Consider the following 288,358-nt stretch of genomic DNA (forward strand, 5'->3'; position numbering starts at 1 on the left):
GCAGATGCAGGGGGGGAGTTCTAAGTAAATTAGCCATCCTAGGGGTATGTTTAGCCCGCTCTTATCTTCTTCCTGGAAAATCAGCCATTATGGATTTAGAAGATTTGATGCACTCAGGGACACAATAATGCCCCACTCTACAGGATGTGGACATATCTTGGAGGAGTTACCCTGCTCCCATTGGTCAGAAGTGACCCCCTGCTTGACCCAGAGAACTTGGAATAAGTATCTGAGAGGGGCACAGCCCTCCAGATCTCCTGCTTGAAACTTACTGAAGCAAGACATTGCCAAGCTGAGAAGATTGCTTTGTAAAGGTTTCTAAGGCCTGACCTCTGAAAACTGGACCATCTGAAACTACATCCCTGTGAATTATTTTGCTGAAAAAGAACTAAAGAGTATATTCCCTGAACGCTACAGGTTAAAAGAGCTCATTTGGAACATCACCACCCAAATCCGCACCTTGGAGAACCACCAGTGGATTTGTAAAAGGTTTTGTACCAGTGGATTGTGGGAACTGGAGTCCTCAACTTTCAAGGACCATCTTGGAGCTTCAAGCCCCTTGGAGTGAGTTTGAGACACTTAGGGAACATCTTGAGGAACTTCAGGAAGAAGTTCAAGAAGTTTGGAGAACTTTGGAGCATCTTTGGAAAAAATCTCCAAGAGGGACCGGCTCAACCTGGTCAGCCAGGCTGCCTGCCTTCAACCGCGAGCCGGCCAAGCAAACTAGGTTCGCCCTGCTAAAAGCTCCATCGATTCAACTTCCAGAGTTTGACTGAGACTAAAAGAAAACTGAAGCTGGCGAACCCTCACCGGATCCGCCTACATGAGGAGCATCGAGAGACCCAGAGAGAAAAAGCTCCAGAAAAGTTTCTAAGTGCGCTCGTAGAAAAGGTGACCGGGAGCAACAACGAGAGTCAAACCGCCTGACTTCCATCGCATACCGGCCTGCATTCCTGGGTTGCCCCGCTGAAGCATTAAAGGAAATTTTCAACGTCTGCTCCAGGGAAGTTGACCGGGAGCTCGCCGAAAGGGAAGCCGGCAAACCCTCACTACTGGATCTGGACTGGCTGGGAACTTTGAGGGCCCTCGGGGAAGAAAAGCTCCAGAAACGTTTCTGAGTGGGAAGGTAGGAACTGAGACCGGGACTTGCCACGAGCTGTGGCCGCTCAGGTCTCCATCACGGCCGGCCTGAAGCTTTGACTTTGGCCCGGTCTCAAGCGAGCAGGTATCACAATATAGTGCTATAATCTTCGAAGAGCTATATTTTATTAAATCTTTGAAATTTCATATCTCCAGTTCCCTACATTGGATTTCTGTTGTTTTGGTGTCATTTTAAAGATAAAAATATTTCGTACTTTAATAACTTGGTGTTGGATTTTTATTATATGTTGTATCTTAATTATTTACTGAATTGGAGCTTTTAAATGCTTTACATACCTGTCTTTGAGGGTTAAGCCTGTCTGCTCATAGCCACGTTACTAAGGGTTGAGCATAGGAATCATTTTCTAAGACCTAAGCTGAATCGTATCATGTGTTAGTGGCATTAGTGCCGATGGCAGACCTACATTTGCCCATACTAATAATCCATTTTACAACACCCAAGAACACTACTTTATTTATTCCAAAATGCCTTTGTGAATAGGCTCCTGAATATTTTTAGAATACCAGATCTCTCAGTTTTTGCCTCACTACATTAAATGATGCATAAAGGCAAGAGGAATTCCATCACCTTCCACAATGATGTGTACTAGTATAGGTAAATCTGCTATTATTACAGTATTAAGTTTGACATTCTTGTGTTTTCCTCGCTTGCTTTACATTCACAACACAATTTATTATCTAAGATAACTAGCACTCTACACCATTCTTTACAGAGAGGGCAGCACAAGGCTCTAGCACAGGCATATAACTTGTTAGGGAATTTCGTGGACAGTTGTGTAAATCGAGACTGAATATTGAGGAAATATTTGCATGCAGTTTTGCCATACCACCAGTATTGTGCAACTCGGAGAGAGTGCCTTAAACTGCACACATTGTTCAACGTAAGGAGTGTTGAGCTTCTGAGACTTGATTGACTTTAGGCAAATTGCGGGGTTTTTACAGCAAGATGCTGACTTAGCTGCAATTTGTTCAGCAAGTAGCCTAAAAAAAGAGACTATCATGGTAGTCAAACTGAGATAAAATCAGAGCAGATAGTGATTCAGGTGTGTGTCTGGTGGTCTGAAAGGGACCAGGGAGGAGGCTGTCAGAGAGAAGCTCCGGACCAGGCCAGTTGGCAGTGACAGTTGATCATGCAGGGATCTGTGTCCGAACGAGCTGCAGTGGAGGTGGCAGGAGCGCCCATGAGGTCGGCCCACCTAGGTCCGGCGGCAGTACCGCCCACCAAGGAGGAAGCAGGAGGAAAGCAGTGCCGCTGGCTCTGGTAGGAAGGAGAACGTATGGCTGCAGAGGTAGGTCTCCAGGCTGGGCCCGAGACACGCCGACGGTGCCAGGGGACTGATGCGCTGGACCGCAGCGGCCTGCAGGCAGGATGTGGCAGAGTAGTCCCCGGTCCAAATGGGTAGAGAATCAAATCAGCCAGGAGTGACCACTCAGCTCTCCTCAGGGCTTGGTCACTCCACCCTCTGCTACCGCTCCTGCCTGCCTTGCCTTGCCACCTCCTGCCTGCAGTTTCCCTTGAGCGCCGCCCGCAGCTCCTGGGATCCCCGCTGCCCGATGACCCTTGGATTTCCCGCCGCTGCCTCCCTGCGGCCCCGCCCCCCTGCAACTCCATTCGCCGCCCGCTCCCGCCACCCAGCTGCTCCTCCCTCCCGGCTCCTTACTTATGACGCCCCCTGAGCAACCGCGCAGCGGACGCGCGCAGCGGGAGCACCGATTGAGAGCCGAAGGTGCGCCAAAGGTAAGCCGGTCTGCGCCCGTCCGCGCCTGGACCGCGCCCAGTGCCAGGAACCCTGGCCCCCACCAAAGCAAGACGACCCGACGGACCTACAACCCGCAACACTCAACGCACTCAACACTGGACGGAACCCTGCCTGCTACCGAGCCACCCCGAGACGCACCCACGGACCCTTCGCCTGCCAAGCCTGCCGTTTCTCCTGCTACCGGACCGGCACGGCCCCCGGCAAGCCCTGCACCAGCAGCAACCACCTGAAGTGCATCCTGCTCAACACCCGCTCCATCCACAGGCACGCCGTGGAACTCTGGGACCTGCTCGACACGACAGCACCGGACGTCGCCTTCCTCACCGAAACCTGGATGAACGCCTCCTCAGCGCCCGACATCGCCATAGCCATCCCGGACGGATACAAGATCACCCGGAAGGACCGCGTCAACCAGACGGGAGGAGGCATCGCCATCGTACACAAGAACACCATCCGCATCTCAACCAACTCCAACGAAACCTTCACCGCCGCTGAACACCTGCACTTCCAGATATACACTGACCCCAAGACCACCCGTCTACAGACCACCGAGACCACGTACACAATTCAGCGAAGACATCGCAGACTTCATCAGCCCGCACGCCCTTCCCTCCGCCAACTACATCCTCCTAGGAGACCTCAACTTTCACCTGGAGAACAACAACGTCAGAAACACCACCGCCCTGCTGGACAACCTCGCCAACCTCGGACTCAAGCACCTAGTGAACACCGCCACCCACTACGCCGGTCACACGCTTGACCCAGTCTTCTCATCCAGCAAGCACATCTCCTTCAGCCACGCCACCGGACTCCACTGGACCGACCACAGCTGTGTCCACTTCAGCTTCAAAAAAACTACGACCCACCACCACCCGCAACAGGTCCCCCACCGATGCTGGAGCAAGATCACCGCCAAGCAGCTCACCGCCTCCCTCAGCCAGAACACTCCCACCAGCACAACGGACCCCAACGAAGCAGCCAGCAACCTCACCAAGTGGCTGACCGCCTGCGCCGATGACCTCACACCACTAAAGAACCCTCCCAGCAGACACGGCAGCAAGAAAACCCCCTGGTTCACCGACGAACTCAAGGAATCCAAGAAGAACTGCCGCACCCTTGAGAAAGCCTGGCGGCTCGACCACACCACAGACAACAGGACCGCCCTCAAGCACGCCATCCGCAAACACCATCAGCTGATCCGCGCCACCATGAAGACGGCACTCAAAGAACGACTGGACAACAACACCCACGACAGCAAGGAACTCTTCAGCATCGTCAAAGAGTTCTCCAACCCCAGCGCCGGAAACAACAACATCGCTCCCTCGCAAGACCTCTGCAACTCACTCGCCTCGTTCTTCCACCGCAAGATCGCCGACATACACAACAGCTTTGACGCACAGACCACGCACGCTACCACCGAACCAACGCCCGCCACCACCACCCTCTGCAACTGGACCCCGATCAGCACCGAAGACACCACCCACACGATGAACTCCATCCACTCTGGATCACCAACTGACCCGTTCCCACACCACGTCTTCAACAAAGCCGACGCCACCATCGCACCCCATCTCTGAGACACCATCAACTCCTCCTTCCACACAGCCACCTTCCCGGAGGGCTGGAAGCACGCCGAGCTGACCGCCCTCCTGAAGAAACCAACGGCAGACCCCACCGACCTCAATAACTACCGTCCCATCTCGCTCCTTCCTTTTCCGGCCAAAGTCATCGAGAAGACCGTCAACAAACAGCTGGCCGCCTTCCTCGAGACGAACGGATCCCTCGACCCCTCGCAGTCCGGGTTTCGGGCCAACCACAGCACCGAGACCGCCCTGATCGCAGCCACCGACGACATCAGAACCCTGATCGACAACGGGGAAACAGTGGCCCTCATCCTCCTGGACCTCTCTGTGGCATTCAACACCGTCTGCCACCGAACCCTAGTGAAGCGCCTCAGCAACATCGGAATTCGAGAAAAAGCGCTGGAATGGATCATCTCGTTCCTCACCGGAAGAACCCAGAGAGTCCGCCTCCCTCCGTTCAGATCCGAGGCCACCGAAGTCATCTGCGGCATACCACAAGGATCTTCACTCAGCCCAACCCTCTTCAACGTCTACATGAGCCCCCTCGCAGCCATCGCACGCCAGCACAACCTCAACATCATCTCCTACGCCTACGACACCCAGCTCATCCTCTCCCTCACCATCGACCCCACCACCGCCAGAGCCAACCTACACGAAGGGATGAAAACGTCACCGACTGGATGAGGAACAGCCGCCTTAAACTGAACTCGGACAAGACAGAAGTCCTCATCCTGGGATCATCACCCTCCGCCTGGGACGACTCCTGGTGGCCCCCGGCCCTGGGCACCGCTCCCAAAACGACGGACCACGCACGCAACCTGGGCTTCATCCTGGACTCCTCCCTCTCGATGACTAGACAAGTCAACGCCGTCTCCTCATCATGCTTTAACACCCTGCGTATGCTCCGCAAGATCTACAGATGGACCCCCACGGAAACCAGGAAGACCGTCACCCAGGCACTCGTCACCCGCCGACTGGACTACGGGAACACCCTCTACGCCGGAACCACAGCGAAACTTCAAAAAAGACTCCAACGCATCCAGAACGCCTCCGCCCGACTCATCCTCGACATCCCCCGACACAGCCACATCACCGGACACCTGAGAGACCTGCACTGGCTCCCCGTCAGCAAGAGAATCACGTTCAGACTCCTCACCCACGCACACAAGGCTCTCCACTACCTGGGCCCCAAGTACCTCAACGACCGCATGCCCTTCTACACGCCCACCCGCCAGCTACGGTCGACCGGCCACACACTCGCCACCGTACCACGCATCCGCAGAGCCACCGCCGGAGGAAGATCCTTCTCCTACCTGGCAGCCAAGATGTGGAACTCCCTCCCCACCCACCTTCGGCGAACCCAAGACCATCTCGCCTTCAGGAAGCAGCTCAAGACCTGGCTGTTCGAGCAGTAACTTTCCCCTCCCCCAGCGCCTTGAGACCCTCCCAGGTGAGTAGTGCGCTATACAAATGACGTGATTGATTGATTGATTGAGGAGTCCGCGCCAACAGGAACAGAAAGCAGTGGGGAATCGCGGGGCCCAGCAGGAGCGAGCAGTGGCAGCGGGCGCCAGAGATGAGAAAATGGCACCCCTGCTGAGCAAAAACCCGGGTCCAGCGGTACGGCTCGTGCGTTCCCTGGCCCACCGTGAGCTGCCCCCACAGTGTTGCCACTCACCGGATTCGAAGGATCAGGGCAGTAGGCTGGTTTCTAGGCGGCAATCCGGACCCAGGGAGGCCACCCGGGCGGAGCGGCAAGTCGGCGGCATCGCCATGCCCTGCCAGCAAGTGGGCCCAGACACTGCGTCCGGCCCTAACAGCAGATCTTGGGATCTCTGCATTGTAGGAGACCCGAGAAGGAGCAATCAGTGTCCAAAAGTGAGGTAAAGCGGAGTAGCACGACACTGAAGGGGAGCGCCGCAGATGTCCAAGGATTCCTGACGGATTATCAGCTTGGCCGACTTAGTGTGCAGCCATCTTGCAGCCGGCTAAGCCACGCCCCAGGATACATACATAACATTGCAATGCTATTAAAGCGTCTTAGATAACTACATAATTCATATTGTTTTTCTCTGTCAGCAGCATAGATGGGAGGAGGGGAGTCTTTTATCTGCATTTATGTTTACGTCTAGCTTCAAAGGGCAACTGTTACCTGACCTTTTAACCTATACCAATATTATTCTACAGTTCTTTGCTTCCACTCAAATAAATGTCCATTCCCCTGCTATTTTCTTCTAATGCTTCACATTACCATTCAACTTTATTTTAAAGCCAGACCCATTGTCATTGCCAGTGCTTGTTGATGTTTTGGGGACAATTTACAGAGGCATGCCTCAGTGTTGCAAAGTCATCCTGTGCCCTGGGCACCCCCCAACTTTTTGCTGACTGATACTGGTGGTAACTGACTCTGACTGAACCTGGGCTCTGCTTCACCAGGCCCTGGGTCAGTGCTATGCGGAACGATACACATTAGAATACAGTTAAAACACCTACATACACTATGGTACACAATGGTATGGTGGGATACCCCTGTGATTGTCATGACCTGCCCTATAGGCCCCTAGTATATAATAGGGCAGGGGGATTGCAACTACCTAGAAGACCCTAGTATCCTAGGACACGGCATTTCAGAGGCCAGCATCTCTTTTTACACTTGCATCTGTGCACTGCTGAAGTCTGGGTTCAAGTTAAAAGCAGCACTGGTTGCCGGGACTGCATTTAAAAAAGTAAATTGTGCCCAAACTAGACTTTGGTGTTTGGGGCACTTAACAATGGATAGCCTACAACATTTTGACATATTAGGGACCCCCAGGGACTCCACTAGGTATCCCAGGGGTGGGGGACAGGTATTTATAAGGTACACCCGTATAAAATTAGTTTTTATATGCCTGGGTAAAGTGAAGTTTCACATTTCACTCCCCAAATTATGGTAAAGTGCTGCTCATGAGCAGATGCAGGGGGGGAGTTCTAAGTAAATTAGCCATCCTAGGGGTGTGTTTAGCCCGCTCTTATCTTCTTCCTGGAAAATCAGCCATTATGGATTTAGAAGATTTGATGCACTCAGGGACACAATAATGCCCCACTCTACAGGATGTGGACATATCTTGGAGGAGTTACCCTGCTCCCATTGGTCAGAAGTGACCCCCTGCTTGACCCAGAGTACTTGGAATAAGTATCTGAGAGGGCACAGCCCTCCAGATCTCCTGCTTGAAACTTACTGAAGCAAGACATTGCCAAGCTGAGAAGATTGCTTTGTAAAGGTTTCTAAGGCCTGACCTCTGAAAACTGGACCATCTGAAACTACATCCCTGTGAATTATTTTGCTGAAAAAGAACTAAAGAGTGGATTCCCTGAACGCTACAGGTTAAAAGAGCTCATTTGGAACATCACCACCCAAATCCGCACCTTGGAGAACCACCAGTGGATTTGTAAAAGGTTTTGTACCAGTCGATTGTGGGAACTGGAGTCCTCAACTTTCAAAGACCATCTTGGAGCTTCAAGCCCCTTGGAGCGAGTTTGAGACACTTAGGGAACATCTTGAGGAACTTCAGGAAGAAGTTCAAGAAGTTTGGAGAACTTTGGAGCATCTTTGGAAAAAATCTCCAAGAGGGACCGGCTCAACCTGGTCAGCCAGGCTGCCTGCCTTCAACCGCGAGCCGGCCAAGCAAACTAGGTTCGCCCTGCTAAAAGCTCCATCGATTCAACTTCCAGAGTTTGACTGAGACTAAAAGAAAACTGAAGCCAGCGAACCCTCACCGGATCCGCCTACATGAGGAGCATCGAGAGACCCAGAGAGAAAAAGCTCCAGAAAAGTTTCTAAGTGCGCTCGTAGAAAAGGTGACCGGGAGCAACAACGAGAGTCAAACCGCCTGACTTCCATCGCATACCGGCCTGCATTCCTGGGTTGCCCCGCTGAAGCATTAAAGGAAATTTTCAACGTCTGCTCCAGGGAAGTTGACCGGGAGCTCGCCGAAAGGGAAGCCGGCAAACCCTCACTACTGGATCTGGACTGGCTGGGAACTTTGAGGGCCCTCGGGGAAGAAAAGCTCCAGAAACGTTTCTGAGTGGGAAGGTAGGAACTGAGACCGGGACTTGCCACGAGCTGTGGCCGCTCAGGTCTCCATCACGGTAGGCCTGAAGCTTTGACTTTGGCCCGGTCTCAAGCGAGCAGGTATCACAATATAGTGCTATAATCTTCGAAGAGCTATATTTTATTAAATCTTTGAAAATTCATATCTCCAGTTCCCTACATTGGATTTCTGTTGTTTTGGTGTCATTTTAAAGATAAAAATATTTCGTACTTTAATAACTTGGTGTTGGATTTTTATTATATGTTGTATCTTAATTATTTACTGAATTGGAGCTTTTAAATGCTTTACATACCTGTCTTTGAAGTTAAGCCTGTCTGCTCATAGCCACGGTACTAAGGGTTGAGCATAGGAATCATTTTCTAAGACCTAAGCTGAGTCGTATCATGTGTTAGTGGCATTAGTGCCGATGGCAGACCTACATTTGCCCATACTAATAATCCATTTTACAACACCCAAGAACACTACTTTATTTATTCCAAAATGCCTTTGTGAATAGGCTCCTGAATATTTTTAGAATACCAGATCTCTCAGTTTTTGCCTCACTACATTAAATGATGCATAAAGGCAAGAGGAATTCCATCACCTTCCACAATGATGTGTACTAGTATAGGTAAATTTGCTATTATTACAGTATTAAGTTTGACATTCTTGTGTTTTCCTCGCTTGCTTTACATTCACAACACAATTTATTATCTAAGATAACTAGCACTCTACACCATTCTTTACAGAGAGGGCAGCACAAGGCTCTAGCACAGGCATATAACTTGTTAGGGAATTTCGTGGACAGTTGTGTAAATCGAGACTGAATATTGAGGAAATATTTGCATGCAGTTTTGCCATACCACCAGTATTGTGCAACTCGGAGAGAGTGCCTTAAACTGCACACATTGTTCAACGTAAGGAGTGTTGAGCTTCTGAGACTTGATTGACTTTAGGCAAATTGCGGGGTTTTTACAGCAAGATGCTGACTTAGCTGCAATTTGTTCAGCAAGTAGACTAAAAAAAGAGACTATCATGGTAGTCAAACTGAGATAAAATCAGAGCAGATAGTGATTCAGGTGTGTGTCTGGTGGTCTGAAAGGGACCAGGGAGGAGGCTGTCAGAGAGAAGCTCCGGACCAGGCCAGTTGGCAGTGACAGTTGATCATGCAGGGATCTGTGTCCGAACGAGCGGCAGTGGAGGTGGCAGGAGCGCCCATGAGGTCGGCCCACCTAGGTCCGGCGGCAGTACCGCCCACCAAGGAGGAAGCAGGAGGAAAGCAGTGCCGCTGGCTCTGGTAGGAAGGAGAACGTATGGCTGCAGAGGTAGGTATCCAGGCTGGGCCCGAGACACGCTGACGGTCCCAGGGGACTGATGCGCTGGACCGCAGCGGCCTGCAGGCAGGATGTGGCAGAGTAGTCCCCGGTCCAAATGGGTAGAGAATCAAATCAGCCAGGAGTGACCACTCAGCTCTCCTCAGGGCTTGGTCACTCCACCCTCTGCTACCGCTCCTGCCTGCCTTGCCTTGCCACCTCCTGCCTGCAGTTTCCCTTGAGCGCCGCCCGCAGCTCCTGGGATCCCCGCTGCCCGATGACCCTTGGATTTCCCGCCGCTGCCTCCCTGTGGCCCCGCCCCCCTGCGACTCCATTCGCCGCCCGCTCCCGCCACCCAGCTGCTCCTCCCTCCCGGCTCCTTACTTATGACGCCCCCTGAGCAACCGCGCAGCGGACGCGCGCAGCGGGAGCACCGATTGAGAGCCGAAGGTGCGCCAAAGGTAAGGCCGTCTGCGCCCGTCCGCGCCTGGACCGCGCCCAGTGCCAGGAACTCTGGCCCCCACCGAAGCAAGACGACCCGACGGACCTACAACCCGCAACACTCAACGCACTCAACACTGGACGGAACCCTGCCTGCTACCGAGCCACCCAGAGACGCACCCACGGACCCTTCGCCTGCCAAGCCTGCCGTTTCTCCTGCTACCGGACCGGCACGGCCCCCGCCAAGCCCTGCACCAGCAGCAACCACCTGAAGTGCATCCTGCTCAACACCCGCTCCATCCACAGGCACGCCATGGAACTCTGGGACCTGATCGACACGACAGCACCGGACGTCGCCTTCCTCACCGAAACCTGGATGAACGCCTCCTCAGCGCCCGACATCGCCATAGCCATCCCGGACGGATACAAGATCACCCGGAAGGACTGCGTCAACCAGACGGGAGGAGGCATCGACATCGTACACAAGAACACCATCCGCATCTCAACCAACTCCAACGAAACCTTCACCGCCGCTGAACACCTGCACTTCCAGATATACACTGACCCCAAGATCACCCGTCTACAGACCACCGGGACCACGCACACAATTCAGCGAAGACATCGCAGACTTCATCAGCCCGCACGCCCTTCCCTCCGCCAACTACATCCTCCTAGGAGACCTCAACTTTCACCTGGAGAACAACAACGACAGAAACACTACCGCCCTGCTGGACAACCTCGCCAACCTCGGACTCAAGCACCTAGTGAACACCGCCACCCACTATGCCGGTCACACGCTTGACCCAGTCTTCTCATCCAGCAAGCACATCTCCTTCAGCCACGCCACCGGACTCCACTGGACCGACCACAGCTGCGTCCACTTCAGCTTCAAAAAAACTACGACCCACCACCACCCGCAACAGGTCCCCCGCCGATGCTGGAGCAAGATCACCGCCGAGCAGCTCACCGCCTCCCTCAGCCAGAACACTCCCACCAGCACAACGGACCCCAACGAAGCAGCCAGCAACCTCACCAAGTGGCTGACCACCTGCGCCGATGACCTCACACCACTAAAGAACCCTCCCAGCAGACACGGCAGCAAGAAAACCCCCTGGTTCACCGACGAACTCAAGGAATCCAAGAAGAACTGCCGCACCCTTGAGAAAGCCTGGCGGCTCGACCACACCACAGACAACAGGACCGCGCTCAAGCACGCCATCCGCAAACACCATCAGCTGATCCGCGCCACCATGAAGACGGCACTCAAAGAACGACTGGACAACAACACCCACGACAGCAAGGAACTCTTCAGCATCGTCAAAGAGTTCTCCAACCACAGCGCCGGAAACAACGACATCACTCCCTCGCAAGACCTCTGCAACTCACTCGCCTCGTTCTTCCACCGCAAGATCGCCGACATACACAACAGCTTTGACGCACAGACCACGCACCCTACCACCGAACCAACGCCCGCCACCACCACCCTCTGCAACTGGACCCCGATCAGCACCGAAGACACCACCCGCACGATGAACTCCATCCACTCTGGATCACCAACCGACCCGTTCCCACACCACATCTTCAACAAAGCCGACGCCACCATCGCACCCCATCTCCGAGACACCATCAACTCCTCCTTCCACACCGCCACCTTCCCGGAGAGCTGGAAGCACGCCGAGCTGACCGCCCTCCTGAAGAAACCAACGGCAGACCCCACCGACCTCAAGAACTACCGTCCCATCTCGCTCCTTCCTTTTCCGGCCAAAGTCATCGAGAAGACCGTCAACAAACAGCTGGCCGCCTTCCTCGAGACAAACGGATCCCTCGACCCCTCGCAGTCCGGGTTTCGGGCCAACCACAGCACCGAGACCGCCCTGATCGCAGCCACCGACGACATCAGAACCCTGATCGACAACGGGGAAACAGTGGCCCTCATCCTCCTGGACCTCTCTGTGGCATTCAACACCGTCTGCCACCGAACCCTAGTGAAGCGCCTCAGCAACATCGGAATTCGAGAAAAAGCGCTGGAATGGATGATCTCGTTCCTCACCGGAAGAACCCAGAGAGTCCGCCTCCCTCCGTTCAGATCCGAGGCCACCGAAGTCATCTGCGGCATACCACAAGGATCTTCACTCAGCCCAACCCTCTTCAACGTCTACATGAGCCCCCTCGCAGCCATCGCACGCCAGCACAACCTCAACATCATCTCCTACGCCGACGACACCCATCTCATCCTCTCCCTCACCAGCGACCCCACCACCGCCAGAGCCAACCTACACGAAGGGATGAAAAACGTCACCGACTGGATGAGGAACAGCCGCCTTAAACTGAACTCGGACAAGACAGAAGTCCTCATCCTGGGATCATCACCCTCCGCCTGGGACGACTCCTGGTGGCCCCCGGCCCTGGGCACCGCTCCCAAAACGACGGACCACGCACGCAACCTGGGCTTCATCCTGGACTCCTCCCTCTCGATGACTAGACAAGTCAACGCCGTCTCCTGATCATGCTTTAACACCCTGCGCATGCTCCGCAAGATCTACAGATGGACCCCCACGGAAACCAGGAAGACCGTCACCCAGGCACTCGCCACCCGCCGACTGGACTACGGGAACACCCTCTACGCCGGAACCACAGCGAAACTTCAAAAAAGACTCCAACGCATCCAGAACGCCTCCGCCCGACTCATCCTCGACATCCCCCGACACAGCCACATCACCGGACACCTGAGAGACCTGCACTGGCTCCCCGTCAGCAAGAGAATCACGTTCAGACTCCTCACCCACGCATACAAGGCTCTCCACTACCTGGGCCCCAAGTACCTCAACGACCGCATGCCCTTCTACACGCCCACCCGCCAGCTACGGTCGACTGGCCACGCACTCGCCACCGTACCACGCATCCGCAGAGCCACCGCCGGAGGAAGATCCTTCTCCTACCTGGCAGCCAAGACGTGGAACTCCCTCCCCACCCACCTTCGGCGAACCCAAGACCATCTCGCCTTCAGGAAGCAGCTCAAGACCTGGCTGTTCGAGCAGTAACTTTCCCCTCCCCGGGCGCCTTGAGACCCTCCCGGGTGAGTAGTGCGCTATACAAATGACGTGATTGATTGATTGATTGAGGAGTCCGCGCCAACAGGAACAGAAAGCAGTGGGGAATCGCGGGGCCCAGCAGGAGCGAGCAGTGGCAGCGGGCGCCAGAGATGAGAAAATGGCACCCCTGCTGAGCAAAAACACGGGTCCAGCGGTACGGCTCGTGCGCTCCCTGGCCCACCGTGAGCTGCCCCCACAGTGTTGCCACTCACCGGATTCGAAGGATCAGGGCAGTAGGCTGGTTTCTAGGTGGCAATCCGGACCCAGGGAGGCCACCCGGGCGGAGCGGCAAGTCGGTGGCATCGCCATGCCCTGCCAGCAGGTGGGCCCAGACACTGCGTCCGGCCCTAACAGCGGATCTTGGGATCGCTGCATTGTAGGAGACCCGAGAAGGAGCAATCAGTGTCCAAAAGTGAGGTAAAGCGGAGTAGCACGACACTGAAGGGGAGCGCCGCAGATGTCCAAGGATTCCTGACGGATTATCAGCTTGGCCGACTTAGTGTGCAGCCATCTTGCAGCCGGCTAAGCCACGCCCCGGGATACATACATAACATTGCAATGCTATTAAAGCGTCTTAGATAACTACATAATTCATATTGTTTTTCTCTGTCAGCAGCATAGATGGGAGTAGGGGAGTCTTTTATCTGCATTTATGTTTACGTCTAGCTTTAAAGGGCAACTGTTACCTGACCTTTTAACCTATACCAATATTATTCTACAGTTCTTTGCTTCCACTCAAATAAATGTTCATTCCCCTGCTATTTTCTTCTAATGCTTCACATTACCATTCAACTTTATTTTAAAGCCAGACCTATTGTCATTGCCAGTGCTTGTTGATGTTTTGGGGACAATTTACAGAGGCATGCCTCAGTGTTGCAAAGTCATCCTGTGCCCTGGGCACCCCCCAACTTTTTGCTGACTGATACTGGTGGTAACTGACTCTGACTGAACCTGGGCTCTGCTTCACCAGGCCCTGGGTCAGTGCTATGCGGAACGATACACATTAGAATACAGTTAAAACACCTACATACACTATGGTACACAATGGTATGGTGGGATACCCCTGTGATTGTCATGACCTGCCCTATAGGCCCCTAGTATATAATAGGGCAGGGGGATTGCAACTACCTAGAAGACCCTAGTATCCTAGGACACGGCATTTCAGAGGCCAGCATCTCTTTTTACACTTGCATCTGTGCACTGCTGAAGTCTGGGTTCAAGTTAAAAGCAGCACTGGTTGCCGGGACTGCATTTAAAAAAGTAAATTGTGCCCAAACTAGACTTTGGTGTTTGGGGCACTTAACAATGGATAGCCTACAACATTTTGACATATTAGGGACCCCCAGGGACTCCCCTAGGTATCCCAGGGGTGGGGGACAGGTATTTATAAGGTACACCCGTATCAAATTAGTTTTTATATGCCTGGGTAAAGTGAAGTTTCACATTTCACTCCCCACATTATGGTAAAGTGCTGCTCATGAGCAGATGCAGGGGGGGAGTTCTAAGTAAATTAGCCATCCTAGGGGTGTGTTTAGCCCGCTCTTATCTTCTTCCTGGAAAATCAGCCATTATGGATTTAGAAGATTTGATGCACTCAGGGACACAATAATGCCCCACTCTACAGGATGTGGACATATCTTGGAGGAGTTACCCTGCTCCCATTGGTCAGAAGTGACCCCCTGCTTGACCCAGAGAACTTGGAATAAGTATCTGAGAGGGGCACAGCCCTCCAGATCTCCTGCTTGAAACTTACTGAAGCGAGACATTGCCAAGCTGAGAAGATTGCTTTGTAAAGGTTTCTAAGGCCTGACCTCTGAAAACTGGACCATCTGAAACTACATCCCTGTGAATTATTTTGCTGAAAAAGAACTAAAGAGTGGATTCCCTGAACGCTACAGGTTAAAAGAGCTCATTTGGAACATCACCACCCAAATCCGCACCTTGGAGAACCACCAGTGGATTTGTAAAAGGTTTTGTACCAGTGGATTGTGGGAACTGGAGTCTTCAACTTTCAAGGACCATCTTGGAGCTTCAAGCCCCTTGGAGTGAGTTTGAGACACTTAGGGAACATCTTGAGGAACTTCAGGAAGAAGTTCAAGAAGTTTGGAGAACTTTGGAGCATCTTTGGAAAAAATCTCCAAGAGGGACCGGCTCAACCTGGTCAGCCAGGCTGCCTGCCTTCAACCGCGAGCCGGCCAGGCAAACTAGGTTTGCCCTGCTAAAAGCTCCATCGATTCAACTTCCAGAGTTTGACTGAGACTAGAAGAAAACTGAAGCCGGCGAACCCTCACCGGATCCGCCTACATGAGGAGCATCGAGAGACCCAGAGAGAAAAAGCTCCAGAAAAGTTTCTAAGTGCGCTCGTAGAAAAGGTGACCGGGAGCAACAACGAGAGTCAAACCGCCTGACTTCCATCGCATACCGGCCTGCATTCTTGGGTTGCCCCGCTGAAGCATTAAAGGAAATTTTCAACGTCTGCTCCAGGGAAGTTGACCGGGAGCTCGCCGAAAGGGAAGCCGGCAAACCCTCACTACTGGATCTGGACTGGCTGGGAACTTTGAGGGCCCTCGGGGAAGAAAAGCTCCAGAAACGTTTCTGAGTGGGAAGGTAGGAACTGAGACCGGGACTTGCCACGAGCTGTGGCCGCTCAGGTCTCCATCACGGTAGGCCTGAAGCTTTGACTTTGGCCCGGTCTCAAGCGAGCAGGTATCACAATATAGTGCTATAATCTGCGAAGAGCTATATTTTATTAAATCTTTGAACATTCATATCTCCAGTTCCCTACATTGGATTTCTGTTGTTTTGGTGTCATTTTAAAGATAAAAATATTTCGTACTTTAATAACTTGGTGTTGGATTTTTATTATATGTTGTATCTTAATTATTTACTGAATTGGAGCTTTTAAATGCTTTACATACCTGTCTTTGAAGTTAAGCCTGTCTGCTCATAGCCACGTTACTAAGGGTTGAGCATAGGAATCATTTTCTAAGACCTAAGCTGAATCGTATCATGTGTTAGTGGCATTAGTGCCGATGGCAGACCTACATTTGCCCATACTAATAATCCATTTTACAACACCCAAGAACACTACTTTATTTATTCCAAAATGCCTTTGTGAATAGGCTCCTGAATATTTTTAGAATACCAGATCTCTCAGTTTTTGCCTCACTACATTAAATGATGCATAAAGGCAAGAGGAATTCCATCACCTTCCACAATGATGTGTACTAGTATAGGTAAATCTGCTATTATTACAGTATTAAGTTTGACATTCTTGTGTTTTCCTCGCTTGCTTTACATTCACAACACAATTTATTATCTAAGATAACTAGCACTCTACACCATTCTTTACAGAGAGGGCAGCACAAGGCTCTAGCACAGGCATATAACTTGTTAGGGAATTTCGTGGACAGTTGTGGAAATCGAGACTGAATATTGAGGAAATATTTGCATGCAGTTTTGCCATACCACCAGTATTGTGCAACTCGGAGAGAGTGCCTTAAACTGCACACATTGTTCAACGTAAGGAGTGTTGAGCTTCTGAGACTTGATTGACTTTAGGCAAATTGCGGGGTTTTTACAGCAAGATGCTGACTTGGCTGCAATTTGTTCAGCAAGTAGCCTAAAAAAAGAGACTATCATGGTAGTCAAACTGAGATAAAATCAGAGCAGATAGTGATTCAGGTGTGTGTCTGGTGGTCTGAAAGGGAGCATGAACAGAGTCAATAATCATGAGCAGATGAGAGAGCTAAAATGTACTGAGAAGAAGTCTGAATTGATGATAACTGTTAGCATCTTGGTTTCATGAACAGCTGACAGAGGCATAGATGTCATTTAGGGGTCGCCAAGGGTCGTAGCTGCGACCCCTGGTTTGCCCTCTGCCAGTCCTAGTCCTGTCTATGCGACCCCTGGCTTCAGAGGTTGCATATTCAGTTCCAGGAGCAGCTGGGGCTCCACTCTCTGTATTTTTTGTCAATTGTTTTATTACACTAATAGTGAATATATAAAATATATTGCTCTCTAATAGTGCCATAAAAATGGAGAACAATACGCTGGAATATGCCCTTCCAGGTCAGCTGAGGTAAGGAAAAAAAGATTTTAAATATATGTTGTGTGCGTGCTCCCAGGTGAGAGTGTATTTATGTGTGAGAAACTGCATATGTGTGAATGTGTGTGTGTATGTGTAAGTAGCTGAGTGTGGGTGTGAGTGAAAGTGGAGGTTAAATGGTGTGTGATGTCCCTTTCACTAGCCCTGGCATTTAGGTGAATTGACGTACATGGATGGAGGTGCCTCACTTCAGCTGGCCTTTGTCCTCCTTAACAGTGGCAGCTGCTATTTACCGCGGGTGGCTGGACGGGGAGGGGGTGGGGAGGGTTCTAAATGAAGAAAAAAACCTACTTACCTTGAAGCTGGCCACCCGGCCATCCGCCACCTCTCTGTCCGCTCGCTGCCTCTCACTCCTGGAAGCAGGAACAGGAAACACATGGCTCCTGACTCGGCTAGCCAATCACAGCACTTCAAAGCAGAGCTGTGATTGGTCTGTGCACTGTGGATTGGGACTCAGGCAGGGAATGGGAGCCAGGAGCATGTTCTGCTCCCCTGTAATGTAACCTGGGTGCTCAACATGTAAAGTGCACATGACGGTTTGGCTGGCCCGAGAAAGTCTGCTCAAAGCATCATTTACAAAAAGGAACATTAAGAATGTGGAATAAATGGTAGATGAGGTCATGAAAAACTGTTTGGACAGGAAAAGACTACGGCCAAACACTACTTCATAACCCAGAAAGGTTTTCTCCTTTGAATCATGGTACATGCAGTGCACAATTTGTGCTCACCTCGGTGTTGACTGCATAGCATGCGTGTATGGGTGCTGCCTGAGTGAATAGATGAGTGCATGAGTGGAAGCTTTGGTGGAAGGGTAATGTCTGGGTCATTTGATGAGTGCAAGTACGCCTGCAAGAGTAATGCCTCGGTCATTGGATGAGTGCATGGATAGTGCCTGAGTGAATGGATGTGTACATGGGTACTGCCTAAGTGAATGCTAGAGTGCAAGAGTAGTGCCTGATTCCATGAGTGCATGGGAAGTACACCAGTGATTGGATGAGTTTATGGGTAATGCCTGACTGGAAGAATGGGTGCAAGGTTAATGCATGGGTCATTGGATGAGTGCATGGTTAGCGCCTCAGTGAATGGTTGAGTGGAAGAATAATGCCTGAGTGATTGCATAAGTATATGGGCAGTACCTAGGTGAGTGCATAAGTGCAAGGATACTGTCTGAGTGATTGGATGAGTGCATAGGTAGTCTCTGAGTGACTTTATTAGTGCATGGCTCATGTCTAGTTGCTCAGATGGCTACATGGGTAGTGCCTGAGTAAAAACATGACTGCCATAGAAATGCCTGGGTCATTGGATGAGTGCATGGGTAGTGTATCACTGAATGAATCAATGAGTGCAGAAGTAGTATTAGACGTGAATGAATGAGTTCAACAGTAGTGCCTGAGTGATTGCATGCGTACATGGGTCGAACATTTGTGATTGCATAAGTGCAGGGGTAGTGTCTAGGGGATTACATGAGTGTATGAGTTTTGCCTCCGTGAAATGAAAAATGCAAGGATACTGCCTGGTGATATCCTATTAGTGTCATAGTTGTGCTAAAGAGATTAGATGACAGCATGGATAGTGTTTGTGTGAAAGGATAACTACCTGGCTGATGACATCAGCAACATTATGAAAGTTTTTAAATAGTGTAACGGATCAACATTATTTTTAATAGAAATAAATAACATAACAGTGTTGACAGCACAGTCAATACTGAGGGGAGCGGAAACTGTTCACTGCATGTACCATGATGCAAAGGAGAAAACTTTTCTGGGTTATGATCTAGTGTCTAGCCATACCCTTTTCCCTGCGCAAATTGTTTTTCATGACATCCTCTACCATTTATCACACATTCCTAAGGTTCCTTTTTGTAAAAATTGCAATCCGGCCCATTGATTATACTATATCCGGCCGCAGCCGGAGATAATGGCTCGAACCGGAGAGTACAGCCCTAGCCGGAGAGTATAGTACGGGTGCGGAGAGTACGGTCTGGGTGCGGAAATTCTGGCCCGAGTGTGGACGTAAAGTTAGGAGTCGTGAGTGCATTCTGTGAATACCAAAAATCGTAAGTGCCTTCTGTGAATCCCAAACGCAGTAAACCTAGGATTTTGTCTCAGATTAATTCTGTGAATCGGCCCTTGTATCTTTAGCTAGCAGAATTTTGCATTCTGGGATTAAGTTTTTTTGAAGGGAAATTTTCCTCAATCACATTTTTTGGGTCATTGAATGACCCACAAAACCACAGATTTATCCAATGATTTTAGTGTTTGCAATGTAACTTCAGTCACTTTTATTCAAACTTTAAAACAAAAAAAGCAATTAATAGAGGCCATCTTACTCCTTACTTACCATTCACTGACACATTTCAAGTAGACAAATAGAAGCACTAGTTTCTTTATTGTGAGTTTCTTCTGGGAGTGGTCCATATAAACTAACAAATTAACATGTGACTCCGCCTTGAGATATGACAGAGAATTGCGTTGATGGAGAAAGATGGTTAATAGTGTACAATGAAAAAAAAACACGGGATGATTGCGGGACTTTACATTGTGGCTGGAGAATTAACAACATATTGAGCTGGTCAGAACTTACCATTTACGTTTGTAACTGTAGGCCCCTAAAGCACAATGTGCAGACTGATGCTGGCTAAAAAGCCAAGACTAGAAGAGATGCTCCATGTGACATGCTCACAGTCTGAGAACTCAGATAAACTAGACTCCAGGTTATTGCATGTGGTGACTTAAGCAATCTCTTATCACAGCTCATGTTTTTGGCGGGAAGTTTCAGGGCGTCCATAAACCTACTGCATTGATCATTGATCGAGACCAGGAAGTTCTGGAAATTAAATATTCCCTGCATGATGAGCAGCTTATCGAGAACAATATGTGTGGGACACAATATTATGTTCTGCTTCAATAAAGTATCAATTGTTAACTAAAGTGCAAAGGAGTTGGTTTCTCTTTCTCTTTTCTTTCTCGAATGATTTATTGCAGCAGGAACGACCTTCAAGTCCTTTAAATCCCTCTTGTTAATGTCTGACTGGGTTACGTGGCCTCAGATGTCAGTCCTCGTTTCTTCAGTAATGAATAATAAGCTGCTGAGGAGAGGCACATTCGTAAAAAGAAACAACCTGCCAGCTCCCTTGTAACTCTTTTTTTGTTGTTTAAGTGCAGTCAAGCGCGCAGCCGTAGAAGGTAGGAGGAATATAACCCTCTCTTACCTTTTGTCCCACCAACCGGCTGCCCTCACCATGCTGTCCATACCTGTAGCTATCGTGGGCGGTCCTTTTGGGGTATTTCTTTTTAAAAATGAAATGATTAACCATGAATCAATGAATCTTGCAAAAAGCGAGCATCTTTGTATGCATCAAGCAGTCCCCAAGCAGGGTGGTCAGAACTTTAAGTGGGCTGGGTCCTACCGGTGCTCAGCATAGGGAGTCAGGGCCGGACTGGCCGTAGCAGGCACCCCGGTGCGCCGCATGGGTGGGGGGTGGGGGGGCGGTGCCGGTTTGGAGCCCCTGGGGGCTGTTTTTGTTACAGGGCCGATTTTGAAGCATAGCTGCAAAATCGGCCCTGTAACAAAATCTGTCGAAAACCGGCCCAGGCAAAGAGCACGGCGACACCCCCAACAACAGGGAGGTGAGGGGGTGTGGGGGAGGGGAGTGGTGAGCACTTTGCCAGAGCCGGTTTGGGTTCCCAGTCCGGCCCTGTAGGGAGTTCTTGAAAGCAGGTGCTTAGACGGGACCCTATCGGGCTCTCCGTTTTTGCCCTCATCCTCAGGGGGAAAAGAAAAACTTAACTCTGCAGCAGTGCCACCCTTTGCTACCTGCCGGCTTTGGTGTCACATCAAAGAGTCTCGTTATAGTTCTTTCACAACGCCCCCAGCTGTATGAGCATCTTCAAGAAGTTTGTGGCGTTAGAACAGCCGCAGTTTATTTACATCTTAAGTTGTTATACACTTGTCATGATGCATTGGTCCTCAACATGTTCATTCCTTGCTTATCTTGGATTTCTATATAAGGAGTTTGCTAGCAGGTTATATTTTCTCTTTCAATTTTCTTATGGCTGCAAAGCTGGAGACTGCTTGTCCCCTCTGCCTTTATGGCCGTGTTTATGGTCACTCCCATCCTGCCTTATCTGGTCCTTTGAACCTAGACTCGCTGGTCATTCGCTGACCCTTTCTTTTGGCGCACTCTGGCATTCTGCTCTTGCCGTGCCGGCTTCTGCCCCCACGGGGGTGTTACCCACCTAACCCCTAGGGTCGGCTGCGCCTCCTGGTCAGTGGTAAATCTCATCATTTCAGAACTGATGTATTTTCAATACTATATACAGCAAAGACATAGTTGTTGCTGATTTAGCTTGTGCAGCTAACAACTATTGGCAAAGCCAATAGTCCTGGCTTGTTCTAGAATGTTACTTGTTGTGTTATATGTCTGAATGCAACGACAGATGCAGCAAATTTACCAGTCGGTGGCACACTCTGCTAAGCACAGAGGGGGAGATTTACAAGAAACTGATGCATCTCTGCATTGGAGCAGAGATGCGTGAGTTACCCTCGACTGCGTGCGAAATCGTTGTGCCACTATGGATGCGCCGTATTTACTATACGGCGCAAGGATTGATAGATGCGTCAGAAATTCTGATGCAGCTGATGGTGCATATAGTCATGCATTTCTGGAATTGTGTCGCAAGCACAACGCAACTCCAGCAATGCATGGAGAGGCATATACTTATTGTGCTGCATCACTCCTTACGCCTGCTTAAAGCAGGTGTAAGGTTTTGAAGCAGTGGCGTCCTAGAAGTGGCGCAGTGAAATCTTGTAGATTTCACTGCATCAGTTATATGAGGCTTTCCTGCGTGGGAACGCTTCCCCTGCATACATTATACCTGACGCAGGTATAATGTGGTGCAGGGCTTTACTACATGATGCATCTCCCTGGATGCGTCATGTTGTAAATGGTCCGCAACATGTCGCCTTGTTTACGCCGCCGCTGCCTCACAAAAAATGATTCAGAAAAGGGGGTGGTGATGAACAGAGTGTCTGAATTGAGCAGACCACTCTTACCCAGTCCAAAGATCAGGGCTTGATCCATCACCGTTATTTATCTCACTGCCCCATCCCAGCTCAGAACCTGGCTATATGCAAATCAGTCTGTCCCTGGCCCAGTGCATCATGGGAACAGGGCAGACTAAACTACCAAGCCAATTCTTCACCAGAAAGGAGACAAGCTACCGGGGACCTGGCCAGAAACCGGTCCCCGGGAGCTTGTTTCCTTCCTAGTGTAAGAATTGGCTTTTGTAGTTTGGTTTGCCCTGTTCCCATCATGCACTGGGACAGGAACAGACTAATTTGCATACAGCCAGGTTCTGAAACTGGGATGGTGCAGTGAGCTAAAAAACGGTGTTGGATCTAGCCCTGATCTCTTGACAGGGTGAGAGCTTTCTGCTTAATTCAGAGACTCTGTCCCTCACCACCCCTTGTTGTAAATATGCCTCACAAAAAATGACACAACAGCGGCGCAAAAGTGATGCAAGGAGCCTGTAAATTTGCACTACATTTGTTAGTTTACATGTTTTACTCCAACCCCTTCATTACATTAGCTACGCCCCTTTGAGATACCCCCCAGTTTTTTCATCCCACTTAAACCCCTGAGGGTCGTCGCTAATTGTCCACCACACATCAATTAGAAGTTACCAAGGGTACCATTTGCTACCCCTGGCTTCCCTTTTGGCACACTGTCACAGCCCTTACTACCATGCCCTTACCTTATCCCCTTAGAAAATCGGAGACATGAACCTTGTGATGTCATTCAAGATCAAAGGGCGAATGACGCCACGTCCACTAACTCAAGCATTTTGGTGTCCTGATCTGTCCAACTGCCCAACGACTGAGCCTTAATATGGTTGCTCAGTCAAAACCTGCATATTTGCAGACATATAGAATGATAGCTGAATATTTGCGGATAACACTGCAGGGGTTTTGACATCTAATTAACAAGGACAGCAACGCTCGAGTTGCCCATGGTGTCACTCAGAGCTCTGGTGAAAAAAAACACTTGATTCACAGCTTCTGTATTCTTTCATGTTATTTATGGATCCCACACCCTTAAACTGTCATTTATTGGCTTTAAGAATTTGGGAATTGTAGGCTTATGTTTCCAGTGTAATATGTCCACTCATGGAGATAAAATTGTGCAACGCTTGTGAATAAAGAATGTTATGTTATGTTATATCCATCTGTAGCGTGCTCGGATACCCGTGAGTGTCCCGGCGCGAAATGGTATGGTTCTGTAGAACTATGGGGCATATTTAAAGCCTCTATCGCCACCACAACATCACTTTTACGGACGTTGTGGTGGCAATAGGGACTGCATCTTCTGTGCAAAGCAGCGCTAAGCCACTTAATGTGGCTTAATGCTGCCTTGTACGTAAGGCACCCTTTCACGCTATGGTTAGTGTGAAAGGGGCGTACAGTGGGTGTTATGTTGAGCGTTCCACAGCAACACCCATTGTATTTGATGCTGCCCCCTATGTATAAGGGTGGCATTTATAGGAGGCAGCGTCAAAATGAAGACCAAGAAAACCCTGGTCTTAAGTTGGTGAAACGAGGAGAAATACATTATTTCTCCTCGTTTTTGCTTTTTCCATATGTGCTGCCTAGTGCAGCACACATGATAAAAGCAAAATGCCATGGTTTGTTTATGTACAGGAAGGTGTCCCTTCCTGTACATAAATAAAAACCTTTAATAAAATGGTGATGTTACAGCCAGATTTCCAGTCCTAAAGGGGGTGCACCAAGGATGCGTCCTGGCGCCCAATTGTTTTCCATGTTTATAAACAGGGTGGTTCACTACTACTCCACATGCCACACAGATGCCCCGAGTTTGGCGGGCTGAGGATACCATTGCTCATGTTCTCTTACAACACCATGATTCTATCCAAGATGCAGAAGGGATTTCAGGCTGTACTGTCTAGGTTCGAGGTATTTTTTCACGACCATGGGCTGGCGGTAAATGTGGATAAGACAAAGTTTATGGTCTTTCACAACTATAAAACTATTACATGTAGTGTGTTTATGAACAATGTCCTATTGGAACAGACAAATGTGTTTGTATACCTGGGGATTACCTTAGGTAAGAAACTTAACTGGAAGCCCCAGATTGACCTCTTAGCCATGAAACATGCACAGTTGGCAGGAGCTCTGGTAAAAGAACATAAGCTCTCGTTCACTAAGCCCATGGCCCCGGTTCTTAAGATTTATAACACCAAGGTTATCTCCTCAATCTTATATGGTGCGGAGTTATGGGACTTTGAGAGCATCTCCTCCTTGGCACAAGCTCAGAATACATTTGTTAGAGCCATCATGAGCCTTCCACAATCTACGCCCCTATTGTCACTTTTTATGGATTTGGGTTGTCCACGCATAGAGGATTTAGCCCAATTTAGACCGATAATGTTTTGGAGACGACTCTGGGTCACTCCCGAGCTCTCCCAATACGCCAAATCACTTATGGATTTCAGGTGGGTCGGCTGTATGGGGAAGATCAAATGGCTACAGAATGTAAAAAACACCTTGTACGGGATGGGGATGAGTGGTTTATGGGAGCATCCAGATGATAATCCATTTCCGTCTAAAAGGGAGTTTAAGGGCACATACTGGGAGATGGTCAAGAGCAACTACTTTTCTTCCATTACTAGGCCCACTTTAACCAGGGACTTCCTCACGCAAAAACAGGACTTCGTGCACGAAACATATTGGGATACCATCCTTAGACCGGTTGATAGGAAATTATATCACCAGTTCAGGGTTGGCTCTCTTCCAATTAACGCCTTTACATGTAAATGGCACTTGCACGGGTCAGAGCATAGTCCTGCATGCCCAGCTCTGATGGAATCTATATCCCACTTTTTTTTGGCGTGCCCGGCTTACAAGCTTCCCAGGAGCAAATGGCTGAAACCCATCTGCACGAACCTGGGTACTAGATCTGCTATGGAGGCGTTAAGGATCTTGCGGTCATCCACTGAGGCCCCTTTAGTTGTAGCTATTGTCAAATTTTTGAATTAGGCCTGGATTATCTGCTGTAAAAAAATTACGAGTAACCAGAGCATAGTCATAGCTCCATAGTTGCGGGGTCATTTTAGTGAGATACTGTTATTTAACCTATAGTAGTGATGATAATTTGGTTTTATATAGTAATATTGTATTTTTGCGATTTTTAATGTGGTCTTTGGCTATTGAGCAATTTTATAAGATCAATGTCTTGGAATAATTATTGTTATCAGTGTCACTGTTTTGACTGTTACATACAGTACTGTGTTTTATTCCAAGTACTTTCACCCGGACATTGTATATACTGTCTTTTATGATTATTTTAATCGAAATTAAAACATAATTAAATGAAAAAAAAATTGATTTTGCATGTAGCTGCACACATGAAAGCGACAGAATTGCATTTTAGGATTGTTTATGTGCAGGAAGGGACACCTTCCTATACATAAACAATCGACCCCTTCACGCAGACACCCTTGCACTCTGTTGCAAGGGTGCCTGCGTTGGTGCTAAGTTTCTAAACTTTGCGCCATCGCAGGGGGAAACGCAAGGCTGTACCACATTCTCGTAAATATGGTGCAGCCTTGCGTTTCAGATGTGGCGGAGCGTATCGTTAAGCCAAGGAGGCTAACGACACACTCCGCCACTTCCTTGTACATATCCCCCTATGTGTATAGTGTCTTACAAGTATATTATTTTTGTAGTGGTTAGTGTCTTTAAATTAAACCTTTAGCTCACTTCGCCACTCCAGTTCAGACCCAGCTACATGCAAATCAGCCTTGACCCTGTGCCTCATGGGGACATTCAAGCCGGAACTGCCAAGCCAGGTCTTCCCTGTACTGGAAACAAGCTTCCTGGGGCTGGTTTCCGGGTAACACCCTTCATCAGCCTGAGGATCAAGACTGATTTGCATATAGCTGGGTCTGAACTGGGGTGGGGAAGTGAGCTAAAGAATGATTATGGATTCAACCCAGATCTCTGGCTGGGGGTGAGTGTTTGAAAAGTTTCAGCACTCCTTGTATTTGCTTTGTTTGCCCTAAGTTTGCAGGGTATGCCCAGCCATGGGTCCCTTGCTCAATCGCAATTGCCAATAAGTATGCCACACACAGAGAGTAATTTTACAGGTCTGTATTCCGCTGCATGTAAGTTAGAACTCAATATTCTAAGCCTAACTTCAACCCATCCCTCCAACCCTTATGTCATAGTTCTACGGTGTACCGTGGGAACCAAAAGAGTTGCAGAGTTCCCCCCAGATCTAATAGTGACTGGGGATGAGTGTCTGAAAGGTTTCAGCGCTCAGTCCATCATCTTATTGTGTTTGCTTTGTTCGCCCTAAATTGGCAGGGTATGCCGAGATGTGGGTCCCTTTCTCACTTTGCCACTGGATTCAAGCTAGCCTGGCTGATGAGGGGTGTTACTCCAAAACTGGTCCCAAGATGCTTGTTTCCGGTCCAGGGAAGACCTGGCATGGCAGTTCGGGTTGGACTGTTCCCATGAGGCACAGAGTCAAGACTGATTTGCATATAGCTGGGTCTGAACTGGGGTGACGAAGTGAGCTAAAGAACGATGATGGATTCAACCCAGATCGGTGACTGGGGATGAGTGTCTGAAAAGATTTAGCGCTCCGTCCATTATTTCTTTGTGTTTGCTTTTTTCATCCTAAATTGGCAGGGTATGCCCAGACGTGGGTCCCTTGCTCACTTTGCCTCTCGATTCAAGCTAGTCTGGTTGATATGGGGTGTTACCCTGAAACCGGTCCCAGGATGCTTGTTACCGGTCCAGGGAAGACGTGGCTTGGCCGTTCGAGTTGGACTGTTCCTATGAGGCACAGGGCCAAGACTGATTTGCATATAGCTGGATCTGACCTGAGGTGGTGAAGTGAGCTAAAGAACGATGATGGATTAAACCAATGTCTGTGACTGGGGGTGAGTGTATGAAAAGTTTCAGCGCTCTGTCCATCATCTCCTTGTGTTTGATATGTGGGATGGTAGCCAGGGCTAGTTGGGCAGAGTGTGAATTCTCTGGTGGGTGTGTGGAATGCGAGGCAGTGGTTGAGGTACGCAGGCCTCACGTTGTGGAGGGCTTTGTAGGCGTTTGTTAGGAGCTTGAAGGAGATTCTTTTGTTGACTGGGAGCCAGTGTAGGTCTCATAGGTGGCCGGTGAAATGGCTGTGGGGGGAATGTTGAGGATGATTCTGGCGGAGGCGTTTTGAAAGGTCTTCAGTTTCTTGAGGAGTTTTGGGGGGATGATGATGTTTCGAGTGTGTTGCCATTGTTAATTCTACTAGTGATGAGTGTGTGGGTGACAATCATTCTAGATACTTGAAAATCTTTCGGAGCAAGCAAATCGTGTGGAAGCAGGATGATGAGCCAGCATGTTGAGAATGTGGAGGGTGCAGGCGTCATAGTGGTAGATGGTCTGAGAACCTGGGTCCGTGGCACTGGGCCCGGTCCAGACACAGATGGGAGCAGACAGGCTTGCCTTTGGCATGCCTTCTGCATGCCAGCAGTGCACCCACTGCGCAGCGGGTGTCATTAAGTAGTGTGCAGGGGAGGGCTGGACAGTTGGGAGGCGGGAAACATGGGGAGTGGGAAAGTGGCACTGGAGGGGGCAGGGCTGCAGGGGATTGCAACAGAAGCAGCAAAGAAAATGCCCAAAAAGTGGAAAAGGCTAGTGGACTTGAGAAAGAGAGAGAAAAACTGAAAGGAAGAAGGTAGAGCAGAAAGACGAATGGCAGCGTAGCAGCAGAGCTGAGACACTGGACCACCAGGGATGAGAAACAGGTGGGAGGCTGCGGAGAGAGGAGGGTCTTAAACTACTGATTAGAGGGTCAGCAGCAGGTACGGTGGTAGCAGCAGATTCCAGGCAGAGCAGTGCAGGGAAGGGAGCTGTCCACTGCCACGATCAGTGGAGTTCACCTTCACTGCGCAATGGCCATCCTTGAGTAGTGTTCAGGGGAGGGCCGAACAGCTGGGAGGCGGGAAATGCGGTGAGCGAGAAAGTGGCACTGGAGGAGGCAGGACCACAAGGGATCACAGCGGCAGGGAAAAATAAAGCAGAGAAGAAAAATGCCCAAAACGTGGCAAAAAAGTGGCAAAGGACAGTGGATAGGAGGAAGAGAGAGAAAAGCAGAAAGAAAGAAGGCAGAGCAGAGAGACAGAGGGCAGTGCAGCAGCAGAGCAGAGACTCTCTCCCACTGGACCACTAGGGATGAGGCACAGGTAGGACCCTGCAGGTGGAGGACGGCCTCAAACTACTGACCAGAGGGTTAGTAGCAGCTACAGAGCCAGCAGCTACCAGGTGGAGCTGTGCAGGGACGGTAGCAGTCCACTGCCAAGATCAATTAAACTTTCTTCAAACCTAATCATGAACATTTCTTTTTTTCTTGTCTTTGTAAATGGTCTGCTGTGAGAAATTGTTTACTTTTAACCATGGCAACTGTTTTGAGACCCCAAATTGAAAGCAATGGCCCTGAACTTCATGACATCACATTTACAACAAACCACATATATCTGGGTGTTCTTAGACTACTGTACTACTTGCACTGTATGCAATGCATGTTTCATATTCCACAATTTTGCCCAAATGGCGAAGACTCACCCGATGAACTATGAAGGTGTAAATGGTGTGCAGAGTAAATTCCTGCTAGACTAATTTCTCAGGGACTCCCTAACTTAGCCTTGGAGCTTTTACCAAGTCCATGCAGCGAACTATACAAACCTTACACAGCTTATCATGCTCATTCACCTAAACCCCATTTTTTGAAATACCCTCCCGACTGTCACCCAATTACATATCTGTAGATGCACTGATGTTTGTGGAAGGGAATATAACTGCTATGCCAGGAAGGCAACAATCATTTCTGTTTTGATGCCTTATCACTCTTGCAGACACCATTATGATTACTGTTTTAGTATTGAAAATAAGTATTTAAATATATTTTTTGTTACTATTAATGCTATCATTGAATAACATGTTTATTATTACCACTACTACGCCTCCTCCTACTAATAATAATAATGACAATAATAATAATAATAATAATAATAATAATAATAATAATTGGGTTATTGGTTGACTGGGGTTTGAGTTCTGGTCAAGCATTAACCACAGTCTTAGTCAGGGTAAGGGACAAGCAAACCCCAAATTAACCTGTAACCACCCCTTGGTAGCTTAGCATAGAGCAGTCAGCCTTAACTTAGAGGCAATGTATAAAGGATTTATGCAACCCTTCAAATAGTAAAACGATGAAAACACCTCACAAAAAGATCACACAACAGGTTAGAAAAATAGAACTTAATTTAAGAAATAAAACAAGAGCAAAACAACAAAAATCCAATTAGTAGAACTGGAACTAGCGAAAGTCGACAATTCAGGCTGACTATGATGGAGCACGGGTCAGATACATCTCTAGATTAGTCCCCCTAAAGTTTGAGCTTTTTAAGTTTTTTGGCAAGATTCGCATTTGCTTTGGAGAGGTTTGCGAAGAGCATCTAGAGCATCATGGCTGGCAGTCGGTGTGGTACGAAGAGCAGGCAGGCATCATTGATGGCCAGACTGGATCTTCGAGATGAGGGTTCCGCAAGGGCTGTCAATGGTGCTGTGCAAAGAGATGAACTGATGGTGGCTTGAGATCGTTTTCCGTGTGAGCGACTGGTTCCGTTGCGAAAAAGCCCGTTCGCGGTCATGAAGAGCTCAAAAGCTTTATTTTAAGAGCTCATGAGCCACACCAAGGGTCCAGGTCCTAAGAAGCACCACTTGCGGAGTCGAGAACTCGCTAAAGATGGGCCCAAGAGGTATTGGGGAGCCTTTTAGGGCCCAGAGGCTCAGATCAGGAATCGAACAGACTAGCCCTTTGAGTCATTCTGGGGTCCTGGGTTGAAGGTGAAGTCCAGGTCCAGTTCTTCTTCCCCAGGCAAGAGGGTGCAGGTCAACACAGCAGGGCAGCAGTTCCCTTAGAGCAGCAATCTAGCTGAGTGGCTGGCCTTGTAGCAGCATAGCAGGTCTTCTTCCTGGCAGAGAATCCACAAGTCTAGAAGTGTACTGAAGTTGTGGTGTCTGAAGTCCTTCTGTTATACACATTTATCTTTGAGGTAGGGGAAGATTCTAGAGGCATGCCTTTGAAGTGCACAGATGCCCTCTGCCCTGGCTCGAGTCTAACTACAGAGGGTAGGCAACCCTTTGTGTGGAGGCAGGACACAACCTATTCAAGTATAAGTGGGGCTGTACCCAGCTCCTCCCCGATCCTGCAAGTGATGGCCCATCCAGTCGCACCTAAAGAGCCCATTGTGTGTGGCTTTCTAGGAGGAATACACAATGCCCAACTGCCAACTACACCCAGTCATGTGACCAGAGACAGGCTGCAGGAAAGAAGCGGCTAAGGCAAGAAAATGCCAACTTTTCAAAAGTATTTAACAACAAGGGGTGGTAATGGACAGAGTTTCTGAATTAAGCAGAATACTCTCACCCAGTCAAGAGATCAGGGCTAGATCCAACACAGTTTTTTAGCTCACTGCACCATCCCAGCTCAGAACCTGGCTATATGCAAATTAGTCAGTTCCTGTCCCAGTGCATGATGGGAACAGGGCAAACCAAACTACCAAGCCAATTCTTACACTGGGAAGGAAACAAGCTACCGGGGACCGGTTTCTGGCATTTCAGCCGTCGTCGGCCCGGCTTGCTTGAATAGCCGGGCCGACGACGGCTGAAATGCCAGAAACCAGTCCCCGGAAGCTTGTCTCCTTTCTGGTGAAGAATTGGCTTGTTAGTTTAGTCTGCCCTGTTCCCATGATGCACTGGGCCAGGGACAGACTGATTTGCATATAGCCAGGTTCTGAGCTGGGATGGTGCAGTGAGCTAAATAACGGTGATGGATCAAGCCCTGATCTTTGGACTGGGTAAGAGTGGTCTGCTTAATTCAGACACTCTGTTCATCACCACCCCCTTTTCTGAAACTTTTCAAAAGTGGCATTTTTAGAATTATAACTTAAAATCCGACTTTACAGTAGTTTGGATTTTCATTAGGATTCCAGAGACACATAACATGAACTAGTTACTTTTTTCGCAGTTGGAAATCTTGCTTATAAAATGTAATAAGGTAATTTCAATGTTATTCTATAGGAGAGGTAGGCCTTGCAGGAGGGCAAAACGAATTTGAGAGTTTTTCACTATCAGGACATGTAAGACTAAACGGTACATGTCCAATTTTCAAACACACTGCAGCCTGCCCTTGAGGCTTCCAGGGAATACTTTAGGGTTGACTTATATATATTAAAAATTAAGGATTGCCCTGACAAACTGTTTATATTGTCAGGTCGAAATGTCAATTTAAACTGCATACACAGGCTCTGCAATGGTAGGCCTGATACATGTTTACAGGGCTACTTAAGTGGATGGCACTGTCAGTGCTGCAGGTCCAAAAGTATAATGTAATTTATATCTAGTACCACTGTACTAGGGACTTATAAGTAAATTAAATATGCCAACCACTCAACTATGAGCCTCCCCCCACCATAGTGGACCGAACAGTTCTTCTCCATGACCCACTATCACCTTCAGTCTCTCCTGCACTCCCCTCCTCCTCTGACCATTATTCATTTTTGGCGGCACACCTTGATGATATATCTCTACAATTGTTAAATCTCTCGGCTGAGTTTCATGACGTGAAGACCCTCTCGAAAGATCTTCTCACCATTTTCAGTAGTATTAATTGGCCCAGAGTCTCTACAGGACTTAGCGACCACAAAGGGCAGTTTTTAGCCCCCACCATCTCGAAACTTACTCCCTCTCCAAATTTGCCACCCTGCCCCAGATACCATAAGCCCGGTCTTGCGGCTCCTGATCCTCAAGACCATCTCTCTTCCTGCTCCCCTTGGTCCAACGCTATTGTGACCCCTGCAAGGCAAATACACTCGATCCTTCCCAACCCAAACAGAGACCCTTCATGCAATCTGAGATGCAGCCTTCCTGACAACCTCACTAGGGGGAACATCCCGCAGACATCTTCCCCCTCGAATTCGCCTCACATCAAGTGTGTATTACTAAATTGAAGATCAGCCAGTAAACATGCCTCTGATATCTTTGACCTCATCCAACATAACAATTTAGATATTATCCTTCTCACAGAAACTTGGCTAAATCCCGCTTCCACTCCTATTTTAAGACCTCTTAGTACCTCCCACTCACGATATAGTCAGGCTTGACAGAAATCTGAAATTGGGTGGTGGTCTTGCTTGTATTTATAGGAATACTCTCTCGATCTCTCAGGTGCAGTCCTCTTCCCCCACCTCCTGCGAATATCTTTGTCTCAGCATCTCTAATAAGAACCTACCAATCTGTAAACTTCACACATTTTATCACCCACCAGGAGATAATCTCCTTTTCATTGAACAGTTAATGGATATCATCTCTAGCAATGTTGACTTTGCAGTATCACAAATTTTCCTAGGGGACTTCAACCTGGTCCAAACACAATGACCCAGGGGTTTCCTGCCTTAAATCTTTTCTAAATGATCATGATCTGTCACAGCACTGTGATTAACCTACCCACACGAAAGGGGAAATACTTGATCTCATCATCTGCAAGGAACAGACCATCTCCTTAGAATCCATGACTCTTTGTGATTGGTCTGACCATCACAGTATCCCATTCTATATTAACAGGGAGGTGATATTGAAGAAGGGTCAACTGCTTAAATCAAAGATTTTGAAAAGAGATCTCAGATCAATAAACCATGACAAACTAGCTTCTCAATGTAAATCAGTCCTTTCCTCCTAAGCTGACTTGTTTGAGGTTCAATCTCTCACGGACCACTATAAGTCGAGGAACGCCAAGATCATGGACAACATTGTTCCACCCAAGCTTAAAAATACCTCATAAAAAATTTCCAAACCATGGTACAACGAAAGCTTAAATTCCCAACGTCGCAATCTTAGACCAGCTGAAAGATCCTGGCATTCCAATCCTTCTTTGTATCAGCTAAAACTTCTGAGAGATGTCAGAGGCCTCTACAACAAACAGACCAAGAAAGATAAGGTTGACTACTTCAGATTACAACTAGATCAAGTGGCAAATTGCCCCAAGAAACTCTTCGAAATGGTCAAACAGCAATCTGTTACCTCACCAATACTCTCTGATTTGAATGGCAATCCACCCTCCTGCGAGGAATTTGACCCGTGCTTCACTGAGAAATCTCGACTCAACTTCCTCGACCTTGCCTCTAAGAAGGCCCTTTTGCACCCTTCCTTAGCTGCCTAGCTCCCCGACCTGCCTGAAAAGCGTAGCCCAACCATCGCTGATGCTAGGAACAATGCTTCATGGGGCTCCTTGTCCTCTATAAAAAGACATTGAAAATATTCTCAAGACTATCAACCCGTCTAACCACTTCAGGGACCCGCTGCCTCCGGCCATCTTCAAAGAGATCAAGGGTGCTCTCTCCCTACCTGGACCAAGATTGTAAATGCCTCCTTATCTCAAGGCTTGATGCCCGATTGCCTAAAAGCAGCTCAGGTTTCACCTATTCTCAATGCCGACAAATCGTAACTCAATAACTTCCGTCCCATCTCCAACATCTCCACCCTAGCAAAACTTCTAAAAAAATGCGTCCAATCCCAGCTCTGTGCTCACATTGAGAATTTACAACTCTTTGACCATCATCAATCTGGTTTCAGGAGAGGTCACAGCACTGAATCGGCCCTCATACACTTTTTTGATGACATCCTGAAAATGCTTGTCAAAAATGAATCCTGCCTCTTGATCCTCCTTGACCTCTCCTCTGCATTCGATACGGTCTCTCAAGACTTTCTCCTATCCATCCTACAAAACAGAATGGGTTTCTCAGATCTGGTGCTCCGCTGGTTCTCATCCTTCCTTCTCCATCTAAAAGATTCAAGTCAAATCACTCTATCTCTCAGCCCTACCCAGTACTCATGAAGGTCCCCCAAGGATCCGCCCTTTCTCCTATCCTCTGCAATTTTTTCTTGGAACCTCTTACTAATCTACTTAAGTCTATGAATATTTTCTTCAACATGTATGCAGACGACACACAAATATATCTGAAAATTTCATCCCCGGACAACATCATCTCACTAAATTCTATCCTCACGTCGACCCAAAATTGGTTAATAGAGAATCATCTCCTGCTCAACACTTCCAAAACAAAATTCTTGCTCATCTCCCCGCCGAACACAACCGCAAGATCGATCACTGGTTACCTCACCTCACGACTCTCAATTGCACTTCGATCATCATAGATTCCGCCAAATTGCTTGGAGTCACAGTGGACAAGCACCTGAGTATAAAGGCTCATATCAGCAACGTTTGTAAGAGAGCAAATCACCTGATGAGGACACTCAGAATGATCAAACCCTTCTTGCCACAAAAGGATTTCAAGCAGGTGGTACAAGCACTTGTCTTATTAAGGTTAGTCTATGGCAGTGCAACTCTCTATGGCCTTCCTAAATACGCCTTGACCCCACTTAGGGCCTCGCTGAACTCTGCAGCAAGACTGATTACAGGCTCCAAACGAAACAAGCACATCTCCCCAGTCCTTAAATCTCTCAACTGGCTACGCTTTGAAGCACGAATCCAGCTAAAAATTGCAGTCCTGACGCACAAAGCCCTGCACTTCAATACTCCCACTTATCTAGCGCAAAAACTTGAATTATCCTGCGGGGAGAGGGCTTCCAGAAGTGCCTCCACTCTCCTCCTGAAACCTATCATCCTTAGCAAAAAGAGAACTTGTCACCGAGCCTTCTCTGGCGCTGCCCCTAAAATATGGAACTCTCTTCCGCCAGATGTACGCAGACTCGCCTCGACGACGGCTTTCAAACTGGAAGCCAAGAGATTCTTAATAAGCAAATTCCTACAATAAGGGGCTGTGATACTCATAAGGTGGCTATCTCTTGGTTCCTAGCTCCATAGCACAACTAACAGACACAGTCCATATTATCTGCTTAATATTTTTTATTTTATTTATTTATTTTAGCGATTTCTACAGCGCCTGGTGACCCAAGGGTATCCCCGCGCTATGTAGCTTGAACCTGTTGAGACGGGAAGTAGTCGAAGGGTGTTACTTGGGAAACAAATGGGTCTTAAGTTTTTTGCGGAACGCAAGGAAATTGGATTCCAATCTGAGGGCCAGGGGGAGTGCGTTCCAGCCTTTGGCCGCCTGAACGGAGAATTGACGGCCTCCCGTGCGGACTTTTTTGAATCTGGGAACGTGGACTCGATTCTCATTTTGCGATCGTAGCACTCTGGTTGCTGTATAGGGTGTAATCATGTTGCTGAGAATCGCTGGGCCGGAACCGTTGTAGAGCTTGTGTGTGATACACATTGCTTTAAAGTGCACCCTTTGGCGAACAGGGAGCCAGTGCAGGGTTTTAAGGGCTGGCTTGGCAGATGTTCTGGAGGGGGTGTTGGTGATCATACGCGCTGCCGCGTTCTGTGTCCGCTGGAGTTTCGCGATGGTAGCCTCGGGGGCTCCCAGATAGACTAGATTGCTGTAGTCTAAGCGGGACAGCACTAGGCCCTGGATAAGGAGCTTTCTGGACATAGGAGGAAGTAGGGGCAGGATTTTACGAGTCTTACGCATGAGCCCAAAGCATGTGCCCGAGGTTTTGGTGGCCTGGGTCTTCATCGTGAGTTGTGGCTCTAGCCACACCCCGAGTGTTTTGATTTCAGATTTGGGGGGGGGGATTTCACCGAACACATCGGGCCATATCGTGGGGGGGATAGTTGTCCATTGCTTACCGAGTAACATTACCTCTGTCTTTGTCCCATTCAATTTCAAAGATGATTCGTTCATCCAGTTGTGGATGTTTATGAGGCAGTTAGTCAGGTTTTCCGGATGGTCAGTCAGCTGGGACAGGGAGACGACTAATTGGGTGTCATCGGCGTAACTCACCATTTTGATGTTAAATGGTGTTACCACGTCCTCGAGGGGGGCCATATAGACATTAAAAAGCGTGGGGCTTAGGGAAGAGCCCTGGGGGACGCCGCTAGTGAGTGGGAGGGTGGATGAGTGGTGACTGTCATCCCAGACTTGAAAGGTGCGTCCTGTAAGGTAGGATTCGATCCATCCGATAGCTGTCCCGGTAAGTCCTGCTTTCGCCAGTCTGCTCAGAAGGACACGGTGATTGACCGTATCGAAGGCTGCACTTAGATCCAGGAGGATCACTGCCACTGATCCTCCTGAATCTAGTAAGCCCCTTGCCTCTTCAATCACCGCAAGCAGTGCGGTGTCCGTTCCGTGGCCTGGGCGAAATCCGGTCTGGGATTGTCTGAGCAGTTTGTTTGTTTCAAGGAACTGAGATAATTGGATATTTACCAATTTCTCGGTGACTTTACTAATGCCAGGGAGTAGGGATATTGGCCTATAGTTGGTCAGGTCTGCTGGATCCAGCTGGGGTTTTTTTATGAGTGCTTTGACCACCGCACTCTTCCAGCTGTCGGGGACAATGCCATGGGAGAACGAACAGTTGATGAGGTCCGTAATGGTAGGAACTATTACTGGGGCTACTGTCTTAAGGAACCTGATAGGGGCTGGGTCCAAGGGCGATCCACTTTTCATTTTTACTAGTGTTCGCTCAACCTCTGCCGGGGTGACAGGTCGGAAAGTCTTAAGCGAAGGACGACAGATGCTTTCAGACATTTTGGGGACAGGACCTTTTATGTGTACCATTGTTTACTGTTTATCATTGTGTTTTTTTTTGTTTGTTTTTTTTATTCACAATTGATGTTTATATTTCATTTTGTCTTCTCCACCAACTTATTGTAAATCGCTCGGATATCCTTTGGGATCTTGTTCGCGCTATATAAAACTTTATAAATAAATAAATAAATAAATACCATATTTTAAGCAGAGAGCCCAAGCACTTCAGCATTGGTTAGCAGTAGTAAAGCATGCTAAGGCCAGCAAAAACAAAGCTATCAAACACAGTAAAAAAGAACAGGGGTCTGAATGCAAAACGTTAGGGGGAAACCACACCAAAGAAGCCAGGTCTAATAATAGTAATGATAATAATAATGGTAATAATAATTCTAACAATAATTGCTACTATCAATAATAATAGCGATACCTATTATTACTACTGTTCTAACAATACTAACAGTCATAACATTTCTATTTATTATTCTTATGATTATTGTCATTATAAATATTAGTAATAACAGTAGTATGGTATTCATATTAATATTGTATCACTAGTAGTAATACAAATAATAGTTTTATGACTGTGCAATTTCATAGGGCTGGAAGTTGTAAGGGTTACAGACACATTAAAAATCAAAAAGAGGGAGCTGCAAGTTAGTTATGTTAGTTGGCTAACTCTGCTTTCACTAAAACCTTAACGATACCAAAAACACAGAGAATGCCCACTACACAGTTGGATTCTACTCTCTGTATCCCTTTAAAGACTGTAAATATTTTTTTACATTGTGGCATGCTTCGTCAATGAGTACTCACCTGAAATGTAAGTATGCCTGGGAGGGCTCAACCTCTAGTGTAGAAAAAGCTATTTAGCTCTTGTTTTCAACAATGGGCATCTTCATAGTTAAAGTCGCCTAAAGGGGTCCCCCATAATATTAGTTTGAGGGTCGAAATAAGGATCTAACAGATGTCAGCTGCCAATAAAGTATATTAACTATACCCGCATCTATCAAAGGTCTATGTTTCAGCCAGCTGCTTCTCTGCCCATCGGGTCACCCAGCTTTCTTCAGGACCAGAAAATAGATCCTTGAATGCAATGATATAAACAAAACCCTGTTTTTTGGCATTTTAGTTACTCTGCCTCATACATTCATTCATTCATAAAATCCATACAAACCGCACTGGTATTTCCAGGGCAGTATCCGTTGATAGAGAAACATCAGTTACATGTCATTGTACATTATCACTGCATGTATCAAAATCCACAAACCCAGTGTTCAAATTGTATATCACTACACAGTTTATTGAATGCAACAAGCATGCCACACTCTGAAGTTCTTGAAAAATTAAGGTTCCAAAATAATTGTATATCTGGACAGTTGGAGAGACTCTCGCAGGAGTGCCAATTAGTAAATGAAGCATTCTGATTTGCGCAGGGAGTTATATTTCCCTTAGGTCATCTTACTCCCATTGGAGTCAGCCTCCTGCCAGACCAAGTGCTTTGAATGGGTCCCAGCAGCATGAGAAAAATGTTGCTGGCAGCCAATGCAAGACTTGGGAAATGGGTCCCCTAAATAATTTTTTTAAAGTTATAAGGTGGCATGGTAGGAATACCCTGACCTTAGGCCCTATAGGGGGGACTCACAGGAAAACACACTGGGGCCAAAAACAAACAAAAATAAATCATCAAAAATTGCAGCGATCCTGCTGGACTCCCGTGAGATTGTGAAGAGAAAAAAAAGGCAGCCAGGGGCACTGTTTTATTAATGGGAGGGGGTCATCCAGCCCCCTTTCCCCATGCCTTTTACAGGCCCGGGGAGCCCACCACTGGGGCTGAAATTACTGTATGTGGGAAGGGGGGACGCATTCGCCTGTTCCCATAGCCTTTACAGGTCCAGAAGAGCCCACCCCTGGGGCTGCGATTCATGTATATGGGTAGGGGAGACGCACAGCCCTCCTCCCTAATTCATCAGATTTCCTGGGGAGCCCACTCCCGCAGCTAAAATCATTGAATATGGGGAAGAGGGCACACAACCCACCACTCTCAAGCCATGACAGGCCCAAAGAGTCCCCCACCCTTCCCTCCTGGCTGATATTTTTCAAAATGGGGAGGGGACCCACGCCTCTGCAGCCCCCGGAGACCCCAATCCCAGGGCTGCTAAACTAATAAAAATGGGGGGGGGGGGGGGGGGAATTCCTGAGTCATTAATCACCACAGAGCTTATTTACTGCGCACAAAATAACAAGCCACAAGCTAACACATCAATCCATACACACTCCACTTCATAAGTACACTTACATTGGCTGGAGATTAATGTATATTCTCTAGATGGGTACTCCAGCATGTTGATCAAAATCATGCAGAGAGGATAAAACATCCTCTTACTGACCTTCCCCCCAAAAAGATATCTTACAATCATATTGCAGCAGCCTGTGATCATATGCCATGGATGATGTGCCTGGGTAAAGCACTATTTATGCAGTAGAGTTGTCTTGTTTCCTTTAACAGGATGTATGACTTAACAACGCATGCCTTTACCATGCATACTGTTTTCATACATACAGTACAATGCAGTGACCTTTACAATGTGTTATCCACACATTTTGTCTGTCTGTCTGTCTGTCTGCCTGTCTGTCTGTCTGTCTGTCTGTCTGTCTGTCTGTCTATCTATCTATCTATCCATCTATCTATCTATTCATCTATCTATCTAAATATTATCCATTGACGGTCGCCACTGCATATTTATAGTTATATCAGTATTTCCATAAGAAATGTGTTTTTTGGGATGCTAATAACTTTGGCATAGTTTGACGAATCTCCACGAAACGTTCCAAAAAAGTGCTCTTTTTTTACTATTTTACCTACACTGGTCCCCCATACTTAGGAAGTTATTTTGAGGATCCAAATAAGGATCTAATAGATGTTAGATGCGAATGGCTTATATTAACTCTCCCCCTCCATCAAAGGTCTACAGGCCCGATTCACAGAACTTACTTAAGACAAAATCCTTAACTTACTACCATTTACTAATTTTGGTATTCACAGAAGGCACTTAATTATTTTGGTATTCACAGAAGGCACCAACTCATTGATGAGTAAGTGCCTTCTGTGAATACCAAAATGAGTAAGTGTCTTCTGTGAATACCAAAATGGTAGTAAGTTTAGGATTTTGTCTGTGAATCGGGCCCATTATGTTTCAGTCAGCTACTTCTCTGCCCATCGCAACGCCTTGCTTTCTTCAGGACCAGAAAGGCCACCCCTGATATGTTTAATGTGGTAATCAAAATTCAATTTGTTGTCTTTGTTTAATCACTCCATACCATGTGCTCCTTCATTCATTCAAATCCAGCAAACCACACTGGGATTTCCAGGTCGGTATCTGTGGATACACAAACATCAGTTAAATGTCACTGCACATTATAACTTTGTGTATCTATAAGCAATTGGAAGATTATTTTAGGTGAATGAGAACTCACCTCAAATAATAATCAAAATCCTTGTCACGGTTACCCACTAAAGTCACTAATAAAACCTGTGATTAACCCTCTGGTAGCTTTGCAACAATCAGTCAGGCTTAATTTGGAGGCAATGTGTAAAGTATTTATGCAGTACTCATAGGGCCATATTCTCAAGAACTTGTGATAAACATCGCAAAAGTAACTTAACGCAACTCTCAACATCGCAGTCTATCGCAGGAAAATGACGCCATGTTAACTAAGTATTCACAACATGGTGGTACCATGCGTATGTCTCCAGATAACGTGCCAAATGACCCCGTTAAAATCAACGCCACAAAATGCAAAACATGAACGCAAAAAATGTTGCAATGAGGCCAATCGCGATACAAAAAGCAGGGACAACCAGTGGCAAGCCTGCAAATCCCATGCATCTGGCGGAAAAATGCCCTATGAAAGCTACAAAAACAACACACCAGAAACAATCCAAGTGAGTAGCAACATGGATGTACCCTGACTGAGCGTAGAGGCCAACGCGAACCCCACAAGCCCCACAGACCGCACGCAAGGAACAACGGGGTCGGGGAAGGCCAAGGAGAAGAGGGTGAGAAAGACGGGGTGCAGTCTGCAGGAAAACCAGATCAGCGTCACGAGGTGACAGAACACTACTATCAACTGACCCACAATCAGACTACCGTGAATGCAATCAGAGTGTCGAGGAGGCCAATGGAGGCGGGCAAGAGGCACTGGCATGATGTGAAAATCAGACTGCCAACAGGAAGGCACAATGGCACACATGCGCAACGATGTGTAGCACACTGCACACCCACAATGACCCTGGAATCATAATCCTGACCCCCGTGGCACACTGCAGCACCCACACATAGCAATAACAGCACATCCACATTTACGACCATGTGGTACAATGTGCAACCCCGACACTGCAGAACAGATGGCATAACTGGTTCCGCACATGCGCTGAAACAGGTCAACTACATTTGACAGAGCTGGATACTGTGAGATGGAAATGTACGCGTACAACCTCACATCCGTCATGTAGTCCAAATGTCCACTGTCCCGCATCTAAATCCAGCACCTCCAAAACAGTCACATTGCCATACAGTCTGCATGTAAACAACAACAATGCGCCAACAGACATCTCAACACAATGTCAACATGCATCTCCCCATCACATTGCAGGGGGACGGGAAACGACCACTACAACTCGCCCGTTTCCACGAAAGCCGTAACCACACATGCATTACAACGCATGCATGGTTACTACGAAAGCCTTTACCACGCATACCTTTCTTCTACAAGATACGTAGTAAAGGCATTTGTGGAAAAGGGCAAAATTAGAAAAAGGGGGCTTGGTGGCTCTCCCCCCAAAAATAAAAAAAACATGGGGAAAAAAGGGGGCTTGGGGGGGTCTCCCTCGCCCCCAAAAAAACCTCTCCTGAAGTCACATTGAGAAGTGCAGGCAATCGGTGTTGGTTGAGAAGAAACGGAAAGAAACATCTTTACGATGTACGACGTCACCACGGAAGATGGAGAGGAGACGACGTGAAGAGGTAAGGGGAATTTTAGTATTATAAAAAAATATATATATAAAAGGATTGAGGGTTAAGGGAAGGGTTAATTATAAGAAGGTTTGGGGCTGGGGAGTCACGTAAAGGTACAGGGGAGGGGTAAAACCTTCACCAAGAGTATGCCTTTACTATGCATACATTTACAACGAAAATCGTTGTAAAGGTATGCGTGGTAAAGGAATGTCCGTGGTAAAGGTTCTGCATTGAAAAACATTCCATTGTAAGACATGGGTGGAAAAGGAATGTGTTGCAACATAATGCATTGTAACAACATACAACCAACGGGGACACACAACACCTCCAGCAGAGCAGAGAAGACCACCCTTTATTAATGCCAGAGAGGAGCACCACACCTTCGACACCAACGCCCTACAACAGCCCATGGACATCCCACACATCCCACCACCAGGACCAGGTCAGCCAAGCTACATAGAGGAGAACACAGCCCCTGCAACATACCACACAGCAGGAAGCACCTGCAAGCACGGCTGGCTCCCAATACTGCACCGACTCACACATGGCATCCCAATGCCAGGTGTCAGAACGCGAAAAGGAGGTTGCCGAACATGTGGGGGTGGGGTCCGAACCCATTGAAGGCAAACTAGATCACATACGTGGGTGTCTAATACCCTTCAGGGACCACCTACACCCCACTAAGGAGACCCACACTGTCGAAGAAACACATGCAGATGCACATTCCCAGTACAGAACCACACCCAGGGGCATGCAAATATCAGTCACACACCCACGTTGGCTCCTGGTACGATGACCCAGTCCACTCCTCTTACGTATTGAGTGGGTGATGACAAAGATACATGTCCAAGCACCAACCCGCTGCCTGCGGTGACATGTCTGCGTCCGCTGTACACAGCACAATGTAATGTCGTAGAGCCCAGGGACCACAGGGACACACACAGATAGTATATGGTACTGGCTACTGGCACGTGCGCCCATCCCCTTTATTGGCAGGGTCACATGTACAGTTACGCCTGTGCTGGATGTGTGTGGGTTGAGTGTAAGCCAGCCCTTGCGGAGTGCTTGGTGCTGGCAACAACTTGAACAGTGGACATCATTGAAATTGAAACAGAAAACACCAGCATCACAGATTCAACTGCTGAGCAACATGGAGGGAGCAGGAGCAAGTACAGAGGTCACCCAACATTCAAACAGAAGTGTCCGTGCGTTGCAGTGCATTGAGGTTGGGGCACTAGAGCTGAGCGCGCTCATGTGAAGAAAATGTCTAGGATTGTGTCCCTTTAAGATATTCCTGATGCAGATGCAGTGGGGTGTGTTAGACCTGCATCATCACCCTCCTCATTAATGACGTCCCAGGTATCCCACACTGCCTGTGGTGACATTGCTGCACAACCTCTCCACAGCACAAACTCAATCAGTAACGGTCCATGGTTTGCAGTGCACTGAGTCAGTGGCACCTGGAGTGCTGAGCAGGGTACCAGGCAGATGATGGCATCCACAACAGGTGTGAGCAACACGTCAGTCTGCCAGTACTACTGTTTAGACTCTTGCAGATGGCGGTTGGAGGTGGTCCTGGCGAAGGTGGTGTGTGCCTCCTGCGGTGATGTCACATCCAGGCCAGTCAGGACTTTATTGGATGTGTGACCCCTGGTGGACCGCAGTTGAGGCCTGAGGCAGCGGACAGGGCAGGGCACAGACACATGGCAGTGACGACTTCCAAGGCCATCGTCTCAGAGGCCATAAAATATTGAACCAAACAGAGTCCCTGAATTGAGCTGCACAGAGTTGGTGGCCCAGGATGCACAGCGGCTAGCACAGGCACGCCGGCATGGGACGGTGACTTGCGGTCCACTGATGTAGGACCACTCAGACTGAGCGGGTCCTCAATATTATCCAAGGGGACCGTGTGGAGGGTCACATGGGAGTGTGGAAGGTGTCCTCCCGGGCATGATGCAGAGGGCAGTAGCCGTCCGAAAGCAGCAAATGGAGTAGTGGAATGCTACAGCCTCATTGCCACCACCAATTCGGCATCAGCTACATGAGGATGAAAACTACCCCCTAGTCCATAGACTCAGACACCACCATAGTTCGACCAGAGAGTGTCCATGAATGTCGGGGAACAGACTTGATTGCACCGGGGCTGAGAGGGGATGCAGTCTGCGATGATGCCGCTGCACTGATATGAACTCCAACATTGCTAAATCAAGACTCTGTGACCTACTGGACTGCAGTGTAGGCCAGAGGCTGCGGTCAGCAGTGGCACACAGCCACGTGTTGTAGCCTCGCAATGCACAGATTTAGTGACCCCAGGTCAGTTGTCGGTAGTGCTTGATCACCTCAGTAACGATGATCCTTTTTTCCTTCCAACTGCAAGTTGTCATCCTCTTACACCTCTCCTTGCGTGCAATGATATGTACTATGCCTTTGAGAAATGAATGCTCAGTTCCAATTTTGTGATCTACTCGAGTGCAGCGTAGGCCAATGGCAGCAGTCCACGTGGGCCCACATGCACGTGTGGTTGTGATGCTATGCACAGACTTGGTGTCACCACATCGAAAGGGAGTATAGTGACATAAACTCAGCCATAATTAATGTTCCCGGCCATGCTGTAATCAAGACTCATTTCTAAATGTGTGACCTACTTGTCCGCTGTGTCTGCCCGTCGAGTACTTCAACGAGAAAGGAGTACTGCCGGCCTGTGTTGTGGAGGCTGTGATGGTCTGTGGAGGCTGCCAAGGTCGCGGCCCTCGGGCTTGGAGATTGCACCGGCATGTGGTGGGCCCTTTCGACACACACCGGTGTCGGCAGGTGGGCACTGAGACCTGGGTGCACAAGGGTTGGTAGGACTGGTTCGGGGACCAGCATCCCGGGGTGCAGCAGGCACACAGGATCACAGGCAACACCACACATGGCGACGGCATCAGCCTTGTGGCGGGGTGAGAGGCACCGCCGGGGGCGTGGCTTGGGCGCCGATGGCGATGGTCGCCTGAGAGCTCGGCTCCGGGACTAAGCCCGAAATTATCCTGAACATCGGTGGCTGAGGGGCACCCCAGACCCCGAATTCGGTTGAGCGAGGCGACGACACCCTGCCGAGGGCCCTGGTGGAGTTTGGACGGGGGTGGCTTTGAAGAAATGCCGAAGTTTACGGAGTGGCGGAGGACGACCCAATATGGCGCCCGGACCCCTTTGTCCCCTTGAACGGACCCACGGAGTTGAGGAGGTCTCGCGGATGTCGCCCGGCACCCGGCTTCACCAGCCTCAGTGGCTTTAGGCATTGGACATTGGTTGGTTCGGACCCTCCACAGCGGGACCATACTCGATTGGACGACCGGGCGGGTGCCCACGCGTTAGAGGGCGCCGGGCACGGGTGCCCTCAGGTCCAGGCGGTGGTCTGCACCACGACTCCGCAACTAGCTGCGAGTTCCTGGCCACCCCGACTACATGGATGGCGCGACACTCGGGCGCCTCAGGACAACCGGGGGAGTTGGTGGCCCCTGCCCCAGAGCTGTAGTGGGTGAACGGGCCTGCCCGACTCGGAGACGGGTGTCTCCGCCCCCTTATCGGTGCCCTCGGACGCCGTGGCGGTGGCGTGAGCCGAAACGGCGGAGTCTCCACAGGCTCCGGAGAAGGAGGTCGCCCATTCCGGACTGGAGGGCGAAATCCCGGGAAAGTCGTGCTGGACACTTGCACACGGAGACGCCTACTCCGGGACCTTTGCGGAGAGCCCCTGGCAGCATGGGGAAACCTAAAGGAGCCAAGGGATCCAGCCAGGCCACCTCGGACTCTGAGGCCCAGGACAAGGAAGAGCATGGAGATCCTAAACGACCTGGTGGCGCACCACTCCAGCAACAATTCGACCGTGTACTGGAAGCCATAGAGGCAACTCGGTCGGCTCTACAACAGGACATTGCCCAGGTGGCGACTGGCCTGGGCCTCCTTAGGGCAGACCATGGTAAACTCTCAGACCGGGTCAAGGAGGTGGAGAGCACGGTGAAGACTATCGAACCGGCGCAGAGGACCCTGGCTGCGACGATCAAGGATGCCATGTCCCGAATCGAGACCCTCGAACGGAGGGCGGAGGATGCGGAAGGCCGAAACAGGAGGAATAACATTCGGGTAGTGGGCCTGCCGGAAAAGATCGAGGAAGGCGATATGGTGCGCTACTTGGAGACCTGGCTCCGAGACACGGTGGTCCCGGAGGGCCTGTCCTCCTTTTACACTCTAGAACGGGCCCACAGAGTTCCAGCGCGGCCCCCACAGCTGGGACGAGCCCCGAGGCCGGTGGTGGCGCGGTTGCTCCATTTCCGGGACAGAGATCTGATCCTAAATGCCGCCAGACACAATGGCCCGTTCCAGGTTGCAAACAGTCAGGTGAATATCTTCCCTGACTATACCTACGAGACGCAGCGCAAGCGGTTCTCCTTCCTGGCGGTTAAGCGTGAACTCAGGAGTGAGGGCATCCAATATTCACTCCTATTTCCCGCGAGGCTCCGAGTCATTGTCGACGACAAAACCCAGTTCTTCGACACCCCGGAGGAGGTCTGTGACTGGCTCGAACTGTACCGAACGGGGAAGGATGGTTATAATGCCTCGACCCATCAGGCGGAGGAGCCGGAACAAAGGAGGCGCTCTAAAAGGGTCAGGAACCGCCGCGGCCGCACGGGAGGGCCCTCGACAGCGGAGACATCATCTGAGCGGAGGGGAGTGTTGGAAGTTCTGTCGGAACTGTCGGGAGCGAGGGGCGAAGACATCGAAGAGGAGGAAGACAACCCGGGTGCTCAGGGGGCACCATCGGACTCGGAAGACTCAGTGGCAGACAGTACCCACACACCGGTGATCACACCGAAATCGGTGGAGGACCTTTTGGACGGACAAGGGTAATGGGATAGGTTGCCTTGTCTTGGGTGGGGGCCCGGCAGGGGGGAGGCGGCTGCCGTTCTTTATTGCTGACAATGGGAGAGGGAGGGTTGGGAGGCTTCTGCTCTTGCCCCGAAAGATTTTGACACAGGGGGGGGCTTATTATAGTCCTGGTGGCCTGGGCGACGAGGGCCCACTGCCTCCGCTCAGCCCGCACCCGGCCCATAAGGCCTTCCTACGGTGGCGACCGTGGGACTAGTGGGGTTTTTGGGGTTGTTCTTCATAGAAGTTTGGATGGGATCTAGATGGCGCAGTTTGGGTCCTGTTCTGGGGTGGTTGGGAGGGGGTTTTGTTGGTTTTTGGGGGGTTTGGATCTGGTTGGGGAAAATGGCCGCCGTCAGCGCTGGGAGAATTGATGTCCTTTTTTTGTGGGGACCCGGACGGGGAGACTGTGCAAGAACACTCTGGGACAATGGCTGATGTTGCTAACTTGAAATGTATTACTTGGAACGTGAGGGGGCTTCACACTATGTCCAGGCGTCACAGGGTCCACGCTTATTTAGTGCGTAGGGGAGTGCAAATGGCGCTGCTGCAGGAGACGCATCTGAACAAGGCGGAAGGGGCGGCGCTTCAGCGTAGGTGGCGAGGGCAGGTCTTTTCCACGGCGTACTCTGCTTATGCCAGGGGGGCGCTCATATGGATCAGGGCAGGAGTCCCCTTCCAGGTCACGAGGACAGTGTTGGACCCAGAGGGGCGTTTCGTGGCCATATCAGGCACGCTGGGAGGGAGGGACTTGAATGTTTGTTGTGTGTATGCCCCTAATGTGGACCAGACTGCCTTCCTTTCCAGGTTATCGGGCTCGTTGGCTCACTTTTTCGCCGGTCCCCTCCTGCTGGGGGGAGACTTTAACTCCGTGGTAGATGTAGACATAGACCGCTCGCATCCCCCGCTCCCCGATTCCCCGGTCCGGCGGACGGCTAAGGGCCGTCAAGATTGGCAGACCCGCTGGGGTTTGACGGACATCTGGAGGGCGCATCACCCCGCGTCTAGAGATTATTCGTACTTTTCGAGCCTTCATGAGCTGCATGTCAGACTGGATGGCTTTCTTGGTTCGTCCGAATTAGTCTCGGCAGCGGCCCGATCGGAGTATTTATCGCGGACCATCTCGGACCATAACCCCCTCCTGCTGGACATTCGCTGGTTCCCTGGGACGCCGGCGGTACCCACCTGGAAGATGCGCCCCGAAATCCTCGAGGACAGTGTCTTCAAGGCAGACCTAGGGGAGAGAATCACGGATTATTTTGCATCCAAAGGCGGCTCCGCGAGTACTAGGGCGTTCGAATGGGACGCTTTCAAGGCGGTGGTGAGGGGGTACTGTATCTCTAATGAGGTGGGCATGCGGCGAGTTATCCTGGCTGATCTAGACGCAGCGGACCGAACGCTCCGCGAGCTCGAAATTAGCCGACCCGGACACCCGGAATTGCAAACACAAACGGTAGAGGCGAGGGAGAAGGTGGCGGTGGAGGTCGAACGGCTCCGCTGTTTCGATTATAAGGCCTACACGGTCCGATCTATAGCGGAGGGCGACAGATCGAGCGCGTTACTGGCGTGGTTGGCCGACCCTGCGCGCCAGTCCCAAACGACGACTGGGATGCGTAGGGCGGATGGGACTGAGGTGGGCACCCAACCGGAGATTCTTAATTGCTTCCGGCATTATTACGAATGCTTATACCGCAGTCGCTCCGCGCGTGACCCAGACCGGCTTGATAACTATCTTAGCCCGCTGGAACTCCGCACAGTGGAACAAGAAGTGGCAGACGCCCTGGGATCTGACATCGGCTTGGGGGAGATCCGCGGGGCCATCAAACGGATGGCGAGGAACAAGACCCCGGGCCTAGATGGCCTGCCGGTGGAGTTCTATGCAGCTTATGCTGACCTCCTGGCCCCTCGTTTACTGGTGGTCTACAGGGAGGCGAAGAGGCTGGGTCGCCTCCCCGGCTCGATGTGTGAGGCGTTGGTGGTTCCTCTCCTCAAGCCAGGCCGAGACTCGTCTGACCCGGGGTCCTACCGTCCCCTCTCAATGCTGACGGTGGACTACAAAATATTGAGCAGCATCTTGGCCTCGAGGCTGTTAGGACATATGAGCTCCCTAGTACACGAGGACCAAGCCGGTTTCATCCCACGGCGAAATACGACCATGAACATCCGAAGGTTGTTTCGCTTGCTTGGGGAACCATTCGTGGATGCCCCGTCCCCGGTAGTTTTGTCGGTGGACCTGGAGAAGGCTTTTGATAGCCTGGAGTGGGACTACTTAAGCGCGGTATTGCGGAAATTCGGCCTCGGGGAGGGATTTATCAAATGGACAGCAGTTCTCTACGCTTCCGCTTCAGCCAGGGTTAGATCGGGCCCTTTGATTTCATCGCGATATCCGGTGGAGCGTGGCACGCGGCAAGGGTGCTCCTTATCCCCGCTTCTCTTTGCACTAGCGGTGGAGCCACTAGCAGTGCATCTTCGCTCGGGAGCCCACTATACGGGCTTACGGACAGCGGCGGGCCCGCATTACGTCTCGCTCTATGCGGACGACCTGTTGCTCTTCCTGGAGGATCCGGTCGACGCATTACGGGGAGCGGAATTAGCGCTTACGGAGTTCGGAGACGTCTCAGGCCTACGTGTGAACTGGTCTAAGACCTGCCTCTTCCCGATGCGTAGGGGTGTCCCCACTCCGGCGCTAAGTAAGGAGATCAGATGGGAACCCGACTGCTTTAAATACCTTGGGGTATTTGTGTACCACGACCAGCCCGACCTCCTAGACGGAAACATTGCCCGTTGCATACGAGCACTCCGAGGCAGCATGGACTTTTGGGCCACGCTGCCGCTCTCCGTGGCAGGACGCGTCGCCCTGCTCAAAATGGTGGCGCTCCCCCGATTATTGTATTACTTTCGGACTTTGCCGATCTGGGTCCCGCCGGCTACGTTTCGCCGCTTGCGTTCCATGGTGGTCGGGTTCCTTTGGGGCACGGGCCGGCGGCGGGTGGCCCTCAATACCCTGATGAGGCCGAAGGACGATGGGGGGCTCGCTGTGCCGGACTTCGAGAAGTATTACCTAGCGGCGCAGCTCCAGACATACACCCAGGAGATAGCCAGGGAGTTCAGAGGCCCGGAAGACGGTAGAGGGACGGGTATGGCCAGGCACGTCCTCTCCTTTATCGCGCTGCGACAGCGTTTGGTCCTTCGGGACCTGTCGATGGAGGAGCGGACTATCCGACTCTGTTGGAATCGGGCTCATAACAGAGGTCACCTGCGGACCCCATATGCACCTGAAATTCCATTGGGGATGCTGACGGCCCTCCCCCACGGAGGAGACTGGTCACGACTGGCGGACTGGGAGGATTCGGGTTTACAGCTCGTCGGGGACCTGTATGAGGACGGAGTGCTCCTGTCCTTTCAGGATCTCATTGACCGCTTTGGGATCTCCCGGGGCGACTTTTTGCTGCACTCGGCCATTGTGCGAGTGATCCAGGCGCACTGGCAAAACGGACTAGAGGAACCTCAATTGTCCCAGGTGTGCCAGTATGTAATGATGTCGGCGGGCACAGTGAAGGCGGTCACTTGCCTTTACGGCAGGCTGATTACCGAGGGGTTGGTCCCTCTCGCCACACTGAAGTCCCGCTGGGAAGAGGACATCGGTAGGGAGATCCCGGAGACGACCTGGTCCCAGCTGGTGAGGCGAGCATGGAAGGGTACACGTAGCGCCCGTTTCCAACTGGTCCACTATTATGTTCTCCATAGGGCGTACCTGACCCCGGTTAAGATCAGGCGTTATTTTGCCACGGCTTCGGCGGAATGCCCTAGGTGCCCGGCTCAGGAGGCGGACCTCCTACACATGTTATGGGCCTGTCCAGGATTGACGTCCTACTGGCAGGAGGTGGCGGCGACTTTGGAAGAGGTGACGGGGAGGCACTTATCGTTCGATGCGGCGGTGGGGCTATTGCACTGGTTCCCCCATACCCCCCGGAATAAAATCACCAGTAAATTTATCGACCTGGGGCTCCTACTTGCTAAACGAGAGGTGACCAGGAACTGGAAGGCACGTGCTGGTCCTGCGGGCGGCAGATGGCACGGTGAACTTTTGAAATGGGCGGCGGGGGAGAGCGCGCTGCGATATCAGTTGGCTTGGAGGCAAAGCAATGAGAAGGCGCAGGAGGCCACGTTAGAATGGGAAACGCTGGTGCAGGCCCTCAGGGATTATTGTGCCCCCAGCGACTCCGAAAGCGAAGAAGCAACTAGACCCGAGTCCCGTTAGACACTAGCATTAACAGCACTATTACCTTCCCCGTGGGTCAAGCAGTGGATCCTAAAGTGATAAGCTCCCTGGCGCTGATGGTGGGGGGGGGGGGGAGGGGGGAGTTTCACAATGACTGGAAGTTTGAGGGGGGGGTACCTTTTGGGGGTTGGGGTTTGTTTAGAAAAGCAGAGGACGGACAGTGTATTATCCGGACCAGCTCCCGCATCCTACTGACCCCAGCTACATTCGCCGCCCAACCCCAGGGACATGGGCTGCTTGGCTGTATAGCAATGCTATGGAAGGGGGTCGGTGGGCTATATCTGGTAAAAGTTGGCTATAATATGATGCTGGTCGTTACTGTATTGTTGTACTGATTCCTGCAATAAAAATATATTTAAAAAAAAAAAAAAAAGTGAGAGGCACCGCCTTGGCAGAGACATTGAGCATTCTATAAGAGGACCACACCCAGAGTTACGTGCCTTTTATTCACACCACTACGCTGGCCTGGCGTAAGCCGGGCAAGCCCACTCCGCTCACGCTTATGGGGGGGACGTAAGAAGCTACATTTCCATGTTCTTCCCCACTGGCTGGGGTGACATGGTTGCGTCCATTGTCCACTACACTCCAGACACCAGTGGCGAGTGTCAACATGGATATGTGTGTGGTCTGCATACTGCAGTCGGGCCCTCACATCCATGCCACGCTTGGCATTATGTACATTCTTAATCTTCGGTCACTTGCCTCCTCTGCACATGCCTGGTCCCCAACTCTTCCAACATTCTACTATTGAGTGGCTGAGGTGCCATGCCGTTGATGGCTGATGTGCATAGCTGGCCCAGGTTCCCACAGTAAGTTGTGCTGTTGTGTCTGGTGGGTGTGCATGTTGTTCGGCATGTTGTATGTGAGCTTGGACGTGTGCATTTCCAGTGTTGTGAGCTGCATAATTGTAGAGTTGAGGTGTGTGGTGTGTTCATTTAGTATTTGCCAATAAGCACTGCATTTCCATGGGTGCCATCCTGGTAGCGCAAGTTGATGATGGACTGTTGGAAGATGTAGGAGTCCTGCACACTGCCTGGGTAGTTGGCGACGACGTTAGTGGAGATTCCCCTGTGGTCCAATATTGCCTACACATTGGTAAGCTACGTGCACTTTCTGTTGCGTTTATTGTGTGCAGTGTTACCAGGGGGCACAAGTAGGATACATGTGTAGTCAATTGCCCCCTGAGACATGTGGAAAGCCAGCTTTTGGCGTAGACACCTTGCTTGGTCTCCAGCTGTTCCTGCTCAGTCTGGGGGAAGTATAGATAGTGGGGTACCAAGCTGATGGTGTCATCCATGACCCTTGTGAGGGACTTGAATTGGGCTGGCTGTGTCACTCCTCCGTCTCATGCGGTTGTTGGTTGGAGGGTACTGTCGTGTCCCAACCCACAAATACACGGGACACTGACTTACTACTGCACGAGCTCTTTATTACCACTGGTGCTCGGTCCCCGTCCCTACACTAACTGCCCTTTCCTGTTCCTGACCCCACCTCTTCCCCTCAGCCCACCTAGCTCCTCCCACCCCAACTACTAGACCGTCAACAATATAACATCTCCCCCCTTCTTAACAAAACAGCAAAGTGAAATTAGTCCATTTCAACAATCAGTCTCTTTGGAGGCTGTACCTGGCGTCGTGGGCGACCCGAGGTGGTCACAGCGGTCTCGACCACGGGGTCTGGTTCCAGGCGGGGTGCCGAGTCAGGTGTGCTTGCCTCGGGGTGCTCAGCATTCTCCGGCACGGAGGCAGGGGGCGTGCAGTCACGCTTCTCAGGAGGGCATTTCTTAAAGTGGGATGCGTTCCGAGTGACCCGCCTGTTCTCTGACTCCGCAGTCACCATTGTGCCCTTCTGCTGCACTACTGTAAGAGGTTCGTTTCTGAAGCGGCAGTCAGTTTTCTGGCGCTGTTCTTGTTTGACAAGGACTCTGTCGCCCTCCTTGAGGGAAGGGGATCGGGCTCTCCGTTTGAGATCAGCATGTTCCTTCATCTTCTCCTTGTGATATCGATCTGTTGCAACCATGTCTTCGATCTGATGGTCTGAGAGGGGCTTCTTCAGTGCACCTTCCCAGGTTGGGATCCGAGTTCTTGGTGTCCTCCCGAGCATGAGAGTGGCAGGGCAAACACCCGTCGTGGAGTGGGGGGTGGTTCGGTAGGCACAGAGGACTTCATTCAGTGCTGCTTGCAGGTCCCTTTTTTCGGCAGTGGCCCGTTGGAAGGTTTTCTTGATGGTGGACATGAAACGTTCGACAGTTCCATTGGCTTGTGGCCAGAGCGGGGTGACCCTGCGGTGTTGGAAGTCCATCTGTTTCGCGAAGTCACTGAATTCGTGCCCGTTGAATGGGGGCCCATTGTCCGTTTTGATGATTCTGGGAACACCCCAGGTTGCGAAGACTTCCTCCAGCACTTTAAGGGTACAGGCGGCATTGGTGGACGGGATGAATTGAGCCACTGGAAACCGTGAATATTCATCTACAATGGCGATCACATATTTCCCTGACTGCAGGGGCCCGTAGAAATCCATTGCAACTTCTTGCCATACACCGTCAGGTAGTGGGGTCATTTGGAGCGGTGCCGGCGGCGTGCTGGGACCAGTTAGCTGACAGGGATGACAGTCCTTCAGAGTGGCTTCGACTATCTGGTCTAGCGCAGGAAACCAGACGCGCTCTCGGAGCGCTCTCTTGGTGGAGACGACCCCACGATGACCTTCGTGAGCTAGATCAACTACGCCTTGTCTGAGGGTGGCCGGGATGACTATCCGGTGGTCTCTTAGGAGAAGGCCATCTTCAGTGATTGAAAGTTCATCAGCAACGTGTCGGAACGCTTGGAGTTCATTTCTGACATCGGGGTTTTCTTCGTCATCTTGCGGATGATGTCTCCACCTGTTGGACAGTATTCGCTTCATCACGATCTGCAGAACGGCGTCTTTGTTGGTTGCTTCGCGGATGGTGTCCATCGGAATGGCTGGGGGGCGAGCATGGTTTGAGACGAAGTGGATGTATTCTTCTGCTATGGATGAAGTCGGTGCTGGAGAGTCTCGGGGGTGGCGAGACATGTAATCAGCAGGGTTGTCACCCTTCCCCGGTTTGTGAATGATTGTAAAGGTGTATTCCTGCAGCCGGAGGCCCCACCGCTCAATCCTGGGGGGCATCTTGCTCTTCGGGTTACCGTATATTGTCACGAGTGCCTGATGGTCAGTAATGAGCGTGAAGTGTTTCCCATAGATGAAGATGTGGAAGTGCTCACACGCCCATACGACCGCCAGGCTCTCCTTCTCAGGCTGAGAGTACTTCCTTTCCGGGTCCGTGAGGCTGCGGCTGGCGTAGGCGATTATCCTCCGTTGGTCAGATTCGTCGTCATATTGAGCCAGGATCGCACCCAGGCCTACGGGACTGGCGTCTACGGTGATCTCTGTTTTGCGTTTGGGGTTGAAGTAGGACAAACAGTCAGACGACTCAACCGCCCGTTTGATGTCTCTGAAGGCACGCTCGCAGTCTGAGGTCCACTCAAATGGCTGGTTGGATTTCGTGAGGAGCCTCAGAGGATGGCTTATTGTGGCGTAGTCGCGGATGTAGCGAGCACAATAGCTTGCCATCCCCAGGAAGGAGCGTAGATCGTTTACATCTTCAGGACTCTTGGTGTTGTTGAGCACCGCCACCTTGTCGGGATCTGGTTTCATGCCGCTGGATGAGAAAATGTGTCCAAAGAACTTCAGTGTCGATTGATGAAACTCGCACTTATCTTTATTGAGGGTCAGGTTTGCGTCTAGCAGAGCCCTGCAGACGCGATCAAGGGCGATGTCGTGTTCTCGGAGGTTGGCGCCATACACCAGAATGTCATCGCTGTAGTTGAGTGAATTTGGAATGTGGTGGATGAGAAGTCGAATTGTCTCTTGGAAAATTTCAGCTGCTGAGGACACACCAAAACTGAGGCGTTTGTATCGGAAGAGGCCGAGGTGTGTGGCGAACGTGGTGATGGAGCGAGAGTTGTCATCTAGCTCGAGCTGGTGATAGCCCTTGTTGAGGTCTAGCTTGGAAAAGACCGTGGCTCCATTGAGGGCTGTAATCATATCGCTCAGGTGTGGGCCGGGGTGTCTCTCCCTTTCGATTGCTGTGTTTGGGAGGCGCATGTCTACACATAGACGGACTTTCTCGGGGGTCCCTTTTTTTGGCACGACAACTACCGGGGACACCCAGGGAGTGGGTCCTTCGGTGCGTTCTATGATGTCGGCATCCAGAAGGTCTTGCAGCTCTTGAGCCACCGCGGATTGCAGGTGAAACGGCACTCGCCGTGGATGCTGAGCAATGGGCTTGACTCGCTCGTTGATATGCAGGTGTACTTGTCGGCCTTTTAGTTTGCCCAGGCCCTTGAAGAGGGCTGGGTACTTCACAACGTAGTTAGAGCTGTCGTTTATGTTGAAAAGAATGTGAACAAGGCGCAGGCGCTCCGCAGTCGGAAGACTTAGCAGGCAGTCGGCATCGGGTCCCTTGATGACGTGGATGACGGCGGGAATGGTGATGTCGCCGTGTGTGAGGGTGGTGTCGAACTTCCCCAGGCACGGGAGTGGTTTCCTCGCCATCCATGTGTACACTCGAACGGGTGCAAAGCGCAGGTGAGGCTTGGGAACCATGCGCTCGTGTTCAGCAACAGAGATGTAATTGAGAGAGGCACCGCTGTCCATGACGAACTTCGCTGCATGATTGCCCACCATGATGTCAAGCCGGGGGTAGCGTTTGAGTTGGTCGTTGTCAGCGATGTTGACATACTCGGTGGTGTAGCCCGATCGCCTGGAGGAGGAGGATCTGGATTCTCTCGAGGGGGACCGGCGATCCCATCTGGACCGTCTGGACTCACAACTGGAGTGAGACGACGCTGGGGAGTGAGCAGGTTCATCCTGGACGGCTCTGGCGTGGTGCCGCTTGGTTTCTGTCCTTGAAGATCTTGGCTGGCTGGTGCGTCGATCAGTACCGCTACGTTGTTCTCGGTGATACTCACTACACATGATCTCAAAGTGATTGGATCGTCCGCATTTTCGACAGCGTTGGCCCATGGCAGGGCACGAGTCAATGTGGGGGTAATCATACCCGCACCTGTAGCACCGTCTTGTGCGTTCGGGTCGTCGGTCTCTCCTCTCTGAGTCTCTGGGCCGGTAATCTGTCCGGCGTCTGGGTGAGAATTTGGATCGGCGTGATCGGTCACGTGGGTTGCCTCGGTAGGCCTGTCGGCCGTGTCGTCGGTCAGAGACGCGGTTGGCATGTTCTCGGCTAGTGCTGGGTTTAATTTCGATTTCCGCTGCGTTTTCTTCAGCTTGATCATATATTCGTGAGTTCTCCTCGATTTCTGCCAACTCTTGTGGTTTCCTTAGTAGTCTTCGTCTCAGCGACTCTGAATGGCATCCCGAGATAATTTGAGACTTGATGGCCGCATCTGGGGAGAAGTTTGTGAAGTCGCAGTATTGGGACTGACGCCTTAGCCGGTGTATGAAAGACGTTAGTGGCTCATCCTTGTCCTGGTGCTGCTGGTGAAACTTGTGTCTCTCATAATCAACGTTTCGTTTGTGCAGGAAGCGGTTGTTCAATATGTCCTTAACCTTAACATAGGTGCCGCCATCAGCGGTTGGGATCTCTTGCACTATCTTGCTGATCTCGCGCCCTCCTAGATTGCGAAGGGTTATTATTTTGTCCTCGTCTGACTCGATCCTGGAGCCCTTGACATAGTCCTCGAAGTCCTCCAACCATTCCTGCCACTTGAGGCCCATGCTGCTCCCTGTCGTGACTGTTAGGGGCTCTGGCGCTCGCAGATGCGTGCCCTTGATTTCCTTTCCCGCGGGAGCATCCTGTGCGTCTGTCGCGCGATTGTTGGACATCCTGAAGAGGTGGATTCAATCCTGACGCTTGACTCTGGTTGTAGGGCGAGCGTTCGCCCCCTTCACTTCTGGCGTTTTCGGTAAACTTTGTAGACGCCAGTGTTTGTTTGTTGCGCCTTGCTGCTGTTCCTTGCCAATGCTTGTTTGTTGCTGCTTGCTGCTGTGCTCCACGAGCACTGTTCACTATTTGTTGGCGCTTGTCGGTGTCTTTTGGGGCTGCCAGGGCTTGTTTGAAGAGTCTGCCTGACTCAAAGATGGCCGCCCTCAGTTTTCACAGGGCTTGTCCCCAAAGCTGCCTGACCTTGTAATGGCCGCCTCCTCTGGCCCAACACGAGGTTTCTCTCCCTCTCTTGGCACACACATTCAGTATTGGAGAGCTCACAGCGGAGCTGGGCCGACCTCCGCTCTCACAGCGCGTTCAGGTGAGGACTGCTTGTTCAGCGCTGGTCTCGCGCATTGCCTGCTGCCTGATTGGACTCGGCTGCCTCTGGCTGATGAAGCGCTGGCTTCGGGCGGGTCGCGCGTGTGTGGGGCTTTTCTTCGCCTTTTCCCGCCGTCGCGGCAGTGCAGGCTCACCTGGGCGATGTCAGGGCGTCTCCGGCTCCCGCCGGGAATAGCGCGCTGCAGGCTCCTCCGCGCTCTCAGCGGTCGGCGTTTTGGCGCTTTTCCTCTGCCGCTTTCAGGCGCGCTTTTCTTCTGCCTCTTTCAGGCGCTTCAGCTTAGCGCTTTTTCCAGGGCACGTCAGCGCTCGTCCGCTGGATTGTCGTTTCTTTCCTCGACCCTCTTCACCTTGCGAGGGGAGATCTGGCCACTCCTGGGGGCTCGTCACGGGGCTTCGTTGCAGCGGAGCTCACTCCACGCTGCGGGACGGGTCGTTCTTGGGTGGGTTCCTTTCTCATCCCACCCTCGTCGCCAGCTGTCGTGTCCCAACCCACAAATACACGGGACACTGACTTACTACTGCACGAGCTCTTTATTACCACTGGTGCTCGGTCCCCGTCCCTACACTAACTGCCCTTTCCTGTTCCTGACCCCACCTCTTCCCCTCAGCCCACCTAGCTCCTCCCACCCCAACTACTAGACCGTCAACAATATAACAGGTACCAGAGGCCGACACGTGCAGCACGGCCAGCAGCTTTGTCTGAGGTGGGATGTTGGTTGTCCGCTGTGTTAGTACCATCAGCCTGTTGGCAATGATGTTCAGGATGCGGAGGATGGTTGTCCCTTTGAGCATGTAGTGGGCAATGACATTCTCCGGTGTTGGGTCTGTGATTTGGTGCATTTTCTGAGGGTCGCTGCCTTTGTCTGCGCTGCCCCAGTGTTGGCCGAGGGGGCCTGGGTGTGGTGGCGGTGGCTGTTGTGGCCCTGTTGGGGCTCCGCGCTGCATGATCAGTTGCTCCAGGGCATCTGTTGTTCTTCAGGTGTGGCTCTGGGTTGAGCTCCCTTTTGTGGTGCAGGCTGTCATCCCACTTTACACCAGGTCAGAGCAGGTGTTAATTTCCAGTTGCTAACACGCCTTTTCGCATGTTTTGAAATCTTATCGCCTATCTGGCTGGTCGTTGAGAAAGTTCTGGAGTGGTGTTGTTGCTGCTTTTGGCACGGTAACGCCTACTCTGCATCTCATTAGCAATAGTTGCGGGGGTCCTCTGTGGCGATTTTTTCGCAGGTAAACTGGAGATATGGGCTGTTAACACCAGCTTGTGAATGGGGCGATAACTTTATTGCCACTTTGGCTGCGATAAAGTGCCGTTAACTTGGCTATAAGTCCTTGAGAATATGCCCCATAGTGTCAAACGTTAAGCACAAGCATGATGGAACGCAGGTCGGATAAAAGGGTCATCCGAGGGGACGTAGGAGAAAAAGTGGTTTTCAATGAGCCATAGTTGCGGCAACCTGCAAGCTAGATCCAAAGCGCGTTCCATAGCGGCGAGATGCTGATGAGTGGGGTTCTTGTGCGGTCGTCAACGTAGGCAGGCTGCCCCATTTGAGCAAAGCCTGAAGTCTGTACCCTGGAAGTCCTCGACGCCAATCAGTGCTGCACCTTCAAACTAGTTAAAGCTAACCTTGCACACTCAAACACAAAGTATCTTAATGTCACAAAATTCTATTGTTCTTGATGCAGGAGATATTCAATGACTTCCAACATCTCAACTTGTGGTAAGCTGGTGTACAAACTCACTATATCCAACCTTGTTAATAGGTTCCCTTTAGGAATAACCTCAAGGTCTTTCAGAATAACTAATGTGTCCTTAAGTAATAAGGAATCTTTTAGACTATCAGGCAAAGAAATGATTACAGAACCCAGCACAATAGAAAATCCTTGAAGGGGAGATGATGTCCTTATGTATTTTGGGCACGGTATAGAAATATTAGGATGCAGGTTCCTTGGCCCGATGAAGTCAGCTTCCCGCATTAATATTCATTGGCATATAAGTTAGGGCTTGTGCGGAATCATAGTTGATAAACCTCTAGTATTTCTTGTCATCTAAGAGACGTATTCGTTCCTGTAGTCATCGAATAAATGAAGAGCAATTGTGCCCCCTATTGTTGTCTGGTTTGATTAACGATTCCTTCTCCTTTTGTAGTTCTTCTGGGGCCAGTTTTTTTCACTAAACATATTATGGAAGATTCTCAAGTGTGTGGTGCAAATCCTCTCCACCTCTTTATCAACTGACTGTTCAAAATTCTGTCAGTTGAGTTTGTGGGTGGAATAAATTTGTTTTTTACAGAGGCCTGAATGATCCCTATCTTCAACCACAAACTTGTAATTTGCAAAACATGCCTTAAGTTTGGTTCTCCAGAAGAATTCAGCAAGTTCATCACCCAATTTGACTTGTAAGGGTAGGTATAAACCTTAGTCCTTTATTAACCACTTAACTGTTGAGTTTTTTCCCACCCTAGAGCTGAGCCGTGTTTTGTCTATTTGAGATAGATAGCACCTACTGCTCCATAACTTTTTTTTCCACATGAGGTATCGACGCTAAATTTGCAGTTCTCATCAAGAGTACCCAGGGTTTGTGGATTCTCCTAGAAGGGACTAAGAAAATAGGCAAAATACAGATACATTTTGGGGCATACTACCAAGCAATAGCGATAATTATCGCTATTGCTTGGTTAGAGACAAAAATTTACCGCTGAGCTGCGGCGATTTGTACTGCAAATAAACCTTGGTATTACCAAGGTTTATCGCCAATGCGATAAAAATCGCTGCAATGCATGAATATCACTGAAAAGTCAGCGATATTCATGCATTACCGAGCTAATTCTCTTAGCCATGTTATCCACCTCCCATTGAATAACATGGCTAAGAACTGCTCAGGGCAGGTGTTAGCTTTTGGAGATATTCGCGCTTAGCGCGAATATCTCCAAAAGTTGGTAATAGGAGATAGCGATGTTAGCGACTGTTTTCAGTCGCTAACATCTTGGCACGCCCACTTTGCATGTCATTAGTAATAAATATCACTGACATGCAAAGTGGGGCCCAAGATGGTCGCTATCTCCTACTAGCTGTCGCTAACTGGTGTTAGTGACAGCTAGGTAATAGGGAGATCATTTTATCTCCGCTTTCTTGGCTTTTAAAGCTAAAAAAGCAGAGATAAACCCCCTTGATAAATTGCCCCTTTGTTTTTTTTTTTGGGGGGTGGGTGGGAAAAATGTGCTTTGCAAAAAAAGTCTGTTTTTTCCTTAAAATGGCATCGACAAAAGGTTTGCTGTTCTAAATTAACTATCTTCCCAACTTTCAAGTAGATCCACAGCTGTATCAAAAAACATTTTTTTTATCACATTTATAGTGTTTTGCTTAGAGGGAGCCCATTTTTCCTAATTTTTGTGCTTTCAAACTACTTCCAGTTTGTGGTAAAATCAAGCGCAAAACCTATGGGTGATGACTGAAAGCTATACATTTTTTAAAAGTAGTAATAATTCTAAATTCAGCAAGGGGTCATTTGTGAAGATGAGGAAATATAAATTTTATGGTCAAGATGTGTTCCCTAGCGCGCACCCCACCGTCTCCATGTACGAATTAAAGTGCATGTAATTTCCCTCCTGTACCAGCTATGAAGACGCAAATACATTTGCGTCCAACGTTAACATGTCCTCTTTCAGACCCACCCTGAATGGGTTGAATGGTCCGTTCCTAAGTATGCTATGCCAACGTCTTTTTGTAGTGTACTTCTACGTTTTTCAGCTCTAGCTGAGTAGGCCCTGAATTTCTGCCACCGAGCCTCTTCCCTGGCTTCTGACTCCAAGGGCCTCTGCCCAGGCTGCCTCTGTACCCGTGAACTCTGACCTACTTTCAGCGCGGCCCCTCGCGCTCAGCTCAGCCTGCTGCCTGCCAAGATTGACTATAACCTTCGAGTTATCTGTTCCGCTCCCCGAAAATACATTCCTGCCTGCTAGTTTCAGTAAACATTCCCCTCAGCTGCGGAGCCAAAGGGCCGGCCTGTCTCTGTGCAAGTAATTCAAGTAATTCATAGCCCTTGTTGCCATGCTCCCATGGAAGGCCCATGCCCCCACTCTTCTCATACAGACACTCAGGCGCTTATACACGCACTCACAGCAAGTATAGAATAGCTTCTGCCCTAGAGACCTTTCCGCCCAGATAGCTTAGTTCCTAAACATCAGATATCCGATATGATAGAAGCACAAGTTGATCCGACATGCCAGACTTCTGTCTCTTTCCGTCAGTGTAAATGTGAAGTCCCCTGCACCCTCCAGCTTCACGTCAATCACACGTCATACAGCTGCGCGCGCATCCAAGCTTCCGATTTCTGCTGACACTGCAACATTTCTGGTAATGCCACCCCTTTGTGACACCTACCTGTGACGTTTCTAGCACACACCTCTAGTTCACGCCTTCTGATTACGCACTTGTAACACGTGTATACTGTTATCTTGTCTTCTCTCAGCTGTTACGCCCATTACAACTGTTTCTTATGACATAGATTAAGTATATAAGCTATGTAATGTAATAAAGCATTGCTCTATCCCTTCTGACACCCCTGTGGTGGTCAGAACATGATATCCTGGTCAAGACCATTCCTTTTTAAGGAATAAAAAACCCCTAAGAACTCTAACACCACGGACTCTGTTTTCTTTCTTTCCGATTGAGTTATTATTGATTAAGTACTTACCTGCATAGACATTAAGAGAGTAAATTAATTATTTACGTCATTTGGCGCCCGAATAGGGACCCCTCCCCCACCTCACGCGCCGGTTGGTGCATTTGCAAGCTGTGTCCCCTGCCATCAGTTAGACGGAATCTACGCGTACCGGCAGGATTTCCTGCATCTCCCTCTGACCCACGGAGGTGACGAAGACTGCGATCAGTACCCAGACGAGGCGGTGAGGAGTGCGGAGGATCCCGATCAGAGCCTAGCCGAAAGAAGCAAGGTCCGAGGTGTCGAGAGGCCCACCAGGTTTCCGAAGTTTTCCGAAGTGTCGAGTCGAGTCCAGTCGAGTTTTCCGAGGCCTTCTGTTTTCCGTGCTTCCCGGTGAGTACCATTGCTGGGACGTATCTAGACGGGTTTGGGTACACAAGTCCGGTCTGCACTGTTTTTAGGCAGTGTATCTGTACTGTTTAGCAGTATATCTAGTATTCTGAATTTCTGAATTTCTGCACTGTTACATCAGTGTATCTGTACTGTTTAGCAGTACATCCAGTATAGGGGGTAGTCATCTATGTCTCAAATGTCTTTTTATGTGATTAATGTCGTGGTATGAATGTGAATGTGACCGTTTTTTTTTGTGAATTATTGTGTTTTTCTTGTACAATACCCAGTATTAAAGTAAACCAAGGATTGAGCATTCAGTATTAAGTAAGCAAAATGCCGTTTTTCAACAAATTAAAGCAGATAGGAACTAGGAAAGGGATACTAGAGGAAGAAATTCCTATCCCCCCTAGGGACACTCCAGGTAACTTTATGTACCATAAACATGGCATAGACGCCATATTGTATTTAGACTTATGGACTGACTATACTAAACACCTAGATGAAAGACACCGATGGCCCGTTAACGGAACATGGGATGCCGAGTGCATCATGAAGGTCGAGGAAGCACTATGGAAAAAGAAAGCCAGACAATCTCAGAAAGACGCCATAGAATTTTGGCGTAAGGAATCACATAAACGTGCTGAAAGAGCACTCCGTAGAGAAGACAGACTTAAAGAATCAGAGAAAGCACAAGAAAATGAACTAGTTGCGGAGGGGATCCGAGTAAAAACTGAACAGATAGACCGCGCACGACATAATCTTGTGAACGGTATGTATCTTGTGGCCGAGGGTACACCTGAGGCCCTATCAGAAATACCGAAAAACTTACCGTCACCATTAGTTCCAACTAAAGTAATGCATAAGACTACTAAAGATATATTCCTAAATTCTTATCTAGAGGATGTAGCACCGGCTTACACCAATCTGCCTGTTCGTACCTTGTCTACTGACGGGGACGGGGGCACCCCGCCCCCAGATCATGTTCCGCCAGTACCGCGTCAGACCTCCCCCGTTCCGCCAGCCCCGCCACTTCCCGCACCCAAAACAGACCTACCGAAACCACGTTTACCTGATCTAACAAAACGACAAATTCAAGTTCAAAAACAGACTCCACAGGGAGATAATGCACAAGCCTCCGCTTCAGGGGGTGCGACCGCGGGTCCTCGGACCCCGCCATTGACACACAGATTAAATCTCAGGGATATACAGAGTCCTCTCACGTTCAGGTCACCCCGCTTTGACGCATTTAAGGAAAACATTTCAGTTTGCAGATACGATCCAGTACCCGGAAAAGACGACCTAATGATATTGGCATCACTACGGTTAAGATCTGCTACCGATATGTTGCTATGTTATGTAGGTATGAAGGATCGTCTAGATAGAATATATGAGTTTGTTCAGACAGGGAAAGACCCTGACAGTATTAAGGATGCCATGGAGAAACAGAAAGTTGACATTCAAGCACAGATACTACGATTTTTCATAAGCTGTCTAATAAGAGAACGAGATAGGCCTGGAACAGATCAGAGTGAATTAGATGCACTGAACAAGTGGGGTCAAAATATAGCTGAAGGAAAACATGATAAAGGGACCTGCATAGCCACAATGTATAGGAAAATTAGGAAAGCAGTGCTAGAAGTACACCAAAAAGAGAAAGAAAAAGCTTCCTCCGAGGAAGAAGAGGAACTTGAAGAACAAGAAAGAGCTGCAGATACTATAGCATATGTAGGTAAGGGAAATTACCTTAGGAAAGGCATCCGTCCAGAAAGCAAGAGAGTTTTCTTCTCTGCCTTGACAAATCCGAATTCTGCCGAGCATCAGTTCCAGGAAACTGATAAAAGGCTTCGAGATCGAGTTGGGTACCACGTACTCAATTCTATGGATGAACAAGAACTAGCCCGATCAGCTGTATCATGGGCCGAAAATCCAGACATATATAATGATGACACAGTAGCGCAGACATTTCTGAACCTCTCCCCAGACGAGCAGAAATTAGCAGGTGTATACATGATTCAGCACCTCCTCATCAAATACAGAAAACATTATTCTGATCCAGGTCCCTTACACGAAACACTAGAAGCGCTACTCATGGATAGATGGAGAGGCTTAAGTACCAAGTTAATACAAATAATTCTAGAACAACGCCGTAGATATGACACTTTCATCAGCTCCGAATATGTTCCCGCCCCGCCTCCAGAAAGGAAGATGTACCACATGCAATGCGGGGGTGGCATTGAAAGTCAGAACCCCTTACGAGAAGTACACCCTGTTATGGGTACGGATCACCTTCTGAAACGTGTATATGTACACACGCCTCTGACCAAGTTAGAACTGTTAGAAATGAAGAAACTGGTACCGTGTCATGATAAAGACCCCGCAGGTTTTCACAGAGAGCTTAAAGACATGTTACTGATGGGGGATTACACATATGATGACATCATGAAAATGTTAAAAGTACTGTTGCCCACGGGCATCTACGAGAAACTAAAGGAAAAGGAATGGGAGGTGGGAGACACAAAGATTGCATGGGCAGAAATAGAAGATGAAGAAAGTAAACGGGTCCCAGGGGTAGGCCTTGGGGACAAAACTAAAGCATTACCAGGTTTGATAGTACAGGTCCTGCCAAGATTATTGACGACTAGAAAGGAAGATTGGGACGCGATCTCGTCCTGTAAACAGAAACATGATGAAGATACTAGTGACTTCTATTCAAGATTCGAGAAATGTTTTATTATTAACAGTGGCCTCAAACCAAGTAGCGAGTCATATCCGCATCTTTTTGTATCAAAACTAGTCGAGAATTCCCTACCATTAGTTAAAAACCGAGTGTACAAGGTTGAAAGTACTTGGCAGGCAAATACACCATCCCAGATGTTACAGATGCTCCAATATCATCAGAACAGAATTAGGGAAGAACAAGATCAGGAACAAAAACGCATGAAAGACACGAAGATGAAAATGTTAGTAGCTCAGACGGTCCCAGCCGATGGTCAGAGAAAGGGTGGGACCCAGACAAGTCACACTACAGCTCCCGTTAAAGGGACATGTAACTATTGTAAGCAGCCAGGTCATTACGTACATGAATGCCCGGTCCTGAAACATAATATAGCGACAGGTAAAACAAAAGAAAGACCGCATCCGCCTAGACAAGACCATAACCAGCATCAGTCTTCACAGAATACACAGAATACACAGCCTATGCATGCTTCTTCGCCTCCAGCACAGACAGTAGCGGTACCACAGCCACAGCCCATTGCCGCGTCTCAGCAAGTTTCACAGCAGATGTACCAGTACGCCCAGTCCGCATATCCAGATTATCCCCGATATACATGAAACAGCCTAGAGAGGGAAGGTGGCTTGCCTCTTATTGAGATTCCTGTAGATCAAGAAGGTCCTTATGTACACAGTCACGTATTGGGAAAAGACAGAAAGTTTTTAATTGACACAGGGGCAAGTCGCACTACGATCAGCCATGATGAAGTCCCAGGGGCACCCCTCTCAGGCTCACAGAATGTTTCCCTGGGTTTTTCAGGACAGCCTATTGTAAATGAGGTATCAGAACCAGTCCCCCTGGCTGTGGGCCCATTATCACGTGTTACAGACCTGTTACTTACAAAATCATGTCCGGAAAATCTGTTAGGAATTAAAACATTGAAGGCTTTAGGAGCTATAATATGCTGTTCCCCGGAGGGAGTTAGACTCTTTCTACGGGATTTCAAGGGTCATTATGTTTTGCGAGAATTCGATGTCAGATTAAAAAATGTGCCAGATTACTTGTGGGCAAAAGGCCCAACTGATGTAGGTTGCATGCATATCACTCCATACCGCGTTACACTCAAGGCAGGTGTTGTTTTACCAAGAATAAGACAATACAACTTACCACCCGATGCTGTAGTGGCTTTACTGAAAATCATTGATGAGCTCATTGCCCAAGGAGTGGTCGTAGAGACCGACTCCAATGTCTGTAATTCACCCATTATTCCGATTCTTAAACGTACTGATCCCAATGCACCGCCAGTATATCGGCTGGTGATTGATCTTCGAGAACTAAACAAATGCATTATTCCACAGTACCCTGTGGTTCCCGACATCTCATCCCTATTGACTGCTATTGATTCAGAAGCGACGTTCTTTACTGTAATTGACCTCAAGAACGCCTTCTTCAGCGTGCCTATTGATCCAGAGAGCCAATATCTCTTCGGATTCAGTTTAAATGGACGCAGCTTCAAATTTTCACGCGCACCTCAAGGATTCACAGAAAGCCCCAGCATCTACAGTCAAGCACTGAAAAGACAACTAGATTGTATTCAAATGTCAGTTAACACCGCTTTACTGCAATACGTCGATGATCTGCTGATCACCGCACGAAGTGAACCCGAATGTGAACAAGCATCACTGACAGTTTTACATTTTTTGGCCGACAAGGGACACAAGGTGTCTCCTTCGAAGCTACAATTCTGTGTTCAGCAAGTTGTGTACTTGGGTCACTTGCTGTCCAAAGTGGGGAGACAGCTCACTCCCGATCGCATTCAGTTAATTGTAAATATGCCACAACCCCAGACACAAAAGGAAGTGCGGGCCTTCATAGGCCTCACCTCATACTGCAGACAATGGATTCCTCAATATGCATTTCTAGCTAAACCACTCATCCAGTTAACAACACAGGAGGCCGCGACTTCGACTGCCCTCCCTTGGACTCAGGAACACACACAACCTTTTGAAGAATTAAAGAAAGCCTTATGCCAAGCACCAGTTTTAGCGACACCATGTTACAGCAAACCGTTTACACTTTTTGTTACAGAACGTGATGGTACAGCTTTGTCTGTCCTCACTCAAGATCAAGCAGGTTCACATAAGCCTTGCGCTTATTTCTCAAGTACATTGGATTCAGTAGCTCAGGCACTCCCTGCGTGCTTGAAGTCAGTAGCAGCAACAGCATTAGCCATCAGACAGAGTGATTCAATTGTGTTAGGCCATCAATTAACAGTACAAGTTCCACACTCTGTAGAGGTTCTGTTAAACAGAACCCAGACTCAGCACTTGACTATAGCACGACTGACAGGTTATGAATTAACGCTGTTCCAGCCACACATAGAAATCAGACGCTGCAGTATTCTGAACCCCGCAACACTGTTACCTACAATTATGACAGATCCAGCCCCGCATGATTGTATAGAAATCATTAATGCAGTAACAAAGCCACGACGAGACTTAACAGATGTCCCACTGACAAATCCAGACCTGACACTTTATGTGGACGGTTCATGCATGAGAACAAGTACAGGAGAATTAGTGGCCGCATATGCAGTGACCACTGAAACCGAAGTTAAAGAAACACATCGTATTGACACACTGTCTGCTCAAGCAGCAGAGCTCATCGCTCTGACTCGAGCTTGTATACTAGCCAAGAACAGAAATGTCAACATATACACTGATTCCCGTTATGCGTTCGGAGTCGTACACGACTTCGGCATGTTATGGCAAGAAAGAGGTTTTTTGACCTCCCACGGTGCCAAGATACAACACGGTCCCCTCATTCAAGCCCTGCTAGAAGCAATACATTTGCCCTCGGGCATATCAGTCATGAAGTGTAAAGCACATACTAAGGTCACAGATTCTGTTTCCCAGGGTAACGACCTGGCAGACCAGACAGCAAAACATACAGCACTGACTCACACCCAGACAACTGATGTGACAAAGACAATAGTACCGACAAAGTGTATGGCAGTCAAGGATCCCGCTCTAGATGTAATTGACATTCAGGCACATGCTACCCCAGATGAAATAAAGAAATGGATTGAACTAGGAGGGATCCAGACAGATCAAGGTTGGATGACGAAGGGAAAATCTACATGGTTTCTCCCTGACTCTATGGTTCAAGTCATGATTAATACAGCACATAGCCCAGCACATCTAGGAGAGAAAGCGATGTTAGACAGTTTACAAAATCTCTGGAGCAATAAACACTTACGAGCAGCAGCAAAACAGAAAGTGCGTACTTGCATGATCTGTTGTCAGTTCAATCCAGGTAAAAGCGTCCCTGTAGAGCAAGGTGGATTTCATCCTCCCGATCACCCTTTTGAAGTCCTCCAGATGGATTATATCCAGATGGACCGATGTCGAGGATTCAAGTATGTCCTTGTAGTTGTTTGTGCTTTGTCCCGTTGGACCGAAGCATACCCAGTTCCAGACTATACTGCTCCGACCACTGCCCGGCAGTTGGTTCGTGAATTCTTCCCACGATACGGTTTGCCTCGTGTCGTATACTCAGATAATGGACAACCCTTCTCGTCCGAGTTAATGAAGCAGGTTTCTCTACTATTAGGTTACCAGTGGAAATTCCATTGTGTCCGACATCCTGAAGCCGCAGGCCTTGTAGAAAGGCATAACCAGACACTAAAGATCCGCCTTGCAAAGATATGTCAGGAGAAAGGGGTCGACTGGATAGTCGCCCTGCCCGTGGCCCTGTTCTACATGAGGATGGTCGCCCACTCGAGATCAGGGCTATCCCCGTACGAAGTGGTTTTTGGCAGACCACCGAATATGTGGGGGACGCCCATTCCGAAAAAGATCACTGATGTTGATTGTAACATGTTGACAGATTACCTTGCCTCCTTGATGTCTGCACTCCAATCATGTCGTTCACAGGTTGCCGCAGCCTTCCCTGACAACACTGATGTAAAGCCGCACGAGGTCCGTCCTGGGGACCTGGTACTGGTCCGAAATTTCGACAGGAAGAGTCCGCTGGAGCCCCGCTGGAAATCTCCGAAGACCGTCCTTCTCACCACGAGGACCGCCGTGAAGATTGAGGGGAGAAAGGGGTGGGTCCACACGAGTCATGTGAAAAAATTTTTTGAACTGAAACCTGATCGAGACTCGTCCACCCCCACCAAAGACTGTGTTGAGCCAAAAGACTTTACAGTATCCGAACGAGAAAAAACTCCCCAAGAAGAGTACAGGTCGAAACTCCGATCTAGCAAGTCAGACAGTTTAATTGTTTATGTCCTCCCCTAGGTGAATCGGTTAAATAGTTTCTGACATGTATCCCCTAGATCGAGATAGAGAGAGACAAGTTAAAAAAGGTGCATATTGTAAATCACTCCGTAGTCACTGTATAGTGACACTATTAATCATGTTTATTCTAAGTATTTTAGTTATTGTTGCTAGCCTTCTGCTACCTATCTACTGGCCTATTTTCAAGCGTGAACAATCTGTTTACAATGTCTCTGCTGAACACACTTTTAGTGAATTACCTGCACACGAACTCTCTTACAGACTTGCGCTGCGCAACAATACATTCATTAGTATGTTACACCACTCCCATCAGACGAACAATGCTACAGACTGCTGGATATGTGGCCGACTCCCTCCCTACCAGAATTACAGGGGAGCTCTGCCCCTCTTTCCGTACCCGTTCACTCACAATGGCTCCTGTGGTGCATGGTTTAAAATAATGAATTCCTTAGATCCTGATATTGCTGTTTTCGATGGGGGCTGGGTTTGGGGAAACTTGAACTTAGTCCTGCTCGACGTCTGTTACCCTGATAAGGAGGGACTCCCCACTCGAAGAGGAACTGATCTAGAAAATTAAGTATATGGATTAGGTAACTACACAATTAGCCTTATGATCCTTACTGTTGAATCCGAAGCTGCACCAGTTCTGCCCCATATGCTAGTATTACCAGTCACTGGTGAATTATGTGTCCGAAAGAAAGGGTCAGTACACTTAGGTCATAGTAAATGCACTACTGTGGTCGAATTCAGTGATCATGGTAAATCATCCTTTAAAGCTATCAATCACTCCTATTTTGTTTGTGGTCATACCGCATACATACGTTTGCCTCCAGATTGGGATGGTACCTGTTATATTGCATTCCTTCTGCCACCTGTTTTTCTAGCTCCCCCTGATTACCATAGAAATACAAATCTTGTAAAGAATAGACCCAAAAGAGATATCCCACTTGTCGACTACACAGAAACGGCATGGGAACAGTACACTGATTTTAATAAGGGATTCTTTTTCTTTTTAGGACCTGTCCAAAACAGTAAATTAATACGTAGATTAACTAGAACACTTGAAGTTGTAGTACATGAAACTGCCTCCGCTTTAGGTAACTTAACAGAGGAGCAATCTGCTATGCGGGTTGTTGTCCTTCAAAATCGTCTTGTTATTGACGTCATCTTGGCAGATAGAGGTGGAGCCTGTAAGGTCATCGGGTCAAGTTGCTGCGTTTTCATCCCACAAAATGCGCCATCTGTCTATCAAGCTATTACCCGTTTGCATAAAATTGCAAATCAGATACATCAGAATCCAGGCACCTGGACTTGGTCCGGTTGGTTCTGGACAACGTTAACTGCTTGGGGATGGAAGATCCTATCCTTCCTAGGTTTTGGCCTTGTCATAGTATTCAGCTGCTGCCTGTGCCTACAGTGTGGGCCGGCGATATGTGGACTGTGTGCCACATCGTGCATTGAACATTCCAGTTTCCTCTCAAACCGTCAAAGAAAGAAAGATGAGCAAATGATGTTGCAAGAACAAACTGATCAATTTATGATGATTAATATATCATGAAGGGTCCGTAGGGAACAAGGAGGGAATGAGGAAATATAAATTTTATGGTCAAGATGTGTTCCCTAGCGCGCACCCCACCGTCTCCATGTACGAATTAAAGTGCATGTAATTTCCCTCCTGTACCAGCTATGAAGACGCGAATACATTTGCGTCCAACGTTAACATGTCCTCTTTCAGACCCACCCTGAATGGGTTGAATGGTCCGTTCCTAAGTATGCTATGCCAACGTCTTTTTGTAGTGTACTTCTACGTTTTTCAGCTCTAGCTGAGTAGGCCCTGAATTTCTGCCACCGAGCCTCTTCCCTGGCTTCTGACTCCAAGGGCCTCTGCCCAGGCTGCCTCTGTACCCGTGAACTCTGACTTACTTTCAGCGCGGCCCCTCGCGCTCAGCTCAGCCTGCTGCCTGCCAAGATTGACTATAACCTTCGAGTTATCTGTTCCGCTCCCCGAAAATACATTCCTGCCTGCTAGTTTCAGTAAACATTCCCCTCAGCTGCAGAGCCAAAGGGCCGGCCTGTCTCTGTGCAAGTAATTCAAGTAATTCATAGCCCTTGTTGCCATGCTCCCATGGAAGGCCCATGCCCCCACGCTTCTCATACAGACACTCAGGCGCTTATACACGCACTCACAGCAAGTATAGAATAGCTTCTGCCCTAGAGACCTTTCCGCCCAGATAGCTTCGTTCCTAAACATCAGATATCCGATATGATAGAAGCACAAGTTGATCTGACATGCCAGACTTCTGTCTCTTTCCGTCAGTGTAAATGTCAAGTCCCCTGCACCCTCCAGCTTCACGTCAATCACACGTCATACAGCTGCGCGCGCATCCAAGCTTCCGATTTCTGCTGACACTGCAACATTTCTGGTAATGCCACCCCTTTGTGACACCTACCTGTGACGTTTCTAGCACACACCTCTAGTTCACGCCTTCTGATTACGCACTTGTAACACGTGTATACTGTTATCTTGTCTTCTCTCAGCTGTTACGCCCATTACAACTGTTTCTTATGACATAGATTAAGTATATAAGCTATGTAATGTAATAAAGCATTGCTCTATCCCTTCTGACACCCCTGTGGTGGTCAGAACATGATATCCTGGTCAAGACCATTCCTTTTTAAGGAATAAAAAACCCCTAAGAACTCTAACACCACGGACTCTGTTTTCTTTCTTTCCGATTGAGTTATTATTGATTAAGTACTTACCTGCATAGAAATTAAGAGAGTAAATTAATTATTTACGTCAAAGATCCCGAGAGGCTTTATTTATTTACAGTTCTTATAAAGCACAACACTCATCCCAATGGGATATCACAGCACTAATATCGCTCCCTGATGTTTCTGAAGGCATTCGTTAGTGAAGGCCCCGAAAACATAATGTCCTAAAGAACCATGTTTTTTAGCTTTTTCCTGAACCCCAAATCATCATTGATGAGGCATACGTCTAATGGTAATTTGTTGCATGGCTGCTGATATGACAAAGAGGGACCTCCCACTCTGGCTTTCTTTATTTGTCTAGTTTTTGCTAATTCAAGATTGCGGAATCTCTGCTTGCATGAAGGCAGATAGAATTCTACTCTATCCAGCAAAATCATAGGGCCAGTTTATATAATGATTTGGGGGCAATGCACAGTAAATTAAACTTTGCTCTTTGCTGCATTGATGGCCAATGTAGACTCTCCAGACAAGCCGATGCTTAAATGAACTTGTCCTTTTTGCAGATGAACCTGGCTGCTTCATTTTGAGTCACCTATAGCCTTGAAAGCAAATAGTCTGCAATGACTACATACAAGGCATTCCCTTAGTCCAGGCTACTACTTGCTTGGTTGCTGGGATTCTGCACATACACACAACTATGCACAGGAAAACAGGACCTCAGTGAATAGGTGGTGTACCAACCTACCACATCTGTACCCAAAATCCCTTACTGACTGGCCATAGTGTCCCATTCATTCTCCGTCTACAGCGTAGCTACCAATGATTAGGCAGCCCAGAACATGCACTCTATCTTGGGAATCGCGGAGCCAGACACTCTTTCGCTTAGCCACTCATAGTTATACACAATGCGAGTAATCAGAGACACAGTATAGTTTAAAATGTTTATTTCAACCAACGCGCTCTATGGTGCAGTACACGAGCCAATACTAGCAGCAGAATGCGTAAACATAATATTGTCAGCATTCTTACAATTCCAAAGTATACAAACGGGGATGTCATGTTATAGAAAACAATGGAAAAGGACGAAACAACCGAACCACCCTCCCTGTGACAAGATATATATTTTATTATAAAACAGAAGACCTCTGGGCTTTCTCAGCAGATCCCCATACTTCAAGGACTAGATTCAATGTTCACATAGCAGGACAAACACGAGTCTTCTCTCTGGAAAGGTGTCTCTATGTGTGTGTAAAAACAGGTTATGGTTTCCATATTAAAGTTCATGATTTCCACAGGTGCAGCTGTGTGTAGCCTGTTACGTCTAGGTGGGAGGGACAGGATAGAACAGAATAACAAGGGACATTGTTGTTTAACATTGAACATCGTGTGCAGACTAAACCTCAGAGCACAGCAAAGAACCTGCAAAGCAGACAGTTCTCATGTGTAAAAGGGGCACAAATAAGTCTTGCAAAATAGATGCTTGCAGTGTTGTGTGCAAAAGCAGGTTCATGGCAGGCGATGCTCATGCTAATTTAGCAATTGTCGACAATGGACCATAAGCCTTACTACACTATGAGAGCCTAAACTAAAGTTTCTTTCCAGTTGTCAGGGATCCACTTAAAGAGTTTCCTTAGCAATTTTAAAATGGCAAAACATTTGCCACAAGTTGCCTTTACTTGATCTTGCATGGATAATGAATAATCTACATGGAGGTAGGCCACCATGAGTACTCACAGATCAGGTTTGTCCTCCCAAAGAGTCTGCAACTGACAGATCTAGTAGGATCGGGGCGGCGGCTTTGCCCTGAATCATCAGTTGTCTGATGTTATGAACACAGCTATGAGTATGGCCTCTATATTGTTCTTCATTCTAAAGCCTATTTGTGAGGTGTCTAGGAGATCATTAGTCTCCAGATAGGAGATCAATTGTTTGTTGACCCATTTCTCCAAACGTTTGGACATAGATGGAAGCTGAAACATTAGCCTTTAACTAGAAAGAATTGCGACATCTATGCCCACTTTCTTTGCAAACAGGGATACCACTGCTTGTTTCCACAAGTCTGGATACACTGCTACATCTAATGGCCGATTAAATATCTGTGTTAGGTAAGGACACTGTTTTGTTGGTAAACAAGAGTAAATAAAGTGCGGAAAGGGCCAAGAGGGGATCCAGATCTTAACTCTCTCATTAATTTCTCGACTTGTTCTACCATGATAGATTCAACAATTCCTTAATAAGAGGTTGCATCTGGATGAGGTCCAAGAGATTCCCAATTTGTCTCTTCTAATGCTGGTTCTATTTTAAATGTTGAATTGATTTTTGACATTTTGTCATTAAAGAAGTCACTGACTTTCTCACAGTGAACTTTAGAGTGGGTAAGTGCTCTAAAAAGCTCCTTTGATGAGCTACTGTTTTCCTCAATACTTTTAACAAAAGTTTATTTGTGTGTTTGAGTACTTTGTGATGCTTATTTAGCTCCTCCTTATTTAGTAGCCCTTCCAATGCATTTTTGGATTGTCTCCACCTATGCTCCAAGGATTTACACTTTGTCGTCATTGTTCTGAGATCTGGAGAGTACCATTTTTCTGAAGGTGGATCTCTAGTTCCCTTAATCATTTTCCGAGGGGCACAATGGTCTAAAGCATTTGTAATGCTATGTTTAAATTATCTACAAACTTGGTAAGTGACCGTTGCTAAGCATGAACTGGTGGCAAGAAATAATTTGCAAACAAGTCTAGATTTATAAGACTCCATGAACTTTTCATGCTCGTTGAGGGCACGGAAGAGCTATTTTTCCCTTCTGGGAGGCGAAGAGAGAATATAATCAAAAGGTGATCTGTCCATGTTAAAGGGTCAATCCCTAAGATGTTAACAGATTCTATTAGAAAAAGATCACGGGTGTGCTCCGCAATGTGGGTAGGTTGCCTGACCCACTGTTTGAGTTGCAAGTTCTGTGTGTCATTTTCTATTTGTTTGCACAGGGGGTTTTCAAAGTGAACATAAAAATCACCAATGACTAAAAGTAATTATGTTTCAAGCATAGGGAAAACACCTGTGAGAGAATTGAATTGAATTGAGCTGAATTGGGGCTGATACCCTAGTGGCTTATTAATCACCATTTCCCCAAACATTCTCCGCTCTTTGATGAAGACCTGGAAAGCAAGTATCTCATAGTCATCTAGCAGAACAGCATATTCTATAGAACTTGTATAGGATTCTTTGAAAAGGACAGCTTTCCGTGCTCCCTTCCGAATAATTCTGTTATATTTTAGCATCTTCTAAGCCATGGGTAATGTGACTGAGATGTCCGGTTGAGTAGTATTCTTTAACCAGGTATCTGCTATAAAAACCATATCAGGATTAGACTCTGAATTGATATTCCAAATGTCCAAACACTCCTGTGGTAGGGATCTTGCATTGAAGTACATACAGTTAAATGGAGGTTCTGATGACCAGCAATGCTTTGCTATCTGTGGTTCCTTCACCGCCCAAATTCCTCACTTATCAGTTACAGCACAAGAATGGCCCCTCGGTGCTGCCTGGTAGACCCTTACAACAATACTCCTGATTGTTATTCAGGAACTTACCCATGTCCAACAATGCTTCCCTTGAATAAAGCTGTCTTCCCTTTTTTCCTGAACTGGAACAGACAGGTGTCCTGGTCCCAGGTCCTGTTCAGGTGCAGACAGGTGCTGACTGGCACAGACGGGCTTGCCATAGGCGCGCCCGCAACGCGCATTCACTGCACAGTCGCGCCACGCCCACGGTTTAAGCCCCTGCTCATTAAGACTTAGACCACTGACCTACACTGCGTTCACAGCGGTACTTCCTGTTTGCATTTCGCTCCCCGCCAACTGCCCCAAGTCTCAAAAAAAGATTCAATGATGCTGAGTTTTATATTTAAAAAAGTTAAAAGAGATAAAAGGAACTGTGCACTACGGAACTCCGATGCAGATCAAATAACAGCAAAAACCAGCAAGCAATTGAACGCTAAATACAAATTAAAAACATTTCAAATTACCAACAATCTCTTTCAGAATAAAGTGCTTTCTGCCTAAAATGCCCCCAAAACAAATGGAAGCAATCACTCGATGCAGCGCTGTGCCCATTTTTAAGCTCCCACTCATTAAGGTCTAGACCGCTGACCTACAATGCAGTCACAGCAGTACATTCGGTTTGCGAATAGTTCTCCACACCATCTACCCCCAAGTTTCAAAAAAAGTTTCAAGGATGCTAAGGATTTTCTATATTTGAAAAAGTTAAAAAGAGATTTAAAACCGCTGTGCACCACAGAACTCCAGTGCAGAGCAAATAGCAGCATAAATCAGCAAGCAATCAGAGCGCTAAATACAAACATTTAAAATTAACAACAATCACAGTCAGAATAAAGTGCCTTGTGCCTCAAATGCCCCCAAAACTCATGGTAGCCATCTTACCCAAAGAATCTAACTATTGAAATAAAATAAAAATATTGAATGTGTAATGAAATAGCCATTTGTGCCAACAGTTTCATCTGTTACTTCTTGTGACCAAATTACAAAAGCAATATATCGTTACTTCGGCTAGATTTTTCTGTGTGTGGGGATATATAGGGTTTTTATGTCCTACAAGAACTTACGATTTAACAACTGAGCTGCACTTTACAATGGTTTTTCATTGTGGGCTGAGTATAGATCAATTCATATGGTAAAAAACAGGAGGAAAAATTAGTCTGAATGAAAACGATGAATTTCTGAAATGTTCACGAGCTTGTGAGTTTAGGAGCAGTGGTTATTTTTTACATCTCTGGATTTGTGGGTACCCACAAATCCATCCATTGCATTTGGAAGGCACACACACACACAGAAATCCAAATGCTAATAAAAAATATTTTATTATTTTGTATTGCCACACATCTGATAAAAGTGGTACCCCACTTTTGTAGATGGACTTAGGACCTGCAAGACAATACACCCCAAAAAGCGACCTGGAGACAGCACATTTTACTCAACAGAATCCGATTTCCTTTTTTCACAAAGTAAGTAGCTGCAGATTTCAGGCCATAGCTCAGCTGCCACCTGGAAAAACCCAACATACCCAGACAATCCAGAGGTGTCCAGGATGGTGTGGTTATAACAAGATGTTTTTCCCCATAATCTCTTGCAACTGTGACCAAAGAACACATTTTATTCACATTTCTGTGAGGGAAAATTCAGTAATCTGCAGTAATTTGCAGGTTTCCTACCACCCACTATTCCCCCAAGTCTCCCGATGCAAATATACCTCCATTTTGTGAGTGTGCCTTGTGCCTGCAACAGGACAAAAGCTCAAAAAGCAACATGGACAGATCAATTTTATCCTCCCGAAAACTAACCCTTTACTGCAATGTTGGTGGCTACAGAATTTGGGGTCCAGCTCAGCCAGCGCCCAAGGAAAGTACCAAACCTGCACATTTGGGCTTTTTATGTGAGGCATCATTGTTACCGGGAGATGTGTGGTAATACTAGCTGGTACAAAATTTTGGAGATTCTAAAACGTTCTCGACACAGAAAAATGTGTGATGAATGTGTGCACGAAGGGGCCCTTTCCTTGCACAAAAACAAGGCTTTGAGCCTGAGAGAGCGCAATTTGAATAAAAAGTATATCCGGACCATAATTATGAGCATATCACATAAACGTAGAAGTTGTAACGTGAAGTAGCACTTATAGTATGAATTAGCCGATGTAACCAATGTAATAGGAAATGTACTTGTATTCACGTTAGAACATGCTATAATTAGAAGCCGTATACGTAGTGGGCTAATGTAGAAATGTGTAGAAATGCTTACGAACAGAAGAACGTGCAAAGTAGAATTCATGTACGTGTATAATTCTAAATGGAGAAGCGGCGAGAAATGTAAGCGAAGAAAAGTGCAGAGCATATATAAACGATGTAACAGGAGAATATAACTTTATGTTTGATGTATAGGGTTCATATTCTATGTAAAATGTATTCACTTATAAGCAAAGGATTTGCTAAATGCGGTTATATATATAAATGTGTGTTAAAGGTTATACTGTGTAGAAAGGGTTTGTAGGAATATTAGAAGAGTTTGGTCATGTGTGATTTTAACTTGACTGACCAAGGGTTCGCAGGAGTGTAGTCCGCTGTATGTAATTTAGTGGGCTCACAGGAGTCAAGAATAGCCTTCATCTGAATGTGCGAGCCAAGGAGTCTAAGGTCTTGTTAGATTTAAGGTGACAATGCTAGACGAAGTTTATGGCCTAAACGTGAGAGGAGACGTTTGGAATTTGAGTCTTGTTTTGAAATGACCGTTCACAGGACCAAATGAGGTTACGAATACAGCCGTAAAGAATGAAGTTCTGATGAGGTGATAGACTTTGCTTTGAAAGTGTCAAATGGAATGTCAATGAAGTCACCAGCAAGAAGACGAAGATGGCGTCTAAGGAGAAAGGTCAACTTAACGGACGACGTGAAGAGACGAAGCTATGGAAAGACCTAGAAAGTGACATCATATGTATGTGTATGTGGTGGGCGTCAAGGGGCGTTCCATCCATACGGTGATTGTGTATTTAGGGACAGCACCCCGGGGAGAAGATAGCGATAGCGAGAGCGAAGGCGAATAGGAGGAACAGCAAGTGAGCAGATGACTTGAGCAGATGCGCTGAGAGAGAGCAGAGCGCAAGAGAGCAGTAGGCCGAGGACCCTTAGAGAGCGGATGGGTAGGCAGAGAGGGTACTGCTTCTCGACATAAGTTACCTTTAGAGGCTAAGAGAGTTTGAACTTCTTAGGAAGTCACACTGCTGACACCTTTTTAGGGTACTAGAAACTTGCGAAGTAGGGATGTCACCTAGCATAGAGTAGGGACAGATTTAACTTGTATTCTTTTCTTTGTAGATGACGCAACGGAACCACATCGTATCTATGCTTTTTAATTTGTTGATTCTGGAACTGACTTTAATTGTATTCATTTGTAGACTGAGGTTCTTTAGGGAATTTATGTTCCTTCTAGTTCCTGTATACTTATTGAATCTTATCCTGAGGGGATTGTATTTGCAACTTTTCTTAATTTTATATTAAACCTTTTAAACTTTATCAGTCGTAAGTGGTTCTTCAGAGTTGCGTCAGTTTATGGGGTTTATCTAACCTATGTGGGGTTTTGTCTTTTACTCAATGACAGAAAATAACCGATCCAAATTGATGAATGAGATTAATATCTAAGTAATCAGAAAAGATATTAAAATCTCATTTCCCGCAGTTGGTAGCAGAGAAAGATGGTTTTCTTCTTGAGGAAGACAACCTAGGTCAGGTCTAGATTACCCCAAGGTCCCTAGTCATCGACGACCAGAAGAAGAATCCCTGCCGAAGAAGGTGCTGACGGTGCGTCGAGAGAAAAGCAGCAGAGTCGGTCGAGAGTGAGTATAAGGGTCATGCGTTGCCAGATTGCGGTGTTTTATGTTGTACCTGTGTTGTAATGTCAAGCGGAGTTGAATGCCTGTAGTGTGATTGAGGGAAGGTTGTGAGCGCGCGCAACCGGATAAAATCTTATGTCCAGAGAGGGCTTAAGTGGTTCGGGTGTATCGAACACCCAGAGTAATTTGTCTACCATTTAAAGGGGGTCATGAGGTACCATTGATCGCCCGCAGACCGATGATAGGGGGAGCGTTTGAGTGAGTGTATGAGTAACGGACGCTGGTCGTACGTTTACTGTGTGTAAGTAACCTATCAGTTAAGGCGAGCGTCTGACCGTAAGAGGAAGACATCTCGCCAGTTGAGGTGACAATTACAGTTAGACTGTGGCCGTACAGTCAGAGAAAAGTGATCGCTTGGACGGAAGTAGTCATTTTTCAGCGTATGAATGAGACGTATGTAAGACCGCAAGGCAAGCTGAGAAAGGAGGGGAACTGCTGCAGAGGGGAAGAGTGACGTCAGCGTAGAGCCGCGCTGAGATTGGCCGGTGAGCATAGAACCGCGCTGGGATAGGCTGATTAGCGAGAGTCGCACAGGGATTGGTGGTTTGTCATCGGGACGTAAACAAGGAAGAGAATTAATAGGGAAAACCGTAGATTATCAAAAATGAAGTGTTTTAAGCGTTTAAGGGCGATCTTTAAGAGAGATAGAAGAAACTTGTATGCAGGAGAAGAAGCTCCACCAGAAGGCACACCAGCTTATCATATGGCAGTGAATGTAGGCTTACACTCGATACTATGGATCTCTGAGTGGAATAAGCTAACAGAAGGGAATAAGGAACTGACGTTTCCGAGATACGGGACGTTTAAGCTAGAAGTATTGAACCAATTGAAAGCAGTAATGCTCGCAACGAGACCTCTACCGAGGCCAACACAGTTCGAAGCACTTAGTGCATGGTTTAGAGCAGCACACGAAAAGAGCTTAAAGAGACGCCAAGAAAGAGTGAGGCGATCGGTAAAAGCAGTGCAGGATGCAAAATGGGATGATGAAGCTAAAAAGTGGAGAGTGCAAAAGATAGAAGCAGATAAATTGTTCACAATGCTAGAAGCTACCGGAGAAAAGAAACCTCTAGAAGAAGATGAGGATAGTGAGCCAGATGAGGATCTGATAGAGAGACTCTTAACAGATAGACCACCTCCGTACAACAGTGAAGCCGAAAGTCCCGTACTACAGCAAGGGGACGGAGCTAGATGGGGGGAATATAAACCGCTCCCAGTAACAGAATGGGATACCAGGAAAGGTGAGGAAGTACCTCAATCTAGTCCCGAACAGAGAGTAGTGGGACGATTCGTGGTCCAGAAGGTGCCAGAAACACAGCACTCAAGGTCGTATCAAATGCCAGATGCTCTACAAGTACCTGTTACCATAGGCCCTATAGTGTCAATCTACAACCCAGAGGGGGTCCAGCAGGAGGAACAGGCACGATGGGACAGGGAAAGGGCAGAGACGGAGAGTAGGAATAATACGATCAATTCTCAAAGGCAGTTGCTAGCACCAAAATGTCGGAGTACCCCATTAGATTCCAGCAACGGGTCCCTGGATAGAACAGGGGGGCCAAAGAGGACAGATGGATTTGAGGGGACCGAAACCGAAGTCCTATAAGGAGCTAAGGGAGTATTTGAGAGAATGGGATGCTGCCGAAGAGACTCAGAATAAAAGGTTTGAAACAGGAGCAGAATGGAGTGACCAGGATAACAGGATCCTCTCTCATTGTGGAGCTGGCGAAAGCAGCCCGGAGTGGGAGAGAGGGAGTCAAGGAAGCAAAGGAGATACTTGCCCTACTACCAGTGGCAATAGGCAAATGTGCGACGACAGGAATGCAGGGTGTGGGGGAGTGCCTCGCGTCATCCTTAGTGAGGGAGAACGAAAGACGCAGGAGTATCGAGATAGTTTCAGGTGCACTCACCATGCCCCGGACGAAAATGTGCGACATTGGAATCACGGGAATATGGAGAGTCGCGAAGGGTCTCGCCACGCATCTGGTGAGCACGGACGAAATCACGAGAGTATAGGGAGTCGCGAAGGGTCTCGCCATACATCCGGTGATCACGGACGAGATCGCGGGAACATGGAGGACCGTGAAGGACCTTACCGTTTATTGAGCGACACCAGACAGCAAGGGAGGTGCAGTGATACAGAACAGAACGGAGGATCCTACATTGTATCTAGAGAGACCGAGCCGAAAAGACAGAATGTAGTGATGAGGAATGGAGCATTGTTCCACCATACCCCAAGGGAGGATGGAAAAGCTTGGGATCTAGAGAGGTGGGAACAAAGAGATACAAGAAGAACTCCTCACAACTCACCTGTACTTAGACGTAGGGCGCGTAGTGGAGGAGAGAGAGATGTAAGAGAACAACCTAGGACTGACGTACTGAAGGCTGAAATAAAAGCAAGACGGCTTGATGTAATGAGCTTGAAATCAGACTTGGGTGAAATCATAGATGGCACAGTGGCAATAGAAAGGTTAGAGCTGTACGAACCAGATGAAATACTGTTTTTATCTAAGGATGTTACTCGGAAAGCAAGGTCAGCTCATGAAAAATTATCTGAATTGGCAGATAAATATATGATAGACATGTCACGAACTAAAGCTTTACAAGCCAACCATAGACTAAATTGCACGGATCAGGATCTAGATGAGCGTAGAACGATTGGCCTAAGAGTACACATAAGGGAACTAATCATGTGTATCAGAATATGGAGGGATCTGGATAGATGGGAGGAAAGATGGTCTAAGAGGGGATCCGTCAGAAGGAGTACACTTGCGAAGTCCCAGGATGGAGAGCTAATGCGGATGGAAGCTTTCCCGTTGCGAGAAATCGCGAACGGAAACTACGTCCATGTGCCCTGGAGTAGGGGGGATTTAGCGGCATTTACTAATTCTTTCCCCAAGCTTAGAGAGAACCCCGTGGAGTGGTATAAGCAGGTAGAGAGATTCGTGAAGATCTCTAAGGTACTGTGGATCGATTTGAACACTCTGTTTGATATCGTAGTACCCGGAGATTTGTGGACGGCATGCAAGCTTAGTGTCGAATGGCCCGCTTGTGAGCCTCCGAGAGATGCCCGGACAAATGGTCCATCAGATAGAGTCATGGAAAAGTACGAGAGAGTAATAGCATGGTTAAAGGAGAAAGTGCCGGTGCAGGACATAGACTGGGTTAAGATAGATCGAACAACTCAGGAACCTAAAGAGACAGTTCACGAGTTCTATGAGAGATTACTGAAAGCATTCAAACAGTACAGTGGGTTAGACGTAATGGATCCTAAAGACATAGGACAGTTTGTGTCTAAGTTCGTCTTAGGATTGAGACCAGACATAAGCTTAATGATTCAACAGCATTTGATCTGTTGGCAAAACAAACCTTTAGATGAGATTCCGAGGTATGCGAGGTACTGCAGCGACGAAATAGATTCGAAGGCAAAGAAACTTAAGGAAAAGCTGATGTTAGTGCAGACGCAATCAGCTGGAAAGGGTGGACAGCGACAACAGGGAACAGGAACACTAGGAAAGAAACAGAATAATCAGAACAGAGATGAGGAGGAAAGACCGAGACCGAGGATAGATATCACGACACTGAAAAAGACAACGAGGTGCCATCAGTGTAACGAGGTGGGACATTGGAGACGCGAGTGTCCATATAATGTCGAGACGGGGGAATTAGAACAGGAGGAGGAAGAGGTACAGAACAACGTGGTTAAGGGAGCTGCAGTCCCGAAGGGTAAGTTTGTCAAAGGGGGGACTCAGACTCCTCGAGCCCCGCTTCCTCAACCGCCTCACATTGCAAACGGAGGGAAAACCTATAGACAAATGCCATTGTTCGTAGGAGGAGAAGAATGCTACTACGTTGATCCTCTTACAGGGCAACGAGTGAATAGGGATGAAGATTGTACTCTAGGAGCAGCCCTGGAGGTAGATCAGAGAGGACCATACGTAGAAGCCGAAGTAGCTGGATGTCCTACGACATTTTTGGTGGATACAGGGGCCACTCGATCCACTTTGAGATCAGCGGTAGTCCCAGGTCTGCCAATGTCGGGAGAGACGATTCAGGTGGTAGGAGTCGCAAACCGGAGGATGACGAATCCTCTGACAGAACCAGTGTCAGTGAAGATAGGGAATTACAGTGATGAACATCAGTTTGTGATCTGTGATTCTAGCCCGGTGTGTTTGTTAGGAAGAGATCTGTTGTGTAAACTGAATTGCACAATACATTGCACACCTGAAGGAGTAGAAGTGCAGACCAACGATGAAGATGCAGATTTCAAGGTTGTAAACTCGCAGGAATGCGTGGAACTATATCCTACCTTAACAGTGGAGGAGCTTCCACAGGACTTGAGGGAGAAAGTGTCAGCTGAGGTGTGGGATTTTACTGGAGAAGAAATAGGACTGATCAAAGGGGTAGAACCAGTAAAGATCATGGTAAGACCTAATGCCGAGTATCCAAGAACACCACAATATAAGTTGACACCGGAGACGATTGCAGGAATAAAGCCTGTGATCGAATCAATGATTAAACAGGGAATACTGAAGGAGATCGTAGGTAGTCCATGTAACTCCCCGATTATGGGTTTGCAGAAGCCTAGTGGAAAATACAGAATAGTGCAGGACCTTCGAAAGATTAATAATATTGTTGTCTCATGTTGTCCAGTGGTACCGAATCCATCAGTGATATTGTTTCAGATACCGTTCCAAGCTGAATGGTTCACCGTGATAGACTTGTGCCAGGCTTTCTTTTCGATTCCTTTAGATGAAGATAGCCAGTATCTTTTCGCTTTTAAGCTGGAAAATCGCGTTTTAACATGGTGTCGTATCCCTCAGGGGTATACAGAAAGCCCATCGATATTTAACCAGCTGCTGAAGAAAAATCTTGAAAGTCTAGTGCTGCCCAAGAACTCAGTTCTGGTCCAGTACATAGACGACCTCCTAGTTGCGTCAGAAACTGAGGAAGCTTGCAAGGTAGACACCATCACCTTACTAAATCACTTGGCCGAGAACGGACACAAGGTGTCTCCAAGTAAATTGCAATATTGTCTGACTGAAGTGCAATACTTGGGCCATAGGATTGAAAAGGGAAAACGGAAGGTGTCTCCAGACAGAATAGAGGCGATCATGAAAATGAACGCGCCTAAGACACAAAGAGAAGTCAGGATGTTTCTAGGCATGGTCGGTTATTGTCGGCAGTGGATAGCCAACTTTTCACTGAAGGCAAAACCGTTATTACAACTGACGCACAAAGGAGTGAGTGATCCGGTACCATGGGACAAAGATTGTTTGATGGCATTTTTGCAGCTGAGGGAGGACTTGTGTCGTGCCCCGGCTTTAGGAATGCCTGATTACACAAAATCATTCTTGCTTTACTGCTGCGAAAGAGAGGGTTGCGCTTTAGCAGTTTTGGCCCAGATACACGGAGATGCGCGTAGGCCAGTTGCTTATTTTTCGGCTACATTAGATCCAGTAGCCGCAGCGTTGCCCGGATGTCTCAAATCCATAGCTGCAACGGGTGTCAGCATTGAACGATGTGAAAGTGTGGTAATAGGACATCAGTTAGTGGTGTACGTACCGCATTCTGTGGAATTGTTAATGACCAGGACTAAGACTCAGCATCTGACGAATAGCAGGCTCACACGCTATGAGCAAGTCATATTGGCTGCTGAGAATGTGACCCTGAAGAGATGCTCTGTTTTGAATCCTGCTACTTTGATGCCACTTCCAAATGAGATTGATGATGAAATTTGTACAGATCATGACTGCCTTGATGTGACTGAACTATGCACCAAACCGAGACCCGATATCGTAGATGAACCATTGACTGACCCCGATGAAATATTCTTTGTTGATGGTTCATGCGTAAGAGACGATATTGGTCAGCTGAGAGCAGCATATGCAGTTTGTACAATTACCAGAGTTGTAGAAGCCGCCTGCCTGGAAGGAGTACATTCCGCTCAGGTAGCTGAAATTATTGCTTTGACGCGTGCCTGTCTGGCAGGCAACAAAATTCGAGTCACCATATACACCGATAGCCAGTATGGTTTCGGGGTAGTTCATGACTATGGGCAGTTATGGTCTCAAAGAGGTCACATGACCTCCTCGGGTTCTCCCATTAGGAATGGAGAATTTGTGAGACTACTGTTAGAAGCATTACAAGGACCAACAGCTATTGCAGTTGTCAAATGTGCTGCGCACACGAAGAACGTAGACTTTGTGTCGCAAGGCAATCGTTATGCAGACGAAGTAGCGCGTTACTGCGCGGAACAGGGATATTCTCACACCAATGTAAAAGTGGGGGGAATACAGGAAAGAACTGATTTGACTATGTTGTTAGACACTGTAGATACGTGGGATGAACTGAAATGTGTTCAGGAAAATGCACCAGATGATGAGAAAAAGGGCTGGGAAACAGCTGGGTGTACTAAAAGTGAAATGAACTTCTGGATTTCTGCAGATGGGAGAGCAGTTTTACCAAACGAACTTGTTAGTCCAATGGCAAGGAAATTGCATGGATCGGCACACATAGGTAGAGATGCCATGGTGAGAGTATTCAGACAAACGTGGTTTAATCCGAAATTTAGGGTAGCGGCAGAAGTAGTATGTCAGCGATGTGCGATCTGTCAGCAACTAAACGTAGGAAAGAGAACACCAGTCACACTGAGTCACATAGGAAGGTCTGGGGGGCCTTTCAATAGAATGCAGCTTGATTTCATTGAAATGCCCAAATGTAATCGACTCAGATACGTTTTGGTGATTGTCTGTATATTTTCTAGATGGGTCGAAGCTTATCCTACACGTAGATGCGATACACTTACAGTAGCGAAATTGTTGCTTAGAGAGCTAATACCGAGGTTTGGGGTGCCATCCTCTTTGGAATCGGACAGAGGAACTCATTTCAACAGCGAAATAGTGAAGATGCTGTGTTCAGCTTTGAGTATCGATCAGAAGCTCCATTGTAGTTATCGACCAGAAGCTTCAGGGATTGTAGAACAAATCAACAGTACAATCAAGTCCAGACTTGCCAAAGTTTGTTCATCGACGTCCCTGAGTTGGCCAGACGCACTTCCATCGGTTCTTATGAGCATACGTAGCACACCAGATAGAAAAACAGGTCTCTCTCCACATGAGGTGCTAATGGGGAGAGCTATGAGATTGCCATCGGTTCCGACTGCAGCGTTGTTGAACATCACAGACGATTTGATCTTGGACTACTGCAAGGGACTATCTGATGCCATTAATTCTGTGTCCCTTCAGGTCCAGGCTGCAGAGGTTCCATCAGCACAAGACTTGTGCCATGACCTGTGTCCAAGAGACTGGGTCCTGGTGAAGAAGCACGTAAGGAAAAACTGTCTAGACGTGCGCTGGCGAGGACCATTTCAAGTCATACTTGTTACGAACACTGCAGTAAAGTGTGGAGGCCTGCCCAACTGGATACATGCCTCACACACCCGAAGAGTGCCAACACCTCTAGAAGAAACAGCTCCTCTCTCGGATGAGAATCCAGCGGAAAATGGAGAAGCCACAGAGGGGGAAAGCCAAGCTGTAGAGGTGATTGAAGAGGCTGAGCCTGTGTCGGAACAGGTCAACGATGGTCAAGACACTAGTGAGACCGAAGCTGTCTCAGAAGAAGAAAGTAGCTGGGAATTCGAGTCAGACACCGAACAAGCTATAAGTGATCAAGAAACGAGTCCAAGAACAAGGAGCAGGAGGACAAGGAATGGAGAAGCTAGTTGGCCAGAAAGAAGGAGAAGGTCAACCTTGAGAGCAAATCCAGAGAGCACCCTTGTCCCGATCGCTGAAGATTCAGAGCAAGAAGAAGAAACTACAGACTCAGGCACAGAAAGTCAGAGAAGATCAAGAAGGGTACGTGTGCCCTGCCGAAGGTACGCCACCCCAGAGTGGACTTATCTAGCAGATGTCTTGGGGACAGAAATCTGGGAGAGTGAGAGAAGTGAAAGTGATCGATCTCGATCCATTTGTGGCAGTGGAGATATGGATGTTGACGCCTGGACTCGAGACTGAGGGGTTACTGACTTTCACACTTCCCATACCCCCTTACCTAAGTCGGATCAAAGATCTAGTGTTAAATCGATTAGAGTTTCCGACTTTTGGTCATCAAATTCCAGAACAAGAAGAAAAAGTCATTCGTTTTGAATTATTGGAACATGTTATTAAAGCTGCAGGTACGAGAATAATTATAGATGCATAAAGACTTTGGTGTTTAAGTTATAAAGAAGAAGATAACCTAGTGCCGAGTGGAAAGAAGAATAAAATTAGGGATTACATTTAGAGGACGGAGAAGGGTTAGGGTTGTCTGTTGCTAAAGATAAAGAGACATTGTTGTGAAAAAGAGACTTTGTTGATACAGAGCACTTTACAGACTGAGAAAGAAAACGAAGCAAATAAAGACTTGAAAGAAAACTTTTCTTCGAAAAAGAAAGAGCTACGCTGTTTGATAACATGGAGAACGGCAACCCAAACCGAAAAGCTAAATGTATAATAGGTACACTAATAGCAGTAGTAATTTTTCTTATTATTACAGTAGTGACCATATCATATATAGTAGGACATGCAAGTGATAAAGAAATAACAGATGTAAAGCCTGTAACGACTTTGAAACCTGCTCTTGTTGGGAAGAAGGAGGAGAGTAGTGTAATTCGTGAAAAGGCGTTACTGGCAAATGAAGCTCGTAGGTTACATGTAGACGAGTCACAGGGAAATTTTAGGTCAAACGCATATGCCAAACTATTGTACGAGTATATCGATGCCATGGAGGCCAAAGATTGCTATGTTTGTATGCAATTGCCGGCTTCTGTAGATGAAGGCATCAGATATCATCATCTCCCATTGACTTATGGGATAACATGTAGTTTACTGCTCAGTATATTTTATGGTAGAGAAGGGTTCGAGTACTACTTTTCAAATTATGATTCGGTACTGCCTGAAGTTCCGAATTATAAACAAATGAATAAGTGGGACTATTATAAAAAGGAGGATAGACTAGCAAAGTTCTTTCTTCCTTGGGATACACTAGATACTTCATATGCACGCAGAAATAATCTGACTTGCAAAGTGTCAGAGATAGAGAAAAAGTTCATAGGACAAGTAGATGACCGATACAGAAGACAGAAGATTCTAAAAATGTCAGGACAGTGGAAAACTGATTGGACCGAAGAAGAGAAGGCACACAAAAAGAAAGGGAGCAATGGTCCAATAGCTTTGGATAGAACACAGAAAGGAAAGTTATGTTTGACTCGCAGCAAGACGTATTATGAGAGTGAATTTGTAGGTGAAGTAAATTGCGAACATGCTTTTAGGTTGGAATACTATACGAAAGATTTTATGAAGGAGATGCAAGCTATTCCTAATGTATATTTTGTATGTGGAAGAAATGCCTATGTAAAACTGCCTGACAATTGGTATGGTTCGTGTTACTTGGCAATTGTCTTTCCCAAAATATATCATGCAAAGGATTTAGCGATCATAGAAGGAAAGGCTTCGATAAGAACGAAAAGGGAAGTAGGAGATGCTGAAGTAGTTGGAGACATATTTGGAGCAATGTTTCCTATGTTAGGTTTAATACTTAACGATGTTAAGATCAGGAGACTAGCTACAGTTGTAGATAGATTATCTGCAAGTACTGCAAGGTCATTGATGCTAGTAGAAGGCGAGATGCAGTCGATTAGAGCAATGGTTCTTCAGAACCGACTTGCTTTAGATGTTCTGCTAGCAAAAGAGGGCGGAGTTTGCAAGGCTCTGAAGGTCCAGGAATGTTGTACTTATATTCCTGATAATTCAAAACCACTGGAGAAAGTCATACATAACATTACAGAGATACATCAAGAAATCGAAGATTTAACAAAAGTAAATGTTTGGGAAAAAGTAGGTCATGGAGTAGGAAAGGTTGGAAGTTGGTTTGCCAATCTTGGTAAAAGCATTATATGGTATATATTAAAACCTGTATTAATAGTATTAATTTGTATAATCACATTGTTAGGTTTAGTGAAATTGTATAAATGGTATAGGACGAACCGGTTACAAAGATCCATGAAAGAGCAAGAAAGGAGATTAGCTGCTTTACAAGATCAACAGTATAAAAGTTTAAGAGCTCTTGAAACGATAAAAAGAGGGAATCTTGTAACTAGTTCTGTGTAAAGGTGTTATTCAAATTGCATTTTAGTGATGACCACTAGAGGTCATCAAAGGGGGGAACTGAGAGAGCGCAATTTGAATAAAAAGTATATCCGGACCATAATTATTAGCATATCACATAAACGTAGAAGTTGTAACGTGAAGTAGCACTTATAGTATGAATTAGCCGATGTAACCAATGTAATAGGAAATGTATTTGTATTCACGTTAGAACATGCTATAATTAGAAGCCGTATACGTAGTGGGCTAATGTAGAAATGTGTAGAAATGCTTACGAACAGAAGAACGTGCAAAGTAGAATTCATGTACGTGTATAATTCTAAATGGAGAAGCGGCGAGAAATGTAAGCGAAGAAAAGTGCAGAGCATATATAAACGATGTAACAGGAGAATATAACTTTATGTTTGATGTATAGGGTTCATATTCTATGTAAAATGTATTCACTTATAAGCAAAGGATTTGCTAAATGCGGTTATATATATAAATGTGTGTTAAAGGTTATACTGTGTAGAAAGGGTTTGTAGGAATATTAGAAGAGTTTGGTCATGTGTGATTTTAACTTGACTGACCAAGGGTTCGCAGGAGTGTAGTCCGCTGTATGTAATTTAGTGGGCTCACAGGAGTCGTGAATAGCCTTCATCTGAATGTGCGAGCCAAGGAGTCTAAGGTCTTGTTAGATTTAAGGTGACAATGCTAGACGAAGTTTATGGCCTAAACGTGAGAGGAGACGTTTGGAATTTGAGTCTTGTTTTGAAATGACCGTTCACAGGACCAAATGAGGTTACGAATACAGCCGTAAAGAATGAAGTTCTGATGAGGTGATAGACTTTGCTTTGAAAGTGTCAAATGGAATGTCAATGAAGTCACCAGCAAGAAGACGAAGATGGCGTCTAAGGAGAAAGGTCAACTTAACGGACGACGTGAAGAGACGAAGCTATGGAAAGACCTAGAAAGTGACATCATATGTATGTGTATGTGGTGGGCGTCAAGGGGCGTTCCATCCATACGGTGATTGTGTATTTAGGGACAGCACCCCGGGGAGAAGATAGCGATAGCGAGAGCGAAGGCGAATAGGAGGAACAGCAAGAGAGCAGATGACTTGAGCAGATGCGCTGAGAGAGAGCAGAGCGCAAGAGAGCAGTAGGCCGAGGACCCTTAGAGAGCGGATGGGTAGGCAGAGAGGGTACTGCTTCTCGACATAAGTTACCTTTAGAGGCTAAGAGAGTTTGAACTTCTTAGGAAGTCACACTGCTGACACCTTTTTAGGGTACTAGAAACTTGCGAAGTAGGGATGTCACCTAGCATAGAGTAGGGACAGATTTAACTTGTATTCTTTTCTTTGTAGATGACGCAACGGAACCACATCGTATCTATGCTTTTTAATTTGTTGATTCTGGAACTGACTTTAATTGTATTCATTTGTAGACTGAGGTTCTTTAGGGAATTTATGTTCCTTCTAGTTCCTGTATACTTATTGAATCTTATCCTGAGAGGATTGTATTTGCAACTTTTCTTAATTTTATATTAAACCTTTTAAACTTTATCAGTCGTAAGTGGTTCTTCAGAGTTGCGTCAGTTTATGGGGTTTATCTAACCTATGTGGGGTTTTGTCTTTTACTCAATGACAGAAAATAACCGATCCAAATTGATGAATGAGATTAATATCTAAGTAATCAGAAAAGATATTAAAATCTCATTTCCCGCAAGCCTTTTCCAACTAAACATGTGCGCTGCAGAATGCAGCACAAATGCATACAGGAAATAATGAAGAGAAGTAAAGAGATTTCTCCTTGATATGCCAGCCTCAAGCAGGCGCCGAAATTTGGCACAAGTCCATGTCTACAAATCTTTGTAGATATGGGTTTGTTTTGGAAACCAAAGGTGGATGCAAAGGAATGCCCATGCTTCAGTAATTGAATGCCATCCTGATGCAAAGTAACGCAAGGCAGCATAATGCACAGCGTTACTTTGTTTGTTTTGCAAAGCAATGCAAAAAGGCAGTTGCTACATAAAATCCCAACAATGATTTTGAATTAGTTATACATAAAAAAAACTCCCACTAGCAGAACAAAAAATCTTTGTAAGTCCGGCCCTTATTTATTTTAGTGAAATCAAAGGCCCCACTTAAATGTAGCCTACATTTGAAAATGGGGGCAGCTTTGATTTGGAGTATAGGTGTTTAGCAGGGCTGAGAAGACTGCATACAGTTTTAATTACGGCATGCAATATGTGTAGTGATATCAGGCAAATAACACAAACAGCATCCCCATTACATACGCTTACACACTCCCTAGTGTCCAAATGGATTAGAGCCATTTTCTTTCCCTGGTGATCCAATCATGCCCTTCTTGTGAATGAGATTGCTCCCCGGGAAGAAAGTATATGCTCAAAAATATGGCCCCTGTGGGTGTTGGCCCATTTGTGAGAGGGGCTGACCCCATGCACTTTTATATTTCTTTTGCAGTTTTTTATACTGTGAATGTGACCTCAAGGTATTGATGCTTCTTATATGTGCAGCAGTTATATTGCACAAGGTCACTTCCATATTTTTGGCCATGGAGATGTTTGTTATCCCTGGAGGACATGATCACCCTTGTACCAGGGAGCCGACTGTTGTAATCTACTTGTTGGCTAATGCATCCTCCCTATTGTTGTTCTCTGCCTTGCTGCTCATCCAATGCTGTGGTCATGGAAATGTTCAGAGTGTTTTGTGCTTGAGAGAGAATGCTGATCCTTATCGATTAATTGCATAGAGAATTGTGATTTCATTAAAGTCAAGGAGGCTAGCATTATGCATTAGTACTTTTATTTGCCACCTCTGCAGCACTTTAAAGAATTAAGAACAGAGACAAACAACACGATTCTAAAATAGAACACCAAAGACCCATATCCTCTTGATATCCGCCATCTTCTCTCTCTTTTGTTTCTTCTTCTTTAAATTATAAAATCATTCTTCTTCTCTGTAAAACTCCAAACTAAAAACATAAATTCCACAAATAAACTCAGTTATCTACAAAGAAACAAGAATAGTAAAATACATTTTAAATATTCATTTCCAAAACCAGCTCCAATCTGTAAAGAAAAAACTCCAAAGTTATTCATAACATATCAATACACAATAAACATTACCTCCAAACCCTAAACAAAGGGAGGGAGGGAGGGATACTTCTAGCCTCCTCCTCTTAATAAAATAATGATTCTCTATGCAATTAATCTATGAGAATCGGCTTTTTATGGCAAGACAGGAAACTATCATTATGCATGTTCAAAGCTTAACAAAACTTTATTTGCAACATGTTCAATTGGTTTAAAATAACATTTCCTAAAAACCTCTGCATTTGACCAATCTGCTGCCTTCAATATGACATTTAGATTTCCACCACTCACAAATGCCTTAGTAGCCATTGCACCCCTAACAGAATGTGCTGAAAAACAACTTAAATTAACACCAGCTTCTTTCATAACTGCTTTAACCCATCTAGCTATAGTAGCAGTAGAAACTGACTTGAAAGGCTTTACATAGGAAATCAACGCCTGCTCTACTCCGTCCGTTCTAAACTCTGCTACTCTACTCTCATACTCCTTAAGACATCTTACTATACACATCTTAGGATACTCATCCAACATAGGATAAAAAACTGAACTAGGCATAGTCTTAGTTCTCCTCCAAATTTCAAACATAACACCCTGAGGTTGATAAAACCTACTACTTACATCCAAAGCCCTAACATCTGGAACTCTTTTAATTGAAAACAGACAAAGTAAACACGCCATTTTCCAAGACAACTCTCTCAAACCCAAAAACCTATTTCCCGGCCATTTTTCAAATAACTTATAAATTAAATTCACATCCCAGACCGAACCACATGTAGCTTTCGGAGGCCTCTTCAGTCTTATTCCTTTCATAATCCTGCAGACAACAGGACTCTTTCCAATCGATCAATCTTGAATCCAAAATGTTCAGCTGAAATCGTTGAAGGATAACAATTAATATATCTGTAAGATAAACCCTTCTCAAACAACTCTGCTAAAAAATGTGCTACCTTCATCTCACCAGCCTCTAAGGGATCCAAACCCCTTACCAAGCACCAATGTGACCAAACTTTCCACGCTCTTCTATATCTATTCCTCGTGCCTGGTGCCCAAGACTCTTTGAGTAAATCTGAAGCTGTTCCCGAAAGATCTTTGAATCTAACAGATCCTCTGATATCTTCCAGACTAGAAGGTTGAGCGAACCCTCCTGAACCAAAGGATGTTCCTCTCCTTCTTGACCTATTAACATTCCATTGTGAGCTTCAATTAAAAAAGGCTCCTCCACTGCCATTTCCAGAACTGAAGGAAATCAAACCCGAGTTGTCCAAAAAGGAGTTACCAAAACTATTTGAACAACCTGCTTCCTCACTTTCAACAACACTCTTTGAATCATTGAAAAAGGTGGAAAAGCATATCCCTTCTTCTCTTTCCAACTCTGTTTCAATGCATCCACAGCTAACGCCCCCGGATCCGGCCTCCAACTGAAATACTCCTTCAGTTGATATGCTAGTCTTGATGCAAACAGATCTACCTCCAGATGGCCAAGCTGTGATAGAATCTCCTGGAAAATTTCCCTGTTCAGCATCCAATCGCTGAAGTCTATCAAATTCCTTGAATACCAATCCGCGACAACATTTTCCTGACCTGGAAGATACCGTGCTTGAAGCGAAATTGTGTGTTCCATACAAAAATTCCAAATTTCTTGAGTCACCTCTGTTAACTTCTTTGATCTGCTCCCTCCCAGCTTGTTTATATAAGTTACCGCAGTGAAATTGTCCATCTTCAAAAAGAACAGAGTTGCCAAGGAATAAACTCCTGAAACTTTACAAAGCAAATTGACCTGCCCTCATTTCTAAATAATTTATATGCTCCTTCTTTTCTATTGAACTCCAAACACCATCTGTATCTTAACTCATACAAGTAGCTCCCCAACCAAGAGTGCTTGCATCAGTCTCCATCACATAAGCTGGCCTCATATCAAAGATCTCCCGACCAGTCCAAGCAGTCAAATTTTCCAACCACCAATTCAATTCAATCTTCGCCTCCGCTGACATCTGTACAAGATCTCCGTACCATAGCCCTTTTGCCAAACCTGAAGTCTTTAAACGTTGTAAAGGACTGTAATGTTAAGGACCTGGAAACACAGCCTGAATTGACGATAATAAAAGACCTATGACTCTTGCAATCTCTCTCAAACTCACCACATTCCTTCTCAATAAAGTTTTCACTTCTTAGTGAATTTTCTTTATCTTATTCTCCGGTAACAATAACATGCAATTGACCGTATCCACAACAAAACCCAGAAATTCTATTGACTGAGATGGAATCATCACTGATTTCTCTACATTTATCATGAACCCCAACAACTGCAAGAGATCTACCACTATCTTCAAATGATTTTCCAGTTCTGTCACATCCTGATTCATGATCAACAGATCGTCCAAATATATATTCATCCGCACCCCTCTTTTGTTGTAAAAAAACAACCACCGCTCTCATCACTTTCGTAAAACACCATGGTGTGGAGGAAAGACCGAAAGGCAAACATACAAACTGGTAAATCCGTCCTTTCCACCTGAACTGGAGTTATTGCTGACACTCGATTCCCATCGGAATTGAGAAATACGCACCTTTTAGATCTAGTTTCACCATCCAACCTAGATCTTGTAACAAATCCCTTAAAAGATGGATTCCCTCCATCTTGAAATGTCTGTATACCACATAAAAATGTAAATCTCTCAAATTGATTACCGGCCTCCAACCTTTCTCCTTACTATTGAAACCTATTTCCTTTTCTCTGATTTCCACAACCGCTCCTTTCCTCAACATACTTTCTATTTCCTCTGAAACTATTTTCTCCTGATTTTCATTGAAAACCAATTCTCTTGGTTCTCTTGACTGATATGGTTCTCCTATGAATTCTATCTCGAATCCTGTCACTGTTCTCAAAACCAAAGGATCCTTTGTTATCTCTTTCCATTTTACTACAAAATGTTTCAATCTTCGTCCCACCTTTTCTAGGATAGAACCAGTACAAATCTTCACATTCAAACTTACCTGCTCCTTGATTTGAGGACTGACCTCTTCCTCTAGAAACTCTTGTACGATAACCTCTTCCTCTTTGAGGATAGAAGCTGTATTGACTTTGCAATCCTCCTCCTCCTCTTGAATAACTGTATTGGGACTTATAATAGCTCTGGCCGGAATGTTGCCCTCTCCTTCCAGCCCTACCATAAAAACTATTTGCAGCACCTCCACTAAAAACTTTTCTCATATTTGTCTGGACCCTGTCCAGAGACGTAAACATATTTACATATTTGCCTAGTACTTTCACAGCACCATCTCCAAATAATAAACCATTTGGATTTTCACATGCATCTTTCTTTGCAAAATCACCTAATTTAGGACTGATTTTGAACAGCATAGCCTTTTTCCTTTCTTCAATCAGCCCTGCATTTGCGTTTCCAAGGAAATAGATCGCCCTTTGGCACCAACCTCCTAATAAAGCTATATCTAAGTCCTTTCTTTTAAGATATGCTTCTTCCACCAAATCAAACATCCTAGCGAGGGGACCTAAAGTAGCCAATATTTTATCTTCACACTGTTTTAAGGCCTTTTCCAGATCCTTTCTAGGATCTCTCCCCATCTTGAACATATATGTTATTATTTCTGGGTCTAAATTTGGCGTTAAGGCATCTTTTTCACCAATCACCGGGCGAGAACATTCGGCCCTCATAATGTTTCTCTCACTTCTTTCCTAAGGCCTTCTTATCCAATATTGTATGTACTCTGAAACATGTTTCATCGGCCACCTCTCTGACTCCCTTGGATGTCTAACATTCTTCGGATCAAACAACTTTTTTCCAAAACGACCAATAACCTTTTTATCACTTCTTTTACTTGAAGATTCACTCCCTAATTCATCATCAACATCATCGTTGTAATCTAAATCCAAAACATATTCATCAATGTCACTCTTGTCTGCATCAATGTCATCTCTTAAGTTGCTCTGAACATTCTTACTTTTTGAGCCGCTTAGGACTCCACTTCCTCCTGCACAGTCTTCAAGGTGCCTTCTCGTCTCTTTACATTTTCCTCTCACATCCTGTAGATTACCTTCCTCATCCACTGAAAAATTTCTTCATCATCATTCAAATGAGGTCTCTTAATACCAGTTAATGCTCCTCCTACCACTTCCTTCACCAACTTTCTAATTTCATCAGTCAAAAATCTCCCAGAATCGCTTGTAGTATCCTCCCCTGACAGTTTTCTTATATTTCTCCACCTAATATAAGTTTATAATACAGCACTACAGATACTGACTGAATCCTTTTCCTCCGTTAATTTTCAGTTATTCGTTGCTAGGCAACTCTCCTGTAACTTGTCAACATTGTACAACTACCCCCATCGGCTTTAGAAAAAATCCCATTCGCCTGAAAAGAACCTAACGTTCTGAATCTTTTTCATTCACTTCTCACGTTTTCCTATTATAAATAATTTCTTTAATTTCCATAAAAACTCAAAAACTTATATTTTATCGGTTTGTTTTGTCTCTGTCAAAGCCTGAGCTTACAAATAACTCTCGCTTCTCCCCCGCGCATGCGCACAAGCTTGGAATATTCAAAACAAAATGTTCTTCATACGCAGAGCATCACTCGCTTGCGCTTCCAGCATAAGCCTGCAAACAACCATAAAATATCCACCTTGGCTAACTCTCGCCGCAAGCTGAGGATTCTCACCCTCAATACTTATCTGCTCCAGAAGCAGCAAACAAAAGAGGAAGAAGATGGCAGACGTTAAGATGATATGGCTCTTTGGTGTTTTAGAGTTTTGTTGTTTGACTCTGTTCTTAATTCTTTAAAGTGCTGCAGAGGTGGCAAATAAAAGTACTAATGCATAATGGTGAAGTGTGGAGAAGTGTGGCTCAATGGTTAGAGCGGCAGACCCTGTTGCAGAGGTCTGGCCCGGGACCATGGTTCAATTCCTGCCTCGGCGGGTCTTGGGCTCAATTTCCTTATACCTGATAATTCTCGCCTTGGTGCCTAATTTAATCATGGGTCCCACGCTGCAACTCTGGGCAATAGCTTGCTTAATCTCCACAACGGCCCCAACAGCGCTAGGATGCCTGGCTTCATCCTGGGAGTGGGCAATTCACAGGGAAAGGCCAGGAAGGGTTCCTCAGCAGTATGCTTGCAGCGCCTTGATGCCACGTCTGGGGTGATATGTGCGCTATACAAGCAACACTACATTTACATTTACATAATGGTAGCCTCCTGTCTTTCCATAAAATCAGTTTGAGTGGATGGGCTGAGCAGCAAGAAGGCTGCTCCTGGTGGGGCATATTATGGATCTTACCCTCATCCTGTGACCTGTGATTGAAGAAGTAACCTGATGAATAAATCTATGGCCTTTATCTACACGACTTGTCTACATGGCTTCTTTCCTTCTAACACTGAGCCAACAAAAAAAACCAAATCCAGTGGTATTCTTGCTTGTGGATTGCGCCGCTCTAGTGGGTGTTTGTGATGTCAGCATGTTCCATGTCATGCTGATGTCACAAATGTGAGTGCCAATGGGTTGGTGCTGAATCCTAAGGGATTCCGCTCCACCCCTTCTCCCCCCACCCTGGGGATTTAAAGAGGTTTCTTTTAAATTATCCCCAGTGTCAGCCATCAGCAGCACTGGAGGGGCTGTGGGGTTGTTGGCCAGTGGTCATGCATGGTGTTATCCCACTAGACCTATGGGTCTTCTCCCCCCCCCTTTGTCGTCCCAGGCTTCTTCCTGAAAAAGGGTACCTGTTTAGAGGAGGGGAAAACGTGGGGTCATGTCATGTCCAGGGGTTTGGCCAACCATAATGAGGTGGTGGTAATTGGCAGGACGGCGGTGAGTGGTTGTTGTCTGTGTACCCTTGGCATGTGCCTATTCTATCCGTAGATCTGGCCCAATGTCTGCCTTGGAATGTTTCCCCTCTACTTCACCCATCTGAATCAGAAAACCACTCTCCTGGGATTACTCAACAGTATGCCCATTGTCTTGTACTATGTAGCTCTGGGTGGTATATGCATAGTCCTTCTCCTGAGGGAGAGCTGACTATATTTCTGTAGTTTAGATACCTTGATCTGATTAAGGAACTCTTTGAACTCTGTCAGTTCCTATGTAGTTTCATCCAAACTTTCTGTCTGTACCATAACTTTTAGATGGTTTTCAATAGTCTCAATTATGAGGGGTATTATTAGGATCAAAAAATAATGTGTGTAATGCCATGAGATTATTAACCGTTCTTTTATGAATGTTAAATCATTAAAGAAAATGTGTAGTTAATTTCTTACCAGAAGGTCGTGTGGGGCTGCATTTGCCCTTAAATATTCAGTCATTATGATGTCATGGAAAATGCTTTCTTTTGACTTGATTAAATGTCATATCTGACAAGGTCTCCCAATCTTGTGCTTGGGATAATGATTGGGCAATGTTAACATCACTCAGTAGGGGGTATGCCAATACAATTGAAGATACATCTTACTCTGTGAAGGTGAGATTAAAGTTCTCTGTTCTATTACTACAAAAATGTGGAGTGCCATATGTGTCATGTGGTCTGAGCACAATTTCTTTCACATTAAGTTACTGTATGATTGTACTCTTAAATATTTTGTAGACAAAAAAGTATTGGTAAAAGTGCATTCTTAGAAAGAAGATCCTTCCATAGCTGTGTGCCTATGAACTATATCGTAATCACAGGGGGAAGGCAGAAGCTAATTGCGTTAGCGCCCTAACTTTCCATTGCAATATGAACAAAACCACAAAAAAAGATGGCCCACTGTATAGTGGAATTCTAGTGACTATTTCCCGACTATCGGACATCAAATCTTTGTGGGACACAAAGCTAGCTCTTTATGTAGTATATCAAAACTAGATATACTGTGCAAAGAATCCCTTACGAGTGGACGGGGCTTGCTCTAGCAATCCCATAGCGCTCTTTTTGGGGGTATTGTGGCCGAGAAGCCATAGGCTTATCAGAGAGAAGTGTGAGACATCCACAATTATACACAATAGTCAATAAATGATGCACATGACGCAATAAGAAGGCCCACACCAATTTATTAAAGAGAAGGACATATCTTCACATAGGTTTTTGCACCAGAATCAATAGAATCAGGTAATTACATTTTTCTAGAGAAATACATTTGCATTAAAAAAATTGGAACTTACTGCATTTTTCAAAATGGGGAGGGTATCCGCTCCCCGAGCCTCTATAGCCCCCAGAGACCCCAACCCCAGGGGTGCTAAACTAATTAAAAATTAGGGTGGCCCCTCTTCCTGAGTCATTAATGGCCTCAGGGATCCCAATCCCGGGGCCGACTCAATTGCTGTGTCCCGAGGAGCCCACCTCCGAGACACAGCAGTATCCTTCATCACACAGGCGCAGGCAGGAAAACTTGTTCAGCTTCCTTCTAGCAAGAGAATTGTCCAAACTCATGCCAAACAGGCACAAACCAGCTTTAAAAATGCTCCAGCCAGCTCAGAGCAGACATTTGATTTGTTTTCCTGCCCGCACTGGAGTGGGCAGGGAAACAGATAAAAATATTGCTCCCGTCTGGAGGGAACAGCATTAGCAACTGCACCCTGCAGGGGGAAGCAATGGCAGCTCACGCTTAATGCTGGGAACCGGCTGGGGCTGCGGGTGCTTTGGGGCTCCTGCCGCAGCCCACAGTAAGTATATTGTGGCTACCCTGGGTGGACACAAACTTTTAAGAAATGCGGGCCCTGTGGCTGGAAAAGCCTCGGACTCAGGGGAGGGGCATGTGCTCCCCCATCCATTTTAATTAAAATAAACAGGTTCCCCAGGGCCTAACAAGGCTCAGGGAGGGGGTAGCATCTCCCTTTATTGTAAGTAGTTGCCCTGGTGGATTGGGTCCCCAGGGCCTAATAAGTCTTGGGTAGGGGGACACGTGGCTCCTTTCCCCTTTAATTTAAAAAAAACCCTATTAATAAAATATCACATTACCTTAACAAACCCCAGACATTCTCTGCAAACAATAAAGGTTAAAGTGATGTTATCGTTAGGAATTGTAATTGTATCCTACTTTACATTAAAAAAATATTAAAAAGTAACTGTTGGAGCCAGGCCTTATTGGCTGGTTCACCCCAGAACTTTTTGCTTTTGATGGCGACCTGGCATTCGTGATTTCTGGCTTGGCGCACTTTTTCTCTGTGTCCCTGGGTAAAGTGCGTGCATGTAGTGAGGTTGGCCTGCCCTCCCATAGGAATGCATGGGGAATGTATGTGACCATGTTAGTTCCTGATGTGTGGGGAGTGCAGGCTCGAGTTTGGTATGTGCAGACTTGTGAGAGTGAATGCTGCGCAATGATGTGTGCGGCGTGAATGTGTCTAGTGTGGAAGTGCCACTTCTAGACATGGGTGTGCATGTGCAGTGAGTGTGCTGGCGTGTGATTGGCTGGAGCTGGCTGGTGAGCCTGGCTTCAGGAGTCTAGATGGGTCTTCCCCGGTGGTGAGTGGAGAGATTAGCATGCTGATGTGAGGGATGGGTGCACCTGGGACCTGAATAGGGCTGGGCTTTCCCCACACAATTCTGGCTCTGCCCCCTGTGGTGTGACTGATGACCTAACTAGTGAATAGGAAGGGAGGCTGAGCACATCAAGAGTGCTCCAAAACCATCTGTGACTGGTTTCTCTCCCACCCTGCACCCAGACAAAGATTTTCACTGTATAAAAAGGGGCTGTGTCCCCTTACAAAATGTTCTCTCTTCCTGATCCAAGCTGAGGGGGGCCTGCTGCTGCTGGGCGCCAGGAGGACTGCCACTGGGGATTACCTCCCTGCCTAGGAGGACCCTGTGAGCTGGTCCTGGGCCCAGCCTTGCCCCCCAACTCTTGAAGGCATGTTTGCTTTTCTTTAGGGACTTTGGGGTCCTGAACTTTGCCCTATAGCACCTGGAAGCGCTTGATTTCTCCCTGCAGTGCCTAGGAGTACTGGAACTGCTCCAGGAGGCTCTCTGCAGCGTCGCACTGCTGGGTAAGAGCGAGAGGATCCCCCTTCTGGCTGCCGATTTACGGCGTGGGTGCCCACCCCGCTTATCTGCCGTTTTTGTGCCCCTAGCGCTTTGGAGCGCTTTAGTTTAATTTGGGCATTTAGTTTATCTCGAGGGAGCCTACCCCTCGGATAGTGACTCCCCACCTGCAAGTGCCTGAAAGGGGCCGCCACGCTGCCCGCGGTGACCCGGAAGTACTCGCCCCCAAAACCAGAGGCGGGCAGGAGCCTACCTCGCGCTCCGTGGATGAGAGGAGGCCGGGACTGAGCAGGTGAGGTCCGCGGGGCTCCCGTGCCCGGTAGAGCCCCGCCTGCTGCCCAGTTCTGCCTGACACTGGCGGGAGAAGAAGAAGGAGGGCGGGAGCCCACCCTGCCTCCACGGAACCCAGAGTGCTGCCGGTTCCCCACGGGAGCGAGAAGAAGCATCCCGGAGCAGGAGGAGCCGTCAAGGAGAGGTGAAGTCCGCGGGGCTCCCGTGTGGAAGGAGAGCCCGGCACCCTGCCTGACCCAGCCAGCGCCAAGAGGAGACAACCCTGCACGCACCGCTGGCGAGTGGGGGCCCGTGGTGTTCAAGAGGGGAGAGAGGGGGGCATCGGAGCACATCGCTGGTGCCAACCCCCCATCAGTGGGGCTATCTCATTCTTGGGAAGTTTCGTTTTACTGAGAGCGGCCCCGGTTGACAGCGGGCCGCTCCGATGAGAGTGAGGCCTTGAGTTTAGCCCGAGTCCCCCGAGAGGGACTCCACCAATCAGGGGCATATTTGTTGATGAGCCCTGAGAGGCTCCAAGCGGCACATTTGTTTAGCAAGCCCTGAGAGGCTTGGTTGCCCATTTGTTCTCGAGTCCCCCGAGAGGGACTCCAACACCCAAGGGGTCCCACTTGCCCCACAGTTTGTTCTCGAGCCACGAGGCTCACAGGGGCACCGTTGTTTGGTCCTTAGAGCCTGTGAGGCTCCAACGTTGTTTTGGGGGCACTGATGGTCCTGTAAGCCCCAGAGGAGAGCCAGGGTGCACGCTGTGCCCAGGTTCAGATTCCCAGCTACCCAGCACTTAGTGGGCAGCTGCTACATTTAGGCCCCTGCATCTTTCTTTGGCTGCCTACGCAGCCTGCCCTGACATTTGGGACACAGGGCGTCCTAGCCCCATGAGAGGTCAGTTGGCCTGGGGACAGCCACAGGTTGTGGCCAGTGTGATTTCTGCGCAATTGTTCTTTGCTGCACCTCTGAATGTGTTTTTATGCGTCATGTGCTTTTCCCTACACCTCTGAATGTCATTTCTGCATCATGTGTCTGATACACCTCTGAATGTCATTTCTGCATCATGTGTCTGCACCTCTGAATTAGTTTTTATGCATCATGTGTAATGCTTTTATGCCTATACCCCTAAATGTATTGTGATGCTCAGGTGATTGTTCTTCCTAGTACAGGTATTGCTAGTGAGGTCCTGGTTCCCTGCGTGATATTTTCCTAATGTGGTTAGGGTTGCGAAGGTGGTACTTACTTGTTACCAGTGGTTACTGGTTGTGTGCTACATTTGCTATGTGGTGCTACAGTTATTATATGCTCTATGTGCTAAGCATTATTCCTACAAAGTGCTAATTTTACCAAGTGCTAGTTCTAAAAGTGCCTATTCCTGACAGTGGTCCATGTGGCCCTGTCCTGTACCTATATCCCTTGTAAATTCTGCCCGTGCCCATGACACCTTGTATAGTACATGTTTATTATCTAACATTTGTGATATAATACAAAGATTATCTTTTATATATACCCTTGTGTGGAGTTTCCTTTGTGGTGGGCCTTGGGTGTTGTTGCTGGGTGCTCGCGCAAACGCTTTACACATTGCCTCCGGGATAAGCCTGTCTGCTCGTGCCAGGCTACCAAGGGGGTGAGCAGAGGTTATCTTGGCGTGTGACTCCCTTGCTCGGTCTAGAGTGGTGGTTTCTGCCTGACTTTGGCGCAAGCCTTAGCCAGCCAGAAATCCCATTTCTAACAGTAACATTATAGTTAGGTGTAAATTTCAGTGACAGCGTAATGTTTGAAACAGTTATAGTTATCTCTAGGAGCTATAACTCATGCCCTAAAGTAACTATAATGCCCTTGCCGTGCATTGATAATTACCCACATATTTTATAAGTCACATGATGTATGACATCATTGTTAGCATTACTGATAACAACTAAACTGACATCACTGATGACAACACTGTGTATGGTGTGGCCGCAAGATATACTTGCATTAGGGCATGAGTTATAGTTACATGCATTTCATGCTAAAAAATAGTGTGAAATGACGGGCCGCATTGCACAAGTTCGCTGCTATTTTGTCTACTCCAGTCTACTTCTGTCCAGCTATAACTTGGGTTTCCCTGTTTCCTAGGTCAATCCACCTCCATCCACCCCATTCTTGTCCACCTCAAAAACCTTTCTTAACTTTATTTTCTCATTTTGTTACATTTTTCCTGTTCCTCTGCATTTATCTTTCATTATTTCTCCCATGTTTGTCTATTTTAGTTTATTCTTAACATGAGATATGGCAGAGGTAGGTACCAGGCATTTGGATGGGTCATGCGAAAGCATTTGTTCTTGCAATTGATTTAATGACTCTATCTATACAACACTCTGTAGGATTATGACTGATGGATTTAATATGCTAGCAACAACTTTTTTCATCAGTTCTTTCCAGAAAAGTACCATAAATTGTCACCCTCTATCAATAATGGTGATTTCTGAGAGGCCAGCTTTACCATGCCTAACAAATTATAACATAATCAAATCACATCGGCACACTCCGTGCTAGTTTAATACAGTAGGTTTTGATAGTCAATCTTATATTAAGAGCAGAATTTGAAGTCCAGCAAATTCTTGTTCCTGTTCCACTACCCAAACAAATTGCACTCCTTTCCGGGTCAACTGGACTGCAGCTTTTATTATGATGAAGTAGTTCTGAATAAACTGCAGAAAGTTGCAAATCTGGATGAATCGCTATACTTCATGCACTGTATTTAAATGAAATTGTACTCTTCCTATCTTAGATCCAAACTGAAACCCCTAAACTTGCAAATGTTAAAGTTCCCGTCCTCCTTTTTGCTGACGACACCTTATTGATCCCCAAGAACCTAAATGGGATTCAGAAACTTGCGACTCGATTTGAAGAGCTCTGCCATACTCGTGGCTTGGAGACCAACACAGCAAAACCAAACAAATGTCCTTCAGTTAACATAAATTATATAAAGGGTGCTTAGTAGAAGAGGAAGTTCCACTTAGGAATGTGGAGTCATTTGCCTATCTGGACATGGAAGTCGCACACTTCCAAGGCAGTTGTAAAGCATGGACAGATGGTGGGTGCAATTCTCACAGAGAATCATGCTTATTTTACTAAGCCTATAGCACCTGCTCTCCAGATCTATGAAGCTAAGGCTCTGGACTCAGCCCTTAATGGAGCAAAGCGTTGGGGCTTTTCCAACACCAATGATCTGGTAGACTAGAGAATACATTTCTATGAGCCCACACCCTTTTACTCCCAGTACCTCCTCTTGTCCTTTGTCTCATATATTGATACTTTCTTTCCTTCCTTGACTGGCAAGAATATAAACTAACAATCATTAGAGAGGCTACCCTCACTGAAGATTGATGGGTGAAACTGTATGCTCAATCCATGCCTTGCTATCTTTTGCTGTATCTTGACTGATTTGATAGGAAAGGTTTAAACCAATAGACATTTTTCCCACTTCACTCACTGATGTCGTTAGCTGACTATACTCAGTATTTTTCTCTAACTGAAATCTAATAAAAGCACACAATTTTGCTTTTAAGAGAATCCCATGTATTAGCTAACAATGACTTAAGAATGGATGTCTTCTTACTTGTACAGCTGAATAAGGAATACTCTTCTGTACATATTTCTGTATTGTTATTTCTTCTTTATTTTGAGTCACCCAAGATATCTCTAACCTGTTTTCTAAGTGAATAAAAATATCAGAACTGCTTGAAGCGTTTTGTTTAACCTTTAACAAAGTACCAATCTGTCCAGTTTGTAATGCAAACTGTTCATGACATTCCATTTTTTCAACTGACAAAGTATTATTTTATAAAATATCTGAGAGGAGAGCCATTTACAATTGTTGGACCAGAGGTCAGAGTTGGTTCTTTTGTAACCATCACCGTTGTCAGTGCTTAATTTAATCTGGTGGTTTCAGGTGCTCAGCACTTAATGGTCAGCACCAGCCATTATAACAGTCTGTCATATGGTGGTGCCAATTATTTAATTTAGAGAGGAGCACAGCAACAGTTGTTTAGTAATTCAATATACATTGCAAATGACTAATACCTCCCGCCAGAGCCATTCCTATATCTTTGGGGGCTTGGAAATGTCTGAACTTTACCACTTGTAGGAGTGTGATAGTAGCTGGGTTATTGCTGTATTTGGCAACCCTGACAGCGGCAATGAGTGGTGCAAGCAGAAGCGATTTGTTGACGAGAGTCTGGGCACTTATGTTTTTGGTGAATGTGTTATCGCAGTGCACTCTTTTCTCCTTTTTTCTTTGCTATTCTGAATAGTTTATTGCTGTGCTACTCCATCATTGTTGCTGGGTCTGTCAGTGCTTTGGAACTTACAGTGTCAAGAATGTCAGGTTTGGGAAGCAAATCCCTTGCTGATGGGAGCACTTATCATTTAAACTTTTCAGTTTCTCCTCCACTTATATGTATATCTTTATTTTTTACAGAATACACTTTACTCTCTTTCCATTTGTTTGGATCATGTATTTAATTAATATTTTTATATATTGCATACTCCATTACACATATTATGTTTTTACATGCCATCATTCATCAAAACCCAATGCTTTTTGGGTCGAGAATGACCCTTCGCCAAAATTCAACACCACAACAAATCATAAAACCACAGCAAATTTATGTTTTATTGTGGTGTTGAATTTTCTATAACTGTGAGTGTTGTTAACTCTAAAATGTGGGGCATTTTTTGATAATTTGTAGTTGGTAACTTTATTGTACATCTGAGCACCACTGGCATTACTTTAACGGGTAGCTTTCACCTTAAGCAGGCGGTAACCTATCGGTACATCAGCACGCAGGGGCGGTGGGTGAGATTTTCAAGTGGTGGGGCGCAAAGTGATTTGCATACAGCACCGTAGTGAGCGAGCACAGCGAGCGAGCCCAAAGCCCAAAAGGGGGGTTTGGGTGGATAACCCCCCCAAGAAAAATGTGAAAAAAAGAAGAAAAATCATGCATTTTCAAGCAAATTTGAGAAAGCAGGAAGGTTAATAAAGCAATGGTGAAAGTGCAGTTATTACATTAATAGATGGCATAACATAGGTAGCTGCTTATTCAGTATAACTACAGAGCTTCATACATTCCGTCCTAAAACACACCTAAAACGAGCCAGACCTGTTGGCTTTGTTTTCTGCTAATTAGCAGTCGTAAGTAAAGGAGTCAAAACAAAGATTTTGGTGTGAATAGAATGGAACATGTTTCAATTCTGAAAATATGTGACCAAATTAAACATTACTAAAGTCTTTCAAAGGTGTAGTGGACTTCGGAGAATCCTAGACCCGCTTTTTCTTCCCTCACAACACTTCACTCTGACAGACACGTGTGCCCTTTTTCTCCTCACATCTTTCTACAGATGCCACCTCAGCATTTCTTACACTACAATTCTTTCTTCTTCACCACCTTGTGTTCAATTTCTCCTGCATGTACTTTTTTTGCATCTTCACTTCACCCCCACCTACTCCCACTCACCTGTAAGCACCAGGTTTTACTTTCACCAAGTCAATATTTCTACAGCGATGTATGTTATTCAAACTGTTTGAAGTAGAATCACAATTACAAGTGGGTGGCACACGTGGCTATTGCTCTTTGTGCTCTGCTGAGAGGCCAGGGATTTGATGAGCACATCTAAACACCCTTTTCACCCACTGACCGGCACTGTGAGAAACTAGCGCTACCAGATAACTTCCACTTTTAATATTAGTAGACAATGATATTTCATGTTAAAAAGAGAATGCAGTAAGAAAAATGCTTCCATCGTTTGACCTATGAGGTCATAGCATAGGTAGGGCATGGTGGGGACACAAGATATAGGTGGCGCACTAAACTATAACTAGATAATTTGATTGTTTTGGGGGTTTTAACCATTAGATATTAACTTTCAAGACTTTGCATCAATCTTCCTTTAAAATATTTGAAAAGTCAATGTTGTTTCTGAACCTCAGTACCCCGATGTGAAGGTTCATGACACAGTATTCATTTACTTTAAGACACCACAGGACCACAGGTGCTGAGAAGTTTCTCTCTTTTTGTTGGGATTGAGAATATAAAGGCCATTGACATCTGCCCTCATGGTGGTGCTGCATTACAGTAATACTAGGTAGCAGCTGTAGGTGCCATCATAAGGGGGGGAGGGGTACCTAGCTACTGAAACACTATGTGTGGTCTTATTGCCGGGCAAGGCAAGATGTCATTTGTAGAGCCAGAAACATTGCACTGGTACTGACTGCACTCAATATATCACAGGTTATTAGTACCAGCTGCAGAACACCATTTGAAGGTGCTGTTCAAATATCTGGTGCCAAAAAAAGATGTGTTGTGTGCTGTACCCAAGACCAGTCGCTGAACTTTCAGTGGTGTGGAAAGGAAGGTTAGCAAGGAAGATGACCCCCTACATGCTCTGGTTGGATATCTAAAGTTAGCTTTACTTTTTGTCCTGGCCCCGGCCCTGGTACCACTGCACCGACGGCACTGAAGGTAGCTGTGATCCTTGGAACTTTCCGAAATATAAACATTAAGCTACATCCTGAAGGAAATGCAGAGTTTATGGACGTCTTGGTTAGACCTCAATGTCACTGCATTAGCATGACCTTGTTAAATGTCATAGTTTTCCTGATGTTTGGGGACTAATAATAAATATAGCACCTTCAAAAACGTGCTATTGTGGAAGATGTTTACATAATCAATCTGTGGAGCTTCATTTGTACTGTGCATCAGATACAACTGGCCCTGGACTTTGTTTGTCACTCAGAAATGTTTTAGAGGTTTATTTCCCGATCCCAACGACTTAAAGGCCCTTCGCGTTTACAAGAAGCCTGCACACTCAAGAACTGGTGCCATTAAGACAGCACGAAAACATTTGATTTCTGGCCTCCTTTGTAGAGGAAAATGCACATTCATCACGACAATATGTGCGGCCTATTTGCATGCTAAGCTGTCAGACCGTGCACTTTCCATCAAAGAGATTGCATCCCTTTTCATAAGCCCATTTGGGACCCCTTTTAGCGTTATCTAAAAATCATATCTACGTGGTAATCCTTTTTATGTGCTCTTGACTTTTAGAAAACAGCTTTATGTTCCTTCAGGAAATGTTTTAAACCATTACCCGGTAATTACTATTCGTCCATGAAAACAGTACGTGATCTCTCGTGATGTATAATCAGTGCGTGCTGGCTTAAGCCAGGCAAGACAGCAGCCCACTTAAACGTGGGGGGGGGGAATAACCCTGAGCAACAGAGATGCCCAGCACCAATGGAACACCAAGGGTACATTAGAAATCATGAAAAAAGAGTCCCACGTGTCTCCAAAGAATGCAGGCCTCTTTGCTATAACTCCGGGCCCGCCCCTGTACAGTTCAGTTGACAATAAATCAACATGCATTCCTTACCACAGGGCGCATCCAATGCGTGGCACAAAATGGCTACACACTCCTCACCCTGATTATCGGCCACGACGTAATAACCGGTTTTCTCAGAGTTCAATTTTCCAGTGACTGATTTACAGGACCCTTGGTGGGTTATCGAGCTCCGCCTGGTAGGGGGACGCTGCGTGTGCTCGAGTGAAACAGCTAGTTTACTAAACTTTCAATACCAGCCTGGCCTCACTAGAATGCTGGTTAACTGTCCAGCAATGTAAGGGTATTTTTATTTAATGCACCCTGTATATACACAGCACTCTGAAGGATACGCACTTTATAAAACTCCAAAAATCTAACGTCTACCCGATTGATGAATTAAATTGCTCTTATTTGAAAAACTTGAGCACTGAAAAAAGGCACGCATTTTACTATCTTGAGGTAGACCTTGGAGTTCTGTACCTATTAAACTCAACTTTGCCCGGTTAGCAGATATCTAATACCCAGCTTTAATCATATTAAGTTATTTTATCACGAATCGACTCTTTATGGATAATTCCTTCCACAAAATACAAAAGCTTCTCTCATAATCACCTTAATGCCATTCAAGTAACCAAACCGAGAACTTTTCGTGTAAGCGTCACGCTTTAAAGCTTAATACTGCATTTTCTCAACATACAATATAATTAATTACGGTTGATGACACTAAACCAACTAATAACATTTGGCCCATTTCACAAATCCATTTTGAGCTAGTAAATTCACGATGCCATTGCAAATGGCCGGACTTACGAATGCAGTGTTTTCACAATAGGATACCACCTTGCTTGCACTGCACTCGTAAATCATTTTACTCCCTCATGATACAATCCAAAATTTAAATGATATTCCGCAGAAATCAATTCCTGGTAAGGGGTAGTGGGCCGTTCAAGGCCTGGCATGCCTTGAGAGTTTAAGAACGCCCATAAACGCATCAGTTAGCGGCAAAACTGTGTCTGACTCTTTCTCGCTCTGCAGCAGTAAGATCATTTCCCTTTCAAGGTAAGGAAGGAGAAAGAAACACCTGTGAACTTCGTGAGTTAGTGCAAGGGGTTTCTCCATGGGGAAAAATATTTTACCTGTGTAGAAAAAAAATATTAAAAAACAACAAAAGGCTTTCCACAATGCTGAACTGTATTTCACAACAGTTCTGCTCCTGAAGGAACTTTTGATAGTTTTGTCCAACTTATTTTTCGCGTGCTCCATTTGATGTTTTGTGTGTCCCCACAACTCCTCCAACATATAATCACTCGCTTTGGGTTTGCGCCATTTGTGTTTCCCTGTTGAAAGCTTTCTGAGCTTTGCAAAAGCATCCCGCTTAGGTCTTTGGACGGGCCTCCCTCGCGCCGGCTAAGCTTGCCTTTGAAAGAATATTTATCTGACCTGTGACTCACAGGTCAGATAAATATTCTTTCAAAGGCAAGCTTAGCCGGCGCGAGGGAGGCCCGTCCACTGTGACTTGTAGCTGCAGAACAGAAGCTGGTCTGGTAGAAACTGGGCGTAAGTGGCACTGACAGGTTGAGACATCAGGAAGGATCGAAATTGTGACACACAGACAGATTTATTTAGTGCATTTTTTGCTGCCAAGCAGCACTGCGAGTGCAGAGAGCTAACTTTAAAAAAGAAATGACCGCCTGTGTTGGAACTGTGGGACGGTGTGAAGGGACAAGGGAGCGCTGGCTGGAGAGAAGGCGCGAGGAGCGGGGACCCGGGACAGGACAGAGTGACAGGAGGCGGCCATAATAATCACATCATCCACTGTGCTTTCTGAGAGCTGAGCTGCAGAAAGCGGCCTTCAAAGAAAATAGCGGTGCAATCAATCTACTCACTGAGAACATGTAACATGTTGCCTCACAATACAATGAACTTCAGAACAAATCCATACAGGCAGTTACATTGCGTAACTTACTCGAGTGACGGTCGGGACGGTCAACAACGACGAACAACTAGTCAGTCAGAGTCAATGCAGTCAAGTGAACAGGCACAGCGCACAAGGAAACGTCAAGGCGCGCATGTCCCCGAAATCATGGCTAATCACTGAATGGCTTCACATGCTGAAGTCACAGTGATTGGCCATCAGTTGACTAATAAAGTGCTGAGCAGAGCCCACCAGTGTGCCACCCACCCACGCACGGCATCCAATAATGGGTTGCCTGTCCTTTCGGCGTGGTGGACCAGCCAATTCTGGCATTGCATAAGCGCCAGGATTGGCTAGGAGGGCACATAGACTACTCACCCTGGCACCTTCTAAAACAATGGGGCCCAGCTAATGACACCCCCCCCCCCGGCCCCATCGGTCGTCTTACTCAACTTGATGGCTAACGAGCATGCGCTGGCTAGTTTCCGCCCTAAATTCCTCGGCACAGACACTGACATTCATCACATCATGACGTTATATTGTAACCCAACCCAGCACTCCTGCTGCCATCGGGTCTGTCCCGGAACGAACCCCCGATTGAAGCGCTGAGCTGCGCTTCATTTTCTCTCTCTGCACTGCAGCCGCAGGTGCGTCCACCAGGCTTAGTGGGGCTACGCCCCTACGCCCCAATGGACGCACCGCCGCTGTCAGCATGTTTACTTGACGTTAAATTTGAATCGGAGATTCGTGTAAATCATATGCTCTGGCTTGTATTCATCAGAGAAAGTGGATTACTTTTCAACATAGCGGATGAGCAGACGGCACTCAAATCTTTAAGTAACATTGAGGCCACGGCTTAGACACCAGAGACCCCGACAACGCCAGAACCAGCCTCCACGAAGGGATGAAGAACAGTCGCCTGAAACTGAACTCAGACAAGACGGACGTCCTCATCCTGGGACCATCGCCCTCCGCCTGGGATGACTCCTGGGGGCCCCCAGCCTGGGCACCGCGCCCAAGCCAACAGACCACGCACGCAACCTGGGCTTCATCCTGGACTCCTCCCTCTCGATGACCAGACAAGTCAACGCCGTCTCCTCTTCATGCTTTCACACCCTCCGCATGCTCCGCAAGATCTTCCGATGGATCCCGATCGAAACCAGGAAGACGGTCACCCAGGCCCTCGTCACCAGCCGTCTGGACTATGGAAACACCCTCTACGCCGGAACCACAGCCAATCTACAGAAAAGACTCCAACGCATCCAGAACGCCTCCGCCCGACTCATCCTGGACATCCCCCGACGCAGCCACATCTCCAGCCACCTGAGGGACCTGGACTGGCTCCCCGTCAACAAGAGGATCACGTTCAGGCTCCTCACCCACGCACACAAGTCTCTCCACAACCTGGGCCCCAAGTACCTCAAGGACCGCCTGACCTTCCACACGCCCACCCGCCAGCTACGGTCTGCTAGCCTCACCCTCGCCGCCGTACCACGCATCCGAAGAGCCACCGCCGGAGGCAGATCCTTCTCCTACCTGGCGGCCAAGACATGGAACTCCCTCCCCATCCACCTTCGGCTGACCCAGGACCACCTCGCCTTCAGGAAACAACTCAAGACCTGGCTGTTCGAGCAGTAGAGGCCCCCTTCCCCCAAGCGCCTTGAGACCCTTCCGGGTGAGTAGCGCGATATACAAGTGTTATGATTGATTGATTGATTGATACTGCAGGCAGTGATGGATGTTGTAATAGAAGGTTTTCACTATTTTTGATTTACACACGTATCCTCTGTTTGTTATCTATATTAAAAACATTTTTTCACTCAGAGGGGATATTCTCAAGAACGTGTGATAATTACCGCAAAATTAGCTTAACGCAATTCTTCATATCGCAGTCCATCACGGGAAAATAACGCTGTGTTAACTAAGTATTCACAACACGGAGGTACCATGCTATAGGTCCACGCCAACGTGTCAAATGTCCAGGATAAAGTCAACGCAATGCCGCAAAAATGCGAAATACGAACGCAAAAAAAGTTGCAATGAGGCCATTCGCGATACAAAAATCACCAAAAAACAGCGACAGGCCTGCAATTCACACACGTCATGTGGGAAAAATCCCCATAAAAGAAGAAAAAAAACAGACAAACAAATGCCAAACAACAGCGAAGCACAATGGATGTTGCCGGAGCAAGTATAGAGGACAACCAGAACCCCACAAGCCCCACGAAGGACCATCCAGGGACCTCGGGTCAGGGAAGGGCAAGGGGAAGAAGAGTAGGAAGAAGCGGTTAAGTCCGCAGGAAAACAGGATCCTGATAATAGAGGTAGTAGAACACCATCAACAACTGTTCGTCACCTGCACTGTGTCATTGGCAACAAAAAATGGACTATGGCTGTCCATAGTGGACAAGGTGAATGTAGTCGGAGTGCTGAAGAGGACAATAGAAGAGGTCAAGAGGCGCTGAAATGATGTCAAGCGCAAAACCAAGCTGAAATTCGCCAACAACCGGAAGGCAGCAATGCAGACTGGACGAGGGAGTCCTGCGCCCCAGGAGGACCTGGACGAGATGGAGGAAATGGTGTCCAAAGTCATCAGTGGGGAGACAATGGCAGGAGTTGGGTGACTGGACACTGCTCAACATGACCGGACACAACAGCACCAGGGTGAGTAACGACCAGGGACTGGGGGGACGGGGGAGATGGGCACAATGGCACAATTAAGTAGACCATATCTGCCGACAAACCATGCCCCAGACCCCGAACTCCCACCCATAGATCAATGTATCCAAGTAAGCAAAATTACAGCACTGTACAAGCATAGAAGTAAAAGGCACACCGCATGTAAGGGAGAAAGGGCAGCAAAATCAAAGCTGCAGGGGCGACTCACCCAAAATGCAGCACACACACGCTGACAACAATGTGGTACAAACTGCAAAACTCCTATAACAGGACACAACTGGTCCCGCTTGGGCATAGACACTGGCCAATCACATTTGGCATTTCAGGGAAATGTGAGTTGATAATGTACAAGTACAAACACAATCACGTCTGTTGTCGAAATGTCCACTGTCCCCCATCAAATAGGCAGCTCCTCCCAATTAGCCACAATGTACACAGTCATGCAGTCTGTATGTAAACATGTACAATGCGACAACATACATGTGAACACATTGTTAAACTGTATCTCCCCTACACATTGCAGAGGGCGAATCACCACCTCCTGCAGAGCAGCTCAACCCCCTCTTCTCTGATAACGAAGACGACCACCACAGATTCGACTCCGACGCCCTCTAACAGCTCATGGAGAGCTTCCACATCCCACCTCCCGGAGGAGGGCAGCCACACAGATCACACAACAGGCAGCACCCACCACCATGGCTGCCTCCCAGGACCCCCCATGAAGAACACATGGCCTTTCAACACCGTGTATTAGGGCCCCAGGAGAATCTGGCTGAACTGGTGCGGGTGGGCTTCGACCACATGGCAGCCAAACTAGATGCCATACGTTGGTGTCTCAGTCCCATCAGGGAATCAGGGACCTTTCACGGTCCCTGACGGACACCCACAGTCCGCTCCATGCTCTGTAATGGCTGACATCACTGGAGCCCTGACTCAGAGACTAGAACAACTGTCCAGTCAGAGTGGCACTAGCAATGTCACAAGGGTGTTGGAACACATGCGGAGGTCAATGGAGACCATGGAGTGGATGCAGGCAGAAAGAGCGGCTGCCACGCCTGCACAGCAGCGAGAGGTAGCTGGGTTTCTCAATGACCTCAGGACCATCCGCATGGCATTGCTGCCACAAGGCCTGGCCCTGATGCATGCTGCTGCTACCACTATATCCACATCTCCGCCCCCTAAAGTGTCAGTGCCACACAGTGCGACAGACATTCCACCTCCGGCCCCTGAGGTATCACTGCCACACAGTGCTGGAGACAGAACACCACCACCCACACGTGAGGCACTTGAAACAGCAGAGGACGAAGATACGGATGAATCTGCCATTGTGGTAAGAAGGACACAGTAGCATGAATCTCTGCCATAGGGCCCATTCTGCTTGGTTCTGCACTCTGTATCATCACCTTCCACTGTCCCCCGATACACTCTGCAACACTCACCTAGGACCTCGACTGCCATATTCTGTTTGATCGCCAATGACACAGCAATCAGACTGCGGACTGAACTCTTCCTCTTCCTTTGGACTTGTCATTCCCTGAAGGACTCTGGCTGGCCCTCCACGGGCCAACATTGTAAAGTGGGGTTAGCATGGCCGTGTACTGCTCCAGCTGCAACACTCCGCTGAATATGCTTTAAACATTCATAATCACATCGATGTGTCATGTCTATGATCTTTCAAATGTGGAAGTATGGATGAATGTAGGCTCAGTGATTCCCCCTTACGTCCATGTTGCTCATGTCGTTGGACTTGGTTCACAGGGTGACACATTACCAAATACAGTCCTGGTGGCGCCTTACACAACATCAGGGACACACGCATTAGTTACTTCCTTGTCCAGCCCAGTACGGAACCATGCATAGAGCCCCGGGTCATTGTTCACACCCTTACGCTGGACTGGCATACCCCAGGCCTGCCCACTCCGCATATGCTCGCGGGGGGGATGACAACGCTACATGTGCCAGGTCTTACCTGAGGTGATCTGCAGATCACAGGTCTAGTTGTCAGCATGCCACAGCAACTCCCTCACGGCTGGTTTACACTCACACTTACACTTTGTAGGGTGGTGTGGCTCACTGGTTAGAGGCGGCAGACCCGGAAACCAGGACCAGGGTTCGATCCCCGAAGCGGCAGGGTCTTGAACCAGGGTCAGCGGACTTGATAATTCTCGCCTCGGTGCCTACACTAACCAGGGATCACACTCGGCAACTCTGGGCATTAGCTTGCCTCATCTCCACAACGGCCCCACACAAAAGCCGGGGATGCCTGGTTTCACCTTGGAGATACCCAGGAGGGAACATCTCACAGGGAAAGCCAGGACGGGTTCTCAAGCGCTCTATAGCGCCAGGACGCCTCTGGGTAGCAGTGCGCTTTACAAGACACACACATTTACATTTACAGCACGCCCATCCAGCACACACGTCACAGGACATGTGACCCTGCCAATAAAAAGGGCCGGGTGCACATGCTTGATGCCATTTCCACTCTCTATCTGGCCTCATCCATGTGGTGGTAATGTAGGCATGAGGGCCTTGGGCCCTGCAACATCAGATTCCCCAGGGCCGGAGGTGACATGCTGTCGACCGCACCACGATACTCAATCATAGAGGCTCCATGACTTGCGGGGTACAAACTTGGTGGCACCGGATACATGGTGGCCAGCACAGGCACACCACCATGGGGCGGTGACTTTCGGTGCATCGAGGTAGGGGCATCTTAAGTGCTGAGCGGGTGTGCGCCTGCGATGATGCCCCGTCCTGGCGGTCCCGATTGGTGACAATCATTGTGAGCCCTGCTAGACCGCAGTGTAGGCCTGAGCCAGGAGACAGTGCGTGCCTACCACCACGGGTCACAGAGTTAGTGGCACCTCAAGCGCTGAGCGGATAAGCAGCCTGCGGTGATGTTGTGTGCATTGGTATATCCTGTGCCATAGCGAAATCAAGATCCAGCATCAAATGTGAGACTTGGTGACCCACAGAGCAGGGCTGCATGATGTGGAGGATGCCATGTTCCTGGGCCCTGGCCTTGGGGATTGCACTGACACGTGGTGGGCCCTCTTTGTGACACTCAGGTGGCGGAAGCAAGCAGTGAGGCCTGGGTGCGCAGGGGTGGGCATGCACCGCTGGGCGGCGGGAGGGGCTGGGGTGCAGCTGCCTGGGTGCACAAGGGCAGGCATGCCCCGCTGGGCAGCGGGAGGGGCTGGGGTACAGCTGCCTGGGTGCACAGGGGCGTACAGGCGATGATGGTGTGTGCAATTGTATGTACTTTGTCATTCATGTATCTGGACTCTGTTCCAGATGACGAATCTGTTTCAGATGAGGGACCTGGTGAACTGCACTACATACCGGCATGTGATTGGAGACACACCGGTGGCAGCAGGTGAGCAGTGAGGCCTGGGTGCGCAGTGTCGGCACTCTCTATCCCTGTCCCTCTCTTCTTTTCTCTGTGTCTCTCTCCCCCTCTCCGTCTTCCTCTATCCCTCCCTCTCTTTCTGTCTTCCTCTCTCTCCCTCTCTTTCAGTGTTTCTCTCTCTCTCCATCTTTCCGTCTTCCTCTCTCCCTCTCTTCTACTCTTTCCGTCTTTCTCTCTCCCTCCATTTCCGTCTTCTTCTCTCTCCCCCTCTTTCTGTCTTTCTCCCTCCCTCCTTCTCTTTCAGTCTTTCTCTTTGCCTCCCTCTCTTTCTATCTCTCTATGTCTCTCTCTTTCCTTCGCTCTCTCTCTGTCCTTTGATGAGCACGACACACCTTCTTATCTGTTTTTTTGTCTTGCAGGCTGTTATCTACAGATTGTCCCGAGGAGAGCCACCATATGTCTTCATTAATGTTCTTCTGAGTTTATTTGAATACATTTTCGTTTGGAAATTCGAAGGTGAATGTGTGATGCTTATTTTTGTGACAACACATACATGTTCCCTGTTGTGATTGTGCAACATCAGGCGGATTCTTTGGTACATGATTTTGTGAAGTTGATTAGCTGCATGATCAGTGGCTCCATGGCATCTGTTGTTCTTCATGTGTGGCTGTGGGCTGGGCTCCCTTTTCTGTTGCAGGCTGTTGTCCAACTTTACACAAGGTTAGAGCAGGTGTTACTTTCCTGCTGCTAACATGGCTTATCACATGTTTTGTGATCTTATCGCCGATCTGGCTGGTCGTTGAGAATGTTGCGGAGTGGTGTTGTTGCCACTTTTGGCATGGGAACACCTACTCTGCATCTCAGGGCGTTCTATTTATCCACAACCTTTTAGAGAGATTCACACTTTCAATTACAAGAGAGGATTATGATTAGTTAGTACATTGAACGAAACAGTCAGGACTGAACTGGCCCTTGTTTTATTTTGTTTTCAGAGACCCCTGACAAAGGGTCATTCTCGACCCGAGATGCATTGGGTTTTGATGAATGATGGCATGTAAAAACACAATATGTGTAATGGAGTATGCAATATATAAAAAGATGAATTAAATTCATGCTCCAAGCACATGGAAAGAGAGTAAAGTGTATTCTGTGAAAAAAGGAAGATATACATATAATTGGAGGAGAAACTGAAAAGTTTCAACGCTAAGTGCAACCATCAGCTAGGGATTGGCTTCCCAATCCTGGCCTTCTTGACACTTATGTTTTTGCAAACTGAGCACTAAATAAGATAAAGGAAGTGGAGGGTTAAGGCATATATTTGAATTTGTTTGAGATTCAGCTAAAGGCCTATGGCATTTACTGGGCATATTGCTTTTGGTTTCAAAGTATAATTTTTGCTATGAATGATTTGAGAATCTGAGGGCTTCACAAAGGTAAACTTAGACTTTTATGTAAGTTAACACCTGTTTGCTATTCACAAAAGGATGGGAATGTCCTAACTGTTTATGTGCAGGGTCTCTGCACTCGTATAGATACTACTCCCGAATCTCTTTGTGAATAGCAAACAATCGTAAACATACACAAAAGAGTATGTTTACCTTTGTGAATAAGACCCTTAGTGAGACTATTGGATTTATTGCCAGATCAGCTACCAATTTTTTCACCAATTTTCGGATTCAACATAATACCCAATGTTGAGGATGCATCTCCAAGGCAGGCTGGCTCAATGAAGAAGAAGAAATTAGTTAATCATTCTTTAGAACAATGACAATGTGGTAGCGGATCAGGTCAACGGGTTGTTTCCTCTGTACCACAGCTTCTTCCTGGCTCGTTGAAGGATTTTGGTGGTATGTGCTAGGTTCAACTTATTTGCAAACTCCAGCAATTTACTTCTGCCCTTCTCTCTCTCTCCTGTTTTCCCGAGGCAAGAGTCCCATTGCTTAATTTGAGCCTGTGGTTGCCGGTGCTCGGCACAAGCACTTATCTGTCAACACAGGCACTTATGACCATCAGCACTATTAGTCTAAATTAGAGATAAACGAAACAACAGTTGTTTATTAATGAAGTGTACATTAAAAAATGGCTAATAACTGCCACCCAAGCCATTCCTATAGCTTTAGGGGCCTGGAATAGTCTGGATTGTCTCACTTGTAAGGTGTGATGGTTAGTAGTTGTGTTGGTACTGTCATTGTCTGTGCTTGCAGGATCAATGGGTGGGGTAAGCTGAATTGGTCTCCTGATGAGGGCCCAGTACTTACTTTATTACAAATTAAGAACTGGAAGACCTGGATGCCCTCGCCTCCTCTTGGCATCTCCATCTGCTTTGTGCTTTTCCCACCTTTCCACTTCTCTGGTAAAGCTTCACAGGGAGAATGTTCTGCTTCTCGTCTCACTTAGGGAGGTTTCCCTTCCAGGAACACTTGACTGTGTTACTGGAATATCTATTTGCCTTGATCCCTTGAGGTCTGCAACTCTTCCTACCTTGCCACCAACTTCAGGTGTCAGCTAGGTGGCTACAAAGAGGGGTATTCAGAACTTAGGTCTTTTTTCTTTCTTTGAGGCACCAGTTCATGAGTCATGCATGGTGCCCAGTTCATGCTTTGAATCCTTGGAACAGTGAACCTCGTGGGTATTTGTGAGGACTAGATGAGAGGTTATAGATATATCCAGGGCTTACTGGGCCTAAATTGTATGAACTGATGGTGTTTACCACTGGTGTCTTGGGGTCCCCATACTATTTTCATACCAAATAAAAAATCAAGCGCACCCTTTCAGCACAGTACAGATGGCAGAGCAGTTGAAGTCTTCCTCAGGGTGGTGATATGGTTAGAAACGCTTAACATAGTAAAGCAAATAATAATACTCATTAAATCATAGCACAGTCATAAAAAAGGAAAATATCTCCAATCCTCCAAAGCTAAAGCCTATACATAAAATCACAACTATGTACACAAAATATACTAGGCAAAATAATATACCAAATAGACAGTAAAGGGCGAATACATTTAAAAACCTTCTTAAAAAGGTCATGTTACAAACTACCTGAAAGAAAATGTACAATATCTTTGCTGCAGCTATCGGCATATTAAATATATAGAAAAGTCAAATGAAAGGACGAGGGAATATCCATGAGATACAACTGTGCTGAGTTTCAGGCACCCCACACGAACCCTTACTTTATTCTAGTTTTACATTTTTATAACTACTCCGGTTCTCTTATTATAGTCCAATGCACCTTCTTAGAAAGTACAATCTTTGCGTATGTGAAATTGAGAGAATACACATCACATGACTTCACAGGGGACCCACAGGCTATGTAAGTTGAGACGCGCCAAAGCGTACATGTTTACCTTGAAATCCGCTTTAATTTTCCACCCGAAAACCTTCCCACCTATTTCCGCAAAAGTACAAATGCACATCTTAATCGGGGAAGAAGGGCATGAAATGAGACCGCTCACTTCCCCGCTCTCATAGGCCCATCCTACTGATGGGTGAATTAGCAGCTAGAGCAGGGGTTGTGATGGAGAGATGAAATGATCACTTCCGGCTTTAGCACGTGCGACTGTTTCCAGCCACTGTGTGATGGAGCTAAAGCTTTTCTTTATCAAGGGAAAAGTCCTTCTTCTAGTTATAAACAACCATTGCAGTGCCTTCCAAACGAGTTCTTCCACGTGGCTCTCCAATAAGCAAAGCACATGCTCAGGGAATAAAAAATTATCCAGCTATCGCAACAAGAATTTTTGATTCTATTAAGGACACAGATGTGAGGATTATGCTTTCTCAAATTCCTTTACTACTGACAGGAGCCAATGAGAAAAAAGTACACATTGGAATAAACCCATGAGGCTTTGAACCATATCTCCATAAACAGCCAAGAGTAATCAAGGCTAATATATAAAATAACAAGACACCATCTTGGCTACCTCTTTCTTTGCACAAAGCAGATCTATAAATGTCCCAATGTAAACAAAAGTCCAAGCACTCAACGGAGAGCAACTACAGCATATCCAGCACTCAATGGAGAGCAACTCTCCACCGACGTCCAACGAGACAGTCTGCCTCCAGCCATGAAGAACACCCAGTTCTGAAGCATCATCAAGTTAATTCTGTTTGGAATAATTTCCTGAAAATAGAAACAATTGTAAAAATACAGAAACCCCAAGGATTTAACTCAAGGTGGGAATAAGCTGACATCACATTATGCATCTTCAGCCAACATCACAGTTGTCAATGTTACCTGTCCCAACTGGTTGGATTATCCTTGCCTCCGTGTCCTTAATTGAATCTAAAATTCTTGTTGCGATACCTGGAAAATGTTGTATTCTATGGCAGGAACGGAGGCTTCAGATTATGCTGGTTCAAAGCTGATCAACAACCACAGAAGAAACATGCATAATAGGTTTATAATCAACACTTTAAACATTGAATCTGAAGATCAGTCTGCAGCTTTCAAAATATCTTCCAAGCGAGAACCTAAAATATACGCATTAGAGGCCATAGCGCCTCTATTGGAATGTGCACCATAAACAGAAATGTCAATCCCAGCCTCAGACATAACCCACCTGACCCAATGGGCCAGAGTGGCTGCTTAAACTGGATGGAAAGCTTTTTGGATTGCCAACGACAGTTGACCCAAAGGATTTGTTTTATGACCTAGTGTACGTTCCTCAAATATCTTCAAACATTTTAAAACACATAATTTATCATTGTGCGGAAAGGCAGGATACTCAACCAAACGTGACATAGTCTTAGTCCTTCTGGTGATGGTGATAGAAACACCCTGTGGAGAAAACATCCTTCCTGCCAAATCTAAAGCATGCACATCTGTGGAGAAGTGTGGCTCAGGGGTTAGAGGCGGCAGACCCGGAAGCTGAGATCGGCCCTGGACCAGGGTTCAATGCCCCGCCTCGGCGGGTCTCGGGCTAAAAATTCCACGGACTCGATAATTCTCGCTCCGGTGCCTTCTCGACTCACGGGTTCACACTCTGCGACTCTGGGCAATAGCTTGCTTAATTTCCACAACAGCCCCTCGTGGCGGGAGGCCTGGCTTTCACCTTGTGGATACCCTGCCGGGGTTATCTCACAGGGGAATACCAGGACGGGTTCCCTAAGCAAGCGTCTGGAAACCCACTGTGGGTAGCTGTGCGCTATATAAGCTCAAATACATTTACATTTACATCTGAAACACTCCTACAGGAGATTAAACACAATAACTTAGTAAGCTAAGCAAATAATTGTTTTAACAATAAATCCTTGCTATCTGGACAAGATTCTAATAAAGACAAGACTTTAGAAACATCCCATAACATAGTATTCCTGGGACGAGGTGGGCGAGCAACTCTGATGCCCTTCAGTAATCTATACACTAGGGGATGAACCTCCATAGACTTACAATCGATGTGATTATGTCCAGCCGAGAGAGCTGACCTGAAATTATTAACTGATGTGGAGGAAAGACCAGATTCCGCACATTCAGATAAAAAATGTAATACTTCCTTCACATCAGATCCCACGGAATCCACCTGTTGTTGAAGGCACCAACCCACTCATTGCTTCCAGGATGCAAAATATTGTTTGCGGTTGGATGGAGTCCAAGCCTGATGTATAAACTCGGCAGCCACCAATGAAAGTCCTTCAATTCTCACGTGTCTCCTGAGAGCGTCCAAACCATGAGTGATAACTGGGTCTAAAGGACCGGAGGATGAGGGGATCCCACTGGGTCCTGGAGAAGCATCGAGAACAATGATAAGTCCATTGATAACTCCATCAGAGTCGTAAACCAAGACTGAGCCTTCCACAGTGGTGTGATCAACAGTAATGGAGTCACCTGTCGACGGACCTGGGCCGCCACTCCCGGAATCAGAGCGAAGGGAGCAAAGGCATAGTTCCTCTGAGACTCCCAATGCTGAAGAAACGCATCCGTTCCCATCACCATTGGGTCCGGTCTCCAGCTGAAAAACTGCGGCAGTTGTGCATTGAGACAAGAAGCAAAGAGGTCTATTATGCAAGGGCCTCGCATATTCATGATCTCTGCAAATTGCTGAAGTCCCTCAGGAACCTGGAATTCCAGTCCGCTACCTGATTGAGTTTGCCAGGCAGATACTCCGCTTTCACACTGATCTTCTGATCCAGGCAGGATTGCCAAAATTCACTCGCAATGTTGGCCAACAGACGGGATTTTTTCCCTTCCAGGCGATTTATGTATCTCACCACTGAGACATTGTCCATCCAGAGGAGGATGCCACAATTGCTCTTCAGAGGTGAGATCCCTCTGATTGCAAAGGAGCCAGCTAACAATGTCAAACAATTGATGTGTAACCTTAGTTCTTTGGCAAACCACCGTCCGCCTGTGGCAAAGTCTCCACATCTTGCTCCCCAGCCCTATCGGCTGGCATCTGACTCTATGATGACTCTGAAAATGGCTTTGCCATTCCACACTTCCATATGGTCTAACCACCAATGGAGCTCCTCCTGAGCATCCAAGTACAGAGGAATCAAGTGATCGTATTCATATCGCTTTTGAAGCTAATAGATATTTAGTCGTCATAGCGCTCTGTAATGTAGACGCCCTGGGAAGATGGCCTGAATCGAGGAGGCCAGTAAGCCCACAATCCTCGCCAGGGACTTCAATGAAACCCTCTGTTTCGACAAGGTGGAACGCATCTCTCCCTTTATTGATCTGATCTTGGACATGGAAAGAAGTAACTGTGTGCTCACTGAATCTATTTGAAATCCCATAAAATCCACCTGTTGCATTGGAGTGATCATTGATTGCTTGAGATTTATCACAAACCCTAACTCTTGTAACAGAGAGGTTGTCCACATTAGATGAGTGTGCAAAGGATTCTGATCTTGGGCGAGAAGAAGCATATCGTCTAGGTAAACAATCATGCTTATCCCCATCTCTCTCAGCCGAGTAACCACTGACTTCATCAGTTTTATAAACACCCAAGGGGAGGATGACAGACCGAAGGGAAGAGAAAGATACCGGTACCACTGCCCTTTCCATGAGAATTGAAAGACCTTCCGAAGGGAGGGCCAAATGGGGACTGTTAGATAAGCGTCTTTTAAATCCAGACTTACCATCCAGTCCTTTTCTAGTAATAGATCTCTCAAAAGATGGATCCCCACAAAGGGATTGAACTCTCTCAGATTTAAGACTAATCTCTGTCCACCTCTCTTCTTTTGCACCAAGAATACGTTGCTGCAAAACCCGTCGGGAATGAAGGGTCCTACGGCAATAGCCTGCTTCTGCAAAAGTTCTTGAAGTTCTGTATCGACAAAAGTTTGCTCTTGTAGGGAAAAAAGGTGTGGGAAGGGAGGGGAAATTTGACAAGGGCAGCTCTGTCAATTCTATTTGGTAACCCTGGACTGTGTGCATAATCCATGCATCTGTGGTGATCTTCAACCAATTTTTCACAAAATGTAACAGTCTGCCCCCAGGGGAATCATCGGAAAGACTGAAGGACCTACCTGAGGATTAATTATCAGAATTCCTAAATCCTCTGTTGATGCCCCTGTTATAACGGCCACGGAAGCCGCGGGATATGGAAGGGTAAAACCCTGCCTGCTCCGGTTCCTAGGTGTAAGCTCTTCTGCGGGGGGCATATCCACGGTGAGGACTTGAATTGGTGTAACGGCCGTTCAAGAGTCCTCTGCCATGACTGGCCCTGTCAGAGAGGGAATGGAACACCTTTTTCAATGAAGCTTGGGACTTGTCCAAAGATGCAAAAGTGTTAACAAATTTGGATATGTCCTTGACAAATCTCTCTCCAAAGAGCTGGCCCTCTGCTAGAGGCCTGTTTCAGAGGATGCCTATTCAGCCAGTTGAGGATCAATACGTAAAAAGATCGCCTCCCGTCGCTCAGAGGAGATCGCGCATCTACTGTTGCCAACAAGGCAAATAACTCTCTGTGTCCAACCAGCCAGAACCTCTGGGTGAAAAACTGCACCAGTCTCTTGAGCCTGGAGAGCTAGCTCCAAAATGTTTGCCAATGGGACTGAAACATCTAGCAGTTTGTCTTGACAGGCTCTCAGGGCACGGTCAATGCACTTTTTGGGATCCTTTTTATACTTCTTTAAAAAAGCAGTCATGGATGAGTCAATTTCTGGAGTGAGGGCAGTCTTGTGATCCAGATCTGGGCGAGGGAATTCAGATTGGAGGAGAGCCCTGACCTCTTTATCGAAGCCTTTACACAAGTGGGTTTGCATATATTCTGCCACTGCAGGGGCGGGAGCCCAATCTGAGGAACGGGGATGAATAATGACTGACGGGTTAAAGTTGAAAGGGTATGGGATCAACACTAATGACGTCACCTGTCGATGGACCTGCTCCGCCACTCCCGGAATCAGAGCGAAGGCAGAAAAGGCATAGTTCCTCTGAGACTCCCAATGCTAAAGGAACGCATCCGTTCCCATCACCATTGGGTCCGGTCCAGCTGAAAAACTGCGGCAGTTGTGCATTGAGGCAAGAAGCAAAGAGGTCTATCTTGCAAGGGCATCGCATATTCATGATCTCTGTAAAAAGCGATGGATGGAGTCTCCAATTGCTCAAGTCCATCAGAAACCTGGAATTCTAATCCGAATGGGGATGGTTGGACAGGGGAGGAGGAGTGTTTGCGGTTTTTGGTGCGTTTATGAGGACGCGATTCCTGCGAAAAATTGGTATCTGTGTCCATGTCAGTGATGGGAACAGGAGAAGGGGGAGGGGGCGGAGTCAGAAGGCATCACACTATTGCTCTGGTCATGTTCCCTAGCTTTCTGAATCTTAGAGTACAGCTTAACATGAGGCCAGGGCAGGCCTAGGGGTTTGTCTGAGGACATAGCTCTTTGAGTGCAGCTGTACTCTGCTGCACACGAGGAGCGACTTCCACAGACCAGGATACATAGAATCATGATTCTGAGACTGTGGAATGTAATAGGATCCCTTGGATATATGCACTGCTGTTTTTTGACGTCGCGAGAAACTGAATCCCTTTGTGGGTTGGAATTATCACCACAAACGAAGGATCTCTCTAAAGAGGAAATAGACTTGATAAAGTCGTTGGACGATTTCCAATTTAAGTGACTAAACACATGTTGTCTGTTTGAAGACACAGAGAATAAAAAAAGAACAAGAAATTCACATATCAGTATTCAATTTGTGCTTACACTACGCACTTGTATAATTACTGTGACTTCATTTACGTGTGCTTAGGATTCTCTTCTGTATGTTCAGTTGGCTCAGGCCGCTAATTTTGGGGAGATCAGTGGTTCTGCTCACCTTACAGCACTGTGACAAAGATAGGCATCTTCACACCAGTACATGTGCTATTCTCCTGAATGGCAAGAGGAGTAGGGATGCACACCATTGTTTTCTGTTTTTCCAAACTTGTCCAATCATATATAAGAGTGCGTGCAGCTTGGTTAAGTGCCTTGCCCTGGTAGCACTTATAATCATTCCAATGTATAGAGATGAGGCGGACTTCCGTCCCAAACCAATTTGCACAGCAATAAAGCGCCTCTATGGCTTGTTTCTTCCACAATGAATCCATCATGTAATCCTTCTTTTCAAATTACTCCAAAATGTCACTACTATTTTTTCAATTGTTTATCCAATTCTACGCATGCAGGGTTCATGTGACGTTTTCCCATTTTTCTCATGTAAAAACTGTGCCCATCCAAGCCTCTTGTTTAACCCCTTGTATGCTGATGACGAACCCCAGCTGTCATGCACTACGGTGCTCGTGTGCTGATGACGGCTGGGGTTCGTCATGGCCCGCCCCTGTTCTTTTGTTTACCGCACAGCGGCGGAAACGTGCCAGCAGCGAAGGGGTTAAACACGGCAAATGCCAAGGTTCGTTGCAAGCAGTGTTTTTTTCTAGCCCCAAGCAGTGTTTATTTCTAGCCCCAAGCAGTGTTTATTTCCAGCTAGAAATAAACACTGCTTGCAACGAACCTTGGCATTTGTCGTGTTTAAACAAGAGGCTTGGATGGGCACAGTTTTTACATGAGAAAAATGGGAAAACGTCACATGAACCCTGCATGTGGAGAATTGGATAAACAATTGAAAAAATAGTAGTGACATTTTGGAGTAATTTGAAAAGAAGGATTACATGATGGATTAATTGTGGAAGAAACAAGCCATAGAGGCGCTTTATTGCTGTGCAAATTGGTTTGGGACGGAAGTCCGCCTCATCTCTATACATTGGTATTCTCCTGAATGGCGCCATTTTTCATAAATACAATACCACTGTCCAGTAGCGCCTACCTTTGCGAAGACTCTAGGAGATGTTGAGAGTCTGAAAGACAGGGCTTGAAACTGGAATTGTTGGTCTCCCACTGAAAACTGGAGGTATTGCTGACTTATTGAGTGAATCAGGATGTGAAAATTTGCATGCTGAAGGTCCAATGTGACAAAACAGTCTTCAGTAGAAAGCAAAGGAAAAATCGTATGTAAACAAATCATCTTGCAGGTCTCTGACAGAACACAATTTTTACATGTTTTCAAATCCAGTATTGGCCTCTAGCTCCTGGTTGGTTTCGGAACCAGAAACAGGACGGAGTAGAAGCCCGTCATTCGCTGTTCCCATAGGACTGGGACTACTGCTTCCTTTTCCACCAGGGCTTTGATACAGAGGAGCATTGCCTGTCATTTTGAGTTATCTTTTGATAATGAAGCACCACTTACCAGGACTCGGGGGATCCAGGAGAGAGGTCAGACACGCCGACACCGCCAAGAGTCACCATTTCCAGTTACACGCGCACCGCGGCCCCGGGACTGCATTTCCCGGTGGGCTGAGCGGCGGCGCGTCCCTCCCGCCCCTCCCACCTGGAAACAGCACCAGGAGGCGCATTAAAACAGCACGACCCCGGCAGAGCGGGGGGCACCACTTACCAGGACTCGGGGGATCCAGGCGAGAGGGCCGACACCGCCAAGAGTCACCATTTCCAGTGACATGCGCACCGCGGCCCCGGGACTACATTTCCCGGCGGGCTGAGCAGCGGCGCGTCCCTCCCACCCAGAAACAGTGCCAAGAGGCGCATTAAAACAGCGCGACCCAGGCAGAGCGGGGGGCACCACTTACCAGGACTCGGGGGATCCAGGAGAGAGGGCAGACACGCAGACACCGCTAAGAGTCACCATTTCCAGTGACACGCGCACCGCGGCCCCGGGACTGCATTTCCCGGCGGTCAGAGCGGCGGTGCGTCCCTCACACCCGGAAACAGCGCCAGGAGGCGCATTAAAACAGCGCGACCCCCGCCTCGCGGGACGCGGGCGGGACGCCGGGCTAAGCCCGGGTAAAGGGCGGGCCCTCTATGGCCCTCAGAGGCCGGAAGAGGCAGGGCAGGGCCACCCCACCTGTCTCTTGCCTGCTTACTGCTGGATAAAGAAGGTACTCTTTTTCTGCTATTATAGATCCCTAACAGATTTTGCCCCGATTACTTTGGTTGACACTCAAGAATTATCATGGTTGCTATGTAACACGTTGGTCTAGTGCCGGAGTCTTTTTATGCCACATAAACAATCCACATCATGACTGGCAAAGAAGGTATAAAAAATGTTATCTCCCAGGAGGGGGCCTCGGAAGGGGACTCTGGACAACTTCCTAATTAGGGTTACATCGGACATTCAATGGGAACTAGAGAGAGTTGAACAAAGTCCTTTAATAGAAGCAATAAATAGTTCCCAATCCCCTCTAGCGGTAGCAGACCGATGCCAAAATCTTACCCTATTGGATCAACTTAATCAGCTCTGCAAAACTGTATATGTCGATGTTGACGAGGGAAACAAACAATCGGGTGCCCCATCCATACCTAAAGCAAGTCTCCCGGGAACCCCCCTTTTTTCTCCTGCAAAAGCTAGCACTCATTCAAAGACAAACCCTAAGATTCCCTCCATTAAAAGAAAGCGTAGAGATGTCAAACTAAGGGGCAGACTATCAAAAAAACTAAAATTGTATTCTAGTCCCCCCCTAATTAACAGCAACACCTCAAAATCACCCAGGGCTTGCTCAATTCTAAATTCCCCCTTATCTACCATATCACCTGTTCTACTGGACCAGATCGAACTTCTTTTCAACTCCTTATTATCCCCACTGGTAAAAAGAATCATGATATCAGGGGATAAGGTCAACAGTATAGAAGAGACAACGAAGGAGAACCTGAATCTCTTAAAAAGATTAGCGGGATCGAAACAGGTAGAACCTTTAGTCACTACTGAAGTTTCCAAGCTTCTGGTACAAAGCGTTACTCCCTCAGCCAAGTTCGTTGCCCTAAAAACGCCAATAATAACAAATACTCGGTACCCAATACGAAACTCGGTAGTACCGCAGAGAACAGTTAGCAGAGTAGAGCTGAAAAATGCTCCCACGCCCTTAGAGGGGACTTTTCCTAATCATGGCTATATGCAAAGAAAGTTTACCCACATTGACCTACCGCCGGAGGCCGCCCCTTTTGAGTGTATTCTCTCAGGCGTGCCCAAATTAACCAACGGAAAGATTGAAGGTCAAGCGGAACTGGCAAATAAGGTATCCTTCTGGCTAACCAAGAACAGGCCCCTTCCACCAAACATTGAAGGGAGCATTGTAAACGTTAGAAGGGTGAAGTGGTTGGGACCTTTATCTAAAGATATTGTGGGTGACCAGATTATTGTAAACTTCAGGGACCCCCGCGTTGTCCAATACTTGCAAAGCTGGCAGCCACAAGTAGGAGACGGCCCTATAATGGTTAGAGCACTGAGAGACTTTTATCCTAGAACTGCATATATGCCCCCTGTAAAGAACTATGGTAGAGGCTATAGTGGCCACATATCCACCAACTCTAACATACCCACCTGCAATCATTTTTTTCAGAATGGCCCGTTAAAAATGACTCATAGCCTGGGGTTAGCCTTCACTTAAATAAGCTTTTATGAAATCTCGAATCCCGCATATTCTGAAGCCCATTTGTAATACTGTGATGAACTTATTGTCTACACTAGGAGAACTGTGGAGGAGACAGTATTAAGTGTGGAAAAGTCATTATGTATAGATCATTCTCACCAAGAGACATCGAGGGTTGCTTCTCTTTTAACTTTATCGTTCCTTGATACAGTATTCTCTTTTATTATGTATTGTAATGAATGTATTTTAACTTTTGTATTGTGCTTTTATGGTTGCTTTGTTTCAACCGAATAAAGCTTATTGATTGATTGATTGATTGATAATGGAGTAGAACGAAAATGCTTGTGTGGACATTGGGAGAATGGGATCTGATAAACTTCTTTCACAATCTCCAGTACGCACTGGTCTGAGACACAAGCTGTCCATTGAAACAAAGAAATTACTTAACCTTACCCCAACTTGCAGATAGTCATTTCTGGGGTTGGTCCTTATTGGTGACACTGGTTGGTCACAAGTTATTCCCAAATGCAGACCCCTGACCTCAGGTCCGGCCTCAAAAGGGACTCTTTTCCTGGTAATTCAACCACAGTTGCTTGGAAATAAACACATTTTTTTATTGGATGACAGTTTAAAAGGTTTAATCATTTTCTGGTGTTCTGCTGATTTTTGGAGCTCATTTCCAAAATGTTTAGGACTTGTAAATGGCAGTTTTTGGATAAGGGATCCCTGAGATGATTCCAACTTCCATGATTTCATCCACAGGAGACGTCATCCTGTTATTGCAGCTCCTGCCGAAGCTGTTGAGGTCCATAGACTGTCAAATATGACATCAGAAAGGAATTTAGGCAAGAGTTCATATTTGCAAGAAGAAGTATTGGGTCACTAATACTTTGAATACAATCATTGAGGAGTTGGAAATCTTTCAGGAGGACCTGCATGTCGTAGGCAGCATAAGTATTAGCTCCAATCACAAAGTGAGGAGCAGCATATGACCTCTTAAGAGTAGATTCCTTATCCACTATCTCCATAAGCGTTGTGTCCTCAGATACCATATTGGCGGTAGAACTCATCAAAGCCAAGATGGTATTAACCTTTGGAGAGGGGGAATTCCAAATCAAAGTCTTGCAGGCAGTATCTCTTGTTGAGAAAGCGAGGAATGGAGGATTTATCTAGATCCTTCCACTCCTTTAGTAATAACTCCTAGAAAAAAGAATATAGCAACAAATCATACACATCTGAAGAACAATATTGGGAATAAGATCTCTCATCTTGCTGGTTTCCCGTTCAAAACCAAGAGAATCCCTTATGTGTGCGAGGAGATCACAAAACTGTGCCCCTTGGGGATACATTCCCCTCTGATCTTCTTTAAACTTATCCTCCGCCTCCATCAGGCATTTGTTTCTGGGCTCTGTCAATGCAGGGTCTACTACCTGCTTAATTAAGGACTGTAAGTCAGTCCTATAAATGTGCAGGACCTCCTCACTATCTGCATCCTGCAGCTCCATGTGATGCTGCAGGTAAGTAGCTTTACTCCCTTCCATTGCGAGAAACACACACTCAGAGCAGCGCTGTTCCTGCTATTAAGACTTTGCCAGTACACAAGATCTCGCAATGCATGCCTATGCGCACCTGGGACCAGTTCTAGATGCCGACCTGGGGCGCGGCTCCCGTGCTCCAATGTATGCAGTGCAAATGTTACGTGGAGAATGTGGCCTAATGACCAGAGCTGCCAGCCTTGAAGCTGGGGTACGAGGTCCGAGTCATGGCGTAGGCCCAGTACCCCGTGATTTTGGGAAAATCCAGGGCATAAGTGCTAAAAAAATAAGTGGGGGAATTACCTATTTAAGCAGTATGCATGTGACATCAGAGTGCGCGACACCATGGCGCATGACATCATGACGCGCAACATAATGGCACACAACATCATGGCACATGACAGCACAGGAATTTACATCATAGGAAATGGCAACACCAGCCACGACTTTACAGGAAGTGGCATCACAAGAAGTGACATCAGATCTTAAGCCCTCACATATATGTTTAGTAGGTCACTCATTAGTACATTTGAGCGCAATTCGAGTATACATGGAAAACCTCCGAATTTAGGCAGAAAATTCACATTTTTATAAGCTACAGATTAAACAATGTTGCATTTTGTCAGCGTAAAGCTAACTTTACCCAAGGATTCAACAAACTAACTCTACCAACAGCCTACTCAACCTGGCACAATATTCCATGTGCAGCACATTTCCATGTCGATGTGATGCACTCTCCAGAGGTGAGACCACTCTCCTATGCAAATGATTCGTACTCAGCCTTACCCACCTGCACTCATTTTAGTAGATTGGGGCTCATTTTTCACCAACGGACCATGACTCAAAGCAAGAGAGAAAGACAGAAAGGGAAGATAGGAGAGAGAGAAGAAAACAATGATGAAAGCATAAAAGGGTCTGAAAAAAGAACCTGTAAGAATAACCGATTTTAGGGTAGTGAAAGGGAAAGGTTATTGCAACCTTGGCATTAACATAGAGCAGAACAAAGGTCATCCGGCTAATCATTAAGCACTCTGAAACTACAACTACTAGAGGTAAATGAAGAATAATTATGGGAAAGAGAAGCTATATCCAGTAATACTCAGCAAAACCATAACTACACACTTCTAGATCGGGGAATAAAACCAGCAACAAATAACATCAGCAGTGGTGCTACCTGGAATAAAACGGAGAAAGGATCACCATAAAACATGCAGAACGGAGCTAAAATGAGCAAAATATACCTAGAGACTGCTGGCTTGAGTGCCCAGAGTATAAAATACCCCCATAATTTAACCAAAAATGCAGCTAAGAAGTTTAAACACGACTCCCTGAGGAAAAACCCGGACATACTATTCGCAGACCTATACTTTAATGTAACTAATGGTACGAAAATGAATGACCTCATATTCTACGCATATAGAACAGCTAAATGGCGCAATGCCTTCACTAGGATGCTTACCATAAAAACTACGAAAAACATCCCTCATGGCATAAAAATGTCAACCTCACTTTCAGAAAGATGCAGAGCCGAACTTAGCATCACGTTATATAAATCTGGAATGGTGCTGATACAAGCAGCAAATCGAGATCTAGAGAGATTTGCCAAGACTTTCCAATCAGTAAAAGACTCAATGGAAGACCCGAGTAACCAACTTCTCCTGACCCCACCAGTAGACACTCTAGATATTCACGATGACAAACAAAGAACAATATCAGCGCCAAAGAGAAGAGTCGTCCCTACTCCCGAACTACGAGACCCCTCACGTAGATCATACACTGGCATCGAGGGTAGTACCACATAACAACCAGGAATTGGATGAGACAGAAGACATCAGCCTTCCTACATCCTATACCCTCTCCAGCACAATACCAACGTTGTACACACCTCCACCAACAAACGAACTCCCAACAACACAGGACTTATCTAACTCCATCAACCTTCCTATACCCCTCGCTAGTACAACACCAGCGACATGCAGATCTTCACCCACACACATACTCCTAGCAACTCAGAACATATCCAGCACCAACGTCACATCTAATAGATTTGGGACCGACAATCAAAAAGAGGAGAGAAAGAAAATGGCAGCGCAACTAAGAATTGATTCAAAAAGGAGAAGAGTAGAGCGGATGTACAGATCTGCCGTCCCTAAGAAATCTCATCAGAACAAGAAGGACATTAATAAGCTTCAGAAACTAGTGAGCAAGCTAGCACAAGCCACTATTAATACCGTACAGGCGATAGAAAAAATTGAAGAGATGACAGTGAACATTCACTCTAAAGTCACTGATATCCAAAACCTTGTACATTCTTCACATAGAAAGAGTAACGAGGCGGACATGCGTTTAAAACAGAGAGACAACCGACCGGACAGGACTAAATCACTATCAAAAGAGGAAACTCTGGTCTTAATCCGAACATATGATCTATCGGACCGCAAGGAAGAGGAGAGAATCAAAACAATACCACTAGACTCTAACAGAACATCGAGAAAAAACGATAGAACATCCAACCCCCACAACTTACAGCACATACAGCTAACACCAAATGAAGCCGAAAATGCGAACCCTAGTAAAAAAGAAAAACATCTGACCTGTCTACTACTCAACTGTCGATCGGCAACCAAACATGCATCGGACATAGCGGACCTTATCCTCAACAAGGACATTGGCCTGGCAATCCTTACAGAAACATGGCTTAAGGAATTTTCATCCCCAACCATGGATCTTTTAGTACCACCGCAATTCAACATTTTGAGACTTGATAGACACAAAAAGCTAGGGGGAGGGATAGCCTGTATTCATCGATCTGACATAGAGGTTAAACAAATTCAGGCCGACCCGCTAGAATCCTGTGAGTATCTTGGTCTTAACATAAGATCAACTAACATTCAACGATGCAACTTGCATACATTTTACCACCCACCAGGAGATAACGCAAAGTTTATAGTAGAGTTAATGGAGATCATAACAGCCAACTCTAACAATGCTGCCAATAACATATTTCTAGGCGACTTCAACCTTCACTGGGAGAACTGCAATGACAAACTGGTCAACACGCTTAAAGGTTTCCTCACTGAACTAAACCTCACTCAAGCGTGCACACTACCCACACACTCTAAAGGAGCGACGTTAGACTGGATTATATCAAGAAATAAAGATGTAACAATCCACTCCATAACACCATGTGACTAGTCTGATCATCACGCCATAACATTCATGATACCCACAACGGGAAAAGGTAGGACCAGGCAACCTTTCAAGGCCAAAAAATGGACTCAAGACACAAAAGAAGCAAATATGGAACTACTGGTCGAAAGCTGCGAAAGAGACTTAAAGCCACCCAACAACCTGGAAAAAGTCAACGAGCTGACGGATCACTACATAGCAGCTGTCGAAAATATCGTCAATAACACCATGCCATTAAAATTGAAAAGAATCTCAGAGAAGACTAAAAACCCGTGGTTTAGCGAAGCACTAAACGAAGATAGACGCAAATTGAGAATGGCCGAAAGAAAATGGAGGCAACACCCATCATCTCCTGACCTGGAAGCCCTCAGAAAAATTAGGAACCAATATAATAAAAAGATCCTCAACTCAAAAAAGGAATTTATAAGAGCAGAACTGGATAATGCCAAAAACAGACCACGTAAACTCTTTGAAATCCTAAAGGAGCAATCAAACAAACTAGCCAAATCAGTGCAAGAAAATTCAAAAACACCTCTAAGCTGTGATGAATTTTCCACATTTTTCACGGAAAAGGCCAAAGCACTCGAAGTAGAGCTTAGAAACGCTGCGTTGAACCTTCCCAACGAACCTCGGTTTACGAACGATGCCGACTCTACAACGGATTGCACTATGGCTAAAACAAGGCAAGTTGGGAATCGTTCGAACTGTACGACCAACACATGATTGCCAAGACGCTCTCTGAAATCAAACCTAACAACCACTACCAAGACCCCCTTCCTGCAAAATGCGTAAAAGAAATCAATCACATCTTGATTCCAATATGGACCGAAATAATAAATGCTTCACTTTCACAAGGGATCCTTCCCAACTGCCTAAAAACTGGTCAAGTCGTTCCCATAATCAAAAAACCCACAGCGGATGCATCAGATCCAAATAACTTTCGCCCAGTGACCAACATCCCTTTACTGGCCAAGCTGACTGAGAAATGTGTGCAGAACCAACTGAGCCAACACATCACCAAGTTCTCCTTGCTAGATGAATGCCAATCAGGATTCAGAGCAGGGCACAGCATGGAAACAGCGATCCTCCATATTATTGATGACGCGCTACAGGCCCTTGACCAAAATCAAGCATGCTTACCGATTCTCCTTGACCTGTCATCGGCATTTGATACGGTAAATCATGAAGCATTACTGACCAGGCTACGGGACAGGATGGGATTGTCGGGAATTGTGCTGAAATGGTTCGATTCCTTTTTACAGAACAGAATGCAGCGCTTCCTGGTTAACCAATCAATCTCACTTCCGTGCCCTATCTCAGTTGGAGTCCCTCAAGGATCGACACTATCCCCAGATCTGTTTAACCTTTTCGTCGAACCACTCACAGAAATTCTCCAAAAATCTCAAATATCCTATCACATGTATGCTGATGACACCCAAATATACTTAAAGATTGCATCCCTAAAAGATTTGGAACTAATGATAAGACACTAAAAATGGCACTTCAATGGTTAACCACAAACCACCTGAAGCTGAATGCACATAAAACAGAGTTCCTACTAATTTCACCACCAAGGAGCCATACAGAAATAAAGGAATGGACGAAAGTCGTGACTGCGCTAAACTGCACCCCAACCCTTGTCAACTCAGCTAAATCTCTAGGAATCACCTTAGACGAGAATCTAGACATGAAAGCCCACATTAACTCAATGGCGAAAAGTGCCCGCTTTCACTTGAACTACTTAAGAAAATTGAAACCATTCATCTCAGAGACAGACCTCAAATTGGCAATCCAATCCTTAGTTATCACGAGGATTGAATATGGTTGCACCACCTTGGCTGGATTACCAAAAATGTCCACAGCACCACTGAAAGCCTGCCTTAACGCTGCGGCAAGACTTATCACCGGAACCAGGAAATATGATCATATATCCCTGCACATGAAAGTACTAAACTGGCTACCTTATGAAGCAAGAATCCAAATGAAGATAGCATGTATCACACACAAAGCCCTACACGACAGCACCCCAAGATATCTAGCCAAGAAAATTCAGTTGTCCGGTGGCAACCGACCAGCTAGGAGTGCTGAGGAGTTGTTGCTACGGCCAGCCTTCTTCTGAAAGAAAAAAACCCATGACAGAGCGTTCTCAGGAGCTGCCCCCAGAATATGGAACTCACTCCCTCCAAACATCAGGAAGATCCAGAATCTGGTAACATTCAAGCGGGAAGTGAAGAGCCTGCTGATGAATAGATACAATACTTAGTGAAGAGCACTGTTCAGGGTTCTGATATACTACTACCTTAGTACAGATCATGTACGCCATGAGAAAGGGAAGCATAGTCAATACTATAAGGAACACGTATCCTATGATATGAGAACAACCTAAAGGCCACTAGTAATGGTTATTTTGACTGAACATGAGAACAGCATCTCTCATGATCCTATACCGAGCTACCTCATATTTGTTATATATACATGTTTTTGTTATTATTTAGTCATAGCATATTATTTACGCTAACAACACATGTGTTACGAATATATATATCATCTACCTCACAGCGGTTGTTCTTTAACTGTTTATATTTATGTTAACCCTTTTCCTCTCTTATGTTAAGCGCTCTGATACCCACGGGTCTTGTTTGCGCTATACAAAACTTTATAATAAATAAATAAATAAATAAAAATAAATAAATCTGTGCGTTCAAGTAAATCTGGATGAATAATAATTGGTAAAATTACTCTTGATGGAGGTTAATGCACTTGCTGGAAAAATCTGTGTTTTGTCTAGCCTCGGTTTTGACTCAAAGTAGGATAGACTCTTAATGCAAAGCACATCATGTAACATGCAAATGACAGGTTTTATTTTGTGCGCCTAGGTAAGTGGGTTACTGTTTTGAACAAAGAGATCCTTATGTTGCTTGCAGTTGCATTGTAAACCTTTTAATATAAGCACAGTGACCTATGGAAGATGATATGTGGCTTCTACACCTTGTAATCCCCCATTTTTATGAACTACATCATGTACAATGATTAACAAATGCATATGATTTATTGTAAATGTAATATGGAAGTGAGATGTAAAAAGTTCTGACACCCTTCTTTAGGATGAGTAGCACTATTTAGGATGAGCAGCACTATACAGGAAAACATTGTGGTACTTAAACTATTTGAATGCCTGTAGGGGTAGTAAGTGCTACATAAATTGGAAAACGTAGTTTCCGGTTCAGAAGCTCTGCGCGTTGGTTGTGTGTGCAAGAGGCTCTCCTAAAACTGCCCGCATACTGGCTTTTTGTTTTTAAAATTAACGCTGTTGCTATAAGGTAAAGGGAACTAAATAAAAATTGGGTACATATCCGAATTTTTAAATCGACATTAAAATTGTTTTAAATTGCTGGGAAAGCAAGAGATCGACCATTTACCCACACAATAAAAAATCACTCCTCACTTCACTCCGCTGTGTTAGTGGGAATCAGGGGAAAATACATCACCCCAGCTCCATCTCGGTTAGCGCTCTAGTGGTTGGCTCGCTTTCCACTGCCTTCCTATTTAGGAGGGGCAGTGCAGGCGCGCATCCACCTAGGAACACTTAGTTTCTGGTTCAGAAGCGCTGCACGTTGGTTGTGTGTGCAAGAGGCTCTCCTAAAACTGCCTGCATACTGGCTTTTTGTTTTTAAAATTAACGCTGTTGCTATAAGATAAAGGGAACTAAATAAAAACTGGGGACATATCAGAATTTTTAAATCGACATTAAAATTGTTTTAAATTGCTAGGAAAGCAAGTGATTGACCATTTACCCGCACAATAAAAAATCACTCCTCACTTCACTCCGCTGTGTTAGTGGGAATCATGGGAAAATACATCACCCCAGGGCCATCTCGGTTAGCGCTCTAGTGGTTGGCTCGCTTTCAACTGCCTTCCTATTTAGGAGGGGCAGTGCAGGCACGCATCCACCTTGCAACACTTAGTTTCTGGTTCAGAAGCGCTCCACGATGGTTGTGTGTGCAAGAGGCTCCCCTAAAACTGCCCGCATACTGGCTTTTTGTTTTGAAAATTAATGCTGTTGCTATGAGGTAAAGGGAACTAAATAAAAACAGGGGACATATCAGAATTTTTAAATCGACATTAAAATTGTTTTAAATTGCTAGGAAAGCAAGAGATTGACCATTTACCCGCACAATAAAAAATCACTCCTCACTTCACTCCGCTGTGTTAGTGGGAATCAGGGGAAAATACATCACCTCAGCGCCATCTCGGTTAGCGCTCTAGTAGTTGGCTCGCTTTCAACTGCCTTCCTATTTAGGAGGGGCAGTGCAGGCACGCATCCACCTTGCAACACTTAATTTCTGGTTCAGAAGCGCTCCACGATGGTTGTGTGTGCAAGAAGCTCTCCTAAAACTGCCCGCATACTGGCTTTTTGTTTTTAAAATTAACGCTGTTGCTATAAGGTAAAGGGATCTAAATAAAACAGGGGACCTATCGGAATTTTTAAATCGACATTAAAATTGTTTTAAATTGCTGGGAAAGCAAGAGATTGACCACTTACCCGCATGATAAAAAATCACTCCTCACTTCACTTCGCTGTTTTAGCGGGAATCAGGGGAAAATACCTCACCCCAGCGCCATCTCGGTTAGCGCTCTAGTGGTTGCTTTGCTTGCAACTGCCTTCCTATTTAGGAGGGGCAATGCAAGCCTGTCTGCACCCGTCCGCTCGCCGGCCCCGCTTACCGCTAAGAATGCTGCCGGTTTGAAAAAAGCCAGGATAAACTATACTAAGGAATTGTTACTTAGCATAGGTAAGCAGGAAGTGGGGGGGAGAGTATCAAACAGATCCGCCACAGGCTAATGCTACCTTAATGTGCAGTTTGATTAATAGTAGATCTTTGGTTAAACACCATCAAGAAGTGTCGGGCCTGCTAGAAGATATGGACCTGGATGTCCTTATTATTACGGAGACCTGGCCTAGCACTGATTCCTCTGCTGAGCTAGGTTTCGCCTGCCCAGGAGGCTACAAGATGTTTCATAAACTCAGGGCCTCAGGAAGAGGCGGGGGGGGTTGGGGTTATATTTAAGGAGAGATGGAACTTTGCCCCCCTACAGATTGATGAGGTTGCAGGGATAGAACTGTTGGGCTTCACCCTGCAAGAAACAAAGGGACGGCTATTAACAGGTATGGTCTGCTACAGACCTCCGGGCCTAGACACCCAGTACCAGGTATTGCTCGACACTATCGCTGCCCTGGCTCTGACTCATTCCAGAATGTTACTTCTAGGTGATTTTAATCTATGGGATAACATGACTTTAGGGAGACACCTGAAGGACATGCAACATATATGTGAGAACTTTGGCTTAAATTAGCTACTACTGGAGCCAACCCACTCAGGAGGACATGTGCTGGACCTTGCGTTCGCAAACCAGACTGAGACGGAGGTGATTGGTATATTGCCCCAAAGTTGTACTGTCCATTCCTTGATCCATTTTAAAATTACTATATCTACCCATGTGAATAATAATAACTGCCCTGTGAGATTGGGCTAAACTACCAAAAGATAAAACAGACCCAATTTTCCCCAACCAGATACTCTTCGCCCCATGTGATTCAGTGGGTAAGAATTATCAAACCTACTGTATCCATATTACTGATACCTTAGATAGGCTTGTCCCCATGAAAAGGATAAAGAACAGGAGGAAACCTTCAGCTCCCTGGTTTAGCGAGGAGCTGAACCTGTTACGTAATGAGTGCCGACAGGCAGAGAGGAGGTGGCGAACATTCTATTTAGAATCTAATAGGAAATTGCTGAAGTTAGTGCAGGCTCAATATAAAGGGACCATTGTCAAGTCGAAAGCTCTATTCTATGCCAGCTCTATATTACAAGCACCTAACAGCACAAAAGCTCTCTTTAATACCATAAGAGACCTCCCCAGCCCTGCTTGTACGGGCAATAGAGTGGTTGCAACACAAAAACTTTGCGATGAAATTGCCATCTTCTTTGATTAAAAGATTACTAAAATTGTTGGGGGACTTGACCTAGGTAAGGCCAGCAGTCAGGATGCATTATCTCAGATAGTCGAGAAGGAACCACGGGCAGAAACATCTATTGAGTGTTTCCAACCTCTCACTGAAGAGCTTTTTAACAGCCTTGCTCTTAGTGTATCTTCCAGATTCCCCTTAAACCCCCTTCCTCATAGGATCTGGAAGGAGTATGGAACGGAAGTATTTCTGTGGATGCGATTGATCTGCTGCCAATTCTTGGAGGAAGGAGTGGTTCCGGAGGTATGGAAGCAGGCAGCGGTAACCCCCCTGCTCAAGAAACCGTCTCTGGACCCAACAAACCCAGAAAATTTTAGGCCTATATCTCTCCTGCCCTACCCTATAAAAATCTTCGGAAAAGGCTGTTAGCAAGTCTCTGTTGAGTTCTCTTGAAGATAACCGTCTACTGGACAGGGATCGGTTTGGTTTCCACACAGGCCATGGGACGGAAACTGCATTGGCAAGCGTGTTGGATACTCTGCGAATGCAAGCCGACAATGGTAACTCATCAGTGTTAGTGTTATTGGTAATGTCGGCCGCATTCGACACAGTAAGCCACTCAGTACTGATAGGCAGAATGGAGAGACTGGGTGTGAAAGGCCCTGAAATGGTTACAATCGTATTTGTCAGGTAGTAACCATGACACCGTATACCTCCCCCAAGTAGTCCTTGGTTCGTCATGGAGTGCCACAGGGGACGGCAATAAGCCCCATCCTTTTCAATATATATTTGCGCCCCCAGATTCCCATCATAAAATCTTATGGGGTTGATTAGATCAACCATGCCGACGGCACTCAATTGGTGTTTTCCCTGGAAAGGAAGCATGCGGTGTCTATGGACACCTTCCAGGAATGCATGTGTCGGGTCTCTGGTTGGCTTAAAGTAAACTCTCTGCAATTCAATAAGGGGAAAACGGAGGTGGTTTACTGCTCGGCCGCCAAAATGACTCAGCTACCACTGTGCGAGCTCAGGCTTTCCCCGGGGGCTGATCCCCTGGTTCCAGTCAAAACAGTACGCAACTTAGGGGTACTGCTTGAAGAAAATCTTCAAATGGTATCTCAAACCAATAAAACAATTAGTGTATGCTTTGCTCTGCTAAAAGCACTTAGACAGATCCTTCCTCTCCTACCCAATGAGGCTAGACCCTTGGTGTTGAGGAGCATAATCCTGTGCAGACTCGACTATTGCAACTCTCTATATTTAGGTTCTCCATTATACATCTTGCAGGGGCTGCAAAGAGTCCAGTCTCTAGCGGCAAAGCTGGCACTTAACACACAGGGCAGCTCCTCTACCACAATGGCTTCGAGAGATCTTCACTGGCTGCCGATAGGGACAGAGTTACCTTTAAATCATTGTGCATTGTATACAGAGTACTGCATAGTACGGGCCCTCTATCAATGCAAGAAAGATTTACCTGGTACAAGCCCATCAGGCTCCTTCGCTCGTCCAGTGTAAATCTGGCAACAACTACAGATTTAAGAAATCCAGGTTGGGAAGTAGGGCTTTCAGTACAGTAGCATCCCACCTTTGGAATGAGCTACCCCAGAATATCAGGCAAGCCAACTCTCTGATGTGTTTCTGAAAGAGTCTGAAGACCTGGCTATTTGCTAAGATCTGAGATTATTGCACCCCCATACTCGGTCCAGTTTCTGCTGATTTCATCTGATTAGGTTTTCCAAGCGCCAGGATACCTGTAGGGCGACAGTTTGCGCTAGACAAGTGTATGATACGATACGATAAATTACATTTATTTTGTGTAAATACTTGGAAAGACCACCACATCTGACATTCTTACAGTGAATGCAAATCTCCTCAACCGAACCTGAACAACGTGAAAAGCTGCCTCTTTAGAGTATGTGTAAAGTGCTAGAAAGGTTTGAGCCTTTCTTCAGCCTACTCTTCATTTGCATCAGGTGTGCGGTTCCTGACTGCTCCCAGTCAGGAGACTCGAACAAAAGGAGGCCTGATGACCCCTCAAATTCCGCCTTTGTTATAGGCCCAGCAGGAGTGTGGAATAGGAGAGCCCCAGTCCCGCCTGCACGTTGTTGCTTGTTGCTGATGGAAAGCAGATAATGTGCAGACGCTGCTGAAAGTGTCCTTGTGTTTGAAAAATACACCAGGACGACTTAAGCACATATTTTTTAGTGGAGCCTAACTTAATGGCAGGGTGTACGACGTCCACTCCGTGAAAATAGTGGGTGGACCACATCCACCTGCGTGTACCCCCGACTTGTGCCCTGGGCAAATTACTTAATTTCCCTGTGTCTACCAAAAAAAATAAAAATTAAAGTGTCCTTGTGTAATGTAACTGGTGCTCTTGTAAAACGCTCCAGTTCCATCCGGTCGAGTTCGCGCTATATAAAACAGCAAAAAAAACGAAAAAAGTTTTCGAGCCAGCCCTGTACATGGTAAAGGACCACAGTGCAGACCAGTGCGGGATTTTTTAAAAAGATGACTGCGTACAGCAAAAAGGACAGAAATTACATCAGGTAAACATATTAAAAAAATAATAATACTACAAGTAATAATAATTTAAGTAATAAAGTATGCGTGACTCAACTCGTTCATTGCAAGGACAGAGAAGCAAGCAGGAAGTGCTGTGGGGGGGTGAGGCATATGTAGGAGGATATAGACATAGAAGAGTTCTTTGTCAAGTAGGTCTTTCGAACCTTGGGCGAAGAAAACCTGTCAGGAGGCAGAGACCCTCACCTGGCTATGACTGGGACGAGGAGGATGAAGTTGAGGGGGTAATGTTTCTTCTTAATGCTACTCTCTCCTTTTCCATTTTCTCTCTGACCTTTCGCTATATTTCTGCATGTTCTTTTTTTCTCACCTTCCGGATTCTTACACTCTCCACAGCCCTTGCTTCTTTTCTACTTTCTCATTTCCCCTCATTTCTCTTCCCTATGCCATTGTCTTAATCTTTCCTGTTTCTTTCTGTTGGCAAATTTAGCCGTCGGCACAAGAGAAAGAAAATGGTGCTGATTTGTTGCTCAGTTGGCAGAAAGACAGGCCCAAAGCCAGAAGAAATGTGTCCTTTAATTTAAAATGAAAATTTTAAATCAAGTTAAAAACATTGCCTGGTTCCTACCAGGTAATGTGTTTAACTTAATTTTAAATTGCACTTCAAAGCAACTTTCCCAGCAGGTAAGTTTGTGAAGGCAGCCTTCTCTAGGCGCTCTATCTCCAGGCGCTCTAGCAGGCAGGCACAGCACAAGCTCCTCTATTTGGAAAGTTGCTTTGAAGAGCACAGTGAGGTCCCAGCCAGCGTAATTGTAAACTTAATGTAATTATCTTTAAAGTGCTTGACACATAAGAATTTCTCGTTCCCTGTATTCTTATTTCAATCTGAGTCAGGTTGCTGCAAAAACAGTAAAGCTCGTGGGACTGCCTTCAGTTTTCCATCCGTTTAACGTAGATTGCCCTCCTTTCTCTCCATTTTGCTCTCCATTCTTTTTCTTCCCACCTCTTTCATTCTTCCCCCTTTTATCCCCCCTCTTCTTTTTTCTGCTCATTCCTAATTTCAAGCACGTTCTTGATTTGTACTGTCAGCCCTTCCTCCATGATATTTACTCTCTTATCCCTCTCGCACCCTCTCTCATTTTCTCTAGTCACTCCTTCATTCCTCTATTCTCCTCTTCTTCCTTGATTTTTATATTTCCGTGGGTTTTTTTTCATTTTCCAAGGGAATCCTGAACCCAGCATTTTTCCTCCTTGCCTTGCTCTTTTTTTTCCACACTCTTTTTTCACCCACTTTTGACTGTCTTCTTTCCGCAAATCGCCCCTTCAGTACTCTGCTTCCTCCTTCTTTACTTGTTTTTGTCTTGTCCTCTTCTTGCTCCGTACTCTATCCTTTCTCCTTCCTACACTATTTTTCCTTAATTCCTAATTATTTTACCCCGTGTCTTCCTAATCCCTCTCTCTCCTTCCCCACATTAGCTTCTTCCAAATGCTCTACATTCTTCTGCGACACTCCTTTCCTCGCTCTTTCTTCTTTCTACCCTCCTTCGCCATTTTTTATTTTTCCCTTGTCTTTTCCTCTGCTCTTAGTTATTTATCCCTGTTAGAAATGGGGTTTCTGGTTGGCTTTGGTATGCACCTAAGCCAGGCAGAACCCACAACTCTAGTCAGGGAGTTACACACCCAAGATAACCCCTTTGGCAGAGCAGTTAGGCTTATCTCAGAGGCAATGTGTAAAGTGTTTGTACAGCAAACACACACCAGTGACACCATAACTACACCACAAAAGAAACTCCACACAATATTTTATAAAAATATCTCATATATTGATTATAACACATATACCAAACATGACATAAACCATAAGTCACTTTGCGAACTAGGCAATTGCCCTAACCTCACAGTTAGAGCAATAAGTTTAAGACTTATATGTTGCACGTCATTAAAAAAAAGTTTCAATATCATGTAGATCCTACAATAAGACGCGTTATACTGTCATTGCAAGGCATAAAACGACAAATCTAAAACATCAGGGCATGAAGTGCAGGTCATAAAATACATGAATCATTATTATTACCATTACACAGATAACAGTTTCCAAAGCACTTGTACCTCTATTAGGTTCTTGGGAGTAAATTCTCTATGTAACTGAGGCAGATATAGAATGTAGGCCGCATGAACGCTGTGTGCCTACTACAAGTAATATAGTACTTCTGTCACACATCAGGAACCTCTGTCGAGACTTCCCCTGTATACCAGTGTAGCACAAAAGGTGCCTGTAGCTAACCAAAATACCCCCAAGGTATGTGCAAACGCAGGATCAGGTATTTCAGAGGTGAGCGGGGCGTCCTACTACCGGCTCCCTCCACACACAGCGAGGTTACTGCCACGGTGTTGTACCAGACAGGCCTAGCGTCCTTGAGGCCTCCTTTGACTCAGGCGATGACAGAAAGGGGAGCTCCTCAGCTTAGGGGAGAGGCTGAAAGGCACGTAAGGGGGTGGAGACTCCCTGGTCCACGCTGGTCTCACCACTCCTAGGGTCCCCTTGTGGGTCTCCTCTGCACCACCTGAACCCTGGCAGCATATGGGGGAGGCAACATCCACCTCCAGTCCTCCTTAAGTGCTGGTGGGCCTGCATTTCCTAGCTTCTCCAGGTGTTGCTTTGGGGGTGGACTAACCGTTACCAGGGCAACACTGGTGGAAAACAGGCACAGCACTTGGCTGTAGCAGTAGGAGAGGCTACTCGATCCCTCACGATGCTTCTTCCTCAGAGCGCTCTGCAGGCTCACGAAGCCTTGTTTATGGCTGCTGCTTGAAGCGCTGTTTTGTTCACCCATGATGCTCTCCTTTGGTGATGAAGGGAACACGGGTTGACACACAAGTAGCCAGTAACCCCAGCGATTTGAAGAGCACTCCGGATTCCTAGAAGCAGAGTCTGATGGCAGAGGTGCTCAGAATGCCCCTTTATGGTGACCCTGAGGTGGGGAAAATGGGTGGCGGGCAAGCCAACAAGCCCCTTGAGAACACTGGGGGCACAAAGGACCACAAAAGTATTCAGGAGACCAGCACAGTCAGGGCAGAGGTGAGGTGGCAGTCCCTCATGCAGGCCAGTAATATGTTGGCAGCAGACCATCATAACAAAGTGAGTAGTCCATATGGTGGTTCCCCCTGCAGCACAGCGGTCTTGGGCAATGTGCAGCATGTAGAGCCAGCAGTGTCTGGTTACAAGTCCCATGCAGTGTCTAAAACATGGGGTCACAGCTCCTGCACATATACTCCAAATGTCATTGTTCTGGAGGTAACTTCAAACAACTTTAGAAGTGCATATCACCCCCATTCAATCCCCAGCCCTGGCTCCAGACACACTACAGAGGGCAGAGACAGCATTGTGAAAGCAGGTGCTGGTGACATCTCCTCCCACCATCCTAACCCGGCAAGACTCATCAGGATATGCAGGGCACACCTCAGCTCTCTCTGTGACTGTCTTGAGTGAATGCACAAAACAGGCCCCTGTCACTCTAAACCAGATGTTCAATGGAGCCAGGCTGCAAAGCATAAAGAGTTCTAAGCACACAGAAATGCCCAATTCTAAAAGTGGCATTTCTAAAATAGTAATACAAAATCCACATTTACCAATAAGCAGGATTTATAACCACTATTCCAAGCTTACCAAACATGGCAACGCTACTCCTTTCAGATTGGAAATTACCACTGAAATACATATCAGGTAATTAATTCCATATGCAAACCTATGAGTGGAGCAGCATTGCAGCAGTAAGAAACCAAATAGGCAGTTTGTAACTACCAGGACATGTCACACAACAAAGGCACATGTCCTACCTTTTACCAGCACACTACCCTGCCCATAGGGCTACCTTAGGAGTGTCCTATATGTAGTAAAAGGAGGGTTTCAGACTTGGCCAAAACTTCAATACGAAGGCACTGTGGCAGTAAACTGCGCATGCAGGCCCTGCAGTAGCAGAGTTCTGAGACAGGTATGAAAGGCTACTTCTGGTGGTGGCAGAAGCAGCGCTACAGGCCCACTAGTAGCATTTAATTTACAGGCCTGGGGTATACAGGATACCACTGTACAGGTAAATTAAATATTCCAAATAGGTGTAGACTAATCTTACCAACTTGAAAGGAGAGAGCAAATGCACTTTAGAACTGATCAGCAGTGGTAAGGTGCCCAGAGTCATAAAGCCAAGAAAACAGGTCAGAAAAAATACAGGAGGAAGGCAAAAAGTTTGGAGATAACTTTGCAAAAAGGGCCAGGTCCAGCACTCCCATGCTGTCCTTCTGCACCTGCACTTCATCCTACCTCTTTTAGTCATTCGTGACTCATCCAGTCGTCCTCTCTTGCTTGGCTTTTTCATCTGCCTACCCTTTTTTCCTTGATGTGCCCACATTCAAATGTTTCCAATTCTTAAACTTACCCCATCCCATTCCATTCTTTTACCCAGTATTTTCTTCCCCCAGTATTTCTTATTTCTTCCATTTCCTGCTTCATTTGTCAGCTCTCTCCTTTCATGCACTCTTTTCTTCATACCCCTGCAGCCCTGTTTATCTTCAGGTCTCTCCTTCTCATTAATCCTTTAACTCATTCTCTTGTTCTTTTCTTTCGTCCTCTAATTTCCTGCTTTCTCTGTCACTCTTCATCTCTCCTACGTTCTAGTTTCCTTTCCCTTTCCCCTTTCCTTTCCTTTCCTTTTCCGTTTCCGTTTCCGTTTCCTTTTCCCTTTCCCTTTCCCTTTCCCTTTCCTCACCCTGTGACCCATAGTAAGATTTAAGGTAAGTAGTACGACCACCAAAGTTGTTGCTCTGCAGTGTTGAAGGAAGAGAGCAGAACAGTTCCATATCTACTATGATATGGTTCTGTTTCTCTCTCCACCTGTGCAAGAGTGCTTTAAGCTGCCATGTGCCAGCACACTCATGACTGCACCATAGTACAAGGGTGTATGTGTTCTGTCAAGCATAGGTTTTGTACTTGTAGGGCAACCGTCCATTCCAGAATAATAATACTTTAATACTTTTCCCTCTTTGGATGTGTGTGGTGCATTGCAGCACACATATAAAGGTGGAAATATGTGGAGAATTTAGAAGCTTGCTCCTCTGTTACGCCTGCCTTGAGGAGTTGTCATTTTTTGCACAAATCCCTGACTGCAAACTTTAGGCAATAGGTATTTGCATCAAAAACCATGGGTGGTAGCTGCATGGGAAAGCCCATGTACCGCCCTTACTGAGCCCCTTTGACATAATGTAGCACATAGAGCTACACTGGGCTACTTTAGGCAATTTCTAAAGCAAATCATAATTTGCATTGGAAAGTGAATAACACAATAACACTTTGAACTGGGTTAGCTTCCCTTTTGTGATGCACACCCGGCACAAACTGTTAGTAAATCTGGACTTCAGTCATCAAATTAACATTTTCTAATGTACCGCTAGTTCATTCAATTACACAAAGTCTTTAAAGTTGCATTGTTATCAGAGGCATTGAATACAAGTCATGTGAGTAATTTCATGCCACGTGTTTCACAGGTGTAGCTCAACATACAAGGATCTGACATTGACAACTTCAAAAGACATTATCATAAGAAATCATAATGTGAATTTGAATTCTACATTTCAAGCAAACACTGGGTAGGTCTCATTAAGTAGCTATACCTGTGGAAATGTTGGAGTACTCTTGTGTGAGAAGGCAACAACTTCCAAATTACATTGTGCATAGATTCTGCCCCAACGATGGCTGTTTTGCATCATGGTTCCTGGGAACAGTGAATCCAAAACTGAGCATGAACCAAAATGGCAGCACATCTTGATAAAAGCAAAGCTGAGCTCCTCGGATGACCCGTAAAGACTGAGAAACACATTTCAGGCGACTGTCCCAATTTATTTTTCACAATTACTGCGATTAACCATAAACATGTGAAATTGAAGACTACAAATGCCAGAATGCACTTTATGACACACATTGCAAAAAGCGGTGAGTGCTGTCATGTAAGAGTGCAACTGACCACATCAGGAAACAAACCTTAGTAAAAATGCTGTGGGTACGGTAGTAACACCCTGATTCTTGGACTTTTATCTGTTACCTTTGTTCCAAAAATCTTAACGGTGATCAAACACTTTATAAACAGAAATATCAAAAGAACAGGAAATTAACAGACATTTCTGGCTTTGTGAATCATCTCCAATTTACTTTTGCTTGCAGTAAGTCACAAGTGTACACAGAAAAATCTCACTGAGTTGGGACCTCTGTGCTAGAGATGAATAGACAAAGACAGGCACATTAATGTATCATTTGCTGTCATCACAAACAGCAGACTGTTGAGGAGTTAAGCGTAGATTAAGTTGTCACATGTGACAGTGCTTATACCTAATAAATACATAAATAAAATCCTGTATGATCTCAGATTGTTTCTGAGTATCCCACAGCCATCAGGTGTGCCGAATACCAAGTCTGCGGAACCATGGTCCCACCTCATGACTCTTACTTTGGTGTCTTACAGCTTCCTGTTTATTTACCTCACTACTTCAGCTTTTCTTTCATCCCTTTGTTTCTCCATTCGTCACTGCTCTCCTATATTTCCTTTCCTCCTTCATATCCCCTTTTCTGCTTTCTCTCTCTTGCTCTGGCACAACATCTGATAGTGTAACATAACTCCTGACCCCCAGAAACCAGTGCTGGTGCCTAACTGTTGTAATTAAAAAAAGGATATAAAATCGTTGAAACCAAGTAAGTTTAATCCACATCACCAATTCCAGTCAGCTGCTCACCCGCCAAAGTTCTTGTGACAGTTGACAGCTACATTCCAATTAAAATAGATCTTCACCCGATACCTCCCTGCTTACAGGATTCTAAAAACTGACCTTTCACCTCCCATTGTGTTTGCGGTAGCAAAATTTCAAACTGCGATGTGGCACATCCGCACTCGTTTTCTGACACTTGTGCAAGATTTGGTATAAATGAAGTGTATTGATGATGATTTGTAACTGTAATATATAGCAAATGCTTTTAACATTATTCTTTTTAATGTTTTTTAATGATGTATGGTAGATATCATCTGCATTTTAATTGAATATCTATTCGTATATCTTTTATGATCGAAAATTGATCGAAATAAAGATTGAAATGAATGAATTAAAATAGATCAGGGGAGGCAAGGAAGAGATTGGTCACAGGAGAGATGTAATAGGAATGGTAGAGTCCTGGATTAGGAAATAGAGAGTTGAGAGAATGCTATATAGATAAAAGAAACAACTTCTTACAAATATGAATTAAGAGCATATTACAACATATCTTTCCTCCTTATGAGAACCAGACATCAAATATTTTGTGTCCCAATTTCAGTGGCGGCTCCTCCGCTATGGCGAAGAAGCGTCGCCCCACTAACTCAAAAAGAAAAATACAATCATTATTATAATTGTATTTTTCCTATTGAGTCAGTGGCTCGTGGGGCGGGGCTCGGCAGCGCAGGGAGAGGAGGGATTTGCCCTCCTTAAGTGCACGTGACTGCTTGGCCGGCACTCTTGGGCCTTGTGAGGAACATGCAAAGCCTCCCAGTCCCCCTCTGAGGACTGTTGTTCGGCGCGCAGACTAATCACAAGGCTGCATTGCAGTGTTTTAGTTATCTATGGGGAGCCTGGGAGCTGGGTGCTTCCTGTTGCTTCCTGCTGCTGGAGGAGCAGAGGTGAAGGCCGGCGAGCCGCGGTAAGCGTTCTTTTTTTTTCTTCATGTCCTTCCCACCCCCAAACCCACCATGCCCCAGCATTCCCGATCTGTAGCAGCCGCTACTGCTCAATGTATATACCAAATTGAAAAACCTTACACCAAAAAGGGCAAAAACAGGGTTGATAGGACAAAAAGCAGAGGCATAAGAAATTACAAATGCGTTTCAGAAAATATGAGAGAACAGAGAGTAAGGAAGAAATATACTCAAGGATTAAATCTTTGTGGCACATGGGGGGGGGGTGCTCTGACATTCCTTAAGGATTCTTTTTTAATGTACCTGGAGGGCCAATCCTCCATGGTGGAACATCAATCTTGCCCTGAGAGACCAGATTGTATTTAGATATTCTGTTGACACTCCAAGTTTGCCAATTACTCAGTATAACCACATTTCGACCCATCTGAACCACTTTGCAGGGACATGAGAATTTGCTTCTCCCTTCTATGCGGGTCCTCAGTAACTTTATTTGCACCCTATAGTTGGAGAGGGTTTGATTTTTACACTGATCATTACGTTTCTTGTACCCATCTTGGTGTGACTGAATTCTTTTCTGGATCATCTTTCTATTAATGTTTACCACACTATTCTTTTTGACCCAGGAAGGTGTGATGTAAGTTTTGGGAAACCTTCCTTTTAAGAGCAAACATGCATTTACAATGCAATTGTTTCGCCTTTGGAAAAGTTAGAGCTATTGGCATTGTAAATGACAAAATTTGTATTTATGTGTTGGTTTTGAAAACAGATAAATGGCATTGTCATTTACAATGCCATTAGCTTAATCTCTCGCAAATGTGAGACCTATTGTACCCTACAGACCAGCTCAGCAGACAGCAATTACTACACACACACACACACCCAGAGCCACACACACACCCCCAGAGCCACACACACACACCCAGAGCCAGCTACACACACACACCCAGAGCCACACACACACACACACACCCAGAGCCACACACACACACCCAGAGCCACACACACACACCCAGATCCACACACACCCAGAGCCACACACACCCACACACCCAGAGCCACATACACACACACCCAGAGCCACACACACACACCCAGAGCCACACACACACACACACACCCCGGCCACACACACACACACACCCAGAGCCACACACACACCCAAAGCCACACACAAACCCAGAGCCACACACACACACACAGCCCCACACACACCCAAAGCCACACACACACACACCCAGAGCCACACACACACAGAGCTCCACAAACACACACACAGAGCCACACACACACACACACACACCCAGACCCACACACACCCACCCAGAACCACACCCACCCACCCAGAGCCACATACACCCACCCAGAGCCACACAGCAGCACAGCACGGAAGCAAGCACAGCGAGGGGGCAGGGAAGCAAGCACAGCGAGGGGGCACGGAAGCAAGCACAGCGAGGGGGCAGGGAAGCAAGCACAGCCAGGTGGCAGGGAAGCAAGCACAGCCAGGTGGCAGGGAAGCAAGCACCACAGGTGGCAGGGAAGCAAGCACAGCAATGTTGCAGGGGAGCAAGCACAGCCAGGGGAAGGGGAACAAGGGGGCGGGGGAGCAAGCACAGCCAGGGGGCATGGAAGCAAGCAAAGCCAGGGGTCAGGGAATCAAGCACGGGCAGGGAAGCAAGCACAGCCAGGGGGCAGAGAAGCAAGCACGGTCAGGGGCAGGGAAGCAAGCACAGCGAGGGGGCAGGGAAGCAAGCACAGCCATGTTTCCAGTGCTTGGCTATTCTGAACAAACCATTGGTATCCGGCCTGCCACTCAAACGAAAACAACTCCCAGAATACCTTAAATAGCTCAATGAAACCTCAGAAGTAGAAACATTATGTCCTGACTACACGAGAGAGGCTGCAATTGTAACTGCGAGGGACAAATACCACCTGAACCACACACCGCGGATCCCCTACAAAACAACAAAGTTAAATTGCCCCTGTCCAACTACCTTGCCAAGTAGCGATATTTGCTTAAAATGTTGAAAGTGACTTTGCATGTCAGAGTGTGTTGCTCAATATCTAAATATAAAAATACAAGCACACAGATGTAAGCACATAGATAAAACACCTTTGTAGGGGGTCCCACCTGTTTATTGTGTAGCCCAATGTGTGCACTCTAAAATGTACTTCCAGAAACGCCACTAACGTCAAATCACACGGTGCAATAAACACGCCCTCCAAGACGCACACCCACAGCCTCGACCCTGCGCATGTCTCCAGACCACTCACACCACTTTACTCCACTCCTGCAGCACACCTCACAGGGGTGGTCGGAGTGCTGTGCTGCATGCAAGCGAGTTGTTAGGGGCGGCAGCGCTCCTGCGTACACACTGAATGCCCAAGATTTGCTTTAACCAACTTTCTGGCTGGTTTCGACGCCACAGTTAGAGTCCGTACACCGAGGGCTATAGCGATAGATTAATCTTCTCACTAGCCCGCCCTACAAAGCGCTACAATCCTCATACTTCTGTGTATTACAGAGACGTGGCTTTGCGTTAAGGGCACCAGAAGGGGTCCTTTACGGAGTAGACACAAATCTACGTCAAAAGAGCCGAGCAAGTGGGTGCAGGTGAGCTCCTTACCTGTCCTTTTGGGGGTCGGGCTTCTAGGCGGCCATCCCGGGGGGGGGGGCTCCCTGGTCCGGTCCGGTCCGGCTCTCGGTCTCTGCAGACGCAAAGCTGAATGCCTAGCTGGACTCCCGGGGCTGGGCACTTGTAAAATGGGCTGGAACAGCCAGGAGCGCCTGGGTGTGTCTAAACAGAGAGGGTGGGGGCGGGGGCGCGGGGGCGGGGGGGCATGAGACGGACAGCAGGATACACAAAGACACGGACAGCGGGAGGGGGTACGGACAGCGGGATACACAAAGACACGGACAGCGGGAGGGGGGACGGACAGCGGGATACAACCATGCGGTACCATGCCATTAGACTAGGCAGCATCCATCTGGGCGACATGCTTTCCTTTCCTTTCGGGCATGACTATTAAAAAAAACAATAATCATGTGTTAATAATCATTTGATAATGATAAGACGATCCCTTAAACACCTTACACAATCAGATTGTGTCTATTCGGTTATTTTTGCCGCGCTTCTGGGGAAAGGCGATAGGTATTATATGCAATTACCGTTGGGGAAAGACCAAAATAATGATGAACAAGATAATTTCCTTTTTGTAGTCATACCCCCACGCTGAAGCATACTCCTCTCGCCCCCGCGGTTTAGTATCCTACATGATAGCTCATTTATTTTTTTGCATTTTGACTGCTGTTTATTTGCAATCCCAAATGCAGTAACTGGGAATTATGTTACAGGTGTGGTAATGCCACCCAGTAACGGTAAAATCGTATTGTGAATTACCAGATTATTACCGGGCCCAGTGGCGTTATCTATACATTTGCCGCTGGTGGCGGTCCTGCCTTTGCCATGGAGGGGAGAGGGGTGCTGGCAAATCCTGTCCTGCAGCAAACGCATGTAAGAGCTTTAGGGGCAGGGGGAGGCCGCCGCCCCCAAAACTCCTTCCGCCCCCATGCCCCTTGTACGCCACTGACCGGGCCACTCGTGATCTTTTTTTTTGGGGTGGGGCAGATTTATATAGCGCAATCTTGACCCGCTTTTCTGTATCATTTTGTCCACCATAAGCGTGGAAGGGTATACTCAGATGTGAGTCCCTTGCTCATTGCACCATCAGGATTCAAGCAAGCCGGGCCGAAGACGGCTGTAATGCCAGAAACCGGTCCCCGGAAGCTTGTTTCCTTCCCAGTATAAGAATTGGCTTGGTAGTTTGGTTTGCCCTGTTCCCATGATTCACTGGGACAGGGACAGACTAATTTGCATGTAGCCAGGTTCTGAGCTGGGATGGTGCAGTGAGCTAAAAAACGGTGATGGATCAAGCCCTGATCTGTTGACTGGGTAAGAGTATTCTGCTTAATTCAGAAACTCTGTCCATCACCACCCCCTTTTCTGTATCATCCGGAAGTATTGGAGCGCTTTACACGAGCACCCGTTATGTTACACAATGTAGGACACACATTAATTTATTGTTAGGCACCAGGACATTAAGTGATTTGGCCAGAATCACAGAAAGCTGAGCCGATGCCTAAACTTGAACCTGATTACCCAGATCCAAAGTCGGCAGCTCTAGCCGTTAGGCCACAGCCTCTCCCAATTTGTTTGAATTTCTGATCCTGATGTTACTTTGAGCCAAGACAGAAAGCTGTGCTTAGATCAGTACTTTTCAGTGACATATTTCCGTAGACTCAGATAAACAACTGACACCGTGGGTGGAGTTGAGGTTAGAACGGGCCTTTCCTTACGTGGACCCCGAATGTCAACGCAACTCTATCATCCCGCTCTGTAGCGAGCGGCCGAGTGCCGAAGCCTTTTGAAGGGCACGAGCATAAACACAGTTGGTGCGGCTAAGGGGCTGCATGGATCCGTGTTTAGTATTCATGAGATGGACTGAAGGTCACTGCTGGGAAATTGGGAATGAATATTGAAAGGCTAAACGCACACTAGAGACGGTGATCATGGAAATTAGCACCAGACGGTAACAGTTGTAGCGGACCCCGGTGTACTGGAGTGGAAGAGCTGCCCAGGAAAAGACGACGGGATGGGGAACGCTGAGCAGCTTCGGATGGAGGGAGCTATGTGATTGCCCATGTAGGAGGCATTAGATTGTGGGAGTACAATCCTTAGTTTATTCAGAGCAGCTGTGAATCGTTAAATATTTTCGCTAAAAACAATATTTTTGGATGGCTATTTTATTATAAACGTCATATTGTTAACGCTTGTTAAAACAACAAAAAAAAACGGACAGCGGGATACACAAAGACATGGACAGCGGGAGGGGGGACGGACAGCGGGATACACAAAGACACAGACAGCGGGGGGGGGGACGGACAGCAGGATACAACCATGCGGGGCCAGGACGATTTTAGCAATGAGTAAAAAAATGTTACAAAAAAAAAAAAAGTACACGCCCACAGCCGCATGACATGGGCAAAAGCCTAAAATTCTCGGGAGCGCCCACGAATTTGCTCCGGCATTGACGGACAGATCTCTGTTCCAATGGCTAGCCTCCATTTATGGAGCTAGCCAATGGAACAGAGGGGCAGGACAACACACTCATACTGTACACATAAGATTTCGCCTGCGCCGAAAAGCTGCGCGGTACGCAGCTTTCGACAGGCGAAACCTAAAAACGGGAAATGCCAGTAACATTATATGGAATTGTGCAACCAGCATCACATATTCAGCCCTGCCTGTGTGCTGACTCTCAGAGGCATATTGAGGACAAAATGTGGGAGTACGGAGCTGCTTCAAATTTGGTAGCGCCGCGATCCGAGATTGTCACAAGAATATGGCTCACCCCTGTGTTTTCCCTAGCAGTAAATTTAGCTGTGTAGCGCCAACGCAGGTAAGTCGCCAATAGTGATTGTTTATGTGCAGGAAGACACCTTCCTGCACATACACAATCACTAATGGCGATTTGTTACTTCCTTGTGTGCTGCATAATGCAGCACACATAGGAGAAGCAAATCGTCAATATTCAATGATTATGTGCAGGAAGGCAAACCTTCCTGCACATAAACAATTATTAATGGCATTTTGCTCTTTCTGTGTGTGCTACAGCACATAGAGAAAGCAAAACCGAGGAGAAACAAAAGTATTTCTCTCTGTTTCGCCATTCTAACACCAGCTCTCGTTAGTTTCTGGCACTGTCTCAGATTTACACCTCTTTGCAAATCTGGGGCAGCTTCAAAAAGCAATGGGTGTTGTGGTGGAACGCCCACAGGAACACTCATTGCACTCGTCTGATTCGTGTAAAGGGGCCTTTTTTAAAAGGCGGCATTAAGCCACTTTTTGTGGCTAATACCGCTTTGTAAATATGGAGAAGGGCATATCACCACCAGAATGTTGCTAAAAATGACGTTCTGGTGGCGATATTACCTTGTAAATGTGCCGCTCCATTTGAAAGGTGACTTGATGTCACTTCTTCTACCCCTAGCAATTTGGTGAATCAATGTGTGTGATGTAGACGAACGTCTTTGAAACAATTTTCCGCTCAGTAAAAAGTTCCAATGAAATAAGTAAGACATAAAGTAACTCCTACAACCTTTTTATCTATGACCTTAGCAAGGGCAAGTCCCCCTCCCCCACCTGCCTCAGAAACAAATATTCCAACTTTCCAAAGTTACCCAACACAGAACTGCAACTAATTGGAAGCATCCGAGCTCGTAGATGCAGTATTTATAATTGAAATTAGAAAAAGGCAAATGAACGAAAAATATGTTATTATTTTTCAGCTTGTTATCCTATTCTGGGAGGCTGATGGCATTTTATTAGTGGTTTATCTTTTGCAAGACTGTCACACTATGTAAACTACTGAGCATTCCAGACTATCTCATGATTAGTAGGCATCTATTGTTGACAATGAGAAATCAATTGCTTGTCTAATTAGAAACATAAGAGGAAAGCAAACAGCAAATAACAAAGTGATGCATATAAAATGAAAAATCAAATGTGCTTTATGGACGGGAAAGAACATTCGGAAATTACTGCTCCTAATTCCCTTCCCCGCCGCGGCTGCCAATTGGATCTCCTACCAGTGGGACTGATCACCCTGGTAATGAGCTCTCTTTTTATAAAACCCCAGCGTGTCATCACCCCAGTAAAGGCAAAAGACCTTACTATTTTATGGGAACCCTTAGGAGAACAATATAGCGCTTATTAAGTACTGCTTTATTAAAGGTGAGGTGTAAACAGGGTCCTGTATGCCTCATAACACTGAGTACACACTGCTTTTGTTTGAGCACCTCCTTTATTCAGGAGAAACTGATTAGTTACATATTTATCGAATATAAAAAAGTCGCTTCCATCCTTAGCAAAACTGAGTGATCTTGCAAGAAAAATTCAAATCTCAAATCTGAGATCTTTTATAAATCATATAATTGTGAGGTTGTCCAAACTTATTAAAAGTTAGGTCTCTGCTTCAGTGCTTCTTTTGCCTGGGGAAGGTTGCCTGTGTTACAGTGGAATACATCCGACCTTGACAGGGGCTATTATATTTGATCAGGCTCATGTACACTGTTCTTGGAGAACATTAGAAAGGTCTTAAAGGTAAGAAAGTGACCTCTTCAAAAGAGTGCAAAACAAATGTGAAAAAGTTTGAAAGGCTGGTAAAACATCATTGTCACTGGCCTCTTAAGAAAGACTCGAAAAAGTACCTTCATTTTTTCTCCTGTCAATCAATCAAGCATTTGTATAGCGCGCTACTCACCCGGAGGGTCTCAAGGCGCTTGGGCGAGGGGGGTCCGCTACTGTTCGAACAGCCAGCTCTTGAGTTGCTTCCTGAAGGAGAGGTGGTCTTGGGTCAGGCGGAGGTGGATGGGTAGGGAGTTCTACGTCTTGGCAGCCAGGTAGGAGAAGGATCTTCCTCCCGTTGTGGCTCTTCGGATGTGGAGAACGGCGGCGAGGGCAAGGCTGGCCGAGCGGAGCAGGCGGGTTTGCGTGTAGAATGCGAGGCGGTTGTTGAGGTACCTGGGGCCTGCGTCGTGGAGAGCCTTGTCTGCGTGGGTGAGGAGTCGGAATGTGATTCTCTTGCTGACGGGGAGCCAGTGCAGATTCTTCAGATGGGCAAAGATGTGGCTGTGGCGGGGGATGTCCAGGATGAGTCTTGCCGAGGCGTTCTGAATGCGCTGTAGTCTTTTCTGGAGCTTGGCTGTGGTTCCAGCATAGAGGGTGTTTCCGTAGTCTAGGCGGCTGGTGACGAGGGCCTGGGTGACCGTCTTCCTGGTTTCGGTGGGGATCCACCGGAAGATCTTGCGCAGCATGCGTAGGATGTTGAAGCATGACGAGGAGACGGCGTTGACTTGTCTGGTCATTGAGAGGGAGGAGTCCAGGATGAAGCCCAGGTTGCGTGCATGGTCCGTTGGTTTGGGTGCGTTGCCCAGGGCAGGGGGCCACCAGGAGTCGTCCCAGGCGGTGGGTGATGATCCTAGGATGAGGACTTCCGTCTTATCTGAGTTCAGTTTCAGGCGGCTGTTCCTCATCCACTCGGCTACGTCATTTATCCCATCATGTAGGTTGGTTCTAGCCGTTGTGGGATCGTTGGTGAGGGAGAGGATCAGCTGGGTGTCATCGGCGTAGGAAATGATGTTGAGGTTGTGTTGGCGTGTGATGGCTGCGAGGGGGCTCATGTAGATGTTGAAGAGTGATGATCCTTGTGGTACGCTGCAGATGACTTCGGTGGCCTCGGATCTGAACGGGGGGAGGCGGACTCTCTGGGTCCTTCCGGCGAGGAAGGAGATGATCCACTCCAGTGCCTTCTCTTGGATTCCGACGTTGTTCAGGGGTTGCACTAGGGTGCGGTGGCAGACCGTGTCGAACGCTGCGGAGAGGTCCAGGAGGATGAGGGCCGCTGTTTACCCATTGTCTAGCAGGGCTCGGATGTCGTCGGTGGATGCGATGAGGGCGGTCTCGGTGCTGTGTTTGGCCCGGAAGCCGGACTGCGAGTGGTCGAGGGATCCATTTGTCTCGAGGAAGGTGGCCAGCTGTCTGTTGACGGTCTTCTCGATGACTTTGGCAGGAAAAGGAAGGAGCGAGATGGGTCGGTAGTTTTTGAGGTCGGTGGGGTCTGCTGACGGTTTCTTCAGTAGGGCGCTGAGTTCTCCGTGCTTCCAGCTCTCTGGAAAGGTGGCAGTGTCCAATGAGGTGTTGATGATGTCCCGGAGGTGGGGTGCGATGACGGCGTCATCCTGTGAACTACAGATATGTCTAGGTTTATGGTCCGACAACCAAATACTGCAAATAGTGCCCGTATGGCACTACCTTAATCATGCCGGATTAGCAAGACTGCCACCCAATGTAAGTTCTGAGCAAGAGTCCCACATCACAGAAACGGTCTTAGACAAGCCCTTCACCCATCTAAAGACACTTGCTCAAGCGTCTTATCCCATCTAATTGCATTCACCCCTTTAGCAGGATCCCTGTAACTGTTAGACCTGGTATCCTTTTCATGGTTTGCCCCAAACCTTTTTTATATCACACCTGGGGCCAGATGTAGGTAGCCCTTTACCGGTCGGAAACGGCCGAAAATACTGATTTTCGGCCGTTTCCGACCGGTAAAGGGCTATGGAGATGTAGGGGCTTTAAAAACATACATTTTCGGTAATTTTACCGAATCGGTAATTTTACCGAATCGGTAAAATTACAGAATCGGTAAATTTACCGATTCTGTACATTTTACCGATCCGGTAAATTTACCATTCAGTAAAAATACCGAAAATGTATTTTGTGATGTAGGTAGCACTTCTAACAGTGCTACAGGGCCTTTAGAATTCGGTATTTACCATGCAATACAATTGCATGGTAAATTACGAATTCCTGTGTACATGCACATCTGTGCATGAACACCTGTGCCATGTGGCACACAGACATGCCCAAAGGGCATGTCTGTGTGCCACATGGCGCAAAAGCCAGTTACAGGGGTGCAACAGGGTGTCAAAGTGACACCCTGTCCCCCTTAGCAATTTGGTATTTTTACCGATTCGGTAAATACCGAATCGGTATTTGCTATTGAATCCTATGGGCTTCAAGGCCCATAGGATTCAATAGCAAATACTGATTCAGTATTTACCGAATCGGTAAATACTGAATCTTACCGATTCGGTAAAAAATACCAAATTTTTACCTAAATCTCATTTACAGATTCATAAATACCGAATCGGTAAAATTCGGTATTTATGAATCGGTAAATGAGATTTACCTACATCTGGCCCCTACTGTTTTGCAGACTTCGTTTTTGCTTGCCTTAGGACTTTGCACACTCTATCACTGCTAATCAATGCTAAATAAACTGCTTGTGCTCGCTCCTTAAAACATGTTATATTGGCTTATCCCCAAGTAGTGTATTTAATTTACTTGAAAGTCCCTGGTAAACTGGCACTAGGTGTGCGCAGGCCGGTAATTTAAATGGTACTAGTGGGCCTGCAGCACTAATTATGCCACCCACTTAAGTAGCACTTTAAACATTTCTCAGACCTGCCATTGCAGACTGTGTGCAGTTTTAAACTGCCATTATCAACCTGCAAAGCAAACCTTTCGCCAGGCCCAAACCATCCTTTCTAATGCATATAAGTCCACCCCAAGCTAGCCTGTGAGCGGCCCAGAGGGCAGGGTGCAATGCATTGCAGAACCCGGATATGTATTGTTCCGTTTTACATGTCTTGATAGTGAAAAACTCTCAAATTCGTTTTTTGCTCCGGCATGGCCTTCATCTCCCATAGGATAACATTGGAGTTGACTTGTTACATTTTATAGGTGTAATTTCCAAATGGGAACAGGTGACCAGATCATGTTTGGTGTCTCTGGAAATGTAATTTCAAATCCTAATTTATGGTGAAGTCGGATTTTAAATTAGGATTTTAAAAATGTCAGTTTTAGAAAGTTGGCATTTCCTTGCCTTACCCATTTGCTGTCTCTGGTTCACATGAGTGGGTGTGGGTGACAGTTGGGCTTTGTGTGCTCCTCCTAGACAGCAACATACAATAGGGATTTTAGTGTGTGACTGGATGGGCCATCTCTGGCAGGATGAGAGAGAGGAGCTGGGCCCTGCCTCACTTACACGTGAAGAGGCTGCGCCCTGCCTACAGATAAAGGCCTGAATACCCCGGTACTTAGTCTGGAACAAGGGCTAGGAAGGTAGGGTGTTACGCCTGTCAGCCTTAGAGTGGTCTCCACCCCAAACTTTTGCCTTTCTCTTCCATTTTTCTGACCTGATTTTGATGACCTTAGGACTTTGAGCACTTTACCACTGCTAACCAGTGCTAAAGTGAATGTGCTTTCTCCTCTAAACATGGTAATACTGGCTCATACCCAACCGGCATATTTAATCTACTTATACAACCATAGTAAAGTGGTACTGTAAGTACCCAGGACCTGAAAATGAAATGCGACTAGTGGGCCTGCAACACTGATGAAGTAGCTGCTTAGATATACCCCAGCACTGATATTGCAGAGCCTGTGTGTGCAGTTTAAACTGCCATTTCGACTTGGCAAAATAAACTTTTGCAGGCCCAAATCTTCATTTTTAATACATATAAGTCACCCCTAGGGTAGGCCCTGGACAACCCAGAGGGCAGGGTGCAATGTATTTAAAAAGCAGAACAAGTACTGTTGCAGGGATTCTGCTCATACACAGAACTGTGCACAGAGACCCAGGACCTCAGTGAATTGTGATAGACCACAAAACTCACCTCAGTACCTAGTACCCCTAACCGACGAGCATCAGTGTCTCATTAGCTCTTCGTCCTATAGCAAAGGTACCAATGAGTAGACAACCCAGAACATACGACTTAGGATACTCTCAGGAATGGTGGGAATCAAGAACACTCTTTCGTTTTATTCTCATACTAGTCCACAACATGGGTAAAAAGAGACACGATAAAGTTTAAAATGATTATTTTAACGACGTGCTCTAAGATGCAGTTTTTTTGCTAACATAAGCAGGCATATGATTAAAAATATTACAATCAGCATTGTTACAATTCCATAAAACACAATGGGAGAAATCATATTATAATGAAAATTAAGTATGGGCGAAATTTGCGAATTCGCGGTACGCAAATTCGTGCGAAAGCGAATTCACGCTCTGCATAATCCGCAAATTTGTGCCAATTTGCAGGGGTTTTTTTGCGTGTTCGCGTGGCGCTTTGCGTGTTCGTGGGCCTCTTGCAGCGCACTGACCGCAAAGTTACCCATGCGGTTGTACATGGGCGCGGCCATCTTGTTCGTGTTGCGTATTTCCGTTTCCGGGCGCTAGTTGCATGCTCGCATTGTGCGTGGGGCGCGATTACGTGGTCGCATGCTTTTTTGCATGCTCGCAGGGGAAATATTGCACAAACTTACCCACGCGGTCCTCAATGGGCGCGCCCATCTTGTTTTTCATTCATTGCTATGGTTCTGGGCATGCTTTTTCAATCCTCCCCTAATCTTTGCAATCCTTTGTTTTTTGAACTTTTTTGGGATCTTTTTACTCATTATCTATCCCTCTCTTTTTCTACATCTATATTTTGTGTTTTTTTCTACTTTTGGTTACTTTAAACTACTTTTTTAACTCTTTCCTTTTATTTACTTTTTCCCTATTCTTTCCTATTTTTTATTTAACTTTCCTGTCCAGGACCATGGCAAAGGGAGCCGGGAAGAGCAAGGGGAAGGGTCCCGCACCCCGTAGCCGGCTCCCTTGCGGGCGATTAAGGGGGGAGGATGTAGTGGCCAGGGAGATTTTCAGAGCGGTGGAGGTGGCCGCACTTATATTTTATGCTCAGTGTCACCTCCTGAAGACCGTGGCAGCAGGGGGCAGGCCCTTGCAGGGTATGGCCTCCGGGAGCGTCGCCAGCTGTGGGATAAGGTGTGCCGGGCCATGCATAGGGAGTCGGGGGTCCGGCGCACCGGGAGCAGGACTTGTTTTACCAGCTAGGCGTGGAGATCCCTGGCCTTGGTGAGTTGCTATTTAATAACTACTTTGTTTTCTTCTGCTCTGTGTTATATTGCTAATATATGATTTTCCCGAAGAGCAAGAATGCTGCCGATTCGATTACATTGCAGGTAAAATTAATGTTTAAATAGCTTCTGTGATTGCAGGTGTTAGCCTGCTCAGTGGCGTTGCTACTATTCTTACTTGTTTGCAACTTTGTACTCATTTGAGCAGAACTGCGTAATGCTAGAGAGACTAGAGACTCAAGTCTAGTCCTTCCTTTGTACTTCTGCTGGCACTAAGAAGAGATAGTGGCGGATTGATAGGGTGAGTAAATTATGACTTGTTATTTAGTAGTAGGACATTTTTTAGTGGTCTGCAATCATGATGACGGACTGTGTCTGTCACGTTGCGTGCTGCTGAGTGCTGGCAGTCGTAGTAGAACCTTTTTGTTGTTGGTTTAGTTAGTGATTTACATAACTTTCCAAGTAGACGGTCTGCGAATCCAGCAATATTGTACTATCTATCCTAATTGGCCAGATCAGATAGGTCAATCAATACATGTAGTGCAATTGTTGGTAGTTTGTTTCCCCAAGATAATTTTAGATTGTGGTCAAAGAAATCAAATATTTCAAAAAAACAATCATCCATGTTTGTGTTTATTTCATGATCATCAGCACCTCCCAGGGGCAAGAAGACTACACCCCAGACTCCGGCGGAACCAAGTGGACAGGAACGGTCCTCTGCAAGCTCTTTTGCTGGCCCCAGTAAGTTGTTCTGTTGTTAATATAATTATATTTCCCTAACTTTTACAGCTCCTATTCATTCCAAACTGTTTCCTAATTCTATTTTTTACAAAATAGTCTTTGATCTTCTTGTAGACTGTTTCTACATTCTTATCCTGCCTCTCTACCATCACTCTCTGTGCCACTACTATTTACTATTATTATGAGTCGGTCTGTGTAGGTAGCTGAGCTTGCCCAGTCGGCAAATGGTGTTAAACAAAATTCTGATCCAGCAATAGCTCTAGAGGGACTGAGTGCAGTCCTCCGGGTTGCCCTTGCTGTCTATTCCAGTCTTCTTAATGGTACTGCTTTGACAATTTTCAACAACAAAATGTCAATGTCCACCAAAAATAAGCTAGTAGTTGGCTTTTTGATTTGATAGTAGCACATACCATACCGCTAGTGTTTCAGGGACTATTCTGCACATACAGAAGTATGGACAAGAGAAATAGGATATTGTTGATGATAGGTGCAGTTCGACTTTCCACATACCTCAGTCAGAAGTAACTGTGCGGGACTCGGGAGCCCTCACCTTGTTGGAACTTCAAGTCTTCCTGGTGGTGATGAGGAGTAGGTGGTTCTGTCTGCAATTAGAAAAATGTTGCACGTTAAAAAGCAAGCATTCATCAGTTGTGCCAAAAAGTGTTGCATGCTATGGCTAAGCATATAAGTTAACACCCTCCCCAAAACCGTGACTTTTTTTCAGTCCCAATAATTAAAAATTGTTTATGTATTATTAACATTTTCTCTTCCAATACTAGACAAAATAGGGGGGGTGTATGGCATCTAAAAATATGACATGTTTTTTCTAGGCATCGCAACATCGGATGCGGCACTTCCCACCACCAGTGCCGGGGCCAGCAGTGCAGAGGGGTCCACTCCAGGGGCGGATGCGCTGGCGCCATAAGTGCCACCAGGAGGAGCTGAGGGGGATGGCTCAGCAGCGGCGGACGGTGGTAAGTTATTATACTCCTTACTTATTGAAATTTTAGAGTAGGCTCGCAAAGGAGTGTATGATGTACTGTACAGTAGACAGTACACTAGTACAAGTACACTGTACTGTTAAGAACAGTTACTAATTTAGAACTACATTTTTGCCAATCACGGAGAAGACAGTCACCCTACACTTAGCAATAGCATTAGCGGCGGTAGTTCTCGAGTAAGGAATGGCCCCCTCTATTTGACTTCAACTCAGCTGGGAAACTTTTATCGTGAAGCCAAGGCATATCAAATGAACTTGAGGGATGTGATGAACGAAAAGGGAAAGAACATAGGGTGAAAGGAAGGACGAGCAAGTCGTAACATTTATGACTGTAAAGAATGATACGTGTTTTTGAATTCAGGCAGAGGTGGCTGATAGGAAGGAATCAGATGCATGGCTGCTTGAAGCAAGGAAGGTTGGAGGAGAAAGAAAAGATGACTGCCTGTGTGGGTGAATCAGAAAATGCATGTATGGTGTACATTGCAATATATCATTTGGGTGAAACTCAAATGCAAGTCAAGACGGTGGTTTACCAAATAAAATGAAAAGGGTGTTAGTTGGTTGTTGAGAAAAAGTAAAGTTGGTACAGTTGAGATATTAAGAAAAATGATAGACGTTTACTTTGGAAGCCTGGATGGTATCTTCTTCCTCATAGATAGCAGAGGTGTATGTAGAGCAGACGCTCAGTGCATGAAGAGTGTTACTTTGTTTGAACAGCATGTCCGTGCCAGAGTAGCAAAGCAGAGGAAATCCAAATACTAGAAGTTGTGATTGTTCAAAAACTCTCCCTTGCCTAAAGTAACAGTACAGTAGTTTACTTTGCAAGCACAGCATATATTGTGTATGTATTGTATAGCTGACAATTATATCAAGTCAAGTCCCTTCATCCGGCAATTATGGGTACCACACTCACTTCCTATGTTAATAATTTTCTTTCAGCTGTGTCAATCATGGGTGGACTATCACTGTTGTTCACTCAATCTATCACAACAAAGCACCTAAAGTCATCCATCATATAAGCAAAGATCATGTGATCGGCTGGACACATGATCAGAAATGAAAAATCTTCATTTCCCTTTTGTAGTACTGAAGGCCCGGGGGGCAGTGCGAAATATAAATTACATTGAGCAGTAGCCCTTGATGTAACCTAGTATGGCCAGTGCCACCCCTATAGAAAAGTAAGAGCTTCCCTATCCCCACCTTCATGTACTGCTTAAAGTAATGTGAGTTTACGTCATCATAGCTTGTGTCTGGTTTTCTTGCGTGCAAGCTGACTGAGCTGGCATTATGCCGGCTACCACAAGTTCACGTACAAGTAATTTCTTTCGCAAAACTAGAGAAAAAAAGAAGAAGACTGGTGTACTCTCCGACTCTCTGACTATGTAGTGAGTCCATAGTGCTGATAGTAGTAGAATTCCTGAAACTCCCACTAATGTTATAGGTCTACAAAGACGGCGGAAAGATACATGCCAAAATGTTATACTGTGCTTGCAAATTGCTAGTGTTACTGTGTGTAAAGAGTATTGGTTACAGTATTTTTCTTTCTTTCTTCATATAGATGCTCCAAAAAAGCTCACCCGAAAGGAGATGGGTGTCCGGGCCAGGGTCCGTAAGCTGGAGGCCATTTGTGCCGAATATCGCCGGCTGTGGGCTCAGAAACAGGAGGAGGAAGCGGCAACAGCTGCATCCTCCTCCAGTGCCCCCGGGTCCACCAGCCAGCAGCCTCCAGCACGGCGCCGTGGTCCGACAGCCTCCCGCCACCGCTGCTCAGCTGCAACAACACCAGCAGCTGCCCCCCCCAGAGCCTGGATGGCATGCCTGCGCCACCTACGCTGCCGAGTGGACTACCTGGAGCGCAAGGTGGAGAAGCAGCAGCAACAGCTCTGGGACCTCCGCAAAGAGCTGCGGGACCACCTGTCCACAGGACATCGCCGGAAGTGACTGTGTCCCTTGCCCCTTTTTTAAAGGCTGTTGGGGGGTGGGAATCGGGAGTTGGGGATTCTTTGGGACTTTTCGCAGGACATTTGAAATGGACAATTGTTGTGGTTAGGGAGGGGGGTGGTTTGGGTCTTTGGGACTAGTTTATTTTTGTTAGGGTAAATAATATATAATTATTTATTTTACATACATCAACATAGTGTACACGTTCATAATATTTTGTAGGGTGGTGGGCGGGGGTTACTGCACGTTTGGTTTCCTCAAACTTACCAGCATGAACTATCTAAAACGTCCAAAAATGTACAAAAGTGCCACTAACAGAGTTAGTGAATTCAATTGGCCTACTAGTCCTTTACTAGTACTACTGTCAGTCTCTCCTCCGAGTCATAGCCCATTATTCTACCTCGCCAAAATGCTTATCTTACCTGTGATTTGTGTTTGAGAATAGAGCTAGGCACAGCGCTGGCTGCATGGCAAATGGCAATTACGGTTACCCATGAAATCCATCCAGGACAGAAATTCCATTGTTGTGGTGGTAGTAGGAGTGGTACCACACTAGCAGTAGCAGCATATGAAAAACAAAGGCAAAAATGAGACATTGAGTGGCCTGAGAGGAGTATTAAAAGGAACAGTATATTTGTAGCCTAAGCAATGCGGAAGATAAGTATGGGAAAAAAAATTACATGAATGATTATGGCTACAACAAGAACAGTGCTGTGTTATCCCTGTGCACTCAAATAGACCAATTATATACAAATTTTAAACAAAATCCGGTTGGCTGATGCACGGAGTCTGGCCGTGCCTTAAATGCTACAACTTGGTGTGGGAAAGGGTCATCTGCTCACTAAGATGCGTGCTCGATTCACACTGAAACCCGCTGGTTTCTTAGTAATCCTCAGCTACTTAGTTCAACATAAATCAAAAATCTCTCCAATTAGATTCCATCCATGTATTGTTCAAATATTCGATGTATTCATAATAATGCTCTTCTGATACAAATCATCATTGTATTGCGGTCCTTCAAAGCACCCAATGCATTTCGGGTCTGTCGAGTGAGACCCTTCGTCAGGGGTCTGTAAAATAAGTCATACAGGACCAAATTAGATACTCCATCATCAAATGTGCAACAATATGCAGTTAGTTCATTGGATTTAGGCGTGAACAAGTAAAATGCGCAAAGGATAGTGCTGATATCGGGAATACGGTCAGGTGCACATACAACGGAGTGGTCAACTAGAGTGATTAGAAAAAGCGAAAGGCAAAAGTGAAAGGCTACCAAAAGCTCTCCAAGTGCAACATGTGCTAAGGGTGAACGACAGCTTAATATCGTAAGTTCCAGTAAAGAAATATCGACGCTACGGATGTGAACCAAAAGTGCTTTTAAACCAAACTCCAGACCTTAAACGTAAAGGAAAGAAAGAAGAAAAGAGTGTCGTCTAGCGTGTCAACATGCAGAATATGAATCGAGGAAGACTTACAGAAAGACCGTGCAAGCCGCGTCTTGGCGTCCGCGATAGTGATCATGCATACGGAAGTAAAACAAGCATTAACAAATGAAATTTGACGCTGATGCGTGGGCCCCGAGTCATGTGATGCGGTGATCTCGGCTTCAAGGAAGAGTAGCCATGTGAATCTCATGCTAATTAATAAAGTATTTTTTAAAAAAAGGGGGAAGCGAAAACGAGAAGGGACATATTGCAAAATACAAAATCACCAAAATCCACGTATTCAAGAACCAAAGTATATGAAAATACAGTGGGATATATCATGTGAAAATTAAGTGTGTGGATCGCCTAAACATATAAACATCACTGACTTTCGAAAATATGTTCAGCAACATAAAAACAGGTAACAAAAGAGAAAAACAGTGAAATACCATCGTTATGAGGATCAAGAATATATCATCAGCCAATGTCAGGAATGTACACAAATTTACAAAAAGCAAACATATTCAATACGATCATTCATCCCCATCGGTTGTAGGGAATTTAATTTTTTAATCCAAAAGTATTCCGCTCTCAGTCTGTGTTTCATCGGGTTCATATCACAGCGCTGGGGAAGCACCTCCAGAATCGTTAATCTCAATTGGGATATTTGATGACAAGCTTCCTGCCAATGACTGGCGATGGTAGATTTCATATTCGATAGCCGTATATTGCTTTTATGTTCGGTGATCCGAACTTTAATTTTGCGTTCAGTTTGACCCACATATATTTTGCCACATGGGCATTTAATGGCATATATACAGGTGGTTGTGTCGCAGGTGCTCGTGTGCTTCAGTTCTATTGTAGTTCCTTTGGTCGGGTGGGCAAATTTGTTACCAACCATTACGTTGCTGCAATGTCTACAGTTCTGGCATTTTAACATGCCTTTGTGAGTAGTTTTGCCTTTGTTGGGAGTATTCAGAATTTCTATCAAATTTTTAGACCTTTGGAATGCGAGCTTAATTCTGTTGTTGTACAGACCCTTGAGGTCTGGTTCCATTTGGATCAAAGACCAATGTCTCTTAAGAATGTGTTTAATGTGAGATGATTCAGTCGAGTACTTGAGGACACATACTGTTTTTTTATCCAAAGTCCTAATTTTTTCTTTGAGTAAATCTTCTCTGGGTATTTCTGTGACTTTTTTGAGAGATTCATCCAAAATGTCTTGCGGATATCCTCGTTGACGATATTTATTGGTTTGCTCCTTCAATGATTCTAGTAGATCTTCGTTGTTCGTAGTGATCCTTTTTAATCTGATGTACTGAGAAGTTGGTAAATGTTTTTTTAATTGCTCCGGATGGAAACTTTGGAACAAAAGGCTTGAATTTCTGTCTGTCTTTTTGGTATACACTTTTGTGCTGAGTGTGTTGTTGTGCAACGTCATCCTCACATCCAGAAATGCTATGGATTCTTTATCTATAGCATAGGTGAATTTGATACGGTCATTGTGTGTGTTGATTACTGCTATGTTCTCTTCCAGTTGTGCTTTCGCTCCTTTCCATATCACAAATATATCGTCAATATAACGTTTGAAGGCCACAAGGCCCTCGGTCCATGCAGGCTTATTCAGGATGTAGTCGAACTCAAATTTCGACATATAGATGTTGGCATATGAGGGGGCCCCCCAAAGCCCATCGATGTACCATTACATTGGTTGAAATATTTTCCCTGCCATTCAAAGTAGCTATAGTAGAGAGCAAATTGCATAAGTTCCATGATAAATATCTTTTTGGTCTCTTCCAAGTCACTGTTGAGGAGGCTCCATTCCAGAGCTTCAATACCTTCATTGTGGGGAATGGAGGTGTAAAGGGCGGTTACATCGATCGTACATAACCAATATGTTTCACCAACTTCTAGCTTGATAGTATCCAACAAGTTCAAAAAGGCAGTAGTGTCTTTAATATGCGTTGTGCTTCTCTGTACAATTGTTTGAAGAAACCTATCAACAGATTTTCCAATCGGTTCGGAGATTGAACGGCAGGCCGATACTATGGATCTAAACGGAGGATTGATGGGATCCTTATGGATTTTGGGCAACATGTATAGTTGCGGTCTTCTTGGGTACTTCCTTTCAAAAAATGTATGAGTTTTCTCACTAATCCAATTAATTTCTAATGCGTGGTCCAAAATCTATTGAAGAATGGATTGATATTCTGGTGTGGGATCAGTCTCAAGTGGTAAATAAATGTTTCCATCAGACACATGATTATTAACACCTCTGACATAAAAGTCAGTATCCATCGCAATAAGTGCGCCCCGTTTGTCAGCTTTCTGGTACGTTAAGTTCTGTTCAAGACTCAAATTTTTTTATGTATTCCATTCTTTAGCCGATAGATTATGTCTCTTGGGTTTAGTGAACGGAATTCTTTGTACTTCAGATAGTACTGATCTCTCAAAGGCATCAATAGTTTTATGCAAAAAGGGTGCACAGAAGTTACTCTTAGGTCTGAAATCAGTATTCCATGGATCATCATTTCTGGTTTAAAGAAGAATCTCAATTTGAGGGTTCTGAAAAACTTGAACAGCGCTATTTCAGTTTCTGCAAGATTGGTAGGATATGTTGGAACAAAAGTAGTACCTTTATTGAGAATGTTAATTTGAGATTCCGTGAGTTTTTTCGAAGAAATAATAATGACTAGGTGGCTTTCGACTTTTGGCTCCTTGTCCTTTTGGCTATTTCTTCCTCTGTTTCTTTGACCCCTTCTTGTTCTTCTATTTGAGGTGGAGCATTTGCTGCCGGACTGATCTCCAAAAAAGACGGTTGCTTTGAAGAATGGCTCCGCACTTGTTTTGCAATGGGTTTCGCTGTGATCTTCACTGGCCCTCTTGATTGTGCTATATCTGAATCGGAAACTACGCTTTCCTGTGAGGAAGCTGTATTGGGTTTCTGAGGTTGTGGTTGCCATTTCTTTTGGTTGTATATCTCGGCCCAAGTGTAAACTTCCTCAAGTTTATAATCTAATGTATCTCTGTGATACTTTCGTACTTTCCACACATTCACTTCCTTCGCGTACCTTTCTAATTTACTGTTGATATCTTCTAAAGTTTGTTGTAAATCAGGGATTTTCTTGATTTCCGCTTTTAATGCTTTATTTTCTTCTTCTAATTCCAATAATACTTTAGCAAGCTCCTCAACAATTAATAAAATAAGGTCTAATGAGCATTTATTCCGAACTTGATACCATTTCTCAACAAATTACTTGTTGTTTTTACAGAGCATTGGCTTCAGGGCTATTCTTAGTCCCCTTGGGATCCTTTGGTTCTTATGGTAGTGGATCAAGGTGGTTGCATGCAACATTTGATTAATCTCTTTTTTACTCATGTATTCCAACTGTCTCAGCAGCTGTGCAGTGGTAGTTTTGTGTGGAGTAAATTTTCTGGTCTCCTGTATTAACAGTAATAAACTGCGGGACCACCTGTCCATAGGACATCACCGGAAGTGACTGTGTCCCTTGCCCCTTTTTTAAAGACTGTTGGGGGGGGTGGGAATCGGGAGTTGGGGATTCTTTGTGACTTTTCGCGGGACATTTGAAATGGAAAATTGTTGGGGTTAGGTAGGGTGGTGGTTTGGGTCTTTGGGACTAGTTTATTTTTGTTAGCGTAAATAATATATAATTATTTATTTTACATACTTCAACATAGTGTACATGTTCATATTATTTTGTGGGGTGGTGGGCGGGGTTACTGCACGTTTGGTTTCCTCAAACTTACCAGCATGAACTATCTAAAACGTCCAAAAATGTACAAAAGTGCCACTAACAGAGTTAGTGAATTCAATTGGCCTACTAGTACTTTACTAGTACTACTGTTAGTCTCTCCTCCGAGTCCTAGCCCATTATTCTACCTCTCCAAAATGCTTATCTTACCTGTGATTTGTGTTTGAGAATAGAGCTAGGCAGAGCGCTGACTGCATGGCAAATGGCGATTACGGTTACCCATGAAATCCATCCAGGACAGAAATTCCATTGTTGAGGTGGTAGTAGGAGTGGTACCACACTAGCAGTAGCCGCATATGAAAAACAAAGGAAAAAAATGAGACATTGAGTGGCCTGAGAGGAGTAATAGAAGGAACAGTATATTTGTAGCCTAAGCAATGCTGAAGATAAGTATGGGAAAAAAAATTACATGAATGATTATGGCTACAACAAGAACAGTTGCACAGCAGCGTAACAAGTCTTCTTGACATGTAGGAGGATGATGTTGACAATGGATCCAATCGATGGTGGGCATGAAATTCAGAATTTATTTTAAAATACTCATTGTTGTTTTTTCAAGCAGAATTACAATATCTTAGGATTAATCTAGCTGCCTTAAAATTGATTTGAGGAGGTTGCTTGCAGCAAGTGTGTGGAATTATTGTTGTCATTTAGTCACACCTCAATGAAACCCACACACCCCGGGGGAAGAGGGTTAGGGTTTCAAAATTGGATGGTAATGGGGTTTTGGGGGAAAGTTTTGTGGAGAGAGGAAAAAAAAACACAGCATGGACAAACAACAATTGAAGATAATCAAATCTTTGGATACGAAGATATCCATACATCTTTTAAGGGACATAAAGGAAGTGCAGGCACTACTGCATGCATGAATTTATTTGCTAAATGGATGGTTAGGTTATTTAAACTAAGCAGTACTTTCTACAACTTACTAACTATGAAGAAACAATGTGACAGTACAGGGCTGCAGTAATTACGCAATTTCACTTGCCTATCTGCCCTCAGAGAGAATAAACAACGCTCATGACGGTCATCAGAAAACATAAGGTTAACATCATAAATTACGCTGATGACACTCAGTTGATCATCTCTCTGGACAACTTCATTGGAAGGGTTTCATAGCTGTTTGCGGGACACAGCATTGTGGCTTAGGGAAAACGCGCATCAATTTAATGCTGACAAAACGGAGGTGCTTTACTGCACATCGGAAATGCTTCCCCACAGGCTGCCCAGCCATTTTTGGCCCTTGGACACTCCGACCCCAGTGCAGCCTGTAGAGACAGTCCAGAACCTGGGCGTGATCTTTGATAGTCAACTAACTTTGGAAGTGCAGGTGACAAAAACAGTGGGCTGCTGTCTGTCTATCATTAGATCATTGAGGAAGATTTTTCCTCTGCTTTCCCCTTTGGCTCGCACATTGATAGCACGCAGCTCTATTCGCAGTAGATCGGACTACTGTAATGCCCTGCTGCTGGAGGCTCCTAACTTCTAACTGGACAGGCTGCAGAGGATCCAATCCATTGCAGCCAAATTGGTCCTTGGTTGGCCTAGAAGGTCCTCTTCTTCTCGGGCATTAGCAAAATTACACTGGCTGCCGCTGAGACAAAGAGTTCAGTTTCAATCTCTTTGCCTAGTGTTCAAAGCCCTGAATGGGTTGGGATCTGTCTGTTTTCAAAAGAAATTCTCTTGGTATGTGCCCACAAGAACCTTGCGCTCTTCAGGGGCTAAGTTAGTGATGGTACCTAAATTTAGAAAGGTGAGGTCAGGTGGCAGATCCTTTGAGGTCGCAGCTGCTAAGCTCTGGAATGCTTTGCCTTTGGAGCTTAGACAAGCTAGTGACCTTCTGCCTTGCAGAAAAAGGTGAAAAACCTGGCTCTTCCCGAAGATCTAGTTAACTGCTGTTGTGTGGCCATGCAATTACGTATCTCTGAAAGTGTTTAGCGCCAGGATGCCTGCAAGGTGACAGTGCGCTTTAGAAATATAATAAATAAATAAGTAATAAATTAGTACATTAAATTAGTTTTAAAAATAGCAAAGATAAACGTATACAATGGCTGGAGGGATGAATTTGAAGCAGAGAGCAAACAAATGTACAGAGTCACACTCATAGAACTTCACAACAATAACATTATTTAAAAGATAAGGAGAAGTGAAGAGGATACTGTAACTGTATGTTGTAGTTGTCCTGTTGAATTTGGGAAGTTGCGTGCATCCAGCCATTCCTCTTATACGTGGTACTCATCCATTCCATCTGATGCTCCGTCGATCAATCTTGGTGACCAGACACACTGTCCACTGCCTACCTGATGCAAAATTGCAGATCGCTAATGGTAAGCCTTGAGTTAATCATGTTTCCCATTGCACAGGGTAAAAGCCGGCCTGTAAGTGTTGATGGAAAAAAAGGAAGTGATTTTAAAACACCACAGAGAAAAAAATATAAGGTACGCTGTGTAGTGCAAAAATAACACTTTCAGTTTCAGAGGCGACAGTATTACATTCAAGCATCATTTCGAAAGTGTGTACTCTGAATCTCCTTTTCAAGGATAGTAATTAGTAAGTGTGGGCGAATTTTGCGGATCTGCGAGAAATCGCAATAAACCCTGCAAATTTGCGGATTTTCCTGCAAACTCGCAGATTTTTGGTCGATTTGCATAACTATTACTGGAGTACTTTCTACTGGCTAATCCAGTAAGTGCTACCTCGTTGGGTAAATGTATAGTGCTTTTCCTACACTATAGCTGCGTAAAGTGCCAGAGGAGTTGTTTCCAGTGACATCTGCAATAACGCATTACCGGCAATGTTAACCTAAGGGCCGAAATGCACCTTGGAAACAGGCCAAAATTCCCCTTTCCCCTCAACCTACGACCAAACTGCTGTTTTGACACAAATGTAGACTTTCCCAACAGAGCTCCCAGACCCCTAAACCCACTCCCAAAAATCTAGAACACCCCCAAATAGCCCCCCTAAAACATGCAATACAGCTACCTCGCAGGCCGCCAATGTGAGCCAATGGCAAAAATGCACCTCAGAAACAGGCCCAAATTCACCTTTCCCCTCAACCTACGACCAAACTGCTGTTTTGACACAAAATTAGACCTTCCAAGCAGAGCTCCCAGACCTCGCAATGGCCTTAAAATCGTGCCAAAAACGCACTCTGAAACAAGGCCCAAAACAAACCTTTTCCATCATGGATTTTCTTCAAACCACTTGCAATCAAAACTAGACATTCCCAAATCTCATCCCAGCTAAACAAATTCACTAAGAACCACCTACAACACACTCCAATCGCACCCTGAAAACACGCAATAATCGAAAATTAACATGGGCGCCTATGGCTGTGGTTTCCATTTCTCGACTTTGCCTAAACACACCCTTCCCATAAATCGATTCCTCCCAAATTTCCTGCACAACCACCAATTCCCCCTTCCTACCACTCACAGAAGCCCCATTCCCCTAGCTCAACTGGAACACCCCAAACACACTTTCTCCTTGCACCCCCAAACCGCCCATTGGATAACATGGCAAATCGCGCCTTGACAAAAAATTGCTGTTTTCAGCACTTCCACTACTTCGATCCACTTGAAACTTACCAGGACATTTGTTCCAGCGATTCCCAAGAATCTAAGCAAGGCAGAACAAAATCGATCCACTGGAAGGTGTACGACTTTTCACCCAAACACACGGGCCCGCAAAACACCAAAAAAGGCCAAAAAAAGCCAATTCTGGACCAAAAATCACCAAACCCCCCTAAAACCTTGCCAACATCATTATGAACAAGCCTGCATCGGGCCCTGAGCCCTAGACTCCGGGAAACCTACCAAATTCAACCCCAAACCCCTAGTAAATCGCCCTGAACCCCCAAAACAGCCCTAAACAGCCCCAAAACACCCAAATTCCCTCAAACCTAGCCCTCAACCCTACACTGAGCTGGCCTAAAAAAAATCTGTGTGTATATAACAAGGGAGAGAGTAAGGGAAGTTGCACAGACTATGTGTGGTGGGAACTCCTGGTCCCCGGGAATAAATTGAACAACAATGGAGGAGTACCCCCGTAGGAAGAAAATACAGAGAAGGATTCCTTCTGTATCTTGAGCGCGAGGCTCAGGTAAGCACTAAGTGCCCCAACCCTTTACCGGACAGTACTTGTCCTTGAAGAAGACCCCTCACTCACCAACCTGGTTGGTGACATGCTTCATCATCGGGGTCCCACCCCATAGGCCGAGTGCCCATAGGGTGTGCTGTGAAACCTGATTACAGTGGAGCGGGTTTCTTGCTTTTTTATATGTGCAGAAAGTTACAGTGGTACGTGTATTAAAAAGGGCCAAGACTACTCACTTCAAGACTTTATTCTTGAGTGCTTGAACCCTGCTAAAATCAATGTGGCACCTGTGCCTAACTAGGAAGGCTTTGGTGTCTCGAGAAGTGTGATAAATTAAAAATAGCGTAGTGTGCTATGTGATTTAATTAAAAATAGGTCTACATGTTTCAACCATATGGAAAAATTATTTGGTTTTCCTCAGGACCGCGAGGTTTGAGCGGTGTGGTCCGCACACGCTAAGGTGCGTCCTGCCCTCGTTCAAATAAAGACCACAAATTATGGTCTGGTGTAAAAATGTGTCTTTTCCTGGTTCAGGAGAAAACCTGTAAATAAAATGTATAGGGTTGGGTTTACGTACTGGGGAAGACAAAACAAGGGTACACATTTATGTTTAAAGTATTTTATTAGAAAGGTACAGCAGCATACGAAAACAATCATACAAAGAGGCAATGGTCGCACCAGGAGGCGTCCCGGGAATGATGTGCTAGTGTCCCAGCCCTGAGAGGCTGCCTCGACATCCTGCGCTTGCATGGAAATGTGCAAAAGAGACAAAGGAGCAACGCCCCAAATTCCCGTACCCTCCCTTGAATAAACTATACTCCCCAACAAGCCCCCCCCACCCTCCCTGTCCAGTGCTGCGTAGTATGGAAGTAAAGTGTCATCCCTGTCATCCTTCCCGTCCCTGACCTCGCCAGTGGGGCCACACTCTCCCCCCCTCAATGGGACAGTACATTACAACAGAGGCGTAAGCCTCATCAGTATTAGGTATCTCGGGCATGTAATTTCCCTAAATTCTGTGGCCAGTAGCGTGTGAAAGGGTTGCCATAGCTTCTCAAAGCAAGTCACATCCCCCGCTAATGTGAGCGACAGCTTTTCCATCCCCAGAACATGCCACAGCCTGTGCAGCCAACCTGTGTGAGAAGGAATGGCAGGCGTGCGCCAGTGTATCAGTATGTTCTGAACTGCTGAGCCCAGCATGATAGCAATCTGCCGGCCCTTCCTAGATTTCAGCGGGTACATCAAGCCATTTGGGAGACCCAGCAGGGCATACGCTGGAAATCGGGGCAGTTCAATCTCAAAGCATGCATCAATCTCATCTATCACCGCTGACCAGTAGGCTTGCAATACCGGGCAGTCCCAGAGGATGTGTGTCAGTGTGCCAATCTGCCCACAATCTCGCCGGCATTTGTCACTTATGAGCCGGTTCATCTCGTGTAGTCGTTCCGGGGTGTGATACCAATAGGTGGAAACCTTGGTGAAGGTTTCCGTGAGGCCCACATGATAGGCTGAGTGTCTTGCCCTGTATGAAATATGTTCCCACTCCTTATGGATAAGTGTCCTCCCCAGTTCTATGTTCCAGCATTCCCAACCAGGAATGTGGAAATGGGAAGACGGGAGCTGGAGCATCCTATAGAGGTCAGTTATGAGTTTGGCGTCTGAAGTGCGAGTCACCAGCCATCTTTCATACGGCAGCAGCTTCCTGTCCGCAGACTCTCTAATATGTGGCTGCAAGGCCCAGTGTCGGACCTGCCAGTACCTCAAGCGGTCCGTCTCGGCCATCTGATAATTGTCTTTAAAGCTCTGGAAGGGGATAACCCCCTCTTCGGCATACATGTGGAAAAGCGCTCTGCAGCCCTTTTCCCTCCAGTGTGAGAAGGCCCCCGGCTCTGTCCCCGGCGTAAAGTCTGGATTGTCCATAATAGGTGTGAACGGCGAGGGGAATGTGGTGAGATCGAATGCGCGATAGGTAGTGCCCCATACTCTCAGCGGCACCCGCGTTATGTAAGAAGCATAGAGATTCGGAGGGCGGTGTGACCTGCGAAGGAACGGTATTTCCTGTAAAGGGCGCCCAGCTACTGCTTGATCCTGGAAGAGCCAATGTTTATCGGACTCCCACTATCAGGCTCGGCTCCAAATTTCCTCGGGGCTGTGATGAGAGTCCGATCCCGGCCCTACCGAACGACCTCAGAGTCCAATAGTTAAACACTGAACAACTAAGAGAGTGCAGCAGGGCCCGGGAAAGGAAGGGGACAGCGGGGACGGAGATCTGCAACAACAAAGAACAAGATATTAAAGCACACTATTTCCCTACTATACTACAACAATGTACTCTATAATCTCTTAACCCAACACCTCCCCACGTTTCACCAGTCAATACCTGTAAAGAAAAATACACAATGATCAAATCCAATGGAGACAGGGGATTGTTGTGGTTTGAAGAACTGGGCCCAACTGTGAAAACAAAACAAACACGATTCAACTCCCTCTGCTCCAAGTACTGGATTGTCGGTTATTGTTCAAAACAGAGATCACTACACATACCCCAAATAATGCGTTAGTCTCTATCAATGGGCGGCCTCACAGTTCCCTTTTGACTTTTCCAAAACCCCTCCTGTCTCCTGTTAGAACGAGATAAGCAAACAATGATGGACACTGCACTCTTCAGAATCACCTCCGTAAGAAACAGTATGTTAACCACTTCCCATGTGGTTCTCAGAGTTAAAGCTCACTCTGTAATGGGTCTTCAATAGCCTGCGCCCTAGGAAGTTCTGCTATATAGCACTCTGAGAGGGCTTGAGAAGGCGAGGCTCAGAAAAAGCTCCAGGTGAGTCCTATCGCCACAGTGCAAGCTTACACGTATCTACACTATATACATATTTTGTATACCATGGAAGGCTCAGTTTGGTTCTGCTCAATTAACAGGTCTATTTCCCTGAGAACAAACGTGCAGCCACTAAAGTCTGTAACTGCACACGAAGACACGGAGCCTCCGAGTAACACTGCTCCGAGTGCCACTCTAAACAACAGACCAGGTTGTGGGTGCGTTGTTGGCATCAAAACTACCAACGCCACACACCCCAACGAATTCGGATTACTCACGATTCTGGAGGAATAGGAATCACCAGACACCTCTTACCGCCTCCAAACAAGGACTCTGGAAACGCCACCGCAAAACGGAATTATCGGCGTCTCACCGCCGTCTGAAAATGACCTTTATTTCCTGGCATGCGTGCGCAGCTCACGTTTGGTACGCAACGTCAGCGCGGCATGCCGGGAATTGTAGTTTCTGATCCTTTTGGCGGCCCATGAGCGTTCGGCGGCTTGGAACCTGACAGTACACCCCCCTTCACAAAGGGGCCCCACCACCCCCCGGTTTTGCAGGAAACAAACGGTGAAACCGGGCCACCAACCGGGGAGCCCGAACAGCGTTCGCCGGTTCCCAGGAATCCTCCTCCGGACCAAACCCCTTCCAGGAGAGTAGGTATTGCAAGCGACCCTTCACCCATCTAGAGTCCCGGATGCACCTCACCTCATATTCTTTATCCTGCATCACCCAGATAGGCAACGGGGACTTACGAATTGGACTTCTGGAGGGTTTCAAGAGGGAAACGTGGAACACAGGATGTATGCGAAGCTGCGCAGGCAAACGCAGACGCACAGCTACCGGATTCACATGCCCCACCACCCGGTAAGGACCTATGAACCGAGGGTTAAACACGCTGTGCTTCTTGAACTTAATGTGCTTGGTGGACAACCATACCAAATCACCCTTTCTATACACTGGATTGGGCCTCCGGTGCTTGTCGGCTTGGAGTTTATAACTGGCTTTGGCCTTCTCAAGGTTTTTGCGTGTGCTCAAAAGAGTTTTGCGCACCCTCAACAACCTTTCCCTCACCTCTGGCAGCTTCACATTATCAGACGGCAACAGCATAGGTGTGAACCTGGGATGGTGCCCATAGGAGCAAAAGAAAGGCGTGTGTTGAGTGGATGCATGTTGAGTGCTGTTATAGGCTATTTCTGCCACACACAACCAATCAACCCATGAATCGCTGCTTTCTTGCACATAGCATCGTAGATACTGTTTTAAGGATTGGTTCAGTCTCTCCGTCTGTCCGTCCGTCTGCGGATGGAAACTGGTGGACACAGACGAAGTGATGTGTAATGCCTTACACCAGGTTTTCCAAAATCTTGCAGTGAACTGTGCCCCTCGATCGGACACGATGTCACGGGGAAGGCCATGCAGTCTTACTATGTTCACCAGGAGTAGCTGAGCCAATTGTCCTGCTGTGGGTACTTGGGCACAAGGAATGAAGTGGCCCATTTTGGTCAAAAAGTCCACTACCACGATTATGGCGGTTTTGCCTTGGTCTTTCGGAAGCCCCACAATGAAGTCGACTGAGAACCTCTCCCACGGATTCTCCGGAGTGGGCAGAGGTAGTAACATTCCTTGAGGTCTTTGTCTGTTCGTTTTCATTTGACTGCATGTGACACACTCCGCCACCCAACGACGCACATCAGGTCTGATGGAAGGCCACCAGAACTGCCTCTGGGTTTTCTCCAAGGTCTTGACAAAACCCATGTGACCAGCACACGGAACCTCGTGGCACCAAGAGAACACTGTTCAGCAGAAGACTTCTGTGGGCACCAGGACCTGTTTTCCTCTCATTGGAACGCCGTGTTTTGGTTTCCATTCCGGATGATGTCTGAGCCATGTGCGCCACACACAGGTTTGTACTCCCCTCCTGACACGAGACAAAAAGTCGTCGGTATGAGTTACCCCTATGACTTTTGTAGGTTCGATGATTGACCGAACTGGTTTCTCCGCTGGTATTAAGAGATTCTCTCTCCTTGTAAGCGCATCCGCCTTCCTGTTGTTGGTACCAGGCCTAAAGGTAACCACAAAACAGAACTCTTCGAAGAACATCATCCACCTTAATTGCCTGGGGGACAGGTGTCTCGCGGCCCGTAGAAACTGTAGATTTCGATGATCTGTATAAACTGTGATCTGGTGACGAGCCCCCATTAACCAGTGTCGCCATTCCATAAAGGCATCTCGTATGGCGAGCAGCTCCTTTTCGGCGATGGTGTAGTTTACTTCTGCGGAACTGAGCTTTCTGGACATGTAGGCAATCGGGTGAAGGGTGCCTGTTGATTCTTCTTTTTGAGACAACACTGCCCCTAGGGCTATTTCGGAGGCATCTGCCTCGACTATGAACGGGAGGTCCGGATTGGCATGTGTCAACACCGGTGCTGAGGAGAACGCTGCCTTGAGCTCATCAAATGCGTGTTGGGCTTTGTCGGTCCACACAAACGGGATGTTTTTCTTCGTAAGCTGCGTGAGGGGTGACACCATTCCTGAGAAGCCAGCTATGAATCGCCTGTAGAAGTTGGCGAACCCCAACAGGCTATGGATGTCTTTGACGTTGTTGGGACGTGGCCAATCCACAATCGCTTGGACTTTTCTCTCGGCCATCACTTGCCCTGACGGAGTAAGCATTACACCCAGAAACTCCACCGTTGTTACGTGGAATTCACACTTGGTGATTTTGCAGAAGAGGTGATGTTTTTGGAGCGCTCGCAGCACTGATTTTACATGTGCGATGTGTTCTTCTGTTGAGTTTGAATATATGAGAATATCGTCTATATAAACGACCGCATAATGATCCAGGTATTCGCGGAGGACCTCGTTTAGAAAAAATTGAAATGCGGCCGGGGCATTGCAGAGCCCAAAGGGCATCACTAAATACTCATAAAGTCCGTACCGCGTTTTAAAGGCCGTTTTCCACTCATCACCCCGTCTTATGCGAACAAGGTGATAGGCCCCACGCAAATCCAGTTTCGTATAGATGTGTGCCGCCCGAACCTGTTCCAGCTGCACCGGGATCAAAGGTAGCGGGTATTGATTCTTCACGGTGATGGCGTTTAATGCTCTATAGTCTATGCAGCATCTTTTTTCACCATTAGCCTTTGGTATAAAGAACAAGGGGGGTGCTGCAGGAGATCTAGATGGTTGGATATATCCTAAAGCGAGGTATTTATCCAGATATTCTCGCAGCGTCTCTGTTTCGGGTAGAGTAAGAGCGTAAATCCTTCCATTGGGGATCTCTGAGCCAGGGATGAGGTCAATGCGGCAATCATACGTGCGGTGAGGTGGAAGCACCTCGGCCTCTTTATCGCTGAAAACTGTTCCAAACTCAGCGTAACACGAAGGCAGGGTTACGTCTTTTTCCGCTGCTGTGGCTATTGAATGCATAGGCTCTATGGTTTGTGCCGGCTTCCTATTCGTGGGGAAACAGTGTTCGCGGCAATAGGGGGAAAGGAACTGAATCATTTTGGTAGCCCACCGTATATCAGGATCGTGTGTTTGTAGCCATGGGAGACCCAGGATGATCCCATATTGCGGGGCTTCAATAATGTTGAAGATCAGAAGTTCATGGTGGGAATCAGAACAAACGATTTCGTACTCCCTCGTATGATAGGTAATCGGACCTGCTTGGAGTTCATGTCCATCAACAGCGTAGACTGTTTCGGGTCTTTCTTTGGGGACTAGAGTCACTCCCAATCGACGAGCCATGGAACAATCCATAAAACACCCTGTAGCCCCAGAATCAACCATCACTTGCACCTCATGTTGTTTGTTATTGATGGTTATGGTCATGTTCACAAAGAGGTGGTTTCTCACGTCCACGGAATTCGGGGTGAGTGAAGGGATGATGTGAATGCTTGAGGGTTTCCCTTCGTTCACCATCAAGCCGTGTAGTTTTCCGACTCCTTTGCGGAAACTCCTGCTACACTCGGTCCTCCCCGCACCCGGTTACCTTTTGGCTTAACTGGGCACTCCCGTAGGAAATGGCCTTTCTTCCCACAATAGAGACACAATCCTTGTTTGCGTCTGTGTTCTCTTTCGCTGGCGGTCAAGGAGGCTCGCACCGCCCCTATCTCCAGTGCCTCAGGAGAAGGAGTCGGTTTGTCACTGTTACCGGCTTGTTCATAAGGCATCACGGCTCTATCCTTCTTCTTATGCTCTCCTTTTCTTTCCTTCATGCGATGGTCTAAGCGCAAGGTAAGGTCTATTAAAGCAGAACAAGTACGGGGCTGAGGGTCTGTCTGAGCTAAGACGTCCTTCATGTCTTCGTTGAGGCCTTGATAGAACAAGGCTGTTCTTTTTGCTTCAGGCCAATCTGTTTCGGCCACGAGTCTCCTGAAATTGTTGAGATAAGTGACAAGATCAGCCTCCCCCTGTTTCAATTTCAACAACTCTCTGTCTGCCGTGAGGGTCTCTGCCCTCCTATCAAATGTTTTTTCAAACTCCTCCCTGAAATTGTCCCAGTGGTATAGGAGTGGGTCATCCCTTTTGACTATTGGAACCGCCCACTGTGCAGCTTCCCCCCCTAAATATGAAATCAGGAAAACTACCCTCGCTTTGTGTGTGGAAAACATCTTGGGTTTGCACATAAAGTGCATCTGTACCTGTGTCATGAATACTTGAATCTTTTTTATGTCTCCATAGTATCGTTCTGGTGGTGCTAGTTTGATTTGTGCCGGCATTTCCACCACCACAGAAGTGGTAGGAGAAGTGCTACTGGATGCCCCGGTTGTTGCAGTAGGGGTGGGCATTCTATCCAATCTGGCTCGCAACTGTGCGTTCTCAGCCCTAGACGCCGCTACCTCCCTATTGGCAGCTGTCAGCTCCACCTGAACTAAGGCCAAAGCAGCCATGATGTCCTCTAAGGTGGTCATGGCGAACTCTCAACACAGCCAAGAGGAGGCACCTCCCCACGTTTCACCAGTCAATACCTGTAAAGAAAAATACACAATGATCAAATCCAATGGAGACAGGGGATTGTTGTGGTTTGAAGAACTGGGCCCAACTGTGAAAACAAAACAAACACGATTCAACTCCCTCTGCTCCAAGTACTGGATTGTTGGTTATTGTTCAAAACAGAGATCACTACACATACCCCAAATAATGCGTTAGTCTCTATCAATGGGTGGCCTCACAGTTCCCTTTTGACTTTTCCAATACCCCTCCTGTCTCCTGTTAGAACGAGATAAGCAAACAATAATGGACACTGCACTCTTCAGAATCACCTCCGTAAGAAACAGTATGTTAACCACTTCCCATGTGGTTCTCAGAGTTAAAGCTCATTCTGTAATGGGTCTTCAATAGCCTGCGCCCTAGGAAGTTCTGCTATATAGCACTCTGAGAGGGCTTGAGAAGGCGAGGCTCAGAAAAAGCTCCAGGTGAGTCCTATCGCCACAGTGCAAGCTTACACGTATTTACACTATATACATATTTTGTATACCATGGAAGGCTCAGTTTGGTTCTGCTCGATTAACAGGTCTATTTCCCTGAGAACAAACGTGCAGCCACTAAAGTCTGTAACTGCACACGAAGACACGGAGCCTCCGAGTAACACTGCTCCGAGTGCCACTCTAAACAACAGACCAGGTTGTGGGTGCGTTGTTGGGATCGAAACTACCAACGCCACATACCCCAACGAATTCGGATTACTCACGATTCTGGAGGACTAGGAATCACCAGACACCTCTTACCGCCTCCAAACAAGGACTCTGGAAACGCCACCGCAAAACGGAATTATCGGCGTCTCACCGCCGTCTGAAAATGACCTTTATTTCCTGGCATGCATGCGCAGCTCACGTTTGGTACGCGACGTCAGCGCGGCATGCCGGGAATTGTAGTTTCTGATCCTTTTGGCGGCCCATGAGCGTTCGGCGGCTTGGAACCTGACACCCACCTACTCCATTCCACCAAGTATCGCAAACCCCCAGTCCCCCGGACTCCGGCGCCAGAGTCGTAAGGGCGCGGCGCATTCGTGGCTTACGGCCTTGCCAAACAAAGCGGGACACTTCAGTTTGCATCTGCTGAATCCAGCCCTTGGGGAGCCGTAGAGGCAGCGCTCGGAATAAGTATAGAATTTGGGGTAAAACTGTCATTTTGATCGCTGCAACCCTGCCAAGCCAGGAAATCGTCCCCTTGTTCCATCTCCCCAGTTCTTCCTTAACCTTCCTGCACATTGCCTCATAGTTGATGGAAACCATTGCTTGCAACGTTGGAGCCAGCGCAATCCCCAAGTATTGCACCTGATCCCGCGACCAACGCAGGGGAAAGAGCCTCTGTAGGGCGCTTCTCGTCGCCAGTGTCAGGAAAACGTCCAGAGCTGTAGACTTCTCCACATTCATCCGAAAGCCAGCTACACTCTCAAAAGCCTTAAGCTCAGCCATACATGCGGGCAAAGCCCGCTTCGGGTTCTCCAATGTGAAAATCACATCGTCCGCGTAAAGGCTTATTGCGTGGGTGTAACCACCCATTCGTACCCCAGTCACGTCTGTATTCTGCCGCACTCGTTGAGCAAAGGGCTCCATGTAGAGCGCGAAGAGGAGGGGGGAGAGGGGGCAACCTTGTCTCGTTCCGCGTTCGATATCGAACCGCCGGGAACCACAGCCGTTCACTCGCACAGTCGCAGATGGGAATTTATAGCAGTTAAACACCATGTTCCAAAATTTCTCTTCCATTCCCAGCTTAGCCATCACTCGTTCGAGGTAGGGCCAGTGCACCCGGTCAAACGCTTTCTCAGCTTCCACCGAAAGCAGCATCCTCTCCCCCGGAATACGCGAGGCCTTTTCCAAGATGTGTACTATCCTTTTAGTGTTGTCCACAGTTTGCCTTCCAGGCACAAAGCCAGATTGGTCCGGTTCAATCAAGCCGGGGAGGTACTGTGCTAATCTCGTCGCTAGGATCCCCGTGTAGATTTTCAGATCTACATTTAGTAAGGAGATCGGTCTATACGAGCTGCATTGCTTCCTGTCTTTCCCTGGTTTGGGAATAACCGACACTGTCGCCTGCAGGAGGTCCGGAGGGATAGCCCCTGGGTCAGAGAAAGAGTTAAACAGCCTGGTCAGGATAGGGGCCAATGTCGCGCTGAACGTTCTGTAGAAGAGGGTAGTGTAACCGTCCGGGCCCGGGGCCTTACCTAATTTAAGTCTGGAAATCGCTGCTATCACCTCTTCAGTTCTGATCTCTCTCTCTAAATAAGTTGCCTGCTCTGGGGTCAGGGACGAGAGGGGCACCGAATCAAGGTGAGCGTCCGGGTCCTCCATCCGCGCGTCCTCCGCCGCATACAGGTCAGCATAGAACCGGCGGAAGGCCTCGGCAATTTCCGCGTCGGCCGAAATCCCCTGCCCCGCGTCCCCCACTAATTCTTTCACCTGACGACTCTGATGGGCCACTCACAGTTTGGCTGCCAGTAGGCGGCCACAGCGACCCCCCCCCCCCCGAATAATAGGCGTGCTTTAGGCGCAGCGCTGCGTATTCAGCCCTGTCTAAATCTAGTGAGGACAAGAGTTTCCTAGCTGCCTTCAGCTGCTTCCAAACTCTGGGAGCCCCAGTGCGACGGTGTACTTGTTCTAGCTCCCTGACCTTCTGTGTGAGCTCATCCCGCTTCAGTTTTCTGTCTCGATTGTCCGCAGTTGAAATCGCTATAAACTCTCCCCGTAACACTGCCTTAAGAGCCCCCCATTGGGTCGACAGTGAAGTGTCAGAGTTAGAGTTGTGCAGCTGAAAATCTGTCACCGAGTCTATGATACTCTGCACTACCGCTTTTTTATGTAGAAGCATGTCCCGAAGCCACCAAACTCCCCGCTGAGCGGGGCTCGGTGGGAGAAGGAAGGTCCCTGAGACCGGTGCATGGTCCGAAAGAGAGATGACCCCTATTTCTGAAGCGGCAGCTAAATCACGGACAGGTCCAGAGACCAGCAGATGATCCAGCCTGGCGTACGTCTTGTGTGCGTGCGAGTAGTAGGAGAAGTCTCTATCTGACGGGTGAAGCCCGCGCCAGAGGTCGTGCAGGTCCAAGTCAGCCAACTGCGTCTTCACTGCATGTGAGATTTCCCCAGTTTGTGGGTGTCGTTGCGCTGATCTGTCTTTTGAGGAGTCAAAGACCAAATTTATGTCCCCTCCCAGTATTATGTGCCTGTCTGGTGACGCTGTGATATCCTCCAGTGCTTTGCGTAGGAATCTTGCTGTTCGTTCGGGCCATAAACCGTGCCCACCGTGAACACCAGGGTTCCCAATTTAAGTCTGTAGGCCAGAAGTCTCCCTTTTTGTTCTACAAATTTGTGCAGCACCTCCCCCCTAAAGGATTTGGACAAAAGGTTAGCCACCCCAGCCGTTTTGGTTGTGTTGGAGGAAAAGAACTGTGTAGGGAAATGGCGGGACCGCAACCTGTGGCAATCACCGGTCAGTAGGTGGGTTTCTTGGAGCAGACAGACGTCTGCCTGGGAGCTTTCCAATAAGGACAGGACAGCCCTCCTCTTCGTGGGATTATTCAGCCCCTTAACATTCAGGGTAACTACCTTCAACTCCGCCATGGACGGTCGGGACTATCTTGCCTATGTGTGCGATCGAAAGTGCGTGGCATCACGATGACAAACAAGTTAGCGTGTGAGTCTAGACAGATACTCGCAGACACCTTAGGAGCACTGGACAGGGTAACCCCCAACTTCCCCCCCACAACTCCCCTCCTTCCCAACCCCCAACGCTCCCTCCCCCCATCCCCTCAACTCACACCCCAACCTTCCCAACCTCCCCCTCCCCCCCCTTCTTCAACTCGCATCCCAGCCTCCCAACCCTTCCCCTCCGCCCCGAACTTCCCAGAACTTCCTGAAATAGTCCCAGACAGGCCCAAGCGGACCAGTCCGTGGAATGTTACCTTAGTGGACGTCCAGCCACACGTGTCCAATCCGTCGCCCCCTCCCCCCCACCCCAAGCCAGCAGTTGTATTGTTGCTATGGTGAACTCCCCCCGGAGCACGTTCAAGCGGTCAATGCTACCTCCCCCAAACCTCCAAGCTCCTCAGAGGCTGTCCGAACAGCGTCCTCTCGTTCCCCCCTGATAGTCGGAGATCCCGGCCTCCGTGACACCCCCGTTGTCCTTCTTCGTGCCACTCGTTGCCATCCCCCGTCCGCTGTGCGTCGCCTCCTCAGCGTGTGGGATTCCTCCTCCTCTGCGGTGATGCCCAGGATTTCGCAAGTGTCCTGTAGGGATCATAATTGGTGTGTCTCTCCATGCCACTTGAAAATTATACGGAAGGGGTGACTCCAGGAGTAGGGCGTGTCGTGCTGCCTGAGGAAGTCTGTCACAATCTTAAATGCTTTACGCTTCTGAAGCGTGAGTGTAGACAGGTCTTGATATAGCGCCACAGGGTGATCGCGGAAGGTGAGTGAGCGTGCTTTCCGTGCCTCCGCCATTATCCTTTCCTTCAGCGGGAAGTCCGGGAGGAATGCTAGAATGTCCGGAGGAGGGCCATTAGCCCTTCGGGGGGGTCCCACCCTGTGTGCCCTGTCGATTCTGATGGGGAAATCATCCCCTTCTCCCAGGACCGCTTGAAAGAGTTCCTGCAGGTACTTGACTATATCCGGGTTCTCCTCCGAGGATGGCACACCCCGGACCCGTATGTTGTTCCTTCGTGACCTATTCTCCAAGTCTTCGTTATGCAATTGGAGGTCTAAGTGCTGTTCCCTAAGAGTCAGCACTTCCTGCTGTAGAAAAGTGATCTCCTCATCTTGTCTTTGCGTGGAGCTCTCAACAGTGGCCACCCTCTCGCCCAAGCCGTCCACTTCCCTGCGGATTTCTCTCACCTCTTCTGCTACTTCCTGCTTCAGGGCCTGGAAGTCCTCCCTCAGCGTGCCAAATAGGGATTCCAAAAAGGATCTGGTGACTGGAGGTTCCGCCGCCGCACCAGACTGCGAACTCCCAGCCGCTCCAGGCGAGGAAGAGTTCTTATCTCCCTTGTTCTGAGGTCTGTTGAGCATCTCCGGCAGCGTGCAATCGTTGCGTTTACCACCCCGTTGAGCAGCCATGATGCAAGCCCTTCCCCCGGCCTGCGTGCCTGTCGCCGCCTTGCACCTCACCGACCTTCTCTTCTCCAGAAGTCTGCCTCCAGTCCAGGGCGGGCGTTGGTCTGCGTCACCCCCAAAGACCGCAGCCGACCAGGTTCAACCGCTGCACCCCAGGTTGAGGCGGGGGAGCCGCGTTCGCCGCCCTCAATGTGCCCCCGGCGCAGCGCCTCTGGGGCGGACAATGGTGCAGAGGCCCCAATGCTGTTTCGATTTCCCACCGGGACCCGGGGTCAAGGCACGCACCCCACCATCATGGCATCCCGTAGTGCTCCGCGTCCACTCCTCCGTGGCCCTCTGGTCGTTCCCTCGCTCCTGCCTAGACCAGACACCAGTCGCGGCGTCTTCAGATGAGGGCCGCCGTCTGGACTTTTGTCGTCCCCCCCTCCGGGTGCTCCGAGGCGTCTGCGGTGGAGAGAGCTGCATCGGAGGGGTGCCTGCTGCTCCTCCGCTGGTACCGCCACGTGTGTTGCGCGGCCCGGTCTGCTGTGGGCCTCGCTGGCGATGTCGCACAAAAGTAAGCCGGTGCCGGGGGGCCGAGGGCGCCGCCGGGCCGTGAGGCGCAGGTGTCCTTCCAGCCTCGACCAGCGCTCGTTAGGGCCGTGACTCCGCTGCCTGCCGTACCCGGCCTCCCGCACTGCCCGGAGAGGGCTTCCAAGCCGGGCACTCGCGTAGCTCCCACCCCGGTCGAGTCAGCGCCCCGGGGTGGAGAGATCTCCAGTCTCCAGCCAGTGGGCCCGGTGCCTCAGGCACTCCGCCCGCTCCGCTGCTGAGGGCACCAACCTGACGCTGGGGATCGGCAGCTCCAGTCAGCGCACCCGCTGTTCGGTCCTCGCGCTCTCTTCAGGTCCGGGCAAAAACCCCCGGCCTCAGCTCGCCGCCATCTTGGACCTCAGGGGGGAGGGTGGAAGCTCCTCGGACACCGTGCTGCGCCGTGCATCCACGACTGGCTCCTTGGTCCGCCGTTGCCGACCGGCTCCGCTCATCCAGCCGGCCAGTTCCCCGCTCTCCTGCTGTCCCGTGGTCCGCTGTCCTGTCGGGACAGAGGCGCCTCACCAGCTCCGGTCAACACCGGTCAGCCACTCGGCACTCCGAACTCGGTGAGTTCGCGCTCTGCGGGGCTCAGGCGGCGGTGGTCGGGTAGCCACCGATTCCCCTGATAGCTCAGCTTCACTGTGCAGCTCCGGGGGGGAGAATTAGCGTGAAGTAGGGCTTGGGCCCTTGGATGGGATCAGGAACTCCGATGAACACGTCCTTCTACCCCGCCATCTTGGTCACGCCCCCAAGGGTACACATTTAACAGATAATGTGCTTGGTGGGTTCACCAAAGTAAGGTGGCAGGAGAACACCTTATGTATCAGGTCGTACCCGTGGTCTATCTGCAATGATAGACAGCAGTGCTCAAGCGGTAATTACCGGAGCGTGGATGTGCTTAAATATAGAAACAACCCAGCGCCTTGCAAATATGGTATTTTGCTGGGGAATTGGGATAGTGAGAGGGATGAGGAGGTGTGGGAAAGTGATCGCCACTGCAATGCGGCGTCAAGCACGCCCAGGTACTACTAGAAGTGATCGGCAGCTAAGCGATTGTGCCGCAATTAAGCGGGTTACTTTGTTATCGAAATGAAGAGAAAGTAATATTACGCTCTGCTTACACTCGAAGTGGTAACTATCGCTTCATGGGCATCGGGTTATCCAAGACGGCAAGTATCCGTCACCTACATAGTTTGAAAAATAAAAATGAAGGGCGAACATATAATTGAGGAACCCCGTCTTTTCATTAGACGCGGTTCCTTTAAAAGCCCCGTCTATTCACCAACGCGGTTGCTGTAGCAACCTTTTACATCAGATTCCGTGTGATCATTATTTCAGCGGGCACCGCCCCTTTGTCCGGTTCCGATTGGCCCGCCGAGAGCCCAAGACCAGCGCCACGCCCATCCAGGAAGCAACGTAGAGTTTACTTCTCGGCGTCGCTGATCCATCGGAATCAATCAATCAATCAAAGACATTTATAGAGCGCACTACTTACCCGGAGGGTCTCAAGGCGCTTGGGGGGGGGGGGGGGTGCTGCTACTGCTCGAACAGCCAGGTCTTGAGCTTCTTCCTGAAGGAGAGATGGTCTTGGGTCAGGCGCAGGTCGGTCGGGAGGGAGTTCCAGGTCTTGGCGGCCAGGTAGGAGAAGGACCTTCCTCCTGTTGTCGTTCTTCGGATGTGGGGGACAGCGGCGAGGGCGTGACTGGCTGATCGGAGATGGCGTTTGGGAGCGTAGAAGTTGATGCGGTTGTTGAGGTAGCTCGGGCATTGATTGTGTAGGGCTTTGTGTGCGTGGGTGAGGAGACGGAAGGTGATTCTTTTGTTGAAGGGGAGCCAATGCAGGTCTCTCAGATGTCCGGAGATGTGGTTGTGTTGTGGGATGTCGAGGATGAGTCTGGCTGAGGTGTTCTGGATCCGCTGGAGTCTCTTCTGGAGCTTGGCGGTGGTTCCGGCGTAGAGGGCATTGCCGTAGTCCAGTCGGCTGGTGACAAGGGCCTGGGTGACCGTCTTCCTGGTCTCGGTGGGGATCCACCGGAAGATCTTCCGTAGCATGTCCAGGATGTTGAAGCACGACGAGGAGACGGCGTTGACTTGTCTGGTCATGGAGAGGGAGGAGTCCAGGATGAAGCCCAGGTTGCGTGCGTGGTCTGTCGGTTTGGGTGCGGTGCCCAGGGTGGGGGGCCACCAGGAGTCGTCCCAGGCGGAGGGCGAGGAGCCCAGGATGAGGACTTCCGTCTTGTCTGAGTTCAGTTTCAGGCAGCTGGTCGTCATCCACTCGGCTACGTCTTTCATCCCTTCGTGAAGGTTGGCTCTGGCGGCGGCGGGGTCGTTGGTCAGGGAGAGGATCAGCTGGGTGTCGTCAGCGTAGGAGATGATGTTGAGGTTGTGTTGGCGTGCGATGGCCGCGAGGGGGCTCATGTAGACGTTGAAGAGGGTGGGGCTCAGCGAGGATCCTTGAGGGACACCGCAGATGACTTTGGTGGCCTCTGACTTGTACGGTGGTAGACGGACTCTCTGTGTTCTTCCATCGAGGAAGGAGATGATCCATTCCAGTGCCTTCTCCTGGATTCCGACGTTGCTGAGGCGCTGCACTAGGGTGCGGTGGCAGACAGTGTCGAATGCCGCGGAGAGGTCTAGGAGGATGAGGGCCGCTGTTTCTCCGTTGTCCATCAGGGCTCGGATGTCATCGGTGGCAGCGATGAGGGCGGTCTCAATGCTGTGGTTGGTTCGGAAGCCAGACTGTGAGGGGCCAGCTGTTTCTTGACGGTCTTCTCGATGACTTTGGCTGGAAACGGGAGGAGCGAGATGGGGCGGTAATTCTTGAGTTCGGTGGGGTCCGCTGTAGGTTTCTTTAGTAGGGCGCTGAGTTTGGCATGCTTCCAGTCTCCGGGAAGGTGGCGGTGTCGAAGGAGGTGTTGATGATGTCCCGCAGGTGGGGTGCGATGACAGCGTCGGCCTTGTTGAAGACGTGGTGAGGGCAGGGGTCGGTCGGAGATCCGGAGTGGATGGAGTTCATCATGCGGACGGTGTCTTCGGTGCTGATCGGAGTCCAGGCGCGGAGGGTGGTGGTGGGGGGCGGTGGTTCGGTCGTGGCGTGCGTTGGTTGAGTGCTGAAGCTGTTGTGTATGTCTGCGATCTTGTTGTGGAAGTAGGAGGCGAGGGAGTTGCAGAGGTCTTGCGATGGGGTGATGTTGTTGTTTCCGGCGTTGGGGTTGGAGAGCTCTTTCACGATGTTGAAGAGTTCCTTGCAGTTGTGTGCGTTGTTGTAAGCCGGTCCTTGAATGCAGTTTTCTTGGTGGCGCGGATCAGTTGGTGGTGCTTCCGGGTGGCAAGCTTGAGGGTGGTCATGTTGTCAGGTGTTGGTTCCCTTCTCCAGGCTTTCTCGAGGGCTCGGCAGTTCTTCTTGGAGCTCTTGAGTTCGTCGGTGAACCATGGGGCCTTCTTGCTGCCGGGTCTGCTGGGCGGGGTCCTCAGTGGGGCGAGTTCGTCCGCGCAGTTGCTGATCCACTTCGTGAGGTTGTCGGCGGCCTGGCTGGGGTTCGCTGAGCTGGCGGGAGGGTGCTGGCTCACGGAAGCGGCGAGCTGGTCGGCTGTGATCTTGTTCCAGCTTCTTTGAGCAACCTGTTGCTGGTGGTGGTGGATCGTCGTTCTTCTGAAGGTGAAGTGGACGCAGCTGTGGTCCGTCCAGTGGAGTCCAGTGGCGTGGCTGAAGGCGATGTCTTTGCTGGATGAGAAGACGGCGTCGAGTGTCTGTCCGGCGAGGTGGGTGTGGGTGGACACCAGCTGCTTGAGTCCGAGGTTGGCGAGGTTGTCGAGCAGGGTAATGGTGTTGCGGTCGCTGTTGTTCTCCAGGTGGAAGTTGATGTCCCCCAGGAGGATGTAGTCAGCGGAGGGGAGGGCATGCGGGCTGACGAAGTCGGCAATGTCCTCGCAGAATTGTGTGCGTGGTCCCGGGTGTCGGTAGATCAGGGTGCCTCTGAGGGTGGTCTTTGGGTCGGTGCGGATCTGGAAGTGTAGGTTTTCGGCGGTAGTCAGGGTGTCGTCGGTGTTGGTCGTGATGTGGATGGTGTCCCTGTGGATGATGGCAATGCCTCCTCCAGTCTGGATGTCGCGATCTCTCCGGGTGATCTTGTATCCCTCTGGGATGGCGATGGCGATGTCGGGCGCTAAGGGGTCGTTCATCCAGGTTTCCGTGAGGAAGGCAACGTCAGGAGCTGTGGTGTCGAGGAGGTTCCAGAGTTCGATGGCGTGTCTGTGGACGGAGCGGGTGTTGAGCAGGATGCACTTGAGGTGGTTGCTGCTGGTGTTCGGCTTGGCGGGTGCTGGTGCGAGGCACGTCCGGATGCAGGTGAACTTGCAGGCGTGGCAGCTAAAGGGTCCGTGGGTGCGTCTCGGGGTGGCTCGGTAGCATCCCGGGACTCGGCCGGTGTTGAGCGCGTTGAGGGTGGCGGCGGTGTACGTCCGGCGGGTGGGCTGGGGTCCTCGGGGCCAGGGGTTCGAGCGCTGGGCATGGTCCAGGCGCGGACGGGCGCAGACGGGCTTACCTTTGGCGCACCTTCGGCGCGCTTAGGGCGCGCCCGCTGCGCGTTGGCCACTCTGCCATATGAGGAGAGTGGGGGGGGCGGAGCAAGGGAGGGGCCGCTGGGAGGGGGAGCGGGGTGACGAATGGGGATGGCAAGCGAGGGAAGGGGGCGGGCCGCAGGGGGGCAGCGGCGAGGAGGTGGCGGGAAACACGGCCGGGGCTGGGCGAGGAGGGGGGAGCACTGGGGGCTAGGGAAAAAACGGCGGGGAAAGAAAAAACACAACGGCGGCGAGGCAAGCAGGTGGCAGGGGGCACAGGAGATCCGTGGAAAGCGGATCTGGCAGAGGGCACAGCTCAGGGCAGAGGCGGCACCAGAGGACGGGCTCACTCACGAGGAGTGTGCTCGGGGGGTGACTTGCCCGGAGGGACAGAGGTCACTGCACCTCGCTGGCCACAGAGGACCACTCCACGTGGCACTCGCGAGTAGCAACCAAGTAGGTTTGTACTCAAGATGAGCAGAAGATGCAAGTAAGTGCCTTTCTGAGACAGATGCATGATGCATTTTATGTGGCAAAACACGCCGGTCCTGTACTACATGCATCGAACACAGGCAGTTTATTAATTATATGTTCGCCCTTCATTTTTATTTTTCAAACTATGTAGGTGACGGATACTTGCCGTCTTGGATAACCCGATGCCCATGAAGCGATAGTTACCGCTTCGAGTGTAAGCAGAGCGTAATATTACTTTCTCTTCATTTCGATAACAAAGTAACCCGCTTAATTGCGGCACAATCGCTTAGCTGCCGATCACTTCCAGTAGTACCTGGGCGTGCTTGACGCCGCATTGCAATGGCGATCACTTTCCCACACCTCCTCCTCCCTCTCACTATCCCAATTCCCCAGAAAAATACCATATTTGCAAGGCGCTGGGTTGTTTCTATATTTAAGCACATCCACGCTCCGGTAATTACCGCTTGAGCACTGCTGTCTATCATTGCAGATAGACCACTGGTATGACCTGATACATAAGGTGTTCTCCTGCCACCTTACTTTGGTGAACCCACCAAGCACATTATCTGTTAAATGTGTACCCTTGTTTTGTCTTCCCCAGTACGTAAACCCAACCCTATACATTTTTTCTCACAGGTTTTCTCCTGAACCAGGAAAAGACACATTTTACACCAGACCATAATTTGTGGTCTTTATTTGAACGAGGGCAGGACGCACCTTAGCGTGTGGGGACCACCCCGCTCAAACCTCACGGTCCTGACGAAAACCAAATAATTTTTCCATATGGTTGAAACATGTAGACCTATTTTTAATTAAAACACATAGCACACTACGCTATTTTTAATTTATCAAACTTCTCGAGACACCAAAGCCTTCCTAGTTAGGCACAGGTGCCACATTGATTTTAGCAGGGTTCAAGCACTCAAGAATAAAGTCTTGAAGTGAGTAGTCTTGGCCCTTTTTAATACACGTATCACTGTAACTTTCTGCACATATAAAAAAACAAGAAACCCGCTCCACTTTAATCAGGTGTCGCAGCACACCCTATGGGCACTCGGCCTATGGGGTGGGACCCCGATGATGAAGCATGTCACCAACCGTGTTGGTGAGTGAGGGGTCTTCTTCAAGGAAAAGTACTGTCCGGTAAAGGGTTGGGGCACTTAGTACTTACCTGAGCCTCACGCTCAAGATACAGAAGGAATCCTTCTCTGTATTTTCTTCCTAAGGGGGTACACCTCCATTGCTAAAAAAAATCCACCCACTCGCTAATTTGCGAATTTTCGGCACTTTCGCGACATTCGCGGATTGCAAATTTGCTGAATAACCGCAAATTTCGCGAGCGGAGCGGATTTTTGGCCCATGCTTATAATTAGCACACAGCAGGCCAGGGCCATGCAGACGTTCAAGGCAGGCACCACTGAGTGAAGCAACCTGATGTAGCATACCTAGGCTCTTTGACACAGACAGACAAAGCATATCTAATTGTTTGCAGCAAGCCACATAGCCCCAATTTTACATGAACTGCTGTCTGGACTCATCCTGGCATAACAACACTACACTGTCTCGACCACTCCGTACCAAGACTAGACAGACATGTAGTTCTGCTGTAGTAGTTGTTGTTGACTGGTTTATCTGTTTGCCACTCACGAATTGGCTATAGTTCTTCCGTATACAGACGATGATGATCCATCCATCCCAGTGAGTGATTGTAAAGAAAAAAGATATATTATTTAACTTTGATCATCAACACTCATCATCAATCATCATGGTATATTGGCAAACAGTGAGTCCAAGGACATTTTGCATATTGGAAAATGCAACATAGTGGCCCCTGCAGTTGAAGTACAATTTGAATTAAACAAGGTAAAAAAAAAGCAGAGTAGACTTGAGTTACATTTAGTGTGTAAAAGATTAAATAATAACAGAAGACATATGATTCATTTCATGCACAACAAACAAACAGCAATTGCTTTCATCAGAGCCAGACAGCCATTGCTTTCCACTGCATGCCATCTTCTCATTATGCATTACCTGTTCCATTTTTTGTCCGCATCTTGTTCTGAAAGTGAAGGCCCACAGGGCAGCCTCTCCTGTCAATTTCAGAAATAACTGTCAGCAATCAGCATGTAAAAATGGTAACAATGGGGGGAGGTAGAGTATAGAGATAGGATTCTCACTCCACGGGCACTGATAATTAAACAAGAAGAATCCTACTCAGAGTGCACACCTCAGGAATGGGGGACACTCAGTGTTGTGAAAAATACCCCTCACACACCAACAGGCCCCTTGGTGTCATGCTTCATCATCGGGGTCTTCGCATCCCACTAGAGGGATGCGGCGTGCTGCGACCAGCGACTACGCGGGAGCACTGTCAAGGTTGACTATGTGTGGTGTGTGTTAAGTGCAAGTGAAGGGATATTGGACAATGTGAGTGAAGGGTGTGGTGAGAAATTAAAAAGTACCTGGCTAGTGGGTTCTATGAAAAAACTTTATTCGAGACCCCTAGCTGGTGCTATTAAAAAGAAGTGCAAAGTGAGGTCAGTTGTCTTTATTATGGACACTACCTCTGGTGTGCGTCGACATGTTTCGGAACTGGTGTTCCTTCTTCAGGACGGGGGCACAACTTCCCAACCCTACTCATGTATTTTTAAGAAAAAAATGTTTTCTCTTAAAGTAGAAAAAGTGAAACTATTTCCAGTGAAGAAAAGAGGCTAAAATGTGCCTACAGCGTTTTTTTTGGTTCATGCAGTTGCATGTCCTAAAAAGAAAAAGAAAAGGCATGTCAATTTGGTTGCCACAAAGGGCTGGCTCAGACAGGTGCAGTCACCTGGAGCCCCAAACGGTTAAATAAACCTGTAAAAAGAAAGACAGACATAACACACAACATAGATGACACAATATATAGTTTGTAATGGTTCTGTAAAGCATACTCATAGTGACTGTTGTATCCTGCCTCATGAGCATATCCAGAACGCCAGGGTGGGTAGGTGGATTCGTAATCTGTGTGGGTAAAGAGTTGGTTTCAATATTTTTTACTCACTGTCTGGGTTCGTGCTAGGTTGGTCTCTGATAGTTTGTCTACTAAATACTCACAAAATCCGCCTGAGTCGGCCTCCTTCTACCACCCTGCGCTGCTCCGCTGGTAATGGTTAGCGTTTAGGGCTTTGTTATATATGGGCCTCAAGGTGCTTTCTGATTCGTTGATTGACGGATATGGGGCGCAGCCCAAATAAGGAGCGTCCGCCCGTGCGCCTATCATAATCATGGACCTGTTCTCAGAGTAACATGTGTCATTCTGAGCATGTTAGATTCGGTAGTGACTGTTGAGCCTGTTGGGCGCATGCGCGTCAGTCGTTGGCACGCCGTCAGTCGCTACTTCTGGACGCATGGGTAGATAGTGTAGTCTATGAGATATGCGCTTTAGTTGGTTACACTATTCTGATAAAGGCCATAGGTACACTTCAATATAATTGTAATCAAAATAGGAGTAGGTTATGATGCAGTACTCGGGACAGCGCATGGGATGGATCAGTCAGTGTTTACATGGGTTTTAAAACAGAGACTAACCAGGCACACCCCTACGGTTACAGTTTGATAAGAAACCGTGGTTCTCAAAATAGAATTACAGCCATAAGTTGCAAAACCTTTCAGGTTTTTCAGGTTTTATCCGGACAGGTGGCCCCATGGAATATCATCATTTAGGCCTTCAATGTGGGTGCCCAAACGAAAAACCCATCGTTGTTCTTTTTGGAACAGGCCAGTTTCTGATTGCAAACGTTCGATTATGGTCCAGCGTAGATCATTGACACAATGTTGTTGTTCCAGGAAGTGAGATGCCATCTTTGTGGTTGTTTTTTTGCAGCGTATGTTGCTTTTATGTTCTCCTATTCTCTCTTTTACAGGTCGTGTGGTCATGCCTATATACTCTAGGCCACATGGGCATGTTATCATGTAGACAACATTCAACATTTTTTGTGTTGCAATTAGAAAATTGTCTTTGTTCCCATGATGTACCGTTTCTGAAAGTTAAGACCTTGCTTTTTTGAGTCAGATGGCAACTACTGCAGTCCCCACAGGGGAAGTGTCCTTGGACTCCAATGGTGGTCTGTCTGCCAGTTGGATTTTGACGGGGTCTTGTATGTACCAGTATGTCCTTGATATTTCTGCCCCTGCGATGTGCATACATTGGTTTTTCGAAATCCAAGTTCCCACAGTTCAGAATCCTCCAATGTTTGTTTATCACTTTTGATACTACGTTGGACACGGTTGTGTAGGTTGTGACACATATTGGTCTTTTGATCACTCCTTTGTCTTGTGGATTGTCTTCAAGGAGTGCGTCCCTGTGATTGTTCCTGGCCTGTTTCATTGCCTTGTCAATGGTTCTGACGGGGTATTGTCTTTGTATTAGTTTCGTTTTCAGATCTTTGGCCTGTTTGTTGAATTGGTTCAATTCTGTACAGTTACTTCTGAGACGCAAGAATTGTCCATACGGTAGATTCTCCCTGAGGTGTCTGGGATGGAAACTGTCGTACCGTAATAAGCAGTTCCTGGAGGTGGGTTTGAAATGGGTTGTACTCTTCAACCTACCATCCTCCGTGTATATGTTTAAATCCAGGAAAATCATAGACGTGCTGGAGACAGTGCTCGTGAATTACAGATATCTGTTCTGGTTGTTGAGCCATGTCACAAAATTGGAAGCACTGTCCAAATCGCCATCCCAAATGATGAAAATGTCGTCTATATACCTTTTCCAGGTATTGATCTGGGAGTAATATGGGTTGTCTGTATGTAGGATTCTGTGTTGTTCCAGGTGGTAAACATACAGACCAGCCAGACTCGGAGCAAATGTACTACCCATGCTCCTTCCATGGGTCTGTAAATATAGGAAGACATTTTCCTTCAAGGCCATGGAGATACATTCCAGGACCAAATTCCTCTGGGTTTGGTATTTCCATATGTTGCTGAAGAGTACTTCCTCTATGATTTGCAGTGTCTCTTCATGAGGAAGGCTGGTATATAAGCTCTCTACGTCACCACCCCCCAATCCTGATGCGTAGTCTTTCAGTTGGGTCATCCTTCAAAATTTTGTAGTTACGTTCATCAGATAGTAAACGTTTGCACTCTGTGTCATAAGACTCGAGGGTTTGTAGAACAATGGCACCCCCTTTATCAGCTGGTTTAATAACCAGTTCGCTGTTGTCTGGCTGGTCTGTATGTTTACCACCTGGAACAACACAGAATCCTACATACAGACAACCCATATTACTCCCAGATCAATACCTGGAAAAGGTATATAGACAACATCTTCATCATTTGGGATGGCGATTTGGACAGTGCTTCCAATTTCGTGACATGGCTCAACAACCAGAACAGATATCTGAAATTCACGAGCACTGTCTCCAGCACGTCTATGATTTTCCCTGATTTAAACATATACACGGAGGATGGTAGGTTGAAGAGTACAACCCATTTCAAAACCACCTCCAGGAACTGCTTATTACGGTACGACAGTTTCCATCCCAGACACCTCAGGGAGAATCTACCGTATGGACAATTCTTGCGTCTCAGAAGAAACTGTACAGAATTGAACCAATTCAACAAACAGGCCAAAGATCTGAAAACGAAACTAATACAAAGACAATACCCCGTCAGAACCATTGACAAGGCAATGAAACGGGCCAGAAACAATCACAGGGACGCACTCCTTGAAGACAATCCACAAGACAAAGGAGTGATCAAAAGACCAATATGTGTCACGACCTACACAACCGTGTCCAACATAGTATCAAAAGTGATAAACAAACATTGGAGGATTCTGAACTGTGGGAACTTGGATTTCGAAAAACCAATGTATGCACATCGCAGGGGCAGAAATATCAAGGACATACTGGTACATACAAGACCCCGTTAAAATCCAACTGGCAGACAGACCACCATTGGAGTCCAAGGACACTTCCCCTGTGGGGACTGCAGTAGTTGCCATCTGACTCAAAAAAGCAAGGTCTTAACTTTCAGAAACGGTACATCATGGGAACAAAGACAATTTTCTAATTGCAACACAAAAAATGTTGTCTACATGATAACATGCCCATGTGGCCTAGAGTATATAGGCATGACCACACGACCTGTAAAAGTGAGAATAGGAGAACATAAAAGCAACATACGCTGCAAAAAAACAACCACAAAGATGGCATCTCACTTCCTGGAACAACAACATTGTGTTAATGATCTACGCTGGACCATAATCGAACGTTTGCAATCAGAAACTGGCCTGTTCCAAAAAGAACAACGATGGGTTTTTCGTTTGGGCACTCACATTGAAGGCCTAAATGATGATATTCCATAGGGCCACCTGTCCGGATAAAACCTGAAAAACCTGAGAGGTTTTGCAACTTATGGCTGTAATTCTATTTTGAGAACCACGGTTTCTTATCAAACTGTAACCGTAGGGGTGTGCCTGGTTAGTCTCTGTTTTAAAACCCATGTAAACACTCACTGATCCATCCCATGCGCTGTCCCGATTACCGCATCATAACCTACTCCTATTTTGATTACAATTATATTGAAGTGTACCTATGGCCTTTATCAGAATAGTGTAACCAACTAAAGCGCATATCTCATAGACTACACTATCTACCCATGCGTCCAGAAGTAGCGACTGACGGCCGTGTCAACGACTGACGCGCATGCGCCCAACAGGCTCAACAGTCACTACCGAATCTAACATGCTCAGAATGACACATGTTACTCTGAGAACAGGTCCATGATTATGATAGGCGCACGGGCGGACGCTCCTTATTTGGGCTGCACCCCATATCCGTCAATCAACGAATCAGAAAGCACCTTGAGGCCCATATATAACAAAGCCCTGAACGCTAACCATTACCAGCAGAGCAGCGCAGGGTGGTAGAAGGAGGCCGACTCAGGTGGATTTTGTGAGTATTTAGTAGACAAACTATCAGAGACCAACCTAGCACGAACCCAGACAGTGAGTAAAAAATATTGAAACCAACTCTTTACCCACACAGATTACGAATCCACCTACCCACCCTGGCGTTCTGGATATGCTCATGAGGCAGGACACAACAGTCACTATGAGTATGCTTTACAGAACCATTACAAACTATATATTGTGTCATCTATGTTGTGTGTTATGTCGGTCTTTCTTTTTACAGGTTTATTTAACCGTTTGGGGCTCCAGGTGACTGCATCTGTCTGAGCCAGCCCTTTGTGGCAACCAAATTGACTTGCCTTTTCTTTTTCTTTTTAGGACATGCAACTGCATGAACCAAAAACCGCTGTAGGCACATTTTAGCCTCTTTTCTTCACTGTAAATAGTTTCACTTTTTCTACTTTAAGAGAAAATATTTTTTTCTTAAAAATAGGTGAGTAGGGTTGGGAAGTTGTGCCCCCCTCCTGAAGAAGGAACACCAGTTCCGAAACATGTCGACGCACACCAGAGGTAGTGTCCATAATAAAGACAACTGACCTCACTTTGCACTTCTTTTTAATAGCACCAGCTAGGGGTCTCGAATAAAGTTTTTTCATAGAACCCACTAGCCAGGTACTTTTTAATTTCTCACCACACCCTTCACTCACATTGTCCAATATCCCTTCACTTGCACTTAACACACACCACACATAGTCAACCTTGACAGTGCTCCCGCGTAGTCACTGGTCGCAGCACGCCGCATCCCTCTAGTGGGATGCGAAGACCCCGATGATGAAGCGTGACACCAAGGGGCCTGTTGGTGTGTGAGGGGTATTTTTCACAACACTGAGTGTCCCCCATTCCTGAGGTGTGCACTCTGAGTAGGATTCTTCTTGTTTATTTATCAGCAATCAGCATGTAGTCAGTAATTCCAGTCCCATTTGAAGGGACTCGTCTACGGAGACAAAGTTTCTTGATTCTGCATAATCCAGCCATCTGCCTTGAGGGAAATGGATAGGGGGAGTCTGGAGGAGGAGGATAAAGGAGCATGATTGAGTTCTGAACTTGTGAACCTCAGGAATGCAGACTGCGAACCTTCAATTCAATAAGGAAATAAGATGAATACAGTGCTGCTGATAGACTTGTTGTGATTAGGTGATTAGAGTTTTGTTGTAGTAAAAGTTGCAAAACAAAGAAAGACACACAGGAATACAAGTGAATAAGGTCGGGAAAAAAAGGAAGTCATTTTCAGGCCTCTGTGTCAGGTAAATAGAGCTTGTCCTCAAACTCTGTGAATTGAGATGGGAGTAGGTCAGCTAACGGAGAAGAACTTCTGTCACCTAAATCGGTGTCCTCTTCTTCCTGCGTGCATTCACGTATTTTATAATCTGGTGGTATGAAGTGCTGATTCATCTTGATCATTGTTAACCTCTCCACATTTTTGGGCAAGAGGCGGGTCCTTTTTGAAGTTACAATGGCACCAGCAGCACTGAAAACACGTTCAGAAGACACGCTTGCGAGTGGGCAAGACAAATAATTTAGAGCCAAGTTGGTGATCAGTCGCCATAGAGGCCTTTTCCAATACCAATACAGCAATGGGTTCTCATTAACAAAGACCTCTTTTGGGTCATCCAGATAGGCCTGCAACATTGACTCAAGGTTCTCCAGGGTTGCTCCACTTTGCGTACCATCTGTGGCCTTTGCATCACTGGAATGAGCAAACCCTTGATGAGTTAGCCAATCCGCTTCCGACAATATTATGGCTGGGCCTGGTGCAGGTGAGGATGATGATACGGTTGCTGGTGTCGTTAACGGCTGTGAGGGAAAGTGACTGCCTTCGGCCACAGATTCAGAAGTGGACTTTGATGCCGGATGGCCTGATGATTCAGTAGTACTTCTGCCGGTTCCTTCAATTTTCTGCCACTCTTTTTCAAACCGAGTAGCTGACAGAGCTAGCCAATGTTTGTACTTTGGAACATCTGCTTCATTAAAAGGAATGAATGCTTTGCTGGCCACGGCCTTTTTGTACCGTGGATCCAGAATAGTGGCACAAATGTAATATTGTTCTGTATGTATTTTTTTAAGCCTTTCATTGTCAACTAGGTGGCTTAATAACCTCTCCGCCAACTGATATGCGTCTTGCTTTTCAGCATCATCTCGGAATGTTGTTGCTCTAGCATGCGCAACAATGGGATAGCTTTGCCCAAAGTAAGTCCTCCCTGCTGACTTCACACGTGAAGACCTCAAAAGGACGAAGCATGTCTGTCAGGCTTTTAACTAGCTTCCATTCCTCCAACTCTAGCCTCATGTCTTTTATAGTAGAAACCAGTTCAAAGACATACTCATTGATTACCACCCACTGCTCAGACAGACGCTCAAGCATGTAGAAGGTTGAGTTCCAACGTGTTACCACCTCCTGGATGAGTCCTCTGACTGGCAGTCTATGTTCACGTTGCATGTTACTCAGCTTCTTCCAGGCCTTAAAAGAATGGCTGAAATGTGTGCAGATTCTTCGGCAGGTGGTCAGTAACTTGCTGACTGTTTTTTCTTTTTTCAAGAAATCTTGCACAACAATGTTAATACTTTGTGCCAAACACGGTACTCTGAAATAGCCACCCTCATGCATGGCCTTAACTATATTACTGCCATTATCCATGGAAACATAAGCAATCATGCGCTTTCTTGTATGCAGCCATCCATAGACCTTACTCTGAAACTCATCCAAAATGTTTTGTGCAGTATGAGATTTCTCCATGGCAAACATGGCTACTGTTGCATGTTTCTGCGTAGCTTGAAAAACTGTGTCCGGGTCCACACCTGCACGTAACTTGTCTGAAACCCCTGCAAAAGAGACCCAGTGTGCAGTGATGCACATGTAATCACGGGCTTGGCAACTGGTCCACATGTCTGTTGTCAGGTGGATAGTGTGAACAGCATTCTTCTGCAAAGCTGCCCCAATCACCTCCAGCACATCTTGATATAGTGGTGGAACCGCAACTCTGGCAAAATTGGACCGGCTAGGAACCTTCCATTTAGGGCAGAATGTTGCCACAAATTCTAGAAAACCCACCCCTTCCACGACAGAAAAAGGGAGAAGGTCCAGCGCTAACATTTTATCCAGCATTGCATTATGTAGGGTGGTTGCGTTCAAATGGCGCATCCAACCAAAATATGCTTCTAATGGTGGTCTGGACCATTTTCATACGTGGTGATGATGATGCAGACTTCTTCAACCCAGTTAGGTACATTGATGTACTTTTTCGCATTGGTGTCTCTCCCACACTCTTTGTGTGCCTCATACATTTTGCAGGAGTAGAGGGTGTGGGCGCTACCACTGCAGTCCTGCAGCCAGGGATACTGGGTATACCAGAAAAAATGTCTGTCGCTTCTTCACTTCCCACTGCACGATCAGCCCCTTGTCATCATCAGATGCAATATGAATGGATACATTTGGATTTGTTTTTCTTTTGGCTTCCCGGATGTTCTTTAGTTGCCCATCCCAAATGATAGTGTGGTGTTTTTGGAGATGACCTCTCTGGCTTCCGGTACCATAGTTGGTACCAAGCTTACCCCGACTAACAACAATTTTACAAATCGAACAAACAACCATGTTTTCCACCTAAACTGGGGACTGGAGATGTCTGCTGGTGGTGGAGGTGCTACTTTCAGTTTCAATGCCAGATGAAGTGGAGGATGGGCATGGCTGAATTTGACTCTGTTGTGCACTTACAGCACCACTACTTGAGGTAATGGAGGTCGAGCTGGATGGAGGTCCCTGTTGCCCCTTCTGACGAGAAAATATGGAAGCTGTAGGTCGTGTTGGTGTAGTAGTTAAGTGCATTGGTGGTGGTACCAGTGCCACGCCGCCCACATCCCGCGCAGCAGCAATTCGGGATAGGGTAAAAATGTCTGTCTGCTGTATGCCCGCTGGGTCTGGAGTGACGACTGTGATGACTGGGTCGTCGTCAGACTTTTCATCAGCAGCAGAATACACCACTTCTTGTTCATCGTCATCACCCATAAGTGAAAGCCTTGCGGGAACCTTCCTTTTAGGCTTAGGTACCTTTGTCGGCTCATGGCATGTCTCACTCTCAGACTGCATTGGTTGGTTCCAATCAACATCAAGATCATCAGAAGGAAGGGGGCTTGAAGAAGAACTTGTAGTAGCCCTCCTTGACCTTTTTCTTGCTGAGGATCTGGAAGACAATGGATCATCATCAGGAGGAGTGGCTTCCTCGGATGATACCTCTGCTTCAATCTAAATTACCTGATGTGCCCCTACTTCTGGAGGAACAAGCATTGTGGGCAGTTGTGCAGCTTCATGCACCTCTAGTTGTGCCTCTTCATGCACCTCTCCACGCGCCTCTCCTTGCGCCTCTCCTTCCGCCTCTCCTTGTGCCTTTACTTGCGCCTCTCCTTGAGCCTCTCCTAGCGCATGTTGTTGCGCTTGTACTACTTGCACCTGTGGATGACACTTGTCAGATGAGTTAGACCCTGCGTTGATTGGATGCTACTTTCTTGCGATGAGCCAACATCACTGGTCGATGGTGATTGAGCAATTAAAGTGGCTGCCTCTGCAGCACTCATGGACTTGGACCTAACTTGGTGTGGTGGCACTGAGCCCAATGAAGCGGAGGTGCTGCTCCCAGCTTGGTCCCCGGCGGACCCCGCTGCTGCAGGCGTAGGTTTCTTTTTCCCAAAAAATATGCAGATTGACACACCAGTCTCCTTGGTAAGTGGGGCCACTTGCTTCTTCTGCTCCTTCTTACTGGCAACTTTCTTGGTAGAGGAGCTACGGCCACCTTTTTTTGGGCCCATCTTCTTCAGATGTCAGAACAGCAGGCCGCAGTTGCACAAGTTGCAGAGTTGTCTGTGGCCATACGTGACGTCACGTGACGTTGTGCTGCACACACCGCAGCAGGACTTCTTCCTGGCATTGATGTTGAGCGATGAGGCTGATTCGTCTTTGTGCGCCTAAAAGCAAACGACGCCAGAGGAACATCAGTTAAATAAATGTTGCATATGTCGTGCTTCAAATAATAGTTTGCAACTAGGCATTTTTTATTATTACAACATACCCCAAAACAGAAAGATCAAAAATAAAAATTGCAAATGTATTTCTAATAAAAAATTGATGTTACATTAATAGAAGAGAGACCACACAGAGAGAGTTGTTTAATGCACCACTGAGTACCCTTGGGCATAGTGGATGAAAGCAAGGCAAACTGGGTGCAGGCCTGAGCACACTGTCTGGCTTCAAAATGGCCCCATGACCCCCAGCCACATGGCCAGGCCCTGCCTGCACCAGGCCTCAAAATGGCCCCCACCCACATGGCCAGGCCCCAACGCCACCCCAAAAAGTACAAAAACACACAAAAATCACCACAATCCAATGCCATCCATGCCCTCAATGATTTTTAAATTCAAGGCACCCCACAGAAAGGCTTGGTCCATGCACCACTGAGTACCCCTGGGCCTAAAGGATGAAAGCAAGGCAAACTGGGTGCAGGCCTGAGCACAATGCCTGGCTTCAAAATGGCCCCTTGACCCCCAGCCCCACATGGCGAGGCCCTGCCTGGACCAGGCCTCAAAATGGCTCCCACCCACATGGCCAGGCCCCAACAACTCCCCAAGTAGTCGAAAAAAACACATAAATCACCACAATCCAATGCCATCCATGCCCTCAATGATGTTTAAATTCAAGACCCCCCACAGAAAAACTTGGTCCATGCACCACTCACTACCCCTGGGCCTACTGGCTAGTGCGGCTTTACAGGCACCCCAAAGTAAAAAATAAAAAATCCACATATAGTGAGCTAAAAATCAATTACATAAATGAGATTTAAGTTCACAAAAGTCACAGAAACAGTATCATGCACCCATGACTAACCCTGGGCCTACTGGATACTGTGGCTAACCACAATATATTTTTTTTAAGTTGTGAAAAAGTTCTAAAATTGTAGTTGCAGCAACTGCAATACCCCAAACAAACAACACCAACTTACTTGTAAAATCTCAAATCCAAAAGTGATCCAAAGTCCAAAAAGTCCTCAAATACAAATATCCAGCAGCAGGCACAAAGAGTAATCCTTCCAAATGAAAAGTGACCAGGACATGGACAAAGCACTGGGAGGAGCCTGCTGGACAGGAACAGGAAGTTGGAGACTCTGGGGCACTTTCTTCCCCCCCCCCCAAAAATGGACTCCTTGCACCAAAAAGTGCAGCCAAATGTCAATCTGAGGAGTTATTCTGATCAAAATCGTCATTTTCAGAAGGTTTATGCTGCCTGTGGTGGAGTTCTTGTGCAGAATTGCAATTTTTGCAAGTTCGGGAAAGCAAGCTGTTCAAATCTCCCGCCGGAAGTCAGCAGCACACCGCATCTACGTGTTCGCAATTGTTTACTAACGCGATACGTGATCACGGGCACTTATGATGTACTTGCGTTGTCAAACTCTCACTGTGCAAGATGGCGGACCACGATAACGTATTCGCGGTCGAAAAACTCTGGCGCGATCACGCAGCAAGATCCAAAATGGTGCAGCACACGAAAACGGGGAGGAAAAACAACTCTGGGAACTCAGAATCACAGTAAGTCAACGCCACGCGCGCAATATTGTATTTTTGAAGCGCGACCAAGCAAAAAATCTGCCAGCTTGTGAATTGTGGATTTTTGGGGCAAATTCGCGCGATTCCCAAACCGCAAATTTGCCAAAAATCCGCAAATTCCGCGAACGGAACGGATTTTCAGCCCATACTTAATGAAAATGCAAGCAGGTCCTCTAGTGCCTTGTATGCCACCCTCCCTAGCTAGGAACTAGGTTTTATATAATAATAGAAGGTCTCTTAGGCTTGAATGGGGAGCCCCATACCTCCAAGATCAGTAGAGATGAAGCACATCAGGATCTGCAAAAAGCTCTCTCTCTTTGGAAACTGAGTTTCTCCAAGTGTTCAATTCATGCATGCAGTGCACTATTAAAGGCGCCAGAATTTCAGCTAGCTGCAGGTGTGTGCATGTTGTGTCTAGAGCATGAGCCGATCAGCCCGAACACCACCTAACATTGTCATGATAACTTTGGAGGCTTCAGCACTCACTGTGTAGACTAAGGTCGATATGTAAGTCTAGGGTTTTGAAAACAAGCCATTCGCATGTGAAGAATTTCACGCAGCCTAACAACAGTTACATGTAGTGTTGTGTGCAAAGTAGCAAAAAGGTAAAATGGTGTTTAAACTTCTAATAAGCCTATGCTAACATATCAATGAGTGCAAGCAGGGCCCTGCCTTCACTACAGTACGTTTAAGTTTTCAATATCCTGGTAGTGAAAACCCATTAAATTTGTTTTTCACTACTGCAAGGCCTAACTCCACAATAGGATAACAGCGGGATTACCTTATTACCTTTCATAAGTGTAATTTCCCAATGGCAAGAGATAGCACCTTCAAGTTTGGTGTTTCTGAAATCACACTTCAAAATACTAACTTATGGTGAAGTCAAATTTGAAATTACAAATCTGAAAATGCCATTTTTAAAAAGTGTAATTTTCCTTCCTTAGCCATTTGATGCCTGCAGCCTGTCTCTGATCACATGACTCGGTGTAGTTGGCAGTTTTGGCATTTGGGCTTTATGTATTCCTCCTAGACAGCCACTACCAATGGGAAATCAGATGTGACTGAGTGGGCCATAATTGGCAGGATCGGAGAGAGGAGCTGGGCCCAGATTCACTTGCACCTGAATAGGCTGTGTCCTTTCCCCACACAAAGGGCTGCATACCTACCCCCTGTAGTTAGTCAGGAGCCAGGATAGGGAAGGCATCTGTGCAATTTAAAGATATGCCTCTGAAAGAATCTCCCCACATCAAAGACCCAACTGTTTATACAAAAAGGACCTTTGACACCACTACTTGAGTGCACTTCTAGACCTGTGGATACACTGCCAGGAAGGACTGCTGTGCTGCTGAAGGACTGTCACTCTGCAAACTGCACTCTGCTAGACTTCTTCTTTGCTGTGCTGGCCTGCTGCCTTCTTGCTTTGATGGAAAGGACAGGGTCTGAATCTCTTGAACCTGGAACGCAGGGGGACTTTAAGGGCTAGTTGGCTGACCTCTTGATCTGAAGTCTCAGGGACTTACTAGGCTACCAACCACCTAGAACTAAAACCTGGACTCTACCATCTGTGAGTCTACCATGCCAAGTGGTGCCAAAGCATGTCCTGGACCCTTGGCAGTGGGCCTATGGTGCTTGCCAAGCGGAACTGATGTATCTCCTCTCCTGAGCAACGCATCCCTGAGCCAAACCAACACATCTCCTTGGCTGAGAGGTGCATCCCTAGCAGAACTGACCCATGGCCACTGCTGCGTGGACTGGACCTGTCGTAAAGAACCTCCTCAGTCCTTGGAATTCGTTAATCACCAGGCGGAGTGGCACATTCACAGCCCAGGTCCTCACATCGCTCGTCAATGGCAGCCTTGAAGACGATGCTAGACTCTGCATTGCAGCCTTGCAGCTCCTCGGAACCAACACATTGCCAGCTGCATGCTGTATCCCCAACACCAGACTTCAGAATGCAACCCCATTCAACAGAACCCCCGACGACAGAGCAACAGCACCTCGCACTGCAGCCTCGCCGCATCTCCAACCCAATGCATCACTTTGGTGTGCGACGCATCCTTGACACGGATCCACACAACACTCCTCAACCATGGGTTTCAGGTACTCCATTTAGTGGGCCTAACTGGGCCCCTGTAGCCAGCCCATGCTTCATTGCGGTCGATCTCAACTTGTGACTTTTTTTCTAGAACGACATGACCAGGCATCTCCAATTGGCACTTTGCACTTTTTTAGAGCTATTTTCACCACAAACCTTAAAATTCACTATCTCCAGTTCTAATAATTGTATTTCTGTCGTTTTTATCTTGTTTTGTTAATTTAACTTACTCTGTTTTTCTAAATCTGTGGAGGGCTGCTTTTTTGTCGCGTTTTCACTGTTTTACTGTTTGAAGTGTTACACTGCTACCCTGCTGTGCTGAGCTGCTGCCTGCTGCCCTCTTGCCTGGGGAGGAAGAATTGGACCGCCAACTTCATTCTGAACTCAGGGCTACCAGAGTGATTCCAGGGCTAGTCTGTTGGCCACCTTATCTGAGCTTCAGGGACACAAAAGGCTCCTCAACATCCTGCACCAGCTGCTGAACCCAGTTGATGTGAGTTCCTGATCCCTAAGCGGTGCTCCTCAGGTCTTGGACCCTTGGTGTGACTCAGAGAGCTGTATATTTAAGTTGTTGTGCTCTTTGCGACCCCGAACAGGCCAGTTGGCACCAAGACTAGGGTTGAAGGAAAGTTTTATTCCACCTGCGGAATTGGCAGAATTTTGGTTATTCTCCATTACTCTCTACACTGAGTTCTGGACAAATTCGGCCAATCGCTGCGAAGCATAATTTTTCTCCCGTGAGGTTCCAGAAAATGCAAGCGAGATTTGGTCCCCTGTAGCATGATTGTTTAACTTGTGCAGTCACAGGCAGTCACGAGTGGTTGTGGGCAAAGCGCTGCAGTTTGAGTCAATTTGCTGCTGCTCGAGTAGATTTTCTCAATTTGAATGGCCGTGGGATCTTGCACCCCGTATTGTGCCACTTGCGCTCATTGTTCAGTGCTGCTCACACTACCGGGGTTAAATTGCAGTGCAAGCTGCATATTTTCCTCCCAGTGGCAGAACTATACAGAATCTTGCAGAGTTTTTACGTAACTCAACAGAATTCTACAGAGTGAATCTGTGACTTCCACTCACCTCTAACAAAGACCTCGCCGCTAGCACCGCAACCTAGCGCAAATCTCCGGCAGGTGCCTCTTGGCATTGCAGCATCGAGCACTCGAAAGGACCACCAACATGAAGCTCCAACAACGTGCATCTGCGACACCTGGCCTGCTTTTCTCACCACGCCAACAGCCTCTTGTGACACTCTCCTTGCGTCCCCCTTCCACCACAGACAGGACTCTGCACGAATTTGAGAGGATAAACTTCAGCAGGGCCTAATCTGGTGACTGCAGCCAACCTGCACTCTAGTGACGTTTATCCTGGAAGTTTGGCTTTGACCTGGTCCAGAGCGACTAGATATCCCGAGTTGGACCCATGCGCTTTTTGTTGCTATTTTCACTAAAATTTTAACAATTCATAGCTCCGGTTCTACTGATTGTGTTTTTGTTGTTTGGACCCTGTTTTATATATTACATTGTTATTTTCTTCAAACTTGGTTTTGGATCATTTTTGGGTGGCGATATTCACTTTATTACTGTTGAAGTATTGCTCAAAAAATACCTTATACATTGCCTCTAAGTTAAGCCTGACTGCTTTGAGATAAGCTACCTGTGGGTTAAGCACAGGTTAATATAGGGTTGGCTTGTGCCTTACTCTGACAAGGATTGTTGTTGCTACCTGACCAGGGCTCACAACCCAGTCAACCAAAGATCCAATTTATCACAGTAACCAAACACAGATGTCCACAAAGATGCCCACAAAGATGTTGCCGCCCTATCCCATTGTCCAGAGCTGCTACCGGACACATAGTTGCCATGACGACCAGCCTACCTACTACCTGTCTCCATGCACCTCCATAAGAATGCAGAAGTCCTAGTCCACATTTTGTCACATTAATGGCTTGGAAAGGCAAGAAATCTACCCTATCAACTGGATGCTTTAGACAAGTACTCCGTTAATCCAGACCCACCCACAATGTTGACTGCTGCTTGCCACTGATATCCCCACATTCATGGGAGCACATTGGAAGTCAAACATGCCACTAACATCCACAATACTGCTTGCTACCTTTACTCAAGCATCGGTCCGCATCGCTTGCACAAGGCCTTCTCCCATTCACCTACAACACCCTTCAGCACAAGAGAATACTCGTGAGCTATGGTGGGTTCTATTTGGTACCCATTAAATTTGCCTTGTACAAGGAGTCTCATGGTATAAACTATGACTCCTTTCAAACCATCCTTATGAAATGCATCCCTGCAACAATATCCTCCTTTGATGAATGGGAGTCTGCTAGAAGCATTTATTGAAGGCCACCACGGTTAAACCAAACAGATGTGGATCATATTGAAGCACGTCCTACTGCAAACACAATGACATTTTTGAATATGAAACTAAATTTTCCTTCCTGGTCTTATTATGCAACTACTAGTCACACAATCACTGCCAGAGTGGGCCTGAAGAAGCCCACTCCGCCTGAAAACCCGGGGCTTCTTGTTACAGACACTGAGCAATAGCAGCGAGGACTACTTTCCCTAAGTTCTTTTAGACACTGAAATTGACTGTGAATTCTGCACTTCAGGAATACTTTCCCAGTGAACAACAACATGTCCGAGGCCCATGTGTGTCCTGAAGTCAACCCTGTGTGCCACGAAAAAGGGGGTCAAATTCCATGGGTTTTTCCAGGTGCAGAGTAAGGCGACAAAGCAATTTGCACTGCGCCGCCTTACTCACGATTTATGAGGCCACTCGTAGACATGCAGGGTGGCATTGCGTGGCTTCATAAATGTTTTGATTGTTGCCATGGTCAATGCTGCCCAAAGCAAACCATAAAAGTATTAAGCGAAACTAAAACTGTAACAGAGGAATGCAGAAGGAACCTCCGGAAGGATTTTCCCATGCCTCCAAAGTCAAAAAACGAAGGGGGTCATTAGGATGGCGGACGGACTGTCCGTCCATCATCCTGGTGTAAACCGGGACCATCCGCCATGCATGCGGCGGTCCCGCACACCCGATCAGGATGCGACCACTGCCATGGCGGACGGATCCTGCACTTTAACATTGTGGCGGGTGCTGCTGACAGCATCACCCGTCGTGATGTTAAAATGCCATATTGTGCATTTCACTGCACTACATTGCAGGCACCACACAGTGCCTGCCACGTAGTGCTGTGAAATGTAGGGGGGTACCATGGGTACCCCCCCTGCACCCTCACCTCACCCAACTCAAGGGGAGCCAGTAATGGGCCCCTGTTACAAATCCCCACCAGCCTTTCCATGGCAGCATCGCCGCAAGGGAAATGCCGGCTGTAGGCAGCATCATGATTTGGTGGACGTGCCTGTTAGGCACCACCACCATTTCTGGCTATATGGACCGTCCGCCAGGCAATCTGTAAGAAGGCTTTTGGCAGACCCGTGGCGGACAGTCTTTGTGTCTGCCACGGTCCGAGACTGATTCCCTCCTCCATCGTAATGTGGCGGGGGAAATCGCGGTACGATTGCGGAAGGACCGCCACCACATGGCTGGTATTGACGGGCCTTCCGCAATCATAATTGGCCCTTAAATTAGGTAGCTCTGATCACATTATATATATCAGCAAGCCAGGCCAAATTACCTTTTGGTTTTGTGTCATGTAAACTGCATATATCAACCTTTTTTGAAGAGACACAAATTTGCAGGATCAATTTGTGTGGATATGTTTTTGATGGGAAACTAAAATAAAACTATTTATAACCACTCTAGCCTGGCCATTTAATATAGTGGTACTGTTCCCAAATATTGAAAATATATTTGTCCAAAAATTCACAACTTTTTTCAAACTAATAGCCAGTTCTAAATCAAACGCATGGGTAAAGAAATGGCAAAACGTTTTTTAATTGCTAAATAGCGAGTATTTGCATGTATGTTCCGTGGGAAATGGCATTAACCACTCGGGCTAAGTCATGTGTGCCGTTACCACGCAAGCGGATCACCGCTTGGTAAACCACGAATAGACCTGTACCACGCATATGCGTGTTTAAGGCAGTCAGCTGTCTAGTTCCAGAGACCGAATGGGCAGAAAGAGGAATTGGAAAGAACGGGAGAGGAAGGACCGTGACACAGCTTGGTGAGTAGGGCTTGGGGGGAGGGGTAGTTTTCATAAGGGGGTAGTTTTAGGGCGGGGGGGAAAGGCAGTTTTCAAGGCAGGGGGAGGTTTTAGGACTCAGGGCCGGGGGCGAGTTTGGGGTAGTTTTTGGGGATCGGGGCTAGTTTAAGGCTCACAGCGGTGGGCATAGGTCGGAGTAACTTTTGTGCTGGGGACAATTTAGGGCTCAGGGTGGGGGTCTATGGTCGGGGATTTTTGTTGGGCTGTGGGCCGTTTAAGGGCAGTGGCTGGGGACAGGGTAGTTTTTGGGCTGTTATTGGGCTCAGGGCAGGGGGGTCTGGGGTCGGGTCGTTTATTGGGCTGTGGTTGGGTTTTAGAGTTTAGGGTGGAGGGTTGGATTTATTTTTAGGGCTGGGGTGGGGTGTATTGCATGGCTAGGAGCAGGTTTTTAGGGCTCAGGGCGGTGAGTTAGGTCGTGGGACAGGAGTATTGCAGTGCTGGGGGTTGGTTTTTAGAGCTCAGGGCAAGGGGGCAGGCATGTGATCTTTACCATGCATTACCTTTAACAACCCTGCCTTTACAACATAATAATGGCATGTCTGGCAAAGACTTAGTCGTGGTTGAGACTGTGTGGTTTAGGCATGCTTTGTTGAGGCATGCGTTGTTCTATCATACAACCAAGTTTTGTCTGTTACATATAATGTACTTGAGAGGTTTTCGGAGAATATTAAATAACATTGCATTATATCTGTGATGATCAGTTGCGGCAGCCACCTACCGGGTGGTGGGTGCACACGGAACAAAATTACATTAACAAAATTGCCAACATGCATTACACTATCTTAACTTAAAAACAGTAATGTAATGCATGTCGGTGATTTAGTGCACATTCCCACATACAAATAAAACAAATGTAAAACATTTAAAAAAGAAAATAAAACTCACCTTGCTGCACGTCCTCGCTTTGATCTGGTGTCCTTTTCTCCTCCAGCGCGGGCTCCAGCCAACTCCCCTAACCAATCCCGGTGCTGTTCTCATGCTGGTAATCAACATGAGAGCAGCGCCATGATTGGATGGACCAGGCTTTCTCAGCGCTCCCAAGAGCACTAGAATCCAGTGCTTGCTGTCAACCCAGCTGTAAAGGTTTAAAGTGCACCTGTCAGGCTGGCCATCATAAGACAGCCAGAGACATGCGCACTTTAAACTTAAACTGCCCTCCCCATCACTACTTTCAGCTGCTGTCAGTCAGCCGCGGCACCACCCCTGTCCTGACAAGACTCGCGACGGGGTTATTGGAAAATAAAATGCTAATAAATTAGCTGTATTACCATTTTAGTTTTCATCTCCAGCGCAAGTGGCAGCCGCGGCCGGCTGTGGGAGTCCATGCAGGGCGGTGACGTGGGGAGGGGGAGGGGGAAGGTGGGAGGTAGTAATGTATGGATTACGGAGTTGTACAGGTAGGTAAACATTTCAAGAAATAAAACGAATTTTGTTGCACGCACTGCATCGCATTTGATAATTATCTAAATTATTCCTAAGTGATTATTAAACCAAGCAGAGAGATGAATGCGTCGGTGTAAAAGAATACTGAGAATTTCAGACAAATTTTACGTAATCTTTTAGCTCCTAGCCCTTCAAGAATATGCGCCACCCGTACGTCACTTTTCCCATGTTAAAAATGATGCAAAATTGGTGCAAGAGAGTTGTAAATAAGCCCCTAAACATCTTAGGAAAAGGTAAGAGAGGAGAGGGTTCTCTGGGATTACAAGAAAAGAGTAGAAGAAAGGAAGGAATGGCAAAATAGGACAAAAGAGGAGGTGGAGGTCCCCCTCCAAGCCAGGCAATCAGAATTTTTAGGGGGAGGAGGGTGGAAGAGAAGGGTATGGTTAGATGAGATTGGTCGAGGGGGTTAAAAAAGAACAGCATTAACATTCCTCGTAGGATCCTATCACGAGAAGATGCTAATTTTGTTTACTCGCGGCTCACTCTATGCTCCTTTCCCCATTCCACCGTGATTAAGGCCGAACTGCACCATGCCAGTCCTTGCAAACCCGCCTCATTTTAAAAATGGAACACACAATTCTACCTTAATCTGTTGATCCTTATATATCCTCCCACCCAAACAGACAGGCATATCAATCTTTTCTCCTTCAGAACGTATTTGCCGCCTTTAATATGCTTAAAATTCCTCGTTAGTAGGGCTGCCTTGAGTGATTTGGTGTTCATTTCTCACCACTGGATTTTTTTTACCTTATCGTCCTGTCTTCTCGTTTCTTTTCTCCGACCCATTTAATCTTCACAGGGTCCCCTTCGCGTTTTAATATTTCCAGCGAGCTGTGTGCAGCGTGCCCTTTCAAAGGAGGCAGAAACCAGCCTGATGCCTCCACATGACTGATAGCGGGAGAAGAAGACATCAATGCGCGTTCTTCCTTTCAGGGAGGCTGGCCTGCAGGCGAGACATCCCCACGCCCTCGACCTTATTACCAGCGGTGGCTGCTTCCCCTCCAAAAAGATGAGGTGCAAAAGTTTACCACGACATTTAGTAAACTAAAACCTTCATCGGAGGTTTGGGGTGATAAAAAAAATGTTAGAAATTGACTAACCCAAAAATTTGGATTTAGCATATATTTCTCACAGAATTACCTATACGTATTAGGGATGGCCTGTTGAGTGACCTTGAGCCTAGGGGGGGAGGATAAAGGGGTAAAGAGGAGAAATGTGCTGTGACACATAGTAAAAGACAGGGTTGCGCTAAGCACTAGGGAGCATATTGACAAGCCCCTATTGCCACTTCGCCTTGTTTACAAGGCTTCGTTAAGCCACTTAACGTGGCTCAATGCTGCCTTGTAAATAAGGCTATACTTAGCATGAAGGTTAGGGCAATGAGTGTTGTGGTGGGCGTTCCGCCGCAAAACCCATTGATTTCAATGCTGCCTCATATTTACAAGGGCGGCTTAAATATGGGGCAGTGCCAACATTAAGACCTGGGAAAACCTGGTCTTAGACAGGTGCAACGAGGAATGTTTAATTTCTCCTTGTTTTTGCTGTTTCCATGTGTGCTGCATTGTGCAGCACACAACGCAGCACACATAGAAACAGAAAAAGGCATTTGATTCTTTATGTGCAGGAAGGTGTCGCCTTCTGCACATAAACAATTTAAAAAATGACAATTTGCAACTTCTATGTGTGCTACATTAAGCAGCACACATAGAAGTTTCAAAATGCCATTTAAAGATTGTTTATGTGCAGGACTGGACACCTTGCTGCACATAAACAATCTTCTCCACAATGCAGACATCCTTGCACTATGGTGCAAGGGTGCCTGCGTTGGCACTAGGCTGCTAAATTTTGCGCCAGAGCAGGGGGAAACGCAGGGCTGCACCATATTGTTGTAAATATGGTGCAGCCCTGCGTTTTAGAAGTGGCAGAGCGTGGCGTTAAGCCAAGGAGGCTATCGCCACACACCGCCACTTCTCTAGGAAATATGCCCCAAGGTTGGATAGGCTGCTGGAGTGGATTAAGGTGTGAGAAGTGAAAAAGTGCAGCCGGTGTAGGACGGAATAGAGTATACTCAAGATAATGCCTGAAGTCCTACCTCTGCTTGTTTTCCATCATGTTATCGGAAGCCGAGAGGCTTCCCCTTCAGCAACGGGCAGTGCTTAATTTGAGCTGGCACTTAATCATCGACGCCTACACTTTTCATGAGCACCAGTTAAGGACACATTCATTTATGGTAGGCACGGGGAGATGAAGTGATTTGCTCAGAATCACAGGATGTTGAGCAGACGCTGAGAATCGAACCTGGTTTATGAGCCCCGAAGTCGCCATCTCTGGCCATTACGCCACTTTCTCTCCCCTCTTTCATGATTAGTAGTTAGTTCTGTTTTAGATGGCACTATCAGGAGAAATGGGCTGGTGCAAACTCCTTCGTGACGAGAGCCCCGGCACATATTTTTTTATACATTAACCACTGAAACAGATGGGCTACTCTGCTCTTGAACAGTCTTAAAAAGTCATTGATGGTTCAGAAGCTTCAAATAATCTGGATATGCATTTTGAAGCAGATTTAGAGTTTAAAAACATATGATGCATCTCCCTTCATTTATTCCTCCATCTTGCTAACTTTTTATATATCACACTGCTTCCATTTTAGACACTGTAAATAACATGTATTGCTATTACCCTAATTATTGGTACTCAAATTGGAAGGAAGGATGGCTGATTTGGAATTGTCAGAATTCGAATTTTTAATCTGCAGATCATTTGTTGACTCCGTCGAGACATCCTTTTGACTTCTATTGTGCCCTTTTCATGATGATCATTAGTATTACAGTATGTAAGAGAAGCCACTAGAAGTGGTAGCATGGAAAAATAGCGCTTTACTGAGATCTTAAAATCTAACACCTCAGACAGCACCTATGTCGCTCAGGATACACCGATGTGACATGATTAAGAGAGCTCGGTTACACTCATGCTACAGGCCCTATCGAAAGAGTTAGCCCACAGAAGGCAACAAGCATTTGTAATGCAATAGGTCTCGTCTTTGGGACCTTATAAGGATTTAGGAATGCAGAATATTGTGCGGCCCCAGAGGTGTCATGGTGCTAAGTCACTGATAAGCAAGCGGTGTCCTTTTTTTTTTAAGTTTGATTTTATTGAAGAAATTAAAGAAGGGGTGGGAAGGAAGGGGAAGAGGGAAATAATAGCTACAATAAGTACATAAATAAAATAAGCAATACATTAAAGATTCTCATGAAAGGCAAACATAACAAGCATGAGGATTCGTGAACATATCATATGAATACGAATGAAAGGTACAATACAGTATATTAAAACTTAAAATTACAGCAATCAGGCAATAAGAAAATCATGGGGGTTTGCGTACTTCAACTGTGCTAGAATCTGGAGAGGCATGTACAGGAGCAGATTTTGGACAAATCACTTAAAATATAAGCAGCGATCTCGGAAGGGTGTTGGGGCGGTTGAAGGGGTGAAGGGGTAGGTAGAGACAGCACTGGGCGAGCAGGATACAAGACGTAATGGTGAAAATGAAAGCGGTGTGGGGGTGGGGAGAGATGGCACGCAATGTGACTTGACCAGCATTCGAGCTTATAAATAGCTTTATCAGGCAACATTTCAAAAACAGCAATGAAACTGCGTCAAACATGCTGTGAAGGGCGTGTGGTCCGAGCTGCCGACTCGAGAGTTCGAGTAACTGCGTTGGCTCAACTTCCGGTGGTTTTGGGCAAATCACTTAAAATACAGGCAGCGATCTTGGAGGGGTGGTGTGGACAGGTGAAGGGAGAGACGACACAGGACGAGCAGGTTGCCACTAGCAGGAAACAAGACGCGATGGTGAAAATGAAAGCGGACATGTTGTTAAAAGGCACACGGCCTCCAAAGTAAAACAATAATCAAACCTGCGATGAAAATGCCGACGGAAACATGAAGCACAGTGTCCATGAAGTGGACGCTGTGCTGATACACAAGCTGAGGCAAATAGGAAAAACAAGCGTTCCCACATGTGAAAAGCAACTATTAACAAGCATTGGCATAGCCAATAGGTCCCCCCTTTGGACCTTATAAGTGTATAGTTATCCAGCACAATATCCTTGGTGCAACAACATCAACTGTTGCATGACTAAACACTTATAAGGTCCCAAAGGCGAGACCTATTGGCTATGCCAAAAGCTTGTTCAACTTGTTTTCTGAGGCTTTGAACAGCCGACGTCCATTAAAAGGTGTGAAAATACCACAGAACATTGGCATCAGCAAGCTTTTTTGGGGGGAGGAGCAGGTTTGAGGGTGTGTGGTTTAAAAGGGCCTTGTAGGTACTTTTTGGCATGAGGCACCGCCCCTTCAAGGCCCCACCCCCTCCTCACATGATGACTAGTTCTTCAAGTTGGCAGGTATGAAACAGCAGAACTACATATGACACAACTCAAAGGCCATTAATTTCATTAAAAAAACACTCAATTATGGACACATCAGCAGAATTATCTGGGATCACCACAAACCTGTCAACCTCTAAAATTTATTTTTTCACCATCTGAGAATGGGGCGCGTCTTGGAGGGGGTGGGACTTTGCACTAAGCACAGCATGAGGCACTTTCACTAACTGCCTTCCCACTCTCACAGCAAAAAGAAAAAAATAACATCAATATGCTGGGGAGGTTTCACATTGCGGAAAAGACATCAGTTGGGCAGACTCCACACAATGAGCTTGAAACCTGCTCTCTGCAGGGCTTTCCACAAGGGGACAATGTGATGGGAGTCAATATCATCTGACATACGGTAACACAGTGTGAGTTAAAAGATCTGCAACTATAAGTAATTTCCCTCTGATATGCTTTGCCATGCTGTAACTAGCACCTGCCTGCCGCCTGCTAGTAACATAACTGGCCTGTAAATCCCATGTGATGTGCATAGCTGAAAATAGTTCCCTGGACTAAAGGTATTTTAAGAGCAAACTTAACAAATTGTACATTTACATGCGACCTGTGAGACAAGGTAACGGATCTTTTAGTTCCATAAGCGCACACTGAGGCGGACCGCATAAAAAAGTCCTGTAGACCGCGGCTGTCTATGAAGCCAGCTTAGCCTAAATACAATTGAAAAGGTCTGCATGCGAAACGAGCCAATTCAGGCGTGCATTGTTTGGTTATGCACTGATACTGCCAAGCACTTCATTTTGGATGCATGAAGCCACACCATTTTGGAAGAGGAATCGATCAGCCTTACCTCCAGGAGGCGGGCTCCCCTCGGCTTCCTCACAGATTTGATTGGATACTTCTTTTGATGTTCTTAGTAAGCTAGGTGTGAGTGCTCTCTGGTTTCAAGCAGTTATTCCATCCCAAGACCCACTCATGGGACATGGTCAGCAACATCAGTGATCAGAGGTAAGCAGTGTGCTATGTATGCTATGTGCTGGGAGCTGTAGGCTGAGTGCTGGCACCTCGAGGCACAGGACCAAGCAAAGTGAGGTGCATTCAGCAGTGCCAGAGTGCTACAGTGCAGTGCAGCGAGTGCAGTGCAAACGGGCAGGCTGCCCTCGTGGCTCCTAGTCGCTAACCTCATCCTCCAGGAGTGTCTGCCTCTGCTGTGTCAAGGAGACCAGTGGCACTGGGGCACTCGCTGCAGAGATGCAAGTGTAGGCTGGGCCACAGGTTTCTGGTTGCTGCAGCGGATCAAGTGGGCAATGTGCGGGTGGCCTTCTGCGAGTCCTGTGCACCCCACAGGTCCCTCGTTGCCCCTGCAGCACGACAGCCCCCTCAGTCAATCGCAGTATGTTCCTTGCGAACCGCATTCCATGTTCCCTGCCACCCCGCGCCCCCTTGCACCCCGCAACACTGCAGCTCCATAATTGGTCTACGCTCGATCAGCTGCACGAAGCAACTAAATCTAAAAGGGAATGGGTAATATACAGACACCAAGAGTCGTTTTCTGGGTTTGATTGACTGATGTAAGAAGGGGTGGGGAGATCTCACGACTGCCTAGCCAACTTGGAGGTGATTGAAAGGAGCAATGGAATAAGGCTAAATTCATAGTGATGGGTGAGATTTAGTGGTGCATACCATGCTCAAGTTTAGAGTCTTGATAGTAGACTCGGATTAAAGCTGCTAAAGGAGAACTGTGGCAATGGTGCAAATGACTGCAAAGCCTTTGTTCACATGCGCAACCAGACTTACTTGCGAAATTGTGCAAGTGATAACCGGGGCAAGCAGAATGACTGGATTGAGCACTGATCCTCAAGTTTTGGCGGGCTAAAGTTTAAAATATGGAGGGTGGGTTGATTGAAGATGGGCTATTTGTGGGCGGGAGGTGATACTGTGGAGTGCCGATGTTCACGTACATGTTTCCAGACTTGGAGACCGTATCTGACTTAGGGTGTATAGCAACAATGCTCTATTTTTCGTCACCAAAATAGGAGACCACTCTAGGAGCACTGCAAGCACTTAACAGGGTCATTCAGACTAAATGGAGCAGACAAGATCCTTTTAACTGTACACATTTACGTAACATTTAATTGAACCAAGTCTACTGAAGTTTAAACAAAAATTGAAGCTTAGAGTGTTGCTGCACCATATTTAGATTGAAAAGGAATACAAAGATTACCTGGGCGCATTACTGCGGGACTGACGATAGCCAAATCTTGATGGGAACCTGCCACCCAAGAGACCGAAGAGAGACTAGCGGAGTGGGCTAAAACTGGAAAGAAAGTTGCAGAGAGGTTATCAGGAGAGAGGCACGATTATTCAACCCAGACAGGCAGCAGATGCTGGTAAGAGAAAAACAAGAGACTCTGTGCCGATGTGCAGTCCTGCAGTTCCCCCGGGACACAAGCAGGCATCCACTTCTGTCAGGGCAGCTGATCGCAGCAAAAAGACAAATGGATGCCTGCTTGTGCCCCTGGTAAACTGACAGCCCGACCGCAGTGGAGAACAGGCGCGCGCCTCGGCAGCAGGGGAGGGGACATGCGCGATGTCCTTGCGGGAGCGTGCAACCATATGGTGCCACCAGATGGCGGCGCTCGCTCCCGCAAGGAAATCTCCAGACGCGCACGCGTTTGCATTGCAAGCAATGCAACGCGTGCCCATCTTTGCTGAAAAAGCGGTGCCGATGGAATTAGGTCTCTTCTAAGCAGCGCATACGCACTGCGAAGGCGAGACCTAAAAAGGACAAAAAAGGCCAAACCAGAGAGTTAAAAAAGCAGAAGCAGACAAGTCCTGCAGCAATACTTCAGAGCCCACAAAGTACATACAACAGATCATCCTGCAGCTCAAGCTCTGTACACTCGACCTTAAAATCCTTTAGGAACAGACACCCCATATGCTCATTAGGTTACACCAATCATATAAGCAGCACAGAAAAGCTATCCATAATAAGGGAGAAATCATACAATTCAGGCAGGACACATTTTAGTTTACGTCGATCTTATAAACGCAGCCAATAGGGATATTCACTATTATAAACTGGTGCCAGTGGACCATGATGGCCCCTATTTTAGGGGACCTGCACTCTTGCTCTTCCTCACACAGGAGGCGGTCTGCAGAAACACTGGCTCATTGAAATAGTTCCTGGGCTGGCTACCTGTCCTTCCAGGCCTGGGGCCCGCCCAAGCCCAACAAAGCCCTGGCATTTATGGTGGGTATGCTCTTCTTATTAAACCTTTAATTTCTTTCTTTGATACCTAATGACTGTACCTTCAGGAACCAGCCACACCTGAGTTTATGAGTGTGTCATATTGAGGGCAAAGTCTTTCCCAGGACTCCTCAGATAGCTCAGATTGTACATGATAGAAAATGCCGCACTACAAACAAGAGCCCACATTATCATGGTAACATGAGCAGTCTCTATCCCAAATCTAGGAAAAGTAAATTGTTCAAAGGTCTTATTTGAGGCAAATACAATAATTGGCGAGTGTCTCTTCATCATCGTTCTGATTCAGAATAAAAGCACTATGTATTGGGGGTTTGGAAAGTTTTTATTTAGCGAGTGTACTTGCAAGTGCTGTATGGTGATCAAAATGGATGTGCTGTTTTCTCGCGAGTTAACTTTAATAGCGTTTTCTTCTGGACATTGAAACTGGATTTTTTTATCTAAATAACTTATAAAGGGACTTGAAGGTTCCAACTTTAACACGAAAAGCCACAGTAACAAAACTTTGCAAACCACGGGTAGTAATTGTAACATTTGTAAGAATTAAAGGAAGTTAAAATAAAGAAAAGAAAAGCAACTTCACACAAACCTATCACTCTCTTCTGCAGCATCAACAACCTGAGGACAATCCAGAGAAGCATGGCTTCGAACTACAGGGTTATTTTTGTAGCACTGGAATCACCAGTCCATATTTTCAAATGGTGGTTTAAGATCAGAGGCAGGCGGTGCAAAAGTATTTGTTCCTTGGAGAAGTGTAGTGTCTGCCTCTCATGACCAATTGTGGCTTCCACCTCTTACCCAAAGAGTGGTGAGTGTGAGGAAGAGGAAGAGGTCCTCACAGCGGCAACATCCAAGTCACGTAGTACAAGCAAACTTTTTGATGAAACCTCAGGTCTGTATGAATACAGCAACATATTATCATAACAGCACACCTCTAAGCGTGGTGGTTCTCCTGTATCCTATCTGACCATGCAAAGAGCAGACCTGGCTGCTTCAAGCAGGAATGACAGGGGGATGCTTTGGATTAGGCCACCACTTGGCGGTGTGAGACTCTAGCTACTGTGCCCTTTTGCTTCCCCCCGAATGACGATGGAGGTTTAATATGTTAAATAACATGAATCTTCTCCCACGCTCCCCTTTAAAAGATTCAACTCTGTTAATCCAGGTCAGTTGAAGGACGCCATTATCCACCAAATCCCTCACAAAGATAGCCTTATGATAGCAGGTTATTCTGCAATGCAAGGTCAGCAGAATTCAGCTTGATGAAGTACGTGAATCTCTCAAATCTTGATTCCCCTCCTCACTCGAACAGGGTTAGATGACCTAATTTATTCCAGTCTAGATATACTCGTGCCCCCTAATTATCCTGTCGGTCCTAGGGTGTTCTTCATCCAAAAGTTTTGCCTTTATGCCTTCTATTTCTTTCTGAATTGATTTTTGTTGGCCTTAGGACTCCATAAAACATAATAAAATTGACTTACATCTGATTGGCATAATTAATTTACTTACTTACAATTCCATAGTACAGTGGTATATCATATACCCAGGGCCTGTACATTAAATTCTACTAGTGGGCCTGCAGCATTTATGCCACCCACTTAAAAATTCCTGTAAAACATGTCTCAGGCCCGCCAATGCAGCCTGCTATCAGTTTTAAATTGTCAATTCAACTTCACAAGACTGTTACTTGCCAGGCCCAAAACGACCTTTTAATACATATAAGTTACACCTTAGACAGACCCTACATGGCCACTAGGGCATTGCAATAACAATTTGGCATGTACGTTTAAGTTATACCTGTTCTGGTAATGAAAAACAAATCAATTAATTTTTCAATTCTAGCCTGTTGTACCTGCAGACAGACTAGGACCAGGGCAGGGAGGCAGTCATTTCCAGACATTTCTATGGGGGGAAACTCCAGAAGCTTCAAAGTGTGCACCAGGTATTAAAAGGGGAACCTCAGAGCAACTCTTCAGTACACACCTGGACCTGTGGATAGTACAGAAGAAGGATGCCCTGCTTGCTGAGAAGGACACCAAGGGTCCGCTGACTAACCTCCAGTTATGAGCTACAGGGCCATAACAAGCTCCAGAGACCTCTCTGCATCTGCCCAGCTAACCTGCTGCCTGGAACTGTAACTGGAACTGCCTGAACCATGCTGGCCTCTTCTGGGGTGAGTTCCTTATCCCCTAAAGGTTCCTCTCATGCCCGTGACTCTTCGTGTGACATCAGTGGAGCCCCTCCTTTGAAGAAAGGAATACATCCTGAAGTTTTGGGCTCTTTGTGATGAGAACTAGTCCGTTTGCGCTGAGATCTTGACGCCTGCACCAACTGCCAATGGAAAGTTCCGGTAAACCTAACTGAACAGTGACCACAGACATGACTGGCAACGCAAGATCTGCACTTCACGCTACACTATCGCCAGCCCACTGTGACCACCAAGGCAAATCTGAAATGCATCTCAATTAAATAATGTTCAGTCGGTTGCTGGGTGTTAGCAGGCCAAATTGCTATCTATGTTATGTTGACACGTTGACGAAGTCCTTAGTGCCAGGCTGTCTAGCAAGCATACTTTCTAGGCTGTGGTCTGGAAGATCCAGAAAACTAATCACTGTGACGTGTGCCTCTAAAAATCAAAATGTCTTTGAGTCATGGCTCTCAGTGCTTGCTGAAGAACACCTTTTCTGCCTTTGAAACTCCTTTTTAGTTCTGGCATTAGCCAAGACATTTAGATTTTCCTAAAATGATATGTATTGTATACTAACTTACCGGGTCTTTCAGACAACTCTCTTCATCCATTGGTCAGTTGTTGTGCCATTCACATTTCTCTTCCACCCAACATAGCATTCAGTGTGATGCAATGGGGTGGCCTATTTCAGCCATTGGCTAACCTCACTTTGAATGACTGCATTTTACTCTTGCACATGTGCAAATCTGCTATAAAATTGGTCCACTTCAGTACCAGAGTTTGTTGAACAATTGTTTCTCATGACTAATGCATAGAAGGGTGACAACATTCAATTCAATTCAAATAAGCTTTATTCGGCTTTTCAGTTTAAAACCATAAAAGCAGCAAAAAGAAGTACATTCATGCAAAAATATAACAACATAACATTTCATAATTAAAAAAGGAATTGATTTGAACCCAACTAAAATAGTTTAGCAAATCTACTATTCAAAATAATAACCCAAGATACACAGAATCCCCCCTTTTTCACCCGGTGTTATGGTGATTCGGTGCTCGGGGACCAGGATAGAAATCGTGCAGGTCCCAGATACAGATGGAACCATCTCCAAGTTTGGGTTTGGTAGATCGCACATAGGGGGCAATGTTCCTGTATTTAAATTTAATTAAAATCAAGTCCCCCGAAACATTTTTGGGTAGATGACCAAGCCACCCCACCCTTCTGACGCTCATTATCCCGCCGTCTAGCGTAGGTGGTAAAGATCTATTGTTTTTGAGCCAAAAGATGGCTTTGTTCAGTAGGTCCTGATGTAGCTCACGTTTGCCCGAACTGAGAGGAGGGACCCCAGAGAGAACGGTGACGTATGGGGCGGCTTCGGGGGGTAGATCAATACGATGTCTTCTTTCTAGGGGGATCATATGAGCTCTATGTGGGGCATGTTCAGGATTACGAGTAGCATTTTGTCCAGTATGAATGGGTGGTATAAGAGGGGAGTTGCAAGTTTGGAGTATCCTGGGAGCATTGTTCATAGACCTTTCCTGGGTGTTATTGGGGGTGTTAGTGGGGGTAGAACGTGTGGGTATAACAGTATTTCCAGTTAGTGGATATGACCTAATTACAGTTTTTTCGATCCTGGTCAGCCTGTCCCCCAAGTCATTAATTTTTGCTACCAGTGGAGATAGAGCGGTGATCAGCAGTCGCTCAATTTGGGCCAGAAGGGTCGATTGAAGGGGGGATACAGAATCATTTGGTCGAGTCTCAGCTTTATCCAATGTACATGAGGCTGGGTTGGGGGCAGGTAGGGAGGAGCTGCAGTTATTGAATAGAGAGAGGGTTATATCGGGGGATGCCTGGGGAGAGCAATGGGCTTGATCAGTGTCTCTGGCCACTATGGGGGGGGGTTGATGCATCCGGGATATAGTTTGTGCCACACAGGGCATTCAGCTCTTCCCAGATGGACATTATAGTTTGTAGACTGGATCCCGAAGACAACAGTAATCAGTTCAAAATGGTAGAGGTTAGAAGGATAGGACTTGACTGTACCTTATCCTGTGATGGAACCAAGAGTGGTGGCCCGTCCCGTCCTCCTTGTGCCTCTGAGGGCCACAGAGGGCCCGCCCTTTGCCCGGGCTTAGCCCGGCGCCGTCCCGCGCGCGTCCCGCGGGGCGGGAGGTGTTCCGCGGTCTTGAGGCGCCTCCATGCGCAGCGGGAGCGTCACGAGCACGCCAGGACCCGGGGCTGCTGGGAAATGTAGGCGTTCACTGCCCGCCTTGGCCAGGAGAGTCCCAGGTGAGTCCCCGTGTCTCCGCTTGCTCCGTTGCCCTTGCCGTTCCCCTCATGGCTGGATTAGTGGAAGGATTGCCCGGCCGTTCCCCTCACGGCTCCCCACCACTGCAGGTGAGTTCAGAGAATAACACAGAGAAAGGGTGACAACATGTTCTACAATGAATTTATTTATTTAATTAACTGAACACATTTTAGTTTCAAGGCAGTATTTTTTACCCTTTAAGCAACAAGTTAGATGCCAGTTTAACTTTGGAACACATTATTACAATGCATTTGATGAAATGCGACTGCCCGTCAATTTGGGGTAGGCGGAATGTTCCAGTCTGGCCGTGGAATTGGTGAAAATGTGGCCACCCATTCACCATGTGGCAGCTTTTTTCTCCCTCAAGGCTCCAGAATATGCTAGCTGCTCAGCGCGAGCCAGATTTGGCATCCTCTAGCTCGTTATTCTAACGTGGGTAGTCGCCATCATACGCAAGCGTTGTGGTCGGAGGGCTGTCGTTTGAGTAGATTTGCTGCCACTCGAGTAAATTTTCAACTCTAGATGCAGCAAATTCTACTCAAACAGCCACACACCCCTTGCATAATACATGGTTCTGTTTGTGCTGATTTTCAGTTCTGCTCCTACTATTGGCACTAAAATGGGAGCTCAAGCTTATTTTTTCTGCTTGTTGCTGAATTCGGCTGACTCTAGGAGGTTTTCTGTAACGCTGCATCACTCCACAAGTTCAGCCCATCCTACTGTAAATCAGGTTTACATGCTATGAGAAGGATTCCCGTATCTAGACATTTAAGAGGGGAGTCATACTGGTATTTATCACACAGTGCAAGCTCTGAAGTCAGTGCTGCTACCCCAGAAGCCTGTCTCATATATTTCTCAGAGAGGATTTTACTTTCAAAGAGCTCAGATTTTGGCCATAAGTCCATCATTAGGCCCTGAGCAGTTCCTTACGCAGTTCCTTACCTGCCCCTTAGTCTTTGCAGAATCTTTATGAGTGTGTAGCACTGTTACAAAGGGAGACTTTGCTGTGTGTTGGAAGGGATATATATATATATATTTTCCTCCAGGAGCATGAGTATTGCAAGCTGCTGTCCTGAGTTGTACTTACTAGTGTCTTCTTCATGAACCAGTGTGTGAGCAAATAGCACACCTTTGTCAGACATATCCAATTTCAGGCTGAAATGATGGGTTCTTTTCTACATCTTTTTACATATTACATTGGTCTACTGCTGTATAGGGTGTTCATTGTAGAAATCACTGAAATGATGCAGAGATATGTACCATCGCAGAAATGAGACACAAAATGCACACATCATGTGCCCAGCTCTTCCTGTAACATGTATCATTTCCCAGGTAAACCAATGCATTCTGTATTGTGTTATTTGAAGAATAATTGTTGTAGACATCAGAGTCTGTATCAGCCTGGTCCTGTACCCTGTATTGTGTTATTTGAAGAATATGTATTTCAGACATCAGAGGCTGCCTTCAGCCTGGTCCTGTACCCTGTATTGTGTTATTTGAAGAATAATTGTTGTAGACATCAGAGTCTGTATCAGCCTGGTCCTGTACCCTGTATTGTATTATTTGAAGAATATTTATTTCAGACATCAGAGGCTGCATCAGCCTGGTCCTGTACCCTGTATTGTATTATTTGAAGAATATTTATTTCAGACATCAGAGGCTGCCTTCAGCCTGGTCCTGTACCCTGTATTGTGTTATTTGAAGAATATTTATTTCAGACATCAGAGGCTGCATCAGCCTGGTCCTGTCCCCTGTATTGTGTTATTTGAAGAATATTTATTTCAGACATCAGAGGCTGCCTTCAGCCTGGTCCTGTACCCTGTATTGTGTTAGTTGAAGAATATTTATTTCAGACATCAGAGGCTGCCTTCAGCCTGGTCCTGTACCCTGTATTGTGTTATTTGAAGAATATTTATTTCAGACATCAGAGGCTGCCTTCAGCCTGGTCCTGTACCCTGTATTGTGTTATTTGAAGAATATTTATTTCAGACATCAGAGGCTGCCTTCAGCCTGGTCCTGTACCCTGTATTGTGTTATTTGAAGAATATTTATTTCAGACATCAGAGGCTGCCTTCAGCCTGGTCCTGTACCATGTATTGTGTTATTTGAAGAATATTTATTTCAGACATCAGAGGCTGCCTTCAGCCTGGTCCTGTACCCTGTATTGTGTTATTTGAAGAATATTTATTTCAGACATCAGAGGCTGCCTTCAGCCTGGTCCTGTACCATGTATTGTGTTATTTGAAGAATATTTATTTCAGACATCAGAGGCTGCCTTCAGCCTGGTCCTGTACCATGTATTGTGTTATTTGAAGAATATTTATTTTAGACATCAGAGGCTGCCTTCAGCCTGGTCCTGTACCCTGTATTGTGTTATTTGAAGAATAATTGTTGTAGACATCAGAGGCTGCATCAGCCTGGTCCTGTACCCTGTATTGTGTTATTTGAAGAATATTTATTTCAGACATCAGAGGCTGCATCAGCCTGGTCCTGTCCCCTGTATTGTGTTATTTGAAGAATATTTATTTCAGACATCAGAGGCTGCCTTCAGCCTGGTCCTGTACCCTGTATTGTGTTAGTTGAAGAATATTTATTTCAGACATCAGAGGCTGCCTTCAGCCTGGTCCTGTACCCTGTATTGTGTTATTTGAAGAATATTTATTTCAGACATCAGAGGCTGCCTTCAGCCTGGTCCTGTACCCTGTATTGTGTTATTTGAAGAATATTTATTTCAGACATCAGAGGCTGCCTTCAGCCTGGTCCTGTGCCCTGTATTGTGTTATTTGAAGAATATTTATTTCAGACATCAGAGGCTGCCTTCAGCCTGGTCCTGTACCATGTATTGTGTTATTTGAAGAATATTTATTTCAGACATCAGAGGCTGCCTTCAGCCTGGTCCTGTACCCTGTATTGTGTTATTTGAAGAATATTTATTTCAGACATCAGAGGCTGCCTTCAGCCTGGTCCTGTACCATGTATTGTGTTATTTGAAGAATATTTATTTTAGACATCAGAGGCTGCCTTCAGCCTGGTCCTGTACCCTGTATTGTGTTATTTGAAGAATATTTATTTCAGACATCAGAGGCTGCCTTCAGCCTGGTCCTGTACCATGTATTGTGTTATTTGAAGAATATTTATTTTAGACATCAGAGGCTGCCTTCAGCCTGGTCCTGTACCCTGTATTGTGTTATTTGAAAAATATTTATTTCAGACATCAGAGGCTGCCTTCAGCCTGGTCCTGTACCCTGTATTGTGTTATTTGAAGAATATTTATTTCAGACATCAGAGGCTGCCTTCAGCCTGGTCCTGTACCCTGTATTGTGTTATTTGAAGAATATTTATTTCAGACATCAGAGGCTGCCTTCAGCCTGGTCCTGTCCCCTGTATTGTGTTATTTGAAGAATATTTATTTTAGACATCAGAGGCTGCCTTCAGCCTGGTCCTGTACCCTGTATTGTGTTATTTGAAGAATATTTATTTCAGACATCAGAGGCTGCCTTCAGCCTGGTCCTGTACCCTGTATTGTGTTATTTGAAGAATATTTATTTCAGACATCAGAGGCTGCCTTCAGCCTGGTCCTGTACCCTGTATTGTGTTATTTGAAGAATATTTATTTCAGACATCAGAGGCTGCCTTCAGCCTGGTCCTGTACCCTGTATTGTGTTATTTGAAGAATATTTATTTCAGACATCAGAGGCTGCCTTCAGCCTGGTCCTGTACCCTGTATTGTGTTATTTGAAGAATATTTATTTCAGACATCAGAGGCTGCCTTCAGCCGGGTCCTGTCCCCTGTATTGTGTTAGTTGAAGAATATTTATTTCAGACATCAGAGGCTGCATTCAGCCGGGTCCTGTCCCCTGTATTGTGTTATTTGAAGAATATTTAGTTCAGACATCAGAGGCTGCCTTCAGCCGGGTCCTGTCCCCTGTATTGTGTTATTTGAAGAATATTTATTTCAGACATCAGAGGCTGCCTTCAGCCTGGTCCTGTACCATGTATTGTGTTATTTGAAGAATATTTCTTTCAGACATCAGAGGCTGCCTTCAGCCTGGTCCTGTACCCTGTATTGTGTTATTTGAAGAATATTTCTTTTAGACATCAGAGGCTGCCTTCAGCCTGGTCCTGTACCATGTATTGTGTTATTTGAAGAATATTTAGTTCAGACATCAGAGGCTGCCTTCAGCCTGGTCCTATACCCTGTATTGTGTTATTTGAAGAATAATTCTTTTAGACATCAGAGGCTGCCATCAGATTGTTCTCTTCGAGTGTAATCTGTCGGTGACAGGCTGGCATGTCATCAAGACTAAATCATCACCAAATCTGTCTGATTTGCAGTTTGAATGCTCTACACAGAGATAGTCTGCCTGTCAGTTAATAAAGATTACTGGGGGGAAGGAGGCAAATGTGATTCCGCTCAAAGATGACTGAGTGGACCAAATCTAAACATGTTTAATGGTAGAATTAATTCACATTTTGTGTCCATTTGTAACACTAAAAGGAGCACACTATTGTGTAAAGCTTGCATTGGCATCAAATTGTAATTATAATAAACTATACAAAATAAAGTAAGTATTGGCAAAGGCAAAAGGTTGGCAGCCAATGCCAGACCTATTGCCTTTGCAAAGTGCTTATTGAGGTCCAGCGTTAGACACGACCTTTAGATTTTAGACAAAAATATATTCACAAAATGTACAGAGTTTTAGGTTCTTCCAGCTAGCCCTGTTCATCCGTTGTATTTTTCTGTGTGTCATACACATTTGCCACCCACCTCAATATATGCATGGACGATGGAGTAGTGTGGCTCACTGGTTAGAGGCGGCAGGCCCAAGAGCATAAGTCGGCCCGGGACCAGGGTTCAATTCCCGACGTGGCATGGTTGTGGACCTTGGTCAACGGACTCGATAATTCTCGTTTTGGTGCCTACTCTAATCAGGGGTTCCACTCGGCAACTCTGGGCATTAGCTTGCCTAATCTCCACAACGGCCCCATCAATTCCGGGGATGCCTGGCTCCACCTTGGGGACTCCCAGCAGGGACCATCCCACAGGGAAAGCCAGGACGGGTTCCCCAGAGTTATACAGCGCCAGGAGACCTATGGACGGGTAGCAGTGCGCTTTACAAGCTCAAATACATTTACATTTACACATACATTTACATTTACACAATGGGCCAGCTGACTTCTACCACGGGCTCCTTTCACTGTGAATGACAGCATTCTGACAAAGTACAATGTCATCACCCATGTCCGCCTTTGGAGTGAGTCTCCCCCCCTTCCGTGAGGGAGCATGGCTGCCTGTTCTGTGTAATTCTGAAAGCCTGTGTGTGCACTCCAGCGCCCAGAATCTGCTAGAGGAGGCGCTGAGGTCACACGTAGAGCAGAGCTTCATAAAGCTGCAACTAATGCTTTGGCCAGGTATACTGACTGCTTTTACTGTAAATCACATGCTACTATCCCGCTCAACTCCCTACAATTAGATGGTCAGTCGAGCTTCTTTGGTAAAGTTTTGAAAACAGTTATTGTTTCCTTCAAAGTAATGTAAGAAGTGTCTGTACAATGCAGAACATGCACAGTTTAATACTTGATACTCTGAGTGGTAAAACGCATCATTCTAAAGTGACAGCAACAGTTTCAATCTGTTGCAAGTTTGCTTTGCATGTATCTAGCACTATTTGTGTTTCTGCTTGGTGCAAGCGCATGCTTGAATGGAGCCACTGTTCCCACTTTATGGGTGAAGGCCCATGGCCCCCTCAGAGTGCCCTTTGTGTGCATTGGAACAGCCTCTTGGGAACTGGTAAGCTGCAGGCGTGAGCCATGCTTTGCTACCTTTTCCTTGTGCTGGAACAAATGGAGTAAGCAGAAACCCAATCAAGTGCATTGCATGTGTATATCATATTTTTATGATACAACATACTACTTTTACAAAGTGGCTATGAATTAGAGCTGCTCTTCTGGGGCCTACTGCATTGAACCTGGACTGCTGTTGCTTTTCTGACCACCTCTGCCTGAGTCCTGCATAGGTGAGACAGCAGGGGCGAGCTGCCGCGGTTGTTTCTCAGCCACTGGGGACTCAATGTCCCACAACTCCCTGCGCCCCACCACCTAATCTTCATCAGCCTATTTGAGGACTGAGACAATCCTGCAGTGCTGAGAGCTGCTCTTCTGGGGACCGCAGCACTAAACGTCCACGCCCTCCCCCCAGGATATCATATACATAGACAAGACAGACCAGAGACCAAAGTGGTGGAAGTTTGGCTATAATATATCGCAACACACTTAAATGCTCCACATTTGAAATGACAGGGCTCAAAGGGGCGGAAAGTCTAGGTTTCTGCTTTCAAGTTAAAGGCTCTGTTTTTTTCTCTGGAGCCATGATCTACCGCCCCCCAGGTACGAATCTCAACTTTCTAGACTCCCTTGGAGATACTCTAAGCACCTTAGAGACTGTGGAGAATTGTGGCTCACCGGTTAGAGGAGGCAGTCCCTGATGCAGAAGTCAGACCCGGGACCAGGGTTCAATCCCTGACGTGGCAGGGTCGTGAGCTCAAAATGTCCACAGACTCTGTAGTTCTCGCCTCAGTGCCTACTCGAATCGTGGGTTCACTCTCTGCAACTCTGGGCAATAGCTTAATCTCCACTACGGCCCCACCGCGATGGGATGCCTGGTCTTCACCTTGGGGATACCCAGTAGGGATAATCCTGCAGGGAAAGGCCAGGACGGGTTCCAAAAGCAAGCGCCTTGAGACCTTACGGTGAAAGGCGCTATATAATAACGTATGATTTACGGTTTAGCTATTAGATACTCTAATTTTACTTTACATGGAGATTTTAATCCCCACTTAGATTTGCAGAACATCCCTGGAGTCAAAAACGTCCAAGAAACTCTAGACACTCCGGGCCTCGACCAATGTATAGTTGGCTGGACACACTGTGCTGGCCACACCCTCGATGGGATCTGCTCAGACCTCACCACGCTATAAGTCGATTCGCCAATCTCATTGACTTGGTCTGACCACAAATGTATCCCTCGCTGAACGCCCGCAATACCATGCGAAGGCGGAGCAAAATGTTAACCTTAACATCTAAGCATCTGTTAGTAGGCCCTCCTTGTCAGGAGAACCCTGACTAGATACCTATTATTTCAACTCCTGGATGGCCTCACTTAGCAACATCTTTGCTCCGCCTGCTCCGTTGGAAAGGAAGGCTACCAAAAATGTTCCCACCCCCTGGTTCACTCAAAAGTTGAGAGCATTACAAGTACACTGCAGACGGTTCGAACTTAGATGGAGAAGAAGCTATAAACTAGAAGAGCTAACCATCTTTAAATCTGGTTTCAAAACCTACCGCCAACATATTAAAACAGAAAAGAAATCCTACTTCACCAATCTACTTAGGTCGGCAGATTCCGATCAAAAAAACATTTTTGAAATTGTAAAAACCTTTACGGCACGGGAGTTCATGACTTAGTTGATAGACCTGCTCTCACATTTTTTCATGAGATTAGTATGGAACAGTCACGTCCAGCTGTACTCTCCTGCAAGTCAGTATCCCCATTTGATGCATGCTCTCCAGAGACACTCCATGCCATTACTGACACCATTAATCCAAATATCAATAACATAATAGGCCCCTCACTCGCACATCAACTTGGAAAATAGCGGCAGTTCAACCCTTTAAAAAAAACAACCATCTGATCCAAAGTCCCTCTCTAACCTCCGTCCTATCTCCCTTCTACCCTGCCTCAGCAAAATGACCAAAAAACTAGTAAATACCCAACTGACTTTTTTTTTTAGGTCGAGCCTAGCGCAGCGCGCATGAGCTGCTCTGTGAGATTTTATGTAAGGGCTTTCAAAATCTCCTCAGATACTCGCCCACGTTCCGCACACGCGCGTGTGTGTGCTTAAGTGTTATTGGCATTTGTGTGCGTCTTTTTCACAAAGGCAGCATGCCATTGGTTTAAGGCGGGTGCATGTCCCACCTTCCTTAACAAATGTAACCGCCCATTGCCTATTGCTTGCGGTTACGCGCATCAGCATAGGTTTCGATTCGTGCTTTTGCTTTGCTGCCTTGCTCGCTCGCTCGCCCCTGCTCTTCTCTTGCGTGTTTCAGTATTTTTGCCGACCCTTTTTGCTTTCTGCATGAGCGCATATGCTTACCAATCAGCGTGCTTCTCTGGCTTGGTGACGTGGACCTCGTGGATTGTGAATCATCCAAGTCTGTCCTGCGCGAGTACGGAGTCACACCAGAGTTCCGCTCATCTTACTGTCTGCATCATTTTAAAAGCTCACGCGTGAACACTGTTTCTGGCAACAACTGATCTGAGCATCGCCGGCTTTGGATATCACATCACACTGACGCGCTAACATTCTTGCATTGTCTTCGCATTGCTGTGGATTCCATGCAAGCAATGTGGATTTACGCTGGGTCGTACTCATTAACATTTCAAGCTGGAATTCCACCGTCCTCACACATACGCTGTGATTCTTTAGCAAACAACATGCGTTTATGCTGTGCGTGTTCAGTGTTTCTCGCTGCGCTTCTTGGAGGAAGGATCTCAGCACTGGTGCCTGCTTGCTGCTGTTATGTGGCATTACTTCTGCTGACATCGTGGGGTGTGCCCACAACTACACAACTGAATCTGATGGCACCGCTGTGTTCTCTATGAACCGCCGTGCTTCAAGCAGGTTCTCTGGAGTTATCTTACAAAACTCTGGTTTGCTTGATATTGTCGGATTGTTGATTTTTGCACTTAAGGACAGCATTGCAATATGTTATTCTTAATGCAGTGAGGTTTTATATTTGTTATACTTTGTCATTTTACAATTACAACTGCACAATGGGAAGTTTACTTCTTGCTTTTTTTGTTTGTTTATGATGCAGAACATTACACCCCCTCCGTTTTTCTTGAGTTCTCCAGGAGAACCTATACCTGTGTGTCAAGTCGAAGAAGGTTTTCGTTAATTATCTGAGAGTATGCGGAACAAACTTGTCACCAGAAAGAAAGACTGCTATGTTGCTTCACTGTTTACTTGCAGAGGGGCATTAAAACTTTGATAATTTCCCCGACTTGAGAAAGTGAGATGACGATGGTGATGAGGGTCACACAGGCAATGATTTTGAGAAGGCAATAGAAATTAAATGATCAATATCTGCCTAAAATTTCTATAATTGTAGAGCAATTTCACTTTGGTAGAAGGAAACAGGGTTCTGATGAATCATATGAGGGATTGCCTTATGCCATTTGGCATCTTCCTGTAATTTTGGCATGAATGGTGATGAAAGAATAAGGGATCACCTTATGCTGCAATGTAACTGATAAAATCAGAGAAGAACTGTGGGCTAAAAATGATCCCACATTATCAGAGGTCATTGCAATCGCCAAAAGGGTTGAGCGCTCCTTGAGGTGTTTAAAAGAGCTACAGATACAAGAAGAATCTCCTTTGCCTGGGCAGACAGAAGAAAACGTACTCTGGTAATGCTAACAGTAGGAGTGTGTACTTTAGATGTGGTAGCCCTAGTCATTTTTTCGAATTCTAAGGAGTGTCCTGTTGTCAGGGTAATCTGCAAAAATTGTTCAAAACGAGATCACTTTGTCAAGTACTGCAGATCCAAGGGCAGTAAGGAGAAAGTGGGTGAACCAAGTTTGGATGGTCAGCAGGTTGTGTTGCAAGTTGTGAGCGATGTCAGTTGTGTTCTCGGTAATGTGTGTGATTATCTATCGGACAGTGTAAATGTCAATGGGGTTCACATCGCTATGATGATGGATTCTGGTGCCAAGTTGTCCCATATATCCATTGTTGACTGAGAGGAACTGTCAAGGGAAAGTTAAACTGGAAAGAGCGGATGTTACACTTTCTGGTTATGGAGGTAAAGCAATTGATCTTGAGGGGTATTTCATGGCGAAGATAGACTTCCAGGGCAACTCCACACAAGGCTAAATATACATTCCTGTAGAATGAGATACTATTCTCAACTGGCCTCATCAGATGCTGGTGATTTATCTACTCCTTAAGCTCAAGTCAAGGAAGTTGAAATTGAGAATGCTGAATTTACTGATTTCAAGTTTGATATTTCTAAGAAATTTCCAGGTGTTTTTTCAAACAAGATGAGGTGTGTGCAAAGGTGTGTGTGTTGCATTCAATTAACAACCATTGGCATAGCCAATAGGTCTCGCCTTTGGGACCATATACGTTTTTAGCCATGCAACACTTGATGTTGTTGCACCAAGGATATTGTGCTGGATAACCAAACACTTATAAGGTGCCAAAGGCGAGACCTATTGCCTATGCCAATGCTTGTTTTTAGAAGAGGCCAATATCTTGCACACAAGTCAATCAGGTATTAGGCCTATGTACTTCACGGAATTGGCATTACTATACACCATTGAAACTCTTAAATTTGACTTAGATCAAGGGAAAAGCGCAGTGTTGATTCTACTCGATCTATCGGCCGCCTTGATACGGTCTCCCATGACATCTTGGGGGACCAACTCCAAACATATGGCATCTCCCATATGACCCTAGCTTGGCTGAATTCCTTCTTATCCAATCGAAGACAAACAGTCACTCTCTGCCATTATCAATCTGCAGAGAAAACCTTGCTGTCAGGGGCCCGCAGGGCTCTGCACTAAGCCCACATTCTTCAACATCTACATGGCTCCCCTAGTAAATCTGATATCATCATTCAATATTGAAACCATCTCCTATGCCAATGACACTCAGATAATTTTAATACTAGATAAAAACTCCACAAATGCAGAAGAGAATCTGAAACTCTGTCTTACTGCTGTTTTTCACTGGTTGCAATCCAACCATCTGAAGTGTAGCACCCAAAAAAACGAGATTATGCTACTTGGAAAAGCTAACACCTTCTTGCCCAGCCTGTGGTGGCCTAATGAAATCCCCTCTCTACCCAATACAGTGGATGTAGTGAGAAATCTGGAGGTAAAATTTGACACTTCTCTATCTTTCCATCAACAAGAATTTTCCGCGGCCGGCACATGCTTCCACTTGATAAAGGTCCCTCAAAAGATTTTTTACCTACTACCTTAAATGGTGAGGAAGGCAGTTGCAGTGGCCCTGGTCACGTCTAGCCTAGACTACTGTAACAGCCTATATGCACGGACCAACAAGTCTGTTCTGAAGAAATTACAGATAGTTCAACATGCGGCTGCGCGCCTAGTCCTAGAACTACCTCAAGGATCCTCAGCTTCAGCTGCCTTAAAATCCCTCACTGGCTGCCCATACATAAAAGAATCATCTTCAAGATCTTGGTAATCACGTATAGAGCCTTCAGATTATCAGGACCTCAGTATCTTAGGACAAGAGTCAAACCACATGTGACACAGCACAATCTCAGATCCTCATTAGTCAACCTCCTCACACCTCCCAGATTCAATTACATCTCTAAAGGTGGCAAATCAGTGGCAGTCCTAGGGACTACAGCCTGGAATTCACTACCAATCCATCTCCAGTTTGCTCAGACTGAACCAATTTGTAGGAAATACCTGAAAACCTGGAGCCCCAGATGCCCTAGTTCTCTCACTCATCTGACCTGGCAGATCTTCAACTGCGATGCTTTGTTTTGGCTTGAAATAGCATCAGGATGCTCCTGAGAGTGACAGATGCGTTTTACAAATTCTGTTATACATATACATACCTGGGCTGCTGTTGCTTTCCTGACCATCTCTGCCAGAGTCCCGCCTAGCTGAGACAGCATCAGAAAAGGTGGGGAGAACCCAATATACCCTTGTAGGCTTGGGCAATGAATAGTAAAAGTGAGGGATAGCTACAAGGGATTTTGTTTTTAAAATTAATTCCACTGAAATTATATATTATTTTTGGTTCTTTAATAGATTGAACCTACTGTATCCTTAGGATTACTCAAATATTCATTTTCAATTTCAAACAGTAAACAAATTAACTCTCAGGAGAGGGAAGTCAAAAAAGAATAAACACACAGCAAGAACTGAATATATTCAAAGTTATTTATATTGTAATTAATCAGTTTGGAAAGTTCATGGGGATAAATATGGAACGAAACTCTACATAAAAGTTATGAAAGGCAGTATGTATATATCCACTATTCAATTCATAACAGTACATCAACTCCAGTGTTAGCAAAGGAAAACCAAAATCAAAAATGTATCCTGGTGTCCTTCAAATATGAATCCTGTTGAGGAGTTGGAAAGTTAGGTCGACGTTTCGGTCTTGAATGTTTTCATCTGTCAGACCATCATCAGGACAAACATTTTCAGAAAGTAAAAACCCCCTATACAAAAACAGTTACATACAATTAGACAATCTATTTACAAGAAATTAATAACATCTTCAAACAATTTTACATAAACCAAGAAACATGCTGTGTGTTGACTGATAGTTAGCCTAGAGGAACTTTCTCTCATGTTGACAGCTTCTCCTTAGAAGCCAAAATTCTCATAAATTTATTCAAAAGAACAACAATACAGTAGGTTCAATCTATTAAAGAACCAAAAATAATATATCATTTCAGTGAAATTAATTTTAAAAACAAAATCCCTTGTAGCTATCCCTCACTTTTACTAGCTGAGACAGCAGCGCCGCCGCGGTCATCTGCAGCCGCTGGGGACTCAATGTCCCACAACCCCCTGCATAACACCCCCCAATCAGACTATATGAGGACTGGGCCAGTCCTGCCGCACCTGGGCAAAGCGGGGGCGAAGGGTGGACCCATCCTGGGCCCATCAGATCCCAGTAGAGGCTGGGCAGGGCCACCCCTCTAACAGGTAGCTTCCTACTTCAAGAGATACTGTTTCAGGCCCATCTATGACTGTCTCTCTCCAGATGTGACCAGTATTTTTATGTTTTACTTTTATTGTATGCTTGGATGGTATTTGAGTTGTACTTTGCTTCTTTAAAGTTGCACTTGGCTTTTGTGAAATTCTTTAACAGTGTATTATTAATTTAAATGGGGAAATAGAAGGATACGGAATGGGGGGTGGGTTTGGTAAAAAAGAAAATCCCCAAAACCCCAAAAGATCAGCGAAGAGCTGTGTGTTAAACAAAATTGACCTACTGGACGAACATGAAGTGATTCTTGCCCCACCCCTGTTGTCTCGTCCCCTCATTTTGTTACCACCATAGCCCCCATAGCTTCTGACCATTGTTTGAGACAAGAGTATACCTGGTCTGTTTAAGGATTATGGTAAGTGAGCCCAGGTGCAACTCACTGAGGTCACAGCCCATTCTCTACCAGCCAGTGGCCTAGTATCCTCTGACCCTGCACAAGACTCACTATCTATAATAGAGGGGGCCTTACTGTGTAGCAATTGCCAGCCGCAGTCAGTACAGGTAAGAGCGGTGGGGCTGAGTGGGGGCTGGGGGGATTTAAACAGAGGATAACAAGGGAAAAATAATTATTTATTTAATTTTCCCTCATGGTCGTCTGTCCAATCCCCCCACAACCAACCCAGCCCCACTGCTCATACCTGCACGGGCCAGGGCTGGTTATTGCTAAGCTCCTTTGGCAGAAATGAATGTGGAAAAAGAACAATTGATTGGCAGAATGTTGAACAATGTCAAACAGTCACCCCAGTACAGAGAACTGGGCCAACATCCATAATTTCTTTGCTCGCCATGCCATTCTAGTTTCAACCTAGCCATATGCAAATCAGTCTTGTCCCTGTTCCCCATAGGAACAGTCCAGCCGGCAATACCAGGCCAGGTCCTCCGTGGACTGAAACAACCATCCTAGGACCGGTTTCAGGGTTTCAATCCTCATCAGCCAGGCTAACTTGACTTCAGTGGCATGGAGAGCACAGGACCCACGTCTGGGCATACGCGTCCCACTCGTGGTGACAAATGCAAAAAGAACTATTGATGGACAAAATATTGAACAATGTCAAATAGTCACCCCAATACAGAGATCTGGGCCTAAATTCATAATTTCTTTGCTCCCCATGCAATTCCAGGTTAAACCTAACCATATGCAAATCAGTCTTGACCCTGTTCCCTATAGGAATAGTCCAGCCTGAACTGCCTGGCCAGGTCCTCTCTGGACCAGAAAAAGCATCCTAGGACCGCTTTGGGGGTTTCACCCCTCATCAGCCAGGCTAGCTTAAAACCAGTGGCATGGAGGCCAGGAAAGACCTGACTTGGCAGTTCGGGCTGGACTGTTACCATAAGGAACAGGGTCAAGACTGATTTGCATATGGCTGGGTCTGAACTGGGGTGGCAAAGTGAACTAAAGAACAATGATGGATTCAACCCAGATCTCTGACTGGGGGGAGTGTCTGAAAAGTTTCAGCGCTCTGTCCATCCTCTCCTTGTGTTTGCTTTGCATGCCCTAAGTTGGCAGGGTAGGAACAGGGTCAAGACTGATTTGCATGTGGCTGGGTCTGAATTGGGGTGGCTATGTGAGCTTAAGAATGATGATGGATTGAACCCAGATCAGTGACTGGGAGTGAGTGTCTGAAAAGTTTCAACGCTCCGTCCATCATCTCCTTGTGTTTATTTAGAAATGAGTGTGGGCCAGCATGATATCAATGACTCTGTGTTGATTTCTACAGCACTGGTAGTGTCTTTTAGCACACAAACAGATCAGGTCCAGCAAGATATTCTCATTCTTGACCTGAAGGCTGAAGTTGGTGTGCTAAAATTCATGGTTTTATCCTTTATTGACTCTATGAGTCAGCTTCTAGCCCTTAGTAAATCGCAAGCTTTATATAGGCAGTCTACTTCTTCTAAGCTGAGTCCAAGTCACAAGGTAGTGGGAATAGCAAACAAGGCCCCCATCCAACTCCCGTGCAGACTTGTAACCACTAATCAAGACCAGTGTTTCTAAAAGCATGCAGCCACTAAAGCTCATGTCATTACTCAGAGCTGCTCACGGTGCTTGCTCTGCTTGTCATTTATCACTAGAATTCTCCAACCACCACTGTATTATCCAACAGTCCAGGGCCCTGTTGGGTCGGAAATATCACCAACGGAGCGGTGAGCATCCTTTCCCTTCCTCCAGTTTTCCTTTTCCTCCCTGCGAGTATGGTAATGATATCTAGCCAAAACGGAGGACGGCTGTATCTTTATTGTGCACATTCACTTTTGTCTTCTAGACTCTCCCTACGACACTTCAATTTTCCTTAGGTATGATCTACTCAATCAGTCAGTCATTGTTTTTCTACACATGCATGTTTTTATAATATGACACTCCTTGCGCTTTGGTTTGTCATATTGTTCTTGGTGTCCCCCACACTGCGTGTTCCACAGATTGCATTTGCGATCTCAATGTTTCTTTCCCCACTGCATTCTCTATCTCGTAACACGCATGACATAGGCGGCTTTAATCCAACAGTTTACCACCAGATCTCTCAATCACCTATGTATAAAATGTCACCCACTCTCACATCGCCGTTTTGTGATCACGTTTCCAGTGGTTTCCTTTGGCTGTGGTCTAATTCCAGGAAAATTGTCAAATACTATTTGGTTAATGTATGATTTTGTCATGTACCCCATCACCTCCCTTTGTATCCCCCCCCAGCCCTGAGGAGTCGCGGGAAGACTGTCCCATACGCGACAAAACACGTGTCGGCTGGTTCTCTTGAACATTAAAGACACCTTTTCCAACGACTGATTCCAAGAAAACCAATTAATTATTTGTTTGCATATGAAAGGCTTTGTCTCCATTGTCTCAAGTGTCTACACTGACATCACTGTTCAATAATTAGAGTGTGCATAGGTTTCTGTCTTTTACTGTATGCAGAGTTAGCCTGGGATGACACTACATTGAGGGGTTATAGGGCTCATCCCCTCACCCTTTTTGCACCTCACATTCTACTAAGAATCACCATATTATTGAGCTAATACTTAGCTGTGCGCCGTTTTTCTCGAACCTGGCTAAAAACCCAATTCTCAGACCCTTACAGCTAAGCCTGTCAGCATGATGCCCGATGTTTCTACTACAAGGTTTAGTGATATAGACTGACGTAGAGGGGTGACTGTTCTACCTTGTGATCCGTCTCTTTCGCAGCCAAAAAACTCCATCCTAGCCAGCCCTCCACTGGCTGGAGAGGGGTCCGACCATTAAATCCTCTGAGGCTGTCTCTGAGTGTTTCACATTCTGACCTTTTGCACGCTAACCAGTCTATTTCTAATGTAGGCATCACTTCATTTTCTGTGACATCCGGTAGTATCCTGTCTGTTGCACTGGAGTCTATAAATTCCACACAGGGCCATGCATCTTCTGACTGAACAGAACTGTGTTTTATTTTATGGAACATAGCGGGTCTTAGATTGAAATTTTCCTTTCCAGACTGGATAGCCTAATGGACTAATATGCGTTTAGCTTTCTACAAGAAACCTGGTCTCTGTACTCTATCCACAGGCCAGGGTACCTTAATATTTGGGTTCCTGTTATTCCCAGCCCACGGGGTAGGACCTCTGGAGGTTTGATTATTTGGATTCAAGCTTCATTAAACTGTAAAGTACACCAGCTCAAATTGAGACCCCTCAAATTTTAGGCATCTAGCTGGACTAGGCAGAGCCTATCATGTAACCATTCTCAATATTTATGTTAGGGTGGGCTTGGAATGTATCAGTTGCACATACTTGACAAGTTCTTAAGCACTATCTCTATCAGCATCCCCATCAATATTTTCTTATTCTAGCGGGCGATTTTATTCTAACATTTGAGCCACTTGATTGATGATGTTCACTTAACTGAAGATGAGGATTCCGCTTGCGCAGTTTCCTTCCTAGATATTCCACCTATCCGTAGCTGGACTCGCTCTGCAGTTCACTTAAAGGCACTCACAGTTGTGTACAGTTTGAGGGTTCTTAATGGCAGCACAAAATCTGATCCTAAAGGCGCCCACACTTTTAACAAACTCCTCCATTCAAGCCGCATAGATTATATTTTTGTTGATTTGAGATTATGGCCAGCAGTCATCGACGTGACTGTGTTAGAAAGCGACCATAATCCTCTATCCTCAACCTTTCAGGCTTTCTGTGAGACTATCCCCTTAAATGTAAGTCTGTCCTCTTATACCAGGGATGCTATCTTGACAGCAGACAAACGTCACCTGAAGTGGCAGCAGATTGTCGCTCACCCTGAAATTCTGGCTGACATTCATGAGGACTGTAATTCAGTCCTCATCCACCTTGCAGAGGTTCAAGCCAGCTCTCCACATCAGCTGTTGCTTATGCACAGGGGGTTCTTTAAGCATATGTTGTCTCTGTTTACCATTCCAAATGTATGTCATCGGAAAAGTACTGGCAAACATCAATCTTAGTATAAGAAAGAGTGGTGCACAATAAATTGTTCCTTAGTTAAAGCCACAAAAGCCAAAGATTTGGGCCTATTCCGCTGACAAGGAAGGATTACAAAAGGCTATTTCCAATGCTAAAAGGGTTGGCTTGCAGAGACTCTTCGATCAATTGTCCAATTCTACCATCGGAAACAAACTAGAATTGGACCTAACATAGACAACGGCAATCACCTTTGGGTCAAGGAAATACAGAGGCGGCGGTTGGTTATACAACGGTAAAAGTGTAGATAAAGCCATCTCTTATAAGTACCTGGGGGTCCACATGGACAGAAGGCACTCCTACTCTAAACATAGAGATGAGGTAGAAGCTTAAGCTCTGACAATCCAGATGGCTTTTAAGACCCTTGCCAGGCAACTTTCCGGGCTATGCCTGACCCCGCTCATAACTGTCATGAAGGCAAAAATTACCAACTTTCTCACCTATAGCCAGGAGATCATGCAAGGGAAGGACAACAGTCTTGTGAATAAAATAACAACAAGAGTATTCAAACAAGTGTTGAGCCTTCCGAAATCTTCATCCCCTGCTCAAATACGTCTTGAGTATGGCCTTCAAGATCATCAAGCAGTAGGGGCATTCATCAGGCTGTGTAATAAGTTGCGTAGCTCCAGAAAAGGAAGCCTGGAGGCCCTCCTGTGTGCAGGAAATCTCAGTCGGTCAACTTGGTAGATCATATTGGTGCTACCTACAAGACCCCCTAAAACTCCTGGATTCAGAAGAAACGCGTAAAAATACCAATGTAATGTGCAGGGGGTGTGGGAGTAACAAGGAATCGATTGAGCATGTGGCATGTCTTTGTCCTGCACTACTCGACGACTGAAAGATCATGTTAAAGAGAAAATGGAATAAACTTGTCATTCGCATGTGCAGACAAGCTATCCTTGCATCAATGAATCCGGACAACCCAATGCTCAATATCCGGTTCATCAAGTTCATGACAAGAGCAGCAAGAAGATTTATAATATGAGAGAGCAGCAAGTAAACAATGGTCAACAATAAAAGGGAGGACCAACCCCTCTGTCCCATCAATTAGCAGTTGACCATGGCCTCTTTCTTTACACAGACGATCTCTTGGCCTCTTGTGTTTCCCTGGTCCATTAAACCATCATATGTAGGGTCTCCACCATATTAATGGATCCGCACCCCCAGTAGTATCAACCATTTATTCTCAATGACTATGGTTTTGTTCTGTGACCTTAGCAGATGTTAAACCACAAAGGACAACAATAGCCCCCAACTGTTTTTCTAAGTACTCATTATGAAGTTGTACAACTTAGACAAAGTTAATTTTTATACTAACAAAAATAGATTGCTAGGTCCTTTTTAATTATTTATAGATGAACTTTATTTTTTAATTCACTGTGATTATACAATTGGGCTAAAACGGACATTCATAGGAAGATTTTTAAAGGAAAAATAATAATTTTTTGAGATTAGACACGTGTTTTTTGTACCATATGTAAATACTTTAGTAATACTGATACACGTTTTTATTATCACTGATGCATGCTTATCATTGTAATGATTTTTATTAATCAAACAATAAAGTTTCTACCAATGCTTAAATATATTGGGAGGAAGAGAGGTGGAAGGCAATTTTGGATACATGTTTAGTTAGCGATCTTTATATATTTTGGTCAATGGTCGCACAGGGATGTTCTACAGCTGTATCGGATCCCACTAACAATGTTGCCGATTCTGTCTTGGTTGACTAGTTCATAACCTTTATTCTGAGGACTCTGCGGATTTAACAGAGGAAACAGCCATTACTGGCTCCCGTACAAACACTACTATATATGCTTTTGTTTGATATTGCTTATATTGTCCAGTCCCTTAATGCTGTTTTATGTAAAAAAGCAACTTGTCCCGATGATGTCCCAGCAGACATTTTTATCTGATATACAGGTCTGGTTGTGCAAAATTCTAGCCCTTGCCAATGCAATTGCTGCAGAAGCACCGATTCGCTATTCATGAAAAAGTGCTATAGTATTACCTATTCATAAATAAGCGACCTCTCTTTACCTTCAAATTGCAGGCCAGTAAGTCTTATAGACTCCATTATGGTCGACCTGAATTTGTTAGTGTGTCCCGGTCCAGCATGACCAGATACTCTGAGTTGCAGCTTAGTACCTTTTGGCACTTCTTTTATCGAAATATTTAACATTTTGATTTTGTTTGCTTTTGTGTAATGTTATTTATAACATTTTACTCTTTTCTTGCGCTGTGTTTTCACTCTATTACTGTTTGTATGATGCATAAATATTTTAAACATTGCCTCTAAGTTAAATCTGACTGATTTTGTGCCAAGCTACCGGAAGGTAAAGCCGAGGTTAATTTAGTGACTTTTATGTTTCACCCTAACAAGGATTGTGGCTGTATCTTGTGAATGCCTCACATCACCCTCAGGCAACAACCCAATTTCGCACACTTTGCTTGCAAAAAATGAATGTTTTCCAGAATCATGGGAAATATTGTACAACTTCATTACCTCTATCAAGTGATTAGCTCAGTTATTTTAAAGAAAAAGTCTCCAAAATAATTTTTTAACACTTATCCCTACCTATGAGCTTATCACAAAGGAACAGATGCCTCTCCCTCCCTCCACACCATGGTGAAATTAATATCAAGAATAAATATGCATGTCAGAAGTTGAAAGAGACCTACTGTTGAACTATTGATTGTTATAAACTGCAACCATGCTAAATAGGGTCAAAGAAATAGTAGTCAAACTTCTTGGTGCCATATTACAGACAATACAATACACTGGGACACAAAGGGTTTTGCATCCATATTTTTATATTAATGGCACTTCGGTGTTAGAGAAAGGGCAGAAGACACAAGTGTGGCCCCTCTGTTAGTATTGGTCGTGCTAGTACACATTTTAAATTCAAGTCAACTCAAGAGGGTGTTACTTCTTTTGCTTGCCTCCCCAAGGGCAAGAGATAAGGGGATTAGGGTGTGCACAAAGTTATTCCTTTCCAAGATTTATCACACCCAGGTGAATGCCAAATGTGCCACAACGAAGTTACTGGTGATGTTTTCTATACACAGGAATCCAAACAAATAAATAAACAAAATACGTTGTTTCTAGGCATGACTCAGTGTTTAAAATTCCCGGCTGCCTTGGAAGCCCTAATGAGGACTGATATGAAACTTCAAGCACAGCCATGGATTTAAAATATTGGATGTATTCATGTGGAATCTGTTACTCTGTGTGCACAGATTATTAGAGAAGCTATTAGCCATTATTCCAATTAGTAGGGAAAGGGCATTGGTCACCTGTTTTCTATCTAGATTTTATGTCCAGACAGTGCAAGGGCCCTAGACACCTGGTACTAGTGTGTGCTTTCAGTGGGATGGAACACCATGCTTAGAGCCCTAGCAAGAACGGGGTGAGGTCCCCTAGGTCTGGGCTTCATTTACCAGCCTGTCTTATTGCAAAGTGCAGAGGAATAGTGTTAGACCCGGGATCCCTGGTTGGCTGAGGTAGGTACCTTAGGCCAAATAGGGACCCTCGATTCCACATCAGGGAAAGGAAGGACACCTTCTAAGATAGACCCCGCTCAACCCCTTAGTAGCTTGGTCCGAGCAGTCAGGCTTATCTTCAAGGCAAAGGTGTAAAGTATTTGCAACCATGCTGCCAGCAACCCACAGATGACACAACAAATGGGCTTATAACGAGTTTTATAAAAACAAGTGTAAATTTATATAAAAAGATATACGATAAGACCACACGATATAAACCCAACATATGCATATTTGTAATACTCCTTCTGGCCGGTTGTTAGGCCAGCCAGCCCTTGTAAGTTCTGGCGCTATTAATGAGCACTTCTAAATGTTCCACTGCAGTCCTAATGCAATGCTATGCAGTTCGTAATGCTAGAATCAGGCACTAGGCAATATAAAAATAATGCAGCTCGTAATGCTAGAATCAGGCACTTTGCAATGTAAAAATAATGCAATGTGTAACACAACAATCAGGCACTTTGCAATGTAAACATAATGCAATGAGTAACACAACAATCAGGTACTTCGTTATGCAGAAATAAAGCAATGCGTAATACACTAATCAGGTAGTCCGCTATGCAGGAATAATGCAATGCGTAATACAGTAATCAGGTAGTTCATTATGCAGCAATAATGCAAATGCGTAATACACTCCAGCACTGATCATTGTGGCTTCGGCGGTCTCTCCGTCACTCGTGCTGACCCGCAGTCAGCCTCTGTCAACAGTTGCCCCCACACGGGTTGGTGTAGCAAAAAGTGCAGCTCTGCACTCCTGCCCTCGTACTGCCACGACACGAGCCAAAACAGAGGCTTGTGCTGCAGAAATGGGAGAGGCCGAGAGCGTCTCCCTCCGAGCCCTCACCATGCCCCAGGCATCCACACTTTACCTGGGAGACGCGACCTTGCTCTCCTCTTCCAGTGACTTGGGCCTTCATTTCAATCTTTGTGAATTACGGGCAGTGGGACTCGAATACTCCCTCAATGAGGTTGGTTCGATGTCCCGCTCTGGCAACGGCGGGCTCAGGCCGGCGGCTCAGCTCCTCCGGGGCTGCCCGTCCAGGCTGCTGACACTACGAAGATCTCAGGCTGCCACAGGGCACACGCACACAGCCTCGCTGAGACTGAGACTCACTTGAGCTTCGGGTGCAAGTTCACCGGACACAACTCACGAAGGTCTCAGGCTGCACGAAGCACACGCACACATCGTCGCTAAGACTCACTTTAACTCTGGGTGCACGATTACAAGCCAATCCTCACGAAGGTCTCAGGCTGCACAAAGCACACACACACAGTGTCACTGGGACTCACTTGGACTCTGGGTGGGTACGATAACAAGGCAATCCTCACAAAGGTCTCAGGCTGCACAAAGTACATGCACACAGCATCACTGAGATTCACTTGGATTCCAGTGTGCATGATAACAGGACAATCTTCATGAAGGTCTCAGGCTGCACAAAGCACACTCACACAGCTTCACTGAGACTCACTTGGACTCCGGTGCACACGATAACAGGACAATACTCACGACTCCAGGTGATGACAATCACAGGGCACTTCTTAAGAGGGTCTCAGGCTGCAAAAAGCACACGCAGCACATAGCGTCGCTGAGATTCTCCTGGAAACTTTTGTGTTCCTGAGTTTCCGCAACAGCCAGCTCACCTCTGGGCCGAGGAGATAAGTTACTTTGGGCACAGGGGGGCGTGGCTTAGCCGCCTAAGATGGCGGACCGTTCTCTCCAATGCTCCAGCTGCCGGCCCACGTCAGATGAGGCCCACAATGTCCCCCTACCTGCTGTTGGGGCTGCGGGGGCAGGACTAACTGGCGGAGTGCCCCGTGGCTGTTTTGAGCTGCCTGGAGTTCCTGTACGCGGCCCCTGGACGGCCCGCGGTGCTCCGCTGTCGCTCCCTGCACTCGGCCGATAAGATGGTGGCCACCGGGTGAAGTGATGGCGTCCGAGTGCCGCCGAGCCTTGCTGCTCCTGTTCTCCAGCCAGAACATCAGCGCTGGATCCGAAGGTGAGGGGGAGACGCTAGAGTGCTGGCGACCTGACCCTGCTTGTGCCCGAGACTTTGGAGGCGGGGGGGCCCATGCGACCCACGCACGCAGCCCCAATGAAGACGGGCCGCCCCCCCCCCCCCGGGCCCTGCACCGCCGCTGCAGCCTGCTGTTGCCGGGCCTCGCAGCGGGGAGGCATGAGCGGCGACCAACACTGCACCACTGGGGCGAGCTCTGGGGCGGAAGAATACTTTCTTTGCGGGACCCTGGCGACAGCTGCACCGGCCCTCGCCCACGCCATACTTCCCAACACACAAGCTGCTGGCAGGAGGGTCGGGCCCCTGAAGACACCCTTGTGAACACGCTGGGGCCCTTGGGAGCTCCGGACAGCCGAGACGGTCGGACGGCCCACACGGCATGGCCTGGGATGGTCCACCGCGCCGCATTGTTGTGGGGGGGGTGCGCACCACTGCCAAGCACAGAGACCCGATCATGGGCCCTGTGGTGGAGCAAACTTGGCCTTTCCCTCCTTGTGGGGCCCTGGCAGGAACCGGAACGCCCCCACCCTCAACACAATTCCTGCCGCTAGGCTTGCCGGTAAAGAAGCCTGAGGTCCGGGACCTCCGGATACCCTGAGCCGCAACCCTGAGAGCCCGAGGTATTGGGCTAGACTGATTACCCACGTGGTGCCATCGGAATCGGCCCACGACAGCCGCGCTTCGCCCCCTGGCCTGCCGCCCCGGGGCCCTGCCTTCCTGTCACCCACCGAGTGGGTCCTGAACTCTCGCACCGGGCATGAACCACCTTCTCATCGAAACGACAAATTGACCTCCAATTACCCCCAACTCATAACGCACAGACCAGGGTTGTGAGTGAAGAGGTGCACCGGCGGCGGTGGACCTGCGGAGGGCAACACCAATCCAGACCCTCACAGGGTCAGGCGGAGACCGTAGGAGACCCTCGCCCCCCCTCGCCGAACCCCCGAGACCCGGTCGACTGGAAGTTAACCAACGGCCCCCACGATGGGCCGCCGAACAACAGGCGCCGCACAGGGAGCGGACCATCAGAAGTTACCGCCCCAACCATCCACCCCCACCGCACCATGAGATGGACACAACAGTACGGACTCTACCTCTCGGAAACTGGACCAAGTCCTGGCAGCCATAGAGCACTCCAGAGTGGCGATGGAGACCAAATTCGACACTCTGGCCACAGATCTCAACCTTCTTCGCGACGACCACAGGAAACTGTCAGATAGGGTCTCCCAGGAGGAAAAAACGGTGCAGTCACTCAATCCGCAAGTGCAGCAACACCACCGGACCTCCAATCCCGCCTCAAGGCCTTAGAATACAAGACGGATGATTTAGAGGGACTGGATCAGAACTTTCACCCATCCGCTACAGGACTCCGTCGCTCGCAAATGCATGATGCGCAATCATCGTATGTCCAAAGACCGGCCACTCTACTACCCACTGTTGCCCTTAGTAGGACTCCCCTGTGGGGCCTTACAATACACTACTAGGACCCTGCAGACATGGACGGACCATGATGTGATGGAGGTGGAAGCGTTGTTCCAAGAGGGTCAGCTGCGTACCTTTGAACAGCTGGAGGAATGGTATGACCTCCTGCGGGGACAATTCCTTACGCACAGACAACTTGTGGAAAGCGCACTGCCGTTCTGGGATCTCCAGGACGGTGAACCGCCCACACACCCGGTGCTTCACACGATCCTCCGCATGGGGGCCGGTAGACACCTAATCACGTGGCACTACAAAGCCATCAGGGAACTGGCTAATGTCCCCCTGGATGCTCTGCGCCAAACCTGGGAGGATGACATCGGTAGGGTTTTCCATGACACGGAATGGGCGCGCGCCTTAGAATACACAAAGAAAGTGTTCAGAAATGCACAGTTTAAGAACATACAGTTTAACATATTACACCGAGCCTATCTCACCCCAGACAGGCTTCACCGGTACTACCCGGACATGCCATTTAACTGCCTGCGCTGCCAACTACCAGAAGCGAATTTCCGACACATGTTCTGGGACTGTCCCTCTCTACGCCACTACTGGTCCACGATACATCACACACTCCTCGCACTAGTTAGCCTACCACACATCGACTCTTGGGAAATTTGCGCACTGGGACTCTACAAACATAAGAAGTCTCAGAAAGTACATTGGCGCTTCACATCCCTTGCCCTCCTATTAGCCAAACGAGCCATCGCTATGCACTGGAGAGCGCCCTTGGGTCCCTCGGTGGCGGCCTGGATCGGGGAGGTAAGCAAATGGGGGACCGCAGAAGCAGATATTATATGTGCAGAAGAGGTACAGGGAATGCGCAAACACCCCATCTCCCTGGAATGGGCACAACTGCTCATATAATTAAAACAGGAGACAACCCCGGACGACACATCGGAGCCATCCCCCCGTCCTACACACGCTTCCCCGCAATGCCCTGATTCGCCCTTGCTGCCTGCCCGGCGCTGACGTCTCACCCCCCCCCCCAGCCATGACAGATTGCCCTCGTGCCCCATAGGGGACGTGGATCACTGCTCCCTGGTCGGATGGCCCCCCCCTTCCTCCCCGGGATCCCTTGGGCTCCTGACCCCCCGGACCACATGCCCCTACGCCCTCGACCCACCAAGTCCATAGACCCCAGCCAACCCGCCGAACGCTATCCCACCGCTCATACATCTAGGAATAGTTTATCCCCATAGTTCCACGTTTAGTTTTCAGTCGGTGGTTTGTCGCCGACACGCAAGTTTCTTTATAACCACACTTGACACATTGATGAAGGTTTGCATGCACACACACGGGGTCGACATTCCCACTCACCCCCAGCCCGCATGCTACCCTGGGACGACTCGGATGCGTTCCTGTCTTGACGCCTTTGGTTTCCTGAGCCACACTCCCGAAAATCTTAAGGTGCAACTTGCTTCATCTCTCCATTTCATGGGGCGGGCGAGCATATCCATTCTACAGTTAATTTATCATAGTGAATTTTGTGTGACCCTACATTTTGTGAAAACTTGCGTACATGATTGATGTATTCCCCCCCCCCCCTTCTTTTGGGGGGCTTATACCTGTAAAACCTCAATAAAAATATTCAAACAAAAAAAAGTTACTTTGGGGACAGCACAGAGCAAAGTTCCTATAAGCAGGGGAACACAGCACACAGCAAAGTCCCTTTAGTCTCTCCTTGGTTAAAACAGCAAACTGCAGGTCAGCCCCAGAACACATAGCAAGGGTCAGTCCTTTCCTTCAGTCTCTTCAGTTGTTTCTTCCTTGGCAAAGGTTCCTCTTGACCATGAAGTAGCTTCAGTCTTGTTCACTCTTAATCAAGCCATCTCTCCTAAGTTCAGGGACTTCAGCTCTCATAGTTATACCCCTAAATGTCTTTGAAGTCTTTTGTGTTCAGGGGGCAATGACCCCTGTTCAAACGAGTTCTGGTTGCCTCTCTGCCAGTGGCACCTTCTTCCTTTGATTAGTGGGGGTCTGGATTCTCAATCACTCAGCAGAAGATAGGACTTATATACATATAAAAAGTTTTATATAGTGCTGGCTAGACCCAGAGGTATCAGAGCGCTTCACATGAGAAGATAATATAAAGCAAACATAGCATACAAGTAGATAAAAAGATAATGAAACAACATGTGAAATATACAAATCAAAATAGATATACAGGTGCAAGATCTGTACACTTCAAGTAATTAGGTAGATGATGTTTGGGAAATGGACAAATATTACTGGACAAATATAACATGGTGATTGGAGTTCAGGTGCAGGTCACAGGTTAGGACACCCAATATTAATTGGACCAAACATGGCATACAAGTAGATAGAAGATCATGAAGACAACATGTGAAATATACAAATCAAATTGATGAACAGGGTGGGCAAGAGCTATACATATCAAGTAATTAGGTAGATGATGTTCAGGAAATGGACAAATATTACTGGACTAATATAACATGGTGAATTGGAGATCAAGTGCAGGTCACAGGTTAGAGATCCCCAATAATAATTGGTGGATTTTGAGCTCTTTTTTGAAGCTGAAATAGGAGGCTTACAGCGCAGGTTTTTTGGGAGGGCATTCCAGATGATAGGGGCATTACCAGAAAAGGAGCGTGATTGTGTGGCTTTCTTTTTATGCAGGGGTGGGATTAGGAGGAGGGTGTTGGTGCTTCTCAGAGGTTGTGTGGTGCCCACAATGAGGAGTTTCTCGGAGAGGTATTACGGAGTATTTTGGTGGAGGACTTTGAGTAATGCAGGCAGTTTTGTTGGCAGTTCTGCTTTCAATAGGGAGCCATTTTAAAGATTTGAGAGAGGGGATATATGATCAAAGCGTTTGCAGTCTGTGATGAGCCTGGCTGCAAGGTTGAGCACATCATTGTGACACGACTGTGTTGTGAGGACGGACACGTGGGAGATGGTCACGTACTCGTGATGAGAGAAGTTACAGGACGTTGATATAAGAGAAGGACAGATTTTTAAACCCAGGAATGGTGAAATACGAATAATTACTGACAAGCCAAGGGATACAAACACAGCATTTAACTAACTCAAATACATGCCGAAAATAATTCACAGAATACAGTTGGATATGTACCTGTAGGATCAATAGTGATAGGAACTTAATGATATCATTTAAAGCCCTGATGAAGTCATGTGTGCACTAATTAGTGCATGACGAAACGCGTGTTGGCTGCACTTTTGGATCATTTGACTATATAATTGGAAAAACATCCACATCGAAATTGAAAGGAAAAATCTTGTTGGATGTGGCTACATTTTTTGGGCAATATTAAGGAACGATTAAATGAAGAAGGATTTATTTCTGAACTGTGACAAAGGAACAATTAAATGAAGAAGGACTTGTTTCTGAACTGTGTTAACATTAAATACGGCTGTATCTATTTTAGAAATATTTGGACTTTTAAGGAATAAATTACCAAACTATGGTTTTTGAATTGTATCTACTTTAAGTGTGATCAGGGAGGAACGGTATTTTAGTTTGATTGGAGCATGGTGGACCTTGGGGATTCCATTGAGGATGGTGTTACCATAATCAATACGTGAAAGAACAAGTGACTGAACTACAAGTTTAAAGTCATCCGTAGGTATAAAGGGTTTGATTTTCTTGAGGTGACGGAGAGTGAAGAGGGCTCCTTTAGCAGAGTTTTTGATGTGGACGTTAAGTGTTAGGGTTTTGTCAATAGAAATACCAAGAGATTTGACGGAGTTGGACAGGGTGAGTGAGCAGTTGAGTGCATTGCTTTATGGCCGCAACCCAGGCGTCTTCACCTTTAAGGGCTACTCCTCCCTCTACACTCCAGATGCTTGTCAGCCTGTTGCAGTCTCACCTCCTCCCCTGGGTCAAGACATTCCCCAGAGATCCTATCACTTTCAAATCCAGACCGTCAATCCACAACCAGGCAGAGGCACACAGAAATGTTATAGCACAACCACCCAGCCACTTCTAAAAGAGTGGCTTCTAAACGCACAATGCAAAACCACCTTCATAAAAAGATGTGTTATTACATTGTGAGATCAGGCACACTAAACATCACCTTTCCTTCTTAAGCCTTTGGGAAGATAGGCTGGAAAACATATTACACAGCCTCCCCATTCTATCCTACCGGCAAGATGGCCTTTCAACAGTGAAAAACGAAATGGAGATTATTTCACTGTCAGGACATGGTACACACCTCAGTACATGTCCTACCTTTAACATGCACTGCACCCTCCCCAGGGGGTACCTTGGGCCAACCATGGGGGTGTCTGATGTGCATAGAAAGGGATGGGTAAGGTCTGGCAAGTGGGTGCACTTGATGGAGCAAGGATTCGCACTTACAGCCACTTGCTCACATTCATGAACCTCGTTAACTTGTAATAATAATAATAGATTTTGTTTGTCATTAATATCGCACCTTTTCAGTACACGCGGGTGTCCTTAGGATGCTTGCCTATGTGTCTATTAATCATAATGATGCTTGGCTATTACAGAATGGCTGCTTCGCTGAAATCCTCTCTGCGCATGCGTCGGTCATACCCATGTGATGTGACGCACTCGCAGTTTTGGAGGGATATGTCGCTCATGCGCATTGTAGCTAAATATGGCCGCTTGTCTCTAACACGCTCTCTGCTTGCTTAAGCTGCTTTGCACATCTATAAATTTCCGCATAATTCCTAATCGCTATAGTTATTATAAAGTAAGGGGTACAGTGTAGAATATCATGGTGTACAGTGTATTCATTTTTTCTGTGTTTCTAATTTGTTTTCGCTTACTTCTCATGTACCGCGTATCTGGGGGCCTGGGAGTTGGGGAGCTTCTCCATCTTAGAAGTCTATGTGGACCCTGTCACGTGATGAGGGAAAGCCCACACAGCGCAGAAGCAGAATCAAGCCAGCTGGCTTCTGAAGCAAGATGCGCCTGGGAACTCACCTCCACGATACTGAAAATCACCTAAAATTGATACATTTGTTTCTTTCCATTGTATGCACCATTGTCTCTTTCTACACGTATGCCTGGGAACAGGAATGTAAGGGGTGGGTACTGAAATTTAAATATTAAGCATGGGAACACAGAATTTTAGGAGGTGACAATTACCTAACCACCTCGCCTGACCAATCATATAGTAGGACCTTGTCACTTGCAACATTTGTGGGTGGTCTGGAAACCCAGGATGGGTATATCTAGCCTAGTTAGTTAGGGAAAATTGTCCGACTTGTCCGAATAGCTGACCTGTCACCGACCCCACGACTCTATAGGTGATTGATACAGAGAGCTGCGGAGCCCTCTGTCCGAATTTTCCACAAACTCCAAGGGGTGGAAATAGTCTTAAGTGCTGGCGAAGCACTTTGCTGGGAGATTCGAGAACCCAATCGGGGTTACTGGCGGATTCCGTGCAGTGAGGGGGTAACGCAGGCGTTGCATCCGAAGCTGCAGGTGTTGGTCGTGCCCTTTGGTGAGCCCAGTCCTGACCCATATTCCTGAGGGGTATCCTGTCCTGATTTTCCGTGAGCTGTACCTGCTCACCTACTGGCATCTTAATCCTTGAGGGTCCTAGTCCTCGTCTTTTCCTGAAGCTGACCCGTGGCCAGGGTTAGTCCTCATTCCTGTCCTAGGTAAATATACCTGTGGGTGTCTGTCTACTGTCCTTTCCTCCCTGCTATTAATAAAGCCTCTATGCCCGTGATATTTTTCTCCCTGTTCTCTCTATTGATGCATTTACCGATTGTGTGTTAGCATGTTCCATTTTTCCCCTTCCCTGTGGGACATATTTGAAAAACTATCTACGTAATAAAGTGTGATGAATTGTTAGGAACTAAGTTAGACAGACTAAGATTAGGGTTTGGATCACTGATAGGCCATTGCAATTCACTGACTAATGTGTTTTAAACTTATCGTCCCTAGTTTAAGCCTAAACTGAATAGCATGTTCCCTGTTACCCTTACCCAATAGAAACTCAGTTGCCTTCAATGGTGATTTCCCTTATCCATAGTTACATTGTGATTAACATTGATAAATTGGTGTACTAAGCTGTATCTGCCTCATACTCATGGCATATTCATTCTAAAACTTTTTATATAAATCTTTGAAAACCCTTCAGGTGTCTGTGGTCATTTAAACTTTGAAATATCAATGAATGAATAAGAATAAAATGTGGAATCATCTTGTCGCCTGTTCTTAAACAGCTCCTGATCCATCAGGAGGAGTAAGTGCCTGTGGTAAGTCAGGTACTATGGTAATAGTGTTGCCGGAAACACACATAGAATACTGATAGTGGCGTGTAAAATCACCCGACTTACAAAATAGTAGTTGCAAATCATGTCATGGGCCCAAGTGCGTGAAAATCTGGTAAACTCTGAGCCGGGTGACCTGCGCGCTCTATCAGTATTTTCTGGTAGCAGAATTATGATTAGGACTAGTTAGGATAGGTAGATAAGATAGTTACCGTAGGACCGTGAAAGTTAAAATTGTGCCGCTAATTTTTTCTATATATATGCTGCTATAAAAAGGATTGTTGTTTCATTTTAAAGTCATAGAATAAGTTTATTATATTTCATGAAATATTAAGCATATTACTAACCAATTGTGAGTAATTGTTGTGTGTTGTGGGGATCCCCGGGGAAAAGAAATAGCAGGTGGTGAGTAGAATCCACTTGGCTGCAAGGTCACTGGCCAAGGGAAAGGTTAGTGCATGGTTAGGTAGAACTGGAAGCGCTAATCAGGTTTTCTTTCTCTTAAAATTTATTTGAAGTATAAATGTTAGCTACCAAAACCGTGGTGAAACTCTCGTTGTCATATTCCCTAGTAAGGGCCACAGATGGCAGGAGTAATAGGTTCTTGGAGCTTGAGTGACAGCAAGGGAGGACATTGGTGAAAATTGACTTAGTATATATCCCGGAAAGAAGTGGATTAGTCAAAAGAGTAGCAGGTTCTCTATTGCTTGTGTGGAAAGGGTAGGCGGAAGGGATCTATCCGTAGTGAATGAAAAGTAGACAGAAGTGGTTTACTTGCAGTGAAAGAAAAATTATCTTCTTTTCTAAGACCCTTAGGCACAGTGGCAAACGTTACACGTTATTAGTGAAAATCTGCACTCGCACTTTACGGAAGATTCAAAGTTTCCGTTACCTTGTAAAGGAGGGAGTCGGCCGCAAGGCTGCGCTGACGTCACTCCGTGCCGCGCTGGTATTGGTTGAGCCAGCGGGTGTGTAGCAAAGCCAAAATTGTAAGGGAGGGGTGAGCGCCGCAGAGTGAGACCGTGTCTCACGAAGGGGCCGCGCACCCATTGGTCAACAGATTTGAAAGCCCAATACTGGTTGGTTAGTTGGAGTCGAAAGACGCACTAACATTGGAAGCACAAAAGTAAACAAAAATTTTCCGAACCGAGCTTGTAGGCTGTGTCGAGAGGTGTATGTGGTATCCTGAATTTTTACCTGATCCCAGGAATCTAGGTTGTCATAAGGAATTAATGAGCAGAGGTAGACCTCACAATATGTACGGAGTCAAGAGGAAAATGTCTTTTGCCGAAAAGATAAAGAATTATTTCAAAAAAGACAAGCCCGTTAGAACTAGAGAGGGAGTAATCATTCCCCCTCCAAATACTCCCGCCTCATTTATGATGTTTGATAAAGGGTACCATACTTGTGTGTGGATAGAAAATTGGGTAAAGTATACAGAAGATGATGGAGTCCTAGCTTTCCCTCTCGAAGGTACTTTCAATGGTAGGATCTTGTTTGACTTGAGAACCCGAATGAATGAATTACACCCCAGACCCAGATTAACGCAGTATGAAGCTTTAGAGAAATGGGAAATTGAAGCTCTAGAGCGAGACAGGCCCCGAATGGATAAGGGAGTAAGCAAGTGGTATCCTAAATTACATCGGGAGACAAAGGAGCAGAAGATGAAACAGTGGAGACAGAATATGATGGTTGAGGGGCTGTTTCCAATGTTTGGGGTAACTGAACTAGCAGGTGGGAAAAAGACAGAGAAAAGTCGACATTTAATGGCCATGGGGGACTCAGAGGATGAATATCTGGAGGATTTATTGATGAAAAATCCACCTCCTTATGCTGAAGCTTCAGGAACACTAAATTCGAAAAATCCTTTTCTCCACCATGCCAGGAGCAGGAGGGCAAGCGAGACAGACATAGCGGGTATTTGCGGTAAATCCAGGGAGAGTGATGAGTTTTGTAGACCTAGTACAGCAGTCCCAAATTACCGACCTTTTGGTGAGGATAGACCAGGGTCAGCTGTCCCCACTGCCCCGAATATATACCCTCCTTTGGTGCCTCAAATACTGCATGATAACTCATCAGAAAGAGTGTTACAAGACCGGGAAAGAGATGTCCTGATTAAGCAAAGAAATGAACTAATTCAGACCATAGCTCAGATACATCCCAGTCCTGATGCCCTGACGATCCCTGTAACTATTGGTCCTGCTATTCCCCTTTATGGGGATAGGCAGACTAGTCCTAAAACTCCTGTCCTTACTCCGATGCCAGCTCCCCCCAGAAAGGAGCCACTTATTGTAGATGGCCAGGCAAGCGAATGTGAGTCTGTAATCTCCCTAATGGATCTGCCCATAAGAGAGCTAGGTACCAGTGGATCCCGGTCAGGGAGTCAAACCAGGGCCAAGGAAGTTTTAATCGAAACTACATCAGGAATTAGGAGTGCCGCAGTGGTAACTCCAGAAGAACTAGATAGATGGACGAAAGAAATGGATTGAGAAACTTCCCCGCCCAGACCTTTGGATATTTACAGATTAAGAATAGAAATAGAGGAGTTAATGGCTGGGAATGTGGGATTAGACAGATTAAACACTCTTAGCGAAGAAGAGTTGCTGTTTATCAGCAAAAGCCTTACCCGAAATACTAGAGTGTTCCATGAAAAACTAATGGACGCTGCTGCAGACATGGGACTTGATGTAAGTCGATCCAAAGTCCTACAGAAACCGTATAGGGCAGAGTTTTCAGACAAAGATTTAGAAAATATGAATGTGTCAGGAAAAAGAACTCAGATAAAGGAATTATTAAACGTACTGCAGAAATGGGGAGATCTGGACAAGTGGAAAACTCAGTGGGCAAAGAAAAAGGAAGAGAGTAGGACAAAACCAAAAGCTTCTGAATTCGTGCTAAAGGAAGTAGGTCAAGCAGAAAAACTGTATCCCATGAGGGAAGTGCCTGGGGGAAAATATGTACATGTTCCGTGGTCTAGGCATGACATTGTGTCGTTTACCAATGACTTCCCAAAATTGAGGGAGAAGCCAGTGGAATGGTATAGACAGGTGGAGCGGTTTGTGAAAGTTCAGAAATGTCTCCTGAAGGACTTAGATGGGTTCTTTGACATTGTAGTTCCGGTAGATTTATGGACTGATTGCAAAATAGATGTTGATTGGCCCAGTGAAGAATTACCAAGGAACCCCCAAACAGGAGCTCCTTCCCCAGAAGTAATGAGAAAATATGACCAAGTCATACAATTTCTGAAGAAAAAGGTACCAGCAAAGGAAACTGATTGGACCCGAATAGATAGAACTACTCAGGACCACAATGAAACTGTTCATTCATATTATGAGAGGCTATTGCAGGTATTCAAGACCTACAGTGGCATCGATAATATCGAAATGAAGGACATGACACATTTTATTTATCGATTTGTGCTTGGGTTGAAACCAGAAATATCCCAGTGGATCAGAGACAATAAAATCTGTTGGCAGGGAAAGCCCATAGATGATGTCCTCAAGTACGCTAAGTACTGTGAGGATGAAATGGAGAACAAAAAGAAAGCCCTGAAGGAAAAAGTGATGTGGGCACCGGTGAAATTGGCTGAACAACAAGAGAAACAGTTAAGTAAAATAAATAACTTCGCTCCAAACACTAACTCTGGGGGGGGAGGGAAACCCCGAGTTAAAATGAGTAAAGAAGAGGCTAAAAAGAAATTTCCCTGTCACTGGTGCGGGCAGATAGGGCACTGGAGAGACGAGTGTCCACATTTACAAGCTGGTAATGCCCCCGTAAATGGTTTAAATCCACAGGTGCAGAAAGAGGGGCCACGAAAGAATCAGCAACAGGTAAATCCACCTCCATTGCCTAGAGCTCCTAGACAAAATTTTAAGAATCAGGCTCAACAGAATGTTGTTATGTTAATGTTATGTTATGTTAATTGGGCTCTTCTATAGCGCAACGGCTACTCCAGTCGGAGTGTCCCGGCGCTTTGGCGAAGAAGTCCTTTAATGGAAAGGAACATAACTGCAAAAAAGGAACAGCAAAATTAACTAGTAAAAAGCCAGGTTTTTAATGCCTTTCTAAAAGACAACAGACTGGGGAGAGGGTTGAAGTGTGGGAAGGACAGAGTGAAAGAAATCCGACAACCTCACAGTTTCTATTAAATGATACATTCCTCTGTGATGAACAATACTGACGGGGCCTGAGGGGGGAGGAAGGGGAGTGCGTGCTTGGCGCTTCCCTACCGGTAGACCAGACAGGGCCATACATTGAAGGAAAGGTTGAAGGAAATAATGTCACCTTTCTGTTGGACACTGGTGCTACCCGTTCGACTGTGAGAACAGCGGACGTTCCAAACCTACCCCTCTCGGGAGAAGCAATCCAAGTAGTGGGCGTATCAAACCAGATAATTAGCACTCCTGTAACGGAACCCATGGAGATTTCTATAGGGAATTTCAAAGAAATGCACAGATTTGTGGTTTGCGATTCCAGTCCTGTAAATCTGCTGGGACGTGATTTGTTGTGCAAGATGAACTGTACCATCTTTTGCACCCCACAAGGTGTTGAAATCCAGACCCCAGATGAAGATGGCCTGTACAAACTGATGTTGTTAAGGCCTGATGCAGCAGTTAAAGCTCTGACCATTCAGGACCTACCTGAAGAACTTCAACAGAAGGTGATACCAGAGGTGTGGGATTTCACCGGGAGAGATGTAGGATTAATGGCCAATGTGGACCCAGTTAGAATAGCCATTAAACCCAATGCTACCTACCCGAAAATTAAACAGTACAAGATGAGTGCAGAGGTGAAAGCTGGAGTCGCACTCGAAATAAACAGACTATTGGAGTCAAACATTATACAGGAAGTAATGAGCAGTCCTTGTAATTCACCCATAATAGGAATTATAAAGCCTAGCGGAAAGTACAGGGTAGTGCAGGACCTGCGAAAGGTAAACCAGATTGTTGTACCTTGTTGTCCCATTGTGCCAAACCCTGCTGTGATTCTGTATCAGATTCCTTGGAATGCAGAATGGTTCACTGTTATGGATCTATGCCACGCTTTCTTTTCCATCCCATTGCATCCAGACAGCAAATTGCTTTTCTCGTTTGAATTTGACAGTCATTTCTATGTCTGGAATCGTGTCCCTCAGGGGTACACAGAAAGCCCCTCAATCTTTAATCAGATCCTAAAAAGATGCCTTGAATCCCTAATCTTACCGAAAAAATCCGTACTGGTTCAGTACATAGATGACCTTCTCGTGGCATCTAAAAGTCAAAGCGACTGTGTTACTGATACCATCGCCCTGCTGAATCATTTGGGCAAAGGAGGACATAAAGTATCGCCTGACAAATTACAGTTTTGTAAGAACTCAGTGAAATATCTGGGACACCAAATAGAGAAAGGAATCAGAAGAGTTACTTCAGAAAGAATTAGAATAATTCGGGATATGGAATTGCCCAGAACACAGAAGGAAGTCAGGATGTTCCTAGGAGTTGTGGGGTACTGCAGACAGTGGATTGTGGGATTTGCTGTTCTAGCTAAACCTCTGATAAAAATGACCAAGAAAGGGGCAGATGATCCAGTTAGTTGGGATGATGAAAGCATGACAGCCTGGATTAAATTGCGAAACTGTCTGTGCTCTGCTCCTGCACTAGGCATGCCTGATTACTCCAAGAACTTTGAGTTATTCTGTGATACACGAGACAATTGTGCACTCGCAGTCTTAACCCAGGAACATGGTCTGACTAGACGTCCTGTGGCCTACTTTTCAGCCACTCTGGACCCAGTGGCCGCTGGGCTTCCCGGGTGTCTGAAAGCAGTAGCCGCCACATGCACAAGTCTGGAACAGAGTGAAAACTTTGTCATGGGACATCCCGTAACGGTGTTTGTTCCACATTCAGTTGTGATTCTATTAACCAGAACCAAGACCCAGTATCTCAATCCTAGTCGGCTGACTAAATATGAGAGAATTCTGATTGGTGCAGAGAATGTAATAATTTCCCGATGCAACATTCTGAACCCTGCAACACTGTTGCCCCTCACCCAAAATGCAGAAATAGAGGGTGAGATTGAGCATAATTGCATTGATCTAACTGAGTTTAGTACAAAACCACGTCCAGATATAAAAGAAACGGCCCTTCCCATGTCGGACCTTGTGATGTTTGTGGATGGTTCCTGCTTGAGACATGAGGATGGTGGGTTGAGTGCTGCCTATCCTGTAGTCACACTGGAAACGACCCTAGAGGCCTCCTACCTAAGTGAAATTAAATCCGCCCAAGTGACAGAGCTCATCGCATTGGCCCGAGCTTGCAAACAAGGGAAAAATAAACGAGTAACTGTATACACTGACAGTCAATATGGTTATGGGGTTGTTCATGACTTCGGCCAGCTATGGTTGCAAAGAGAATTCATGACCTCCTCTGGTACCCCTATCAGAAATAGAAAAGTGGTGCAAACCCTACTGGAAGCAATCCAGTTGCCCAAAGAATTGGCGGTAGTCAAATGTGCTGCTCACAAATCTGGTAATGACGATGTGACAGCCGGAAACAGATACGCAGATCAAATTGCCCAATTCTGCGCCCGATACAAAATGTCCCTGAAAATCAAATTATGGGGGGGCGGAAACAGCTGCCAACTTATGGTGTTTGAGAATGTATCTACCTGGAGGGAACTGAGAGAGTTGCAACTGGCAGCAGATGATAATGAGAGACACTGATGGGAGACTGAGGAATGCCAGCTCAGAGAAAGGGATGGTATCATGGTTGATAAGACCGGTGTGCCCGTATTGCCAGACAGTATGGCTGACCCAATGGTTCGAATGATTCATGGAGATACCCATATTGGAAGGGATGCAATGTGCCGCGTGTTTGACAAAGTGTTCTACAATTCAAAATTCAGGAATATCGCGGAGATGCTTTGCCAGAGGTGCCTGGTGTGTCAGCAGTTCAACGCAGGAAAGAGGACTGTGGTAGATCAAAGTACAATTGGAAAGGCAGAAGGTCCCTTTGTCAGATTACAGGCAGATTTTATACAGTTGCCCTTGTGTAAGGGATACAGATATGTCTTGGTAATAGTTTGCCTATTCTCCAGGTGGGTGGAAGCTTACCCAGCAAAGAAAAACGATGCCATTACCGTGGCTAAGCTGTTACTCAGGGAGCTAATACCTCGATTCGGTTTCCCAGAGACAATTGAAACAGACCGGGGTGGGCACTTTGCCAACGCAATCCTAAACGAGCTCTATAAAGCCTTCAAGATTGAGCCTAAGCTGCACTGTGCATATCGACCAGAGGCTTCTGGAATAATCGAACAAGTGAATGGCACTATAAAGTCAAGATTGGCCAAAATGTGTAACTCCACAAAATTGAACTGGATAGAAGCTTTACCCCTTGTCTTAATGGGGTTGAGGAGCATCCCAAGCCGAAAGACAGGCCTGAGCCCCCATGAAGTACTAATGGGAAGAGTGATGCGACAGGCATGGGTACCTGGAAACAAAATGCTGAGTATTTCTGATGATTTGGTGCTAGAATACTGCAGGCAGCTGGGTGACCAAGTGCGTTCTATCTCTCACCAGATTGGGAAGACTGCTGACGAATGGCCAACCACTCCAGCCCATAAACTGAGACCTGGAGATTGGGTGGTGTTGAAGAAACACACCCGGAAGAGTTGCCTTGGACCAAAGTGGGGAAAACCAAACCAAGGCAAGTGATCCTTGTAACTACCACTGCTGTAAAGTGTGCTGGTGTGCCGAAGTGGATCCATGCCAGCCATACCAAGAAGGTAACCGAAGAAGAAGCGGCTGAAGCTGAAGGTGGTACAGCTGAAGAGACTCCAGCCGAGGGTCCAGAACTAGCTGACGAAATACTACCGAACACCAGTCAAGACGAGTGGTTTCCAGCCGACGATCTGATTCTTGATCCAATAAGAACCAGAAAATATTCCTATCTAGATAGAGAGTGGGATAGCGAGGGTGAGACAGGACTAGAAGAAGAAGGTCAGGTTATCGAGAATCACATCAGACCTGATCAGGAAATAGGCCAAGTAGGGACAGGTCAAGTCATCGACACTCCTCCAGAGACTCCAGAAACTAGAAAGGGACAGATAGTAATTAAAGCTGAAGTTCATGCGGAAGAAAATCAAGGGTTCGAAGTGCATGAACAGGAACAGATAGAAATAGACGAACGTGTTCAGGAAGCAGAGACTAAACCAGTTGAAACCAAAGATCAAATACAAAATATACCTGAACCAGGCCAGCTTAGAAACCAGGCAGAAGAAACTGATGAAAGACCTGGGACTAGTCAGACAGGAAGGGAAAAGGACATTGCCAAAACAATAGTGCCACAACGTAGTGAAAACAAAAGAGTTCACGAAGAGGGCCAAGTTTCTACGACTACTAAAGGGCTCAAGAAGAAAGGTGAACCAAGATACGTAAAAAGGCTGAAACTGAGATTGAACTGTGGAGGAAAAACTAGAGGACCGGAAAAGATCTGAAAGTGAAAAACAGGGAGCCGGAGCTCAACAAAATAGACGCAGTACCAGAGCAAAGAAACTAAACAAAAACTATCGGAGTCCTGAATGGACGTTTTTAGTGTTGGAAGAAATTGACGACACTGAGGAGAGTGACAGAAGTGATCAAGATCCAATCAAGGATCAGAGCTCTGAGGTAGAAGACCCTCCTTGAGAAAAGTGAAACTGCGTGCGCCTCTTGTATTGAGAAACAAAGAGGGGTTGGAAAGCCACCTATAAGCAAAAATGTCTGATTCAAGTGTAAATGGAAGACCTAGAGGGAATTGTTGTAAAACTTGCTGTAAAATATGCTTATGCAGTGTAGCCATAGTAATAGTGGTTTGGATAGGACTGACAGTCCTTATACCTTTTATGATAAGTAAAGATACTAACCTGTACCCTACTAAGCCGATGAACCCTGCTTCAGAAGTTGTACATACTGAAGAAACACCACGAAGTGTAGAAAGACGTGACAAATCAGTCAGCATGAGACAAACATGACCTGACTTAGAAGCACGAGCTGAGGAAGGACTACATTTTCACCACATGAGAAACCGATCACATTTAAATGTCTTTGCAAATCTTTTAGTGCATTACTTAGAAGCTATGGAAATAGAAGATTGTTATGTCTGCATGAAGCTACCCACTTCAGTAGCTGAAGGTGTGACCTATCACCATTTACCCCTGACCTATGGTATTTCCTGCAGTATATTAGCAAGCTTGTTTTATAGAAACACTTTACAGTACTACTATTCAAACACTGACGTGATTTTTTCTGAACTGCCTATTCGGGGAAACCTGAATATTGTTCATGTGAGGAGCGAGGTAACCCGTTACATGGGAGAATACTTTCTGGCTATAGGTGACATAGATTTAAATGAAGCTCGTAGAGAAAATTTGACTTGTACATTACAGGAGCAAGAAAAGATGTTTTTGAAAATGGCAGAAAAGAGAAGGGAGAGTTACCAAAGGAAGGCCAATGATAAGAGACAGAAAACTCCTAAATGGGCTGAAAACATGGAGGGTACCTCAAATGGCGAAGCAAATCCTGCGCTGTTGCTGGATTTTGAGCGGAAAGGGAAACTCTGTCTTCATAGGGAAAAGACTAGTTATTATAACAATGTGTTCATCGGTTCCAGTGAATGCGAACATAATTATAAGGTAATTGAAGGTTGGGGTTTCAAAAATGGGTCAGAACCTGTGTTTCCCGGAATTTATTATATATGTGGAAACAAGGCTTATTTCAAATTGCCGGATCACTAGTATGGAAGCTGCTACTTTGGCATTGTCTTCCCGAAAATATACCATGTGAACAACGCCGCTGGAAGCAATGAAGATACTAATGGTTTAGTGCGTAGTAGACGTGAAAGTGTAGGAGAAATTATAGGTGATATATTTAGTGCACTGATACCTGGAATGGGAGTAGTTCTGAACACTCACCGAATTTGCAAATTGTCTACAGTAGTGGATCGGTTATCAACTGACACTGCTGCTGGATTCCTACTGGTCAATACTGAATTGGTTGCGATCAGATCAATGGTTTTACAAAATCGCCTTGCTCTTGATACCCTATTGGCAAAGGAGGGCGGAGTCTGCAGAATGCTGAAGGCGCAACATTGTTGCACTTACATTCCTGACAAAAGTGTAGAAATTAAAAGTTATGTGCGGAACATAACTAGTTTGGAAAAAGAACTTAAACCATTGGAGGTTGATAGTGCCTGAAAGAGACTGACAGATGGTCTCTCTTCTGTAGGTAGTTGGTTTTCTAACATAGGTCGTAGTATAGTGGGAAAGATACTGTTGCCCATAGCTGGAATAAGCCTGATTATATTCATTATAATGATTTGCTGCAAATGCCAAAAGTGCAGAAAGAAGTATACTGTAAATAGGAGGGGAGTGAAACGAAATGTGGATGAGTTGGAATTAGAGGAACTAAGAAACCAAATTTACAAAAAGGCCAAAGGTTTCCATCCTAATAGGGATGCCGAGAAGAGGCTCAACAACAAATCTGTTGAGATAGAAATGAGTGAGATGTGAGAGAGATAAAGATGGCATCTGTTTCCATTAATAAGTGATGATAGTAAATATCATCAAAGAGGGGATTGATGGAGCAAGGATTCGCACTTACAGCGACTTGCTCACATTCATGAACCTCGTTAACTTGTAATAATAATAATACATTTTGTTTGTCATTAATATCGCACCTTTTCAGTACTCGCGGGTGTCCTTAGGATGCTTGCCTATGTGTCTATTAATCATAATGATGCTTGGCTATTACAGAATGGCTGCTTCGCTGAAATCCTGTCTGCGCATGCGTCGGTCATACCCATGTGATGTGACGCACTCGCAGTTTTGGAGGGATATGTCGCTCATGCGCATTGTAGCTAAATATGGCCGCTTGTCTCTAACACGCTCTCTGCTTGCTTAAGCTGCTTTGCACATCTATAAATTTCCGCATAATTCCTAACCGCTATAGTTATTATAAAGTAAGGGGTACAGTGTAGAATATCATGGTGTACAGTGTATTCATTTTTTCTGTGTTTCTAATTTGTTTTCGCTTACTTTTCATGTACCGCGTATCTGGGGGCCTGGGAGTTGGGGAGCTTCTCCATCTTAGAAGTCTATGTGGACCCTGTCACGTGATGAGGGAAAGCCCACACAGCGCAGAAGCAGAATCAAGCCAGCTGGCTTCTGAAGCAAGATGCGCCTGGGAACTCACCTCCACGATACTGAAAATCACCTATTTCTATTTTCTATTTAGGGGGTTTTATAGAGCGCTTGGTGACGCACAGCGGCGTGTCCCCGCGCTAAGGAGCTAATATCTGCTGGAACTAACAAGTGCGGAAAGAACTACTGTGTAAATAAAGCAGTCTTCAGCTTGGCTCTAAAGATTGGTTCTGAAGGTTCTAATCGCAGGGCCATAGGTAGTTTGTTCCATCTTGATGCTGCGAGGAACCTAAAAGATCTTCCACCCATCCGGGCTCTGGACACCTTAGGAATTGCCAGGAGTCCTGAGCCGGAAGATCTCAAGGATCGAGATGGCTCATAGGGTGTCAGCAATCCTTTCAAAGGGAGCGGAGATCTCCCGTTGATGATCCGGTGGCACGTGCATAGGGCTTTGAATACCACCCTGCTTCGGATCGGGAGCCAGTGCAAAGACCGGAGGGCCGCTGTGGATCCTGCTCTTCTGGGTAGTCTAAGCACTAGTCTGGCAGCGGCATTCTGGAGAACCTGTAGACGGCTCAGATTCTTCTCCAGAGTTCCTAAGTAGAGAAGATTGCCGTAATCCATCTTTGACGTGACTAGAGCATGTACCAGGGTTTGGCGGGCTCTGATAGGTAAGAATTTTAATACCTTCCTGAGACTTTTGAGGGTCCCGAAGCATGATCCAACCACCTGATTGATCTGGGGGCCAAAGGTAAGGTCAGAGTCAAACCAGATACCCAAGTTCTTTGCTTTCTGGCAAGGGGTGGATGCTGGACCTAAACACGGCGGCCACCACGCCGACGTCCACGCCGATCGGTCTCCCCCCACCACCAGCACCTCGGTCTTGCCTCCGTTGAACCTAAAATTGATACATTTGTTTCTTTCCATTGTATGCACCATTGTCTCTTTCTACACGTATGCCTGGGAACAGGAATGTAAGGGGTGGGTACTAACATTTAAATATTAAGCATGGGAACACAGAATTTTAGGAGGTGACAATTACCTAACCACCTCGCCTGACCAATCATATAGTAGGACCTTGTCACTTGCAACATTTGTGGGTGGTCTGGAAACCCAGGAGGGGTATATCTAGCCTAGTTAGTTAGGGAAAATTGTCCGACTTGTCCGAATAGCTGACATGTCACCGACCCCACGACTCTATAGGTGATTGATACAGAGAGCTGCGGAGCCCTCTGTCCGAATTTTCCACAAACTCCAAGGGGTGGAAATAGTCTTAAGTGCTGGCGAAGCACTTTGCTGGGAGATTCGAGAACCCAATCGGGGTTACTGGCGGATTCCGTGCAGTGAGGGGGTAACGCAGGCGTTGCATCCGAAGCTGCAGGTGTTGGTCGTGCCCTTTGGTGAGCCCAGTCCTGACCCATATTCCTGAGGGGTATCCTGTCCTGATTTTCCGTGAGCTGTACCTGCTCACCTACTGGCATCTTAATCCTTGAGGGTCCTAGTCCTCGTCTTTTCCTGAAGCTGACCCGTGGCCAGGGTTAGTCCTCATTACAGTCCTAGGTAAATATACCTGTGGGTGTCTGTCTACTGTCCTTTCCTCCCTGCTATTAATAAAGCCTCTATGCCCGTGATATTTTTCTCCCCGTTCTCTCTATTGATGCATTTACCGATTGTGTGTTAGCATGTTCCATTTTTCCCCTTCCCTGTAGGACATATTTGAAAAACTATCTACGTAATAAAGTGTGATGAATTGTTAGGAACTAAATTAGACAGACTAAGATTAGGGTTTGGATCACTGATAGGCCATTGCAATTCACTGACTAATGTGTTTTAAACTTATCGTCCCTAGTTTAAGCCTAAACTGAATAGCATGTTCCCTGTTACCCTTACCCAATAGAAACTCAGTTGCCTTCAATGGTGATTTCCCTTATCCATAGTTACATTGTGATTAACATTGATAAATTGGTGTACTAAGCTGTATCTGCCTCATACTCATGGCGTATTCATTCTAAAACTTTTTATATAAATCTTTGAAAACCCTTCAGGTGTCTGTGGTCATTTAAACTTTGAAATATCAATGAATGAATAAGAATAAAATGTGGAATCATCTTGTCGCCTGTTCTTAAACAGCTCCTGATCCATCAGGAGGAGTAAGTGCCTGTGGTAAGTCAGGTACTATGGTAATAGTGTTGCCGGAAACACACATAGAATACTGATAGTGGCGTGTAAAATCACCCGACTTACAAAATAGTAGTTGCAAATCACGTCATGGGCCCAAGTGCGTGAAAATCTGGTAAACTCTGAGCCGGGTGACCTGCGCGCTCTATCACACTTATCAGAACAACATGGCAGTTTAACAAACTGCGCACAGGCACTACAATGGCAGGCCTGAGTTCCCTCTTTAAGGCTACTTGTGTGGGTGCACAATTAGTGCTGCAGGCCCACTAGTAGCAGTTGCATTACCAGCCCTGGCACACATAGTGCACTTTACTACTGATTTTACTAGTAAGGCAGATATACCAATCATGGACAACCAATTACCGTTACACTTTACACAGGGAGCACTTGCACTTTGACACTGATTAGCAGTGGCAAAGTGTCCAAAGCATCTAAGTTGAAAGCAGCACCATGTCAGAAAAAAGTTCTAGGGGGAAAGCAAAAAGTTTAGGGAACTTTAGCCCAAAAGAGCCAAGTCTAACAACGAGGTTCTGCAGTCCCAGGAAGGGATCCTTTGCTTTGTCAGGGAGGAAAGCTTTGACCATGCCCCTGGGCAGAACTCCTGCAGGCCCAGGATGTGGTTCCTAGGCCTGGGTTCCATTTGACATCCTGCTGTGTCATAAATACGCATTGGCTGAAAATTCATTCCACTCACGAAATTTGCGGATTTTTGGCAATTTTGCAATCCGCGAATCGCGCGAAATTCCCAAAAATCCGCAATTCGCAAGATCGCGATTTTTTTTTGCTTGTTTGTGCTTCAAAAATACAATCTTGCGCGTGCTGCGTTGACTTACCTTAATTCTGAGTTTGCCAAGTTGTTTTCCTCCCACGAACAAGATGGCCGCACCCAAAAACGACTGCATGGGTAAGGTTGCGGTAGCCGCGCTAAAAAAAACAACCCGCGAACACGCCAAAATAAAAAAATTAACAAGTTCGCACAAATTCACGAATTTTGTGGACCGCAAATTTGCTTTCGCGCAAATTTGCGTACCACGAATTCCCAAATTTCACCCATACTTAGCAGCATGGTGGAAAGCTCTAACTGGGCCCATCGACGTAGGCTCATTCACGGGTCTGCTATCTTCAAAAGTAACCCAGGACAAATCAATGGGGCAAAGCTACTATCTGTGGAATTACGACGAAATGCTTCTAATTCAGAATCCTTTCTAAGTTAGAACTCTCCTAAACCATAACAATACAACAGCTCCATGGAGCCTCATTTAGCCTCTAGGCAAGTGTGTAGAGGATCCTTCTAGAAATCGGCATCCAGTGCAGCTTACAATGAGCATCAGAGAACCTGTCACATTTTCTGAAATTCATAACAACTGATGTTACCATATTCTAAACATCTTGAAGATTCTATATAGCTGGCTCGGGAAGACCAAGGTAGCAAGCAATGACATAGTTCAATCCAGAAATTATCAGAATGGCAGAATTAACAACTCAGGCTTTCAGTGGCCTAGAATTAAGATTCACTGTGATGGAATCCTGCATTCTCTGTCTTTTATTAAAGTTCCATTGTGGTAAAGTAACCTCATGTGAATTTGTAGATGTAGTGCAGTATGATGGCTAGGTTTTGCCTCCCCCCTGTTGGTCTATCGCCAGGCATTTCAAGCAGCCCACAATGGTCCCAATTTCAAATCGGTTTGTACTGGCAGGGTGCAAACTCCCATATCCGTAATTACCAGTACCATGTGGTAACAATCCACCAGTACTATACAATTACATGTTAAACCCCATGGAATAGGGAATTACTGTGCAGACACATACTTATATAGTACAGAGTAAAACATAATCAGAGACCACACATCCTTAGTCATCTCATCATCCCGCACAGTAAGGCATGAGATCTAAGGTGGAACAATGTCTTTCTCCCAGATACCCCTTGAATTAACAGGGCCAGAAGTGTCAGGCAATGTTTTGCTTATCTAGCATCTAAGCTCTGGAATTCCCTAAGAGCCATTGGTAAATTGCTGAGTTTCAGAAGACAGCTAAAGACCCATCTATTCCTATTAGTAACATATTTTCTCTCACAACTCCTGTTAGCGATGGGAAGCCATTTTGGGTAGCCACACACACTAGAAAAACCACACACACATATTCTGCATGGTATTCGCTTTTCTGTGAAGTTCAGTCCACACATTTAGTATCTGCTTTAAACAGGTGGTAAACGTGTGCAGGGGCCTATTGTAAAAGTGTACAGTGGTTGTTTAAAGCAGAGTGGAGGGAGGGTGAAGGAATGATTGAACAATGTTTAGGCAGGGGTCATACAAAAGTGGCCCGGGCTACAAAACAGCCTTTTTCCCACAGTGATTTCACGGATTTTCTAGTTGTTGAAATCAGGTTAGTTGTTCCTGCAATCAGTAAATCTCGATGAAGAAACACTGGACCTCTTATAATTGTGTTGAACTGAATTCCACATGGGAATTCCATCCCACACAGTTTCCACTTGTGGCCCATGCCTTTTATAGGCACCTTGCAGGTGGACTGATTGGGCAGAGAGAGCACATCATTATAAGGCATGAGAAGCAATGGAAAAATATTCAAAACCTCCTCTACCAGGAAATGACTTTTGGATAACGTTAGTGGTTGAAATAGGCAGGGTCCATTGGGAACGACATTTCCAACTTCTTTAATTGTTACAATAACAGTTTCCATACATTAAAACAAAATACAATCACTCCAGGAAAGGAAATGGGGACCTACAAGATCCTCTGTATAAAAGGGAGGTGGGGGTCTCCTGGTCTGCGAAGCAATGGGAGTTGCAGACATGGAGAGAAGAAGCAGCAAGCCTTCTCGCCATGGTGTCTGCTACCTGGAAGAAAAGTAAATGTGTGCAATTGGTTTATCAGCAGATCTAAAGGCTGCTTGGGAGTCAGTATATGGCATTAATTGATTAAGTCACTTGAGGCTACAGTGTGACACAGGTTTATTCTTTTTGAGAGGTAATATAAGAGTGCTCTCAGCTGCATCAGGAGATTATCCTTATAATGGAAACATAAAAAAGGGTTTGCACTCAGTACAGTCTGATTGTGTGTTACTAAAAATATATCTTTATAATTTGAAGGGGCAGGCTAAATAACAATCTGCTTCTGGTGTCAAAAGTGAGGCAAATCTGTACAGACTTTTGATTTGGCTGGCTATAACTTGGAGAATTGTTTTTATTTGTCCAAACTTTTACAACTTTGCATGTGTGGTGCACTGTACAAACACATACCAAATTGGGAAAAGTGTTAACCTATTTCTAAGTGAAGTCTTTTCACCTGCACGACTTCCTTTCCATTACAAACCCATTACTAGAGAGCACACAATGGCACGCAGTGAGCTGCAGCACTGCGTGCGTGCAAATTGGAAATCTGCCCCTACGTCTCTGCACATTTTGAGGCAGCCTTTCTTATACAGTGTGTGATACAATTTAAAAACAAATACCTGCATATTCACAGTGCTTTCCTACACAAACGAGGACATTGAAGCACTATACATACATCACAATATTCTGAGGGCACCCCACCCCGGTTTAATTTGTGTGACTGGCTGATTACACAAACACACCTGCAGTGATCACAACTAATTTGGGCTTTCATAAGTTACATTAAAGAAGGCATTGCCCATTTGCCCATTGATTCTTTTTTGCCCCCCCCCCAGGCGTTTCTCTTTTCTTTCCCTTCTTTTTCTCTTTTTCCTCCCATGTATATGTAATGCTCCATGTAAATATATTTTTTTTCAATAAAAAATTACTGAAATTAAAAAAAAAATGTATTTAATGTGCAGACATTTATTTTATTCATGTTTACCTTAAGGCGAAAGGAAACAAAAACGCCGCTGAATATTTTGTTCTTTTTTTAGCCACGTCCCATACATTTCACCCAGCATAAGAGTTCACTTTTGTATGCACCTCAACCACTGAATGACGCAGGAAATACTTTCTTCGGGGCCTCCATCTCGTATTGATCAGCTGAAGAAGCGTGTGCCAAGGAAGCTGCTACAGCCGGGACTAGCTTACACAAGGCGAGAGAGAGGGGTGTTAAAGCCTTTTCAGTCCGACGGGTTTTGCGCGCCAGTGTATATATGAGGTATTTGTATAGCGCCAATCTAGCCCAAAAAGTGTCGAAGCGCTGTACAGGGACAACGACAATCGCGCAATAACCACTCCACGCATTAGTTTGCGTAAAAGGCCATTTATTAGGACAGGCATGACATCTTACAATAAACATAACATTATTAACTTAACAATCCCCCCAACATCCTGCCTTTCAACCGTCATCCACTCACGTGCTCCACCAGCCATTCCCAAATCACACCACAACCTCTTTGCATCTCATTCACTTCCCCTTTCCACTTTCCAACTCCTCGGTCATTTCCATCCATGGCACTCCCGTCTACCACTCTCTCCCATCCTGCGCCTGTAACCCCCTCCCTGGAAGGGTGATTCTGCCCGTCATGGACTCTCCACCCCTCCCAGTTCCCGGAAACATACCCCTCACGTGCCATCCTGTCCTAAACTGGCATGTTGCCCAACAGGGCAACTACAACAAACCACACCCAACTTCCCCTTTACAATGTAGGGCGGGTGGGTGACAAGTCTAACTTTTCCCTGAGGCACGGGGACAGGAAAAGGAAGTTGTTCCTCTCCTGTCCCCCTAAATAGCCTCCTATCTAACCCCTCCCACCCCTGACCTATCTCCCTACCTAACTTCCTGCCTGCCGTAACATCGCGCGAACACCCCGGGGAAAGACTGGTCTGCCGACCTGCAATCCCCCGGGGGCCGCAGTGTAAAGTGGAGTCATGAGAGAGGCAGCTGGTTATGTCTGAGTGTAATTTACACATGTTGGGTGAACCGGGGCCTAAGAATGTAGGAGGCAGCACTTATTAAGTGATTTTACAGACCCCTACCCCCCCCCCCCCCCCCCCCCCCCGAGCCCCCAATAAGGCTGTACAGTGGTTTACCACGTTATATACAGCAACACAGAAGCACGCGACCAAACGTGTTTATGAAGTGCGTTTCCGAAGGTTAATGTATAAAATGAACTCTCGGGCACACATGAACGCAGCGCGCGAAGACATTAACTCTTAATCAAGCCGGCTCACCCCACAGTACTCTTCTGTATCATCGGTGATTAATATTGACGATATTGTCGCTTTAGGTTTAGTTACATTCTCAGCTCGCCGCAGACATAAAATGAATGGCTTGGAATTGAAAAGCGTGCGGTCATGGCACCGTTGTCGCAGTATGCTGGTGACATACATGCTGCATATATTTTTTCTCTGCCAGTAAAGAGACTGAATAGCACAGTACAGTAATACTTTTTTGGGCAGCAATTGAGATATACATGCACCTATTCAGACTGAGTGACGCCAGCATTAAGAATAAATATCTCCGAGGCAATAATTCAGCAAAATGGCGGATGTAACAGAAGTGACGCCACATGCTGTTTTTACCTGATGAGACCGTAGGAAGCGGCATCACATGACCTTTAACACCCACACTGACATCAAAGATGCACTGTCACATAGGCTTTATTCCCTAGTGACATCACAGGAAGTGGCATCAGTGAAGTTGCGAAAAATTCTACTGTACATAAAAGAGTAATAAAATAATGCGACTTTTCCAAATTTCCGAAATGAAATAAAAAGATTGTTTAGCTTCTACCTGTATATAAGCTCGGGTGCTGCGATAAAGTTCCGGGACCACAGACATAACCTACAATATAGCTGCAGCTTGATGAATAGTCCAACTCTTATGGCCTGATTCCCAAAGCTTTACACTTTTGTGTAAGTTTACTATTTTTTTGGTTTCTCGAACTACGAGTTTAATTTTACTAACAGCAATTTTACAACCGTGGAGACTACCCAGTCAGGATAGAGAACTCTGCCAATAAAACGATAGGACAGGGCTACCTTTTTATGTGCGAAGTATCCACCACAAGTCTCTGCAGTAGTGAAATTACAGTTAGTAAAATTAAACTCGTAGTTTGTAAATACCGAAACAAATAGTAAACTTAACACAAAAGTGTAAGGTTACCTTTGTGAATCAGGCCCATAGTTTTTTATTTAACCGTCTGCTTGTGGGCTAAAATCTGTAAGCATGGAAGGCTGTGGTTACTAAAAAGCCAGGACATTCTGAAGGTGGCACGAATGACATTAGGCCATTTGGTAGTGTGCTGCCCAGGTACAGGCTTAATACGCCAGCTATAGTCACCATCAAGTACATCATTGCATTGCCAATTACAGCCTTATTTGCTGAAGCACAGGCTCAGAAGCCCAGGCTCACCTCTACACATGGGGGCACTGCCCCAAATACCCAATTACAACAGATGCACAGGCACAGCTGCAAATGCCCACTCACAATCCCAGCTCCCAGATCACAGTCATGACTCAACATAAACAGCAAACACATGCACAGACATAGCTTCATTATGCTTAGGTATAGTGTCAGACGCCCAGTGACATCTCAGATTTGCAGGTTTAGCTTCAAATACCCAGTGAGCCTCCCTGTGCGCAGTTTTCGTTTACACTACCAGTGGGGTCACCCCATGGACATGTGTCAGTATCGCACAGTGTCAGTGTCGCACTCACCTGAGGCAGGAGGGGAGCAGCAATAGCAGTCAGGACTGGGCATGGCTACTGGCCTCTCAAATTCACAATCCATGGGTTCTGGGTAAGGGTGCCAGAGTGCATTTTTAAAAAATTTTTTATTTCAAAGTATTTTATTGAAAATAAATTTACAGTATAGTACAATGCAGAGTCAAGACAAATTGGCATTATCACAAATGCTGCTTGGCTGTTGACTGCGGAGAGAGAAAAAGGAGAAGGGAGAGAAGGAAAGAAGAGGGGGGGGGGTTATCATTCCAGGTGGGCATCTAGAGCTGCCCACATTCCCCCTCTGGCTGGGCGGTGGTTTGCGGTACGCTCACAATCTAAACAAGATCGGCCATCAAACATCAAACATATACAAATTCATCACCCCTCGCCCCACAACACTGAACAACAAAACGCTGTCATTCTGGTAAGGGATGTTACAAAGACCCCTAAATGAAGAGGAAAGGTCCAGGTTATGGGTGTCAGCCACCAGAGTGCATTTCTAAGTTGGGCATGTGTAACAGACAGGAAGGAGGTCACCAGGCACAATTAGCAGAAGGCACTCCCATCCAGACACCAGGAGTACCTCTAATGGTACACTGATGGAGAAGAAAGAAGCGGGGTCACCATGTGTATGCTGCACCTGGTCTGACCCAGTGGCGTAACGTAAAATGATGGGCCCCCATGCAGAATGTGAAGCGGGCCCCTGAGTCTTCCCTAACTCACAGATATTTATTATTCCTGAGAGGAATGGGGCCTCCCTGAAAGTTAAATGGGGAGGGGCATGCACCGCAGGGACATATGCCGAGCTTGGCCAGTAAGATTGAGGGAGGCGGGCTTCGGATTTTCCCACAATCAGGCTGACATATAGGGTCATATTATCAAGAATGGGTGATAAAGCGGCGATAAGGGGCTTGATAATATGCCCTAGAGAATTACAATAGAAGCCCAGGTTCGGGTGGGAAGAACATCAAACCTGGGCTTCTATTGGAATTCTATAGGGCATATTATGAAGCCCCTTATCGTCACTTTAGCAACACTTTCCTGCCACTAAATTGGCGATAATGTTATGCCCGTTCTTGATAATATGGCCCATTATGTTTAAATAAATTATAGGACAAGTAGAGAAGTCTAAGGGTCAGTGGAAAGGAAGAGAAATGCAGATTGGTATGATTACTAAGAGTGAAAACACAATATTTAGAAAAATAACCAATATTTCTGAGGAGAGTGTGTGTGCCTTTTTTCTGTGCATGTTTAAAATTCCTGCTGAAATCCGACTGGCATCGCACAATACTTGATTGAAAGCACCATAAGCTGTGGAATCAGCACCCATCTACAAAGTACAATTGCAAATAATGTCCTTTAGAACAGTGGTAAGCATCCGTATCAAATGAACAGGTCCGAGCTTGGCAATCGTATATTTTCAATCCTTTATTTTGATTTCCCAGTAGAAAAATGATCCAATTTACAATGGATTTTCTTTTTTTCTTTTTTTCTAGCCAACGCGTTTCGTCTCTATAAATGAGACTTCTTCAGGGCTAAAAAACCTATAAAAAGTTTATATAAAAACACTCATATAAACACTTACATATTATTTACAGCAAAGATTACAAACATCTATATACAAAAAGATTTTCATGGAGAAAAGAAAAATAGTCCAAGTTATTTACAACTGTGAAGTGGGTTATGCTGCTTGCTTTTTGTGAGATAGGGAAAAGCTCCACTTGTATCTTTCACACTGATATGTTAGAACTTTGAGACATGGGACATTTTCTGCACAAAATTACCATGTCATTTAAAAAATATATTCCTCAAAAAATGTTGGTTTCTCCATAAATAAACTTTATGTTTATGCTAATCCTTAGGTCTTGTATTTTCAGCACATCAGAGTTTTTTTACACAAAGCTTATCCTTTAGTTTTTACAAAATGAGCATCAGAGAAGATATTGCACTCAGTTGTGAATAAAACATCATATCTAGTTTTGAATAAACCGATCATACCTCAAACATCTGTCTTATGGTATGCAGTATGAGCTGGCGAGTTCTTAATATGATTGAAAAACTTGTGAGAGATCTAGAATGTACACATAGATTATATTAAAAAAGCGCTACTCATGAGATGTTTAGAAATTGCAGAGATCAAAAAGAAGGACAGTCCATTAACTTGCCCATAGCATGAAAAACAATATTCTGTCAAATTGCATGGCTATATCAACAAATATAAGATTGCCAAATATTCTATGGTTATCAAGAACTTCAAGTGATTACCATCACAATAAATCATCCCGAATATCTTTGAAAAAACATTTGAAATGTTTCTAAAAAGAGCTCAACATGAAGTAAATCAGACTTCTGTTATTACAAATCAAAACAAATATACAAATTAATAATGTATTCTGACAAACCAAAATGCTGTTACAGTTAAAATTCCTAATACAGTCATTCAGAGGTATATATTGCAATAAAATGAGTACCTGTCATGTCCTACGAGTATTTAGAAATGACTGTTTAAAAGAGAGAAAGAAGAAAAAAAAATCTAACAGAGAAAATATATTCAGGAAATATATCTTGTAAACTTTACATATGAAGCAATTTGATTTTGACAACCATTTTCGTTGAAGCTAATGTAATACAAAAATAGGGAATGTGATAGTTCAGAACAACAAGAATGTTATAATGTCTCCCATTGTATATTGGGAACCCAGAAATCAGGAAATGGATTGATACCGTTTAAGCACTACCACACATGGTTGATGGTGACCCAACAATAACATGAGACATTTAAATCTCTGGAATATATTGTTTGTGTCGTTCGTTTTAAAAGAAACGATGTTATAAAGTCTCACATTGTATAATGGGAACCCAGAAATCAGGAAACGATTTGAAACCGTTTAAGCACTATCACACACGGTTTGATGTAACCGAACAATAACATGAGACATTTAAATCACTGGAATATATTGTTTGTATTGCTCGTTTTTAACAGAAAGGATGTTATAAAGTCTCATTGTATAATGGGAACCCAGAAATCAGGAAACGCATAGAAACCATTGAAGCACTACCACACACGGTTTATTGTGACCCAACAATAACCAAAACATTTAAATCACTGGAATATATTGTTTGTATCCTTCGTTTTTACCATCTAATATTTTAGTAAACTTGTATATTAAGTCATATATAAATTCAATCCTTGAATGTATGAACTTAAATAATATATAAGGAAGGAATATATAAATAAATAAATGAGACTAAGTAAGTAGTATGATGTATAGAAAAAGAGCGGCACCCGATGGAGTCTTAGTTTAATGGACCAAAAGAACGCCAATCGAATGAGCCAATCCCAAACACTTGAAAGTTGGCAGACATCTTGAAATGTCTTTTGACTTCACCTAACCTTCCATAAAGGTAAACAAAAACGTGAGAAACGTGTCTGAAGAATCATTCCCATAAAAGATAACTGGTGTAAAGCGAGTGATTGATAAAATAAAGAAAAACGGTCGACCGCATAAGGCAGCGTATCTAACAGCGAAACTTACCATGGGGACGGCATGGTGACCCGCTGAAGCGAACAGCACGGATTCAAAGTAGCGAATAAGGAGTTTGAAAGAAAGCTGGTTTATATAGGGGAGTAATTGTATAATTAATAACACGTGTAAAAATTTTGAAACTCGGAAAAGCGGAAGTGAATATCGCAGTAAATAAGGAAGCGAAAATGGCGGCCATCTTACAATGCCGGCAATACATATCCTGCATAGATCTTCCTCGATAACTATACGCGTAAAAAGATATATATATAGAGAAAATAAGCAAAAGGAGGCAAGCCTATTAGGGTATAGTGTTAGTGCCAGAATAAACAATTTTAAGTAGCGTTTGTAATTGTCAATGGGGTCTCAAGAAAAGACCTGTATTAATCACGTAAGTAAAAGAAAAACAATATATACACAAAACATAAAAAACTGCAGTTAGATGAGAATTAGAAAGCAAAGGATTATAGAAAATGAAAATTGAGCGAGAAAAGAACGTATGTTAGGCCCTCGATGATCAAAATGAGAACTACCTAACTAATGGTCTTAGATGGACTAATGCGGCGGCCATCTTAGAATGTATAGTAACGAGTAGCATATTTCCTAATTAGTTGTATAGAGAGACCATTGCAAATAAAAATGTTAGTTGTATGTTGTGATTAGAGACCCAAATAGTTCAAAAGAATAATATTTAATCAAAAATATTATGGGTATCATTACCAGTAAAATGAACGTAAAATCTTGAAAAAGAAGAAATATAGAAAACCCTTCAAATATTACTGATTAGATCATAAAAGGCCAAAGTAATGAATATAAACATTATAATAAAAGGAATTATAAAAAAAGATAAAAGAAGGAACCCTAAAGTGAATAATGCCTCCATATTCTGCATTTAAAATGCAAAAGTAGTAAGAGAGTTGCTAAGGATGCTTATCATGCAAAAGTAGTAAGAGAGTTGCTAAGGATGCTTATCAATACTAGAATTAATAAACAAAAGATATATACAATTTCTTTCTAAAAAACAGTCACCCCAGATACCGTGCAACAATTATCAGAAAACCAACATCAAATAATCAATATATGCATCAAAAATTGTTCACTAACCGAATCATTGTAGCAGAAAGAAAAACTTTGTAAAACATTACATTTTTACAGAAAAAATGAAGATCGACATCAGAATATCATAAAAAATGATGAAATTCATTATTTTGATTTATCCCATATTGAACACATCTCAGACTGCAAATCCATGTAGATTCTAATTGTCTCAAATCATGTTCTTTATTACCGCTTCTTGGATTGGTCTGTAGATGGTCAATTGCATGGAATTTGACTAACCTCTCATTAGGATGTTCAGTACAGATATGGTTAGCCATTGGATATTTTAAATCACCATTTTTAATAGCTCTTATATGTTCCTGTATACGTATTTTCAGGCAACGAATACTGCTTCCAACATAGGTCTTATTGCATGAACATTGAATTAGATATATGGTGAAAGTGGTGTTGCAATTGATGAATTCTCTGATCTCAAATTTTCTTGAACCATTATATGAGAACTCAGTGATTTTGTTTACACCAAATTGGCAAATGCAGCACCCCCCACAGACGAAAAAACCTTTAGGTTTTTTAGGGAACCAAAGTTTTTTGTTAGGGGTAGACCTAACATAGCTTGGACATAGTTTGTCTTTTAGGGTTTGTCCTCTTTTGTATACCACTCTTGGTCTGTCCGAAACTATATCCTTGGGGATGCTTTCAGATTTGAGACGGTGCCTATTCTTACGTAGTACATTGAATACATGGCTGCTGTAAGAGTTGTATTTAGTAACGAAAGGTACATAAGCTAGTTGTTTTTGCTTAGTCTTTTTTGTTTTGGAAATGCTCAGAATATTAGTTCTATCTAGAGTGCGAGCCCGCATCTCTGCTTTATTCAGACAGTTAGTGTCATAGCCCCTTCTCCTGAAATTTTGTTTAATCTGTGATATGTTCCGGAAAAAATCACAATCTCTGCTGCAATTACGTCTTGCACGTACCATTTCCCCATAGGGAATAGCATTGATGGTAGATTGGGGATGTGCACTAGTGGCATGCAACACACTGTTGCATGCTGTAGGTTTCTTGAACACATCACTATGGATTCTCCCTTCATGAACATATAGTTTTAGATCAAGAAAATCAATTTCAGTGGCTGAAAATTTGATTGTCAATTTAACATTGAAAGAGTTGTCATTCAGATAATCAAAATAGGACATTAGATCATCCACTGGGCCATTCCATATCAAAATGATATCGTCTATGTATCGAGCATAGAATATCATCTGGTCACACCAATTTTTTGCTTGTGGGCCCCAGACATGCTCTACCTCAAAAAGCCCCATAAAGAGGTTGGCATACGATGGAGCAAATCTTGAGCCCAGCGCAGTGCCCCTCTTCTGAATGTACCATTCACCATTACTTAGAAAGGCATTGTTCATAAGGATCAGTTCTGCCATTTCCAACAACATAAAGGTATGTTCCATTCTATTACAGTCACGTTTGAATAGAAAGTATTTCAGTGCACGTATTCCTTGTTTTAACTCAATACACGTGTACAAACTTTCCACGTCCATGGTGACAAAAAGTAACTGAGAATCCTGCCAAGCAAAATCTTCTAATTTGCAAAGAAGATCACCACTATCTCGCAAATGTGATGGAAGATTTTGTACAAAAGGTTTGATAAAGGTATCAACAAATTCCGAAAGGTGTTCTGTTGGTCCACCATTACCGGAAATGATAGGTCTTCCGGGGGGAAAGGTTCCCCCTTTATGAATTTTCGGTAAGATGTACAAACAAGGGAATCTGGATTGATGAGCTTGTAGGTATCGATATTCATGGTCAGATAGCAAACAAGATTCATGCCATTCATAAAGTTTGGCATTGATCAAGGTTTCTATTTTGGATGTAGGATTTTGACCAAGTTTACCATAACAACTGGGGTCAGAAAGTTGTCTATTTATCTCGTCTAGGTAGTCACTTTTGTTCATTAGAACAACACTTCCTCCCTTATCAGCCTCTCTTATTACTAGATTCTCATCATTCTTGAGAGCCATAAGCAAAGTCCAATCACTTCTAGATATATTTGTATGATGTTTACATTTGTGTGTTCTAAGATGGTCGTCCTCCAGTTTGTACAAATCCAAACTGACTCTGTTAAAAAACTCATCAATAACAGAGTCCCTCGTTTGTGGAGGTATAAATTTGGATGCGATGCGTAGACCACTATCAGTACTACAATCCTCATAGAAGCCTAATAGATTGGAAAATTCAAAAACATTTCCGATTTCTTCCTCATCATAAAGGATCGCTAGCATATGAGAATGATGAATATCATTAATACTAGGTACATCTACGGTAGAAGATTCGGACACAGGAGGCAAAGGAGGATGCTCAGCAAAATGTTTTTTTATTTTTAGTTTTCTTGTGAATTTGAAAAGATCAACATGAATATCATCAAAGTCACATTTCTCTGTTGGACAAAAATTCAATCCCTTACACAAAACATTGCTTTCATTGTCAGTTAACACTTTGGTTGATAGATTAACAACACTAATGTCATTTACAACAGAATTATCATTAAATTCAACTTCAGACAAAGTAACCAATCCATCTATTTCTTTTGGGTTGTGTTTTGTTCCCTTGCTCTTGTACCTGCCCTTGTATTTTGTGCCACCCCGCCTTGTTCTTGGTTTGGATTTTTCTTCCGATTGCCTAGGCGGAATCTTTGTACCTCTCGTAAAAAATCAGACGAGGTATTATCTATGGCCATGGTGCTGGAACCTTCACCAGGATCACTTTCTAAGGAAGATAGAGAGGTATTGCTGGAGGAGACACTGGTGTTACTTTTATCAGTTTTCTCCGGTGCTTTACTGATCACATCATCATATTTCCGAGAAAACGTAAAGATGCGGCCTTTTTTGTAATCACCATCATCTCTGCGTATCTTTCTTTGTTTCTTTTCTTTCAAATACAGTTGGTAATTATTCAGCTCTTTCTTAAGAATTTCATTGTTCTTCTGTATTACATCCTTAAGGCTAGATTCATTAATTTCTTTCTCCAACTTCAAGATCTCTTCTCTGATTTTAGCTACTTTTCTTTCAGCGTTAGTAATCAAAATACCCATCATTTTATAAGAGGCGGTGTGCAGACCCTCCTCCCAATCAGTTAATAAGTCCCTATCCAAGTCCTCAAAGCTTGGAAAAATCATAATCCTAAGTCCACGGGGGATACGTTTGTTCTCAATATATTTTTTTAGGGTTGCCCCATCCCACCATTTTCCTAACTCAGACTTCTTGAGTTTCTCCAGGCGCATAAATTTAGATTTAAGGCCCTCATTGGGACCTGACGTATTTGATTGAAAGCACCTGTACCCAACTACGTATCAGAAAATACATTTATTAGGGCGGGTCTAATACCCCAAACCCCTCCCTCCCACCTGAAGCTATGCCCCAGGGGCTGAAGGGGCCTCCATCACACACTTGATCTAGCTTCTGGACATCAGCTAGGAGCCCCAGAGTCAGCAATATGCAAGACACTCAAACAACAAGGCAAACCCCAAAACGAAGACCTGCTTTGTTTTCAAGATTTTCAAAGTATGGTTTCCATATAGTTAGTAGTTCTATCCTCATGCCATTTCAGTAAAGAGTGACAACAAGCATGAAGAAACCCACTAGGGTGTTGCTTTAAGGTGGTAATGCATGCAAACAGAAATTGTGCAGATATCTGATTCCAAGCACAGCACATTAATGCCAGACCTGTTGAGCAGTGTAGTTTAAAAGTTGCAGACTTGTGGGCTCTTTGACATTAACCACTGTCTTTGAAAAGAGGACCCATCTGTACCCTGGGTTTTCATTTCACACATATTTGTAGATCTGATTAAAGTGCCTAGTGTACTTCAGAGTTAATTAAAGAAGAAAAAAACTGAACGAGAGGACTGAACTTTGACAGAATTTGACAGCAATACCTTCAGGCAAGATAAAAGTCTATTTCCTGTTGCTACAACCGACTTATAATTAGGCTGCAAATGCACAATTACAGCAATACAGATTCTTAATCACAAAGGCCCTGATTACAAGTGATCTCACAGCTGACCTTGGGCCTCAGCCCCTTATCAGCCACCATCCACCTCCACTTTCAGTTTCCCCTTAATGTTGCAATAATCACCGGGGTTGCAATTAGGCTAAGACAGCATTTAATGTTATGGTACGAAATCACCAAAGGTCATATGGTTTCAGTTTCATACTTAAAACAGTAAATATAAGGAGAATGCACTATAAAATGTGTTAGACAGTTGCCTGATGAGCCAGCTGATAAATAAAGAAACAAAAATAGGAAGTCCGTGTTAACCCCTTTCCAGCAGGGTTAATTCCCCC

The sequence above is a fragment of the Lissotriton vulgaris genome, chromosome 4_1, assembly GCF_964263255.1.
Source record: "Lissotriton vulgaris chromosome 4_1, aLisVul1.2, whole genome shotgun sequence".
Taxonomy (NCBI): Eukaryota; Metazoa; Chordata; class Amphibia; order Caudata; family Salamandridae; genus Lissotriton; species Lissotriton vulgaris.